Below are 288,358 nucleotides of genomic sequence, written 5' to 3' on the forward strand. Positions count from 1 at the left end.
CAATGGATCCAGCACCTTGGATAGCTCCTTTAGACTTCTGGCTGGTTGTAAGCAAAACCCAGAATGGAATCTCAGCCCCACCAAATTCGGATCCACCAGCTTCCCCTGTCAGAGTAAAAGAAATCCAAATTCATTTAATCTATTGTGGATTTCTCTTAGCAAGCACAGCCCTTCCTTCTGGTTTTGGAGGGCAAAGGATTAAAGTCCTCCTTACCCCACATGGTAGAGTGCTGATCTGCATCAGCGCGCCCCACCTCATGCTGACTATTTGTGGAAGAAAAATCTTGTACTCAAGAGCAAACTATGTGATTAATGTAATGTGCATTGTTTGGCCACCAGGTGAACACAGTTAAAGCAAGGAAGAGTCTTGCGGCACCTTAAAGACTACTAGATTTATTGCGGCATGAACATTTGTGGACTAGAGTCTCACCAGATGCATGAAATGTTACCCTTGGTTGACAGGTATGCATGGGTGTAGAGAAAAAAAGTGTTAAGTGGGGCTAGTGTCATTACTTAGAGAGGCATTCAGTACATGCTCAGAGGCATTGCCTTTCCAGCCAGCCTGCAGATACAAGGAAGACCAGTATCGGTTAATTGATGACACAGAAAAACAGATTTCAGGCCCCAAATATAGCCTCTAACAGGTTCTAGTTGAAATGAATGCAGTGCAACATTGAGAACCAGATGCATTATTTGACAGTGTGTATTGCTAAAACTTAGTGTTAAGGGACACACCAAGAATACCGGGTTCTTTAGAAACACAGAATGGTAAGAACTTAGTACAGAAGGATATATCCAACAATGTTATTTTCCATTCCTCCATGCCCATAGTAAACCATGAAGTCAGAAATATCACAAGTGGGACTCCATCTTCCCTCTCTCTCTCTTTCTCTGAGATGTCCTCTAGAGAAGAGCATCAGATTGGTCTGGCTGCGAGCACTTTTCCAGAACATTCACCAAAGCCGACACGATGACCACTTCCCTGGCAGTAGCCTAAGAGAGGAGAAAGCATATTTAGGCCATGGATAATGTTAATGGGTTGAAGAAATTGAACACACATGACTGAAAAACACTGCAGAACATAAGAAGAGCCATGGTGGATCAGATCAAGGGTCCATCTAGTCCAGCATGCTGTTCACACTGTTGTCAGCCAGCTGCCCACGGGAAACCCACAAGCGGGAAATGAGTGCAAAAGCACCCTTCCACCCATATTCCCCAGCAACTGGTGTACATAGGCATACTGCCTCTGAGACTGGAGGTAGCATATAGCCATAATGGCTAGTAGCCATTGATAGCCTTCTCCTCTAGGAATTTGTCTAACACCCTTTTAGAGCCACCCAAATTGGCGGCCATCACTACATCTTGTGGTAGCGAATTCCTTAGCCTAACTATGCAGTGTGTGAAGAAGTACTTCCTTTTATCTGTCTTGAATCTCCCACCAATCAGCTTCATGGGATGACCCCATTAGGTTTCAGTGTTATGGGAAAGGGAGAAAAATGTCTCCCTATCCACATTCTCCACACTATGCGTAATTTAATAGAATAGAATACCATGCCACATTTGAGCCCCCTCGCTTTTCAGGAAAAGGCATACTCTCAGCTTCCCAGAAAGGTTAACTTTTCAAGAATGTGAAAGAGTAAGACCTACCTGCAAACAGAGGTGTTGACTCTGTGTGCGCTTATACATGAGTCACTGTTTCTGCACATGCCCCGTGATTGGAAGGAGGCTAACCCAGAGCAGTCACTCATCCACACATGCAACACACAGCCTCCTCTACTGTGGCTGCACTTTGGGAGTGAATGAATGAGATTCAGTGAACCCAATGCAGAATTATAACCTGCTCCCAGCAGGGACTATTGGAAAAGAGGTAAGCTTGAAGCATCAACCAGAGAAGCATCAGGCATTTTGCAGACAAACTGATGCCTTCCAGATAGATTGCAACCTCAGTTCCCTTGTGAGGAGAGTGTACTGGAGTTAAAAATGGATCAGGGGAGAGTAATGGGAGCCCCCATCCCCTTTTTGACTGTCGGCAGCAAAATCTCAGACTTTTCTCTCTTGCTACATTTAAAATTGTTTCCTTCAGCTCATACCTGAGTTTGATGTTGTCAACTGCTGGTGGCCACTAGGCATCAAGTCTATCAATCAAACATCAAATATACAAAAGCCTAGAGGAACTAGCAGTAGGGACATATGGACAGTGCAAAATCCGTTCTGTCTGTGCTTCACAGATTGTCTGGCGACTTTCATTCTGTTGTCTGCCCATTGATGAATCAGATTTTTGGGGTTTCTGGATTTGGGCAAATTCACATTCATGAAGATGTGTAGTTGTGAAACTTTGCACTTGTGAAAACATGCAAATTCCCTCCAATGCACATTTTCACACTTTAGCCTCTGGGGAAAATGCACATTTTTGGCCGGGTTTTTTTTATTTTGTGTATTTTTCAAAGAAGAAGTTTGTGCAAAATTCAGGGAAGTTAGAAGACGGGTCTGCAAGTCCATGGAATCCAGCCAACAGAGACAAAACTGGTCTGCTGTGGAATCCACAGGTCAGAGTCATGAAACGCCAAACTCATTTGGTTCAGCTGCAGATTTCTCTGACATCCCTAATTAGCAGTGGTCTTTTCACTTAACACCACAGTAGCATCCCCCCATACAGTCTTTTACATGTCCACAGAGGTTGTATGGAACAATGGTCTTCCAAATATTAACAAAGGAATAAATTCTAAGATAGTGGCATAGTGGCAAATACAAGCTCAATCCTTCCACTCCTACAAAAATCACCTCTGAAAAGCCATCTATAATACCTGGTAAAGAGACTTCAGTAGAAAGAGAAAAAAGAAAGAAAGAAATACAGCTAGAAAACTTTGTAACTAGTCCAATGCTTGATAAATAGCTACTGGCTTATCTAATTGACTCTCTGCAAAGGTTAAGTGACTTTCTCTACAGGGAATAGAACCCATTAATCCATTAGGTCCTGCAAACCATGGGTGATCCAAATGATCCATTTTGGATGGGATGAAGGCTGGAAAGTAGAAAGCTGGTTATGTTTCTGGGTGTGGTCCCGAATAAGGATGCTTGAGGAATTTGTTCAGTCCACATTTTTAAGTAAACCATCCGGATCTGCACTTCCCAGATTAATATGCACATCATAACACAGTTATCTTTCAGTTTTTGGACTTCTCCAAATTTTGCAATACAGGTCTCAGCTCCAAACTGTACCGAAATGTGTATAAAATGCATATTTTAGCATAAAATGCATACAATGATATACGCATGCATGCGCATATGTATGTGTACACGTGCATGTTATAAAATAACATGAATTTTCATGCTTTCTAAAAACTATTGAGGATTGCTGTGGAAATGGGATGGAATGGATGGAATGAACACATGCAGAATTGATGCGGACCACAAATAGACTGCTCTGTCCATCTGTAGTCCAGAATAATGGAGAGAAAGGAACCTCTAAAAAGAGAAGATAAATTGGATCCTAAATTGGCAGTAATATCTCTTTAGCGGCCCTAATGAACATTTACCAGACAAAGAAATGCTGACTTCTGTGATGGTAGGATCTTGTCAACTAATAGCAAAGAATTGGAAAGAATCTACAGATCTATCAATAATTGTGTTGTATAGCTATCTTTGGAATACTGTGTTGGCTGAAAAACTAACCAAACAGATAAGGGCACAAAGGCAACGAGAAGAATCGGAAACCTTCCATACCCACTGGTATATATTTATTGACTTTATTGACAAACAAGGTTCCCAGACAGGACTAGCAGCATGTCATAGACAGATATGGAAAGATAAATTTAGATAATTACAACTAAATCTTGAAGCCCTGATGAACGTCTGTGGTTGAATATAAGGTTATTGATATATGGAAAGTCCTATGGTTCCTGTTAACTGTAGTTGGATTTCCTATGTAATGTACATGTTTAGTTAGTTGAAAAAGTTTCAATGTTTTATATGCTCGTTAATTACATTGAAAACATGTGATTAAAACTCAATAAAAATACTTATTTAAAAAAGAGGAAGATACAGAAAAAACTTCAGTCACACAGGGCTGGTCACATGGATCAAGCATTCACTCTTTGTGATCCGGGCACAAGGAATTCTGGGATCCTGGCTGTGACACTCTGAAAAATGTCTCCCCTTAATCTCTGGTCATGGAGGCAGCGGGATCCATAGCAAGAGATCGTGGATGGCTATTCTGTCCCCATACCAGATATCACATTTGGTGCAAATGCTGCATGCTGTGTATTGGGGTTCACAGCTGAGCCAGGCAACTCAAACTTCCCTACCCACTCCTGTAGTTAAGCAACTGCCTGCCGTCTTGCCTCAGTCGGCCTCTCAAACAGCGAAATACCCACAAAGCCATCTGCTCAAGGCACAAGTTACAAAAGTCACCACTGGATTTTTCATAAAGCAGGATTTCAATGTGAACTTGTTTTGTTTCTGTGCTTCAGCAAAACTGTCCTGCTTATGGGACAGCTGAGGCTGGAGAAGGTTCTAATGCAGAGTCAGAAGCAATCCAGAGTCTAAACCAGCAGGATTCACACAAAGAGCACAGAACCAGGCAAGGATGAGTACAAACCCAAAGTCAACAGGCAATCCGACATCAAGGCTAGCAAGGTTCAAGCAGAGTACCAGGCATGGAAGAGTCACAAACACGAAGTCACAAGGCATTCCAGGGTCTACTTACAGGCGGTCCAGTGGAGAGAGGAGGCAAGGGGATCACAGACCAGAGCTGGTGTAAAGGTGTTGTTTCAGCAGCCCTCCCTGCCTAGGACTGAGACTTATAAGTTGGAGCACTTTGCCCTGCAGTCCTTTTTTGTGTGCTCCCCTTTGAAGGAAAGGCACTCTGCACTTGCTCAAAAGGCACCGAGGTCATAGTTTTTAAAAACAAAAAGATGGTACTCCAGCCCCATCTTTGTAGGAGAATTCTTATCGCATTCTTCTGCCATCACACCTCTGGGACATCTCAGCTTGTTGATTCCAGCATGTGTTCCCAGGTTCTGTCCTTGGATCTGTTTCAGGGCCAAACTCCTCAGCATCAGAGCTGTTCATCTTCTTGATGGCCTCCAAAAGAGCAATGGGATGTTCTGATATGCACGCTCTCCCTTCTGTGCTGCACTGTGTCACCTCATTTATCCGGGAGTTCCCTGTGAATTTCCCCTGGACAGGTTGCTTTGCTTGCTCTCCAGGCACATCCCAGGCAAACTTTTTTCCAAACCTGTTGTCCTTTCGATCCCTTCTTGACATTGGTTTCTGAATGCTGCTATATTTCCATTTCAGATGTCGCTAGGATAGTAGGAGGCAAGTATCCTATTTTAAAGAGCCCAGTCCTTTACGTGAAGGGCTGTCTAATCCAAGACAAGTCTAAAAATTGTAAGAAGCCAGAGCACACAGGCTTGAAGTTGCCCATCTGGACAGCAGAACAAGCAGGAGGGCTACTCGTCTTACATGGAGGGCTGCAGGAAGTCGTGCATGACAGAGAGATACTCACAGTGCCAGCTCCAGGTGTTGGAGGGCCTGTGGGCATGACACCCTCAATGGGCTCGACACCCTCAATGGGCTCCTTCCCTAAGTGTTCCTTCTCACCACCAGTGTCACCAGCTGCTATTGCCCCTCACCCTCTTTCTCATCATTAGTACCACTAGTGTGCTTGATCAGCAGAGAGCCAGGGAGCAAGTGGGCCACAACATCTGCTCTTTCTCCTTCTCACCACCACCGTTGCCTGGGCCAGAGTGAGAGGCAGGTGAACAAGCAGGATGCACTGGTGAAGAGGAGGAGCAAGTCCAGGGGGCTCTTGTCAGTGGGCCCCTACTGGGATGTGGCCCCTTGGCAGGTGTCCAACCATGCTTACCCTTGACACTGGCCCTGCCATGGCAGTCTGGCTAACCGGTGGGCTCTGCAAGGGCGCTGGGGTCCCAGCAGCTCACCAAGTATGCTGGGTGCTGACGCTGGACTTCATAGTTACACTCATTCTTCTCTCCCATCACATACACACGTACCTGTTATAATTACTTCATCCCCATCATGCAGAAATTTACGGGACTGGCCATCCCCAAGGTCGATTGCTTTGGTCCCTTTCCATGACAACTCCAGCATGGAACCAAAGTTCTCAGGATCCTGCAAGCAGAAATTGGGGCAGGAATTTAGCGTCATCCTTCTGCATAGGTGTCTTAGTGCTCTACCCTCAGTATCACTGATTTTCTGGAAAAATCAAGGATGCTCCAGGATCCTAGAGAGTGGAACTCTGCCAACAACAATTGATCCAGCCCATTGACATGCTAGGCTTAGTCACTTGGCTATAACGTAATCCTTTATTCTCTAGAAGATGTGCTTGACTATAGAATGTTGTTTCCAAGCTTTAAAAATCTCAGCACAGACTGTTGAAAACAAAACAGAGCAAAGCCCTCCACAAAGTACCCTAATCAAGTACAAGCAGGGGAGAATCCTAGGACAGTGGCACATTTTGGGATTCTTTGTGCAGGAAAAAAGCTACCATCATTTCCTTCTGTGAAGGTTTGAGGCCTACAGAGGAAAAGTGTGTGTGGGGGGGAAGAGTCAGGCTTAGAGGCCTGGGGGGGGGTTGTTGTTGTTGTTGGGAGAGGGTATCCCTGAGAGGGGTAGTTTCATTTCCCCAGTTAAGTTTCAATTTCATTTCCCCAGTTAAGGTTCATTTCTTCAGGTATGAAACAGTACTTTTGGTTCTGAGGAAGGAGAATATAAAAACAGAGTCAGAAAGACCAGAGCAGTGAGGAGACCAAAGCCTAAAGAGGCAACAGGAAGAAGCAGCCTATAGAAGTCTAAGTACAAGTAGGGTAAAGGAATTTGCTTTTTGCAACTTTTATTTTCTCTTTATGCCTTTTGAATCACTCAGCTCTATTGTGTACATACCTTTAGTTGTAATTTGCTAGCTTTAATTTACCAGGAAATTGTTGTGGTTAAACTCTGTGTCTAGTGTGCCAATCACCCCATGTCTACAGCCTAAATCCCATGTTATTGGAAACGGGAACATAAAAGAAGGAAGGCGGGACTCTAAAGGAGGCAAGAGATCCTTAAGGAGTTGCTCAAGGGGTCCAAGTCATAAAGGGAACCCTGACACCTTCTCTCACCCTGCACTTTCCATTTCATACCAGAGGTGGCAGGCATGGGCATCCAAGAGGGCTCCATTCTTTATAATGAAGCCATGGAACTAACTACACACTTGCTGTATATCCAGGGACACTGGGAATCAGGGAAACCTCATTCCCCATGGCTCCCAGCTTTCCCAATGCACCAGAAATGTGCAGCAATCTAAGGCTTTGGCACATGCTAGGACCATTACCAGGAATGAAGTCCTCCCAGCTGCCTCGCCACTTTCAGTAATGCACACTGGATGAGGCAGAAGGGAGGACCATTCCTAGCACTGAAGGCTGCAGGAGGAAATGAGACCTCCAGGCCCTGGTGTGCCAATTATATAACTGTAGTGTCTGAACTTGGTGGCTTCAAAGAGCCTTATCTAGATCCAACTCAGACCAGATCCAGACCCTGAGTGATCTGGGAACCAATGGTTTCACTGATACTGGACTGCCCACATCTGGCTTTAACATCTGGATTAAAAATAATTAAATACGTACTGGTCCACTGATAGTTCCAGAGGCGAGGAGGTCTCCCGGTCTGAGATTGCAGCCATTGATGGTATGGTGGGCCAGCTGTTGTTTCATGGTCCAGTACATGTACTGTGGACAAAGGAGAAGAAAGAGGGAGATTTAGAGTGCTGGACATACATGGGGATGTTGGAGAAATCTGCAACAGAATTAAATGAGTTTGGATTTCTATGACGCCACCCTGCAGATTCCACAGTGGACCGGCTTTTCCTGAGTCACATGGATTCCGTGGACTTGCGGACCCTTTATTTTTACTTTCTGGAATTTTACGCAAATTTAGTCGTAGAAAAATATGTAAAATAAAACAAAACTGGCTGAAAATGCACATTCTCCCATAGGCTAAGGCATGAAATGGGGAGGGGGGGATTTCCACACTTTCAGAAGTGTGGATTTGTGCAAATGCAAGTTTGTGCAAATTTGGGAAATTGGAAGAATCAGATTTTTCCCAACGAGAGGATGATAGAACAAGAAGCACCTGCGAATCCATGAAGTGCTGACAGAATGGATTTTACAAAATCCATACATCCCTAGACATACACAGGAGGATACCTCATACAAGGGGCAGATTATTTGTGTACCTAGTTCAGGATTGTCTCTCTGGCTGGCAGTACCCCATTTCGGGGTCTCAGAAGTCTTCCCCATTACTGTCTACTTGGTACTTTTAGGTGGAGGACCAGGGATCAAACCTGGGACCATCTGCATGCAAAGCATGTGCTTTACTACTGAGCTATGCCCCCCCCCCAAGGCCTCTACACAACAAGGAGCATATTTCACTCCTTCTGTGTCTTGCTATTTAAAGGATTAGCTGCTCACAGGAACAACATCCTTATCTAATCAGAAAATGCCACAGCAATGGCTTAAATGCATCGCCTGTAATTATTTAAAATTGATTCCTGGAACTCATTAATATGTTCCCCACATCTGTGTCTTGAGTACATGAAGTTTATGCTGGGAGAAATAAGAGACCCTGACACATTTCTTCCTATAGGCTTCATTTCTACAGAGGCCACTCTGTGCCACAGAGGAAGGTCTATGACCCACATGAATTCTTTTTTTCATTATGAAATTTCAGCAAAAGAAAAAAAGGAAGAAAAAGAAAGATTTAAATATCATCATCATAATCATCATCTCTGTACTGCCCCATAGCTGAAGCTCTCTGGGCAGTTTAACAACAATTCATACAAAATACAACATTACAAAATACGACATTATGATAAAAACAGTCTAATGTTTTTAACATATAAAACTTCACATAGATTTGTATATATCCACATCACTGAAAACATATGAAATGCATATATATGAGAATGCAACTTTCTAGCAATGATACATAGGCTTCAACAAAAGCGGACCAGATATCCATATAAGTATCCATTCACAGGTAGCGTCTATATGCCACCCGTTCAGATACCGAAAGCGTTGTAAGGTCCTCAATCCATTGCATTACAGGAGGTGAGTGTTTATCCTCCCAATGTTTAATATCAGTCTTTTAGCTGTCAAAAGGGAGCGGAGAACCCATTTACACTGACCCAGAGAACTTCTGCGTCTGTGTGTCTGTGTGCATGCGTGCGCACACATGCCAATCTCACTGAGTATGTGCTGATCTCCAGAACAATCATGTTACTCAAGCAGCTAAACACGTGGGGCAGTGGAGGCTGGTGGCTCCGATGTCAGTGGGGTGGTAAATCCCCTCCAGGTTTCAGTCAGAAGTGGTCAGAACTGGTTTAAAGTTGTTCTGACTGAAACCCAGAGCGAATTCACAGCTCCACTGACATTAGAGCCACCAGCCTCCACCAGTGTGGGGTCATCCTTGAACTTGCAGGTTTAAGGTGGGGCGGACAGGCATTTTGCTGACGGACAATGGTGCCACTGACTACAGGCCTTTCCTTGTATGCCATAGAAGGCTGGCTTCCACTTCTTGAGCAAAAAGCAAACTACTGCAACTGGATGAAGTCAAGCTCAACCCTGGGTTGGGATCAAAACATTCTCTGACTCCTGACTAGGGATGGAAGAACCAGGGATGTTCTAGTTGACGAAGATTCTCTGAACTCTAGTTGACGAAGATTCTCTGAACTCCACTTCATAGCTGGGTTCACCTCACTTCCTTTCTCATTTGCAACCTGTTTTTCTTTTTGTTCGAATGGTGAAAGTGCATATATTCATGCACATTTTTCAGAAGTGCGCACTTTCCCCCCATTAAGTGTGAAAATGTGTATTTTGGGGGAAATATCCATATTTAAAAGTGCACATTTTTCAAAATATGCTTTTTTAAAAACGTGATCACAAGTTCAGGAATTTATGAACTTTTTTGGAAAAAATATGCTCCTGTTTGTGCTCATGTTCTTAATTGTGAGCGGGGAAGTTCAAATGATTTGCGAACAGAAATGGAATTCTCATACATCCTTACTCCTGATGCTCTGAGCCCAGTGTCAGGGGCAGGATTTCCCCCCTCCCCAAGCAGTGTCCCCCAAAGCAGTGTTTTTAGTAACATAGACGTTAATGGCAGCCATCCATTTCTATGGTAGATATTACAAGGGATAGCGTGAATTTGCCCTGTAGAGGACAGGAGGGATCGTGTGAGTTTGCTCTGTTTACAGGGGATCGAATGAGTTTGTGCTGTAGAGGACAGGAGAGTGCATTGCAATGGAAGAGGAGTGTGATCAACAAACAGAGCCAGGGAATTGGTGCATAGTTATGTGTGCATAAATAGATAAATATAAGCCCTATGGAGGCATTCAGCTTGCTCACATGAGGGCTAAAAGCGCTGTGTCAATGTCCTTGTCCTCCCAGAGCTAAACTACATGTTACACTAATTGCATAGAATGTAGCTGAGGGTTGTTGTTGTTGTTGTTGTTCAGTCGTGTCCGACTCTTCGTGACCCCATGGACCATAGCACGCCAGGCCTTCCTGTCCTGCGCTCTCTCCCAGAGCGTGCTCAAGTTCATATTCATTGCATCGGTGATGCTATCTAGCCATCTCATCCTCTGCCGTCCCCTTCTCCTTTTGCCTTCAATCTTTCCCAGCATCGGGGTCTTTTCCAGAGAGTTTTCTCTTCGCATTAGGTGGCCAAAATATTTCAGCTTCAGCTTCAGTATCAGTCCTTCCAATGAGCACTCAGGGTTGATTTCCTTTAGGATTGACTGATTTGACCTCCTTGCAGTCCAGGGGACTCTTAAGAGTCTATTCCAGCACCACAGTTCGAAAGCATCAATTCTTTGGCGCTCAGCCTTCCTTATAGTCCAGCTCTCACAGCCATACATTACTACTGGGAAAACCATAGCTTTGATTAGACGGACCTTTGTCGGCAAGGTGATGTCTCTGCTTCTTACTATGCTGTCTAGGTTTGCCATAGCTTTCCTCCCAGGGAGCAAGCGTCTTTTAATTTCATGGCTACAGTCACCATCTGCCGTGATCTTGGAGACCAAGAAAGTAAAATCTGTCACTGCTTCCATTTCTTCCCCTTCTATATGCCAGGAAGTGATGGGGCCAGATGCCATGATCTTCATTTTTTTAATGTTGAGTTTCAAACCAGCTTTTGCGCTCTCCTCTTTCACCCTCAACAAGAGGCTCTTGAGATCCTCTTCGCTTTCTGCCATTAGGGTGGTATCGTCTGCATATCGGAGGTTGTTGATAATTCTCCCAGCAATCTTAATTCCGAGCTGTGATTCATCCAAGCCAGTGTTTCTCATGATGTACTCTGCATATAGGTTAAATAAGCAGGGTGACAATATGCAGCCTTGTTGTACTCCTTTCCCAATTTTGAACCAATCGGTTGTTCCATGTCTGGTTCTTACAGTTGCTTCTTGACCCTCGTACAGGTTTCTCAGGAGACAGGTAAGGTGGTCTGGTACTCCCATCACTTTAAGAATTTGCCACAGTTTGTTGTGATCCACACAATCAAAGGCTTTAGCGTAGTCAATGAAGCAGAAATAGACGTTTTTCTGGAATTCTCTTGCTTTCTCCATGATGCAGCGAATGTTGGTGATTTGATCTCTAGTTCCTCTGCCTCTTCGAAACCCAGCTTGTACTTCCGGTAGTTCTCGGTTCGCATACTGCTGAAGCCTAGCTTGTAGGATTTTGAGCATAACCTTGCTGGCATGTGAAATGAGAGCAATTGTGCGGTAGTTTGAACACTCTTTGGCGTTGCCCTTCTTTGGAATTGGAATGTAAACTGACCTTTTCCAGTCTTGTGGCCACTGTTGAGTGTTCCAGATTTGTTGGCATATTGAATGCAGCACTTTAACAGCATCATCTTTTAGGATTTTAAATAGCTCAGCTGGAAGACTGTCATCTCTGCTAGCTTTGTTGTTACTAATGCTTCCTAAGGCCCACTTGACTTTGCTCTCTAGGATGTCCGGCTCAAGTTCAGTGAGCGCACTATCATGGCTATCAGGGACATTCAAATCTTTCCTGTATAGTTCTTCTGTGTATTCTTTCCACCTCTTCTTAATCTCATCTGCTTCTGTGAGGTCCCTGCCTTCTTTGTCCTTTATCATGCCCGTCTTTGCGCAAAACGTTCCCTTGAGATCTCTGATTTTCTTGAAGAGATCTCTAGTCTTTCCCATTCTGTTGTTTTCCTCCATTTCTTTGCATTGTTCATTTAAGAAGGCCTTCTTGTCTCTCCTTGCTATTCTCTGGAACTCTGCATTCAGTTGGGTATATCTTCCCCTTTCTCCCTTGCTTTTCGCTTCCCTTCTTTCGTCAGCTATTTGTAAAGCCTCATCAGACAGCCACTTGGCTTTCTTGCACTTCTTTTTCTTTGGGATGGATTTTGTTGCTGCCTCCTGAACAAAGTTACGGACCTCCGTCCATAGTTCCTCAGGCACTCTGTCTATCAGGTCTAATCCCTTAAATCTACTCCTCACCTCCACTGTATATTCATAAGGGATATGATTTAGGTCATACCTGAATGGTTTAGTGGTTTTCCTTACATTCTTCAATTTGACCTGAAATTTTGCAACAAGAAGCTCATGATCTGAGCCACAGTCAGCTCCAGGTCTTGTTTTGACTGACTGTATAGAGCTTCTCCATCTTTGGCTGCAAAGGACATAATCAATCTGATTTCAATATTGACCATCTGGTGATGTCCATGTGTAGAGTTGCCTCTTGTGCTGTTGGAAAAGAGTGTTTGCTATGATCAGTGTGTTCTCTTGGCAAAACTCTATTAGCTTTTGTCCTGCTTCATTTTGTACACCAAGGCCATGTCTGCCTGTTATCCCGGTGATTTCTTGACTTCCTGCTTTAGCATTCCAATCCCCTATGATGAAGAGGACATCTTTTTTTGGTGTTAGTTCTAGAAGGTGTTGTAGGTCTTCATAGAACCCATCAACCTCAGCTTCTTCGGCAACAGTGGTTGGGGCATAGACTTGAATTACTGTGATGTTGAATGGTTTGCCTTGGATTCGTACTGAGATCATTCTATCGTTTCTGAGATTGTACCCCAGTACTGCTTTTCCCACCCTTTTGTTGACTATGAGTGCTACTCCATTTCTTCTAAGGGATTCTTGCCCACTGTAGTAGATATAATGGTCACCTGAATTAAATTCACCCATGCCTGTCCATTTTAGTTCGCTGATTCCCAAGATGTCGATGTTCAATCTTGCCATCTCATGTTTGACCACCTCCACTTACCTTGATTCATTGATCTGACATTCCAGGTTCCTAAGCAATATTATTCTTTACAGCATCGGATTTTCTTTTCACCACCAGACACATCCACAGCTGAGTGTCCTTTCGGCTTTGGCCCAGCCGCTTTACTCTTTCTGGCGCTACTTGGAAATACCCTCTGCTCTTCCCCAGTAGTATATTGGACACCTTCCGACCTGAGGGGCTCATCTTCCGGCGTCATCTCTTTTAGCCTTGTGATACGTTCCATGGGGTTTTCTTGGCAAGAATACTGGAGTGGGTTGCCATTTCCTTCTCCAGTGGACCATATTTTGCCAGAACTCTCTGCCATGACCTGTTGGTCTTGGGTGGCCCTGCACGGCATAGCTTATGGCTTCACTGAGTTAGGCAAGCCCCTTCGCCACAACAAGGCAGTGATCCATGAAGCTGAGGGTTAGCTTTTTATTTACTCATGTGACTCCAATTTGGATTGGGACCATCATGCACCAGCAGGGGAGGCTTAAACCTTCCTCTCCCCCCGCCCCATTCCCTGCCCCCCTGAAGTCTTGCATTATCAAGGTTCTCAATTGTGCAGAGGGTTCTATTCACATATGAAAGAAAATGAATAGAGGCCTCCTTCAGACTTTCTCCATCAATATGGGAAGGTTGTGGGCTAGTTGTACAGTAAGTGACAGTGTGGCAGAGTGGCAGAGTAGCTGGTGAGAGGTTTGTGGGGTCACCCAGTTCTAATCTCCCCTCAGCAATAAACAAAACAATGGACACTGAAAAAGATTTCCTACCTTAAAGTTTGAGCTGCAAATATTGACTGGGTTGCTCATTCCATCTCCTGAAAGGAAAGAAGTATTGTCTGTAGTAAGCACAGTTGTGCAGATTCTAAATGTTAAAGTACAATCAAATGCCTGTGCCCAGGAACTCCCATCCTGCAATCTGCACAAATACACATTTAGCATATTTGCCTAATTTGTTTTGCTTCCAATAGCCACAGGACATGGCAAATAGCTAACATTTGAGATTTGCTAGGGGCTTTCTGTACAATAACATTTAGATGCAACTTTCTGAGTTTTCCAATGGTTCTACACAGACTGGGTTGTTTCACTTGCTTACTTTGCCCACCATCTTTTCCCTGTGATAGAGGGGTGAGAGCAAGCATCCAACTCCACCGTGTAACGTAATGTGTGACTTGGGCAGAGGGGTTTACAGATGGCTGAAGCCCAGTTCATAAGACCCATAAAACTTCTAAACCAATGGAGTTTGAGCACCCCCCCCACACACACACACCTTTTACACAGGGCCTTTCAGGTTTTGACTGAATTACCCCTCTCTTCCTCTGGGATTTACCACAGAGTTAATTCACTGCTGCCTGACACCTGTAGGTTATTTCTGCTCCAAGAGAAGGATTGCTCTTGGAGAGATTGCTTAGGAGACGTAGGTTTATGAGCTCCATGCACTGGCCAGGTTCAGACAATCATCCCAGGCTTCATAAACCATAGTTTATGGTTTCATAAACCATGGTTGGTTTATACACCATGGTTTATGAAGCCAGGAACAAGCTCCTCCCTCAGCCCTCTCCTCCCCTCTTGTTGTGGTACACTAGCTTTGGTGTAAAGATCCTGGCTTGCATTAAAAAACCAGGGTTCCTTGTTATGCCTGAATGAGAAGACTCTGGCTTGATGTTGGTTAACAACCAAACCAGGAAAATAAGACAGGATGTGATCCGGTTTGGACCCTACCCCCAAATAGGTTCAGTACCTTGGATAGGTCCTTTAGAGTTCTGGCTGGTTCTCACTGAAATCCAGAAGGGATTTACAGCCCGCCAAACCTGGAGCCACCAGCCTCCGCTGCTAGGGATGTATGAATCAGCAAAACCCGACCGCACTGAGGTTCTTAAATTTCCACCTCAAAGCTCATTCTGATTTGTATCTTGTATCAGATTGTGAGCAGTGTGTCTGCGCAGATGTGCAGGTTCTGCACAAAAAATTGTGCATATTTTTGTGCGCATTTCCCCAAGGGTACACCTCAACTGTGTGCATTTTTGAAATGTGTACACATTTTTCTCTCATTGACTAAAGCATGTTTGTGAGCTGGTGATGGGGAAAAAAAACTTGTCTAGGGCCAGATCTACACCTTGTGTCGTATTATTACAATCCTATCACGGTAACACTATATCTTTCTTGCACACTTATATCTTGTAGGACACACAATTACATTTGTTGGAGTATTTCGGATAATGTGGAATAAAAGGCAGGAAATCACACTACGAAAGCGGTATATCGAATGTGTAACGTGCCCCAACAGTTATTGGTGCACTTCAATACCGCTATAAAGTAGCAGTGTAGATCTAGCCTAGGACCCAAACATTCTAGAGTAGACAGTCCTGGGCTGCAAAGAGAAATAGTCTGACTGGTATAAGGCAGGTTTCCCTTCTCCTAGACATGTATGCACATGAAGGGGCCCATAATCACATCCCAGTGCTGGGAGACTGCAGTATTTTCTCCTTCCTCTTCCATTTTCTAATCTTAAAAAACAAAAGCCCATCTCAGCAATACTGCAGTTATCTTCAGTGACCCATTTCATCAGACACCACTGACAACAACACTGTCTGTCACTGTCAGAAATGGCTGCCTCAGGACTTCCGACAGCTGCAGGAATCAGGAGAAAGGAGGAGGGGAGGAATGACAGCAAAGAGGGTGAAAGAGGCAAACCAAAGAAGGAAGACAAGCAAAAGGAGGATATGAAGGCAGGGCTAAGAGAAAATCTCCTTCCCACCTTTTTGGGTATTTCCCCCCCTCTCTGCTTCTTTGATATAAGGAAATCTGTGATCGGGGTTGGGCATTTTCTAGGACATTTGTCTAATCAAATTTGCACACTCTCTGGGCCAATGGATTGGAACACTGTTACCTTTCAGACTGTGCACTTCTACAAATATTGCAATGCTGTTGTTCCCAGGTCAAACATTGCATATAAAAATGTGTATGTTAGGGAAAGATGCGTACAAAATGCATATATGAGAGTCAGTGTGGTATAGTGGTTAGAGTGCTGGACTGGGACTCGGGAGATCTGGGTTCTAGTCCCAAGACATCATGAAGCTTGCTAGGTGAGTTTAGGCCCATCACTGATTCACAGCCGAACCTACCTCACAGGGTGTCCAGACTTGCCATTTGTTCCTTATTTCAAGGAACGCTCCTGTATTTGCAAACCTGATTTATTTGTGAGAGGCATCTGGGGATGTCAGAAGAATCCACAACTGATTCAAATGAGTTCAGATTTCTATGAATCTGGCCTGCAAATTCCGCTGCAGACAGACTTTTTCTAAGTCACATGGATTCTGCAGATTTGCAGACCAGTTTTTCACAGGGGATGTGTGTTGCACTAATTCGTATTAGCACTAATGCTCACCTGCTAATGCGCTAATGCAGATTAGTGCTAGTAGAATGTAATTTTGGTTAAAAAAAATCCAATTCTGTCAATGGGTGGACAATGGAACAAAAGACACCTGACAATTTGGGAAACACAGGTGGAACAGATTTAACAAACCCCATATATCCCTAGATGTGCTATATCTGCCAAAAGCAACATCAGTTTATTGCATTGTTACAAGGACAAGATATTCGAATAAAGAACTGTTAATGTTGTGAGACACATGTAGTACATAATTTTCTTACAGTCTCCCAATGTGTTCCTTAGTTCGGAGCTCTTCAGCAGGCAGCCCTAGTTGGAACTAAAACATGTCTAGAAGGGTGTACAGTACCTTTAATAGCAACGAAGAGGCTTATGTCAAAAGTATATGGCTGATCATCGCAGAGGTAGGGCAGCGGCTTGGGATCCTTAATAGAACACAAAAAGCATCATTCCCTCTAATACCAAACTCAGGTGGTGGAGTGCTTATCATTTTGGAAGCAAAACAGTGTCACCCCAAAATAATGTAGTGTATTCTACATACTAGGGTGACTCTCTAGATATGCAGAAATGTAGATGTTTGTCAATTAAAAAAAGAGTGTTTGAAACTGCCTGACAAAAACCTGTAAGCTTATAGAATGCTGATGGCAGTTTGAGACATGGAATGGTGCAGGGGGAGGGGAGAATGAAAGGCAGAAGAAACCAGGGAATTGGCCAATTCAAGCCCCCAACATCTTATCTTGTTAAGATGGGGGTAGAGATGGTTGGGGAGAAAGCCTCTCCAAAATGCTGTTACAACCAAGAGAGCGGAGGACAGGAGGGCCTGGCGTGCTATGGTCCATGGGGTCACGAAGAGTCGGACATGACTGAACGACTGAACAACAACAAAAATGATAGGTTTATCTATTGATCGACCAACCAGACATCTGACAAGCAACCCTGTTTCCTTACACATTTGCCCCTAAATTCACAGAGGCTGCATCTGCTCACTTTCTGCTTACCTGGATGGGGTTTGGCACTACAAAAGGCATCAGTGCTTCCATGGTAACCACCCACGGAGAGATGGTGGTGCCAAAACTCTTGCCCAGGAATGGACCCAGGGGAACATATTCCCACTTCTGAATGTCACGAGCTATAGGGGAAGAAAAGAATGTAGGACCATACAACTTTTGCTCATGGATTGTGACCAAAGGTTTCCCTGGTTTAACGGTGTAGTGGTAAATTTCAAAGTGCAGGAACTCATCATAACAGTACCCACTCAATCACACATACATATGTACATAGCATAATATCCCATTTACAAACATGAACTTAATGGCGCTTACTTACTGCATAGGTCCAACTTTTAACAAAAGATCTTCTGCCAGCGGAAATGCAACTTTTAGCTTTTAATTAGAAGAAGCAAGTCATCTTGCAAAAAAGTGTTACCATTTAAACTGCTAGTATGCAGTAGGAACACCATCAAAGAAAAGGGAAGTAGCAGCCAGCCTCTGCTTGGTTGTTTCCCTCATTCTCTGAATTCCCTCTATGCTAATCTGTCACAAAGAAGAGTAAAGCGTGAAAGCCTCATTATCACTTCATTCACTTGCCAAAGCAAGGGGGGCCCATCACTGACACCTAGCCAGGGAAGCCTGCTCGAGGCTGTTCTTTCTTCCAGCATGACTTTCCTAGACCTCCACTCCTCCTGCCTTCTTCTCAGGCCCTGCCTAGACCTACACTTCTGTTTTTCTTCCTTCCCTGGACCCTTCAGCCTGTCCTACCCCTACAGAGCAGCTCAGCCAACAGCTCAATTCAGACATCACGCCAAGCTGTAGTTTGTGCTAAACACAGATATGTATCCACACTATGGTTTGAGCTGCCAGATGTATAGCCCACAATTCATGTTTTAGAGCTGCTTGTCTGCTTTGGTATCTCTGCTTCTCAGGACTCTGGTTCATAAATTCAGTCCCATCTTCAAGCTGCAGCAGCCTCTTGAGGCAGATCAATGGCTCTAATTGTGGTTTGTCAATGGCACGTGCATTCAGACAATAAGAGCAGACCACAGTGTGCAGCAACTGTGGTTTGCAAACTAGCTTCTAACCACGATTTGATAACCTAGTTAGCAGCCTGTCACAAACCATGACTTGTAAGCTGGCATAGGCTCAGACATAACAACAAACCCATGGGATGGCTTGACAAATCATGGTTTGTTGTCATGTCTGAATGCAGCCAATGACAGTCAGAGGCAGCCCTTGTGCCTGCTCCATGCTAGGGAAGCTCATCCAATCACAGCCACACCACCACCGAATCTGTCAATGTATCGCAGTATAAATCTTCCTAAGGCATTACTGGAACTCCATGGCTGTGACAAAATCGTATGTACTAAGGATCACATTGATTATTTATCCCTTAATCAATTTCTACCACCCATTTGTACACAATGGCCACGTTCACACCTCACACTAAACTATGGTTTAGCATGTCATGCATGAGCAGGAACAAGCCACAGCGAGCCTTGGGATTGAGTGTTCCCACCTCCCCGCCTCCCATGCAGCCAAGAGATGTTCGCAAGCTTTCACACCCGTTTTCAGTGAACCACAGTTTGCTGTGTTATCTGGACCTGGAACTGGGGTTAACATTAACCAGGGTTGGTTTTAACAAGCAAGCTTCAGAAACAAATGACACTTTTGGAAATGAACCTTGGTTAATGTTACCTGCAGTTTTTCAGTCCAGATAACATGACAAACTGCGGTTAACCAAAAGCAAAAGGGACAGCTTCCAAACTCCTCCTCCCAGCCACGCAGCAGGAAGAGAGGGGACGGAAGAGGGTGTGAGCCAGAGCCTTGCTGCAGCTTGTTCCTGCTCATGCAGGTTATGCTTAACCAGAGCTGGCATCAAAGATAGGAATGGTTGGGTACCTGCTAAGGGCTGCATCCCAGGAGGGGCCCACTGACAAGAGCCCCCTAAGAGTTGTTCCTCCTCTTCTCCATGGCGACCTGCGTGTTCCCCTGCCTCTCGCTCTGGCCCAGACAATGGTGGTGGCGAGGAGTCATAGATGCCCCAGCATCCTTGCTCCCTGGCTCTCTGCCTGTCAAGCAAGCCAGTGGGAGCAGTGATGAGGAAGAGGAGGAGGCGCAAGAGCAGCTGGGGACAACGGCAGTGGAAAGGTAGGCTCAAAGAGGGCCATTGAGGGTGTCCTGCCCAAGGGCCCATAAAAAACTGGAGCCAGCATTGTGCTCAATCATGGGGTGGTCATGTATTCCTACTTTACTGAGGACAGTCTTCTGCTTGAAGAGTTGTCAGAGCATGGTCCACTATTCAGAGGAGGCGAGTGGCTCCAATGTCAGTGGGCTGGTGAATCTGCTCCGAGTTTCAGCCAGACCTCTAGAGCAGCTATCCAAGGTGCAGGGCAATTAGTGCAAAGCACCTTGGAGAGCTCCTTTACAGTTCTGACTGGTTCTGACTGAAACCTGGAGCGGAGTCAGCGCCCTACTGACATCAGAGCTACCAGCCTCCGCTGCCTCTGCTTGAAGGATTGGCCAGTTCAAGTAGAGTTTAAAGATAAAGAACCACCAGAAGGGAGAGCTGGAGCCCTGAAGTCACCTAGCAGCAGTTATTTGTTTTTATTTTTTTATTAGATTTATATCCCGCCTTTTTTCCTCCGAGGAACTCAAGGCGGTGTACATAATCCTTGTCCTCCTCCATTTTATCCTCACAACAACCCTGTGAGGTGGGTTGGGCTGAGAGTCTGTGACGTGCCCAAAGTCACCCAGTGAGCTTCCATGGCCAAATGGGGACTAGAACCCAGATCTCCCAGCTCCCAGCCCAGCACTTGAACCACTACACCACGCCAGCTCTCAGCACTTGGAGAGCAGACTAAGCAGGCACATGGGCCATCTGGTCACCGTCTTCCCCAACAGGGCGAGATGGATTGCATTTCTCTTAAAATTATAGTCCTTATTTCCAAATGTGCATCGATACAGATAAATTAGCGGTGGCACATTTGACGCAAAGCTGTGTCCTCTTTTTTTGGTGAAGAATAAGTGGCCACCCTACTTAACCATGGTTTAGCGTGACATGCGAACAGGGCTGCAGAGGGACAAGGCGTTAGGTTCTGCTTCTTGTCTTTGTCCTCCTGAACACATCTTCCAAATACTGTCTTATTTCACCATATTGTCAGTCACAAAATGCAGCAAGAGGATTTTTCCCACAGAGAACCACGCCAGAGAAGGGAATGTCTGTGGCTCAGTCCACAGACGAAAGCTTGGTATGATGACAATCGCCAGCCACCCTTAAAATGGTCTGCCGCAGAGGTCTTTAGGGAGATCTCTCTCTTTCTGGAGAGAGCAAATATTGCTTTCTCGTGGGGAGATCTCAGCTGTTGCTCACCATTTGCAAATACATTAAAAAAAAACGCACTTCTGCTGGGTTTGATGAAAAACCAAATTGTGGAGGGATGGGGTGGGAAGGAAGAAACAGACATTTAGATTTTGCCTCCTGGCACTGAAATAGGTAGAAAAGAATGTTCTTTATTGTGCATACCACATAGATAATCTTTGAGTTCATATGGACTTATTTGGCCACCCAGAACTGCAGAGAGCGTTTCTGGGAATTTGAAATGTGTGGGAGATCTTGTCTCCATTATGACTGATGCTTGAGAGATAACTAACAAAATCATGACTGAACTATGCTTGTAAGCTTCCCTGAGTGCCATTTTCTTGGTAGAAAGGTGGGATAGAAATCAGTAAATCATCATCATAATAAAAAGGGAACATTACCACTCCAGTCATTCATGAGCACCATCCCAAAGATGTGTTTGTGTGCTTCGCTGATGGGGATGGGTTCTCCAGCTTTGTTTCCAGGTCCTACAAAGAATGCCTGAAAAATGCAGAAGATCTTGTCAGGTAGGAATTGCCCAACAGTACCAACCCCTGCTGATCTTTTCCACACCTCTCTAGGTGCCCTCACTTTCTGAAGTGAGGTGGCTGATGACTGGTGACAGGGCCTTTTTGGCTATGGCCCCCAAACTTTGGAATACTCTCATAGGACATTGTCTTATACCAAACCAGAGCATCGATTCACCTAGCTCAGTATTATGTACACTGACAGGCAATGGCTCTCCACTGACAGGTTCAGACAGGACTATTTTTCAGCTCTACCTGGAGATGCGGGGAATTGAACCAGGAATCTTTGGCATGCAAAGCAAATGCTCTACCACTGAGCCACACCTTGCCTGGTACTCACTTTAATGCCTTTCAACACCAGGTGAAGACCTTTTTAATTTTCCTAGGCCTTTTAAAACATCATCTGACTCTGATTTTCTCTTGCTCCTTCATGCATGTTTTATTTTTCTGTTTTATTTTTTAAATTGTGGTTTTATAAAGTGGTTTTATTGCTTTAATTGTCTTTATTTGATTGTAAGCTGCCCTCAGAGATAGTTGTTCTTGTTTTTCTGGAGGGCAGGGTAGAAATTCATCAAATAAAAACAAACAAACGCATACTTGAGTTACAAAAATTTGGGGATTATATTCAATCCAAATGAATTTCATCTTTCTCCTTTACCTCCTGGCCAAGCGTATGTGAAGTGTAGTTTGCACGATTAAAATAGCATTGGCTTCTAATAAATAAAAGGTTATTTGTCAATAACATTAACTATTTTTGCTCAGGGGTGTTAAAATGGGGAGTGAAGGAGAGAAAATAAGAAAATAAAATCCTACCATTTCTAATTCAAGATCCAAAAGTTTGCAAGTACCAAACACTGGAGGTTTAGCTGTGATTTAAACAAAATGAACACATAAAATAAGCACATCATTTTTTAAAAAAATATTAAGAATATAAGAAGAGTTCTGCTGGATCAGACCAAGGGTCCATCTAATCCAGCATTCTGTTCACACAGTGGCCAGCCAGCTCCCCGTGGAAAACCCACAAGCAGGACATGAGTGCAACAGCACCCTCCCACCTGTGTTCGCATATAGCCATCCTGACTAGTAGCCACTGATAGGCTTTTCCTCCAGGAATTTGTCTAACCCCCTTTTAAAGCCACCCAAATTGGTGGCCATCACTACGTCTGGTGGTAGCGAACTCCATAGTTTAACTATGTGCTGTGTGAAGAAGCCCTTCCTTTTATCTGTCCTGAATCTCCCACCAATCAGCTTCATGGGATGACCCCATTGGGTTCTAGTATTAGGAGAGAGGGAGAAAAATATCTCCCTATCCATTTTTTCCACACCATGCATAATTTTGCACTCCCCTATCATGTCTCCCCTCACTCGCCTTTTTTCTAAGCTAAACAGTCCCAGGTGTTGCAACCTTCCATCAAAGGGGAGTTGCTCCAGCCTCTTGATCATTTTGGTTGCTCTTTTCTGCACCTCCCCCCGCCGATAATATTTTAACAATATTTTTTTAAAAGCAAAGCAAAGAAATGAAGCTTGCATGCTCAACAGTGTGCCTTGCCATACATATGTTGATTAACTGCTGTCTGTAAAAGCGAAATGACATTCAAACTAAGGGCAGGGGGGAGGAAGAGACTCACTGTCATCAGGTCGCATTTGCCCTGCTGGCCTTCGGATCGGTGTCCCAGATACAACGACAGAAGAGGCACGTCCGTGGTACCCAACTGGCAAGTGCAACCTTGGAAAACAGAAATAGGGTGGCATTGATAGGTAGGGTGGCCATGTGTCCTCTGTTTGAAGGGCTGTCAGAGGACAGTCCTCTATTTGAATGTGCACTCTATTTAAAGGGCTGTCCAGTCTAAGTCTGGTATAAAGATAAAGAACTATAGGAAGCTAGGACAGCAAAGGCTCCTTGAAGTTCTCCACCATCAGTGAACACCTGGACAGGAGTCTGAGAAGCAGACACACAGGTCACTTGGTTACAGTCTTTCCCCCTATGGTGAGATGTATTGTATTTCCATTTCAATTATAGTCATCAATTGCATCTATCCATATAAATTAGCATGTGCAAACGTAACACAAATCAGCGTCCCTTTTTGTGTGGGTTTTCTTTGTTTTTTGTTTGGTGATGCAAAAGAGGCCACCTGATTAATGGGGATGGACAAATCTGTTTCAGCGTTAAAGAAATGTCTGCACAAAAATTAATGTGTGTTTTTTGCAAGCAACTTTCCTTAATGTATGCATTTTTATATGTATTTTTTTTATTGCAGACCTGCATCGCAAAATTCAGAGACATGCGAATACTGAAGGTTAATTGTGTTCTGGTTCGTGTATTAGTTCAGGAAGGGCAAATTTGGTTGGGTCATATTAAAGTGCAAACCAAACAAATTTCTCCACCATCCTTAGGCACTGGCACAGAGCATTTCCGGGGTCAAAGCACTTCACAAATATTATCTCACTAATTGCACACAAATAATAAATACCCCCAATTTGCACCCCAGAGAGCCCAAGACATGCGGCACCAAACACTGCATTGTGGGGAAAACAGCCACTGACCAATTGGGTGTCAAAGCATTCTCCTTTCCTCGGAACATCACCCCAACATTTGTAGCGTGCTGCCGGGAGGAATAGAAATCCGTGTAATCTCCTGGAAGGATGAGAATGGGCAAAATATTTGATTGTCACAGCATGGGGCAGCTTGCAGGAAATTTGAAACTTTGAGGCAGTCCTGGGAAGCGGTGGAAAGGAATTCTGTACAGATCCCAAATAGCACATGAAGAAGAAGGTTGTTTTCTGTACCCGTGATCATTTTTGTGTGCCAAGCTCTGAACCTATTCCAGTTTGTTGACATCCTTCTTAAAGGGCGGCATCTGAACTGGACACAGTACTCCAGATAAGATCTGACTAGTGCAGAGTGAAGTAGACTGATTGCTTCCTAGGGCTTGAAAACTACAGGTCCAGAGTTAGTCATACATAAGAGTAGGCCAGGGGTATGCAACCTGGTGCCTTTGAGATATTTTGGACTACAATTCCCATAATCCCTGACCACTGGTCATGCTGACTGGGGCCTATGGGCATTGTAGTCCAAGACATCTCAAAAGCACCAGGTTGCCTACTCTGGGAGCCAGTCCCGACTAACCTAAGTCCAATTGATTTCAATGGGTCTACTCTAAGTATGACTAAGTCTGGATCCAACCCTATGGTTTGATTTCCATCTATTTGCCCCCAAAACAAAAGAAGCAAAAAGCTGGCTTCCTATAAGTCTAGTCCATTTCTGTTATTAGCATGTAAAATATTTAAAATCAAAAGTATCACTGATTCCTTATACAGTTCACCTACTGCCCTCTGGTGGCCTCCATGGGAAGTGGTTTAACTAAACTTTCTGTTAACTTGACATGGTTTCTCCAAATGTTTACTCTGACATTCCACACTATTTATTTATTTATTTATTTATTTAATTAATTACATTTATATCCCACCTTTTTTCCTCCTTGAGGAACCCAAGGCAGCGCACATAATCCTCCTCCTCTCCATTTTAGCCAGACAACAACAACCCTGTGAGGTAGGTTTAGCTTAGAGTCTGTGACTGTTCCAAAGTTACCCAGTGAGCTTCCATGGCTGAGTGGGGACTAGAACCCAGATCTCCCGACGCCTAGTCCAACACTCTTGCCACTATTGTGTGGGGGGGGGTGGGGTGGGGGGGAGGCAAGCAGTGTGTGTATGTGTGTGTTTAAATGTGCACCAAAACATTTTTCATTAAAATTGGGGTTGGCCTCCAGATGATTTGGCCTACAACTCCCATAATCCCTCCCCACTGGCTATGTTGGCTAAGGCTGATGGGAGTTGTAGGCCAACAAACATCTGAAGAGTCACAAGCTGCCCATCCCGGGTTGAAATGCTATTTCACAAATACTTTAATCATTTTCTTTCTAAAAATTGGCTTTAAAACATTAATTACAATGCTGCTAAAATGGAACAAACAGGAAAAGTAATAGTGAAGCGGTGTGGCAATATAGCTCATTTGCCCAAAATGTCACCTCATGTGTCAAAACCACATGGGAAAGTAGCACTGATGAGTTCTATGGCTGTAGAGTTTGCATTGCTATTCTGTGCCTTCCAAAGAAGTCATATTCTGTAAGCTCTCAAAGATATGGAAGAAGTGTGAGGAAAACATAGGAGAACAAAGATTTGAAGACACCGTCATACAGATGGCATAGAAAGTGAGTGAACGAAGTGTGGCAATTGACTGCGTGATCAAAGTGGGTGGGAGTTAAAGGGTGTTTAAAGGAGTCATCTTAGGAAGCTGCCTTATAGCAAGACTATAGAGACTTACCAATTTCAGCTGGAAGGTGCATTATAGCAGAAGCCCGAGGTACAAATGCTCTGGGGGAAGAAGAAGAAGTAGAAGAAAGGAAAGGAAAGGAACAAAAGAAAGAAACGAGAAAGAATGTTAAGTTCTCAAGAACCTAGGGAAGTCAGTCCTATTCGATCTATCTCCTAGCCAGAGACTGATGACACTCAAGCTGAATTTTCTGACATTTCCCCCTGGGCTTCTTAAGATAGTAAGAATTAGTATTTTCCAAATGTGTGACATTTACTGTAACATGTACACACACTACAAGATTAGGGTATATTTCCAAACTCTTGTTGGGGAGGGGAACACCTTCTCTGACTGGTCTTGCCCAGGGCACAGAGACATGGAGCCGTGTTTGGGCCATCTTAAGGCTTTCCTTTCAATTATTATTTAATTCATTTATATCCTGCTTATTTATAACACAAGAGAGGCGGGGGAGGTGGCTTTTTCAGCTTGAGTTATATGGTCCATTCGCCAGACTCTAGTACATGAGGTGGACTCAGGTTTAGATTAGACAGGGGCTCATCAGTTCCCAATGCATGTCAGTTTTGCATGCATCCAATCATAAACCCGTTCCATCCAATTTCTACAACACCCGCAAGTTTTTGGTTTTTTAAAAATCATATGAAAATCCACCTTAATTTTCATATCCAGTTTCCCCAAACATATGCATTTTGTATGCAGCTTTCCCCAACAGACACTTTTTTTGGACATATGTTTTGAGCCGAGAACAGCATTGCAAAATTCAATGCACAATCCAAAGGAAAACGGTGTTCTGATCCACATATTAGCCCAGAAAGTGCAAATTAGATTGGTTCACTTAAAAATGCAGGTCAAACACAATTCTCCCCCATCCATAGTTTAAAAAAACAGCTCTTCCGCCATCATGCTCAATTTGAACCCATCTCCACTCACAAAGCTTCCTGAAGCCTGTTGTGTTCCAACGACACATTCCAGGGGAAACATTATACGAAAAGAAAAGCGATATTCTGCTGTGTGCATAAATCTTGCAAATTAAGACAATTTGCATGATCTCTCTTATTTTCTATGACTTACTCTGCTGTTGCTGATCATACAGGGGAGTGGGGTAGCAACGAGCTATACAGGGCACTGAAGTACCATCCTCTGACTGCCGGGAACCTTATTTACCCCCCTCTCTGGCTTCTGACATCTCCAACAAGCATTTGTCCACACCTTTTCAAGCTTAGCTTTATATGTAGCCACCTTGAAATGCCATCAAGTGACAAAAAGACAGCATATATACACACAAACCATGAGGGCTAGAAACTTGCATTAAAAAAATAAAACTGGGAAGAAACTGTCAGAGCAATCCTATGCATGTTTTCTCAGAAGTAAGTCCCATTGAGTATTGTGGGGCCTACTCCCGGGTAATTGCATGTAGGATCGTCTCCCGAATCTTGGGGTCACTGTTGTATCCTGCAGCTTTCCTGCACTTCTGCAGCATCGTGGCAGCTAAACACATAGCCCTGCCTATTTAGTCTCTCCCCAGTTTTTTACCTTTTGCGTAACTCTGTGTTATCTCTCAGCGTCGGCTCTTTGGCAGAGAGCAGCCTTTGGAGAACAGCTCTGGCTTCCATCCACGCTTCCCAGCCCAGTGCCATGAAATGGTTGAGGGTTGGCTGCAAAGGAGCAAAATGAGAGCAAACATGTTCTCCCAGGGATACACTCACACGCAGTGCCTTCAGTCAGGGGTAGGGATGCTGGAGAAATTCGAGATGGACTAAAATGAGCTCGGATTTCTAAGCATCTGACCTGTGGAATCCGCCGTGGGGTGACCCCCTCAGGCCGCGTGGAGTCCGTGGACTTTCGGATCTTTCTTTTTTACTTTCCCAAACGTATGCATGTTTATTGTTAGGAAAATACACAAGTTTCTGCTGAGGAAAAGTTGCATGGAATGGGGGACGATACGCTCAATGTTATATATTAAGGTAAATTATGTAAATTCTTATGAAACCTCTTACGGAATTATTTGTGTATTTTTCCGCATGACGAGGAAAAATATTCGCATCCGCCTGTGAGCGGAATAAAAGGTGCCTGACAACCTGCGAAACACAAGACAGAGCGGATTTTACACAGTCTGTACATCCCTAGTCTGGGTAGTGAACCACTTTCAGCCTGAGAGCCAAATTCCACTGTGGAGAAGCTCTCGGGGGCCACATTCCAGTTGTGGGCAGGGCAAATGGGGTGGTGGCAGAAGGGGCGGGGCCAAAATCCCTGCATATTGTAGCTTAAACCTCTTGCTGCTGGTCTCTAAGCCTTGCGGGGGCATTTCAACTTTTTAGATTGGGGCAGGGGGAGAGACTGCACAAAAGCTGGAAAACCACAAAGTAGTCAGGGGAAATGGAGTGGGCCTATTTGGGGCACGCCTGAGCACCAGACTGGGCTGGATCCGGCCCCCGGGCCTTCTGCACCCCTGCCCTATGCCATCCTTCCTTCCTCATCCAGATGGAGTATTGCAGTGCCATAGCGTTCAGTTACACATCACACAGACTCCTGGTTTTGGGGGTCCCTTGACCAGCCTGCCCCCAGGGGTCCCTGAATGGCTCCCCTCCTCCACACCACTGCTGCTGCTTCCCCTTGCCTTCTCATCCTGGGCCAAATCCACAGCCAGGCAAGTGAAGGCTGCCATTCCTGCTTCTCCTTCCTCTTTTCACTGCTCGCATGCAGGGAGAGAGAAGGCAAGCAGGCAGAGGCGACAAAGAGGTGCAGCACCAAGGTTGTGCGTCTCTGGAGGTCAACAGAGGGCCCCCTGGAGACAGCGGTACTATCAGGGTAGGACTTGGGGGCAGACATCTGGGGCCCCAGCCAGCAGAGTGAGCAGGAGGGTCCCAGACACAGCAGGTTTGGCAAAACACATCTTGATATAAGTGAAGTTAACAGACACTCAGTGGAGGCTGGTGGTTCCAATGTTGGTGGGGCAGTGAGTCTGCTCTAGGTTTCAGTCAGAACTGCAAAGCACCTTGGAGAGCTCCTTTAGAGTTCTGATTGGTGAGCGAACAGGGAGAGCAAACAGGAGTTTGCCAGGGAGTTCAGCAGGGGAGGTCAAGGGGGAGGCCCCTAATTTTTTTTTTTAAATAAACATTGTTTTTTTAAATTTATTTTTTTGGTAACACACACTCCCATACCAGTGGGACTCTGCTGTTAACCTCCAGTGAACAGAGGGCAAAGCACAGGCTATGCCAGTACAATCAGAAAGCTAGAAGCATAAAGGGAATAGAGACTATGGAAGGAAAAGACTCTCCAGTGGTGGTGACCTGCAAGATCTGTGCCATGTTTCTTTTCTTGCCTGAGATCAACATGGCCTACATGTGCAACAAGTGCAAGTCGATCACGCTGTTGGAAGAAAAAGTAAGAGGACTGGAGCGGCGAATGTTGACCCTCCAGGGAATAAGAGAAGACGAAGAGTTCTTGGACAGAATGGTGGAAATGCAGCAGCAAAGCAAAGAACAGAAGCTAGAAGAGCAACAGCAAGCTGAGGCAGAAGAGGAAAATGCTGAGGTAAGGAAAAACGAAGTAGAGGATACTCCTTGGAAAAGGGTGACAGTTAGGAGCAGAAGAATTAGAAGCCACTCTGCGCCAGTGGAAGCAGTGGAACTATGGAACCATTTCCAGGTACTTGAGGATGAGACAGGAGGACAGCCTGCAGATGAAGAATTACAGGGGAACCTGCATGAGAGCGAGCAAGAGGCTGAAGGTCAGTCAAGCAGAGGCAACGAAAGCGAGGCCAGAACCCAGAACCAATGATTCTATGGTTCTGACTGAAACGCGGAGCAGTTTCACTGCCCCACTGACATCGAGTCACCAGCCTCCACTGGGGAGGCACTGCCATCTCAACCGCCCTCCCTGCCCTCCGTAAGACTATGAAGTCAAGAGTCTAAAATGGCTTAACTGCACATGTCTGGGCCTTGGCAGGTCCTCCGCAATGCTGACTCAGGTTCCACATCCAACTGCAAAATGACCGTAATTCAGTAACCCGTCCTGGCTCTTAAACTTCATAGCATGGAGACAAACCGCTACTCTTGTTGGGCTTCTCTTCACATCCCAGGGCATTTTCGACTGAAAAAATGTTCCAGTGATGGACCAAGCCAACCTTCTCAATACAATACCTGTTCAAAGACATGGTGGTGCTTAGCAAGGATCGGTCCCTCAAACAGATGCTTAATCGCACTGAGATCCAGCACTTGGTCGCCAATGGCTACTCCAACCCTGTGTCTGGGCTACAAAAAGGGAAGAAGAGGGAAGCATTTATATCCGTGGCCTGTGACATTCATTAGTTGTAAACACACAGGAAGAACAAAACAGCAACAAAAAAGTAGGGTTACAACATTTAGTCAATTCACCAGTTAGATGTACTGAAATGCTCTAGTGCAAGGGTGTTGAACCTCAGGCCCAGGGGAAAATCTAGCACTCTGGGCTTCCCAGAAGACTACGCCCCCTTCCCTTGGCCCGCCACCTTTCTCCCGACCACTGATTTTTTGGTGGTTTCCTCCCCCTCCCATTGTAAAAGGTTGAAATGCCTCCCCTAAGCCTGGCAGTAAGAGTGTTAAGCTCTAATATGCTGGTATTCTTGGCATTTGGGTAGGTTTGGTCTTCATTTCGCCTTCAGCCTTGCTCACCACTGGAATGCAGCCCCAAATATTGAATTCAACCCTTTAGCTGAAAGAGGTTCAACCCCCTGTCCTAACTAATCAGGCAAGAGGTTTAATTTTTTGATGGGTTTTTTTCATAGGTGTACTGCAGGTGGCAAATGCCATCTTTAACTCCAAGGCAGAGCATTTGTTTGGCATGCAGAAGGTCCAGATTTAATCCCTAGCATCCTGAGGTAGGTCTGGGAAAGATCTGTCTGAGGGCCAAAGCAGACGTAATTTTAAAAACGTAACAAGGGGCCATCTGTTATTTGTTTTTCTTATCTCTTTTTACTCTAGAGTAAGTGCAAGGCCACCCAATCTGGACTGGTACCCTAGCATGAAGGAGGAAGGGGGGTTAACCCTTTCACACACACACCCCGTGCAGTCTGGATCAGGACCCCCGGGGTGGCAATTTATGTTCAAAAAAATGGATCACTTTTTTGCAATATAAATTGTGTGTGTGGGGGAGTTAAAGCCTCACTACCCCACCCCCGAGATCAAGGCCAGGCCTCCTGCATTTACTCTAGAGTAAAAAGAGGGAAAATGTACAGCTGCTCGCTACATCTTTAAAGTAAAGTGTGCTTTGGGTGAGAAACCCTGGAGACCTGTTGCCAATCCTGCGTTTCCCAACTTGGGTCCCCGGATATTGTTGTTGCTCAGTCGTTAAGTCGTGTCTGACTCTTCGTGACCCCATGGACCATAGCACGCCAGGCCTTCCTGTCCTCCGCTCTCTCCCAGAGTGTTGGACTACAGCTCCTATCAGAGAATCGTAGAATAGTAGGGTTGGAAGGGGCCTATAAGACCATTGAGTCCAACCCCCTGCTCAATGCAGGAATCTAAGTAAGAGCTATCATTCCCAGCCAGCATGGCCAATGGTCCCATCCCATGAAATCAAAAAGGTATTTGGTCTTTTGGTTTCAGAAGAATAGAGTTGTCTTATATAATATGGATGTCATACTTCATGGTTCAAAATGAACTTTGCTAAACAGCATGTGAAATGTCAGGCTGTGGACTCAATAGTACCTAATTCCACGTGTTTGGGACTTCCATCAGCCCCAGACTACATGGTCAAGAATGCAGGGAGTTATAGTCAGCACAGCCACTGGAAGGTGTAATCCAGCATACCAGGAGTGCAACAGGTTGGAGATGGCTCATCTAGTCTGTTCACAGTCTTCTGGAAGAGCACTCTTTATTTATTGCAACATATACTTTGGCTCCCTGAAAGTGTGCTATTTCATCAAAGAGGGTAGTGGGGAGGCAAGCTCAGATCTTTCTAAATCTCAAAAACTTGATCCCCAAAGTGTTTGCCCAGTAGGAGTTCCTGCAAACAGGCAAGTTAATATACAACCTGTAGTTAGAACGAAGTCATATGCTCCAACTGTCCTGCACTTTTTCTAGAAAATCATAGTCCCTGTGCTGTCCTTTGGGGAAACTTGAATTTGTTTCCTTAACGTGGATACAAGAGCACTAAAGTTGCCACTTTTCAGATTTCAGCCACCTCACCCGAGGTTGTAGAATATGTTAAATATTTCTGTGTGGGCACATGGGTGCAGCTGCCTATTTTGCCTTCTAACGCATATAAGTGCACAGACTGACATCACCAGTACAATCCTAGGCGTGTGCACTCAGAAGTTGGGCTGGGACCTGAGAGATCCGGGTTCTAGTCCCCACTCAGACATGAAGCTCACTGGGTGACTTGGGGTCAGTCACTGACTCTCAGCCTAACCTCCATCGCAGAGTGGGACTTACTCCCAGGTAACCATAGGGACCACTGTGTAAGAGAGGTTGAAATCTTCTCATTCAGCCACTCCCCCCCCCCCACTTGCAAGGGCTAATAGAAGAAGAAGAAGAAGAAGAAGAAGAAGAAGAAGAAGAAGAAGAAGAAGAAGAAGAAGGAAACTCAATTGGCACCACTGGAATTTTTCCTCTTGTTTTAGTCCCCATGATGGGAGAATTTGTGCAGGATGGAGGGGAAGGGGCTGGGTGGGAAGGTTTAAATGCCCCTACCCATGTGTGGAACTGTCCAGTAAGATCACCCCTGCTCCCCCCATGCTTACATGAAGGGAAACAAAACGGCGAGGATCAGCTACATGCTACGTATTTAATGGAGCATGTAGTTTAGCCCTTAGTGTCCAGGCAGGTTGATATGGGAAAAGAGTGGTGCTTGTTTCCAAAGTAGAATGGATACATTAAGAATCTGTTGCTCAGTGCAGCGCACATAGGAACCTAGGAAGCTGCCTTATACTGAGTCAGACCATAGTCCTTCTAGCCCAGTACTGTTGACACTGACTGGCAGTGGCTCTCCACAGGCAGGAGTTTTTCTGGCCCTGCCTAGAGATGCCAGGGATTGAACCCGGGATCTTTTGCATGCAAAGCAGGGGCTCTACCACAGAGCCATGACCCTTCCCATCACTGCCCATGTGCAGTTCGCTACAGCTTTCAGCTCCTCTTGTCTTTTCTTCAGTCAATATTACTGATGCAGGTGTGAGCACTAAGAAAACACTGAAAACACTTATATGGATATTTTGGTCTGCTTTTGTTGAAGTGTATACATAATTCTTAGAAAGCTGTATTTTCACACACCCACAGATTTCATATGCATGCATTGAAATTGCTATATTCAAATCTATGTAGCTACAATTACTCCCTTTTTTGTTTAAATTTTAGAATAAAATAATTATATAAAAAAGGAAACACTGAAAAAAGCAATCTTGATACAACTGTTCATATGGCTGCCTAAAGATTCTTTTTGTGTGGTGTTTCACCAATGCACAAGAGTGCGGACATCAGTCGAAAACTGCATGGAAAGAAGGTTGATGCAGTCATACACACAACATATACATCGAGATTGGTTTTCTGCAGTGTGTAATCAATGTGCACATGCACATCAGTACCAGGGGTGGGGGAAACATGCAAATGAACGGAAGGAATCAAAAGCTGAGACCACCTATGCATGCTTCAATTCTGGAATTAATTTTAAACCTTCTTTTAGGGTGCAATCCTACGCATGTTTAGACAGAAAAAATATCCTACAGTATGGCTGGCTGGGGAATGCTGGGAGTTGTAGGACTTTTTTCTGTCTAACCATGCATAGGATTTCACCCTTAGTTAAACCAGAATTAAAGAGGAGGGGAATGCAATACAGAGCCAACCCTCTGAACAATAAAAGGATGGTACTGGGGTAATGGTGGTGGTGAAATCTACCATTCCAGGGATCTCTGGAACACAGTTTGAATGCCACTACATTCTATTATTATGTGAAAACTTCACAAGAATTAGGAACCCTTTGAAAACAAAATTTATAATGAGATGTTAAACTGCAGAACAGTCAGGAAGGAAAGGCTAATTTCAGATAGATGTTTTCAGCGTACATGGAAAGCAGAGCAAACAAACTGCAGCCTATATTAGCACAGAATGAACACAGAACGTACAGAATGAGGCACAGAAAAGGCATAGTAGAAGGCACAGGATGTGTAAAAGGCAGAGTAAAAGAATGTACAGAATGAAGTACGGAACAAAAAAGTCACAGAATTAACAGAAAAGGCACAGAATGAACACAGGCACAGAATGAAAAGTCTCATAGCAGCTTTCCCAAACTTGGTATATATTTGACTGCAACTCCCATGATTCCCAGCAAGCATGTCCCTGCTGCAATCCAACACATCTGGAGGACACCAGGTTGGGGAAAACTGTCTTATATATAGCTTTATAAAAACCACATGTACTCATGGATCTGGTATCATTAACTACCATGTCGGTAGCTACTTTGCAGATAACTTCAGCTACCTCCAGACATCGAAAGATATTCGCCATTGGAAATTAATAGCTTTTTCCTGTCTTTTCATGAGCTTCCTTAAAAGTGGTGGCAAGGTGGGAGTGGGGTGTGTGTGTGTGTGTCTTTACTGACTATTACACAGTGGAAAAGTGTTGCAACTTTTCTAATGCAATCGAGCAAAGCCTCCAGCCTGGTTGATCATGCCTACATGCAACCCCCGTCCTCGTCCCCGCACATGGCCCCAGGATCAATCAGGGTCAAGGAGAATCCACAGGCAAGCGAGACAAGAGGCAAAAGTGGAAACAAAGCCAGTCACTCGCTTACCTTGCCCTTCGTGGAGAAGACCCCATAGGGCAGGTTCTGGAGGGGAAAGTCAGATGTCTCCTCTACAGGAATAAAAGACATGTTGCTTTCCTCTTGCAGGCAGAACCAAGAGAGAGACAAGCAGACAGAGAAAGGAGGGTTTCTAGCTGTTGCCACTGTACTTCTGGCAAGCCTCTCCCCTTTCCGTACGAAAACACCAATCACAGCTTCTTTTCTCTAGCCCATCCTTCCCTAGGTTGCCATTTGCAAATCAGGCAGTTAATTATTGCCAGTTTTCTGATTGACTCAGCAGCAGCCCTCCTCTCCCCAAAAGCACTTGTTAACCAGATTTGCTCTAGAGACAATGTAAACGTGGGGACTTTTTGCTTTTCTTTTTAAGACACTCCGACTTGCAAAGTTCTGCTCGTCAAGTATGCAAGAAAGGGCTTTTCTCCTGTGTAGCTCCCAACCTCTGGAACGAGCTCCCCTTGGGGCTGTGACCGTCTCCGAGTTCAGAAAGGGGGTCAAGGCGCATGTTTTGACCTTGGCTTTGTAAATTGTTGTTATGGCGTTTAAGGAGATGTTTAGTTTTGCTCGGTTTTTATTCCATTGTGGTTTTTCCTATTTTCTGAACCTTTTGTAAACCGCTTTGGTTGGCTTCAGAGATGTGGTATAGAAATACAGTCAGTCCATCCGTACATGCACACTTGTTACAGGGAAGATACGCATGTGCCTTCCACGCTTCATGCATTCAGGAAAGGGCCATAGCTCAGTGGCACAGCACCAGTTTTGCATGCAGAAAGTCCCAGGTTTGATCCCCCGCATCTCCAGGTAGGGCTGGAAAGCTCCTGTCTAAACCCCTGGAGAGCCGCTGCTAGTCAACGTGAACCCTATTGTGCTCCATGGTCTGAGTCGGTATAAGGCAGCTCCCTAGGTTCCTAACTTTGGACAAGGGCCGTCTTTCCGCTATTGATGAAAGCTGACATGGCATCGTAGCCCAGACATGCTGCTCAAGAGAGACCAGGGTTCCAGGCAGAGAAGTTCTACACTGGAGATGCCAGCGGTTGAACCTGGGACCTAGGGCATGCAAAGCATGTGCTCTACCACTGAGCTATGGTCCCACCTCTTGCCTGTGCCCTTTGAACTGTCTGTTACCACTAGTGCTGTGATGAAACCTGCCCTGCCCTTTTGCAATCTCTTCATTTCCCTGCAGTCATTTTTCTGCCTCTTCCGTTGGGATGTTGAGAATTTCGGAGAAATTCCTCTGAGTGGAGGGCTTTGGGGCATACCTTATTGTGAAGAGGTGGCCGAGGGGTGCGTGTGCTCTTTCTTTTTCCATCCCCCCCCCCCCGGTCTGTCCTTGCAGCCTCTCTGGCTGCTTGAGTTCCTCGGAAAGCTGCTGGAGGATTTAGCCAAGACTTCTTCCATTGGGGCTTCCCTGTGCTGCTATCTGCTGAGTGCCTGAAAGCTGAGCGAGGAGTTGTTATTCTTGTTGTTGTTCAAAGAACTTTTAATAACAAGCCAAAGCCAAAAATGCTTCTCTCCCAGCTTCCAGTCACTCTGCAGGCAGCAACACTGGGAAGCCAGTGGAAGTCCTGGCTAAGTCCTTTGGGGGCTTTTCAAGAAACTCGAGCAGCCGGAGAGACTGCAAGGACAGAACAGGGGGAAATAGTAAGGGAAGAGCACACCCACCCCTCAGCCACCTCCTGACAGTGAGGTAAGCACTGAAGCCCTGCTCCCAGGGAAATTTCTCTGAAATTCTCACCCCTTCCCACAATTTTTGGGTGCAATTTTTTTCACCCCTCCACCACAACAAATTGTCAAAAATAAATAGGTGGAAAAATTCAACTCAGTGCTGGTTACTACCAAGAAATATAGAATCGTAGAATAGTAGGGTTGGAAGGGGCCTACAAGGCCATCGAGTCCAACCCCCTGCTCAATGCAGGAATCCAAGTCAGAGCATCCCTGACAGATGGCTGTCCAGCCTCGTCTTGAATGCCTCCAGTGTGGGAGAGCCCACCACCTCCCTAGGGAATTGGTTCCATTGTCGTATTGCTCTAACAGTCAGAAAGTTTTTAATAACATGCTTATTACTTAATTAGTTCTAATAAAACGTTCTAATAAAATTCTAATAAATTGATTAGTTCTAATAAAAATCCTATTTTTGCTATTGGATTTCCCCCTCCCCGGTGGACCAACACTTTTTGTACTAGGTACCTGTAATTTGGGATGCTGGAGAAAGCCACAACGGATTCAAATAAGTTCAGTTTTCTATGTAGCTGACCTGTGAATGCTGCAGCGGACTGGCTTTTTCAGTCATGCAGGTTCTGTGGACTTGCGAGCCAGTTGTTCACTTTTGGACGGGCAGGGGGGATTTGCACTAGTGCACGTTAACACCAATTCACATTAATGAATGAGCCAATGTGCAAGCAGAACAAAAATTCTGGTAAAAAAATCCAATTCCATCAATGAGTGGACGACATAACAAAAGAAGTCTGACAATCCATGAAACACAGATGGAACGGATGAAACAAAATCCATAGATCCCTACTCATAATTCCCATGTCAAGAAAAGCTGATATTCCCTTTCTCTCCCCTCACCCAACATTGCTAATAGTTACCTTGCTGCGTACATTGTGTTTACATAGTCCGTGATAGCCTGTCCTGCAGCCTTCACCAGCCTACATCTCCCATCACCCCCAACCAGCACAGCACAGGGATGATGGGAGTTGTAGTCCAACACACCTGGAGGGCACCAGGTTGCGGAAGGCTCATGTCCTGCATTGGCTTCTGAAACAGAATGTGTTCGTAAACTTACCATAACAACTTACTTTAAACAAACACCATCCAACCCACCATCACAAAGCAAAACGCCTTGATATTTATCTGGATGTTTAATTTCACAATTGACTGGGTTTACTTACAGAATAGGTGCAAAGGCAAAAAGACATTTGTAGTCTGGATTGGTGATGATAGTACGTGTGACTGTATAAGGGAAGTGGTACACGCTGGCATTTTGCATCCACACACACCCTTCCTCAATTGCCACAAGGCACGGGGTTGCGCATGAACCCTCCTGTCTGCTGATATGCTTCCCTTCAGCAGCATGATGAGTTCGGAACCTATGGGAGTATGGGATGATGTCCTCCACCCACTGCAGCACCAGTCCCGAAGCTACTGGGGGAGCTAGAGCTCCTTGGACTTGCAGGACAAACATGATCCGGTATATTAGTTTTGACACGCATTTCCTTTCTTCCATCATGTATTTATTTACTGCATTTATCTCTCTCCCCACCCACATTTCCTCCAAGGGGCTCAAGGCAGCATACATGGTTCCTCCCCCTCCACTTTATCCTCAGAATAACTCTGTGAGGTAGGTTAGGCTGAGAGACTAGCTCAAGGTCACTCAGTGAGCTTCATTACTGTGTGGGGATTCAAACCCAGGTCTCCCCAGCTCTAGTCCAACCAGCTCTCTTAAACCCAGCCTTTGCTAAGCTGGTGCTGTCCAGATGTGTTGGACTGCAACTCCTATCACTTCCAAACAGCACGGCCATGTCGGCTGGGAATGATGGGGGTTGCAGCCCAAAACATCTGCAGGGCACCAGGTTGGTGAAGATTGCTCAAACCACTACCCCACACTGCCTCTCATCATAGCATTCAAGGCAGTGAACATCTGGTTCCCAAGTGGTCTCCCATCCAAGTTGACCAACGCCCAACCTGTTTAATTTCAGTGAGGTTGCTACATTATGTACCTTCCAATACTTTCGTCCAAGGATGGGGAACATGTGGGTGTTGGTCCAACAAGAACTGGAGGGTTACACATTCCTTAGAACTGCTTTCACTCATTTCTTTCTATTCTTCTTCTAGGGGTGTGTGTGTGTGTGTGTGTGTGCGCGTGCACACGTGTGCACACACACACACACACACACGAAAAAGACTTCTGTAAAGCAACATGCACAAAGCAAACCCCAATTTTTAAAAATTTTATTTTAATCAAAGTTAAAGATGTGAATGAACATAAATACAATACAGTTAAAACTTCATTATTCTTCATATTGGTGTACATAAAGGACCCAATAACATAAACCCCAAGGAAATCTGCAGTCAGCAATCAAGTGCAGACAGAAAATCCCTCAACACTCACACAAGGAAAAAGAAAATCCTAGAAGTTATCTTTGAAAAGAAAAGAAAAACCCCTCACGAACTTCAGAACCTCAGCTCTCACACATACACACACACACACACACGCACACTCTCTCATCACAAATGATTCATACATAAATAGGTAGTGGGTGCAAACAAGCTATTATGCTAACATATGCATAAACCTTTGTTAATGGGGGAAAAAAACAACCAAGCAGCCATAATGATTAAAATACATTCAGTTACTGATCGCTAGTTGTGCCATTATCAAAAAAAAAGGGGAAATCGTGCTGCAGAGAAAAGAGAGAGAAAAAAAGCTATATACAAAAAAGAAAAGGAAAATGGCCAGGTTAATGCATGCATGTTTAGTACTAGAGGGAAAAAAGCGCTGATGCTCTCCAATATATCTCTGTGTTGGTATTATAAAAAGCCCTCTGCACTCAACTAAAATTAAAAATTATTTTTAAAGTATAATACTTGTATAGCCATGGTATTCATTCAACGGGTCCCAAGGGCCTCATAGTGAATCTCACAAGTGTAAAAAGTTTATTTAACTCTTTAGCTGTAGGAAGCGGGGGGGGGGGACTGCAAAAAGTGTTTAGTCATGTTCTAAAAGGGGTGGTGGTGGAAATCTATGTTTTCTGATGACATGCATGATTCGGGATACACATCCCTATGTTCCTGATGACTGGGGGGGGGGGTAAAGAGTGGAGGGGGGGGAGGAAGGAGAGGGAAGAAGCTCAAGTCAATTTCATCTGCAGATGGTCAATTTTTTTAATATTCCAGCAAGAGTAGCAGTTCAAATCTTCTGGATCTTTTCCCCGACGACTACAGGATTCTCTTTTCTGATTTTCTCAGCGGCATCAGCTTTGTAATTGTAAGAACAACTGTGGACATCTGAGTAACGGTGTACGCCGCAGTAAACATTTCCACACCTGCACTCAAAACCTGCAAAGAGATGACAGACGCTAAGGTGCCTGGCATTAGGAAAGCACAGAGTTCGTTTTTGGTGGTGGTGGTGTTTAAAGGTCATGCATGTTTCCCTCGCCTATCCTCATAATAAAATAAAATAAAAACCACAGGGTCACTTGCTCCAATCCGTTACACAGCTTTCAGATCAGACCGCTTGAAAGATGGCTTGCCCAAGTTGAGAGGTAAAGCAAGTAAAATATTAATAGGAATAATAATGCTAATAATAGTAAGCCTGGAAGAGTTGCTGTTGCAGAAAAAAATTAAAAGCAGGAACACAACGCCAGCATAAATCTGTATTGCTGAGCACAGGAAAACTTCAAATATCCTGACAACCCTGGAGTAGTAAAAAAAACCCCTAACACCCTTGGGATATGGCTTTATTGACATTTCTCAAGAACTCACTTTAGAAACCAAGGTAATAGCTTCACTGAATGATAGTCTGTTTATAAATTATTGGTTTATTTTTTAGACAATACTACTGTTTGACTTTTCTTTATTGTAGATGTGTTGTTTTGTTTAAAAGAACTTATATTAGTTCTTTATTATATTTACCTTTATATCGTTTGTATTTGACAGTATGGATAATTTGGTTTGGTTCCCTTTGGATCTGAACTATGATTGCATGTGACTCGGTATTTGTTAATTAGTTTTTATATGAAAATAGATTTATAAATCAAATACATATTGATATTTTAAAAAGCCAAACACCACAAAACCATACAGTTTTGTACCAAACCCTTAGTGATCTTTTCTGCACCAAGTGGTGGGGAGGAAGAAGAGTGTCAGAAATGTTTCCCATATAAAAAAAAATGGGTTATACAGGGCTCCTTTGTTCCAGGACCTGCACGCTTACTAGGGATGTTGGAGGAATCTATCCAGGGGGTGACATTTGGTGACCTTTCAGCAGCTGGGCCCTCAGAATCCAGCTTGCTTACCCGCAAGGTGACTCAACTTGATCTGTATTGAGTCAGACCAGCACGCGGATATTCAGTCCCCGCCCCCCTTAAACTGCCATTGCAGCCATAATTTGCTTCATTTGCACAAACCGCAGCCATAATTTGCTTCATTTGTGCAAACTGCGGCTGTAATATGGTAAATTTGCACAAATTGCGCCTGCAATTTGTGCAAATTGTGGGTGCATTTTGCACAAAATTAACCATATTATGCAAATTGCACCGTCAATTTGTGTAAATGGCAATTAAAAAACCCAAGGAAGTCCCAGGATTTGGGGAAAAAGCCTGCCGTTTGGCTCACAAATCTGGCGAGCCTAAAAATGGCCAGATTTTCCCACGACGGCTATCCCTAAGGCTTCACAGTGGAGATCACCAAAACCTGTTGAAGGCTGGGTAAGAGCAGATCAGATTGAGTAATCTGTATCTAGTCATACCATCCCAAAGCAACAATTTAAGAAAGGAAACTACATATCTAGCCTTCTCCAGATTATGTTTTATGAGATGGAGTTATAACTGCGATTGTGCTGTAGGTTCTGTCTTATGCTGGTGTTTTGTTTTAACATTTGCAGTTTTTATTACTGTATCACTTTTTAAAAATTATACAAATTTTATTGTATGCATTATATTGTTGTATGCTGCCTTGGGAGGTCTCCTGCCCTGAAAGGCAGCCCAGCAATATTATAAATAAACAAATATAGATATAAAAGTAACATGTTAACATAACTAAAACTGACACAGACACAAATTATATAAAACAAACCTAAAATTCTGGGTCTCCATGGTATTCCCCTTTAAAAAAAATCTGTCCCCTACTTTAACACAAGTTAAGATAAATAAAATGTGCACAAACCTGGATGAATTATATAAATTCAATCAGGAACCTGTAATTCTCAATCTCCCTGATCGAGTACAGCATTTTCTCTTAAGAATTTTCCCTGAACATCAATTACTATAGGTGCAAAACATGCAGTCTTTGCAGTTAGGTATCTATCTTACCTGCAAAGCAGATAGATTATAGTCTCATGGACAGACCTCCCCACATCTCTGTCCAAAATCTAAGTATTGTCCCCTCAGCACTTTACAAAAAAGGTCAGTATGGATAAGATCCTCCACCTGGAAAGCTGGTGAAATGTGAAGTTTCAGACCAACAAAACTGACACAAGTCCTCCTCCCCACAAAAAGAGAGTCGAGGATCCTTTTCACCATCCTAAATTTAACTTTTCCATTAGCAGAAGTTATTAAGCTTTACTTCAGGAACACTAATTCCTTGAAGATTCTTGCCTAAGATGCTGCTTATCTTTGACTTGGATTATATCTCTCTGAAGACCAGCAAAGGCTAAGGAAGCAATTTATAGCATAATCCTATGCATGCTTAGACACAAAACAGTCCTACAACTCCCAACATCCTGCAGCCAGCCATGCTGTCTGGGGGATGCTGGGAGTTGTAGGATTTAGTTTTGTCTAACCATGCATAGGATTGTGCCCTTAGAGACTCCCCCCCCCCCCACAGGTGTTTGATCTGCTTGACCTGCAAAGTTTTAATTCTACAGGGTATATTAATTCTGCACAAGCTTTAACTATTGGTTTATCTGTATATTTGTTAGTAATTTGCTTAATTGCCATGTGTGTACCTGTGTGTATTTTCCGGAGGGCTGCTGCACATGGAGATATGGTTAATCCTTCGCTCTCCAGCTGCAATCTCCCCTGAAAATCACTCACTACATGGTGATTAAGCTTAGAAAAAACACACCCTTCCACTGGCACCAGCATACACTCAGGGGCTCTGGGAAATAGATTCAGGGCCCAGGCCTAGCAAAGCCCTGTCGCTTTCCCTCTGGACAAAACAGCCTGAAACCTGGAAGTACTAAGCTGAAAATTCTCCAAAGAAATTCTTTGGCTTCAATATTGGGGCCAGCAAAAGGGGCCCTAAATATCGAGGAAGGGACCAGATCTCAGTGGTAGAGAACATGCATTGCCTGCAGAGAGTCCCAAGTTCAACCCCTGGCATCCCCAGTTTAAAATGGATCTGGGGTAGCAAGTGATGGGAAAGATCCTTTCCTTTCTAAGACCCTGGAGAGCTGCTGCCAGTCAGGGTAAAAAATACTGGATTAAAGGGACAAGGCAGTCTGACCTGAGTAGGTAATACTGGGCAGGATAGACAATTTAGTCTGACCTGGTATAAGACAGCTTCCTGTGTTCTTAACCCCTTGTAACTCTTGGGCCAGGGGGAGATGGAGAAAAACCTGTTATTTCCGGGGGGGGGGGGGCTTACTTGTTAGCAACAGTTTCTTGTAAAACATTAATTTGCTGCTACTATATGTAGCAGCAAATCTGCTAGCAAGATTTCCCCCGTAATGGTCTCTGGAACAATTCAATGTCATGATGCACCATCATTCTAAGGGCACAATGTGGGCATTGGAGCGGGGGAGATGGTGGCTGGGAATTCTGCTGTTGCTTGTTGCGACAGGAAACTAATGTTTAAAAGAAGGGGGAAAGGGGGGAAGCCACCGACTCCATTAATGGATAAGCCCATGCCCCCCGACCATAAAATGTTAGTCCCCCCACCCCCAAATTCATTGAAATCCCCCCCTATATTCACCACTTCTGAATGGACAGTGAATTTCGGGGACCAGTTTGAGCAGAACACCACAGGCTTCAAAGCCTGAAGTGGTCTCTTTCTATCCATTCTACAACTCAGGTTTCCAATGACAGAAACTGTGAGAACTTACCGGTGAGACCAACTTTCTTCCGGCACATGAAGCAGCGAGTTTTTTTCTGTTTTGGTTTGTCGAGCGACTTGTCTTGTTCTTCAGAGGAAGGTTCTGCACTATCTGATGCTGAGGCTAGGAAGAAAAAGAGTGGGGGTGGGGGAGAGAAAACGAGTAAAAAGATGGAGAGATAGAACACGAGGCAAGACAAATCTAAGTGAAGCCCGCTTAGCAAATTTCAAATCTGGTGGAGTTCAATTTCTTCCTAAAATGCTGAAGCCACAACCATAACGTTAACCAAATTCCTTCTTCATTCAACTACACAGAAAGGCCCAATTTCCTCTGTGAAGGGCGTAGAGCAATAATCTTGTTTAATCTCCCTGTTGGTCATGGGGCATGTTGAACAAAATGAAACTGAGGATGGAGATGTAGTTTCAGTGGACAGTGGCCATGAATGCTTATTCCAGAATAAAGGTGTTAGTCTTTAAGTTACCACAAGACACTTTGATGCTTTCACTGCATATGAAAGGCAGCTGCATTTAAAATAAATAAGATAAAGATAATATATTGATCCAGTGAAAAACTATGACACGAAAGGGATTACTCTACAGTAGGTCTGTGCCCACCCAACCCCCCTGCCCCCACAGACACATGCAGTACACTAGTCATGTATGGTGGCCCTGTGCAGGGCCGGATGCATGCCCTGTTTTTACTGTAGGGGCTTTTCTGGCAAACCTCAAAGACGTTTACATAAAAGTCATGGAAACATCAGTAAGGGCACAATCCTACGCATGTTTAGACAGAAAAAAGTCCTACAACTCCCAGCATGCTCCACGTAGCGTGGCTGGCTGAGGAATGATGGGTGTTGTAGGGTGTCTTTTTGGTCTAAACACACAGGATTGCACCCTAAGTTATGGTTACACCCTCTCATTCAATGTTTCAATGTGGCTAAAGTCTACCATCGTGGTCCACACCCAATAGTGCTGTAGCTTGATGGCAGAAAATGTACTTCTAATACAAGTGTCCCAGGTTTACAATCCCTGGCATCTCCAGGTATGGCTGGGAAAGGCTCCTGTCTGAAAGCCTGAAAAGCTCCTGCCACTTAGCATTACCATTATAATTTATTAGATTTATTAGACGCCTTTCTCAGACTCAAAGCGACTTACAGCAAAATTAAAATCTAAAAATTAAAGTACCACCGCTGCATAAAACATGAATGACACCATAAGCAATTCAGCTAATGCATTAAACAGCCCATCATATCTCATCAAATGCCTGGGAACAGAGGAAAGTCTTGTGGTGCCAGGAAGATGACAATGTTGGTTCCTGGCAAGCCTTGCTGGGGAGCACATTCCACAATCGGGGGGTTACCTCTGAACCTCCCTCAAAGGAGGACCTCAGATGTTGAGTGTTGCGTATGGGTAGGTTCATACTGGTAGAGGCGCTCTCACGTATTGTGGTCCTGAGCCGTATAACATATATGGTGTTATAGCTAAAGATGTAAACTCCTTGTAAAACCTGTTCTGTCTGCGTTTTGTGGATTGTCAGGTGCCTTTCGTTCCATCGTCTGCTTATTGACGGAATTGGATTTTTTCCAATTCCCTGAATTTGCGCAGATTAGCAGTGGTGAAAATTCGCACTGGCACAAATCCCCCCCAATGCGCATTTTCATGCTTTAGCTTACAGTCGAAATGCACATTTTCGCGTGGTTTCTTAAATATATTTTTCTACAGCTTAATTTGTGCAAAATTCTGGAAAGTTAAAAAAAAAAGAAGTCCGCAAGTCCGCAGAATCAGTGCTACTCAGGAAAAGCTGGTCTGCTGCAGAATCCACGGGCTGGATTTATAGAAATCAGAACTCATTTAATTCCGTTGCAGATTTCTCCATCCCTAGCTATAGCTTAAAACAAGGACCTTGAACTGGGTCCAGCATAGACAACACTGAACAAGAAGGACCAATAGCCCGACCCTGTATGAAGCCGTTTCTTGGAACCAGATGACAGCTCTGTGCCCTATTCTCCTTTGAAACTGTCACCTGGTGCCAGGTTTCCCTGCCAGCCATTTTGGCTTGGTGGTAGAGTAGGATATCACAATGATGAGAACCAGCAGCCATGTTTGGAGAAGCCTTCAATGCAGGTCGAGGGTAACTCCGAATGCTGCCTCTCTGTGGTGGCTCCGAATAGCAGCAAGGGCTGGTGGGTACATGGTGGTGGCGGCGCTGGGGATGAGACAGCAACAGTCCTCAGCCAGCCCTAGGGAGGTGATGAGCTGCATCTGGCTCTGTTGGTCACAAGTTATGCAGGCTGCCCTATAGTGACTTTAACAACAATTCACAGGAGAGATGAGAAACTAGGCTGTTGTCTTGCGTTCTGGCTCACCTAAATCAGCCTTCCCCAACCTGGCGCCCTCCAGATGTGTTAGAGTACAACTCTCATCACTCCCAGCCAGCATGGCTAGGAGTGATGGGAGTTGTAGCCCAACACATCTGGAGGGCGCCAGGTTGGGGAAGCCTGCTCTACACCGCTGTCTTGGAGGCCACCCATCATAATTTTCTTACATTAGGGCCACCAAGTCAAAGGATGCTTGAAAAACTTCCCAGTTAAAATTCAACAGCTGTTTTCATCCTGTGTGGTCATAAATCCAATCAAGCTACGCATACATGGCTGGATTTTTGGGAGTATTTCTTTGATGTCTTCTCTACAGCCACTTGGGATAAGTTGCTTTCAAACAACAACAACAACAATGTGGATTTAAACACAACAACAAATTAATAGAGAAGTGGGCTGCCTCTTCAGGATGTGGTGGAAAACTGAACTTCAAGACAACCTCAGACTCTTCAGCTTTGTGGTCTTAGGGACAATGGGAAGGACAGCACAGTGAGGGAATTCTGGTGATCTGCTGGCCGCAGTTTTAGGAACAACATACATGCAAAATATAACATGGAAAAGTTAATAGGAGATGCTAGGGTTTGAAAGTGAGGGTCAAATTACACAGTACATTAATTGCATAGTGTAGGCTTCTCTTTTTTTAATCCTAGAGTTGGTGCATGCAGCCCAATTTGGATTGGGACCACTGCGCAACTGGAGGGGAGGATGAAACCTTTCCCCCAACAGTTTAAGCACTGGTGCATGGTTTAAAAAGTAAAGAAAAAAGCCTCCCTTGATGCAAAGGTTTATTCCTTTCTGTATGGTGGCCCTGATCTGCATGAGGATCTAGATCTTTAGTCTAAAGTAAAAAAAGATAAGCCTCAGCTACATGCTACGCAATCAACATAATGCACACTTTGACCTTGAGACTGTCTGCATGCAAAGCAGGTGGGCTAAGCTATGGAGAGTGCATGCATGCAGCAGAGATCCAAAGAGTCACCCCATGAGTTCTATGTTTCCAAGAGGGTTTTGGGCATGTTTCTCAAACAGCAGCACCTTCCCCACCCAATGTCCCATAGCAAATCACATTTGAAAAAGGAGGCAACTTGCAAAAGCAACTGATGATACGAGCCTGGCGAGTGTGGGGTTGAGAGGTCATAGGAGCATAGGAAGGTATCTTATATGGAGTCAGGCCACTGGACCACCTAGCCCAGTATTGTTCGCACTGACTGGCAGCGGCTCTCCAGGGTTTCAGGCAGGATTCTTTCCTAGCCCTATTTGGAGATGCCAGGGATTGAACCTGGAACCTTCTGCATGCAAAGCAGGTGCACTACCACTGAGCCACGGCCTCCTTCCTGTTATTTAAAGTCCCATGAGGAACCCCAAAGCCTCTAGGCATGGCCCAAGTGGCCTTTTGGATCCAGCCACTGGGCCTTCACCACTGTTTCTCTCTCGAGACTTTGTAGAATGGGCCTTGCATAGGTGAGGCAGTGAAATTTAAAGCACAGAGTTATGTATAGGGTTTCCGTTAGGGAAAGCACAAAAAGCCACCATTAGCAGCAGTAACGAAAGCTGACTCAGATCCAAAAGAGAAAAACACAGCAAGTTTTCCCATTTCGATTCAGCGATGCTGAACTCCTTCCCTCCCAAAATGCTGCTTTAGTGCTTTCCTTGCTAAATGTATTCATTACCCCGAGACAAAGACAAAAAGGAAAGCCAAGAATTCTGCACCCAAGACCACATTCTGCAATGTCCCCTTGTCCTCCTGCAGAACTGCATACACAGAGCCTGGATATAATGGATGGGAGACTCATGGCTCTCCAATTTTGCTGGCCTCGCAACTCCCATCATCCTCAGCCAGCATGGCCAATGCTTGCTGGCCTCACAACTCCCATCAGCCTCAGCCAGCATGGCCAATGCTTGGGGGTGGTGGGAGTTATAGTCCAGGAACACCTTGAGAGTCCTTCTTGGACAACACTCTGATTGTCCTCCTCTGAACACGCTCCAATTTAAAATGTGGCACCCCGAACTAGACACAGTACTGCAAATGCAGCCTTACCAGTGCAGGACAGAGTGGAACTATTACTTGTGATCTGGACACTGTACTTTGGCTTATACAGCCTAACGCTGCATTAAAAACTCCCCCCACAAAAAACAAACCTACACCCACCGAAAACTGTCACGTTGGGAGAAGCAGTCTAGTCTTGCCTTCTCCTTAGCATGCTGGTGCCTTCCAGATGTACTGGACTTTAACTTCCAACATAAGCGGCTGGGGGATGCTGGGAGCTGTAGTCCAGCTCCCAACATCTGGGGAGCATCAGATGAGGGAAGGCTGATTTGCAGCATTGTTAAGCTGTATGGCCCAAATGCAGATTTAACACCTCAATGAGAATTTGGCCCATCTGCATCATGGATAACTGCACAAAAATAAAATACCCTCATATTCCCTTTCCATGTCTAGGCAGAAATTGTGTGCTTCTGTGGTTTAAAAGAAATTCTGCACCAAAAGCTGAATTCTGCAACCTCTCATTTTGCACAGTTTATTCTGCATTGTCACTATTTTGTCTAACTTATTCTACTAAACACTGGGAGAGGCATGGAGCTAGAAGGGGCACTAAAAGCTCACTTGCTGGTCACTGGAGAGCTTATTTAGCTACCCCACTCCGGCAGCTGCCATTCACCAGGTGCAGCCCACCCGCTTTCAAACCTCTCTCTATAATAATGACCAGAAACCTGTTTTTTTGTTTAAAACAAAACTGAGATTGAAAAGGAGGTAGATCCTGCACCAAACACCACAAGATAATGCCCCCCACCCCCAGTGGAATCATGGGCCTGGTTCAGATGGAACGATTTCAGTCCAGTAAACTATGGCTGATTGGGCCAAGGACAAGACATATGCTCCCTCCTTGCTCCTCCCTTCATGCACCATGCTTTGGCACTGATAATCTGGGCCTGTTAAACCACCATTTCTGGTCACATGTAATCTGGGAATATATGGATCAGACCATGGATTAATAAGAGCCCAATTTCCTGCTTTGGCTGTTGCCCAAAACAGTGCCAAGGTATCAGTCCTGAAGTGAAGGGGAGAAGGGAGAGGAGAGAACATTCAGGAACAAGACTCATTCTCAGCCTAATAAACCACGGTTTTTGACAGCCTTCCCCAACCTGGATGGTGCCCTGCAGATGTTTTGGACTATAACACCCATCAGTCCCGGCCAGCACGGCCAGTGGTCAGGGATGATGGGAGCTGCAGTCCAAAACATCTGCAGGGCACCAGGTTAGGAAAGGACTGTTCCAAAGTAGCCATCCTCTTCCAATACCTGTTACAGGAAGACCCTGAACCAGGCCATGTTGTGCCTAAACCTTGCGCAATAAACTGCTGCTTCAAAATAAACTCTCTCATTCACCCACAGACACGTTCTCCGGCAACCTGGATGCAAAATGGCCCACTGAGGTCCACCTGGCTGCTACATTACTGCAAGTCAATATAGAAGAAGATGGTGTTTTCCGTGGACAAAGTGATTAGGTTTTGAATGGCTGTGCAGATTGCTGCATTAGTTATGGGCTGGTTGCTATTGTTTTTATTATGGTTTATATAGTCCGTGTGCAACATTTCACTCTGATCATTTTTACCATGTTAAGAGCATGCATCTGCATCTGCATCATCATCGTCATCTGACTTTTTTCCTCCAGCAAGGAACCCAAGGCAACTTGTGTTGTCCTCCTCCTCCTCTCCATTTTATCCTTGTATCAACCCTGTGAGACAGGTTAGGCTGAGAGTCCTAAAAGTCACCCAGTAAGCTTCATGGCCAAGTGGGGACTAGAACCAGATCTCCCAAGTTCCAGTCCAGAACTCTAACCACTACACCACACTGACTCTCACTGCCTCGGGTGAGCAGAGAACATGGCTAAAACTTGCTTTGAACAAAAGAAAACAACACCCAGCCTGCAACACGTTTGATGCTGCACTGAACAGCAGAGGCAAATGGGAGGGGCCATTACTCAGTGGTTGAGCCCATGCTTTGCATGCAGAAGGTACCAAGTTCAATCCCCGGCATCTCCAGGTAAGGCCAGGAAAGAATCCTGCCTGAAACCCCGGAGAGCCACTGCCAGTCAGTGTTGACAATACTGAGCCAGATTGACCCATGGTCTGACTCCGTTTAAGGCAGCTTCCTAGGTTCCTATGAGGTCAAGTTTTCAGAGCAGTTAAGAATGCATTCCCTCAATATCAGGCAAGCTCTTCTTGGACAAAGCAGCCTGCAGCATGCCCTGAACCGCTTCTCAAAAGGGATCAGGTCATCTTTTAGATCATTTGTTGGGGAACCCGTGGACCTCCAGATGTTGTTGGGCTCCAAATCCCATCATCCCTGACCACTGGCCATACTGGCTGGGGCTGGCAGGAGTTGGGAGCCCAATGCTATCGGCGGGTGGTGGTGGTGGTTCCATGTCCCATTATAGCACCTTAAACAAGGCCGAGATTAGCTGAAAGGTGTTGCATTTATGTGCCTGACTCCCTCCAAACTCCTAGTGCATAATAGCTCAGAGCCTTTTTGTGACCGGAAGGGTTCCCTACCTAGGTTCACACTGTAAGAGAGCCTGGAGATAAGCCAGGGAGAACAGGACCACTTGGCTCCCCTTCAAATACAGGTAAGGTCTGATTTGAATGCAGGGTCTCTTTGGCCTTGGGAATCCAAGAGAGCAAAACATTTACCGCAGTATGAAAGGAGATTGTGAACCTGCTTTCAGCAGAACATGAACCGAACTTGGTTTTCTAGGTGTGCAAGATGAAGATTAGGCCTTATTATTCCTACAGTATCATCGGTGTATGTGACGTTTTGCAGAGTAAACAAAGGCAAAGAATGGAAACAAGCGGGAAAAAAACCCTTGAGTCCCCTTGCCCTGAGGAGCTTACAGCCTAAATTTATTTAGTTACGTTTCAATCCTGCCTTTCTTCCATCACGGAGCTCAAGGCGGCGGACACGGGGTCCCCCAGCGGCCACCCATCCAGGCACTGACCAGACCCGCTTGGCTTCAGAAAGGCAGCTGCATCATGTGCCTTCAGACCAGAGCCCTGAGACCCTAATTTCAACCGTGGGGGAGACAAAGGGAGGAAAAGGAAGACACAAGGGTTACAAAGGATGGATATGAGGAATGCAATGCATGAGGGCTTGGGATGAGTTTCTGTTTGGGGTGAGGGCTAAGGTATCAACCAGCCTTTCCCCAGTCAGGTGCCCTCCAGTTGGGCTGGACTGCAAGTCCCATCAACCTGGCTGGGGACAATGGAGGCTGCAGTCCAGCACAACTGGAGGGTGCCTGGTTGGGGAAAGGGTGGATTTCCCAGCTCCATGGGTGGAGTTTGAGGAGGGATTTGAAGGGCAAAAGAGCACCATGTGGGTGTTGGGGAGTTCTGGCATAGAGCTACTTGAAGGCCCACCTCTTCCAGTATCAGCTTGCTGAAGCAGTTAGCCATCAATGGCGGTGTGCCATGGTCCCCTGCCCTCTGAAACAGGCCAGGTGGTTACATGAGAGGAACTTTTAAGTGGTTGTCCGTATGCTCCAGAGCTCTCCCTCCACCCCCGCCCCTCCCCGAGGTATGCTCATCCCTCTTTCCTTTGGCCTTCCAGCAGAGGTTAAAGCCACCCTTGTTTCAGAGGGTCTTTGGCACTATGGTGACTGACTCGCTCATTTGCTGCTACTATTTATTTTGCAGCTACTATTTTACTGATTCATTTATATGCTTCTGTGTTGTGTTTTTAATTGCCATTTTAAAAGTGGTCATTGGTAAATATTTTAAATAATTTTTTGTTTTGATTTGGTATGCTCCCTGGATTTTGTTTCTCAGCTTTTCTCTTCTACCTGGGAAGGTGGGAAAAATACTTTAAATGAATACTTAAGAGCAACAGCTGGAGCCATTTGAAGGCGGAGACTGTTGGGGCAAGCTGAAGGTAGATGAGTTAGTGGAGAATTTTAAGTCCCTCCTCTGACCTTCCAAAGACAAAATGATAGCAAAGAGAATGAGACAAAAGGAGAGCTATCTACATGTTGGGGTGGAAGGGAAGACTCCAGCAAAAGTACTGGGGAATGATCAACTCCTGAAGTTACTGCACAAAAAAGCCAGGACTAGGACAGAGAAACTAACACCAAATGTAAACAAGCGTGAAGAGCTAACTGCAGAGTTAGTTGAAAAATGGCAACTGGTTAGACCTCTCGGAGTTGGGATGCCTTGATCAAAGGGTTGACTCTATAAGGAGAGATGGGGCAAGCTAACAGGTTGTTCAGGAATTGGCTCCTGGAGCAGTAAATTCCCAAACACTGTGCCAGGAGAGCTGGGGCAGGAAACATGGGTCCTGCCAGATGTTGTTGGGCTGCAACTCCCATCATCCCTGACCACTGGTTATGCTGGCTAGGGCTGATGCGAGTTGCAATCCAAAAACATTTGGAGGGCTATACATTCCCCACCCCTGTCCTAGGGCAACTTTCCTTAATCTGGAGCTTCCCAGATGGGTTGGATTCCACCTCCATGCTGGCTGAGGGTTTACAGGACTGATATCCAACACATCTGAAAGGCACCAGGTGGGGAAAGGCTGCCCTAGAGGGACTAAAGCATGCCTTAAAGTTACGCCAATACACTGAATGGATTCACAGCAGTAGCCTGTTGAGGGTAGGGAGGCCCACGGACAGCACTGATCTTCCCCTCTATCTGCCAATGCATGGACAGAGACATCATCCTGAAGGAGGAAGGGAAGGGAGGATGCATCTGTTCCCCAATACAGGCTGCCAGCACTGTTGACAGAGGGAGGTCCCACTGCTGGCTGAAGTGGCAACCCATCCCTGAGCCACAAATGGGACCGTTTGGAGCACCAAACACTGGAGGCAGGACTAATGGGGATATTATGCCTGCCCTGTGGCTCTCCAAATAGTTTTTGAGTGTAACAAGTACATCCAATTGCAATCCAGGCAAGAAATAATACTACTACTAACAATACTAATACTAATGCTAATAGTGCCCCAGGTACTAGAAATTTGGGAAACATTGTCCTTCCCCAAGCTGGTGCCTTCCAGATGTGCCATTGGCCATGCTGGCTGGGAATTAAGGTAGTTGCAGTCCAACACATCTGGAAGGCATCAGCTGGGGGAAGGCTCACCTTCATAATAAGGCAAGACCAGAACTGCTGGTCCACCCTTCTAATGGGTGAGCTGGTGTAGGGTAGTGGTTAAGGATGCGAGCAGTGACTCAGGAACTCCCCAGGTCAATCTTCACTTAAGCTATGAACTCACTAGGTGACCTTGGGTAAGCAACATCAAATAACCCAAGTATACTAGGAGCATAGACACATGTGTGCACTACACCACCCACATGCTTTATGTCTGGCCTACCCTGTACACTGCTCATCTGTACAGGGCTAGCATTTCAGATCTTAGCGAGTAATTCACCAAGATCACTAAGGGAGCACATGACTAGGAGGCGGCACTCTGACAGCCTCATCCACCTGCTACTGGAGAAGATTGGGGTTAGCTGTATAGTCAATGGCTGGATCCCTCCCACTCCCAGTTTCAAGCTAGAAAGAAAGGGTGGGGCTCCTTTCATCATCCTTGCCAGACAGTGAGGGGACTCCCCCATGGAAAGAGGGCAAACACAAATGTGGACCCTTGCACGTTAGGCATCTTAGGGCCAAAGCACACGTTGACCTGGTTCGCACAATCGCTGTGGCTTAAACAAGCCATTTCCCAAATAACCTATATTTGAAAATTGCTTTCCCCTCCAAGAAGCCATGCTGCCCAAGTTCGGATGATGCGACAAGCTGTACCCAGGTGGGTAACTAGGCAAATGGTGCCTGGCATGCATTGCAGCGTAGACAAGTCACACAATCACGCAGTGATCGTGTGAACCGGGCCACTGCTTGAAATCTGTGTCTAGCAGCTACATCTCTCCCCCACCCATTTTAGAGTACATTTCTCCACCTCCCCGCCCCATTTTTAGAGGCGGAGAATGGCCCAATTCAGATCAGGACCCTACTGTGGGAGTTAGGGTGGTTTTTAAGATCTAGACTGGGGCCCCTGCGCCTACTTTAGAGTAAAAATGAACAAAAGACATAGCTGCTAGATGCAGATCAAAAGTAATGTCTGTTTTGGCCCTTAGATGTGTTGTGCTATCTAACAGTGTTAAGCTCTCCCTCACTGTACGGTTCTTCAGTTCTCCCTATGCAAGAGGATCTTTTCAGGCTCATCTTTTCTCATGCGTTCCCTAAGCAAACCTTCAATCATTCATCAGACAATATCCCTGCATGAAGTTTTACTTCCCAAGAAACAGAGGGGACCCCCCTGCCGCCGGCCAACTGATCACAGAGGGGGTGACAGATAAGATTAGGAAAACTCTGGAAAAAGGTAGGTAACACTCTGAACATTCAACACATTGGCCAGGATCCAAAGGAAAGTACCATTAAATGAGTTCTGTGCAGCTAAAAGGGGCTTTGGGCATTCATTCCTTTAAAAATCTGCCTCCTCAGCCTTCCTGGGAAAGGACCATAGCTCAGTGGTAGAGCACATGGCTTTGCATACAGAAGGCCCCATATTCAAACCCTGCCATCTCCAGTTAAAAGGATTAGTTAACAGGTGGTGCGATAGACCTCTGCCTTGGACCCTGAAGAAACAGTTGGAATAGACCATACTGGGCTAGAAGGGCAGTAGTGGCATTTAAGCAGAGGCTGGGTGGCCATCTGTCAAGGATGCTGCAGATGAAAAATGCCTGCACAGAGCTAGACTAGAGGGCCTCAAAGGGTCCTTCTAACGCTAAAATTTTATGATTCTGTGACAAAGCATCTGACCTGGTGTAAGGTTGCTCCCTATGCTCCCTCAGTCGCATGTCAGACTGCTTTTGAAACTGGGAAGTTTTACAGCATTTCAAGATATGCATGGAGGGCTGCTGCTATTCAGAGAAGGAAGGTCAAAAATCTAACAGGGCATGTAAGCCCTTGGGTACACATCTGAAGTAGCTTTTATGACGCTGGCCACCAAGCCTGTTGTTTCTTATGCAATCAGAAAACTGTATTTCCTCTTCATTCCAGGGTGACATGTCCTGGAATGTGTTGATGGCCAGAGGGGAAAAAAAAAAGACCAACACAGAAAACCCACAACCAATAGCAAGCACATTTTGGGCGCAATCCTATGCATGTTTAGGCAGAGAAAAGGCCTACGACAAAAGCCCCCATTGCTGGCTGGGGCATGCTGGGAGTTGTAGGCCTTTTCTCTGCCTAAACTTGCATAGGATTGCACCCTTAGTGAATTAACAAAACACTGGACAGCAAGAAGGGTACACTTAATGGTTAAAATTCTTATTTTGTATGTGACCCTCTTATTCTGTATGGAACAGCATGAAGTTGAAAGGTCTGAGGTTGCAATGGAAGTATGAATAAGAAAAAAAATGAAGGGATTATTAGAGCAAAATTATGACACAGGACAGACATACAAACATCCAAATGCAGAAACATGCAGAGAAGGTTGAAAACCCATAGAAAGGTTATGTGTACAAACTTACTCTTTTTGGAAGGCAGCTAAAAAGAACAGCTTTTTTAAAAAAGATCAGCAACTACACTGGGCATAGAAGAATAAAATAAGTAGCAAAAGCATGTTAAGAGGAGGCATTTTGCTAATAGAGAACAACATCTACACCAAAGATGGGGAAAAGAAAGAAAAGGATAGGATAAAATAGGTTTGAGGTCTGCTTCACTGCCAAGTGGTAAGATGGGCATGATCCAGACAGTTTAGCACCCTTGAACTCCCATTCACTCCAATGAGAGAATTAAACACACATGGATAGATCTCCACCTTTGAAATCAGTGGGTTTAAAAAACTGCCAGGTCAGGCGCATCTACACACTATAAGAACTGGATGCTCCTAGTCTCTATTTTACCTGATTTTAAGCCAGTGTTTCCCAAGCTTTTGATACCTGGGGCATAGACTCCCCTTTGCCAGGATTAAGACTATACCTCACTCATATTCAGAGTGATACACCTCTCTGTTCTCAAATCAACTTCTACAATAATGGTGCAGGCATCCTCTGTGTGATGGCAGGAGAGTATAATTAAGATCGCCTTGCCCAGGCAGAGTTCAGGGATGGGACCATGTTTTCCTGGGATTCACTTGTTGCCTCTCAGCTGTACTGCAAAGTGCATCGGGGAATCCTGGTGCCCCCTCACATCGAGATTCTTTGGGATGCTGCTGCTGCCGACATAGCAGCAGAGAGAAAGGTAGGCAAATGTGGCGGAAATCAGTGCTGCCTGGGCATCTCTGCACAGTAGATATGCCATATATGGTGGCTCATTTTTCCAAGGCACACACTAGCCCCTCTGGAGTCCCAGCACACAGTTTGGGAATCACTGCTATAACCTACCATTAACAATGAAACTCACTTACCTACTGTGTTTAGTGTTAAATCTGTATCGTGCCTCTTCGTTTTCACTCTTGTGCTCTCATCCGGGAAATCGGGATCATCTATATTATTTTCTACGCTTGCATCATAATCACACTCTGTTTCTGAGCCCCTGGTAGTGTCAGGTAAATCTGAGTTATCCATCGACAATTCCTCTCCGGTACTGTCTATTGAAATTGTCTCGGCAAGATCCACTGATGTTGGTTCTATTTGTTCAATGGGACATGTATTTCAGGTATGTATTTCGATATATATATATATATATTTAAAAAAACATGCTGTGTTCTCAATTTTAAACTTGTTTGCATTTGTTTATTGTTAAACAGCTCCCCGCCCCCCTTACTTTCATTTCTGGGCTACGACAATGTGGGGCTTATCGACTCTGCAAACACGTCAGGTTGATGGTTGTATTGCTAGTGAGGAAAAATTGTTTAGTACGGGATGTGATTTTGACCTGCGTTGTTATCACTGGAAGCAGAGGACAGGAAAGGCGTGAGGAATATAGAAGGGAAGGCTGGTGTAAAGATATGAATGTCATTTTTTCCACTTTAGAGTAGCTTAGCAAAGAGCCTTCCCCCTTTTTTCCTTAGCTATATAGGAGCAATTCTTTTGTGTTTGCAAAGCGTACGGGGATTTAGAATGGTCTTCTAGCACAGAGAAAAGTGGAACTGAATGAGCACTGAAAAGGGGAGAATATTAGAAACACATTTTCATAGACATGAATGATAGCAAGCAACATGGACGGCATTTTCTTATGTCACTTTTAAGGTCTCTGACAGATAACCCTCACTTCTGAAGGCATGTAAAAAAAAATCCTGCATAGTTCTACTTCATGCAATACGCCACCTTGAAATCACTGATAAAAAGTGTCATATAAATGTTTAATAAAGAAATAAAATTGGTTCACATGCACTCCTTTTCCCACTAGACAAAAAGCACTTCCACAAAGAAATATGAAATCCATGTGTAGATTGACACATTTGGCTGCGGACACACACTGGAAAGCTGCCATTAGTCACAGCTTCCCAATGTGCATACAACACAGCAAAATGAACAGCGGGCAGGTGGGCTGCATGTGTGGAACTGCTTCCAGAACATGCAGAAGGAAATTGCTCTTTCAGAAGATCCACACGCAGATGGTATCCAAGTATTTATTCACATAACCCAACCGGAATGCTGAAAATGTTGAGTCAAGCACCAAGATGCCATCTTCAGGGATTTGGGGTGGCGGTGTATAGTTCAGTCAGTAGAGAATATATTAAGCCCCAATGTCAAGCTTCATCACCTCCAGCTAAAGGAGCCTTCCTTGACCTGACTCCTTCCAGATATGTTGGACTACAACCCCCAATATCCCCAGCCAGTATGGCTGGGGATGATGTGAATTGTAGACCAACACAGGTGCCAAGCTGGGGAAGTCTGAGTTAAAAAGGTCTCACATAGCAAGATAGGGAGATACCTCTTCCTGAGACCGTGGAGAGTCACTACTGAGCAGTCAGATAGGACCAGCCTTCTCCAACCTGGTGTCCTCCAGTTGTTATGGATGGTAACTCTCAGAATCCCTGACCACTGGCCATAATGGTTGGGGCTGATGGGAGTTGAAGTCCAAAACATCCAGAGGGCACCAGGTTGGGAAAGGCTGGATTAGACAATATTGGGGTAGTTGGACCAATGGTACATAAGATACCTTTTACTGGGTCAGACCCATGCATCTCTTGCCCAGTGCCTACTCCTACCAGTATCAGCATTCCAAAGTTTCAAGCAGTTCTTCTCCATTGCTTGCTACCTGAGCTTTTGTTAACTTGAGATGCCAGCGACTGAACCCGAGTCCTTCTGCATGCAAAGCATGCATTCCACCACTGAGCTAGGGTTAGAAGGAGCAACATTGTTTGATGTTAGACCCAGCCCACATTTGTTATGAACCACCAAAGGTTCTGAACAATGCTACATATAAATGAAATCTCAAGCTGACCTATTTCCCACATGCTGGATTTTGCACGGACCCACACAATTCACATTCTACCATACCCAACTAGGCTGAAGTTTTAATCAACAGAGAGATGCATCTAGTAGTATACTCTTCAACTGAAAATCCAGTATGTATGGATTTAACTCATGCAATCCCCGCAAGCAAAATGTGTATTGCATATCTTCAGATATTAATGTTAAACAGGATCTTTGGTCTTCTTATGGAATATGAGAAGGCAGCCTCTTACTAAACGTTACATCAGATTGGAGAAGGAGAGAAGTGAAGCAGGGCCGCTCCATTGGGCTCCTCACCTCCATAAACTATCGCTCGGCTGCAGCCATTCCATCAGGCTGTAGCAGAGGGGGAGAAGGGAGGCAGGGCCACTCCATCAGCTCTGCAGAGAAGTCAGAAACATTTGGTTTCTCATCTCCTTGTACCGTTGCCATTCTAGCTGGTCAATATAAAGACTTTGTAACTAAGAACTAGTGCTGGAGTTTGCTTTTCCCCATCTCCCTTCAGGTCTCTTTTCCTTTTGTGTCATGTCTTGCAGACTGTAAGCCTGACGGCAGGGGCTGTCTTAGTATTAAGACAGTTGTAAACCACTATAGGAGCCTTTTTTGGCTCAAGAACTAGGTAAAACGCTTTAAATAGATAATAAAAGGGCCATGGGTCAGACATTATGAAAGCAGTTTAGATCTTCCATTCATTTATCTTGAAATGCAGACTGTTTTATATCGATATGCAGACAAGGTGTAGACATAACCTGGATTAGCATGGAACTGGCTGGAGAGTTCTATGAAGCATGGATTTGGCATCCTATTTGGCCAGGCTGGCTCTATTTTGCTTAAGCTTTCTGCCACCTATTTTTGTCTTGGGATTTTATATCCCACTTTTGCTCCACACCCCGCCCCCCCAAGACACCCTCATGAGAGGGTGCAGGCAATGCAAACACGCCTCCTGCCGCATTCCAGTTGGGTTGTGCAAATGGCTAATTCCCCTTGTGCGTCAGGAGCTCCATGCAACTGCCTGCAGTGCAATTCTTCCTCCTTCTGTGTGCACGTGCATGTTTGTGCATGTGTGTTGGGGGAGATCTCCATTGGGCGTTACCCAGTCTGACACTGGGCCGAGTACACTGCAAAAACACCGGTCCTTGTAACAAGCACGAGGCCAATCTGGGCCTTCGTTTGAGGGGTCTACTGACCACACTCTTCCCCAAAGCCCTGGAACACAGGCTATGTGTGTCCTCACTCTACCCCCCCCCCCGCCCCCAACGATCCCTACAGTTTCCTTGGGCCGTAAGGATTGCACAGATTGTTGCATGCCATCCATTCAACAACTGTTAGGAGTCCTGGATCTCATCTCTTAAGATTTCATTTCACACTACATAACATTGTAAGAATTAGAAGCTTCCAAACATTAAAGGTTTAGGGTAGGCGGGGGCAATCTATGGCTCTAGGGTCACATGGGGGTCTCAGCTTACTTTCATGAGGACCTCAGCCTAATTTCAAAATCCCTCTGCAAGCTACATGTTCAGATCTCTGGCAACAGCAACCTGTCCCTTCTCGGGACTGCTGCATGGGAAGGAAAAAGGAGAAAGAGACACAAGGGGTCAGCAGATAGAGAAAAAGGGTGACACAGCCACTTTGGGCTCTGGCCCTCCTCACCGGCACCCATGACAAAAAAATGGTTGCCCAGCCCTGGTTGACGGCATATTCACAGATACAAGCACAGCCTGCTCTAGCAAATGTACTATCGAACAAAGAAGCCCTCCTACAGTGAAGGGACCCTCCTGACCCACACCAGAAGTGGTTCCAGGTAGGGATGTACGGATTGTGAATTCCGTTCCGTCTGCATTTCGCAGATTGTCAGGTGTTCCATTCCAATTTTGTTCCATTGTCCGCTCATTGACAGAATCGGATTTCCCCCAATTTCCTGCATTTGCACAAATTCACACCTGTGAAAATTCCCCCCCCCCCCCAGTGTGCATTTTCATGCTTTAGTCTTTGGAGGAAATACACATTTTCGGCTGGTGTTTTTTTATTGTACTTATTTTTCTATGACTAAATACACATAAAATTCCAGAAAGTTTCTAAAAAATGGTCTGCCAGTCTATGGAATCCACGCAATTTGGGAAAAGCTGGGCCGCTGGGAATCCGTGGGCTGGATTCATAGAAATCCAAACTCATTTGATTCCATTGCGGATTTTGCTGACATCCCCAGCTCAAGGCCAGTGGCCAGAGTTCCATTCAAGGGAGGGACCATAGCTCAGTGGTAGAAAACAGGCTTTGCACGCAGAAGGTTCCAGGGTCAATCCCTGGCACCCTCAGTTAAAAAGGGACCAGGCAGCAGCTGATTGGAAAGACCTTCTGCTGGACAGCTGTTGCTAATCTGAGTAGACAAGGCAATCTGTGTAGGCTAGGTAGACATCTAGTCTGACCTGGGATAAGGCACTTAGTTTTGAATATGTGGAAAACTAGAAGTCCAGATAGCAAATACTAAAAGTCTGTTATTTACCCCAAAAATGTTTCAGCCCACCAAAAGCATTTGTAACAGTGCACCAATGCAAAGAAGGAGGAAAATGAAAGTGCCTACATGAGAATCTGTAAGAAAAAAAACCCAACTCTGCTATGTTCTAGCACAGCCTCCCCCAACCTGGCTTCCTCTTGATTGGTTGGACTACAGCTCCCATCAAGCCCAACCAGCCTGTGCTGGCTGGGGCTAGTGGGAATTGTAGCCCAACAGATCTGAGGGGTGCTAGGTTGGAGGAGGCTGATCTAATGAAAGGAGGACAAGAGAAGAGAAAAGAAAAAGAGAAACCTTCCCTGTACTCCAGGTCACATGGCAGTTTGGGTATTACCATCTGTTATCTAAAGGCCCTAGCTGTTGAATGCATGACCAGGATCTAGCTTAACTCGCAAGCCATCTGCAAACAGCTCCCCTCAAGGCATGATAAGTATATTCTGATGGATCACCCTTTATTAATTTATTACATTTCTATCCCACCCCATGGTTGAAGCTCTCTGCTCATTATAAGCTCATTATAACACGTGACAAGTAAAGCTGTGCTTAAGACGTAACAGTGTCCCCCCCCCCTTTAAAAAGCAGTGGTGTTTGTATCTTTGAATGTTGGAAGCACTCAGATAATCCCATCCACCCACAACAAGTGAGTAAATTGCATTGAGCACAGGGTACTGAACAGAATCTACCTAGAACTTGAAATGAAGTTCATTTGGCTTTTAGAAGCAAATCTGAAATGGACAAGACAGTTTTTTGCCTGCTTCTCCATTTTTATGTCTGAAGGGCACAGGGATGACCCATCATCTGTCAAGAAAAGATTAGTTCTAGAACTGGATATAACTATTTTAGAAGAGGAATTTGCTAGGATTTCATTACAGTTTAAAAAACAAAACGTACACAAAACAAGAGTCCTGTGTTAAAGTCTTAACAAACCTATTATGGTAAAAGGAGGAGGGAGGTTGGCATAAGCCTATGAAAGCTCATGCTGCAATACATTTATTAGCCTTTAAGGTATCCTGGGACTGTAGTTTGCAACAGAAGACTAACACAGCTCCCATCTGAGATTTCTGCTATGTACAGCACAATTGACAGAAAGCCTGAAGTCCCCTTAGATCTTGTTGCACAACTCAATAACCTTGGTGATGAACTAATAGGCACCCTGGAACCCTCCAGGTGTTTTGGACTTCCTTATGCCCCAGACACCATGACCAGTGATCAGGGCTTATGGGAGTTGTAGTCCAAACATCTGGAGAGCACTAGGTTGCCTACCCTCAATCTAACAAAACCTGCAGATATCACACTCTTTTGTTGACTTATATGGTGGAACGAGTGAATTTCAGCTCAGCGAGGCAAATAAAGTTTGGATTCTCATGCAATCAAATGGATGTCTGAAAACACTGAAGATCATGAAATTAATCTGGATATGGACACATTTAGTATAGGACTAACTATAGCAAGATATAAACACATTATGATTTCAGAATCAAAAGCTACAGACAAGCAAATGGTGAGACTTGCTACTTATAAGCCTAACTCTGAAGTAGATAAGATTAGTTTTCTGGCAATGCAGATTGTATCTACCTCTTTTCAAAAAGCATTAAAATAAGAAAAATCTTGACACGGAGACTTTGGCTTCCACCATCTATTAAGTACCATAAGATTCCTTTCCCTGTAGAGCACATGCAATCATTTGCAGGCTCAGGAGGACATTCTATAGAACAAATCTGTGCCTTGTCTGCAACCAAGGTGCATGGTTAAAGTCGCCAGGCATTGTCATATCAGCTCTGGCTGTTGAAGATCTTTGACACCTGGCATTGCCGAGTTATTGCCTAATCAGGCAATACATCAAGTAGGACAATGCTTCTGTTGTTCTTGGGCAGGGTACGACCAAACACAAAGCAAGCAGGTAAAACAAAAAGGCAGCGAAGGCATCCAACTAGTTCACATACTAACCTTGCACATCTTCTCGTTCAGGTCCTGTTTTATCCACTACGTCTGTACATTCCACTTCGCATGTTGCTACGGATTCTGCTAAGAGCGATGATGGGCTTGAGACAGGGCTAGAAGGGGGTTGGGGGAGAAATTTGTTCAGAAAGTGGTTTAGTCTTTGCCCTAACTATGACAGCACAGTAACTTCTGCAGCAGCTGATTATCTCAGGTGGAGTGGAAGAGGTGAAGATGGTAGAGCAAGTCCCAAGCTGTGTAGGGCTTAAGTAAAAGTCAGCGAAGCTGCTTCATTACAAGCAAGATATGGTCCCAACGCCTGGTCCCAGTTTCTGAACCATCTTCAAAAGCAGATGGTTTATTTTTTACATCACTGTGCTAAATATACAACATGGATGGACACACAGACAGAGCACACTGGAGAAATAAATAAGAATAAAAGTCCTGGCTCAGACTGTATTCCTTATCAAGTGAAACCTGCAACAAAGTGTTGCAGCGTATCCTCACCTCCCAACAGAAGTGCTCCTGTTCAGCCAGCCAATGCCCTCCTTCAGGATACACCATTTCATTCCCTCCTATTTTCCTTTGCCAACTGAAACCCAACATTCTATGGCTGCTTAGCATGCTCTGTCCCCACTGGGCTAGCAGCGTTTTTTTGGGTTCTGGAGGAGGGGTATGTTTTAAAAGATGTTTTGATACTTCTGCAATCATTGGGGTTTACCCAAGTATGCTTCTCAGTGGCCTTGGCTAACATGGCTACTGTCATTCATTGCCTGCATTTGCTATTAGAGCGAGTTATGGAGGCTGGTAGGTTCCTCTTCTATCCAGGCTTTTTACTTGCATTCATCATAATACTACCATAGACAAATATGGCACAGCAGATCCAATCCATAAAAAGGGAGATTGCCCTGAGTTGCCATCCTGTTCCCAAATACAGTGATAAAGTTACAGTAACACTTGTACGTAGACTTTGAACGCACACACACAGGCAACTTTTACCTTGGCTGCATAGGCGGTACAGTTGTGGAGTCTAGTGTTGATGGAGTGTCCTGGATGCTGCCTTCAGTGCATTGAACTGGTAAAGATTCAGCTAGGCTATTAACAGAAGTTGCTGAAAGAAGAGGCACTAACATTAAGACAGCATTTGGCCATGTTAGAAGGGTACTGGTTACCATAGGTAAGCTTGATCCTGCACCATTAAGGCTGGAAGAGACTTCCGCAATGATTTCAGCAGCACAAGCATGAGCTCTGCACACTGCCCACTGCCAATGATCAAAGTATGCACTTGTCATTCTGGTGAGAAAGGGGGCCCTATCAGCCTGTGACGTTAACCAAGTGGCCACCAAGGTGCACACTGAAGGCCAAACTAGACATGATGCTCCATCTGTCCTTGCATTTAATGTGCAGGGTTTTTGAAAAAAAATGCCGCGTGGGTGGGTGATAAAGATCGGCATCTCATGGAGCAAGAATTTAATGCTTTCCTTTCCTTCTGTAGAAAATCGCTTCTCCGAACAGGCTTTATGTTCTGGTAGGAAACTCCTCATTATATCCCCCCTCCAGTGCTGATGCAATCCGGGTAATTATCTGCCCACCCCACATTTTCTCTTTTTTAAAATGTGCACATTAAATGTGCTTTTTGGCGTTGTATTTTTAAACAAGTGTAATTTTAATGTGGTGTTTTGATCTTTTTATGTTCTTACTGTTTATCTTTTGTGTTCACTGCTCCAAAATCCGTTGTAGGTATGGAGCAGTATATAAATATTGTTTGTATGTATGTAAGTAAGTAAATGCACAGACCAGCCTTCTCCAACCTGGTGCCCCCCAGATGTGTTGACTATGCTGGCTAGGAATGATGGGAATTGAGTACAAAACATCTGGGGAGCATCAGCTTGGGGAAGACTGGCAAAGGAGCATTGAATGTCACCGCCAATTTGGCCCCAAGAGGTGTTATAGTGGTTAGTGCAGCCTTCCCGGAACCTGGTGCCCTCCGGATGTTTTTGAATACAACTCCCAGCATTCCATGATGGCTGGGTGGGGCTGATGGGAGTTGAAGTCCAAAACATCTGGCGGGCACCAGGCTAGGGAAGGCTGGGTTTCAGTTTTGGACCAGGACTGACACAGGGTTGACCATCCCAAGGACAGCAGGCACATAGTTTTCCCCACTATGGTGAGATGGGACTGTATTTCTATTTAAATTATAGTCATTCTTTCTAAATATACATTTATAGTTTTATACCTATACTTTAGCCTATGCAAATCTGTGTCCTTTTGGGGGGCTGTGGGTGGGAAGGGGAGGTAGCCATTCACTACTTTAAAACAGAAAGAAATCAGGCCTGGCCCTCTCCAGTGCAGGGAAGCACAAGTGCATGGCTTTTAAGGAACCCATAAAATAAAAATAATGTAAAGCAAAAGGATTATGAAATAGTGGGAAATAACTTCAGGGCGGGGTGTGTATTTGTTCTGTGCTGTCACTCATATCACATATCCAGGCCATAGATGACCTTATCATTGCCTTCTTCTGTATGCTGTCATTCATGAGCAGAAGAAGCAGAGCCCTGGGGGAGGGGATTCCTGGGCACAAGCAGAGTTCTTGGTTCGCATGCGGACAGTCCCAGGTTCAGTCCTAGGCACCTCCTATTAAAAGGACTAGGTAGCAGATGATGGAGAAGGTACCTACTGGAGAGCTGCTGCCAGTCACAGTAGATAATACCGAGCAAGGTGGGTAACTAGTCTGACTTGGTATAGAAGGTAGCTTTGTAAGTGCCAATGGAGAACAGCAGGGTTAAAGGGAGAATGGGATGCAAGGTAAGATATTGTGCACTGCATGCAATCATCACATTGCCAAGTGAATGTCATTGCTACAAAGGATTTTTTTTTTTTAAGTCAGTTGCTTGCACGAGTTGCTTGTGCGTCAATCACCCAGGTAGTCAATTGAATTAAGTCAGCCTGGACCCAGGGGTGAATATAAACTCCACCTGGCAAGGAGTTACATTCTTGTGAAAGGTGGGAATGCTTGAGAAATCTGCCCTGGGTTGCCCACGCAGTAATGACAGAGCAGTGTGCCAGGCGCCATGAAATCCCCGATCCAAATAGCTCCATCCAGAAACAACTAGGTGGCCTTACACAAACCATGATTCTCCGAGATCAAACCTCTCCCCTTCTGCAGTACTAACAGTAGCCTTACTTAAAGGGCTGGTATAAGGATTAGTCCCCTTCATGGATCACTGCCTTGTTGTGGCGAAGGGGCTTGCGTAACTCAGTGAAGCCATAAGCTATGCCGTGCAGGGCCACCCAAGACGGACAGGTCATGGTGGAGAGTTCTGACAAAATGTGGTCCACTGGAGAAGGAAATGGCAACCCACTCCAGTATTCTTGCCAAGAAAACCCCATGGAACGCAACCCTGACTGCTCATTGGAAGGACAGATACTGAAGCTGAAGTTCAAATATTTTGGCCACCTAATGCGAAGAGAAAACTCTCTGGAAAAGACCCGGATGCTGGGAAAGACTGAAGGCAAAAGGAGAAGGGGATGGCAGAGGATGAGATGGCTAGATAGCATCACCGATGCAATGAATATGGACTTGAGCACACTCTGGGAGAGAGCGCAGGACAGGAAGGCCTGGCGTGCTATGGTCCATGGGGTCACGAACAGTCAGACATGACTGAACGACTGAACAACAAATAAGGCTTAGTGCTTCAAAAACTTGAGATGAGAGAAGTACATGCTAAATGTTATACTGTCTCTAGAGCAGAAGGAGTGATACTCACCCACCTCTATAGGAGCACAACCTAGCTTAGTAAGGTGGTATTGCCTGCCCAGTGGTTGCAGGGGGAGAAGAAGTGTGGGGGGGGATTTTTTAGTCCCATTATAAAAAAAGGCATGTGAGCACGTGTGTATTGTTTTCAACTAGGATCAGAAGCCTTTGGAACAATGCCCTAGTCCCACTAACCAACTGTAACTCAGCTGAAAAGGTCTTCCCATAATAGGTCAAGACCATTTTAATTAGACAGCCCTTTGGCCTGTTGAGCAGATGTTTTAACTATGGCTGCTGCTGCTGCTCCATTAAACCATCTCTTTTACTTGCTTGCTTTTTAAAACTGTTCTTCTATTTTATAGGATTCTTTTATTCTGTATTTTAGTGTATTCTTTTTTAGCTGCATTGGGCAGTCTGAAAAAGCAGTGTATGTATATGTATTTCTGTGTATACACACATGCGCATGTGCGCGCACTCACACACACACATCTATCTGTCTATTGATCACTAAATACAGGCTAAACTAGACAGTATGTTAAATAGGATGCAGCTGATCCTCACCGTTATTATTTTTTTTACCTTGAAGGAAGTACACAGACCCCAATCATAGAATCACAGATCATAGAATAGTAGGGTTGGAAGGGGTCTACAAGGCCATCGAGTCCTACTCCCTGCTCAGTGCAGGAATCCAAGTCAGAGCATCCCCGACAGATGGCTATCCAGCTTCGTCTTGAATGCCTCCAGTGTGGGAGAGCCCACCACCTCCCTAGAGAATTGGTTCCATTGTTGCATTGCTCTAACAGTCAGGAAGTTTTTCCTGATGTTCAGCCGGAATCTGGCTTCCTGTAACTTGAGCCCATGATTCCATGTCCTGCATTCCAGGATGATCGAGAAGAGATCCTGGCCTTCCTCTCTGTGACAACCTTTCAAGTACTTGAAGAGCGCTATCCTATCTCCCCTCGGTCTTCTCTTCTCAAGGCTAAACATGCCCACTTCTTTCAGTCTCTCTTCATAGGGCTTTGCTTCCAGTCCCCTGATCATCTTTGTTGCCTTCCTCTGAACCCTCTCCAGTTTGTCTGCATCCTTCTTAAAATGTGGTGCCCAGAACTGGACACAGTACTCCAGATGAGGCCTAACCAGTGCTTAGTAGAGGGGAACTAGTACTTCCTGGGATTTGGAAGCTATGCTTCGATTAATGCAGCCCAAAAGAGCATTTGCCTTTTTTGTAGTCACATCACATTGTTGGCTCATATTCAGCTTGTGATCGACAACAATTCCAAGATCCTTCTTGCTTGTAGTGTTGTTGAGCCACGTATCCCCCATCTTGTAACTGTGCACTGGTTTCTTTTTCCTAGGAGCAAAACTTGGCATTTATCCCTATTAAATTTCATTCTGTTGTTTTCTGCCCAGCGCTCCCACCTACACATGACCCAGATTCTGCCCAATCTGGGTTGTGTGAAGGTAGGGGAGGTTTAAACCTTCCCCCTCAGCCACTTTTCCCCTAAATTCAAACATTCCCCTGCCCTTGAACCTGCAAGTGCTGAGAAAAGGAAAAAAATATTCCATTGGTAACAATGGATCCCCCTGCACTTTTTAGCCCTTGTGGCTGGGGGCAAATTTAGGGAAATAAAGTGCCTGGGTGGGAAGATTTAAACCTCCCCTACCCAGCAGTGGTTGTCCCGATCCAGACTGAGGTCTGGTATACTTACTTCAAGGTTAAAAAAATGATAAGGATCCCCTGTACAGTACATATTTAATGTTGCGTCTAGTTTATCTCTAAGTGGAACAGAAATATTTGCATCTTCTTCCTCTGTGCCCACTGTGTCTATTTCTGGACCGTAAGCCCCTTGGCGTAGGGACCCGTTGCTGAGTGGGGACTGGAAATTGGGCCGTGCCAGCTTACGTCCAACACTCTCATTCAGCCTTCCAGAATTATGCAACACTGGGGCATAATGGGAGTTGCAACCCAACACATCTGGAGGGCGTCATGTTGGGGAAGGCTGCTATAATCGCTACACCACACTGGATTCCTAGGTGGCTAAGAGAAAAAAGAGCTCAAGATCATTTCCTGGAAAAATTGCAGCACCCCTTGTGATGTACAGCATGGTGCCTGCAGGAAGATCAACACTGCAATGGGAACTTCTGCAAGCCACGTTTTTTTCCAACTTCCATTGTGCTGCAGCTGTTTTCAGAACACCAGCTGGTTTTTCTTTCCCCAGATGACATAGTCCTCCTTGTTTTAGCTACGTTGCTCAAGCCTAAGTTGCTGACTAAATCTGTCTATATCTATAGCAGTGCTGGGCACACCAAGCTTATTATACTTTACCAAAAATAAAACACAAGCCACAAGAGTGATGCTTTAATTACACTGACAAGAAAAGGTGTTAAAACCGTTCCTGCATAATGTTCCATATCATAGCTGAATCATAATCTATACGGCGATACTACAGGCCCCACACAATTAGTCATAGTTGCAACCTCTCCTCCTCCTCTCAATCTCTCTCTCTCTCTGATGAGCAGCTGCTGGAAGCAAGAGGGAGGGAGGGAGGTTTGTTAACCTGATTCATTATGCATATGTATCTTGACTGAAAATCCCAACTGCCAGCACCTCAGGTGGGCAAGAAGACCCATGTGCTCTGCTTCACCACATGGGGCTGTGCGTTTGAGCAGTGCCAGCTCCAGGTTTTTGAGGCCCCCTGGGCAAGGCAGCCTCAGTGAGTTTGCCTGCACATCCCCAGTGTCACCACCAGCTGCCATTGCTCCTTATCCTCCTTCCCATCACTGTTGCCACTTGCTTGCTTGACAGGCAGAGAGCCAGCAAGTCAGCGGGCAGGGACATCCGCTGCTCCTGCTCCTGCCCACCACTACCACCACTGTTTGGGCCTGAGAGACAGGTGAACAAGCAGGCTGCAATAGTGGAGAGGAGGAGCAACTCTAGGGGGCTCTTTTCAGTGGGCCCCTGCTGGGTTGTGGGGCCCTCTGCGGGTGCCCAACCATGCTGACCCTTGACGCTGGCCCTGCATCTAGGAAGTAAACATCAAGTCAGCCCTGCTGAGAAGCCCTGCTCCATCAGGCTCCTCCCTCAACAGTCTCCACCAGCAGCCATTCCAGCAGACTGCAGATGAAATAGGAAACAGGGCCACTCCACCAGTCCCACCGAGAGACCAGCTCCATCATGCTCCTCCATCTCCGTGAACTGTTTCCAGCAGGTCATATTAAGAACGACTATTTCATTTTATAAGATTTGGTGCCCGAGTTTGCTTTTTTCCTCTTCCCTCGCCAAGCTCTTTTCCTTTTTATTTTGTGAACCTGCAGGCAGGGACTCTCTCGTTTTTAGTGAATGTATCCAAGCCACTCCTCCAGGAATCTTTTTGGCTGAGCGGTGGTGGTAATTCGCTTTAAATAAATAAAAGCAAGACAACCCAACACCTGATGGAAATTTACACTTACCTGATGGGCTAATTCTACCATTACTACCATTCTGCCGTTGAAGATGTTCTTTATAGCATACCGAACACATGCCGTTCGTACGAGGGTTTCCATAAAATCCGCATCCAGTGGAACAAAGCATAGGCACTTGGCTATGGTTGGTTTCTTGAGCCATATTCTTTTTCTAGTGACCTGGGAAACAAGTTACACAGTGAGTTCAGACCAACAATATCTTTGCATTCATGACACTTCACACTGATATATAAAGCCCTAAACAACCTGAGCCCAGCATTAGGGATGTACGGACTGTGTAAAATCTGCTCCGTCTGTGTTTCGCAGATTGTCAGGCACCTTTCGTTCTGTCAACCGCCCACAGACAGATGCGAATATTTTTTTGTCATGCAGAAAAATACGTGAATAATTACGTAAATATTTACGTAAGTGTCTACAGAAGTGTTTACAGAATTTACCTCAGTACGTAACATTTAGTGTATTGTCCCCCCTTCCATTCGTTTCCTCAGCAGAAACGTACGTATTTTTCTACAGATTTATAAGCGTAAATTTCAGGAAAGTAAAAAAAATAATCCAGAAGTCCACGGACTCTCCACAGCCTGAGTGGAGGGCGCTCCACAGTAGATTCTGCAGGGCAGATTCTTAGAAATCTGAGCTCATTTTAATCCATCTCGAATTTCTCCAGCATCCCTACCCAGCATATCTGAGAAACTAGCCTTGGGTGCAAACAGGGGTCCCAAGGGGGTGGAGGATGTTGGCTAGCAGCATACTATTCCTACCTTTCATATATCGCACTGGCCGCCTATTTGTTTCTGGGATTGAGTTAAAATGCTGGTTTCAAAGCCCTTAATAGGGCAGGGTCAGGTTAACTCAGGGACTATCTGCGCCTGCATGAACCTGCCTGACAATTAAACCGACACCTGAAACTCTAGTCTCAATCTTGCCCCTATGCAACATTAATCGGGCAGGTACTCGAGACAGGGCATTTTCAGCAGTGGCACCTAGACTGTGGAATTCCTTCCCTGTGGAGATCTGCCAGACCCCTTCTTGCAGAAGTTGGTCAAAGACTTGTCTGTTTCAGAGTGCTTTTCATCTGTGAATTCTTTTTCCTGCCAGTCTGCTTGCGGTCTGCTTTTAATCTGCTACTAGTTTCTAAAAATGCTTTGCTTTTACAGTTGATTATTTCATAGACCTCTTGTTGCCTTTTGTTCTTTATTTTAATCTTTGTAAGCTGCTTTGCATGTTTGTATAAAACAGAAGAGTGGGTTCAAAATATATTAATAACAAAGGGGATTGCATTTGCACTTATCCCAGCAGTCGGCTGCTCCCCAGGTACACAACCTCTGTAGAAGACACACTCACATACACAATCGGGTGGAAAGAATCCACCCCCCCACCCACCCCCAGCTTTAAGTTTTGTCCATTCTAGGCTACAAAAGCTGCTTAGCAAAGGGTGTCTGGAGTCATGTTCTCTCGAGTCCCTTTTTGAAAATGTCTACTCTTTTGGCTTAAAAAAAGAATGTTGTACAGATTATTAACCTTCACAGACTCACTGAATCATGAACTTCGAAGGAACCGATACACCATCCCGCTGAACCAGCAACTACGGGATAGAACTATCTGAACCACAGTTCCAGCGTGGGCAACCTAGACCACAGAGCAGGTGTACAAAAGGAGCTTGGAAGGCATGTGGGCCCAGATAAATAAGAACTCAAGCTACTTGGTGGGGTGGAAGGGGTGAAGAGAGAGCAGGGCTTGGATCCAAAGAACTGCACATCTAGCCCTGCCCAGTCCCCAAACAAACCAAAATGAGATGGCCATGGGGTAGGCAACCTGGTGCCCTCCAGATGGTTTGGACTAAAACTCCCATAATCCCTGACCATTGGCCATGGTGGCTGGGGCTTATGGGAACTGTCATCCAAAAGAAATGGAGGGCACCAGGGCAACCTACCCCTGCATTAAGGTGCATAGTTGCTGCACCATCCAATGAGAAAAACGGAACATTCTGTATTGTCAGGAAGCATCAGTTGCACCGGGATGGCATCTAAATCTTCAATCTTAATCCAAGTGGGAATTGCTCCTCAGTACACATGTGAACTTTTCTATCCCACCTGGTTGCAGAACAGGGAGAACTGAGATGGTAACACATCTTCCATTGGCATGGCTGCGACCAATGGTTATTTGGTTCCTCCCGTTCTGGAACCGTCTGCTCCAGCAGCCCTGGTTCCTGAATTTGCCTGATTCTCCTACTCCTTCACCATTCCTTTGTACCATGTCTGCTAGAACGTTATTGTTGTTCAGTCGTTAAGTCGTGTCCGACTCTTCGTGACCCCATGGACCATAGCACGCCGCTCCCTCCCGGAATGTGCTCAAGTTCATATTCATTGCATCCGTGATGCTGTCTAGCCACCTCATCCTCTGCCGTCCCCTTCTCCTTTTGCCTTCAATCTTTCCCAGCATCAGGGTCTTTTCCAGTGACTTTTCTCTTCGCATTAGGTGGCCAAAATATTTTAGCTTCAGCTTCAGTATCTGTCCTTCCAATGAGCACTCAGGGTTGATTTCCTTCTATATGCCAGGAAGTGATGGGGCCAGATGCCATGATTTTAGTTTTTTTTAATGTTGAGTTTCAAACCAGCTTTTGCACTCTCCACTTTCACCTTCAACAAGAGGCTCTTTAGATCCTCTTCGCTTTCTGCCATTAGGGTGGTATCGTCTGCCTATCTGAAGTTGTTGATAATTCTCCTGGCAATCTTAATTCTGACCTGTGATTCATCCAACCCGGCGTTTCTCATGATGTACTCTGCATATAAATTAAATAAGCAGGGCGACAATATACAGCCTTATCGTACTCCTTTCCCAATTTTGAACCAATCGGTTGTTCCATGTCCGGTTCTTACTGTTGCTTTTTGTCCCTCGTACAGGTTTCTCAGGAGACAGGTAAGGTGGTCTGGTACTCCCATCTCTTTAAGAATTTACCACAGTTTGTTGTGATCCACACAATCAAAGGCTTTAGCATAGTCAATGAAGCAGAAATAGACATTTTTCTGGAATTCTCTTGCTTTCTCCATGATCCAGCGAATGTTGGCCATTTGATCTGTAGTTCCTCTGCCTCTTCGAAACCCAGCTTGTACTTCCGGTAGTTCTCGGTTTACATGCTGCTGAAGCCTAGCTTGTAGGATTTTGAGCATCACCCTGTTGGCATGTGAAATGAGCGCAATTGTACGGTAGTTTTAACACTCTTTGGCGTTGCCCTTCTTTGGAATTGGAATGTAAACTGACCTTTTCCAGTCTTGTGGCCACTGTTGAGTGTTCCAAATTTGTTGGCATATTGAGTGCAGCACTTTTAACACCATCATCTTTTAGGATTTTAAATAGCTCAGCTGGAAGACTGTCATCTCCACTAACTTTGTTGTTAGTAATGCTTCCTAAGGTCCACTTGACTTTGCTCTCTAGGATGTCCGGCTCAAGTTCAGTGACCGCACTATCATGGCTATCAGGGACATTAAGATCTTTCCTGTACAGTTCTTCTGTGTATTCTTTCCACCTCTTCTTAATCTCATCTGCTTCTGTTAGGTCCCTGCCTTCTTTGTCCTTTATCATGCCCGTCTTTGCATAAAACGTTCCCTTGATATCTCCGATTTTCTTGAAGAGATCTCTAGTCTTGCCCATTCTATTGTTTTCTTCTATTTCTTTGCATTGTTCATTTAAGAAGGCCTTCTTGTCTCTCCTTGCTATTCTCTGGAACTCTGCATTCAGTTGGGTATATCTTCCCCTTTCTCCCTTGCTTTTCGCTTCCCTTCTTTCCTCAGCTACTTGTAAAGCCTCATCAGACAGCCACTTGGCTTTCTTGCATTTCTTTGTCTTTGGGATGGATTGAGTTGCTGCCTCCTGAACAATGTTACGGACCTCTGTCCATAGTTCCTCAGGCACTCTGTCTATCAGGTCTAATCCCTGAAATCTATTCCTCACCTCCACTGTATATTCATAAGGGATATGATTTAGGTCATACCTGAATGGTTTAGTGGTTTTCCCTACGTTCTTCAATTTCAGCCAAAATTTTGCAAGAAGCAGCTCATGATCTGAGCCACAGTCAGCTCCAGGTCTTGTTTTTACTGACTGTATGGAGCTTCTCCATCTTTGGCTGCAAAAGACATAATCAATCTGATTTCGATATTAACCATCTGGTGATGTCCATGTGTAGACTCGCCTCTTGTGCTGTTGGAAAAGAGTGTTTACTATGATCAGTGCCCTTGGCAAAACTCTATGAGCCTTTGTCCTGCTTCATTTTGTACACCAAGGCCATGCTTGCCTGTTATCCCGGTGATTTCTTGACTTCCTACTTTAGCATTCCAATCCCCTATGATGAAGAGGGCATCTTTTTTTGGTGTTAGTTCTAGAAGGTGTTGTAGGTCTTCATAGAACCCATCAACCTCAGCTTCTTCGGCCTCAGTGGTTGGGGCATAGACTTGAATTACTGTGATGTTGAATGGTTTACCTTGGATTTGTACTGAGATCATTCTGTCGTTTTTGAGATTGTACCCCAGTACTGCTTTTCCCACCCTTTTGTTGACTATGAGTGCTACTCCTTTTCTTCTAAGGGATTCTTCCCCACAGTAGTAGATATGATGGTCACCTGAATTAAATTTGCCCATGCTTGTCCATTTTAGTTCACTGATTCCCAAGATGTCGATGTTCAATCTTGCCATCTCATGTTTGACCACCTCCAGCTTGATTCATTGATCTGACATTCCAGGATCCTAAACAATATTGTTCTTTACAGCATTGGATTTTCTTTTCACCACCAGACACATCCACAGCTGAGTGTCCTTTTGGCTTTGGCCCAGCCGCTTCACTCTTTCTGGCACTACTTGGAAATACCCTCTGCTCTTCCCCAGTAGTATATTGGACAACTTCCGACCTGAGGGGCTCATCTTCCGGCGTCATCTCTTTTAGCCTTGTGATATGTTCCATGGGGTTTTCTTGGCAAGAATACTGGAGTGGGTTGCCATTTCCTTCTCCAGTGGACCACATTTTGTCAGAACTCTCCACCATGACCTGTCCGTCTTGGGTGGCCCTGCATGGCATAGCTTATGGCTTCACTGAGTTAAGCAAGCCCCTTCGCCACAACAAGGCAGTGATCTATGAAGGGACAGAACATTACCATTCTTTTAAACTGTGACCCTCCTGGGGAGCTCTGGCAGAAAGGTGATCTATAAAGTGGAGCAAATAAATGTTCCCTGCTCTTTTTAACAGCAGGACAGAACAAGAACCAGTGAGTGTGGCAGCTTTCAAAATGTGTTACAGCAGAGAACCTTTGGGACTCCTTGGAAGCTAATCTGGAGTTGCCCAATTAGGAAACTGTTAAATGGAAGGCAAGCTTCCTTGATAAACGGCATGCCCACTATGACTGCTGAAGGAAGTGTGGGGATCTTGGTGTGTTCTCGGACTGTTTTCTAGGTGCACTTTCGGTTCACACCAGGGAAACAATGGTCTGGTTCCCACATAACGCTAAGCCAATGTGTGATTTGTTGAAATCTGGCTTCTTGTTGTGTCTGAACTCACCCCTGCAAACAAACCATGGTTGGTTAACCGGCTATAAATCACAAACAGAAGCTATGGTTTGCAGTTGGCTTATGAAGTTTGGCTTGTTTAAACCATAGTTTGTCTTGATTAGGAATGTACAGATTGTGTACAATCTGCTCTGTCTGTGTTTCATGGATTGTCAGGTGCCTTTCGGTCTGTCGTCTGCTCATCAATGAAACTGGATTTTTTTTTTTTTTGCTTTTACAAATTTGCGCAAATCCACACTTGCGAAATCTGCCAAAATGTGCATTCTCATGCTTTAGCCTATTGAGAAATGTGCATTTTCAGCTGTTTTTAAAATTTTTGCATATTTTTCTATTACTAAATTTGTGCAAAATTTGGGAAAGTTAGAAAAGCAGTCCGCAGAATCTGCCCAACTGGGGAAAAGCTGGTCCACTGAGGAATCCATGGGTTGGATTCATAAAAATCTGAACTCATTTGATTCCATTGCAGATTTCTCTGACATCCCTAGTCTTGATGTCTGAACCCAGAACTGTGGCTTATCCTTTGCTTGTTTGCACTGCTATCTACTCTGAAACAGAGGTGCCCAGCAAGAGCAGCCAGAAAATGAAACAGCTCTGAAGGATGGCAAAACGGGTGGGGGAGAAACAGACCAGAAATAGGGAAAACAAACTGCAGTTTGTTTGCACAACTGCAAGCCAATTCATGATTCAAGCAACAAACTATGGTTAACATAAATCACCGCTTAGCCTTATGTGCACAACTAATGAGGCCCCAAAGACCTAGCCAGCTATGCTGAATGAATTGCATGCATACCCTGGCCTACAGAAGGGCCAGCTCCAGTTTTCGGGGGGGGGGGGGGCTTGGCAAAGTGCTCTAATGAGCACTGGGTGGCCCCTGGGAGATGGAGGAAGCTGGGATCCACCATCCAAGTTTTCCCATAATGCCCTGCAGCAATGAATGCTTTGTTGAAGGCATTGTGGGAAGTTAAAAGGGTAGCCCCCGGACTCCAGCTGTGAGTGGGCTGATGCTCAATGTGTGTGTGTGGGGGGGCACTTAGGGGTAGGCAACACCGGGGTGCTGACAGCTGACCAAGGATGCTGTGTACCAACACTAGGTAGATCACTAGATGTTTTGGACTTCAGCTCTCAGCTTTCCTGACCATTGGCCATGCTGGCTGAGGCTTATGGGAGTTGAAGTTCAAAACATCTGGAGATCTACCTTCTGCCCACCCCTGGCCTACAATATTCCTCAGAATCTTGTATAAAAAGATGCAGGAATTCTACGGAGGACACTTGCAGGTCCCTAGCAAGTTCATCTGCACAGAAACTGTTCACCAATGATAGAAAGTTTGAAAGCAATGGAGTTACAGCACGACTGAAGAGAATGACTCGAGTGAATGTTAAGAACAATGCCTATGTAAAGAAGAGGGACGAGGAACCAACACCATCTGTCTCACACACACACACAGACAAAGGAAGAAATAGTATAGAGATGAATACACTGTGGAAAGAAGAACAGGAAAAACAGGATTCAGCACAAGTTAAGCCGGTTACCAGTTTCTCTGTAGCCAGAGAATGAAGTCAGGACAGGGCAACCAGGATGACAACTCTTGAAACATCCTGTGCGCTTCCAAACATGTTAGAAGGGTTTTTTGGTTTTTAACTGGTAATTAAAAGTCAATCAAGAAAGGGCCAAATGAGATGCTACACGGCATATGCATGTAACTGTCTCTTTCTCTTTTCAGTGAAAAGCAGCTTCAGAGGGATGGGATGAAGTGGAGTGAGGGGTAGGGAGGTTGGTGCTTAAGCCTGTTTCTTCTGGCTATTTTGAAGTTTTTCAACAAAGGAGTGGGTGGGTGAAGAATACAAGTACCTCTTCCCTCCCGCTGGTGGAAAACCAGCATGCGGGGCTCAAACCTGAGCTAAAACTGGGCTGTGAAAAGGCTGCATAGCCCTTCCTCTACTGTCATTCCTCCTGCGGCTGCTTGGTTGTTTTTTAAATCAAATCCACACTACATTGAAAGACTGTTATATGAGTCTGCTGTGTTGACAGCCATGGGAGCCAGTGTGCTGTAGTGTTTGAGCTGGGAAGCCCCGGGTCAAACCCCCAATCAGCCATGAACCTCACTGGGTGACCTTGCTCTCAGTCCAACCTACCTCACAAGGCTGTTGCAACAGTAACTTCATACTAGTATCTATGTGGCACATCCATTTACAGGAATGCTTTACAGATTAAGATAAGCAAAGACAGGATCCTGCCTCACAGAGCTTACAATTTAGACCAGCTGGTAGAGGGGATGGGGGGGGTGAGGAGGAGAGAGAAGAGATGCCAGGGCAGCACAAGGGATTAATGTGGCAAAGAAACATGCTCTCACAGACACACTTGGCTTTTGGTCCAATTGAGGATTAGGGCTTGTGGGTAAGAAGGCTGCATGGAAGGAAGGACTTTGATGGCACTGCAGAAAGGGTCCAGGAGGGAAGCATAAGGAGTAGTAAAGAAGAAGGGGCTAAACCATTCAAGATAGCAGATGGCCTTCAGCTGTCTGAGGTTGGTCATGTTCAAAGAGCACAGATCAAGACCAGCTCCAAATTTTAGAAGGTCCTTGGGCAAGACACTCGCAATGGGCCCCTCTCCCTCAATGAATCTACCTTCCCACCGTCACTGTCTCCTGCCCCTCCTCTTCATCATTGCCACCACCTGCTTGCTTACCAGACAGAGCCAGTGAGCAAGTAAGGAATGGCATCTACTGCTCCTTCTTCTCACCAACACTGCTGTCTGGGCCAGAGTGATGAACAAGCAGGTTGTAATGAAGAGGAGCAGGAGGTCTGGGAGCTCTTATCTATGGTTGTGGGCCTTCGGCAGGTGCCCTAGCAAGCTGATGCCTGATGCCAGCCATGGCAAACATCGCAGACAGGGATCTATTGGTATATGAGGGCCAGGCTGTGGTGAGCTTTGGAAAGTAAAAGGAGAGGGACTTTATGCTGGATGCCTAGTGGGGAGATTTAAGAAAGGGCGTCACATGGCCTTGAACAACGAGGGAAGTGAATGACAGGGGAGTTGCGGATAGAGGAGGGAGGACCTGGTACAATAACTGCCAAGATACAAGGGAGAGGGCCTTTTCAGTGGTGGCCCCCCGATTTCCCTCTGTGGTCCACCTAGCACCAACATTGTCATCCAGGCTTTCAGTGCCAGGTTAAGACTTTCCTCTACTCCCAGGCATTTGACAACATATGATAAACTTTTAACCAGTCCTGGGTTTTTAATTGTTGGTTGTTTTTGTATGTAAATGGCTTTTATATTCTATTTTATATTCTATTTTTAAGGGTTTAATCTTTGTAACCCCCCCCCCACCCAAAAGCTTTCATTATTGGGCAGCATATAAAAGTAATAAATGCAATGAACAAACAAATAAATGATTTCATGCACCCTACAAAGATCCAGAAGCACTTGCTCACTGATGAGCAAAAAGTGGACTGCAAAGCATGCAGAAACAACATAACAGAGGTTTAAGCAGTAGTTAGCAGTACTACTCCTGCCTCCAAACCTTGCATTCCAGTTAGCTTTCCTAGGGTGGCAGAAGCCAATTGATAGATGACAGCTGCATTTAGGAGGATTGGTCTAAATTCTAAGGCTTTTAATCCTCCAGTACACAGAGCCATCCCAACTGGGGGTGGGGGGAATCAAGTTCACAGCAAACAGCTTAATCAACCTTTTGTTACAGCGCAGACACGCCGTGCCACAACTCGTGTTGTGTCTTCAAGGGCCACTAAGGCTGCATCCAGAGATCAGGAGGGTGTAAGCAACCGATGCAGGAAGAATGTAACTTCCAAGTGACTTTGTTCAAGATTAGAGTGTCCATCAAAAATAGGGTCAAGTTGCCCATGAGAGGTGCTAACTGCAGAAGCAATAGCCTACTGGCAGCCCTTTAGAACAGCCGTCACAAGAAAACAGAAACAAGTAAAGATTGGGAGGCGTGACCTGATCCAACCATCCATCCGAACTGATTTGCAAGATGAAAATAAAGGAGCAAGCTTTTTAAGGCTAACTAGCAAAGAAGTGATTTTATGCAACTGCACCTGTTAGCTTTAATGTCAAAAAATTGTACCAGAGATGTGGAAAAACCTGGAAGGTACACAAGCGCAGGGAGAAAAAGAGAAGAGAAAAGCAGATTCATCCCAAGGCCCTATTTTAAAGTGACCGTGCTGGATCAGATCAAAGGCCTATCTCATCCAGCATTCTGCTCACACAGTGGCCAACCAGCTGCCTTTGGGAAGCCCACAAGCAGGACATGAGAGCAACAGCCCCCTCCTGTTTGTGCTCCCTAGCATCCGGTACTGAGAGGCATACCGCCTCTGATACTGGAGGGAATATACAGCCCTCATGATTAGTAACCATTGACTGCTTTCTCCTCCATGAAACAGGAACATGCTCTTCCCCCAAGTCAACACCTCCATCCCCTTACATGTAAGGATAGTTAAAAAAAACTCTATCTTTGCAAAATCCAATATAAACTGACCTGATTCATGCCTCTCGGACTAAGGCATGGATCCGAACTCAGATTTCCACTGGATTTCACACTTCAGCTCCCAGCAGCTTAAGCATATCAAAACAGATTTAAAATTGCATCGTTTTGAGGAGAAATGCATTTAGAAATGTGTATCTTGAGAGAAAATAAGTTTTGGGCGCAATCCTATGAAGATAGTCGCCCGTCTCCCAACTTGGAGGCTGCAACTATCCAATGCAGGGTGGCCAGAGCACAGAGGGGATCCTCTCCTCCATGCTCCCCCCACCCTGCATTTTCAGCCAGAAGTGTGATTTTGAATGTCAAGCTGGGGACTTGGGAGCAGGGGTGGGGGATAGGCGGAGGCTCCGTGGCACATTGGAAGCCTTGTAAAGCGGCTTCAGTGGTCTCCTCCCCTCCCCTGGGACCGCCCCCCTTTTGCCCTCTCTGCGCTCCATTTCCAAGTGGGGAGCTTGGTTCCCAGAAATCGAAAAATCCTATGGCCATCTAGACAGTGTCTATTGCTCTCTCCGAAACATGCATTTAAATACATATGTAAATGGAAATTTTCATGTGGATTAAAAATATATATTGCAGATTGATGTGGCTACTGGGTGGAACAGACTGGTCATCATACAACATGTGCATGTGACACAGACTGGAAAGAGACTCATTTGTTCATCCCTATGTAGCTGTGAAGTGTTAGCACACTAGTGTTCCATGGCCTGATTCAGACATGATGTCAGCAGTGTGGAACCGTATGTGGGTAACGGTTTTGGGTTTGTTTGTTTGTTTTTTGCAGTCTGAGTCATGTTTATATTGGGTCCAACACACACTGGGCCACTGATGTCAGCAATCCAGAACCAAGTAGCTTCCTTTAAGACAGAGATAGGCAACCTGGTGCCCTCTGGAGATTTTGGACTACAATGCCCATAAGCACTAGTCAGCATGGCCAATGGTCAGGGATTAAGGGGGTTGTAGTCCAAAACATCTGGAGGGCACATAGTTACCTACCCCTGGTTTAAGGTCACCAAAAGTTGACTGTGCAGAGTTTTTATGAGTTTGGGAAAGGATTTGGCTCCAAACCACCCGTTATACTTCACTGTCTTGAGACAGTATTGTAAGGTAAATATAAGGACAGTTCTTCATCTTCCATTTTTCCCTGTATAGGAGCTATGTGAAGTAGTTCTATAAAGCCCTGCTTTAAATTTTTACTCAGAGCACCAGGTGATGGGCAAAGTCTTACTTCATTCTGACTGCCAAATCAAGACATTCCAAATAGACAAAGATTCTATGCCACATAGACAAAAAGCGGGTGCAGACTAACAAGATTCCTATAGTTATCCAAGACTGGCACTTGGGCTAGGAGAGGAAAGAGGAGGGCAGAGCTGGACATCCAGAAGAGCTGATAGGCAATTAGGCAAAAGACAACCTAAATTCAACAGTCCCCATGCTAAAGAGAAGATGAGTTCCATCTTGTTTGCATAGCCTTTGAGCAGGCAGAAACAATTGTGGAGCCAGGTTATTACATCATCTGAAATGCCCTTCAACTACATCTTATTTTAGGAAGGGTTTTCTTTAGTGCATGAAACACATCATGAATAGCTTGATTACACCGGAACAGTATCTACCATGTACACTAAAGGCCGAGTGCAGCAGTGATACAGATTAATGGAAGACCGGTTTAAGGATCAAAGGAGAGCCAGTGTAGTGTAGTGGTGAGAGTGACGGACTGGGAGCCGGGAGATCCGGGTTCTAGTCCCCACTTGGCCATGGAAGCTCACTGGGTGACTTTGGGCCAGTCACAGACTCTCAGCCCAACCTACCTCACAGGGTTGTTGTTGTGAGGATACAACGGTGAGGAGGAGGAGAATGTAAGCCGCCTTGAGTTCCTTGCGAGAGGGAGAAAGGCGGGGTATAAATGCAATAAATAAATAAATAAATAAGATTATAAATAGTTATAAAGCAGCAGAACCTGTCAATAACTGGTTAATCTTGAGACAGGGGATGCTAACTGCAAGGGGAAAAAGAAAAGAAATATCTTTAATGTGAAAGATGCCAAGCACTGGAGGGGGGGGGGGAGAGAGAGTTCATCTTTCTTTCTTTTTAATGAAAAGCATTCACAACTCCCTGCTGAGTTCCCAAGTGGCATTATTCATAAAACAGGCAATTCCTTACTCCAACATAATCACAGTAATAATCAGAAACGGCATCCTGAAAAGGATTTATGAAGAGGCATTATGACACTGGCTTTTTATTTCATGGCATACCACTTCAACAGCGACTTAAAAAGAAGCTGTAAACAAAATACAAGCTACCTGATCATGAACTGAAAGAGTTTCATACAAATGACAGTTCTAGAAACAGAAGGGTTTATTACCAAGCTATTGACTGGGTTTCTTTTTTTACATTGTTTTGAGACTACCACTTTATGCTGACGCATCTAATGTACCCTCAAAGGTACAAAAGACTAAATGAAACACAGTCCAAGACATGACACATCAGAGGGGTTGTCAAATTACACTGCTTGTTCCACTGAGTAGATGAAAGGTGAGGCTATCTTTCTGATTGGACCACAGTCATTCAAAGAGCACTGAAAAGTTTTAAAACTTATACCTGAAAAATAATTATGATAAGCGTATTGAGGAAAGTAAAACGGAAGGACTTTGTTCTTGTATGATGGTTTTCCAGTGAATTCTAAAAATAAAAGGATTTTAATCTTTTATGCTCTCTGAATAGGTTGAACATGAGACAAATCTAGTAGCATGCATTCAGACAGATGCATAGGCAGGGATTAATCCAAATTGAACAGAGAATGTGCAAATCCACCGGCAACTGTGAACAAAGTCGAAAGTGAGATGGTGCACGTTATGCCAAAACTGAGGGGTTTGCATTACCAAAGCAATCCCCAAGCTTGTCTTCCCTCCCTCCACAATTCAATTAAGATTCAATTAACTGGAGGATATAGCTATCAATGGCTACTAGTCATGATGGCTATAGAATACCTTCAGTATCAGGGGCAGCATGCCTCTCCATACCAACTGCTGTGGAACATGAGCAGAAAGGTATTATTGTGCTCGTGTCCAGCTTGTGGGCTTCCCACAGGCAGCTGGTTGGCCACTTTGGAAACAGAATGCTGGTCTAGTCAGGCCTTTGGTCTGATCTAGCATGGCTCTTCATACACTTAACTGCCTCCTGTTTAGTACTTATCATAGTCTGCCATTACATCCAAACTGCCAAAACACAGAGATGCTACCAAGAGCTGGAAGCAGTTGCAAAATTTGGTGTGTGTGCGGGAGAAGGAGAGTATGAGAGAAGCTGTACTCACCTCCCCACTGGTTCTCTGGCCAAGCAGGCTACAGTTAAGATGAGCTGCCTTCTTGCAGGTGTCTGGGGAAGAGCTGGCATTGGCCCTAATTAAATTGCCTATGTGGTTGAAATGATTATCTCTCTTCTTTTTAGGGAAAGAAGGAATTTGGTTTCAAATGGAGTTGTTGAAAACACTGCATGCAACCAGGAACGACGTCCTACAAGTGTCGATGCATTGGCTGTTTGGGGAGGTTTATAGCAGAGAGTTCCTCCAAATAAAATACAAGAACTTGTATCAGTGGCAAAGCTTCATTTCTAAAGAAGTGCCGAGACTCAACTTTGGAAGTCATGGTCCTGTCCTCTCACATGAAAGGCATCCCCTGGATTTGTACTCTACATGTTGTCGCACGTGTTAAAATTGATGACGTGCAAACTCCAAAGTCACCAGTTACCACTATATTACTTGTGCTAGACCCAATTTCTTCGACTGACTTAAAAAAAAGAGTGTATGTGTGTGTGTGTGTGTGTGTGTGTACAAACATACAACACCCCTGTAGTCCAAACCGGTTTTAGAACTATGAAGCAAGAACACATATTATGGCTCTACATCTTTGGTTGAAAAATACCTGTAACATATGACAGTATCCTGTAGAACCCCCAGTCCCCATCCCCTGCCCTCCCAGAGGAAAATAAAAAGAAAACAGTTACAAAACTGCTATTAAACAATTACAAAACTCTCTGGAACCCCTGGAAGATGCATGTGGGAACCAACAGTTCTATAGAACCTTAGTTCAAAAACACGGAGTTCCTCTGTGTTTAGTGGTACCAAGTACACACTCTTAAGAACTTTGAAGTTGCCTTGCTGGATCAGACCAAGGTGTATCTGTTCCAACATCTTTTGCAAGGGTCTGGGCAATCGGCAAGACACTTCATGGTCTACCAGAAACAGGTCAATGGTCTGCCTTCTGCCCACCCCAACATAGAAAGGTACCTGCTTGAGTAATATGCTCCATCAAGGGTGGGGAACACATGGCCCTCCAGATGTCAAACTACAACTCCCATCAGCCCTAGCCAGCATAGCCAATGATGAGTGATGATGGGAGCTGCAATGCAACAGTATCTTGAGAGCCACATGTTCTGCACCCCTGCACTACAAGATTGCACACACCTTGTTCCCCATGTGCAACTAACTATTTAGTGAAAATAATTGTTAATGATAAATACGGTCCTACGTTTATTTGGTTCATTTTATATCCTAAAATACTTGCATTGTCGAACTCAATGCAAGAGCATACCTGGGACTCCCAGGCAGTCTCCCATCCAGGCACTGACCAGCCCCAGACCAACTTAGCTTCATCAAGGTTACTGTAATGTGTGCCCAGAACTACTTAGCTAGTTCTCTGCCAAATTGTTCTAATTGCATGACTTGAATTTTGTATGTATTCAGAACTGTTAAATGGGATAATGAAAAGAGCACATAATTTTCCACATCTCCCTGCCAAATGAGGTGAGATGGATGGCTACTGAGGAGAGGGCCTTTTCTGTTGTGACACCCCAGTTGTGGAATACCTCCCCAGAGAGGCTTGCCTGACGCCTATATTGTGGTCTTTTTGGCTCCAGGTGAAGACCTTATTTTCCCAGGCATTTTCGTTTTTCAGTTTCTCTTGCTTTTAAACCTGTTATTGTATTTTTTTAAATCTTTACACTGCTTCTGGCTTTTACTATGGTTTTATGCTACAGTTTTAAAAGTGACATGTTCTATTTTATAGTGCTGTATTTTAGGTTTTTAATTGTTCTGAACTGGCCAGAGACGATTATTTTATTACATTTCTATACTACTATTGGGTATTATTACAAATGTAATAATATAAATAAATAACCAGTAGAGCAGTGGCAAGCACACAAGCATGTATTCCTTCTGGCAGTTTGGTTGAGAAAATCACAACTTGATATAGTTTATTTACTAACAGTCATGTCAGTTGCAGATTTGCACAAACATTGGCCTAAACTGACTGAATTACAAAACGATGTCTTGGGTCTTTATTTTTGTTTTTGTATAGTAATTCAACACTCCCCTCCTCTTCCTGACATAGACAGAATACACAGAAGAACATCCTGACCAAAGACAGAACACACAGAATGTAAATGTACGCATGCCTGCATTAACTGACATTCTGTCAGTTAAAGCAAGTAGTTCAACGTTCTGACATTCACAAGCAAAGAGACAAGCAAAGAGGTAAGATGTTATTTTCAGCCTAGATTTCAGAACTGGCCATTCAAGAATAAGTCCTGGGTCAGTTCAAGTCAATGTCCTTACAGGAAATTAATTGCTGTAAACTGAGCCTACAGCAAAACCTGCCATCCCGTGTCAAATCACTGACTTGCTAACCCAGACCTGTCTGTTAGTAGCCTTCCACAGCCCCAGGCAAATGTGTCTCCTGGCCTTGCTACCCCAAATGCTTTGACTGGTGAAGACAGGAATTGGACATGGGGCCTTCTATATGCAAAGCACATGTTTTACAACTGAGTTATACCGCTCCACATGAAATGCTTTATTTGAAGGTGCACCAGCACAGCCATTTTCCATTTTCAAACACTGCATATGACATTTTATGTTATATTTCTGCCCAGAGGATGCAAAATACATTTTTAAAATCATCATTATCTTCATCAATGAAGACTGCCACATTTATCTCAGCAAATGGTAGATGTTACACTGGACTCTCAATTTTATGAAAGTAGCTCTTTCCAAAAGAAAAGCCAGGAAGTTCGAACGTTTTCAGATTTCATACAAAAGAATCCATAGGCAGGAAAGCAAGACAAATACTCACACCCACTTTCCAGCTAATGAAAGAGTACAACAATTTACATACACCGCTTGGCAGGAGGCCAATTCCTGATTGTGTCATATCTTCAAAAAGTCAAGCTGCCTGCATGGATACAGATTGCCCAGGAGTATTAGCATGGAAAATGAATGTCGCAAGAAGAATCACTGACTTGCAGGAAGCTGAGATTTGATGCTTACCATGGGTACACGCAAAGCTTATCCTGTAGTTAACCTCAAGGAAATACAAAGGCTGCTTCCTACTTGACTGCTACTTCCTCCTTTGACTCTCTGAACTTAAGCCAGAGTCTATGAATAGGAAAGGGAGAAAGGAGGTACTATTTTTAGAAGGAAAGGCTGGCTCAAAGACAGAAGGGAAAGAAACAGTTGAGTTTCCTACATCTCTTAATTTGAAGAGCATGTTTTTGGATTCTGACCACTGTATTTTAAGAGACGCAAAGAACTGTGCAGCTAGTTCTGTGTGTCCAAGGGGCCTTTTGGCTTGTATTTCTTGAATAGCAAGCCCCCACCCCCAGCCCCCACATGGTGAACCACTTTCAAAACTTGGAAAATGTTCAAAAGCAGTTTATGGTACACCATGTTTAGAGGATCAACAATTCCACTGGGCATGTTTAAAGTAGCAGTCTGAATCCTAGCTAATATCACTTCGATCCAGGTTTTGTAAGGTAGTCTAAAAATTCAATGCCCCTTCCAAGGAGATGACATTTTCCAACACTGCACTTAGAGAAGGTATTCAAAATTTGATGCTGGTTTCCAAAGAAGCTGAAATAACTCTCCAGCTCTGTTTGCTCTTTAGTTACTTCTCCTTATGGCACACCGCTGCATAATTTCATGTAGATGGCACTGTACATGGCTTATACAATGATCCTGCTTTGGTTCTATGAACTGGACCTACTGCTCCTTTCCAACCCAATCTATGTAGCTGTTTAAAATCACAGTGAATTTAGCATAACCACTGCAAATTCATTTCAGCTTGAAACACTTGCATATTAAAGGAGAAAATTAGGTATTTCTTGAGCCAAGCAGTCTATCTTCTAAGGTATCCCAAAAATGTCACCCCAGCATATAACAACCAATTCACATTCTACATGTTTGCTACATTATATATTGTGTGTGGTGGAATGCTGTCTGTTGCTATATTTTTATGGACTTTTTCAAGTTACAAATGCATTGTTTCATAAAAACTAACTTAGTAACATAATGAATGCGTATAATATCAGTCAAACTGGGCAACTGGAATGGATCAATATTTGTCAAATCTAAAATCAAAGTTGTAATCAACTCTTCTCAGGTGACTGAGAAGCCCATATATAGGAAGCCCATATAGTTATGCCCACTACTCTTCAAATTAAGCTAAAATTAGTATGTTAACAGTTTCATTGCCTACACACACACATGCTCACACACACACCTCACTTAAAATCTAAACAAAGGGAAATGTATGCCATTGAGTTGTCATGTCTTTAAATATTTACGTATATTCCAGTAAAAATAATTTCCAAGTAAAGCTTTGAGTTTGTTTAAATATAACTTTTCAACCACATTAAGCACACTTTATTGATTTTTCTCACCAAATCAAATCTTGGTTCAATTATTTTGGCTACTAGAAAAAAACTTCTGGGACATGTATACAACACATAAAATTAATGTGGCTTTTTAAAAAGTTTTGTTTACTGGATATCGATCTAACAACAGGCTAAATCAGATCTCGATCAATTTAGGGCAGTGAAGAGTTTTCCAGAAAACCCACATCACAGAGAGAATTCGCACTAGGTAGCCACAGGTCCGTCCTGAACATTTGGGTACACGTGTAGCTTCTTGCTCATTCAGGCTGGGATACAGTCTCATACAGACTACTCAATAATAAATCTGAGGTGACAACATCAGGATCCTGACTGTGTAAACAAATCCTAAAACAATATCTTCGCTGGGTGATGATGGTGGGTTCATAGGCAGGGATGGGCAAACCAGTCAATTCATGTCTCTTTCACATGCGTTCACCCAGTCTGTCCTGTCCCATGTACGCATTGATCTGTGATTTTTAAAATATGCATGAAAACTCAATATATACATCTGTAAACATATTGGGCAGTATGCAGCCACTAATGTAAATTATGTTGCACTAGAGTAAACAACTCTAGCACAATGCCAATAGCATTTCCTGGGGAAATCGGCATATTGGGCAATCAAGCAAGCATATATTCACAAGTCTCAGATGTCATTATTACTAGAACACACAAAGATATCATGATTCAGCCACCTAGATATTGTATTTATTTAGTGCATTTATGTACACTAAACAGCATGCACTCCGCATGGGCCTTGTTTTCAAGAAAGATGGCAGCTTTTTTGCTGCCGCCCTGCCACTGGATTTCAGCCGCATATCTCATGGTGCAGGCAGGGTTGTGATGCCCATTTGGGATCCAGGGGGGCAGTGCTGCCCCCCGACCCCCAAACGTTGCCCACCCCTGCCTTAGACCATGCCCTGTGATAGAACCAAGAGTTCAAGCCAGACAACCAAGCAATTCAGCATCACCCTCATAAGCAGCCTTTACCAACTCAGAAAGCCTTTCTCCTCAGCTACAAGAGATCCATTAAACAGATCTGCAGCCTGACAGCTACAATGCCTTGGAGAGCAAAGCTATGGCCTAACACATCACTTGAATATCTCACTCTAGTGCCAGAAATTGTCCATATTTCATATTTCATTTTACAGAAAGTAGTGGCAGCAAGCAAGAGAGAAAACATTGCCCTGGGTTTAGATACACATTTTGGTTAACATGCCATTAAATAAGTAGGGCTGCCTGCAACTATGGTAAAGGAATGTTTACCGACTGATCTGTTAAGCTATCGATTGAATATGCATAGGGTTAAAACAATACTTCTGAAGCAAGCCAGCTTCATAGATCAAGATTTGAAGTTGATGGTTACAGTGAGTCATTCATAAGTCTAAACACAGATTGTCCTGGTTTTCAGACATAAAGCTAAACTAGTCAGTAAAAAAATTAAAATGAAAGTTCCCATCTCCTCCTCGTGGACGTACTGGAGAAGGGAGGGAGTGCCCAAGGATTACCTAGACTTGTTCCCGTAATGCTAAACCAGGGGTGCAGAATCACCAGCCTGGAGGCCTAATCCATCTTGCCAGGCTCCCCAGTTCAACCTGTAGAGGCCCCTAGGGTTCCTCCAGAGGAATCCCCCCTGAAGGAAATCTTCGCTGCTATCTCCAATCACGAATTGGAGATAACAGCAGAGAATCAGCTAGCAGGGGACTCAACTGACACTGGGAACTCCATGCCTCTCCTTAGCACAGAGAAACTAGGCAGGGTGATGATGTAAGCAGGCATGGACATGCGCATTAACATCACCTGGCCCATGGACAGCTTGGTGGGAGGGGGCAATGTGGCCCCCACCTAAATTAGTACTGCACCTGAGTGCTAAACCCTAGTTTAGCATCATGTCCAACACAGTCAACATGACGTGTTAGTGCTGTTGAATGTTCAAAGCATGTTATCAAACTCAAGTATGTGTAATACAAATAACATACTGCACTTTTATTCCAAAACAAGTCATCTGATAAACAGGGTTCAACCAATACTTAATTACAGGATGAATGACCGAGTTAGAGCTTTGGCAGTTTGAGAGGCCTGAGAGACGGACAGTGAGACTCCTCAATGATGAGAAGAGGTGATACACACACACAAAATTAAGTAGGTCCCGAGCAGCACTCCCAAGAATTTGTTGACACCAGCTATGACAAGGCACAAATAGGAGGTCAAAAGTTCCACATGACTTTGCAGCAAGTCAAGTTGGTCACAGTTTGAAAAAGGAAGGAGCCACGTCAGATAATGAAAGAAGGCAGCGAGAATTGTCTTCTGCATTAAAAGGATACAGAAAAAAAAGTAAGCTTTCCGATACGGTAAATTGTGAAGTGCAATAAAATCTGCAATCTGGGCTGCTGTTGTTAAGAGGTCATTTAAAGGCCACCTTGACAGAATTCCTCAGGTTTGAGACAAAAATGATTTCTTGCGGTCGATTCATATGTTTGCCTCTAAGGAGGCAAAGTCCTTGTATAATTCAGCACTTCACCTTTGTGTGATGGAGCTATTTTTTTTCTGTTCCACCCAATGTTAAAATCGCTGGAATTTTCACACTGGAGAACTAGATGACTAGAGCCAATGTGGTGTAGTCATTAGAGTGTTGGACTAAAGAGACGTAGGTTCAAAATCCCACGCAGACATGAAACTCACTGGGTGACCCTGGTCCACTCACTCGCAGCCTAACCTACCTCACAGGGCTGTTATGAGGATAAAATATTAAGGTGGTATATACGACCTTGAGCTCCTTAGAGGAAAGAGCTCTTACTTATACAAGTGTAGTAGTAATAAGTGGTAAGTTTCACACAACAGCGTTGCCACCTCAGAATGACTCAGGGATTTTTTTCCCCCCCACCACAGAGGCAAACCTGTGCATTTGCCATTATCTTTTTTGCTCAAAGGAAGCCACGTAGCCTTCTAAGTACCAAATAAGGTTGTTGCTTTCAAATATTTGCATTGAGTTGGTTGACTTCACACACAGGACTGAGGAGATATGAGGGCCAAAACAGAGCTTAGTTTAAATGTGTGTCTAGCAGCTATGTTTTCTTCTCATGTTTACACGGGGGCCCCACTCCAGAGCTTCAAAGCCCCCTACTTCCTCCACCACTCTAGGGTCTGAGTCCAGATTGGGGGGCCCTGCACCTACTCTAAAGTAAAAATGAAAATGTAGCTCCTAAACACATGTTTAAAGTGTTAACCCTTTCAACCCTTTTAGCCCTGAGAACAAAGTGCATGTGTGCGTGCAAGTCTATTCATGTTTACTTAGAAGCAATTCTCACTGTGTTCAATAGGGCTTGCTTTCAAGAAACAGCACTTAGGGCTGCAGCATGAGCCTTCGCTTCCCTTGAAAGTATCTTTAAAAACCCACAGAAGTCTACCTCTGCAATACCAACTCTTTCCACATGTCACATAGCATCTTAAATTAAAAAGAGATTTTAGGGCAATCAGCCAACCTTCTTTTCACCTGTAAACTTCAGCATAGGATCGACTCACACCAAGATGTCTCCCTATGTCGCCTTCTCCCCCATAATATGTGATACATTATGAGTTTCCTTGTTCTTCCCCACCATCCAAGCACCCAACAGCATGGAGTAAAGGCAGGGAAATTAATGGTGTCTCATCACAGGTAAGGGAATTCATGGAGAATAGAACCATGCAGCACCAAGAGGTCATCTTTTGCCACCACCACATCATTTGGCCTTACTTGAAGTTTGAAAACAAGCTTCAAAAAAGAAAAAGCTGAACTCAGTCAATAATCACAGAACAACCCTAGCTAGCAACAGAACCTCCTGGGCGTACCTGTAAAAGCCACACACAATTCAAGAAGCCATTCTAGAATGCCTTCTATCTCTATGAACTTTCTGAACCAAAACAACAGAAAACCATCAAGCTCAGTGGTACAGCTAGGTAATTAATGGTCTTATGGGAGCCCCTTTTAGACAGTCTAGTGAATTACTTCAATTGTAAAGCACACAACTAACAATACTCTTCCCTCCGCAGCCCATGAACTGCCATTCCATGCTATAACACTGATTCTTATCTCCTTATATGCTGCAACGCATGCCAACCCTGATTAAAAAAAATAATACTCTGAGCATGAGCAATTTTGCATTTTAAACTCCCTTGAATCATAGCGCCATCATGACTACAAGAATAAAATGGGAGTTTGGTTCTGCTACCATGATGCCCTCATGACGTGCCATACTCTGGTTGGTCATTGCACCACTGTTTACGATATACGTGAGCCTCGTGTGGCGCAGAGTGGTAGGTGGCAGTATTGCAACCGAAACTCTCCCCACGACCTGAGTTCGATCCCAGTGGAAGCTGGGTCCCAGGTAGCCGGCTCAGGCTGACCCAGCCTTCCATCCTTCCGAGGTCAGTAAAATGAGTACCCAGTTTGCTGGGGGAAAGGTAGTCACGACTGGGGAAGGCAATGGCAAACCACCCCGCTACAGTCTGCCATGAAAACACCAGCGAAAGCGGCGTCCCTCTAGGAGTCAGCAATGACTCGGTGCTTGCACAGGAGGAACCTTTCCTTTCCTTACGATATATGACAGAGAGGTCAGACAAGAAAAGCAGCCTTTAACAGCTCATTTTACCTTCTCATCAACACCAACACAGATTTACACAAAAGTCTGCATTAATAAAAGAAGCACCCCAATGTGTTTTCTGGAAAATTACGACAATTTGCATCAGAAAATGTCCAGTTTGCATTGGAAAATGTTCTGATGCCCTAGAGAGATAGAATTTAGTGTGATTATTTTACTTGTAGTTAGTAAACAAAAGCTTAAAAAGTACCCCATGTTATTTTATTTTCCCAAAAACACAAATTTTGGCCTGAAATATTGGGGGGGATTAAATCAGCTTAAAGCGATGTAAATGTTATATATGTAGACATTTTTACAGGAATACTTGTAAAAATTTAAAGACAGTAGCATGTACTTCCCTTACGTTGTTTAAATTTAAGGAGGAGGGAACCCAAAATACTGCAAACTGTTGGCACACTAATAGATCTTAGCAACCCAAAGAACTGCACAAGATATGCTGACATTTCAACTGAGTTCAGCTCTCTTTCAGTGAGGTTGTTGGGGCACCTTCAGTTTCTCTGCCACTATATTAATTCTCTTAGTTCTATTTCACACTGAGACATATGTATATCAATGACATATATGTATTCTCTCATACAGTCACTACTAGGGACAATATTTAATAATAATTTCAATTATATTTTCTCTGTAATTGTTTTTGGTAGAAAGGTGGGGTACAAATAAATAGGGATAATTATCTGAAAAATATTAATGACAACTTTGAAACTGCCAAGCTCGACTAATATTCCATTTGCAATTGGCATCCATTCATTGTTACTCGAGAATTTATGAAACGGATTTTTTTTCTGGGGGAAAATAAAGCAATGGAAAACTTTCGGCCCCGCATCACTGTGGGGTGCAACAGCAAAAGGAGAGCTACTGCCGTCAAGCCCTGCTGGTGGGCTTAGGAACATCGGAAGCTATCTTAGACTGATTCAGTCCATGGGTCCATCTAGGCCATTACTGTTGACCCTGACTGGCAGTGGCTCTCCGAGGTTTCAGGCAGGAGTTTTTCCAGCCCTCCCTGGATACGCCAGGGGTCAGACTTGGGGCCTTCTGAATGCAAAGCAGGGGCTCTACCTCCTTCCTGTTGTTCATGATACCGGACTTTCAGTCTGATCCAGCAGGGCTGCTTTTCTGTTCATGGGGCTTCCCCACTTCAATGGGCATAGGAGTCTAGCTTGATTTTTCAAGGGCAGTTCAGCCCCGTTGACAGCACTACCAGCCGCCCACAACATACAGTTTAGGAATCACTGTTTCAAGCCGTTCAGACATGGCCTTGTACTAGCAAAGGAATTTGTTTTGTTGTGGGCGACTGTTTGTTTTGGCAAAGCTGGACGCTCCAAGAGGCCCGGCCATCGCTCTCCTAGCAACACTGAGGATTCCAGTCCCTACACTTTGATCAGAACACAAAGTTCAAGATTTCAAGTGCTTGTGGTCACAGGGAAAGAGGGACAAAAAACACCTTGGAAAGCTAAAGGGAGTGGAAGAAGAAGTAGGTTTTACTTCTGTGCAATACACAAGCAATAAAGACCTTTTAAAAATGCAGAAGCAAACATTAGAAATTCAGGGTAACCAAGGTCTGCAGATCCAAGCAACAAATGAAACCTGATTTCCACCCTTCTCCTAACACCCATTTTTAAAGGGTGTTGTTGTTTTTTTGCCAATACCTACATAAATTCTCTTAACACATACTTAACTGTATTTCATTATTGATTTTTAAAGTTCAAAATCATCAAAAAGATTACTAGAAGGATATGCTGACCTGACTGAAGATGTTGGGTAGAGCTGTGCTTTACTTCTTACATGTCCTTTAAGGAACTGCTATTGAACATTTTTCTGTTAAATATACAGATCTTGAGAGCAAAACCTTTACTGCCTTCCTTAGGGACACGTGAAATGCACATGATTAATTTCACTGCTGTTGTTCAGTCGTTCAGTCGTGTCCGACTCTTCGTGACCCCATGGACCATAGCACGCCAGGCCTTCCTGTCCTGCGCTCTCTCCCGGAGTGTGCTCAAGTTCATATTCATTGCATCGGTGATGCTATCTAGCCATCTCATCCTCTGCCATCCCCTTCTCCTTTTGCCTTCAGTCTTTCCCAGCATCAGGATCTTTTCCAGAGAGTTTTCTCTTCGCATTAGGTGGCCAAAATATTTGAGCTTCAGCTTCAGTATCTGTCCTTCCAATGAGCACTCAGGGTTGATTTCCTAAATGCAAAATCTGACAACTTGAAAAGGGTATGGTTGTCTTAAAAAGCAAAGTTTCTAGCCCACATGAGTCAGGAAAACAGCAGGGCAACAGAGGAAGCATATGGCATATCTTGGCATGATTTCTTGTAGTTAAAGGAAGCAGCTTCAGAAGAGGGCACAATGCCCCATCCATCAGTACTATTATGAACATAAGACCAGCTCTGTCTATTCAGTCCTGCATTTGGTTCCCACACTGGCCAATTGGATTCCCATGAGAAGCTCACAAGCTATTCCCCATCTCTGTTGCAAATCATGCCCCTACGTCGGTCAGTCCTTCCACTCATTTTGCTTGCTCCCTAAATTATCTGTAGATTTTAGACGATGGCATCGCTCATATACACTTTTTTTAACATGCAGAGTTCTTCACAATCCTTTCATTTATCCGGTCATCCTGCAATGCTGATCATAAGGATTCCCATTTCACAGATGAGAACCAAGGCTGAAAAAGCAGTGTCTGGTACAGAACACCCCAGAAAACATAACAGGCAATTGGAATATAAACTGGAACTGAGCGGTCCTTCTCATTCAGCCTGTCCGGTCAGCTGGATGAGGAGGGATATTTCAAGGTCTGAAAGTGCAGATCTGACTACCTGTGGGGCAAAGACCCAGATAAACCAACTTCAGTAGCACCACCACCATCACCACCCACACCTGGAACTGAGCTCTGTTTCTCATCCAGTTCGGCCTGTTCTGCAACAAATAGGCATTACTTGGCAGCAGCCTGCCACCAATCCTTTCGATGACTTTTTGAACTGATTGGTTATGGTAGCCTACCCCAGCCTGGTCCCATCGAGATGTGTTAGACTACAACTCCCAGCATTCCCAGCTAGCATGGCTGACTGGGGAATGCTGGGGGTTGTAGTCCAATACCAATGGAGGGCATCAGGTTGGAGAAGGCTGGGTTATGACATTGCACAAGTTGTGTGCATGCATATTTAAAACGGATTTTATATTTACAGCTTTGTTTTCTTTCATTTGACCTCTTTTATCCCCCACCCCCAAAACCATTTGCTTTCCATAGCTTGTGAGCCCCTTGGGGACAGAACTATTAACACTTGGAAAAAGTGATGTAAGCCACTGAGGCCATGGGATAAAGCGGGGGTACACAATAAAATAAATGCCCAGCCACTGGAACAGAGGTGCTCTGTAAAACTATGCATACATGTTGGCTTAATTTGGGTAACTGACACATATAACTGAGTGTCCTTGGTGCAGAATTTGTGCAATTTTCAAGAAGATCACATAACACCTACATAGGAGCGAGATTTCGACTACTGAAATGTGCACGTTATCCCAAGATAACTACTACGTTCTGGGAATATACCAGCTGCAGCCATCCTCCTGGCTTTTCCATTTGTCCCTTAGTGTTCTGATACGAAACTCTTGAGTTGCTGTTTCCTTCTCTTGGGAACGTGGGCTCAATATTGTTAACATATAATGCTAAATGTGAAAAAATGCACCTGTGCATCTGTACCAATTTTAATGCAATGTTCCAGAAAAGGGGGTGGGGAGGAGAGAAGAAGAAAAACCTTGAGATGTCTCTGTGGGACTACAAAACAGCAGCTGGGCAAGAAATCAGAAGTTTGACTATTTGCCTATAGTATTAACTAGGGTCTGTAGTAAGTTAGTAGATCTGCACAAATTCAGTTTTTTTTTTTTTAAGGACTCTAATGAAGAAGAAAGGCTTTCAGTTATCACTGAAAGTTAGTACCTCTTTAATACTGATTTTTATCATCAGGGAAACAGGAGGTAGAATGCTAGTCAGGAGTATTGAGACAATTAGAGCAGACTTCCCCATTCTGGTGCTCTCCAAATGTTTTGGACTATAAGTCACAGCATTCCTGACCAGTGGTCATGGTGGGTGAGGCTGGCCAGAGTTGAAGCCCAACACATCTGGAGGCCACAAATTTGTGGAAGGCTGGAATACAGGATGGAGTGTAGACTGCACCAGACCTTTCAGTGACAGATCACATGAAGAAAAAAGGAGCAAACTGGTGCTGACCTGCGTGTGCGTGTTTGTGTGTGTTTCAGTTCTTAAGAACACTGACAGACTCCTTTTGTTAAAAGTGACAGGTACTGGAATAGAGAACATGTCTGAGTGGTCTCAAGGTAATTTCCACTACAGAACTACTGGAGCAAGGCCAGATTTCTGGAATTTTTCTTTGTGCTTAACTCTACCCAACTGATTCATGCCATACCTTCCCTAATTAATTCTTAACTGTTAGGCTGGAATCCCTGCCCCCAAATCTAGGAGCCCTTATCTAATTATCTAGGTCCCTTAGTTTTAGTGTGGGGTGTGCAGCCCAAGGACAGGTGTGTCAGCTCATTTGCTATTTGTATCTTAACTTCTTTTTTTGTACTTAGATCTATCTATCTTAAAACCTTCTCTTCCTAATCAATTTAACCAAGACTTTGATGGAATCTGCTGACTTCTGTAGACTCTGAAATTTTATTTACGGTATACTTTGTTGCATGCTATGCTTTTGAGAACTGTATAGCTGAAAATCAGCATTATCAGTGGATTATAAATATATATCAGATTACTTAGGTGCTTTTGTGTGGAATGAACAGACAATTCATGTTCTGGCCAAAAGGAGCAAGTCACTTTAGCCTCCCAGTGGCCCTTGATTCTCTGGCTGATGCATGAGGACAGAATCTGCAGTCCCAAGAAACTCTCAGTTGGTACTGGCTATTCCTTCTGGCAAGGAATAGCCAGTATTCCTTGCAGCGTTCCTGATGTTCTTGCTGGAAGCCAGAGTCTGCAATCGCAGGGAACTGGTGGCGCAGGGTGCAATCCTATGCATATTTAAAAAGAAAAAAAGTCCTACAACTCCCAGCATTCCCCAGCCAGCATGTCAGAGTCCCCATCCCATCCTCAAATCAAAAGCCCTAGTCAGGCGTTCACATACCTAGGTAGATCAACCACATGAGGAGGAACAGAGCTTCAGCTCCGCTCTTCTCCATCACATTCGTTGCCCTGCATTCAGGAAGGGGGACTGTCTGAAAAGAAAAACCTCCTGGATTTTCCAGCGTTCTGGCTTGTGTGGAGACCCTCCGTAGACAGAGGAAGCTCTCCATTTCATACAGCCGCCCTCCATAAGTAGAGGGCAATGAACATAATGGGGGGAGGGGGCTGGAGCGCACTCCCTCAAGTGTTTGATCTATCTGCTAAGTGAATGCCTGGGTAAGGGTTTTCATTTGAGGATGGGATGGGGACTCTGACATGCTTATTAAATAAAAAAAACTGCACTTTCACATGCCATGAACTTCATAACCCTGATATTTTTCAGACGTTTAGTGAATATGCTTTTGTTGTTGTTGTTCAGTCGTTCAGTCGTGTCCGACTCTTCGTGACCCCATGGACCATAGCACGCTAGGCCTTCCTGTCCTGCGCTCTCTCCCGGAGCGGGCTCAAGTCCATATTCATTGCATCGCTGATGCTATCTAGCCATCTCATCCTCTGCTGCCCCCTTCTCCTTTTGCCTTCAGTCTTTCCCAGCTTCAGGGTCTTTTCCAGGGAGTTTTCTCTTCACATTAGGTGGCCAAAATATTTGAGCTTCAGTTTCAGTATCTGTCCTTCCAATGAGCACTCAGGGTTGATTTCCTTTAGGATTTAGGATTTAGAATATGCTTTTAGTTCATACTAATAACATCCCCTTCATCAGAAACACAGACCTGTACCAAGCTAAAAGACACAGTTGCAGAAGATTCGATACAAGAGCCCCCAGGTGCACACAGAGAAGAACAGGTACATCTGGAGAGATTTCAAATCCCTGAGCAACCTACTGCTTGCAGTTTTTCCAGCCACCAGTGTCCCTTTCCTTAAGGATCTATGCTAAGAGGGTGTCCAACCATTTATTGGATCCCTGCCCAAGCTAATAGGTTCTTCCCTGTCTTTAAAAAGCAGGCCCTCATGCATGCTCTCTCACAAACTGCTTTTTAAAAAGTCTCTCAGCTTCACATGTACTTTGACACACGATGATGGGTGGATGGCCTGCGTACTTGTCAGCTAAATAGCCTATTCAGTATTGAATGGGAAACTTGGTACTTAAAATGAGATCTCTCATTTTTAAGCTGTTAGGACTAGAAGTCTAAGAACAAGAAACATTTAGGATATTCTGTTTCCTGTTAAGCTATTAAGACCTAAGAATGTTTAGTACAGCTCTGTTTAACAACAAGAAATGTTTTATGCCATTTTATGCAAGTTAGATTTTGATGTGACGTTATAAGTATATTTCTAATAAAATAAAAAAATGAAAAAGATCAAAAGATATTTCCCTTACTAATTCCTGTAGTGTGGATTCAATTCTTTAAAACTGAACCCACCTAAAACAATTTTTGGTGTAAGCTTTATTTGAAGTGTATTGATCAGCTCTGAGTAGTTAACAGGCAGCCAAAGGCTTCCCAAATACTGGAACTCTAGTTTAAAAACACTCAGCAAAGGCCGAATTAGTAACAGGGGAGGGGGCACACCACTCTTTGAGTAGCACAAGCCCAATTTTTAAAATTAGGTTTCTCTCCCGTTTTTCCTCCAAGAAGAACAGAAAAGAATGCATGGTGCTTCTACCCTCTCGTGTTATCCTCAAAACACCCTGTGAGGTAGGCTAGGATAAGAGATGGCAAATGGACCAAAGAGCTTCATGGCTCAGCAGGGATTTGAACATGGGTCTCCCCAGTTCTAGTGGGACATTAGCCACTACGTGCACAGAGAGCCAGGACTAGTTCTCACAAGACAGTACGAGAGTTGATAAATCTCTGAGCTGTACGATTTCAGACTGCAGGTGTAAGCTTATGATTGAGCACTCCTCAATTAATGAAACACAGACAGACAGGAATGGCCGAGCTCTGCCAGAGCTTTCTATGACTTCGAATACAGACAAGAATATTTGTCCTCCCTCAAAGAGTTGCTTGCCAGCTATGCCAACAAACTATTATGTTTATCTTTCAGGGCAGATTTGCTTTTACAAATAGCTTGAACTCTATCCATGCATAGAAATTCTCCAGCAGCTCCAAATATGTAGACCGGGGGGGGGGGGGGAGAGACTTCTGTTGCCTTTTGTAACAACAGAAAAGTTTGCATTTTGAGACTCAAGTTGCATCAGGCATTGAATAGTCAAGCCAAGTAAGATTAATCTAGATAGGATCAGAAACTAGTTTTATGAGAACGCCTCCGAAGAGAAGAAAGGGCAGCCTTCCCCAAGGTAGTACCCTCCAGATGTTTTGGACTTCAACATCCAGCAGCGCCAGCAGCATGGCTAATTGTCAGGAATGCTGGGAGTTATAGTTCAAAACATCTGGAGACCGCCAGTGTAGGGAACACTATGGTAGACTGCCAACAAGTCCCATTGTTATAACCACCACCATCACCTCCTCTCTTGCCTGTGGGGGACAACCAATATTTCCTGTGGCCTCCAGATGCTGATCTCTAATATAGAAACATCTGCTCAAAAAAGCTGATTAGGTGGTCCCCCTTAGCTTTCCCCCTGTGGGAAGTCACCTCTGATGTAAACTAAAGTTTGTTCCACTTAGTTGAAAATGCAATGCACATTTCCTCAGTAATGAAAGATCTGGCAATTGGCTAATCTGTCCTTGTCAGACAGAAGAGATCACACTACACATCTACAAATTCCTGTTGACTCTAGATGTATAGCATTAGGCCATGGCAAGGGAGAGCAGAAGGTGCCTCTGGAACTCTTAGGAAAAGATCATAGAATCATAGGGTTGGAAGGGGCCTACAAGACCATCGTGTCCAACCCCCTGCTCAATGCAGGAAGCCTGATTCCCAGGTGGTCTCCCATCCAAGTACTAACCAGGGCTGACCCTACTTAGCTTCTGAGATCAGACAAGATCAGGCACATCCAGCCCTTTGCTCGTCTATATTTAACACTGATCCACCCACCCCAGTCACAGCTACCTGATTAAAAACAAACACACACCCCAAACACATATTAGAGATGCAGAACATACAAACAACCCAAAGATACAACACACTGTGTTTTTAGATGTACGTGGTGGCAATATTGGCCAATTCCAGCCGGAAATCCTATTCTAACACTAAAGAATTATATTATAGGCTGCTAGCTTAGTTAAGTCTCATGCAGGGAAATCTGAATTAAAAGAAGCACAGTCGCACACTCAGGAATGTAAACTTTTGAACATTTCCCCCCTGCAGACCCTGTGAGAAATGCATGAGAAGCTACAGCATGATCTCACAAGATCTCCAGTCCCCTTGTAAACAGACATACCAGAGTACATTTATCTGTACAAAGATGATCTTGAGGATGCAATTTAAAGCCAGACTCCGCTCCTCCCAAGGGAAAGCATTTAAAGGCTGATGCCTTCATTATACAATCCAACATAAGCTGCCAACATTCTCTCCTTGCACCCCTGCTGCTCCCCCATCAGATCCAAATAAGTTAAGAGGTTAAAAGCGAATCAAGAAGATTTAGGCGAATCAAGAAGATTTAGGCGCTGCAGTGTTATACAAAAACAGACCTATGAGCCCATAGCCCTGTAAAACAGATAGACAGATCTCCCCACACTTTTTAAAAATTCTTTCTGAATAAAAAGAAGGAAGTTTAAACTGGAGATCCATGAAAAATATAAACTCAGTCAAGTTTGTGCCTTGACACCTGATTTCCTGTCCAAAGATCTCTTTTGTTCTGCTCTCCTGCATAAATTTTAATATCTTGCCAGCACCAGAAAACGAACAATGGCAAAACCAGCTACAAGTACACAGACCCAACTGACTTCGAGCCAAAGTGGGAAACTGTACAAACGTTTAAAACGACAACAAAAAGGAAGCCTACCAACAAAATCTGTACAATTTTCTGTTTGCTTCACCCCAGATTAACTTCACTTGAAGCTGGACTCCACTGCAACCTACCCTGAACATGATGCCCCACCTTCTAAAATGTGACTGGCTGAACTGGGCAAACTCCACCCTGTTTGTGAAGCTTATAATCCTAATTGGTAAAAGCTAATATCCATTATTTAAAGAACTTTTTCCTTGCTAGCAGGGTAGGTTAAGCTGGTTAAGACATTCAGAGCAGGCTGGTTTCTTAAAGATACAGTAGACGTATTTGGTAGAGGCAAAAGGCAACGTTCAAGAAACTGGTGTCAAAACAGCATAAACACACAGAGAGAGATCGAGATCAGGCAGCCTTTACAGGGTACCTAAACAAAGGGAAACAAAGATAATCATATTTGGGATCTCAAAGGTAGTAATTACATGCTCGCCAAGAAGCAGGACACTAACCAAGGAAGGTGAAGTAACCTTACAAAACACATATGTAAAAAATGAGGTCACTCTATTATTAGGGAGCTGGACGCTATGTGAAACTTTGCAAATTGAAAAAGCGACTATCTGTTCCGTTTATTTTAAGTTACAGGGTCCATTTTTGTCTTTGCAAAATGTTAACAGACTGAACTACTCCATTATTTACCCCTTTCCTCAGACTCACCAGATACGTTACAAACCACTTGCCAAGTCTTCAGAACGCTATTTTAAATGGTAACTTCTCATATATGGTTGAGAACGTGGTTCTTCAACAAAGTGCCCTACCTGTTATCTCTCCCGCCTTCTATGTTTGTTAGATTTGTATAGCGCCCAACTGGCAAATACCCTCGGGGTGATTTACAATCATAAAACCAAACAACAAAATACAAATAAATAAATAAAAATAATACCACACAGGCATCAAAATAATACAATATTAAACACTAAAAGCATTTTTTTAAAATTGCCATGTTGCCAAGGCTAGTAGCTTTCATATGCATAGGCTCATCTGGAGACAAAGGTTGTGTGGTATGTCATGAATTTAACTCTGGGAAGGGAAAAGTGCTCAAGTTGTTTGTGTGTGTGTGTTTTTAAAAAAACAATGCTTGTGTTTACAGACGCATTTCTCTTTCTCTTTAACTGCAATATGCAATTAGACAGCTGTACCGCTGCTATACAGTCAACCTGCCCCCTCTACCAGATTATCCTATATACTAAGAGTGAACTCAACACTCCAAGTGTGGATCCAGCCAAAATGGCATCATCTGCACACACTAGAGAGAAGAGGGTTTAAGGGCTCATGAACAAGGCTCACTGGTATGGGAGAAAGCCCTTGGGATCAACAAGGTTGTGTGCTGGTTGGGAGGAAGTCACAGGCTTGGAGCCCAGTGGCCTATCCCTACTCAGCTTAACTAAAGTCAACAGCCCAAGTGCACAACAATTCTAGTTTCAAATGGTAAACACCCTGAGGGTGCAACCCTATGCATGTTTAGACAGAAAGAAGTCCTACAGCTTCCAGCATTCGCCAGCCAGCCATGCTGGCTGGGGAATGCTCAGAGTTGTAGGACTTTTCTTCTGTCTAAACATGCATAGAATTGTGCCCTAAGTAGGGATGCTGGAGAAATTTGAGATGGACTAAAATGAGTTTGAATAGCTAAGAATCCGACCTGTGGAATCCATTACAGACTGACGTCCTCAGGCTGTGTGGAGTCTGTGGACTTTTGGATTTATTTTTTTTTACTTTCCCAAAATGTACACAATTTATTTGTAGGAAAATACGGAAGTTTCTGCTGAGGAAAAGTGGAATGGAATGAGGGGGCAATAGGCTAAATGTTACATACTAAGGTAAATTATGTAAATCATTAGGAAACCTCTTATGTAATTATTTGCGCATTTTTCCGCATGATGAAAAAAATTGCATCCGCCTGTGACTGGACGATGGAAGAAAAGTCGCCTGACAATTCATGAAACACAGACAAGAGCAGGCTTTACACAGTCTGTACATCCCTAGCCCTGAGTGACAAGTTCCCTGGGGCTGCAGACTGTAGCAGAACATTAAGGCAAAGGGGAGACCAACCTGGCCCCATACATCGGCCAGAGAAGGAACAGCTGAAGGGCGCTTGTTTTGCCCTTCCCTGCCTGAAAGAATGCCTATAAGAACTTTGAAACTAAGAACTGTCGACTGAGTTTTGCTTTTTTCCTCCTCCCTCCCAATCCCTTTTCCTTATGTGTTGTGTCTTTTAGATCGAAAGCCTGAACAAGTTGGGGCTCTCTACCAAAGAACTGCAACACGCAAAGTAAACCTCAAAATCAAATCTGCTCTGCAAAGTGGAAGAGACCGTAACAGACATGCTGCTGCCTTCGTGCCTGTAAATGAACAGCAACATATGGCCACCAACTGGCATAACGTATGGGGTCAAGAGGATTGGGTTGGGATGGGGTGTGGGGGGAGGGGACACTATCCAATCACACTGTAATTTTAGGCTATTGCAAAGATTAACTGGTCTTGTGGTGCAATCTGAAGATAGAGAGGACCCTGAATTAGAGAGGTGGGAATTAGTTTCAGAGCCAATTTACAGCTGTTCCCTATCATTATAATGATCAGATGAAGTATACTCATGAGGACCACACAGTGCAGAGATTGGATTTTTCTATCTGACTATCTGGTCTCTACCAGTCTCATAGACTTAACAATGACATATTCATTTCAGCTCCATTCATAAAGGCCATGTGGTCTTGAATCACCTTTCAGGGGCCATAAAAGCAAAGGTTTTGTATGCAAAAGGCCCCAGGTTCAATCCTCAGCATTTCCACATAGGGCTGGGAAAGATCCCTGTCTGAAACCCTGGACAGTTGTCGCCAGCCCGTGTAGGCAATGCTAAGTGACACAGACCAGTGGCCTGACCTGATCCAAGGCAGCTTCTTACGTTCCTATCCTTTCAGAAAAGGTTTGCATTGGTGTTAAGCTTGGAGTCCGATGTTCTCTTTCAGCTGCTTTCAAAAATTCTTTTACTTGGTGGCTGTACAACTCAAATGATCAAACGTGGTGAAATGAGCAGTCAGTCTGCAGCTCGAAGATCTGAGGAAAGCACGTTGGGAAGATTTTTTAAAAAGTCTATTCTTTACAACAGCTGCCAACATTGCTGGTCAGAGAAGAGAGAAAAGTAATTTCTCTCTCTTATTTGATAATTGTACGGAGGCCAAAAATATTTTTTTTCCCCAAAGCCAAGAACAAAAATGCCTTTCTGGAGGCACCTAAGGCAAGGCTGAATGGAGCTGGCAGCATGGAGTCTCATTCAAGGCCCATCATTTAGCAGAGAAGGGAGAGATCATGACCACAGGATCCTATGGAAAGGCCAACAGGAGTGTAGGCTGTGGAAAGAAAGCAATTGTGACAAGAGGGCTCTTAGGATCATGGACTGCGGTGGGAGCAAAACTGAGCTCCCAAGTATGGATCCCTCCCAGCTGTAATTAACAGCTGAAGTGCACAAAAAGACAAGCTTCAGACTAGGCAGAAGACCCCTACCCAAACATGGACAATAAAGAGATTGCAAACAAAATAATACACGCGCGCGCACTCGCACACACACAGCTTCATTATTTCTGAGCACTGAAATTTGCCCAGCAGGCAAAAGTTGCTTGGCACATTACACCCCAGCCCAATCATAACAGAAACTGGGCTTGAGGGTGATGTACAGAACAGTTAAGCTTCTCCCTGGCAACCACAGGTGCCTACCTAGCGGGTTTTGCTTCTGCTTCAGAATCTCAGATGTGCACTGAAGGTAGGCCTCAATGAAAATTAGCCGAAGTGACAAACCATGCCAGTAGTTTTATACATTTTTAGCCACCTTGGGTATTTATTTTGAAAGCCAGGGTAAATATATTCCATTTGCTCTCACTTTCCACGAGCAACTTTCTGCACAACGTGGGAAAGCCGCAGTTAACCATCGCTTCCCATTATGTCTGAACTGGAAACAATGGCTAATGGCTTTCAAATAAGCCAGGATATGATGCAATGGTTTAAGTTTGGCTTCCAAATCCTGGCTTCTTTGGAAGGCATTAAACATTGTTTCCCAGTTCAGATGCAAGGGAAAGCTAAGGTTAACTGTAGCTTCCTCACTTGCTTCCGTACTTGCGAATGGAGGAGCAAAGTGGGAGCAAAAGGGCTACATTTTATTTTATTGTATCTAAAACATTTGTATCCTGCCCTATATCATTAAGATCATTTGGGTGCACCAAACTCATGCATATACTGGCTTATTATACCAGGTTCTGATCATCTGAACACAGCCACAGTGACACTAAAAGACAGGATTATAAAGTGACCATTTATACCAGAGTCTACATAATTGAATGCGCCGTTGCCTTATAATTGGATATATGCCAGGATTGCCTATATAGGATGCAAAAATAAATAAATACAGCTGCAGCTCAGATTTTACAGCATAAGATTTACGCTGATCAGAAGAATCGCACAGTTAGTCCAACTTAAACATAGGAGTCATGCTGGATCAGACAAACAGCCTATCCAGTCTGGCATTCCGTTGCCACCATGGACAGCTAGATGCCTATGGGAAGCCCACAAGCAACACATGAGTGCAATAGCACTCTCCTATTTGAGTTCCCCAGCAACTGGCATATAGAGGCATACTGCCTCCAATAGTGGAAGCAATATATAGCCATCATGACTAGCAGTGATAGCCTTTTTACCATGAATTTGTCTTTTAAAGCCATCTAAATTGGTGGTCATCATTCTATCTTGTGGTAGCAAATCCCATAGTTTAATTATGCACTGTGTGAAGAAGTCCTGCCTTTTACGTGTCCTGACTCTCCCATCACTCAGCTTCACTGGATGACTCTGGGTTCTATTATTAGTAGAGAAGGAGAAATACATCTGTATTTGTACACTGTACATCTCCCATGTACATTGTACATCTCCACATCGCCGCATCCACTTTCTCCACACCATGATTTTTTTTTTACACCTCTATCATGCTGTTTTCACTTTTTTCTAAGCTAAAAAGCACCAAACATTGTAATCTTTCCTCACAGGGGAGTTGCTCCAGCCCCTTGATCATTTGAGTTGCCTTTTCTGCTTAGATTCAGCCTTGACCCTCAAGTTCACCTTCTGTGCTGACGATGTTTGACACCTTAACAGGACCAGGCTTCATATGCCTGACAGCAAAACTGCTAAGGACTTGGGATAGTTAGGGAGCAATCCTATGGCCCCTGGACAGAGTCTGCAGAACCATAGGATACTCTGGATTCCTGGAACCTGCCTCGGAGCACTGACCTTGGACCCAGGAATCTGCATTCCCTGCCCCCTCCCCCTTGCAGCAGGGGTGAAGAGAACTGTGCCAGCTGCTTCTCTGAGGTTGCAAAATCGACCTGAGAGAGGAGGCAAAGAGGGCTTTCCGGTGGGCAGGGAGGGGAGGGGACTGGAGAGGCTGGCTCATGCAGTATACGAGGCCTCTCAAGCCTCCTTCCCTCTCCCTCCGAGATGCCCCAGATAGATGGGCGAAAAAACCTGTGTAGCTGAAATGCAGAGCGGGAAGTGCAGTGGAGGTAATCCTCGCCTCCGCCCAACCTCCCACTCTGCACTGGATACTCATAAGCCTCCGAGTTCAGAGGCTTACAAGCATCAAAGGTGCAATCAGTAGGTCCTACTGATTGCACCTTTAACCATTCTTTCTGATGTTCCATGTTACATCCACCCCACCCCTGGAAGAACTGAATCTTAGTCTCCGTACAATGGGACATAGATCCAGCAAAATAGTGGGTGAGATACTTTCATTTATCTGTATTAGAGGTCACACTCTAAAAGACTGGATCACTACTTTTTCCAAGGTTGAGAAACCAATGTAAACAATAGCATACAAGCTATTGTATACAATCTTCTGGATAACAGGGAGGCCCTGAAGCTCAGTGGTAGAGCACATGCTCTATATGCAGAAGGTCTCAGTTGCGATCCCTGGTATTTCCAGGTGGGTCTGGGGAAAAAACCTGCCCCAAACCCTGGAGAACCACTGCCAGTCCAGCAGACATTACTGGATAGATGCAGTAATGGTACATCTCAGTATGAGACAGCTTCCTATGTTTCTAACCTCCTAAACGTTACTTTAACATTTCCACCAGTCAAGGTGCCTGTGCCTATGTGAACATCCTGATGCAGCATCTCCTTACTCATCAGAGTTTGCCTGAACCTGGAACAGTTACAGAAGGGGCAGCCCATCAAAGCCTTTCAAATTCGATCTTAAAAGAATTCAAACCATTCTGAAGCATCTCTTGGCCACCTGTGATCCTTAACAGGTGCACTAATATTGTGCTGTACACTGGGCATATGAATCAGCTGGAAGTTCAAGGAGAGTTGCAGGTCTCTTACTGAAAGAGAAGTCTTGGAGATCTTTGTATCCTTTTTGGCATGGAATATATCATCCAATGTTTAAAAGGCACTTAGGGCACAATCCTATGCATGTTTAGACAAACAAGGATGGGCAATGCTGGGAATTGTAGGCCTTTTCTCTGTCTAAACATGCATAGGATTGTACCCTTAAGATCTGTATTTCTAATTTGAGAGTCAGATACCTGCCAAGAAATGCAAACTCAACATTTCTATATATATATATATTTGTGTGTGTGGAAATTTTAGCATTAGAACAAATTAGTTTTTACAAACAAACCGGAAGACGTTGTTTAGCTACAGTATTAAATATGATAAGAAACCAAACTAGCCTTAACAAGAAAATGCAAGATTTAATTTCTGGGTTGTTTTTTGTACTTTAAAAAAGACTGAGACCACAGTGCTGGGGAAGGAGGGTTTAATCCTTCCCCACCTGCGACTTCCTTGACAAATAAAGGTAAAGGTGTCCCCAACCAGTCGTGTCCGACTCTAGGGTGCCGTACTCATCCCCGTTTCTAAGCCAAAGAGCCAGCGCTGTCTGAAGACGCTTCCGTGGTCATGTGGCTGGCATGACTGAACACCGAGGTGCACGGAACGCTGTTACCTTTCCCGCCGAGGCGGTACCTATTTATCTACTTGCAATTTCTTGCTTTCGAACTGCTAGGTTGGCAGAAGCTGGGACTGAAGACGGGAGCTCACTCCGTCACGCAGCACTCGGGTCTCGAACTGCTGTCCTGCCGACCTTCCAGTCTGCAGTTCAGTGTCTTAACCGCTAAGCCACCGTGGCCCCCTCCTTGACAAATACCCCTGCCCAAACTGCTATGTACCCCAGGAGGGAAAATATATATATATATATATATATGGGTGCCCAGACTGGAACAGCCCCCCGCCCCCCCACACACACCACTGCTATTTTTTTTTAAGTGCAAAGAGACAGAAAAGCAATAACAAATCTCTTGTTTTGTCTGCTTTGGTTTGCTAGTTTTGGTCATTTAGGAAGTGAGGCCGATAAGCAAGAACTCTGGGTCACATAGATGTGCTTGTTCCGTTCTTTGTGACAAATTTAATGGAACAGAAACATTAAAATGGCTTTTCCATTGTGCTTATATCCAATGCTATCAGATAACGTAAGAATTCAATTTCACATTTTGGATACTATCCTGCAACTTCAGAAGCTTCAAAGACAGCTGTTTCATTGATGTTTTGCCACACACACATTTAATTGATGCCCAATCAACTGACCAATTAAATGTTTTAAAAGTCAGGCAGTTGATTGATTAAAAAACCTTCAATTCTTTGGATGACAGCCATACTATTACTGTCCTGTTGACAACCAGCCATGCCACCTTTCAAATCTGTTTCAGTAGTTTATGGGGTTTTTTGTAGTTGTTTTTTAAACACAACAACCAGACTTTGCTCAAATAACATTTCCAATGGGGTAGCTTCTTTCAGTTATTTGCATAGATACATACAGTGTGTAATTCATCATCCAGCTTGTTCATGGACAATCCTGTAAGAAAGGTCTAGCAACACCCACAATCCAGGTCAAAGAGCCATCCTTGTACAAGGTGCATTTGAGCAATGTTCTGTGTGGGGTTGTTGTTTGCATGTATGCATGCAGCATCCACAGAAGTCACTGCCCCCAAAAGCCATCATGTAGACTCAGTGCTGTATGTTAGGATGAGAGTGGCCCTAATATAACTGAACCATAATTCACTTTCAAAGGCATAGCATTTTGTTTGTTGCCAGAAGTTCCATAGCAACAACGTTCCCTTGCATGGTAGCATGCTAATTTTTAGGAAAATGTAATAAAAGGAATTAATGCAGATACAAGGTTGGAACTTGTATCATAAGATCTATGAAGGATTTGTTTTTTCTACTATCAAATGGCAAAGCAAACCACTGAAAACAATAGTTCTTTTGCTGGAGAGGGGGGAGACATGACAGAGGGCCAAGAGAATGACTTTTTTTCATCCACTAAGGTAAGGTAGCAGGAACCCAAGTGACCAGCATGTAGTCCAAAAAAGCAACCTTCCGACACAGTTGACCTGGGCATATGATTGAGTGGCAATATAAAAAGAGCTATCAATAAATCAGTAAGTAAAATCTGTTCTTTTCCAAGGTGCCACAAGACACTGCTTATATTGTAGGAGACTACATAGAACTCACTAGGCAGGGGTGGGAATGCGTCACCCTCCAGATGTCAGTAGACTACAACTCTAATCAGCCCTAGCCAACATAACTAATTGTGAAGGATGACGGGAGCTGTAATCCAACATTATCTGGAGGGGTATACATTCCCCATCCCTGTACGAGGAAGTAAGTCCCATTGAGCTCAATGGAACCGGCTTCTGAGCAAACATGCTTAGGACTGCAATGCACCATGACTATCTACTCCGGAATGTGTACGTACAAACAAGGCATTATAAAGAGACAAGGTCAGCCAGAAATCTCGCTCACCCGCCCACCCCCCGATATTCCATTTTTATTTTGCAGTTTCAGATTTCTGGGTGCCTCAGTGTCTGAAAAATATTGACCAATGAGAAGGAATGTCAGGAGCAGCAATACAAGTTATCAATGAGTCAGGCGTCAACTAAGAGATACTAAGGAATAATTACAAGGCCTAGAAATACAGCTCGCCTTTTAGAAAAAGATCTGAGGTTTGATAAGTATCTACAATTCAAGAAAGGAACCAAGTTATTTAAAGGAAGTTTCTATAGCCTTTGGCCATGCTGTCTTGGAATGATGGGAATTGTAATCCAACACATCTTGAGGGCACCAGGTTGACCAAGGCTGTTCTACAGGGATGACAGAAGGATCAAGTAGACAGAGTTTTACTGTTCTACTTAAGACGTCAGAGCAGAAGTTATGAAGTCTGATTATGTACCATCCTTAAACCACAGCTGTCTCCTACCACCATAAAAGGGGAGTCGGCAAGAGTCACCACACTGACTCTTTGCAGGAAGCAAACCAACCCCAGTGCAGGGCTGTCTTCTCTGCTCTCATACCACATGGGCAAAGCTTGCAGTCAGAAACAAGTTCAGGCACAGATCGAAGTTGGGAAAAAAAGGTGGCATAGTGCACTTGTAAACTTGACATACAGTTGCCAGCCACTAGTCCTTTTGTCAACAAAGCAATAAGAACTACACATTCTATGCAACTGTCAGAAGACCACTAACGAAGAATTGCTCTCCAGGTCTGATTTTGAGACACAAATTCATGGGGGGGGGCTCAAAACAAGCCTAGCCCTTTTGCTCCCTCCCCACTTACTGCCTGTTCACCTGCCCTATCTGAGCATGCAAGCAGTGACAACAATGAGGAGATGGAGACTTTGTCTTCTGTTCTTTCCCCCAGGAATTGTGTAGCCAGGGAGAAGGCTACAGTAAAACTCTTCTCCTCAATATGCCAGATCTGAGTCTCGAGGAACTTGCAATCCAGATTTTAGAGAGACCTAGCTCTAAAGAGCAACTGACATGTATTTGCTAATACTAATGCTTCCAATCCTATTACTTACGGAACCACAAAATAATGGTCACATTTCTTTTCATACTAACTGGAATTATTCTCCAATCTTACTTCATGCAAGACTTTCAGTGAGAGGAAGGAAAAACAGTCACTTGGCTTTCTGCCTCTATCGAAAAGCACATAGAAGTTTCAGAATATGTAACGTTTGATCAGTTATTACACACACAACGGATAGGCTTGAGTGGAATCCCACGTGTGCTACTGATGTGGGTTTTCTGGAAAACTTTCAGATGCCATAGGTCAGCCTTCCCAAACCTGGTGCCCTCCAGATATTTTGGACTTCAACTCCCAACAGCACCAGCTACCATAGTAAATGGTCAGGAATGCTAGGAGTTGTGGTCCAAAACATCTGGAAGGCACCAGACTGGGGAATGCTGCCCCTAGAGAGTGATCTAATTTAGCATGCTTCATTTACTTGTATTTAGCAAACAACAACACTAAAAAAAGTATTCCATTTTATTTATTTTTTGTCCCAATATGCCACAAGTATTTAACCTGAAATATATAAGGGGAAAATTAAAGCACACAATGAGATTAAATGTTACATTATGTCCATTTTTTTACTGGAACACTTGTGAAACTTTAAAGGCAATAGCATATGCTTCCCTTACACTGTTTAGATTTAAGGGAAACAAGGTACTGAAAACTGTTGACACACTAGTACATTTTAGCAACCCAAACAACTGTGCATAATATGTTGACAATCACTCATCTAAAATTTTTAAACTGCTGATGTTGCCTAATATTGTTTTTGCAATTGGTGTCCATTCATCGATAGTAATGAACAGAAACGGAAAATTTTCCATGGAAAAATAAATCACTGGAAAACTTTCCATTTTGGAATGTCCACCCCACATCACTGACATACACACATCCCTAGCACCCCGCCTTCACATGACCCTGATCTTTTGAATTTTGCATTTTACAATCAACAAAAGAGCATCCACACATCTCAAGGATGCCATCACTGCTAGAGACAGGATGCCTCTATCAGCAAAGTTTCTTCCAGGAATCTCAGGGTACATTTGCACTGGCAGTTTACCACTGAATGTGCTCCTGACACTATAGATATCGCACCTGACTAGACGCACCTCAGTGATAGCCACCCGGACAACAAAGAGAATTCATAGCCAAGGACAAAAGCTCACTATTCTAATACGACTAAAAGTGTAACGCAGACCCAGTATGACACATGAAGGACATTATGAAGGATGTAAAGGCTACAACCTTAAGCACACTTACCTAGAAGCCAATCCTGTCAAGATCGATGTAAACATGTTTAGGAGTGGAGTATAAACGTCCCAAGCCCCAAATCAGCTAACAGCAACAATAAACACAACAAACAGGGACCACAGCAGGACTTTAAGAGGTTGTGTGTTTGCCAAGCTAGATCAAATCCCTACAGCTGTCATGAAAGCACACCCACCATGGTCACTGCTAACTGGCCTACTATTTGTTTCCTGAATATTCAGTCACCTGATTGACTCATAACCCCCTAGGGCAAGGGTAGCTGGTGAAGACACAACAGCTGTATGAGGTTGACAACAACAGCTGTATAAGGTTAAACTCACTTCCGTCAGCATGTTTATTTGTTGGGGGGGGTGAGCTTTGCACATCACCACTCATCATCTTCCCCCTTCCCACACCACACATACCAACTGTCACCCATTGGGGAAAACCCTCCCACAACTTGCAACCTGCTACTCCCTCAGTGGAGGCAGGAGTTGCCACATTCTGCTTCTCCCACAGCCCTGTTAAGCCTCTCACATCCCATTACATCTCTAAGGTTCCTCCACTCCAGGTCTCTAGTGGTTCCATTGGTGTGGGGATAAATCCCATCCCCCATTTCTCCTGCCCTCCCACCTACCCAGTACAACCTCACAGGGGTATGCAATGAGAACCCTTTATGCCCCCAGAGGACTAGATGAAGTGCGGTCTTCATCTCACATCCCCAAGAGGAAGAAGCCCAATATTCCATTCTCCTTGCAACTTTTCCTTCTGTTTATATTTCCTCATCCCAAAGGTTCAGAGGAGCTCTCTGCTTCCTTGACCCTGAGGAGCTATTGGGTGGAACCCTATTCTTCATTTCTCTTCCGATTTCATATTTCATTCACCACCTCCCCACAAGTCTCGTTCCTCAGTTCCTTAAATTGGAGCTTCCTCCAGGACAGCCAAGGGCGCCCTCATTGAAATGTGACAACAGATATAAGCTTCTCCTTCTTCCCCTTCAATCCCACCTCATTCTTTCCTTGTACTCTAACCTACAGAACGTCAAGGGTGAAAGGTGTCACCCCACCAAAGAGTGGGTGCACACTATATGCAGGGACAGGAAACCTGGTGCCCTCCATGAGTTTTGATCACAACTTCTATAAGCCCCTGCCAGCATGGCAAGGGTCATGATTATGGGAGTTGTAGTCCAAAACATCTGGAGGGCACCCACTCCACTTCCTTAAGATTGGTGTGCTGTCTGAACTCCTGGGCTACAGAAGACTGGAATCAAATTCCTACTTGGACTTGAAGCTCACTGGATGATCTTGAGATCACATGAGATGGATTATCTTCCATCTCTCAGGCTAACCTTCCCCACAGGATTGTTGTGAAAATTAAAAACAAACAAGGAACAACTCCCCCTGAAGGAAGGACAGGCACAAATAATATATAGGCCATTGCCCCGTTTGTAAACACCTCTCCCCGCCACACACTGTGAGGATCCCCTACTTTTCCTTTCATGGTATTTAAATCATTCTAGGAGGAGAAAGATATGGTGTTCCTCATGTGACCCCCCTTTTTTCCTCTGATCTTCCCCATGGATAAGACCCTCTGAGAATGGTATGTGGGGCTGAAATTCCCCTGAGCACAGGTTTATGAAGAACAGTCTTTCGTGGCCTACTTTTTTATTTACTAGAATACATTTGTTCCACTAATGTGTTTTAAGTTTAGAAAGCAAGAGCACACTCTCAAAATCTCCTATGAAATAAAGTATATAACTAACCTGTTTGGTTGCCCTAACTTTGCACTCTCACTACAAGTGCCTTGCAGGATCAGACCAAGGCTCACATACCCTAGCCTTCTTTGCAAGGAATTGCAGCAACCAGCAGGAGTGAAGTCATAAGAATAAATAAGTAGCCCATCAGAAACTGTTCAGTGCTCCATCTTCTACCTAATCCTTGCCCTCATGTCTCTTAGTGAAGTTGCTCTATCTGATTTCCCCAAAGTTGCACCTTCCAGATGTGTTGGGATTCCCCCCACCTCCAGGATCCTCTGAAGGTGAGGAGTAACCCCTGCCCCCCAAAAAAACTTTTTAAGTCCAGGTGGGCAACTTGTGGTCCTCCAGATGTTTGGGCTACAACTCCCATCAGCCCTAGCCTGCATAGCCAATTATGAGGGATCATGGGAGTTGTAGGCCAAAACATCAGGAGGGCTACAAGTTGCCTACCCCTGCTTTAAGTAAAGGCTTCCCATGTAATCCTCTACCTCTCCTTCCCTGGTGGTGGTAGTGGTGGTGGTGGGGAGATGACAACACTCCCCAAGAAGCTTTTTCCTGCCCCCTCCCCCAAATGCAAGGTCCTCTGAAGGGGGAGGGAAGGGTAGCCCTCCCTAGAATCTTTAACATCTTCCTAAATCCCCCCCCCCCCGCCGCTCCTCTTGTCCACCTTAAAGAGGGGAAAGAGAAAAAAAGATGCACAGCCCTTAAGGCAGAAATCCTATATACACTTACCTAGAAGTATGTATAGGATATATGGTCTATTTTGAGTAGACCATATATAGGGTTGGACTGTTTGCAGTTTCCCCTACCCTTCCTTTTCTGGTGGGGGTGCCATGTGAGCAAGAGGAGGCATGCCCCATCTTCCTTTTTCTTACCCCTCCCTCCTTTGAGCCCTGGAGGAAAGAGACCCCACCCCCCAAAGAGCCTTAATGTGTGGAAACTCCCCTGCCTTGCCTAGAAAGGGGGGGGGGAGGGAAGAAGCATTCCCATATTCCTTTTTCTCCCCCCACCCCAGTAAACTCCTTCGGAGGCCTGGGGGAGGCAGACCCCACCCAAGCCCCTTAATGTATGGAGGCTCCCCTGCTTTTCCTTTTCTGGTGTGGGGGATATGTGAGGAAGAGGGAGCACTCCCCGTATCCCCTTTTCTCCCCCCACCCCAGGTAAACTCCTTTGAGGCCTGGGGGAGGCAGACCCCCACCCAAGCCCCTTAATGTATGGAGGCTCCCCTGCTTTTCCTTTTCTGGTGTGGGGGATATGTGAGGAAGAGGGAGCACTCCCCGTATCCCCTTTTCTCCCCCCACCCCAGGTAAACTCCTTTGAGGCCTGGGGGAGGCAGACCCCCACCCAAGCCCCTTAATGTATGGAGGCTCCCCTGCTTTTCCTTTTCTGGCATGTGAGGAAGGGGAAGCACTCCCCATATTCCCCAAAGTAAACTCCTTTGAAGCTTGGGGGGGGGGAAGAGAACACCCCCCCCCCGCAAGACCCTTAATGTATGGAAACTCCCCTGCCTTGCCTTTTCTGGCCCGGGGGGGGGGGAGAGGAGGCACTCCCCATATTCCTTTTTCTTACCCGCCCCCCAGGTAAACTCCTTTGAGGCCTGGGGGAGAGTGAAAAAAGCTCCCCCCCCCGAGCATTAATGTGTGGGGACTCCCCTGTCTTTCGTTTCCTGGTGTGTGTATGGGGGGGGGGAGGGCGTCACTCCTCGTGTCCCTTCCGGGATGGGGGGTGAGAAGAACAGGGGGAGCCTCTCTCCCCTCGCGGGGCGGGGGGGGCACGACAGCCAGGGGGGGCGCTCCCGGGCCACCCCGCGCGCGCTCTCACCTGACGCCGCTGCGGGGAGGGGGCGCTGTGGGAGGGGGGGTCTCGCGCCGCCGCTTCGCTCCGCGCTTCTCGGAGTCTCCGCTAAACTTTCCCCCTCCTCCCTCTTTCCCTTCCTCCCTTCGCAGCCCCGCCCCGTCCCGTCCGAAAGAACCGACGCGGGCGGGCGCTGATTGGCGGAAGCCGCGCGGGAGGGCGGAAAGAAAAGCGGGCGGGGGGGGGGAAGCTCGCCGAGAGAGAATAGGGGAAGGTGGCGCTGTTGCCTCCGCCGCCTCTTCCTGCCTTCCTTCTTTCTGTCTATTCTAACCACTAGCGAAGGTTATTGGGGACGGCGAGCGACGTGAACCAAAAAAAACAGAGAGGGAGGGAGGATTGTTTTAAAGGGGTAGCTGCAGCTCCGGGAAGGCGGGAGGGCGTGTTTTTATATCGCTGTATGCGAAAGGGTAAACAGGATACAGTGGTAAGTGGGAAGAAAACAGCGCTGCTCCTACTTAATTAACCTTTGGCGCAGGTTAATACGCGCCGGTTATTTCCCTTCTATTATCTGTGGCCATCAGGTAATAGGGCATCATGGGACAATAAGAAAACATTTCTGGGTGTGCTCAGGACCCTTCAGTTCACTGTCTGAACGACAACCCTGTTAGGTAGGGCGGGAGGATTTAGACCCAGATTACAGATGGGGGGGTTAGACCCAGATTGCAGAGGGGGGGCAGAGGAAGAATGGCTCAGAGGCATAGTGTCCATAAGCTAGAACAACAGCCCTGTTAGGTAGGGCAGGGGGGTTTAGACCCAGATTGCAGATGGGGGGGGCAGAGGAAGAATGGCTCAGAGGCATAGTGTCCATAAGCTAGAACAACAGCCCTGTTAGGTAGGGCAGGGGGGTTTAGACCCAGATTGCAGATGGGAGGCGGGCAGAGGAAGAATGGCTCAGAAGCATTGTCTCCGTAAGCTAGAACAACAACCCTGTTAGGTAGGGCAGGGGGGTTTAGACCCAGATTGCAGATGGGGGGGGTTTAGACCCAGATTGCAGAGGGGGGGCAGAGGAAGAATGGCTCAGAGGCATAGTGTCCATAAGCTAGAACAACAGCCCTGTTAGGTAGGGCAGGGGGGTTTAGACCCAGATTGCAGATGGGGGTGGGGCAGAGGAAGAATGGCTCAGAGGCATAGTGTCCATAAGCTAGAACAACAGCCCTGTTAGGTAGGGCGGGAGGGTTTAGACCCAGATTGCAGATGGGAGGCGGGCAGAGGAAGAATGGCTCAGAAGCATTGTCTCTGTAAGCTAGAACAACAACCCTGTTAGGTAGGGCAGGGGGGTTTAGACCCAGATTACAGATGGGGGGGTTAGACCCAGATTGCAGAGGGGGGGGCAGAGGAAGAATGGCTCAGAGGCATAGTGTCCATAAGCTAGAACAACAGCCCTGTTAGGTAGGGCAGGGGGGTTTAGACCCAGATTGCAGATGGGGGGGGCAGAGGAAGAATGGCTCAGAGGCATAGTGTCCATAAGCTAGAACAACAGCCCTGTTAGGTAGGGCAGGGGGGTTTAGACCCAGATTGCAGATGGGGGGGGGGCAGAGGAAGAATGGCTCAGAGGCATAGTGTCCATAAGCTAGAACAACAGCCCTGTTAGGTAGGGCAGGGGGGTTTAGACCCAGATTGCAGATGGGAGGCGGGCAGAGGAAGAATGGCTCAGAAGCATTGTCTCCGTAAGCTAGAACAACAACCCTGTTAGGTAGGGCAGGGGGGTTTAGACCCAGATTGCAGATGGGGGGGGTTTAGACCCAGATTGCAGAGGGGGGGCAGAGGAAGAATGGCTCAGAGGCATAGTGTCCATAAGCTAGAACAACAGCCCTGTTAGGTAGGGCAGGGGGGTTTAGACCCAGATTGCAGATGGGGGTGGGGCAGAGGAAGAATGGCTCAGAGGCATAGTGTCCATAAGCTAGAACAACAGCCCTGTTAGGTAGGGCGGGAGGGTTTAGACCCAGATTGCAGATGGGAGGCGGGCAGAGGAAGAATGGCTCAGAAGCATTGTCTCTGTAAGCTAGAACAACAACCCTGTTAGGTAGGGCAGGGGGGTTTAGACCCAGATTGCAGATGGGGGGGGTTTAGACCCAGATTGCAGAGGGGGGGCAGAGGAAGAATGGCTCAGAGGCATAGTGTCCATAAGCTAGAACAACAGCCCTGTTAGGTAGGGCAGGGGGGTTTAGACCCAGATTGCAGATGGGGGTGGGGCAGAGGAAGAATGGCTCAGAGGCATAGTGTCCATAAGCTAGAACAACAGCCCTGTTAGGTAGGGCGGGAGGGTTTAGACCCAGATTGCAGATGGGAGGCGGGCAGAGGAAGAATGGCTCAGAGGCATAGTGTCCATAAGCTAGAACAACAGCCCTGTTAGGTAGGGCAGGGGGGTTTAGACCCAGATTGCAGATGGGGGTGGGGCAGAGGAAGAATGGCTCAGAGGCATAGTGTCCATAAGCTAGAACAACAGCCCTGTTAGGTAGGGCAGGGGGGTTTAGACCCAGATTGCAGATGGGGGTGGGGCAGAGGAAGAATGGCTCAGAGGCATAGTGTCCATAAGCTAGAACAACAGCCCTGTTAGGTAGGGCGGGAGGGTTTAGACCCAGATTGCAGATGGGAGGCGGGCAGAGGAAGAATGGCTCAGAGGCATTGTCTCTGTAAGCCTGAATGACAACCCTGTTAGATAGGGTGGGAGGGTTTAGACCCAGATTGCAGATGGGAGGGTGGGGGAAAGAGTGGCTTGCCATGTTCAGCCCAATCCCTATTTATACATGTATACTCCAAATTCCCAATTGATTCTCATGTTCTGCACAGGAGTGCAGCCTCCCTGATACAACTAGTTCTCCTACTACTGATGATTTCCGCTGTGGAACACGTTATCTATGGTTTTCGGTCATTTCAACATCCTGTGGCAGTATGTTCCATAGGTAATTTGGGGTTCAGCATGGGGGGAAAGTCTTCTCACTGCCCCACTCTTGTGAAGTCTGATCCTTTTCTTCTTTTTTTTCTCCCGGAACCAGGGCTGGGTCCTGGAGTATGTGAAGAAGAAATGTGTCTCTGAGTATGTGCAGAGTGCCTTCTTCCCCTATTCAGAATTGTTTTTCCTCATAGACTCTCTATACGTTTATCTGCTGTGTGATAGGCAGGCAGCCATTTAACAGGTGAGGCTTTTCCTTTCACTTAATTCCATGCTGGAGAAAAGTAAATTTTTTGCCTGCTGTGGAGCTGTTAAAAGCACAGGAGCCTACCAGCATGGTGGGGAAGTGAGGAGTTCTCCATCCTAGTCTACACTCCACAGATTTCAGAACTGGACAGATAGAATGGTTTTCCAAGATGGCGTGTGGCCAGCCAGATGTCTCCCTTTTTAGAAAGAAAGGGGATAATTGTGATGTTGCAGCAAAAACAATGAAGAGTCCTATGGCACCTTAAAGACTATCAATATTATTATGGCGTAAGCTTTCATGGACTACAGTCCACTTCATCAGATGCATGAAGTGTTATCCTGAGTTACAGTAAGTAGACACACAGTTAGGAGGGGAGATCATAAACACTGAGGTCGGAGAGAAACGAAGTGCAGAAATTCCAGGCATTGGTAATCATGTTGTTATCAGTGGCCATTCACAAAACAGCTATTGCTGATAACACAATCTCCCCCCACCCTACCCCTGTGTATATTACATGCCTGTAACTCAGGATAACACTTCATACTTCTCATGAAATGCATTTAGTCACAGACTGTAGTCCAAGGTTATGCCATAATAAAATTGGCAGTGTTTAAGGTACCATAATACTCTTAGTTGTTTTAAAAACTAAGCATTGGAAGACAGGGCTCCTGCCAACCACATAATTAAAGAAACATTAATCATTCATCACATGAGTTTTAACTGATTCATCAATGAATGAATTGATTTAAACTGCATACCTTTACATAGGAGTAAAAACACTTTGTCCTGGAGGGGAGAAAAACAAACTTCATTTTTAGGTCATGCATGTACTTGCAGCTACAGGCATTGAAAAGAGGCCTGCTGTGTATGAGAGTAGTAGGAAGGCCTTGTTGAACATAGCACCTACATCAGTTTTTGTAACTATTTTTTTTATTAAAGATAGCTTATTTAATAATAATAATAATAATAATAATAATACATTTATTTCTCAGTGAATGAGATACACCTTCTTGAATCCAACAAAAGGGTTTTAATTGGCTACAGCTGCAATTCTATACCCATTTACCTGGGAGTAAGCCCTGTTGAACTCAATAGGACTTACTTTTTAGCAGACTTGTATAGGATTGCTCTGTAATTGTCTAACCTCGCAATCCTGTACAGGTCTACTCAAAGTAAACCCCCATGTATGTAAGTATAGGATTACAGCCTCCAAGTTGCTGCCCTAATAGGAAGCAGTAATGGCCTACATAGTCATTTATGCAAAAATAAAAATAGATCATGCTGCCTGACCAGGCTGATGATTTCCTGGCTGAGTTTATTGCTCATTAGAACGAACATGATTAGGTATTTTATTTTTTTCACTTCTAAACCGCCCAATACCCAAAGCTGTCTGGGCAGTTCACAGAAATTAAAACCACGAAGCACAGCATAAAACAATATAAAATATGAAAGGATTTAAAATACAGATTTAAAACACCAAAGCTAAAACACTAGGAAGCTGAAATGTTGGGAGAATAGAAAGGTCTTCACCTGGCGCCAGAAGGAGTACAATGTAGGTGCAGGTGACCCTTTCTATGGAGCTCATTGCACAGCCAGGGTGCCACAGCAGAAAAGGCCCTCTTCCTGGTAGCCACCCACCTCACTTCCTTTGGCAGGGGATCACGGATTATTTTAGGGTCTGGGCAGGTGCATATGGGAGGAGGTGATCCTTCGGATAACCTGACCCCAAGCCATTAAGGGCTTTGAATGTTAATACCAGCACTTTGAATCCAGAAATGGTCCAGCAGGCAGTGCAGCTGGAAAAGTACTGGTGTGGTATGAACTCATTGGCCAGTCCCTGTTAACAACCTTGCTGCCCTCTTTTGGACTGCTGAAGTTTCCAGTCCGTCTTCAAAGGCAGCCCCATGTATAATGCATTGCAGTAATCCAGACGAAAGGTTATCAGAACATGTAGGGCTCCTTCACACCAAGCTTTTATCCTGTGATTGAGATTGCTCCTTCACGGAAGTTTGTGAGCTCTTTATATGACGCCGTGAACCTCCAAGGCGTCTCCTGCACTAAATGCCCTTTCTTCCATTTTTAAATAGATCGCAGATAAGGAGCTATCAAATTACCCCGTTGTGTTCCGCTTGAGTTCCCTTCATGAAAAGAGTAAAAGCGGCAAGAAAAGGAGTGAGATCAATGAAAGGTAATGGAAGGCTCAGATACGAGGAGAAGGAGGGAGAAGGGCATGGGGGGAAAGGAAGCAGGTGAAAAAGGGAATTGTTGTGATCTTGCATTTAAAACGGAAGCAGAGAGCCCTGTTTTAAATGCAGGATTTTAGGCTGGTGTAGAGATGCTCGTAGTCATTCAGTTCTCTTCCAAAGTCCGTCTAAGAACAATGCTATGCCATAGGTTAGGCAAAATCATTTCACATATTACTTTTTACTAGGGCTGTGCAGAAATGGCCTCTCAAAATTCTCCAGCCTATTTCTTGGCAGAGAAATCAGGGGAACAACTTCACTGAATTTCTCCAAGAGGAGGATAAATTCTCCAACTGTTTCTCACAGATAGGGCTCATTATCATTGTCTACCCAGACTTCCAGGGACTCTCCAGGGTCTCAGGCAGACAGTCTTTTCCCATCACCTGCTCCTTGTCCCTTTGGGGCGGGGATGATCTCTGCCTCCCTCAATGACAGCAGTAATGGTGACCACTGCCCCCTCTCCCCACCCCCCGCATGGCACTGTGCCTAGGTGGCCTAAGGTAAGCCACTCTCTCTGAGTCTCGGTCTTCCCATTAGCAGTATGGGGATAAATAATAATACCGACTTACCTTACAGGGTTATTGGAAGGATGACAACTAGATAACGCACGTGAACCACACTGAATGCTTGGAAGTGCTATACAAACTAGAGCTGTGCACAAATGGCCTCTTAAAATGGCCTCTCAGAATTCTCCAGCCTATTCGTGGGCAGAAAAATTGGGACAATTTCACCCAATTTCTCCTAGGGGAGGAGAAATTCTCCCACAGTTTCTCACAGATAGGGCTCACTATAGGCAGGGGTTGTAGCACCCACAGCTCCTTTCTTTTTTCCTCAGGAGTTTTGGTTTACTGCACTGCTTCTGTAGGTGGCAACAGCATCAGCTGTGGTGAGGCTTCCACTTTTTTGAGGCAGAACTTTGAATTTCTTTTGGTGGTATTTTTGAGCTTACCTAATCACTGCGAGGGGGCCAAGGGGGCTGTGTCTCTGTATTGCACATCTTTCCACTGCTCTGCAGCCTCCCAGGCCACCTGCACTTCCTGAACTGAAAAAGCCCCATGGGAGGAATTGCCTCACAATGTCTTCCTCATGATGGATTTAATTGAAGTGTGGGAAGCCGAAGAGGCTACAGGCTGCCACAGAGATTATTGTACGTTGACAGACAGGACACTCATGCACACTCCTCAGCCACCTCACAAGTCAGGTAAGCACAAGAACCCCAAACACAACCCCTGAGAATGTCTCCAAAATTTATCCTCCTTCGAATTTCTTTTCAGAAGCCATTTCCCTTCTATCAAATTGAATGAGAATGGTCAAAACAGATGAGGGAGAAAGTTTCACCATAGCACTGCTTTTTACCATTCTTCCCTCTTCAACTACTGCCTGACTGAAACAGTGAGTGGCAACACTCTTGTAGCATGTAGCAATGCTTGTTCTCCCTTTCCAGTCAGTGTGCTGTTGTGACTCACCCTACCTTTCCGGCCAATGGCGTGAGAAAGATTTTACAACCTTCTCAGCAATATGGATATTTCTGCAAAGTTCTCTTGCCAAGTGATTATTAATGAGGAACCGTCTTCACGTAAATGTTTTAAACCCTTCAATAGCTATCGGGACTGGCTCCAAGTTTGAGGCGCTGGGGGGGGGGGGGCACATGGCAATAGCCCTCTGCATTCCTGAAACTTGTGTTCAACCTGCAGCATAAAGTGAACGTGTGTCTTACTTTACAGAGGGCAGTCCTCTATTTCAAAGGCTGTCAGAGGTCAGTTCTTTATTTGAAGGCAAATTCTATTTCAGGGGTGTTGAAGCTTGTCAAGAATGACAGCCCGTTTTCCACCATGAGATTAGGCCGGGCTGTCATGTCTGAGGCAACCACCTGGAATTGTCTGTTACCTAGAGGCTCCTTGGCCCTTTGCTCAAGGCCAGGCACAGTCCCTGTTAACTGGAAGTGATATGGAGAGCCAGTGCAGTGTAGTGGTTAGAGTGTTGGACTGGGAGTCAGGAGATCCAGGTTCTAGTCCCCACTTGGCCATGGAAGCTCACTGGGTGACTTTGGGCCACTCACTGGCTCTCAGCCCAACCTACCTCATAGGGTTGTTGTTGTGAGGATAAAATGGAGAGGAGGAGGACAATGTAAGCCACCTTGGGTTCCTTGCAAGAGGAAAAAAGGCGGGATGTGACAGGAAGGAAGAAAGGAAGAAAGAAAAACAGCTGGGTTTAATGGGGAGTTCCAGCCCCTTGGAGGCAAGGGCAGTCCCCACAAGGGCTGGGCCTTAAAAGGAGGTTGAGAGAGAGGTGTAGTGTCTCCCTTTGCTCTGGTGGTTCTTGGACCTGCTGACGGCTGGCTGCTATCCTGGGAGGCCCATGCTTAGGTATGTTTAAGGACAGGACAGGTAGCTTTATTGTTTTGCTTGAGTGTGTGGTTACAAGGCTCTGTATGTATTAAGGTGTGTTTTTTTTTTGTTAAAGTAATTTGGCTTTTGCCCTTTTGTACAACTTCCTTTTCCCTGTACCTTCTTTTTTACCTTAATAAATATTTATCCAACCTTTAGCTGGTGTGATTTTCTCTGCATAACCTCAGTGCTAAATTCAGTGCCTCTTCACCTAGGAGGGTGGCTACTGGGTAGTCTGGGGGGATTTGAAGGTCAGGTTTGGCCAGTTCTACCTTGCAGGTGAGTTCGAATTAGTTCCAGAATGGTCCTACCTTGCAGGAAGGTTGGAATTAGTTCCAGAAATCCTTCCCAAAGCTCTTTCAGCCCAAGAGCCAAATCCCATTCCAGAGAAGCTCTTGAGGGCCACATTCCAGTGGTGGGTGGGGCCAGAGGCAAAAGGGGCGGGGCTCACAGTCCAAAAATTTCAACCATATTTTTGCTTAAAGCTGTTTCCAGTCACTAAGCCTTAGGAGAGGCATTTCAACCATTTAGAATGGAGGGAAAACTGCACAAAAGCCAGAAAACCACCAAGTGGTTGGTGATTGGGGGAAGGGGAACCCTAGAGGGCTAGACTGGGAACACCAGGGGGGCTAGATTTGACCCCCAGGCCTGAAGTCCTGCACCCCTGCTCTATTTGAAGGGCTGTTCAGTACAAGTCCAGTTTAAAAAGCAGTCTAAGAAATCGGATCAGGGACCACTTAGCAGGTGGACGGCAGGCACACGGTTCATCTGGTCACAGTCTTCCCCGCTATGGTGACAGGTACTGTATTGCTGTTTAAATGCTAGTAATTGTTTCAAAATGTGCATTTATACCTATAAATTGGCTCATGCAAATTGAATGCAAATTGGTTCCCTCTTTTGCCCTGTTTCTTGGTGATGCATAAGCGGCCACCCTACAGGGCTGGCCCTCCCACGAAGCAGGGTGAAGCTCCTGCCTCGGGGGTGGATCCCAAAGGGCGTCGGATTCTGCCCCCAGGAGACTGTGCGCCCTGCCCACCACTCCAGAAAGCCGTGCTGGCCGCTCCAGAAAGCTATGCTAGCGGCTGGCACAGCTCTCTGGAGCGCCACCTTCTTGATGCCTCGCTTTGAGGATCCCTCAGAGTGCGGCGTTGGGCAGGTAGACTCTCTGGAAAGCCCCACTGACAACTCGGAAGAGCAAGTGGCTAGCGCAGTTCTCCACAGAATCTAGCCCTAATGCCTCACTAGGTGGGGTCCATCCATAGAGCAAGGTGCTGGTGAGGAGGTGGTCGTGGGCTGCCATGGTGCTGGGGTTCTCCAGGACCACCTCCCTGCCAGTGTCTTCCTGTGAGAAAGGACCCCTCACAGAGAGGCATTGAGGGAAAGACCTGTGGCGCAGTGCCATCGGGAGGGGCGGTGGTGGTTGCCGTTACCGCTATCATTGAGGGGAGGAGGAGAGGGGCAGTTGGACACTGCCGACACTGCTGTCGTGGCTGGGGTGGGGGGAGGCAGGCAGGCAGAGGCCACTGCCATGGCCACCTCCACAGCCACCACCACTGCCATCAGGTGTGGGGTGGGAATGGAGGAGGAGGGTGGATGACACTTGTCACAGCTGTGGGAGAGAAAAGAGGAGGCAGTGGCAGGAGGGAGGCAGTGGAGGCTGGTGGCTCTGATGTCAGTGGGGTGGGGAGAACCTTTAGAGTTCTGAGTGGTTCTGACTGAAACCCGGAGCGGAATCATTGACATTGGAGCCACCAACCTCCACTGGCGGGAGGGAAGGAAGGGGGGCGTGTGCCGCCACCACCTTTGCGGGGGAGGGGACAAGGACAGGGCCGGCATGTCGTCAGAGCCAGGGTGGGGTGGGCAGAGAGGAGAGGGCGGTGGCGTGACCTGCTCCCTCCAGCGGTGGGCAGTCTTGCACCAGCCATGCCCCCTTACAGCTCAGCATTCCCACCCAAAAGGGACAGGAAGCAGGTGATGGGAAAGACCGTCTGCCTGAGACCCTGGAGAGACCCCAGCAGTCTGGGTAGACAGCGCTGAGGCAGACGGACAAATCGTCTGACCTTGTACAATGCCACTTCCTACGTTCATTGAGGAGGAGATACCTTATCATTGTGATTGGTGTCGTCGTGCCCCGTAAGCTATGTAGAGGAGACTGGTTTCCTACAGCATCACCTTTGGAGCCAGCGCGCTTAGAAAAATATTGCTCATTTGACACTGGCATGCTCTGTTTTTCGTTTGCATTTATTATTTAAATAACAGCACCTCCATAGATTTTTATACTGCTCCGGGTTTTCCACTCTCCACACCGCAGGCTGCCATCGAGAAAGATCTCAGCATTTATCAGAAACAAGGCTAATGATATTTTATTAAAATAAGAAGCGTGGTGCATTCTTGCTTTATTGTACTTTGGGCATTAAAAATGTGCAGCTAGCTTTTTTTTAGTTTAATAATAAATACCTGTCATGACACCAAAGTTGTTTTTATGAGTTTACCTTTTTTATTGTGCCATTTGGTGTTGCTGTTTTTCTAATGGTCCTCTCTGATATTATTAATTATTATTCAAGAGCAGTTTAATAAAGTGTCTTAGGGTGCAATCCTATGGCCACTAGACAGCAGCGAGATGGCCATAGAATTGTTCGGTTTCCGGGAACCAACCTTGGTTCCTGGAAAACCACCTCCCTGCCCCTCCCCTGCCACCTCGTAGGTGGTGCGGATCGTCCCTGGGCTCTGCGCTTGGAAGGGGTAGGCATGGTTGGGCGCCTGCTGAAGGTCCACACCGCAGCCGGAGCCACTGACAAGACCCCCCTGGAGATGCTCTATCTCTTCACCGTCACAACCTGCTTGTTCACCTACCGCTTGCTCCGGCCCAGACAATGGTGGTGGTGGTGCAAAGGAGCAATAGATGCCTCTGCTTGCTAGCTCACTGGCTCTCTACCTGTCAAGCAAGTGGTAGCAATGATGAGAAAGAGGAGGATGGAGAGTCTTTGGTCTGATCCAGCTGGCTCTTCTAATACTTGTAGTGGTTAGCATATGGGCTAGGGACACGGCAGGGACAGCCTGAGACATTTTGCTAGGGATGGGGGAGAAATCCTCCACGGACCCCAGTGAGGCCAGATTCAAAAGAATCTGCCCCCCCCAGAGTCTGTGGAGGATCGGAAGACTTACCTCCGCCTCCTGGAGGAATCCTCTCTGGCCGGATCCTCCCTGCCAGCCGGCTCCAGAGTACCAGTGATACGGCCGCCATTGCCGTATCGCTGGCTGGGTGGATTGGCTGCGGATGCAAATGGCGTCCTGGACACCATTTGAGTCCGCAGTCAGTAGTCCCCTTCAGCCAGCGATACAGCATGGTGGCCATATCGCTGGCACTTCGGAGCCAGCCGGCGGCTCCGTGGAATCGCCGCAGAGTGGAGCTGGCCTAAGAGGATTCCGGGGGGAGGAACGGATTGCCTCCCCGCCCCCAGACTGGCAGGTAAGGGATTCGTACATCCCTACATTTTTCTGCCTGAGGTGAAGGGACAAGATGGAGCTTCCTTCCCATTTCCATGGGACTGGTAGCTGGATCTTCCTTCGACTCTGGTGACAGGACAAGGTCTTCCACTGCACCTGAAGGCAGCAAACTAAAGGAATGCAGGGCCGGCCGTGTGGCGTGCACTCAGCTCTGTCCTCTAACTCCTCACCACTGCCCCAGCATCTGCTGCCTGGTGTGCCTCCTCATTCTGGGGAGTTCTTTTCTAGAGCTCCAGTGTGCACCAAGTGGTTGCCATTTTATTTTTCCACAATGCCCTGAAGCAACACTACATTTCTGTGAGGCATTGTGGGAAACTTAAATGGCAGCTTCCTGGCATGGATCAGAGAAGTGTCCTGGAGCCTACTGCTAGGTATGTTCGGCTGAAGGGGTGTCTTGCATGCCCAAAAAAAGAGGTGGCCCCATCACCACGACAGACACCTGCCTAATGGTAGGTTTGTCTGGCTGAACAACAGGAAAAACTTCCTGAATGTTAGAGCAATACGACAATGGAACCAATTCCCTAGGGAGGTGGTGGGCTCTCCCACACTGGAGGCATTCAAGACAAGGCTGGACAGCCATCTGTTGGGGATGCTCTGACTTGGATTCCTGCATTGAGCAGGGAGTTGGACAATTATAGAATCATAGAATAGTAGGGTTGGAAGGGGCCTACAAGGCCATCAAGTCCAACCTTACTATTCTATGATTCTATGGTTGTCCTTGTATACGTCCCACTATATTCAGTTGCGTTTTCTTCCTAACATGTGTGTCTAAGATTGCAGCCTTACAGTGCAATCTTACTATATGTGTCTACTCAGACCTAGGCCCCATGGAGTTCAATGAGACATGCTCCCAAGTAAGCAAGCAAGGATTGCAGCTGCGAAGTTTAAAAAGCTTGTTCTGTCCTTATTAAGGAGTAAGTAAGCCCCATTGAACTCAGTGGAATTAATTCCAAGTAAATGCACACAGGATCAGGTTGTATTCTTGCATAGCTACATCATTTCAGACCCCTGATTTTAAAGCGAGGGCGGCAAAGTACAGCAAGATTGGAGGCCGGCTCTTGGATACATTCAAGGTGAAAATTGCAAAAGAGCCATTTTAAGAACATTTGTTGCAATTCTTTTCTTTTCTTGTCGTAATAAAACTGTAGCAATATTATCAGCATGAGACAAAAAAAAAAAAAAATCTTCCCCACCTGCCTTGTTTGCAAGAGCCACTAATCTAGGAACTGTGAGCTGGTCAGAGAGAGAGAGAGAGAGATGCTCTTATTCAGAGATATAGGCTGCCTTCTCCCTTATAGACCCATTCAGCCCACAAAGACACCTGGAGGGGGCTTTCTGGTGATGCTGCCAGCAGAGAATGGTGGCTCCAATTTTGGTGGGATTGCGAATCTATTCTGGGTTTCAGTCAGAATCCAGCAGAACTCTAAAGGAGCTATCTATGGTGCTGAATCCAATCCCCAAAATAGGCCCAGCACCTTGGATAGCTCCTTTAGAGTTCTGGCTGGTTCTGACTGAAACCCAGAGCGGATTCACAACTCTGCCACAACTGGAGCCAGCAGCCTCCACTGGATGCTGCCTTATGAGTCAGACCATCAGTTCCTCTAGCCCAGCATTGCTGACACTGATTGGCTCTCCAAGGCTCTCCATTGGCTCTCCATTGGCTCTCCATTGTTGACACTGATTGGCTCTCCAAGGCTCTCCATTGGCTCTCCATTGGCTCTCCATTGGCTCTCCAAGGCTCTCCATTGGCTCTCCAAGGCTCTCCATTGGCTCTCCATTGTTGACACTGATTGGCTCTCCAAGGCTCTCCATTGGCTCTCCATTGGCTCTCCATTGGCTCTCCATTGGCTCTCCATTGGCTCTCCCTTGCTGACACTGATTGGCTCTCCAAGGCTCTCCATTGGCTCTCCATTGGCTCTCCATTGCTGACACTGATTGGCTCTCCAAGGCTCTCCATTGGCTCTCCATTGGCTCTCCATTGGCTCTCCATTGGCTCTCCATTGGCTCTCCAAGGCTCTCCATTGGCTCTCCATTGTTGACACTGATTGGCTCTCCAAGGCTCTCCATTGGCTCTCCATTGGCTCTCCATTGGCTCTCCATTGGCTCTCCAAGGCTCTCCATTGGCTCTCCAAGGCTCTCCATTGGCTCTCCATTGTTGACACTGATTGGCTCTCCAAGGCTCTCCATTGGCTCTCCATTGGCTCTCCATTGGCTCTCCATTGGCTCTCCATTGGCTCTCCATTGGCTCTCCATTGGCTCTCCATTGTTGACACTGATTGGCTCTCCAAGGCTCTCCATTGGCTCTCCATTGGCTCTCCATTGGCTCTCCATTGGCTCTCCAAGGCTCTCCATTGGCTCTCCAAGGCTCTCCATTGGCTCTCCATTGCTGACACTGATTGGCTCTCCAAGGCTCTCCATTGCTCTCCATTGGCTCTCCATTGGCTCTCCATTGGCTCTCCATTGGCTCTCCAAGGCTCTCCATTGGCTCTCCATTGTTGACACTGATTGGCTCTCCAAGGCTCTCCATTGGCTCTCCATTGGCTCTCCAAGGCTCTCCATTGGCTCTCCAAGGCTCTCCATTGGCTCTCCATTGTTGACACTGATTGGCTCTCCAACACTCTCCATTGGCTCTCCATTGGCTCTCCATTGGCTCTCCATTGGCTCTCCATTGGCTCTCCAAGGCTCTCCATTGGCTCTCCATTGTTGACACTGATTGGCTCTCCAAGGCTCTCCATTGGCTCTCCATTGGCTCTCCATTGGCTCTCCAAGGCTCTCCATTGGCTCTCCAAGGCTCTCCATTGGCTCTCCATTGGCTCTCCATTGGCTCTCCATTGGCTCTCCATTGTTGACACTGATTGGCTCTCCAAGGCTCTCCATTGGCTCTCCATTGGCTCTCCATTGGCTCTCCATTGGCTCTCCAAGGCTCTCCATTGGCTCTCCAAGGCTCTCCATTGGCTCTCCATTGCTGACACTGATTGGCTCTCCAAGGCTCTCCATTGCTCTCCATTGGCTCTCCATTGGCTCTCCATTGGCTCTCCATTGGCTCTTCAAGGCTCTCCATTGGCTCTCCATTGTTGACACTTATTGGCTCTCCAAGGCTCTCCATTGGCTCTCCATTGGCTCTCCATTGGCTCTCCATTGGCTCTCCAAGGCTCTCCATTGGCTCTCCAAGGCTCTCCATTGGCTCTCCATTGTTGACACTGATTGGCTCTCCAACACTCTCCATTGGCTCTCCATTGGCTCTCCATTGGCTCTCCATTGGCTCTCCATTGGCTCTCCAAGGCTCTCCATTGGCTCTCCATTGTTGACACTGATTGGCTCTCCAAGGCTCTCCATTGGCTCTCCATTGGCTCTCCAAGGCTCTCCATTGGCTCTCCAAGGCTCTCCATTGGCTCTCCATTGTTGACACTGATTGGCTCTCCAAGGCTCTCCATTGGCTCTCCGTTGGCTCTCCATTGGCTCTCCATTGGCTCTCCATTGTTGACACTGATTGGCTCTCCAAGGCTCTCCATTGGCTCTCCATTGGCTCTCCATTGGCTCTCCAAGGCTCTCCATTGGCTCTCCAAGGCTCTCCATTGGCTCTCCATTGTTGACACTGATTGGCTCTCCAAGGCTCTCCATTGGCTCTCCATTGGCTCTCCATTGGCTCTCCAAGGCTCTCCATTGGCTCTCCATTGTTGACACTGATTGGCTCTCCAAGGCTCTCCATTGGCTCTCCATTGGCTCTCCATTGGCTCTCCATTGGCTCTCCAAGGCTCTCCATTGGCTCTCCATTGTTGACACTGATTGGCTCTCCAAGGCTCTCCATTGGCTCTCCATTGGCTCTCCATTGGCTCTCCATTGGCTCTCCATTGGCTCTCCATTGGCTCTCCAAGGCTCTCCATTGGCTCTCCATTGGCTCTCCATTGGCTCTCCATTGGCTCTCCAAGGCTCTGCATTGGCTCTCCAAGGCTCTCCATTGGCTCTCCATTGGCTCTCCATTGGCTCTCCATTGGCTCTCCATTGGCTCTCCAAGGCTCTCCATTGGCTCTCCATTGGCTCTCCATTGGCTCTCCATTGGCTCTCCATTGGCTCTCCATTGGCTCTCCAAGGCTCTCCATTGGCTCTCCATTGTTGACACTGATTGGTTCTCCAAGGTTTCAGGCAGGATTCTTTCCCAGCCCTAACCGGAGATTCCAGGGACTGAAACTGAGACCTTCTCCATGCAAAGCAGATGCTCTACCACTGAGCTACGGCTCCCTTCCTATCATGTAGGGCAGAGATGGGCAGAAGGTAGATCTCCAGAAGTTTTGGATTTCAACTTCCGGAAGCCCCTGCCAGCATGGCAAAGTGCCAGGGATGCTGGGAGTTGTGGTCCAAAACATCTGGAGATCCACTTTCTGCCCACCCCCAGGCTAGAGGACTTTATAGAATATTTTTTATGCTATTATTTACATGAGTTTGTCAGCCTGAGAAAAAGTAGCGATCCAGTCTTTCAGAGCTGTGATCTGTAATACTGGTAAACAAAAGTATCTCACCCAGTACTTTGCTGAATCTATATCTCGTTGAACAGTGAGGGAGGTTCAGTCACTTCCCAAAAGTTTGCAATGAAATTCTACAATAAAAAAAATGCATACAAAAATGTGTATATGTAGATGACACTTTACAAGGTAGGTAGATATGCTTAGATTTAAATCAGGCACAACCTTATGCTGGGTGCAATCCTATCCAGATAGGCGGCTGCCTCCGAACTCGGAGGCAACTGCCTATCCAATGCAGGGCAGGAGAAGCATGGAGGGGATTGTTTCCTCCGTGCTTCTCCTGCCCTGCATTTTCGGCTAGACAGCCAATTTCGGCTGTCTAGCCACGGGGGGGGGGGAGCAGGGGAGGTTGCTGCTGACGACATTTCCGCCGTCCTCACCCCGGGAGCGCCCCCAGACATGCCCCTTTTCAGCCGCTCTGCACTGCTCTTGCGAGCATGGAGGATGGGGCTGTTCCACACTGCCTCAGAGGCAGCACGGAAGTGGAGGGAGGTTGGTTCTCGAGGAACCGACCCTGGAGCACAGGCTGCAAGGTTGGTTCCCAGAAAACAACATATCCTATGGCTGTTTAGCATAGGATTGTTCCCTCAAAGTCACACTAACTAGGGTAGCCATGTGTGCTGCTTTACAGAGGATAGTCCTCTCTTTGAAAGTCTCTCTGAAGGCTGTCCAGTCCAAATCTGGTTCAAAGATAAAGAATCCCAAGGAGCAGGAGATTGGGGGCCTTGAAATTGGCCATCGACAATAAGCACCTGGACGGCGGGCCAAGCAGGCACACAGGTCACCTGATCAGAGTCTTTCCCACTGTGATGAGATGGATTTTAGTTCCATTTAAATGCTTTTTTAGAAATTATTTTTATTGTAAATTTTCAACAATACAGAACAAAACAAAGAGAAAACAAGAAAAAAAAGATTGTAGTTACATGAATTTGAATATATCAATTTTGATGCATGCATATGAAATGAGTGTGTGTGTGTGTGTGTGTGTGTGTGTGTATGTGGTTTTCTACGAATTATACATACACTTCAACAAAAGCAGATCAAATTTCTGTTTAAATTTTAGCAATTATTTCTAAATGTGCAGCTATACCTATAAATTAGCATATGTAAATTTAATGCAAATCTGTGCCCTCTTTTGGTAGCGCATTTCATCTTTGGGGGTGATATGTAAGTGGCCGCTTCTCTAACCCAGTATTGCCAGTTCAGCCCGAGAGCCCTTGGGAACTCCTTAAGTGGAGGTGACAGCAACTGAAACAAAGACCTTCTACAGACAAAGCATGAGCACTGGCTCCTTCCCAAATGGTACAACCTATAGTAGAGAGGAGGATTCGAACACACAACCAACCACTGGGCTAAAACACCAAGGATGGCACTGTAAATATTTCTAGCCTATTGCATGTGTCCAGGCTATTGATATTTGGTGGCCTCTTGAGGTCTGCTTCAGAACTCCTCCAGGTATCTCACCCTAAACCACAATGGAACAACTGATCTCTACATGGGAGCACTTACCGGCCTCACATCAACCATCCACAATACATGCCAGGCAGGACTTCGTACGTAAATGTACAGGAAGCATAGAGGAGAGGAATTTGATGGATGAAGATGGTACCGTTCGTCCTTAACATCACACTTGCCGAATCATTTAGGAACCACAAGTAAACTGTGCAGCTAACGGCTGGAGGTGTGTGTCAGGCATCTGAGGATCTCAGATCTTTAGAGCATTCCCTCTCTTCTCCATGCTCCTTCCCCCTCTTCATCTTTCTTCCCTCTCTGCTTTTCACATTCTTTTCCTTCTTTCTGCTGTCCTGTGAACTTCCTTTTAAGCAGCTGGGGTGTGATGTAAGCATGAGCATTATGACATCAGAGGTGTGTCATCCCTCTCTATCCTATCCCTGCCCTTCTCCTCTTCCTTCTCTCTTCCTGACAAGAGGAGTCACAACTGCATGAGAAACCAGGGCTGCGAGCTTCCTGTTTTCTCATGAAATATTTGGGCTTTGTCAGATGCCTGTATCATGGCCCAGGAGAGAGAGTGCCTCTGAGATGGAGGTTTCTAGTGGCAGTGCTTCTGAGGAAGAACCAGTTCCCAGACCTTCACAAGTGGGGCCATCCACCTTGGATCCCATGCCTTGTCCTCTTGACCCGCATAAGGCACTGTGGCCTTCTGTCTACAAGGAGTGGACCTCAGACTCTTCCAGTGAGCAGGGAGGCTCTGGGGAGCATCCCCCAACCAGCTCCTCACTCCCCAGACCCTCACCACCTAGAAGAAGCCAACGACTGTGGAAAAGGACACTGGCCCTTCAAGAAAAGCAGAGGCACAGTTGAGGAGGTGGAGCTCCCAGAAGGACTCTCCTGGCAGAGTTATAAAGCACTGTCATTTGCTCTCAGCCCATGCTGGGGTAACTTGTCAGCACACCAGCTGTAGGATTGCTCTTTGTAGTCCTGAACGCACTCCAAGTCTGGGGCTGTAGACAGTGGTGCTAAAACTGATCCTGTTCCGGTTGCCTGACCCACCTTGCGCCTCCTCATCTGAGCCGCCACCCAGTGCAGATGACAAAATCCCAGATGGAGCGGGATTATGTGTCAAAAGATGTGTCCCATAAACTGATGTATGGACATGTTTGCACATACAAATGTGCATACCAGCCATAGGTTTATTTGTATGTATAGCTGTTTGCATTAATGGGCAAAGAATCATAGAGGTGGAGGCGAGCTTGGAAGCCATCTAGACCAACCCTCTGCTCAAAGCAGGAAAACCAGAGGTGGGGGATCTGCAACAGATGGCTGTCCAGTCTCTGCTTAGAAACCTCCAGTGAAGGAGAGCCCACCGTCCCTCTAGGTCATTAGTTCCATTGTCACAAGACTCTTACTGTCAAGATGTTTCTCCTAATGTTCAACCAGCAGAGGCTGGTGGCTGGTGGCTCCAATGTCAGTGGGGCAGTGAACCCGCTCCAGGCTTTGGTCAGAACCAGTCCAAACTCTAAAGGAGCTCTCCAAGGTGTGAAGCAATTACACAAGTGCAAAGCGCCTTGGATAGCTCCTTTAGAGTTCGGACTGGTTCTGTCAGGAGTGCTTCTGCATGCAGGGAGTGGCAGAGTAGTTCAGATTCTGAAGAAGAGCCACCAGACATGGGGGAGGTATGTTCCCAGGCTAGTCCAGGCATGCCTAGGCAGGCTCCTCAGGTTTCAAAGGTCGAGCTGCAGAAGGAGGGTCCCTCTTCACCCGCCCCTGTGAGAGACAGCGACCAGGGAGAGGCGGTGTTTGGCAAGTCTGAATTAATAGATGCAAGGCACAGAGCCAAGAGGGAGAACACCAGGGCGGAACTTAGAAGGTCTACCCGATTGGTCCTGCATGAGCAGCGGTGCTTAGAAGCCTCACGAGAGAGAGAGAGAGAGAGAGAGAGAGAGAGAGCGCTCCCCCAACCCCTTAAGTTAGGCTAGGGAGCCTGCCTTTATTTCAAACGGTGGGCAACTTTCATGGCTACCTTTTGAACACCCTGAAGGCATTTCCCTGCAGACTGAGAGTCACTGAGAATTTGCATCTGTATGACCCTTGGTGGTAATGGATTAAAAGCTGTAGATTGAAGTCTTTTGTCTGTGACTGATTTTGGCATTTGAGGTTTCAGTGTGGGTAAAAGGAACCCTGACAGGTTCTGACTGAAACCCAAAGCGGATTCCCTGCCCCAGTGACATTGGAGCCAGCCGCCTCCACTGCGTTCAGCTGAAATCTACCCTCTATGGCTCTGGCAGCACTTCAACCCAACTCTAATTTTGTGTTCATATATTTGGACATGCCCTAAAATTTACCATCTTTTGGACCCATCGTTTCCAAATCCTCTTCCCATTCATTGACTTAAAAGTTATAAATAGCTGACTTTAAGGAATAAGAACATCCAGATGGCATATAGTTCAAGCACACACCTGCAGGCTACAGCAGCTGTTTCCTTCATTGGCAACATGCCAGTTTTCCTGAGTGCTACATCTGTTTGTTACTAGACGCCGAGTCAGTGTATTAAATGAAACGATCTCACATTGAGGCATATCTTGCTTGTCCTACAAAGGTTTGAAACATACAAGGACATCAAGTTCTTTGGAAGTTCTGGAACTCTGGCATGGCTTCATCAAATATGTTCTGTGTGATACATTGTTTCTATGCTTAGAATTGTGAGCAGCAGGGAGTGAAATGTTTTAATAAGTAGGAACCCAAGGTAGATACACAAGACCAAGAGCAAATGTCATTGATGTTTTCTTTTTTATTGTCTTCTTGCTCTCATGAAACTGTTCTGTGCATTAAACACAATTGATAACATGTTTTTAAAAAACAATTGCACAAAATTACCTTAAGGAGAATTAATTAGATGTCTATTATATAGAGTTAGGGAGAGGCAATAGCTCAGAGTGCATACTTTCCGTAGGGCTGGCACAAGCCATTTTGCTGCCTGAGGCAAAGGACAAAATAGGGCCCCCTCCCATCCCATGAAAAGAAGACAACCAGACTGGAAGTTGAATCTTATTTCAATATTGGCGAGGAGACAGTATCCTCCACTATACTTGAGGGCAGCAGGATAGTTTAGGGGGCACAGGGCAAACAACATTGCACATACAGCGCTCGTCCTCTGACACCTCGCCACCACAGCCAGCCAGCCAGCCAACCAGCAGCAGCCAGAGTAAAACCAGAAGTTGACCCTGTATGATCTAGAAAATACATGTCTAGGGGGCAAACTGGATCTTAGAACTAGCACCAGATACTGGGAGCAAGGGGATGAGGAGGAGGCCAGGTGGACGGAAGGGTCGTGCCCAATGGAAGTGTAGATAAAGGAGTGAAGGGATAATGGGAAAAGGAAAGCAGCATATTGCCCAGGCCTTCAAAGGAAAGCAGGCCTCTGCCTTCTGGAGAAATAAGGGTTGGGAGAACCAGCCTGGGCTGAGCTAAGGCATGTCCTTGCTAAGGTGGCCATGTGTCCTTCTTAACAGAGGACAGTCCTCTATTTCAAGGGCTGTCCAGTCCAAATCTGGTTTAAAGAACCCAAAGAAGCCAGGAGATAAGTTGCCCATCAACAGTGAAGTTGGCCACAAACAGTGAACGGCTGTACAGCAAACTAAGAGGCAGGCACACAGGTCACCTCGTTACAGTCTTCCCCGCTTTGGTGACATGGATTGCATTTCTATTTAAATTGAAGAAATTATTTCTAAATTTTCATCTATACCTATAGATTAGCATATGCAAATTATATGCAAATCTCTTTTTGGTGATGTATTTCTCTCTCTCTCTTTTGGCAGGGGGTGCAATGCATGTGACCACTCTATTGCTGACTCTCTATCAGACCCAAACCATAAGCCCCTGTTCAGGAGATCAAGAGAACGTGTGAGGGCTCCAAGTGAATAGTGGGATGCGACCATGCTCACTGACCCCATCCTCTATGTTTCTGGGTGTGCTGGCCCTGTCCCCCTCAGTTCAGACCTTGCTGCATCAAACCAGCAAGGACTGAACAGCAGTTGAACTCTGATTGCTTGAATGTGAGTCAAACTCTCATCGTGATCACAGACTAGGGTTGTCTGTTGCTGGGAAATCTGGTTCTTTTTTAGCATTGTGGAGTTCTGCCACATGTACAACTTGCTTTGCATCTGCTAGCCAAGCTGAGGGCTGTTCCCCAAACTCCAGGAATCTTTTTGCACATTTTTGGAAGGTTTTGCAATTTGCAGAAATTTCTGAGTAATTTGCACAAATTACAGTTGAATTTGTGCAAATTACAGAGCAATTTGTGCACATTACAGATGAATTTGTGCAAATTATGCAAACTAGGCTGTAATTTGCACAATCTGCAAAAATTCAGCTGTAATTTGTGCAAATTGCTCAGAAATTTGTGCAAATTGCAGGACCTCCCCCCCCCACCCCCCAATGTGCAAAATTCATGGAAAATCCATGGACTGGCCCAACTCACAGCAGACTGAGTCAGGTGCCGCAAGCAGGAACTGAAAAGAACTCTGGGGGCTGAGCCTAGGGAAACACATCAAACTTCACCCCCAAAATGGATTTCTATAACATCCCTGTCATGGACCCTGATTTATCATTGTGTTGGGGCTTCTGAATGATGGGTGGTGTTCACAATACAATTCCATGGTTGAAAATGCATAAACAAATGACTGCTTTCTAAGCAGCTTCTTCTATTGTTGCACCAGCTGACCTCGTAAGGCAAGACAGGGGAGATGATCACCTCCACCTCCAGGTATCTTCTCAAATGTGAGAGAAAAAATATACTGCTGCTATTTGTAATTTCCATGTCTTGCTTAAATCTGCGGGATGGTGATTCATGATATCGTCCTGATTTAATCATTCTTGACGTGCACAGAGTTATGTTGATCCCTCACCCTTTCACAATGCTCTTCCAAAACAGGTAAGGAAGTCCCATTACCTCATTCAAATTAGGAGGAGAAGCCTGACCAACTCAGTTGCCTTGTGAATTTGTCAAGCTTGAAGGCCTGGAAGAGGAATATGATCTCTTAAATTCCAATGACACTGTGCTTCCTCCAGCTTCAAGACACAAATCAGAATAAAATAAACCATTGGGTGTGTGTGTGTGTGTGTGTGTGTATGATGTGCGTACTTGAAGCAGATATGTAAGCTTGCTAAGGACTAATTAATTGGATATGGCTACTAAAAAGGACCCTACTGTATTTATGGCTTTCTCTGAAGCAACACTGCTAATATTGATTTTAATTACACAGACACAGATGCTTAAACTCATATATTGGGAAGTGGTGCATTATATGGCTTCCTGATTCCCTTAGCAAATTTCACAGATGTATATGCACCCAACAACACCCTCCCGATGTTGAAAATGGAGCCCACTTTCAAAGATCTTTGGCATCTCTGCCCCTGACGCATACCAGTGATGAGGTCATCATTGTGTGCCATGCTACAGTGTTTGACTGTTGGACCCAGTTTGGATTAACTTTCAGGACATCCAGAAGGTGTTCTAATAACCTCTTCTCCCTCCGTATGGTTCTTTAGCTTTAAACAGGATTTGAACTGGTTTTTCAGTCAAAACCAGTCAGAATTCTAAAGGAGCTATCCAAGGTGCTGAACCCATTTAGGGGATTAGTTTCAGCACATTGGGTAGCTCCTTTAGAGTTCCGACTGGTTGTGTCCGAAATCCAGAGCAGATTCGCAGCCCCACTGACATTGCATCCACCAGAATCCACTAAATGTTTCATTCATTGCTGTATTGTTATGTTTTGCCTACAGTAAAGCAGCTTCAGGGAAGTGAAACATTTTGCAGGGCTGAGCCTGAGAATGAGCTTTCCGCCCTATCAAATCAGCTATAGTAGTTCAGTGGTTTCTCCCTGCATTTTGAATCTCTCTCTCTCTCTCTCTCTCTCTCTCACACACACACACACACACACACCACGCATCCCCATGCACACATATGTGTGCATGCCATCCAGGGACGATAGGAACTGGGGATAATGGGAATTGTATTCTAACACATCTGGAGGGCATCAGGCTGGAAAGGCAGAGCCTAAATCTCTGGGCACATCTTGTCTCTAGTGCATGCACATCCATGTCAGAGGGTTTGCATCAACACTTAAGACATTATGCAACACCCAGGTTTCCATTGTACCTGCTGAAGTAGATAAGATTTCAACGAGATTTACTTATATCTCAATAAGTACAATACAATAGGTTATTTTCCTACCTCCTCAAATCTTACTGAATGGTTTCTTTAGATGTCACGGTGGTCCATGTTCCTCACTACCAGCTCAGTAGTGCATTATAATTAAATGAGGATTCAAGTATGCAACCGACTTGGGTTTGGGATTTTTTTTTTTTTTGGAAGTCAAACAGGGTCATTAAACAAAAGTGTTTAGATCACGGCAAAGAGGGATTTAGCAGTGGGACACCCATTAACTTTGCCAGGAGATATGTAGCTAAATCCTAACATATGAATGTTAACTTAATAGAATGCTTTCCCCCCATCCCCTTAATGGCATCCTTAATCTATTCAGAAGCAATGTAATCAAATTGAATCCACAGCTGCCTAGTCTTAATGGCCATCAAAGCTAGGCAGGTTTTCCAATGTCTGTAGTTGGGACCTCTAATTTTTCTGTTGGACACTAGATACCTGAGTGCTGGCAGCAGTTCCAACTCCAGGATTTTGAGGACCCTTTGAGGCAAGACACCCTCAATGGATCCCCTACCTCTGTCAGTCTACCTTCTCACTGCCATTGTCACAAGCTGCTATTGCTTCTTCTCTTTCTCATGATTGCTTTCTTCTCCTTGCTTGCCAGGCAAAGAGCCAGTGAGCAAGTAGGCAATGAGTAAGTCACCAGTGGCATCTACTGCTCCTCCTTCTCACCACCACCGTTGTCTGGGCCAGAGCAAGAAGCTGCAATAGGGAAGAGCAAGAGGAGAGTTTTCCAATTCCAGGACACCAAAGGGAAGTCAGGGCAAGCACCTGGGACCCCCCACCCCACCCCGGAAGTCAATGGGAAGACATGACCTGAGTGGAAGGGAGTCCCAGTTTCCTGTGGCCATATATGGGAACGTGTATGTGACAGGGGTAAAGTTGTAAAAGGGGAACTGCAGAGTTTCTGTTTTCAACATAGGAGTTACTTATGCCGTGTTGTCATTTTGCTATCACTTGTTTGCCCTGCAAATTCTGATGCATTTTATTATTAATCCAGTATATGTCCAGTTCTGGAGCCCAGGTGCATGCTGCTGCTGTTCCTTCCACAGCCACTAGGGACGGGGAAAAATTAATTCAGTTTGCACCTTATTTCACATGTTTGAACTACCATGCGAACTAAAACTCTGTCATCTACAATTCTACTCCTGGGCAGCAGTCAAGGAGTCCAGTCTGTTTCCTAGCGTGAGTTGCTCATAGTTCCTACTGGGACACAGAGCTAAACTAGACACTGTGTTAAATGCACAGCATGCAGATGATCCTCCCCAGTCTCTCCCCTCCTTGAATTAAGCACACGGGGCCCTGATCTGGACTGGGACCCCTACACGCATGGATAGGTGAGATTTAAATCTTCCCACGCAGCCAATCTCCCCAAACTTTGTCCCCCTATAGGGGAAAAAAAGAGGGAAAAACCTCAACTGGTGTCAATGGGCTCTGTTTTAGGGCCTGCGCTTAGGGGGAAAAAATCCAATTTTCTTTCTTGCAAAATGGCAGCTTTGAGGAATTATTGGAACAATAGAACAGCACCAGAAAGATGCCTTTTTAATTACTTATTTATTTTATTACATTTATATCCTGCCTTTTCCCCCTCTTTCAAGGAACCCAAGGAACCCAAAACACATGGTCCTCCTCTCCATTTTATCCCCACAACAACCCTGTGAGGTAGATTAGATTAGACACATCTACTTTTTACAAAAAGTGGATTATTGTGTTTATAAAACTTTTGACAACACTTGCTAAAAAAAGAAAGAAAAAGACGAAATAATGAGAGCAATAACAACAGTAAAGCTTTCCCCCCAAAACACAGACAGTGAGAGCTATTATAACTGTGGTTGCCCAGACCAAAGATGGAATGAAAAAAAAAAAAAAACTTGTGTCACAAGGTAGCAAAATAGCATCATCATTATTTTCAAAATTGAGAGGGGCTCTGGGGAGGTCTGAAATTATGGATTGGTTGGCACCATTGGGCAATTGCCAATGTGGTGAGTCCTGGCAGAGGGGTGACATTGACCCTGACTCCAACCCCAAATGCCAGCTACAGCCACCTGGGTTCCGATGATGAGCAAGGGAAAACCAGTGTACGCCCAGTGCTGGAGCTCAGATGTTGGTGACGGATGTTCCTTCCACTGCCACTGGGGGGGGGGGGATTAATTCAGTTTGCATCTTCTTTCACACTTTTTAACCACTGTGCGAACCAAAACTCTGTCATCCTTCAAAATTCACACTTCTGCAAAGGTTGCAATGGCGTACACAATTTATTTTTTAAAAAATACATATGGGGGGAAATAACATTCAAATGGCTTATATTAGAAAAATTGCTTTGCAGTGGAGTACTCCAATTAAAAAATGCATACAAAAATGCATATGTTGTGGTAAATAACATTAAAAATGCATTATATTAGGAAATCCACTTGCAAAAACTTGTATTAGGCAAAACTGCATATAAAATGCATGTATTAGGAGAAATGTGCAAAACATGATGAATTTTCATATGAACTTAAGAAAAATGCACAAAGTTTGGGGTGAAGCATACGTAAGACTGGAAAAATTCTCAAAGTTCGAACTTAAGTTTGGGAAAAAAAAGAAACTGAGAGAAACCAAACTTGACAGATTTGTCCTTATATAACTGCAACCAGTCATATAACTCCTCCTCCCCAGATGTGCTTAACCAATGGATGGCACTTTTGGATGGGAGCTGAGCAGTTAAACACATCAGGCTGCAGAAGGCTGATGTGGAAGGAAAATCTCAAGACCTAGTGGGGAATACATTGGTGGCTGCAAAAATGTTGCCCTAAATGAATGGTTAGTTAAGGTGGAAATCTTACACACACTTGCCTGTGAGAGTAAGCCCCATTGAAATCAATGGCAAGTAGCACAGGTGATGAAATTGACTGAGTTGGTTCTAGGGGTGTACAAAACCCACTTACCATTCCGGTTGGGGGCGTCTGCAGTGGGGGGGAAGGCGATCTGTCCCTCCCCCCAGTATCCTGCCTGGCCGGCTCCGCTCCACAGCGGAGTCCGTGGAGCCGCTGGCTGGGCCCGTCCGCAGCTGGACTTCCATCCGCTGCCGGGCTGCAGCCACAAATGGCATCCGGCATTGTGGACGCCATTTGCATCCCTGCTCTTTTCGGTGATAGGCTATGTAAATATTTACGTAGCCTATCACAGCAAAGAGCAGGGATGCAAATGGCATCTGCTATGCCATTTGCGTTCCTGCTCTTTGCTGTGATAGGCTACATAAATATTTGTGTAGCCTATCACCGAAAACAGCAGGGATGCAAATGGCGTCCCCTACGCCGGACGCCATTTGCGGCTGCAGTCCAGGGCAGTGGATGGACAGCAGCAGTGGATGAACCCGGTCCGGCCGGCAGCAGGTAGGGTCTGTCCGGGGAGGATTTTTTTGGGGGGGAGTAGTCCGTTCCACCATGGACTCTGGGGGGTTGGATTCTAAAGAATCTGGCCTCACTGGAGTCAGTGGCGGATTTCTCTAATTGGTTCATATAAGAGAGAGAGAAGGAACACAACTGAGCCTTTCTGTAGACAGTGATTCCCTCTCACTGCGTTTATGAGGAATAGAATAGATATAACCTCAACTTGCTGAAATGCAGAAGATTTCCATGATGCAAATTAAGATGTTGAGTACTTTTTTAAAATTAATGATGTTAAAATTCAGCTGTGTGTAAATTTTGTCCATCTTTATACTTTATGTCTACATTGTAAAGTTCCCTGTATGTACAGTATATCTAGTGTGTCTGTGTGTGTGTGTGTGTGTGTGCGCGCCTTTTCTGATTGATCATGCTGCCCAATATGTTTGTTATTCGTGGTGTGAGTACTAAGTTTAACTTTTTTTATAAATGTTTTTGTATTCATTATGATTTTTTTTGAATGGATTTTAATGTTTTTTGTAAACCACTTAGATATACTTAAATATTGTTAGCATAAAACATATTAAATAATAATGATAACAAGTAATAATAATAATAATAATAATAATAATAATAATAATAGGTGTGCACTGACCCCTAGAGTTGACTCAGACCATGATCAGTGCTTGGGCTGGGCTTTAAACTAGTATCCAGTACTCTCGCCCCCCAAAAAACAAACCCTGCAAGGGATGCTCAAGGAATTTGTTCAATCTACATATGGAAACAAGCTGACCTTATCCCCACTTCTTAGGAACACAGTTATCTTTTGGATTTTGCTCTTCACAGAATTCTCTGCTGCATTTCTCACTAAAAAACACACACACACCCATACCAAAATGACTATTAAAATGCATATAGGATAAAATAGTTTAGAAATGCATACTTTGAGAGAAAATAAGTTTAGAAATACATATTTTGTGAGGATATGTTTAAAAATACCTATTTCAATATGAATTTTCATGTGGATTTTTTAAAAAAATTACAGACTAATGTGGATAAAGGATGAAACAGCCTTGCTTGTGTTTTCTATTGTCATTTTATTTGTAAACCACTCCATGAATTGTTATGAAGAGTTCAGTTAAATAAATGAGCACATGTGAAACTGACACATACTGACTGACTGATCCATCCATCCGTCCATCCCTAAACTCTATATCCATGTTCCCATAAACATGGGGAAATAATCATTTATATATATTTTAAAAATTGGAAACAATTCCCTAGCAATAGGAGAAAATATTTGTGGTCTACACAACTGCACTCCCCTTCTCCCCAAATTCTTGTTAAACTCACCGTATAATATTTCCTTAAAATGACATTTCTTGTATTTTGGGGGAATCTCTAATCACTGACCTGAAAACCTCTCAGTTGCTGCTAGGTGGCAGTGCTACACAAAGCAAGCCACCACATAGCTTGCAAATAGCTAAGAATGAGAATTTTGTTTCAATTTGCAAATCATCAGAACTTGCACTGTTCACAAACCCAAATGCAAACACGAACCAGACCACATTTTTTTGGGGGGGGGGGAAATGCTCACATGTTCCCGAACTTTTGATTTCATTCAAAAAATGTGTATTGTTTAGAGATTCACACTTTAAAACATTCATTTTTCAAAATATATGCATTTTCACACTTTAGTCAGTTGGGGGAAATGATGTACTTTAAAAAATGTGCACATAAATGTGCAATTTTCCTGTTTAAATGAACTGAAAAACATGTCACAAACTAAAATGGGAGTGAGCTGATCTGAGCTTTGAAGTGGAGTTTGGAGAATTTTGGAGAACTCGAACATCCCTGGTTCTCCCATCCTTACTTGCAGTTGCAAGTTACATGAATAACCTCTTTAGCTCTAAAATATATAATGGTCTCATATGCTATGAAACCAAGGGCAACCTGACTCAAGTAGACCTGGACTGCTGTCCTAATGCTAGGTGCATGGAGGAAATTACAAATGTTTGCTCCCCACAACTTCATTCATAAATCCAAAGCTTAATTTGAACAAGAACCCAAATGGCTCAATCATAGATCCAGTTTGCAACAGTAGATCCAGTTTGCTTTGGTCTTGAGGCAGGAGCCCCATTTCAGATTTCAAGGTTGGGAAGAAAGAGACAGCATTTGCTGTCTGTGTCAGAGGAACATTTAAAGGTGGGGTCAGGTGAAAATTTCATTTTAGTTCGGTTTTGATAAGAATTTACTGAAAATTGCTAAGTTGTCCATATTTGGGACAAGAAAAATTTGAGATTAAAAAAAAAAGAGAAGAAGAATGTGAGAGAAAGCAAAACTGAGAGATCCATCCATACAGGCCCAGGGCTTTGAGTGCTTAGCTTTTAAAAGTTGAGGTTTGAATCCCTGTGTATTCAGCTATGCAAATGCTGCATCAGAGTTGCCACCTCTTTATTCTGACAGGCTCCTCATCTTGAACAGCTGTATGGCAGGCAGGGACCTCCTCCACTTCTCCATGCTGGGAATAGCTGTATCTATTGAATTTAGCTGGTGTAGATGAGGAAGAATTTTGTTTCAGTTTGTTTTTCATAAGAATTCACCAACATTTGCAAAGTTCATATTTAGGAGAGAAAATGTGAGCTTTTCTTCCAATGCCAGAGAAAGCAAAACTGACAGATTTGCCCTTCTTTATTTACAGGTCTGCTTTTAGGATATTCAAGATACATATTCATATATATTCAAGATTAAACTGGAAGCCAAAAATACAGGTATTTGGAGAGCATTTGTTGTGGATTTTATTATAATACTAACCAGCTGGTTACCCGTGAACACAGTTCGAGGAGAAAAATCAAATCTAATGAAAGGTTTAATGTAACTAACTGTGTTCATTGAAACATTCAGAGTGTTACATCTATTACCTTTACAAAACTTCCTTAAATACAATGTTCTTGGTGTGAATTTCAGGGCAGGCACTTTAACATCCTTCTTGTGGTCCATCGACAACTAGAAACTGGAGGTTTGCCAATTAGCACACATGACTCATGGCAACGCAGATCCCTTCATGAGTTGTTTACAGACCATATGTAGAGATGCTAGAGAAATCCACCACGGACTCAAGTGAGGCTGGATTCCAAAGAATTCAACCTCCAGAGTCCACAGCGGACTGGCCACAATCACCTCCGTGTCTTGAAGAGTTCCTGCAGGGTGGCTCTCTAGCTTTCTATTAATTATTTATTTCATTTATTTAAAATATTTGTATCTCACCCTATATCATTAATATCTCAGGGTGGCAGAGATTCTAAAAGACACGATAGGAAAACTGCAGGAAAATTACAGCCATGAATGGCACATTGTACACCATTTGTGGCCATAAAGCACTTATTTTTACATAAATACATCCATAAGCCGCTGCAGTTTATGTAAAAGTAAATGTTTTATGGCCACAAATGGCATAAGATATGCCATTTACAGCTGCAATTTTCCCGCAATGGGCTAATGGCAGCCACCATTAGCCTATTATGTCTTTTAGAAAGCTGGAGAGCCACTCCACCAACTCTGGAGAAATCCATGGGGCCCCAAGCAGCCTGAATTGCCCCATGGTTGACCCTGCCCGCCCCCAGCCGGACTGGATGCTGGGAGATTCACCCATTCCTAACCATAGGTTACTGGCATATCATTCTACTTTGGCCTGAGCTTCTGTTTATGAAGGTATACAGGGACAGTTAAATGTTATTTTCTTAATTTAACAGCTGGAGACTTCCTTCCTGAGCAATAACTAAACTTTGACTGGGTTACTTTTAACTGTAGGTGTCTCTTAATCCCTTCATGATTTGTTTACAGGCCATGTGTTACTGGCATATCATTGTACTTTGGCCTGCACCTGTGTCTATAAAGGTGTACAGACACTTTTTATGTACTCATATTTCATTTTGCTCCAATTTGCAATTAATTATGCTTTGTTTAAATGTACTTGACATTTTTTGATATTAAAAGTAAAAGTTTATAGTATTTTGTTATAGAAGATAGCCTAATTCCCTGAAGAAAAAAGCTTTATGAACATAAATAAACTCCCGAGTTTGAATTATAGTGAAAACTGCTGTTATTCATGGAATCTGCATGTTAAGAAATTTCCAATGAAGCATATTTCATGAAAATTGGTCAACAGGAATGAAGTAAAAAAGGGATGACCAACTGACTCCTGATTTTGAATTATATACATAAGAACGATTAGATTACTATAATGATAGCGTGTGATTAAACACCTCCCATTTAAAACCTCCCAATTAAAGGCAGAGTTGAGATTTAATCCAAATTAAATTCCTGCTTTTCAAAATAGGGAAATTGTATGTTAAGGTTCCTTCCAACTACAATAAATTAAACAACATTAGGCAGTAACTAGCCCTACCCTTAGGCAGATCGAGGTGACTACTTCAGGCAATGGATGTTGGCGGGGTGGTGGTGGTGGTGGCTGGCAAGCAGTGGAGGATGGTGGCTCCAATGTCAGCGGGGTGGTGAATCCACTCCGGGTTTCAGTCAGAACCACTCAGCTCTCTAATGGAGTTATCCAGGGTGCTGAACCTTCACACCTTGAAGAGCTCCTTTAGAGTTCTGACTGGTTCTGACTGAAGCATGGAGCGGATTTACCACCCCACTAATATTGGAGCCATCAGCCTCCCCTACTAGCAAGGTTGTTGGAGGACTGCTTGCCCTGCACATCCTAAGCTAGCCTGTGGCCCTCAGGTGCATTAGTGGATGCTGTCCCATTGCGAGTGTTGAGGTGAGTTTCAACTGCAATCTAGTTGGCGTCTGTACATGGAAGGTGAGGGTGTGGCATCATGTCCTTCTAGGGGTGGCCACTTACAAATCCCCCCAAAGGAGGAAATGGATCACCCCAAAAGAGAGAAAAAGCAGACACCGATTTGCATAATGTTTGCATATGCTTTTGTTGTATTTCTACTGCCTGGGAGGGGAAAGGTGGGATATTCGGTCTTAGGTGCCAAAATTACTTGGCCGGCCATGAGTCCTATGCATCTTGACTTTGGGCAGTAGGAGGAACATTTTCTGTAGTGCTGTGCCAAATCTTGCCCCCTATTTACAGAAACTTTTTCTCTCCCTGCAAAGGAGGCATTGTTTTTTCTGCCTCTTTCACAGGGAGGGGGAGAATTTCAGAGAATTTACTCTGCAGGGGGGACAGGGTTTCCATACCCTTTTAAAGTGTAGGCAATTCTTGAGGGGTCTTCTTTCTATTTTTTTTAAGCACCCCCTGCACTTGCAGGACCCCAAGGCTCTTCTCCAGCTGGGAATTCTTCCTAAATGCCTATCAGAGAGGGCAAGGACACATGGTCTCCTGGGAGTTCAGAAAGAACTGCTGGGCTGGAGAAGAGTCCTAGGCTCCTACAAGTGCAGGAGTTGTTTAAAAAAACAAACAAACAAACAGAAAGAAAGAAAGAAGACCCCCTCAAGAATTGCCTACACATAAAAAGATATGTGGAAACCCTGTCTCCCTCACCAAAGAGAAAATTCTCCAAAATTCTCATGTTTCCTAGCCCCCCACCCCCAATGCCCAAAATGGAAGAATCAAAATTTTCAGCAGGGCACTCATTTTCTGTTCCACCTCAGGAAACTAAATGTCTTGGGTCAGTCCAGCCATTGACACCTAGGGATGTACGTATTTTGTTAAATCTGTTCTGTCTGTGTTTCCTGGATTGTCCAGTGTCTTTTATTCTATCTCCCACTCATTGATGGAATTGGTTTTTTTTATTTATTTTTAGGGATGTATGAGAATCTTGTTCCTGTTTGCAAATGGGCATTTGTGTTCATGAACACTTGAAGCAATGCATATTAGCACAAATTCCATCTCGAAGCTTGTTCTGACTCAAGTCCATATCAGATTGCAAGCTTCTTCTTTTTTTGCATGAAAATCCGTGCTTATTTTCATGCATATTTTTCCAAATGTACACATCAATTGTGCACATCTTTGAAATGTACACATGCTTCTCCCATTGCTTTGTACACATTTTCCAAAAGGACACATTTTTCATGTGCATTTTTCAAATGTATGCACATATGCTTTTTTTTTTTTTTTGGTCCACGAATCACATTGCAAGCTTAGAAATGTACGGACTTCGGCCAGAGATTGTGTCTTCATCCGTGTTTGGTCCAGAAAGAGCGAACTTGGTAAATCCTGATCAAAAACAAACTGAAACTAATTTCTCATACATCCCAGCCCGAGATTGCCTAATGCCCATTATAGTGTGGGTTCTGTTGTTGCTATGTACTGCTACTGCCAGGTTAGCCCACTGATGTAGGCACTGGACCATCAGAGGGGGTGCTCCGCTGCCCCCTCAAACCTGGATCTGGCCCTGTATTTCTGGATCCTGTAAGGTTAGAATCCTCAATGAAAATGCTACCTCAGTGTTGACCCTCAGTGATGATTTCCTGGTAGCCAGAGCTTTTGTGAGTTTGGGGGCCTTAGCGACAGCCACCATCCAACTCTTTGCATGAACAAGTCACTTCTACACACATGGCAAGATCCTGTGGGAACAGGAGCTTAGTTAATCAATCTGCATAGATGCATGAATTAGAGCATCTCAGCAAAAACGGCCCTGTGAGCCAAGTTTTAATCAGCACTATTGGCTGTTTATGGAAAGATTTATGTGAAAAGGGAACACTGGGAAATCCCAGCTTCATGTTATTTCTCAACACTTTCCCAGCTCAGGACCCAACATGCTTATCTAATGAATGCAGAACCGCTGCTATAAATTTATTATACTACCGCCATGACATGCCGGGGCTTTCCCTATTGCAATAAATCACAGTATTATATATACTAGGAAGTGTATTTCATTTTACTGGCATTGAAATATGAGAGATAAGAGATGAGAGAAAGAGAGACACTGAGAGAGAGAGAGAGAGAGAGAGAGAGAAAGAAAGGTTCAATAACCTTGGTCAAAAGTTAGATTTGTTGGGTGGGAGTCTGAGGTGGTGGGCTTAAATAGTGACTGCCCTTCACAGCCGTGGGCCATTAATTTTTCAGGTCTATCTCATCTTTCTTCCATGGAGCTTGCGGCAGAATATATAGCAGGGATGGGGAGCCTGCAGTCCTCCAGATGTTGCTGGACTACAACTCCCATCAGCTCTGACTATTGGCTATGCTGGCAGGGGCTGATGGGAATTGAAGTCCAAAACATCTCAAACTCTACCTTCTGCCCACTCCTGCTCTAAGACAGGGGTCCCCAACGTTTCTGGACCCATGGGCACATTTGGGATTTTGAGGAACTGCTGTGGGCACCACCACAAAATGGCTCCCATGGAGGATGTGGGTAGTCACATAATGGCCAGTGGAGGCTGGTGGCTCTGATGTCAGTGGGGCCGTGAATCCTCTCTGGATTTCAGTCACAACCAGTCAGAACTCTAAAGGAGCTATCCAAGGTGCTGAACCTATTCTTAGGATTGGATTCAGCACCTTGAATAGCTCCTTCAGTGTTCTGAGTGGTTCTGACTGACGCCCAGAACGGATTTACAGCCCCACTGGCATCAGAGCCACCAGCCTCCACTGATAATGGCTGCCATGGGGGCCTGGCTAGTCAAAAGTGAGCTAAAGAGGAGGTGATGTTGGGGAGAGAAATAGTGAGTCTAGAGGCTGGAAGTGAGGAGGAAATAGCAAGACAAAGGGGTAGGGGAGAGAAAGAGAAAGGTTAGAGGCTAAGAGGGGGAGAAACAGTGAGCTAAAGAGGTGGTGGTGGGGATAGAAATAGCAAGGCTAGAAAAGGAGAGAAATAAGACTACTGTAACATTTTCCAAAGCTTATATTAAAACCATTTTCTGAAGGGGGGAGGAAGTGGAGAGCTTCATGGATGCCCTTGGAGTTACCCATAGGCGCTGCGTTGGGGACTGCTGCTCTAAGGTATGCTCTCTGTTTGGGTGGGGCTCACTCCTCTGCATGTGCTGAGGTAGGGATGTCAGAGACTTCCGCGACGGATCTTGGTGAGGCCGAATGCTAGTGCATTCGGCCCCCCGAAATCCATTGTGGAACGGCCTGCCACCCCCCGCCCCCCGCGGATCCCCCCCAGGACGAGACTTAGCTGGGGCGGATATTTCGGATGGCGGCGGCTCCAGCAGCGGCTGCGGCAGCAGCGGCGGCGGCTGGTCTTCCGACCGGCTGCTACCGCCGCCATTTGCAGCCTGTTCTTTTTTCTCTTTCTTCCCCATAGACATGATAGGCTTCGTAAAGACTTAAGTAGCCTATCACGTCTGGGTAAAAAAAAAAAAGCGTACGCAAATGGCGGCGGCTATGGCTGCCGCCATTTGTGTTCCTTATTTTTCGCCATCTTAGTCTACGTAAATATTTACGTAGACTAAGACGAAGACAAGAAAGGGGAATGCAAATAGCGCCCAGTATGCTATTTGCGTTCCCCTTTCTTTTCTTTGTTTTAGTCTACGTAAATATTTACGTAGACTAAGATGGCAAAAAATAAGGAACGCAAATGGCGGTGGCCGTAGCCGCCGTCATTTGCGTACATGTTTATTTTTTTTTACCCAGAGCCCTCTGTGGCCGGAAATCCGGCTGTGGACGGCCCTGGCCTGGGCCTGGCCGGCTGCTCAATGGAGCCGCTGCGGAGCACAGCCGGCTGTCGAGGATTCCGGGGGGGGGGGAGGACCGGATCGCCTCCCTCCCTGTTGAGGATTCCAGGGGGAGGGACGGAATGCCTCCCCCCCCACCATGAACAGAATCCGCAAAAAGGTAAGTGACTTTTGTACATCCCTATGCTGAGGGCATGATCTAAAGTATGCCCAATATCTCCTGCTTCTGTGAATTTCAGGGGAAGATTGCTCATGGCAAACAAGCTATCTTTCAGGAAGGCTTGTTTTCTATGGTAGATCTTTCCATCCCTGGAATCTCAAACCTCCTCTGTTATATGCTCCCATCCCCTAAACAGTGAGAAGTTAATAAAGGTTAACATAGGAGGCTACCTGATATCAGGCGGGACTATTTGTCCACCTAGCCCAGAGTTATCTATTTTGACCAGAGGTGGTTTTCCAGGGTCCCAGCCAGAGATATTCCCCATCACCTACTACCTAATCCTTTTCACTGGAATTGCCAGGGTTTGAACCTGGGACAGCACTACTGGGGTTGACCAGGGCAGCATTACTAGCTTGAGGCTGCAGGGCCAAAACATTTGTTGTTCAGTCGTTAAGTCATGTCCAACTCTTCGTGACCCCATGGACCATAACATGCCAGGCCTTCCTGTCCTCTGCTGTCTCCCGGAGTGTGCTCAAGTTCATATTCATTGCATCGGTGATTCTATCTAGCCATCTCATCCTCTGCCGTCCCCTTCTCCTTTTGCCTTCCATCTTTCCCAGCATCAGGGTCTTTTCCAGGGAGTTTTCTCTTCGTATTAGGTGGCCAAAATATTTGATCTTCAGTTTCATTATCTGTCCTTCCAATGAGCACTCAGGGTTGATTTCCTTTAGGATTGACTGATTTGACCTCCTTGCAGTCCAGGGGACTCGTAAGAGTCTTCTCCAGCACCACAGTTCGAAGGCATCAATTCTTCGGCGCTCAGCCTTCCTCTCACAGCCATACGTTGCTACTGGGAAAACCATAGCTTTGATTATACGAATCTTTGTCGGCAAGGTGATGTCTCTGCTTCTTACTATGCTGTCTAGGTTTGCCATAGCTTTCCTCCCAAGGAGCAAGCGTCTTTTAATGTCATGGCTACAGTCATTGTCTGCGGTGATCTTGGAGCCCAAGAAAATAAAATCTGTCACTGCTTCCATTTCTTCCCCTTCTATATGCCAGGAAGTGATGGGGCCAGATGCAATGATCTGAGGTTTTTTAATGTTGAGTTTCAAACCAGCTTTTGCACTCTCCACTTTCACCCTCTACAAGAGGCTCTTTAGATCCTCTTCGCTTTCTGCCATTAGAGTGGTATCGTCTGCGTATCTGAAGCTGTTGATAATTATCCCGGCAATCTTAATTCTGACCTGTGATTCATCCAACCTGGCGTTTCTCATGATGCAAGCTGCATATAAATTAAATAAGCAGGGTGACAATATACAGCCTTGTCGTACTCCTTTCCCAATTTTGAACCAATCGGTTGTTCCATGTCCAGTTCTTACTGTTGCTTCTTGACCCTCGTACAGGTTTCTCAGGAGACAGGTAAGGTGGTCTGGTACTCCCATCTCTAAGAATTTGCCAGAGTTTGTTGTGATCCACACAATCAAAGGCTTTAGCGTAGTCAATGAAGCAGAAATAGATGTTTTTCTGGAATTCTCTTGCTTTCTCCATGATGCAGTGAATGTTGGCGATTTGATCTCTAGTTCCTCTGCCTCTTCGAAACCCAGCTTGTACTTCTCGGTTCACATGCTGCTGAAGCCTAGCTTGTAGGATTTTGAGCATCACCTTGCTGGCATGTGAAATGAGAGCAATTGTACGGTAGTTTGAACACTCTTTGGCGTTGCCCTTCTTTGGAATTGGAATGTAAACTGACCTTTTCCAGTCTTGTGGCCACTGTTGAGTGTTCCAAATTTGTTGGCATATTGAGTGCAGCACTTTAACAGCATCATCTTTTAGGATTTTAAATAGCTCAGCTGGAAGACTGTCATCTCCGCTAGCTTTGTTGTTAGTAATGCTTCTTAAGGCCCACTTGATTTCACTCTCTAGGATGTCTGGCTCAAGTTCAGTGACCACACCATTAAGATCTTTCCTGTACAGTTCTTCTGTGTATTCTTTCCACCTCTTCTTAATCTCATCTGCTTCTGTTAGGTCCCTGCCTTCTTTGTCCTTTATCATGCCCGTCTTTGCACAAAACATTCCCTTGAGATCTCCGATTTTCTTGAAGAGATCTCTAGTCTTTCCCATTCTGTTGTTTTCCTCAATTTCTTTGCATTGTTCATTTAAGAAGGCCTTCTTGTCTCTCCTTGCTATTCTCTGGAACTCTGCATTCAGTTGGATAGATCTTCCCCTTTCTCCCTTGCTTTTTGCTTCCCTTCTTTCCTCAGCTACTTGTAAAGCCTCATCAGACAGCCACTTTGCTTTCTTGCATTTCTTTTTCTTTGGGATGGATTGAGTTGCTGCCTCCTGAACAATGTTACGGACCTCCGTCCATAGTTCCTCAGGCACTCTGTCTATCAGGTCTAATCCCTGAAATCTATTCCTCACCTCCACTGTATATTCATCAGGGATATGATTTAGGTCATACCTGAATGGTTTAGTAGTTTTCCCTATCTTCTTCAATTTAAGCCGAAATTTTGCAAGAAGCAGCTCATGATCTGAGCCACATTCAGCTCCAGGTCTTGTTTTTACTGACTGTATGGAGCTTCTCCATCTTTGGCTGCAAAGTACATAATCAATCTGATTTCGATATTGACCATCTGGTGATGTCCATGTGTAGTCGCCTCTTGTGCTGTTGGAAAAGAGTGTTTGCTATGATCAGCGTGTTCTCTTGGCAAAACTCTATTAGCCTTTGTCCTGCTTCATTTCGTACACCAAGGCCATGCCTGCCTGTTATCCCGGTGATTTCTTGACTTCCTACTTTAGCATTCCAATCCCCTATGATGAAGAGGACATCTTTTTTTGGTGTTAGTTCTAGAAGGTGTTGTAGGTCTTCATAGAACCGATCAACCTCAGCTTCTTCGGCCTCAGTGGTTGGGGCATAGACTTGAATTACTGTGATGTTGAATGGTTTGCCTTGGATTCGTACTGAGATCATTCTGTCATTTTTGAGATTGTACCCCAGTACTGCTTTTCCCACCCTTTTGTTGACTATGAGTGCTACTCCATTTCTTCTAAGGGATTCTTGCCCACAGTAGTAGATATGATGGTCACCTGAATTAAATTCACCCATGCTTGTCCATTTTAGTTCGCTGATTCCCAAGATGTCGATGTTCAGTCTTGCCGTCTCATGTTTGACCACCTCCAGCTTACCTTGATTCATTGATCTTACATTCCAGGATCCTAAACAATATTGTTCTTTACAGCATCGGACTTTCTTTTCACCACCAGACACATCCACAGCTGAGTGTCCTTTCAGCTTTGGCCCAGCCGCTTCACTCTTTCTGGCGCTACTTGGAAATTCCCTCTGCTTTTCCCCAGTAGTATATTGGACACCTTCCGACCTGAGGGTCTCATCTTCCGGCGTCATCTCTTTTGGCCTTGTGATACGTTCCATGGGGTTTTCTTGGCAAGAATACTGGAGTGGGTTGCCATTTCCTTCTCCAGTGGACCACATTTTGTCAGAACTCTCCGCCATGACCTGTCCATTTTGGGTGGCCCTGCACGGCATAGCTTATGGCTTCACTGAGTTACGCAAGCCCCTTTGCCACAACAAGGCAGTGATCCAAAACATACATTCCTTTAAATCGGTGTCCTGCAGCTACGACTTTTTTTGTCAATTTTTACTCTAAAGTAGGTGCAGGGTCCCCAGTTAGGATTGGGACCCTACCCTGGAGGATGGTGTAGGGTTTTTTAAGGATTTGGAATGGGGGCCCTGTGCCCACTCTAGACTAAAAATTAATAAAACGCATCGATGCTAGATCCAGGTTTAAAGTAAGTGTTTTGGCCCTGGGAAGAAGCCCCAAATGAGCTCAATGGGATTGTGCTATAAGTTTCCAATGGAGAAGCGAGCTCTGAAGGCCTAGAAGTCATTTATATACTATGCACGCAGCATACGAGTGCAAGCAAAAGGCAATAGATTTGTCAGAGAGCCATTTGATTCATCCTGAAATTGGCTGCCCCAGTTTCAGCTAACTAGACATTCTCTCTCTCTCTCTCCATTCAAAAACTGCTGCTTCTCTTCCACAGACATATGCATCTTTTCCGTCACCCCAGCTGGAGTGCTGTCACCTTCTCCAAGCCCTGGTGGGTATTGTCTTGTATTTATTTATTTCATTTCATTACCGCCCAATAGTCGAAGCTCTCTGGGAGGTTCACAAAATTAAAATCACAAAGTACAACATAAAACAATATATAATATGCAAGCTTTAAACTACAATATAAAAGTACAACCAGAATAAAACCTAGCAGCAATGCAGAGATTTAAAATACAGATTTAAAACAGCAGAGCTAAAAGACTAGTGTGCTAAAATGCTGGGGAAATAATGCTGGGTATCTGTTAGGGTTCCCTTTTGCCCTGCTGAGAACTCCAATAGCCAAATCAACACTCAGACAAGAGGCTGCATTTACAAGGCTTTAATTCCATTACCCTAATGAGGCATACAGATGCAAATTGCTAGAGACTCATAGACTACAAAGGAAAAGCCTTCAAGGAGTTCAAAGGGGAGTTACGAAAGTTGGTCTCTGTTTGGGAAAAAGGTGGCAAACTCTCTGAACTTAAGGGGTGGGAGGGGAAGATCGCCTCCTCTCCCGTGACACCTCTAGGCGCAACTGTTGACGCCAAGCCTATTGGGCAGAGCACCTAAGCTCAGCCCCTGCAATTTCCCACTTGTGCCTGCATCTGCGCCTTGCGTCTAAGAGTTCAGGTTGTCCTTCCCTTGCCTCCCCCTGTTCGGTGTCACTCACAAGGATGTGTGAATGGAGGGCCTCTCCGTCCAGCTGTACCTCTGAAGCCTGGGAAAGTTCCTCCCCCACATGTTGCAGCTCTTCCTCAGAATCTGAACTGCTCTAACACTCTATATACTCAGAGGCAACCCTGACAGTATCTCATTCAAAAGCACAAACAAATTTCCCCAACTATCAGGAGACTATCTTCTAGCCACTATCGTTTATTTATTTATTTATTTATTTATTCATTCATTCATTCATTCATTCCATTCCATTTCTATACCACCCAATAGCCAAAGCTCTCTTCTATCCACCCCATTGGTCAAACATCAACAAATCATCCCAATAGCCATAACCTTTGAAATTCTCCAGGATTCCCAAGAGCACAGTTTGAACTGCTTATGGTATTGGGCTTTAAATTGTTTTTGTTTGTTTTTATATCACATCATGGTCTAGCTTTGATGGGTTGAGATTTGACCACTTTAATCAGAAGGAAGAGGTGGGCCTTGATGGGTGTGTCAACAATATCTGAACATAGGGATGTGTGTTGCTTGGAAGTCCAGCCCTTTCTGGACTTGATGGACTTCCATTGCCCGCCCAACTTGCAAGCCGAGCCACAGGTTTTCCCTGAACTCCAGGGACCTTTTCCATTGTGTGTGTGTGTGTGTGTGCTGGCTGCAATCTGCACAAATAGAGATTTGCCCAAATTGTGTTGCAATTTGCACACATTTGCTTAATTGGCGGAAACTGCAGCTGTACTTTGTGCAATTTGTGCAAATTACACAAATGTGCACAAAATTCAGCAGTAATCGGTGCAAATAATAATAAAAAAACATGGAAAGATTGCTAACTGGCCCAACTCACTACAGACTAGAGCTGTGCGAAGACAGCCTCTCAAAATTCTCCAGCCTATTTGTGGGCAGAGAAACTGGGGGGACAATTTCACCGAATTTCTCCTAGGGGAGGAGAACTTCTCCAACAGTTTCTCACAGATAGGGCTCACTATAGGCAGGGGTTGTAGCACAGGTTCTTTCCTTTTTCCTGAGGGTTTTGGGTTTACTGCACTGCTTCTGTAGGTGGCAACAGCCTCAACTGTGTTGACGCTTCCACTTTTTGAGCAAGAATTTTGAATTTCTTTTGATGGTATCTTTGAGCTTACGTAATCACTGTGAGGTGGCCAAGGATTCTGTGTGCATTTTCTCTCTGTGTTACACATCTTTCCATTGCTCTGCAGCCTCCCAGGCCACTGGCACTAACTGAACTGTAAAAGCCCCATGGGAGAAATTGCCTCATGATGTCTTCCTCATGATGGCTCCAACTGAAGCAGGGGAAGCCAAGGAGGCTACAGGCTGCCACAGAGATTACTGTACAATGACAGACAGGACAGTCGCAGTCACTCCTCAGCCACCTCCTAAATAAGGTAAGCACAAGAACCCCAAACCCAATCCATGAGAATTTCTCTGTAATTTCTCCTCCTTCGAATATCTTTTCAAAAGCCATTTCTTTTCTATCAAATTGAATGAGAATCATCGGGAAAAAATGTGGGAGAAATTTTCGGCACAGCGCTGCTACAGACCAAATCAGTCCAGTTAGTGGAAAATGAACCAAAGACCAGGGGGCCAAACTGATGAAAACTCATTGAGCTCCACCCCCCAAATGGATTCCTCCAACATCCCTCCCTGAACAGCAGACTGAGCAAGACACCCAGGTCACCTGGTCATAGTCTTCTGTACTATGATGAGATGCACTGTATAACAATTTAAATTATAATAATTATTATAAATTTCTAAATTAGAAAAGCGGCCCACAAGTCTGCAGAATCTTCCCAACAGGGAGAGCCATTCCACTGCAGAATCTGTGGGTTGGATTCATGAAAATCCAAATTCATTTGGCTCTGTTGCAGATTTCTCCAACTTCCCTATCTATGACAGATTATTTTTTCATATCAGTATAATGCCACCATTGTGCATGGAAGTTTACAGAATACAGGAGGACAGGCCCCTACCCTGGGGAGCTTGCAATCTCTTTTTGACACAGGGAAAACAACAAAAGGGAGGGAGAAAAGTGGTGGTACAAGTTACACCCTCAATTATACAACGGAAATGTCCAGGAATTGCCCTGTACATGGTACTGAGCCATTGTAAACCCAACTGATTTGGGTTTATGCCAGGTTCCAGCTGCTGATCATTTGGCTTTTACTAGACTGGAGCTTTAACAGTTCCTCTATCTGCCTTTAGAGAATGAATCAATCAATCATCTTAGGGGAAGTCTAAGCTACAAGCCTGGTGGGGTTTTTTCCCTCCCACGTTACAAACTTTCACTTCTCAGTCACAAGCTGCATCTCAGTTTGCACGCGGATGCTTCCAGCGTAATGGCTTTTGCCGGAACTGCAGCGATGGAAAGTAAAAAAATTCCATCAGCCCGCAAATGATGAAGCTGTGTGAAAAGGCTGGAGTTTTTAAGCTGAGCCGTCAGATGACGGACAGATCAGTTTTAGCTGCATCGCTGAGGTCCAAGTCTGCCTTTTGCCCTCTGCAATAATTTCTCAATGGAAAACTACGACTTCCTTTATGTTTACAGTTTGGTCCAAGACCACTTGAAACATGTTTGTCAGGAAATACAGCTCGAAGAAGCTCCCAGCAGAGCTGCCCAAGTCTTACGGAAAGTTGCACGTTCACTTCAGAAAGAAGTGGAAGAGAACGTGAAACCATATTTGGACTCACTGGAGATCAGTTCCATCAATGACGCCAGTAGAATTTTCTATCAAGTAATGGAAAATGAATTCGCAGATGGAACCACCAACTGGGGACGGATTTTGACAATATTCCTGTTTGGAGGAATCCTTGCGAAGAAGCTACAAGGACATGGAGTTCCTTTGATGGAAGAAAACACAGAGCAGTTTTCTCATTTTATTGCAGACTATATCATAAACACCAAAGCAGAGTGGATCAATGAAAACGGGGGATGGGTAAGATTTCATCTCAGCCCTTCATGACTAGTTCTCATCCTCAATGTAGCATCTAATTTTGTTAGCCTTCAGAGCAGCCTTTCCCAACCTGATGCCTTCTGGGTGTTTTAGACTACAGCTCCCAGAATTCCTGACAATTAACCATGCTGGTTGGAGCTGATGTCCAAAACATCTGGAGGACAACAGGTTGGGGAAGTCTGCTTCAGAGTTTGATTGAAAGCTGAAGGAAATACAGGGAAACAGTAGTGTATTTAACTGTCATCTGATATTTATGGAAAATTGAAAAGCTGCATTGACTCTTGCATTTTGCATGATTTTTTTTATGTTGATTCTCTCTCTCTCCCCCATCCATAGCTATTGTTTCCTTATTAATTTCATTTATTTATTATATTTCTTAGCCACTGTTCAAGAACATGGCCTTCCCAAGGTAGCTTACAATATCAAAAGAGTAAAATTCAGTATCAAACAAATTATACAAACACCTTTAAATGGTTTTAGAATGAATTAAGATAAAATAAAATACAATTTCAAATTATATTATTGTTCTGCTTTGCACTTTTTTCTTGTGATGCTAGATTGATTTTTTAAAACTATTTTCTTGTATGCCACCCTGATAGTTTTACTGATGGGTGGCCTAAAAACCTTTCAGGCAAACATTCAAACAATCTACCTATATGATGAAATGAGAAACCCCACATTTATTGTGTATGAGCATGAATGAGTAAACAATGTCTTGTCTAGTTAACAATATCTTACTCTAAAGGTGCAATCCTATACAGACTTATGTGGGAGTAGGTCCCACTGAACTCAGTGGAACTTACTTCCAAGTATACATGTACAGGATTATACCTGTAAGTGGCATTTATTAATTAAAATAGTTATGCCCTGCCTTTCCATCCCTAATAGAGCCTTTAAGGTCTTTCTATCACTAATAGGGCCTTTAAGATAGCTTAAGAATTATTGTTTTACAAAAGGTCCCTATTAGACTGAACTTTGGATGCTTTGTAAATTAAAAACACACACACCAAATATTTATTTTCAATACTTTAAATACAAACAAAACACACACTAAATACTACACATAGATAATTTACTGAGACATAAAATGTGTTAATATCTGGCTTGCCTTTAGTTTTTGTAAGTATGCATTGTTCTAATAATGGCAAATAGATATTGTGAGACATGCACTGCAATCCTACACAGGGTTGGTGTCAAGGGTAGGCACACTGGGCACCTGCCAAGGGCCCACACCGCATCAAGGGCCTGCTGACAAGATCCCCTTGGACTTGCTCCTCCTCTTCACCATTGCAACCTGCTTGTTCCCCTGCCTCTAGCTCTGGCCCAAACAATGGTGTTGGTGGGAAGGTGGAGCAGTAGATTCCACTGCCTACTTGCACCCTGGCTCTCTGCCTGTCGAGCAAGCAAGTGGTAGCAATAGTGAGAAAGAGGAGGAGTAATAGCAGCTGGTGGCAATGGCATTGAGAAGGTAGGGTCACTGAGAAAGGGGCCCATTGAGGGTGTCTTGCCCAAGGGCCCTCAAAAACCTGGAACTGGTCCTACACATGTCTACTCAGAAGTAAGCTCCACTGATTCTAGTGGGGCTTCCAGGTAAGTGTGTTTAGGACTGCGGCCTTACTGAAGTCTTTCAGAAAACAATATCTGTTAACGTCTCCATTGTAATGACTTAACCTCTGTCCCCCCAAGCCACAGATCTCATATTACCTCATCTTGCTGCAATACTGAAACTTCACTATGTAGGTGCTTAGGGGAAGTTACGCTCACAGAACTTTATGGGTATTTTCCCATAGGTATTTGCTTTTCCCCTGGTATTTCCATTACACTTCTAAAAATTAGGGTTTGTTCCCCCAAAGGTCCTCGCCTGTCTCTCTGTCTGTCTGCCTGCCTGCCTGCCTGCCTGTCTGTCTCCCATCAAAATTATGGGCATTTTGGTAGTGTAAATTACACTTCGTATGCCCACATCAATTTGATTAGAATTGTGCCTATTTTATCATCAAAGATTCTTTTTTTAATAATCATAATAATGGGCAGTATCCAAGTTGACAAGAGAACTAACATAAATTATGCCACATTAGTGTAAGAGATCTCTAGTCCAACACCAACAGCATAAGCTGCAGCAACTGTTTTCTCAGGGACTCTCACACACCAGGTAATGCTATTGGCATTGCACAAGAGGTCCCTTATGCTAGTGCAACATAATTTACATTAGCACTCATGTCAACTTGGTACTGCCTGATTATATATATGTATATATATAATGAAAGGATTGTTTTCTGTCTTCTATTAGAATCATAGAATCATAGAATAGTGGGGTTGGAAGGGGCCTACAAGGCCATCCAGTCCAATCCCCTGCTCAATGCAGGAATCCAGGTCAGAGCATCCTTGACAGATGGCTGTCCAGCCTTGTCTTGAATGCCTCCAGTGTGGGAGAACCCACTACCTCCCTAGATCACTGGTTCCATTGTCGTATTGCTCTAACAGTCAGGAAGTTTTTCCTGGTGTTCAGCCGGAATCTGTAACTTGAGCCCATTATTCCATGTCATGCACTCTGGGATGACCGAGAAGAGATCCTGGCCTTCCTCTCTGTGACCACCTTTCAAGTACTCGAAGAGCGCTATCATCTCTCCCCTCAGTCTTCTCTTCTCAAGGCGAAACATGCCCAGTTCTTTCAGTCTCTCTTCATAGGGCTTTGTTTCCAGTCCCCTGATCATCTTTGTTGCCCTCCTCTGAACCCTCTCCAGTTTGTCTGCATCCTTCTTAAAATGTGGTGCCCAGAACTGCAGTTTAGCATTATACCTACAATGTTGTTAAACTTAAACTTAAACAAGCCACCTTCATAAACCATGTTTTGAAATTGGCTTGTTTCAGTAAACTTTATTTAAGACTAACTGCAGTTTGTCTGGGAGCAGACACAATAGTAAGAGCTGTTGCCTGAGGATTGCTCATGTAACAATAAACCATAGCTTATGGTTACATCTGAATGCAGCCAATGTATATGTACACTACAGAATTAAAATGGGTTAACAGTAATTCTCTGTTCCCAGGGAACTGTCATTTTGCGAGGAGTTGTTAGGGCTCTCTGTCAGATTCTTAGCACCATCACCAAACTAAAATTCCCTGAATGATTTGAAGGAAGTTAATCTGGCATAAAAACAGATATAAATGTGTTGTTTTGATGTATGCTTAAAAGTGCAAACCTAGGACTCTTGGCTTAAAAAAAAAAATCATCTGAACATTTTCCTTCTACCTAAGTTGCCCTCTTGATATTGGAAAGCCAATAGCATCTTTGTCATTAGAAAACTAGCCATAACAAGAATGTTATCTCCTTTTCTTTTTTTTTAACCTGCAGGACGATGGCTTTGTCACCAAGTTTGAGGAGAAGAGCTCCTGGCTGCCCTTATACAACATAAAGACAAAAATCCTGTCTGTTTTCTCATTCTTCAATCAGTATTACTGACAAACTTGGTCAATGCTTCCTTGGTGATCACAAAATATTATATTGCACTGGCTTCTGGGAAAGGTTCCTGTTATTAGTAAACTGAGACTGGCTCATCGAGCCACTTCTCTCCTTTGTGTTTCAGATCGTATTTATATGTTATTTATTTATATGTATATATTGCATTTCGTTAAAAATATTCCAGCCTACACAACTGGCAGTAAATCAAGGCTGGTATCACACAATGCACAAATTGTTGCTATTGGTTTTCCTGTGAATTACATTAAATCTTTTCAAATAATCGAACTGCAGTAGCCTCTGGTAACATTTAAAAAATATATTTCACTATGTTGCCTGTCAAAGCACTTATTTGAGAAATATGAGAAATGGATGAATCTGTCAATCTGAGTTTCTCTCAGTTTCTCATATTCTATTTCCATTTCCTGTTTTTGCATCAGTCTGAGATCTTAGAAAAAAAGTCACATGACATTTTAGTGCACATTTCTCCTAATATACACATTTTGTATGCAATTTTGCCTAATGCATGCACTTTTTACAAGCAATTTCCCCTAATATAATGTATTTTGTACATTATTTTCATAGATATACATGTTTTTGTGCACACTTTCCCCTAATATATGCATTTTTGTGCACATTTTTTGACTGAAGAACTGTACTGCAAAATCTGTAGGAAGTGCTGATTTTGAAAGATAGCTGAATTTGGTTCACATGTTGGTCCAACAGTACAAAATTAGGTAAGTTTCCATTAGAATGTGAACCAAGGAAATTTCTCCCCTATCCCTAGATAAATCTTTTGCCAAAAGAACAGCAACACTTCACCATCCTGTCTGAACTCTGATACAAAGACACTTACATGAGACATTTTCCTTTTCTGAATCAGTTGCAAGTTCTCCTTCTTTTTGGATCTGACTCTACCAATCTTTTATCTCCCTTTATCCCACCCCCTCTTATTGTAGAATGTAGGACTATAAGCTACTAATTCCTTTGTTTGTCTCTCCTGTTCGAGCCTTCTCCCAAGATTATCACAGAGCTTGGTTCCACTCCCTATATGGCTCCTTTAATTTTATTTTAAAATTATTTTATATATTTCTATCCTGCTCTTTTACTTATAGAGCACTTGGAGCTGCTCACAATTAGTAAAAAATACAGTACAACAATTGCAACAATAACATTATAAAACATCACCAAGAGAGCCAGTGTGGTGCAGCGGTTCGACTGCTGGACTAGGAGCTGGGAAATCCGGGTTCTACTCCCCGCTTGGCCATGGAAGCTCACTGGGTGACTTTGGGCCAGTCACAGACTCTCAGCCCAACCTACCTCACAGGGTTGTTGTGAGGATAAAATGGAGAGGAGGAGGATGGTGTAAGCTGCCTTGGGTTCCTTAAGGAGGAAAAAAGGCAGGATATAAATGCAACAAACAAACAAACAAACAAATAAATAAACAAACTTAAAACAGTACTGCTGTGTCCAACCCCCAATCTTACATCAATCCAATCCAACACAGCAATTGATGAAAGACAATTTAGAACAGCAGCAGGATTACACCTCCAAAGACAGTTGACTTTTTAAAAAAACAGTTTCTGTCTAAAAGACAGTAATGAGGGAATCAGTTAAATGTCTTCTTTATTGACTTATTTCTATAGCTGTCCCATAACTCACATTCTATGGGTGACTTACAAACAAATACAACATTAAGATATAGTACAAAACAATAAAAACTATTAAAACTAAATCACAATGAAAACATAGGTTTTAAACAGATGCCCAGATAACGTTATTTGAAAATCCTGGATGAATAAAAAGGTCTTCACTTGGGGCAAAAAAAGACCATAAAAATGGCACCAGGTGAGTCTCTTTTGGAAGGCTGTTTAATAACCACGATGCCAGTCCCCCAAAGGCACTCTGCTTAGCAGTCATCCTCACCTCGTTAGGCAGAGACACTTAGCATATGCCCTCTGAAGATCTTAAGGTTCAGGCAGGTGCATATGGGAGAAAGTGGTCTTTCAGGTAACCTGGAACATCTCTACTCCAGCCTAAAATCCCACATTTAAAGCAGGGCTTTCTGCTTCTGCTTTAAATGCAGGATCATGACAGACTCCCTTTACATACACTTCCTTCTCCTCCCCACTCCCCCCCCTTAACTGAGTCTTCCATATGTTTCATTATGCAGCTGCTAGATGGCGCTGTGTCTCACTCCTCTTATTGCCGGTTTCCCTCTTTTCACGGAGGGAACTCAAGCGGAACTCAAGCGCTGTCATTTGATAGCTCATTACCTCAAACCTTTAGTTAAAAAATGGAATAAAGGTCATTTAGTGCGGGAGACACCCCGGAGGTTAACAACGTAATTTAAAGGACCTGCAAACTTCAGTGAGTAACCAATCACAATAGCAGGATAAAGGCTCTGTGTGAAGAGGCCCCTAGTCACAAGCACTTTAGGGCTTAAAAGGTTAAAACCAGAACAAAAAATTGGGCCTGGAAATGGACTGGGAGCCAGTGTGGCTGACAAAGCATAGGAACAATGTGGTCAAAAAGTCCAGTCCCAGTTAACAATTGTAAAGCCTTAATTGTGGTCCAACTGCATTTTTCAAATTGGTTTTAGAGGCAGCCAATCTCAACTGGGAGGGTATTCCAGAACAGTGACACCACCATTGTGGAGGCCTTGTCACTTGTGTTCTTCTGCCCCACAGCACAGAATGAAGGTACAGAGAATAGGAGCCCCTCCCATTTTAGCTTCATCTGCGATACAAGGACCTCAGCTATGAATCAAGATCCCTGTGAAAGCAATTTATTATTTATTTATTATTAAATTTATTAATCGCCCATCTGGCTGGTCACCCAGCCACTCTGGACGATGTACAACATACAATAAAACAGTTTAAAACAATAAAATTCTACAGTAAAAACATTTTCTAAAATACCATAACCCACCCCAAATGCCTGCCTGAACAACCACATTTTTAATGCACGACGGAAGCTCATTAAAGAGGGGGCATGACGGAGTTCCCTAGGGAGGGAGTTCCACAGAGTGGGGGCCACACAGAAAAGGCCCTCTCCCTCGTCCCCACCAGTCTAGCTGTCCTGGCTGATGGGACAGACAGAAGGCCATCCGAGGCTGATCTTGTTAAGCGGCCTGTCTGGTGCTGCTGGAGGTGCTCCTTAAGATAGGCTGGGCCGGAACCAGATAGGGTTTTAAAGGTCAAAACCAACACCTTGAATTTGGCCCGGAAAACAACTGGTAACCAGTGCAACTCCTTCAGCACTGGAGTGATGTGATCTCGCCGGCGGCTGCCTTTAATCAGGCGAGCCGCCGCGTTCTTTACCAGCTGCAGCTTCCGAACCGTCTTCAAGGGTAACCCCACATAGAGCGCATTACAGTAGTCTAAACAAGAGGAGACCAAAGCATGTACTACCAATGGGAGCAGTTGGTCAGGAAGGAAGGGGCGCAGCTGCTGTATCAGATGGAGTTGATACAGTGCTGTCCGGCTCACAGCTGACACCTGAGCCTCCATGGACAGCTGGGAGTCCAAAATGATCCCCAGGCTGCAGACCTGGTCTTTCAAGGGTAGCCGTACCCCACTCAACACCAGGTCAACATCCTCCAGCCTCCTCTTGTCTCCCACCAAAAGTACCTCGGTCTTGTCAGGGTTCAGCTTCAGCTTATTCCTCCCCATCCAGCCACTCACCGTCTCCAGACATTTGGACAGGAATTCTATGGCCAACCTTGATGAAGATTTGAATGAGAGGTAGAGCTGTATGTCATCTGCATATTGATGACACTGCACCCCAAACCTCCTGATGATAGCCCCCAGCGGCTTCACATAGATGTTAAATAGCATCGGGGAGAGGATGGAACCCTATGGCACCCCACAAGTAAGTGGCTATGGGTCCGAAACCTCCTCTCCCAGTGCTACCCTCTGGTACCTGCCAGAGAGGAAGGACCGGAACCACCGCAATACGGTGTCTCCAATGCCCAACCGCTCCAGGTGGTCCAGGAGGATACCGTGGTCAACGGTATCAAAAGCTGCTGAGAGGTCGAGGAGAACAAGGAAGGAGCATTCACCCCTATCCAGAGCCCTCCTCATATCATCTACCAAGGCGACCAAGGCCGTTTCTGTCCCATGCCCAAGCCTGAAGCCCAACTGAAATGGGTCTAGATAATCAGTTTCTTCCAAGTGTGCCTTCAACTGCACCGCCACCACCCGCTCCATCACCTTGCCCCAAAATGGCAGATTTGAGACTGGGCGAAAGTTGTTCAGAACTTGAGGATCCAAGGAGGGCTTCTTTAAGAGCAGTCTCATCACTGCCTCCTTGAGGGCTGATGGCATCACTCCCTCCTCAAGGGAGGCGTTCACCACCGCCCTGATCCCCTCACCCAGTCTCTCTCTGCAGCCCATAATGAGCCAAGATGGGCAAGGATCAAGTAAGCAGGTGGTCGGCCTTACAGGTGAAAGCACCTTGTCCACTTCATCAGGAGACAGAAGCTGGAACCGATCCCACAAAACCGGTTTGCCAGTGCAACCAGTGCAGAAGTGACATCTCTTATGTACCTCAGGATGAATTGGTCGACTGGGACTCACTCATGAGGCTCAAGTTACCAACTATTTTAGGCAGTGAGGCAACAACCATTCATACATATGTTTAATGGCTAAACCAGCCTTCCCCAACCTGGTGCCCTCTAGGTGTTTGGGACTTCAACTTCCATGGGCCCCACCCAGCATGTCCAATGGTTGGGAATGCTGGGGGTTGTAAGCCAAAATGTCTGGAGGGCATGAGGTTGAGTAAGGCTGGGCTAGACTAATCTGTAAGATTAACCGTGGACTACATTGTAGGGCTGCCATAAGCTATTCTATCTCAGCCACAGCTCCTCCACACTGCAATGTTTGGTCTATATTCATGTCTGGACTATGACCAATATAATCATTTCATATTGACATCACTACTGGAATTTTTTAAATGCTGAAAAACTATTTTTTTAAAATTAATCACTTTTTCATACTCAATAAAACCTGCATGATGTTATAAAATAGGCCTCATCATCACCACTATGTATGTGAGAAACACAGCACATAGCAACCCCCTGCCCCACCACTCCCAAACAAATGAAGCATCACCTCACCATGACTGCCACTGTTCCATATCTCTGTTCTGTAGAAGTACTACTGGAGCTAAACACAATAGTACACTGTAGAAGTTGCAACAGGGGGAGGCATTCTGAAGCCAAGTTAATTTAGCATGGCCAATCTAAATGTTGTACTTTTCAATTTGACCTTTAACCAACAGGGTAGGAGATGTTGTTACTTAACCTTCCGTCTGTATTTAGCAAGCCATGTCTTTGTTTCTATGCTACGCTTTTACATTTCCCCCACTTCTTGCATTAAGTCAAGGATCATGAGAAGAGAGAGAGACACACACACATACACAAAACCGAACTTCTTGGAAATTCTTCAGAGTTTTTCAAGACCAAATAGTCATCCTGGGACATCTCTTGTGGGTTTTCTTTAAGGAAACCATGCTGTACTCTGCAGTTGTACCATGATCTTCCACAGGAAAATACTGGATTAACTTGCTTCAGGACTCAACATAAGAACATAAGAAGAGGGGGCTATAGGGGTGCACCATGGCAGAGGCTGTGTCTAGAGGTGCCAACAAGCATGGCTACATAAGAACATCATGTGGGATCAGACCAAGACTCCATCTAGTCCAGCATTTTGTTTACACAGCAGCCAACCAGCTGTTGACAGGAAACTCAGAAGCAGGACATGATTGCAACAGCACCCTCCTGCCTATGTTCCCCAGCAACTGGTGTACTTAAGCATACTGCCTCTGATGCTGGAGATAGCATATACAGGACTGCATCTTTGTTCATGAAGAACAATCTCTTCATTTTTAAAGTTCTCACATCATGAAAAAGAGGAAATGCATCACCAAAAAAGAGGACAAAAGAGGACACAGATTTACATATGCTGTCATGCCTTCTCCTGATGCTGCAGTCTCAGTGGAAGAACTGGATTCAGAGACAGAAGAATCTGATTTAGGGTTTAATCAAGGTAGGAAGGATGCTGGGAATTCTCCTTGGTTTCACGGTAGATTGCAGTCAGGTGGCGGCAGCTACTCCTTCGACCCTACAGTCAGAGGTAGCTTGGGGAAAAGCACCCAAGTCACTGCAGCCTGAGGAACATTCTTTGATAAGAGGTCAGGAGGCGGACTTGGCTGAGGAAGGCACATGACCAAGGTTGTCTTCCAGGCAATGCCAGTGGCTGAAAAGAAGGGAGGAAAAACAACCAGTTAGGCAGAGTTTTCGATTCCAGGCTACGTTTTCCCATAGGACTGGATTGACAAATGAGGCGCTCTAGTTGCCCCACCTCCCACATAAAAGCTGGCACACAGGCAAGATACATTTTCAGGTAAATATTGCTGATCCTGGACACTCTTTTGCTTTGACTACTCTTGAACCCTGAACTATTGCATGCCTTGAAGCCCGTGCCTTGAGTGTATTGACTGGGCCCAGCACCTCTGCGGAGGCACCCCCAAAATTACATGGATTCTGATTGTGACCTGAGGAACTGCTGATCTAACTGTAGTTTGCATAATAAAAGCAACTGTTTTGCACCTCAACTTCTCTGATCGATTACAAAAGAGATGTGAGGCTCAGTATTTATTGGGACCCTGCCTTGGATTAAACCACTGGACTTTAAGATCCTGTTTGTGGCTCCTCTTTCGATTACCTGCATTTATTTGAACTTGGGCTCACAAAGGACTCTGGTAAGGTGCCTGTATGTGCGTCCTGCTGTAATAAAGGAGTTTGCTGTTTCTTTAATATGTTTGGTTGCTGATGTTGCAAGGGAGCCAGTCCCGACATATGAGAAAGGCAATCCTTCTTCTGCATGGTCTCTATGCATCACACATATGGGCTCCACACCTGTGTGGATCTCCATTTTGGGAAACCTCTATAGCTGAGGAAACATTTTGGCGTGAACCCTTCCCCCACTGTCCACTGCACATGTCCTAATGGGTTCCCTATTCTGGGGTAAGACTGTGACCAGGTGACCTGCTCGGTCTGCTATCCAAGTTCTGTGGATCGGCAGCATCAAGACCCAGCTCTTTCTTCTGGTGGTTCTTTATCTTTAAACCTAAAGTGGATGGGGCAGCCCTTCAAACAGAGGATACCTTCAGTTAAAGGACTGTCCTCTGACAACCCTTCAAATAGGGGTCACCCTAGATCACATGAGCGTGCAAGGTCAACTATAGAAACAGTCTACAGTTCAAATTATATGATACATCTTTTTTTTACAACATTTCTGAATGTACGACAGAATATCTAGACATATTTATACTGCATTTATAGAAATGTGTATGATCAAATAAACTGGGGTGCAAACCTTCAACCTGGATGGGGAAAACCCCACCAATTTCAAGAATGAATAAATGTGGGCACCCTTAATATTTAATTAACATTTAAAGACCATTTGAATTCAAAGAGAATTTTATACTTTGTTTTATTTCCAGCCTTTAAAGAAGAAATATGCAGCTACGGCATATTTAAAGTTTCCTTTTCATCTATATAAGACCTGGGCTTAAATACAGAAAGTCCAGATAACCAGATAAATGATCCATTGAGACTATGAACAAGGTTCTCTTGGATTAAAATTGACATCTGCTTTGCCTTTTACAAAGGAACAGTGCATCTGCTACTAAACATATCTGTCACATGGTTTAAACCAGTCCTGCACAACTTATTTATTAATTAAATTTATATCCATCAAGTCCTCAAAGTCATCTACATTTTAAAATACAATTTTAACTTCTTGCATTCTGAATACCTTAATCCCTCACTATGGGACATAATTCTGTGATAGCCCATTCCTCCTCTGCCTTTCAGTAAAACCCACACCATTATCCTCTCAGCTCTAAAGCACTATTTCCAAGCATGGTTGCATGTCTCCAAATGATCATAGCCCTAAGGCATTGCCCTTTGGCACCTTCTAGAGAGCTAGTATCCCCTGGGTACTGTTGAGCTCTTTTCACATCCCATGAATATGGAAATCCTATTGCATTCACTAGTATATTATCCAATATACTACTGGGGAAGAGCAGAGGGAATTTCCAAGTAGTGCCAGAAAGAGTGAAGCGGCTGGGCCAAAGTCAAAAGGACACTCAGCTGTGGATGTGTCTGGTGGTGAAAAGAAACTCCAATGCTATAAAGAACAATATTGTTTAGGATCCTGGAATGCAGGGGATTGGATTGGAATGCTAAAGTAGGGATTGGAATGCTAAAGTAGGAAGTCAAGAAATCACCGGGATAACAGGCAAGCATGGCCTTGGTGTACAAAATGAAACAGGACAAAGGCTCATAGAGTTTTGCCAAGAGAACACACTGATCATAGCAAACACTCTTTTCCAACAGCACAAGAGGCGACTCTACACATAGATATCACCAGATGGTCAATATCGAAATCAGATTGATTATGTACTTTGCAGCCAAAGATGGAGAAGCTTCATACAGTCAGTAAAAATAAGGCCTGGAGCTGACTATGGCTCAGATCATGAGCTTCTTATCACAAAATTTCGGCTGAAATTGAAGAACATAGGGAAAACCACTAAATCATTCAGGTATGACCTAAATCATATCCCTTATGAATATACAGTGGAGGTGACCAATAGATTTCAGGGAGTAGGCCTGATAGACAGAGTGCCTGAGGAACTATGGACGGAGGTCCATAACATTGTTCAGGAGGCAGCAATGAAATCCATCCCAAAGAAAAAGAAATGCAAGAAAGCAAAGTGGCTGTCTGATGAGGCTTTACAAGTAGCTGAGGAAAGAAGGGAAGTGAAAAGCAAGGGAGAAAGGGAAAGATATACCCAACTGAATGCAGATTTCCAGAGAATAGCAAGGAGAGACCAGAAGGCCTTCTTAAATGAACAATGCAAAGAAATCGAGGAACACAATAGAATGGGAAAGACTAGAGATCTCTTCAAGAAAATTGGAGATATCAAGGGAACGTTTTGTGCAAAGATGAGCATGATAAAGGACAAAGAAGGCAGGGACCTAACAGAAGCAGATGAGATTAAGAAGAGGTGGAAAGAATACACAGAAGAACTATACAGGAAAGATCTGAATGTCCCTGATAGCCATGATAGTGTGGTCACTGAACTTGAGCCGGACATCCTAGAGAGTGAAGTCAAGTGGGCCTTAGGAAGCATTACTAACAACAAAGCTAGAGGACATGACAGTATTCCAGATGAACTATTTAAGATTCTAAAAGATGATGCTGTTAAAGTACTGCACTCAATATGCCAACAAATTTGGAACACTCAACAATGGCCACAAAACTGGAAAAGGTCAGTTTACATTCCAATTCCAAAGAAGGGCAATGCCAAAGAGTGTTCAAAGTACCGTACAATTGCTCTCATTTCACATGCCAGTAAGGTTATGCTCAAAATCCTACAAGCTAGGCTTCAGCAGCATGTGAACCGAGAACTACCAGAAGTACAAGCTGGGTATCGTCAGATACGCAGACGATACCACCCTAATGGCAGAAAGCAAAGAGGATCTAAAGAGCCTCTTGTTGAGGGTGAAAGTGGAGACTGCAAAAGCTGGTTTGAAACTCGACATTAAAAAAACGAAGATCATGGCATCTGGCCCCATCACTTCCTGACATATAGAAGAGGAAGAAATGGAAGCAGTGACAGATTTTATTTTCTTGGGCTCCAAGATCACGGTAGACGGTGACTGTGGCCATAAAATTAAAAGACACTTACTCCTTGGGAGGAAAGCTATGGCAAACCTAGACAGCATAGTAAGAAGCAGAGACATCACCTTGCCGACAAAGGTTCGTATAATCAAAGCTATGGTTTTCCCAGTAGCAACGTATGGCTATGAGAGCTGGACTATAAGGAAGGCTGAGCGCCGAAGAATTGATGCTTTCGAACTGTGGTGCTGGAGAAGACTCTTACGAGTGCCCTGGACTGCAAGGAGGTCCAATCAGTCAATCCTAAAGGAAATCAACCCTGAGTGCTCATTGGAAGGACAGATACTGAAGCTGAAGCTCAAATATTTTGGCCACCTAATGTGAAGAGAAATGTCACTGGAAAAGTCCCTGATGTTGGGAAAGATTGAAGGCAAAAGGAGAAGGGGACGGCAGAGGATGAGATGGCTAGATAGCATCACCGATGCAATGAATATGGACTTCAGCACACTCAGGGAGAGAGTGCAGGACAGGAAGGCCTGGCATGCTATGGTCCATGGGGTCACGAAGAGTTGGACATGACTGAATGACTGAACAACAATTGCACTCACGTCCTGCTTGTGGCCTTCCAACAGGCATCTGGCTGGCCACTTTGGGAACACAATGCTGTGCAGATAGGTTTTTGGTCTGATCCAGCATGGCTCCTCTTATGTTCTTATGAGCCAAAGCAGGGAAGAGTTAAGTGCTGCCATGCTTCAGGTATTATAATGTTAGATTCAGAATAGCAGTTGATTGGATGGTGTATCTCTGCTCCATCCTTCCTCAGCCTGGTGCCCTCCAGATGTTTTGGACTACAACTCGCAGCACTCCTGAACATTGGCTGAATTGGCTGGGGCTGATGGAAGTTGAAATCTAAAACATCTAGAGAGCACCAAATTGGGGGAGGTTGTTCTATTCCTTTCCTTCTTTCAGGGAGTAGAGGTCTTTTGATGCCCCAGGAGGCAGAGCACAAGGATATCTGTGACCCACCAAGCTGTACTAGCTATTTATGGTGACCCACTAGAAGAAGAAAAAAACTTTTCCCCCTCTTCAGGTCTCCATATATGATTAGTAGGCAGCAAGTTGGCTTGGGAAATCAGAAGTTCCCCAGACATGGTTTGTTAAGCAGAATGATGCATCACTGCTGAGGAAAACATGACTTTGTATACAGATTGACCCATCTGTAGCTCACATACAGCCAGTCTGCAGAACAATGATTAAGCAAGAATGAAGATGCATGAAGTAACAGTTCTAAAAAGTACTGGCACCAACAAAGAAGTCAGCATAAAATGAACTGTGTGGCAATCTTGTAACTGTCAATGAATGACCTAACATCAATGAGTTACTTAAACTTAAACATGTCTTCATTTTGGCAATGTGACATTGTACATAAAGGATCTGGAACTAGGAGTAAGCAGTGGATGACACCAAACTATTTAGGGCAGTTAAAACAAAAAGGGATTGTGAGGAGCTCCAAAAGGATCTCTCCAAACTGGGAAAATGGGCATCCAAATGGCAAATGTAGTTCAGTGTAAGCAAGTGTAAAGTGATGCACGTTGGGGCAAAAAATCCCAGCTTCAAGTATAACCTGATAGGATCTGAACTAGCAGTGACCAACCAAGAAAGAGATCTTGGGGTTGTGGTGGACAGCTCGATGAAAAAGTCAATCCAGTGTGCGGCCGCTATAAAAAAAAGGCAAACTCCATGTTAGGAATAATTATAAAAGGAATTGAGAATAGAACTGCCAATATCATACTGCCTTTATACAAATCTATGGTATGTAGAATACTGTGTGTACAGTTCTTCTCACCATACATAAAAGAAGATATTGTAGAGGTGGAAACAGTGCAGAAAAGGGCAACTAAAATGACCAAGGGGCTGGAGCATCTCCCCTATGAGAGAAGGCTACAACAGCTGGGGTTGTTTAGCTTGGGGAAAAGGAGGGTAAGGGGAGACATGATAAAGGTCTACAAAATTATGCATGGTGTAGAGAATGTGGATAGGGAGGCATTTTTCTCCCTCAATCATAATACTAGAACCTGGGGTCATCCCATGATGCTGATTGGTGGGAGATTCAGGACAGAAAAAAGTAGTCCTTCACACAGTGTGTAGTTAAACTATGGAATTTGCAACCACAAGATGTAATGATGGCCACCCATTTGGATGGTTGTAAAATGGGGTTGGACACATTCCTGGAGGACAAATCTATCCATGGCTACTAGTCCTGATGGCTATGTGCTACCTCCAGTCTCAGAGGCAGTATGCCTATGTACACCAGTTACTAGGGAACATGGGTGAGAGGGTGCTCTTGCACTTGTCCTGCTTGTGGGTTCCCTGTCAACAGCTAGCTGGCCACCGTGTGAACAAAATGCTGGACTAGATGGATGCTTGGTCTGATCCAGCAGGGCTCTTGTTATGTAGTGCAATATTTATGTCCCTTTCTAAGCATAATGTATTTGCTGGTGCAGCAAGCTTTATGATGGAAATGTAGCTCACACAGGACTACCTCCCAGACAAGGAGGGATTTGGTGAAGCATATGCCACTTGTTCAATCTCACATCTTGAGGAAAATGGGATATGAGAATGAGTTTTGCTCCAGAGAAAGAAACCATCTTGGATTTGTACTCTAAAGGTGCAATCCTATTCATGTTTAGACAGAAAAAAGTTCTACAACAGCAAGGCTGGTGAATGCTGGGAGTTGTAGGCCTTTTCTCTGTCTACACATGTATAGGATTGCGGCCTTAACTGCTTTTCTGGGTTTGCAATAAGATGTTTTTTCTCATTCCAGTGCACCATGACCAATCATTCCTAATCCCTTCCTAAAGCAGCTAGTAGGTTATCCTGACATGCTACCTTTCTCAATCTTGAGTCCATAGAAGTTGCTGAACTATATTTCCCATCATCCCCAGCCAGCATACCCAATGACCAGGAATTATGGGAGCTGTAGTCTAAAAGCACCTGGGCACCCAAAGTTGGGAAAGGCTGTGCTAGACATATGGTTTGGTCCAAAGGGCATTTGGGGGTGCAAAGTTCCTTAATGCCAGTTCATTTCTTATTCTTTGTTTTCAGTGTGATGGAAGGGGGTGTTTTCCTTGAGAATATATGTTGAGCATAGACCTTCAGGCTGAAAATCAGGAAACAATAGTCTCATGGTTCTAGACATATGATTTGGCTATGCTCCAAGGGATATTTGATGGCATGTGTGTATGCACAGAGTAGTTTCCTAATTCAGATGACATCAGCATCTTTGAACTGAATTAAAAATGAGGATGGATCTAGTTACCAACTTCAGCCTTGCCACCTCTTGGCACATGAGAAGCAAACCCATATTTCCAAAGGCCATCTTGGCTCTGGAATCCCTTACCACTAGGGCAACCATGTTTAATCAATTAATCTGAGCATTCCACTACTTCTCAAATGTTTCGCGGTGGAGCCCACTAATCCAATAACCAAAAGATCTACGAGTAGATCCTGATCTATCTTCTGCCTGCCCCAGGGCTAGTGTGTTCCGGACTAAAAGCAGGGAGACCCAGGTTCAAATCCCATCAACCATAAAGCTCACTGGGTGACCTTGCTTGTGCCAGCCTGTCTCTCAGCCTGACCTATCCCATAGTGTTGTGAGGGTAAAAGGAGGGGAAGAGAACCGTGTGAATTCCTTAAAGGAAGGGCAGGATAATTAATATAATAAATGCATGAAGAAATGTAGTCAGGCAACACTCCCTTATCTGACAGATACGTTTTTAAAAATGGTTGTATTCTCCAAGGCCTTTCCCCAAGCTATTATCATTAAAGCCAGTCTCCCCCTGCCCCTTCCTTTTCTGTCTGCTGTTTACTGCTGCTCGTTTGACTGGAAATCATCTAATGTTTCAACTTATGTTTTGTATTGGTTGCAAGTGTTGTATGTAAGCCTTTGTGGACATTTCTTTACTTGAAAAGACGAAATGGAATGTTCTTTTGGGTGCCAGGCAGACCATAGCTGAACGTAGGGCTTGTTTGATCAGTTCTGCTGAATTTTATGAGCAGAAACTTTTTTTTTTTTGCTGTTTTGTCTATTTGACTGTTTTTATTTATTGTCATTACATTTGTGTGTGTGTGTGTGGAGGGGGGGGGGCGTTTTATTACTCTATCGTCAGCCGCCCTGGAAGCTTTCCTGAAGGGCGGCATACAAAACATTTCCAATTTATACAGAAGATATAGACGAATGAAACGAAATGAATAAATGATAAAATTGTCCTTGGACTTCGGGGCTGAGGGGAGAGTCACGCTTTGCTTTGGCGCCTCTCCAAGCGAGGAGGGGCAGCTGTGCCTCCCCTCTTTCCCAGCGCCGAGGCAACCGAGGGGCAAATCCGCAGCCCGCTCAGGACGACAGCCCGCTTGGGCTTCTGTCCCCACCCGCCTCACTCCATTCCCGTCGCGAACCGGAGTCAAGGCGTCTCCTCAGGGAGGAGGAGGCGGTGGTTCCGGTGCTCGCCGTGCGCATGGAGAGCCAAGGGGAGGGCGCAGCTCGAGGGGACATGGCGGCCCTGCACGCTGCCAAGCGAGCCCTGCGCGCGGAGCTGAAGCGCCGCCTGAGAGCCCTGAGCGAGGCCGAGAAGCTGCGCCAGTCGCGCCTGCTGGGCGGAAAGGTGGGTGGCCGAGCGGCTGGCGGACTCCAAGGGCGCCTCAGTGTTCCTGTGGCGCTCGCCTCCGCTTTCTCGTTCTCTGTCAGCAGCAGCAGCAATAGTCGCCCTCGTGCGCTACGACCCGGCTTAGAATTCCCCCTCCAAGGGCGGCTGGGTTCCTTCCTCCAGACTCCCGCTGAAGCCTGAAGTCCAGGGCTCCCTCCCGGCCCTGGGCCAAGGCCAGCTGCAAACAAAACTCCCCGCGCGTCGCCGCGCGGGCGGGACTCTCCGGCGCGCCAGAGAACCGAAGCTCGTGCGCTCTGGCGCGCGCGTATGTGTCCGTCAACTCGCGCTCTCCCCTCCCCAGGGAGAGTCCGCCCCCCGAGAGTGTCCCCCGTCGCGGCCCTCCTCCTCCTCCTCCTCCTCCTCCTGCGGAACGAGCGCGCGTCTGGTGAGGTAAGGGAATGTCCGGAATACGGAAGTGGCGGGCGCGCGGCTCCTCGGAAGTGAGGTCAAGGAGGCATCGTCCCCCGGGCACGCCGGTGCGACCGCTGACTTACAGCTCAGTCTTACTCATGTCCGCTAAGAAGAGTTCAGTGGGGTTTCCTCCCAGGTAAATGGGAACACGGCTGTAGCCTTACTCTTAAAAAGGGATGGGAGTGGGGGGGGGGGAGACTGAGGCTGAAGGTTCCTTGCAGGATCATAGATTCTGTCCTGGCAGCGTTCCCATCTGTCTCTCTCTCTCTCCCTTCACAACAGCAGGGAAATTAGCTACCTCTACTCAGTACTTCTTGGGAATGAACTCTGCGTATGCTCAGAGGCCACCTCCTCTTTATTAGCACACGGCCAGTTCCAGGGCTGAGCACAAAACATAAAGTTTTGAGCATGGATGACGAGGGAACATCATTGGCACTCCCTTGAATGCTCTCTATTTCTTATTTGTAGTGTCAGTTCATAACTTCACTTTCCCCTCCACCTCCCAGAGATGTAGACTTCCTTCTCTTTCCATAGTAAGTAAAACAAGTGGAAGTATCCCGGGCATGGACTGTGTTATTTTTGTGGTCTGTACAGCACCGGCATTAAAATGTATGTTTAGCTGTCGTTTATGATAGCGGATGCATTTAAACAGAAGCATTCATCTCCAAAACATGGTCTTTGTTAAAACAAACACACATCCCCCCCCCACCCCCATGTTTCAAGGTACAACATGAAAACATCAGTTCCCAGGATGTGGGTTCTCTCCAATCTCTGTTGTACAGTGCTATTGCTAGGTTGATGTTGGAGTATTAGCCACACTTTGGTTCTGCCTGACCTAGAACGCTTATTCACATTGTTTGATCCTGTGTATGTTTACTTAGCAGGCAGTCCCACTGAGTTCAGTGGGGCTTATTTCCGAGTAAGGGGGCACACAGTGCATAGCTAAACTATGGAATTCCCTACCAGAAGATGTAGTGTTAGCCACCAACCTGGATGGCTTTAACAGGCTGCTAGACAAATCTATGGAAGATAAGGCTATCAGGGGCTACTAATCACGATGATTATATGTTACTTCCAGTAAGTGGCAATATATACCTCTGAATACTAGTTGCTGGGGAAGACGGACAGGAGTGTGCTTTTTTTCTCGCATTCTGCTTGTGGGGTGATGTGTGGGTGCTTGTGATAGGCATCTTGTTGGCTTCTGTGGAAACACAATACTGGACTAGATAGGCCTTTGGTCTGATCCTGCACATCTCTTCTTGTGTTCTTTCAGAATTCACTGCCACAATATGTGGTGATGGCGCCTGCTCGCACAGATGGCTATAAGGGGCTTAGACAAATTTATGGAGGTGGGTAGGTTTAACTGGTGCTATTAGCCACGATAGCGAAACCAAGCCTCCATGTTCAAGGAGTGTATGCCACTCACTATCCAGTGTCTGGGGCAAACAACACTATCACCTTCATGGGTTGTCACCTTCATGACCTACTTGTGAGATTCCCGGAAGCAGCTGGCGGGCCAGTGTAGAAAACAGGATGCTAGATAAGACGGATGGACTATTTGCTCTGATCCAGCAGGGCTGCTGTTAACGTTCTTAGGCTTGCAACCTTGAGTGGGCACACCCTTTCACAGGCAAATTAGGTCATTGGACTTGGGTAACTTCCCTTGTCACAGCACCAGCCCAAACCCCAAACCTGCTCCAAAGTAGGTATTTAGGGCCAAAATAGACAGTATTTAAATATGCGACTAGCAACTACATCTTTTTCCCCTTCCATTTTTATTCTAGAGTAGGTGCAGGGGCTTGATTGGGGGAATGGGGGGTAGAGGAGCTTTTAAGATCTGGATTGGGGCTCCTGTAAAAATGAAGAGAAGACATAGCTGCTACATGCACATTTAAAATAACATCTCTTTTGCCCCTAACTTAAGCATAGGGATAGGTTCCAAAAAAGCGCTGTAGAATACAGTGAGAAAGGATCAGTACGTCATAAGGAATTTTTACTATGCATCATCATAATTCCCTCTTATTTCTGAAGTTCATAGATGAGTACTGTTGTCTATGTAGCCAAGTTGCCACCACCCACACTTATGACGCACGGTTTATTGTAATACAAAAAAAATCTGATGGGGGAAACCCTAAAGTGGGGGATAACCCCAGACTGAGCATGCTCAGCGGCCATGGAATGCTAAATGACTGGGGTGGGGAGATGGAAAACTGGGGGGAAAGGGGGAACGGAATGGAGTGATTGGAATCTTGAACTGCAGCACTCGAGACAGCAACATTTTGATCCTTCTAATAGCAAACTTGGTGGTCTTCTGCCTATCAGCTGGGCAGTGAAATGAGGCCACCCAGAGACAAAGTAGGAGTTTTTGCATACTTGGGATTCCCCATGTGTGCAGACAAAGATTAGTTCTGTTTGTGTGTGTCTACAAATAGTCTGGTGAGGACCGCACATGCTTTTTGTCCTTCAGAAGTCACACAGCGTTGGTGTCAGTTGGAGAAAACAAAAAGAACAAAAAAAGTGTATGGTATCCTAGAGGGGGATTAGAGTAGGGGATACATGGCATGAGGTGCATATCCCCTGACCCTAAATCCTCCCCCTTAAACAGTTCAGAATGCTATAGGATTAAGGTAAAAGGTATTTGGGTGGGTGTATTAATTATTATCAGGAGGGGGGAATGTTCCTTAACCTAATTCATCATCTTTCCAGTGACTCTTTCAACTGCAAATAGGTCAGGGCCCCTAAAAAGGAATCATAGAAGAAAGGGTGAAATTATTGCTGGGGAGGTGCAGTAGCATTATCTGACCCAAATTCCCCACCCACAATGTTCTAAAAAACAACAGCGACCCACCCCCACACAGTCCCTGCTCAGGGTTGGGGCTAGAAAATTCCTGCTCACAGAGCCCCAGACTTCAGTTGTCAGAACTCAGCAGCCTTGCGCTAAAGCAAGAGGGGATTTTTCAGACATTGAAGCAGTCTCCCCTATGATTCCTTATGGGCCACTGACATGTAAGAACATGATTTGAATAATTATGTCCTCCAACAAAGTAAAACCACTTTTTAAACATCCCTCTTTCTTGTACATCGTATCAGCTGTAGTTGTGGACAGTATCACAATCTTTTTATGTGCAATGGTTATACTGAGGTTCTGCTTAAGAGTAAGTGTCAGCAATTCATTCTTGACTTGTCTGTACAGAGATTTGATTCCGGTGCCATGTTTGCTTAGATCATAAAGTTTTGTTGTTATGTAAACACTGCCGCCACATGGAGATGTGGATCACCTGGTTTCCTGGGGTTGGTGGAGTACAAGGGTGGGCATCTCGTGGCCCTCCAGATATTTTGGCCTACAACTCATATTATCCCTCACCATTGGCTAGGCTGGCTAGGGCTGATGGGAGTTGTAGGCCAAAACATCTAGAGGGCCACAGGTTGCCCATCCCTGGTATAGTAAATCAGAAAGAGGTGCAAGAAAGAGCATAATTTCCTGGATCTCAGAGGTACATGGCAAGCAGATCCACCTATCATTCTTTGCACACTGGAATAGGGACATGCTGCTGCTCCTTCTCCCTTTCCAACAACTTGCCTTTTTCATTGTCATTCATACTTTATTATGTGTTTTCTGTCAGGTTTCTGTGAATGGGTTTTCTCTCAGTGCAGGTTGCCCTGAGGCAGTACCTGGCCAGCCTCTTAGACTTGACCAAAGAAGGTTGATAGCCAAAGGCAATGAAGGTTAGGTGATGGTTAGAAGAGATGACCCATCTGGATTCCATTCCCCCAGCCAGATTCCCCCCACACACACAGACACACTTTAGCTAGGTCTGTGTGTGTGTCTGTGAAAAGAACAATAGACTGCACTTTGGGGGCAAAGGCACAGAAACATTTTATTTATTTAAAACATTTGTATCCTGCCTTATATTATTAAGATCACAAGGTGGCATATAGATAAAATCAATTTAAGCAGTATAAAACAATAAATAATTGATAATTTAGCTCAATAAATAATTGAGCTAAAAACTATTAAACCATTAAACAAGCTAATAACAATTAAAATCTAAAACAATAAAATAGTTAAAATAGTGTGCTACTTTAGGGAATGCATTTAGCCCTCAAAGGCTTTGGTAAAAAGCCATGTTTTTACTTGACACCGAAATGAAACCAATGTATGCACCAATCGGGCCTCCAAGGGGAGGGCATTCCACAACCAGGGTGCCATAGCAGAGAAGACCCTCTCCCATGTTCCACCATAGTGTATGTCTCGCACTGGTGGAATGCAGAGGAGGGCCCCTCCAACAGATCTCAGTCCTTGGGCAGGCATACAGTTAAGTGAAAAAGAAAATACACCCTCTTTGAGTTCTATGGTTTTATGTATCAGGACATAATAAAAATCATCTGGTCTTTAGCAGATGTAATCTTAAAATTAGTTAAAATTAGTTTAATCTTAAAATTAGGTAAATACAACCTCAGATGAACAACAACACATGACCAAAATGGAGAAGCCATGTGTGAAAAACTAAGTACACCCTTACTACTTCCATAGGTATGAAGAGGCTAAGTAGCAGCCAGGTGCTGCTAATCAAATTGATCATTAGCAAGTGTGACCACCTCTATAAAAGCTGAAGTCCCAGGAGTTTGCTGGTCTCGAGCATTCAGGTGTGTGTTAACACAATGCCAAAGAGTAAAGACATCAGCAATGATCTTAGAGAAGCAAGTGTTGCTGCCCATCAATCTGGGAAGGGTTATAAGGCCTTTTCCAAACAATTTAAAGTCCATCATTGTACAGTGAGGAAGATTATTCACAAGTGGAAAACATTCAAGTTGCCAATCTTCCCAGGAGTGGACATCCCAGCAAATTCACCCCAAGGGCAGACCGTGCAATGCTCAGATAAATTGAAAAACATCCAAGAGTTACATCTCAGACTCTACAGGCCTCAGTTAGCATGTTAAATGTTAAAGTTCATGACAGTACAATTGGAAAAAGACTAAACAATTATGGTTTGTTTGGAAGGGTCGCCAGGAGAAAGCCTCTTCTCTCTAAAAAGAACATGGCAGCACGGCTTAGGTTTGCAAAGTTGCATTTGAACAAATCACAAGACTTCTGGAACAATGTCCTTTGGACAGACGAGACCAAAGTGGAGATGTTTGGCCATAATGCACTGCACCACATTTGGCGAAAACCAAACACAGCGTATCAGCACAAACATCTCATACCAACTGTCAAGCGTGGTGGTGGAGGGGTGATGATTTGGGCTTGTTTTGCAGCCACAGGACCTGGGCACCTTGCAGTCATTGAGTCGACCATGATCTCCTCTGTATACCAAAGTATTTTACAGTCAAATGTGAGGCTATCTGTCCTACAGTTAAAGCTTGGCTGAAATTGGGTCATGTGACAGGACAATGATCCCAAGCACACCAGCAAATCTACAACAGAATGGCTGAAAAAGAAAAGAATCAAGACGTTGCAATGGCCCAGTCAAAGTCCAGACCTCAACCCGATTGAAATGCTGTGGTGGGACCTTAAGAAAGCTGTGCATAAACAAATGCCCGCAAGCCTCAATGAACTGAAGCAATGTTGTAAAGAAGAGTGGACCAAAATTCCTCCACAACAAAAACGATTACTTCAAGTTATTGCTGCTAAAGGTGGTTCTACAAGCTATTGAATCATAAGGTGTACTTAGTTTTTCACTCATGGCTTCTCTAATTTGGCTTTATTTCTGTAAAATAAATAATGACACGGTGTAATATGTCATGTGTTGTTGTTCATCTGAGGTTGCATTTTCCTAATTTTAAGACCTGCTAAGGACCAGATGATTTTAATTATGTAAACCATAGAACTCAAAGGGGTGTACTTTCTTTTTCACATGACTGTATATAGGGAGAGGCTCTGCCTTAAATATCAAGGTCCCAAGCCACTTAGTGCTTTAAATGTCATCACCAGAACCTTGAATTGTGACTGGAAGCGTATTGGCAGCCAGCACAATTCCTTTAAAACTGGTGTTATATTATCTTTATGAGATGTTCTGGTCAACAGTCTAGCTGCTGCTGCATTTTGCACTAGCTGCAACTTCCAAGTTGTCTTTAAGGGCAGCCCCACGGAAAGTGCATTGCAGTAGTCTAACTGGGAAGTTACCAGTGCTTGTATTACTGCAGCTAGGTTATTCCTGTCCAAGAAAGGCCATAGCTGGTGGATCAGCTGAAGCCGGCCCCAAGTATTCCGAGCCACGGAGTTGCAACATGGAGTTGCTGAGTTCGGGCTCTGTAAGCTTAGCAATATGTTAGGGTGCTTGCTGTCTTTCTCTGGAGACCCGATGTGAGAGCAGTGGACTTTGGCCATTGGAGTGTTTAAGCCAGCCTTCTCCAACCTGGTACTCTCCAGATGTCCTGGAATGCAACTCCCATTATCCCCAGTCAGCATGGCTAATGGCTATGCTGGCTGGGAATGACAACATTGTAGTCCAACACATCTGAAGGGCACCAGGTCCTGGGGTGAAGCTGCTTAAGCTGTGTACCTCCCCCTATGCTCATTCTGTGTCTTTGTAAACAGATGCAAATGATACAAAACACCAATAAGCCTTCAGTGATTTGCAGGTGAAAGGAGGGTTGGGGGGAATAAAGAGACGACATGGGCCACATTTATTAAAATTGATCAGATCTGCAAAGGGAAACTTAAGTGGGCAACTTCTCAAAGCCAGTGACTACCTGGCATTCTATCAGGCAAGACATTTGATGCCTGTAGTATGGGGTCCTTAATCACCACACTACTGGCTGCCCAATTCTTGGGAGGGGAGGCCTTCCCTTGTCACCCCTGCCCCCTCGAGCCACAAAACTTTGACTGGGTGAGGAGAGTTGGCCTCAAAGTTAATCCTTATCTTCCAACAGGGGCCACAAAACAAAACCCTGAGCTGGAAGCCTTGAGCCTTACCAGTCACCAGAAACGGTGCCTCTGAATGCTGACCAACCCCATTCCCCACCCAAGCTGCCTGCATGTACCTGCCTATTTAGAAAATGTGACCAAATCATCTAAGTATTTAAATCAGACCCAAACAACCTGAATTCAACTCCCAACTCAACTTAAGTAGGCAAAAAAGGTGAAGTAGGCGAAATGACACATAGAATCATAGAATAGTAGGGTTGGAAGGGGCCTGTAAGACCATCGAGTCCAACTCCCTACTCAGTGCAGGAATCCAAGTCAAAGCATCCCTGACAGGTGGCTGTCCAGCTTAGCCTTGAATGCCTCCAGCATGGGAGAGCCCACCACCTCCCTAGGTAACTGGTTCCATTGTCGTATTGCTCTAACAGGAAGTTTTTCCTGACGTTCAGCCGGAATCTAGCGTCCTGTAACTTGAGCCCATTATTCCGTGTCCTGCACTCTGGGATGATTGAGAAGAGATCCTGTCCTTCCTCTCTGTGGCACCCTTTCAAGTACTTGAAGAGTACTTAGGTAGCAGCCTAGGTCAAATGGTGAGCCCCTCCCTGGTGGTGCCACCCTCAAACGCCAATGGTGTTTGCCTGTCTCTGCCCTCCCCCCCCCCACAAAATTCTGCAGCCAAGCAAGCTGGATACAGGTGAAGGAACTTCCTTCCCAAGGGAACCAAACCCGGGTAAGCGCTGCACCCGTGGAGCCTCTCACTGCTCAGAGAAGCGGGGTGAGCAGGATAGTGTTTTGCGTCCTTCGTCCCTACCAATCAAGGGGCAGGGAGAATGATTGAGAAAAAGCCACCTGAAGGTACTCAATGCATCTGACTGCTGAAGCTAAGTAGGTTTGGGCCTGGTCAGTGCCTGGATGGGAGGCCACTGGGAACCCCAATGCCTGCTGCCATGATTGTCGAAGGACAGGCTATAAAGATGCTAAGCAATATAAAAAGTAAATGAAAATAAACCCTAGAATGGGGAGCAGGTTTACAGCACTTTGATATCCACCATACCCAGCCAAAGCCCAGCGTGGGCTGGGATCATCCATGGCTAACTACTTCTGTTTCCTTTTAATATTATGCTTCCCTGTAGCCCCATCTGCTGCCATTATTCTCCCAGCAGCTGATGCTTATGTTGCCAGGCTTCTTCCTGGTCCTAAGACTTGCTGTTGTGTATCTACCACTCCAGCTCAGCTGGGCTCTCTACTACACAGACAATTTGGGTGACTTTTTTTTTAAAATGCATGTGGGCTTAAGGTTGTAGTTCAGTTCCAGAGAGGCACAATCTAGAGCAGGACTGGGGAGAAAGTAGATCTCCAGATGTTTTGGCCTTCAACCCCCAGCATTCCTGACCATTGGCCATGCTGGCAGGGGCTTCTGCATGTTGTAGTTCAAAACCTCCAGAGGGCACCAGGTTGCCTGTCCCAGCCTTAAAAGAAGTTACCTGGTTCTGGATTGACTGACATCAGTGGCCCAGTATGTATTGGGCCTCGGGATGTTCAGATTGGGTAAAATCTGTCTGTGTTTTGCAGGCTGTCAGGCACTTTTCATTCTGTCATCTGCCCGTCAACAGAATTTCATGTTTTTTTAGTTTCTCAATTTGCACAAATTCACATATGCAAAAATGTGTAAATTCTCACAAAATGTGCAAATCCCATAATGTGCATTTTCACGCATTAGCCCATGGGGGAAATGTGCATTTTGGGAGTATTATTTAAATGTTTGTGTATTTTTCTACGATGACAATTTGCGCAAAATTCCTGAAGGTCTGAAAAACAGTCTGCAAGTCCGCCAAATCCTCCTGACAGAAGAAAAACTGGTCCACTGAAGAATCTGTGGGTTGGATCCATAAAAATCTGAACTCATTTGGTTCTGTCGCGGATTTCTCCGACATCCCTAGTTAGGCCCAATGTAAACATGACTCAGGTTGTGCAACCCCACCCTCCCTAAAAAAACAAAACAAAAACCCTTTACCTACGCAGGGTTCCACATGGCCAACATCATGTTTAAATCAGGCCGTGGATCAATGGTGTGCTAACAATACACGTCTAGGCAGTGATGGGCAAATCACTCTCTTTCCAGTCCACGTCACTTTCACATGTGGTTTGCTAACCAATCTGTTCCACTCCGTTGCCACATCCGCCTGCAATATATATATATCCCCAGAAAATTTGCATTTACATATGTATTTAAATGCATGTTTCTAAACTTGTTTTCTATCAAAACACACATTTCCCAAACATCTGGAGATCTACCTTCTGCCCACCCTTGCTCTAGAGCAACCTTCCCCAACCAGGTGTCCTCCAGATGTGGTAGACTACAATTCCCATCACCCCCAGCCAGCATTGGGGAAGGCTACTGTAGAGAGTACATTTATTGACACCACTGTGCCCAACTCCTGTTGTCTCAGTGTAGTTATTCCTAAGCTGTGGTTGCTGTTGTTGGCTTCTGAAGCTGGCAGGAGCAGAACTCCCAACACTTATGGGAGGAAGGGGGCTCTACTGGATCCTGTGGGAGTTGGCTCCTTCACCTCCATAAGCACAGGGGTGGGGGATGCTTGACCCTCTATATGTTGTTGAACTACAGCTCCCACCACCCCCAACCATTGCCATGCTGACTGGGGATAATGGGAGTTGGAGTCAACACTATCTGGAGTGCCACGGGTACCCCATCTCTGATCTAGAATTTCAGCATTCTAAAATGCAGCAAGTTCATGCATTTATTTATTTGTTAAATTTCTATCCCGCCTCTCCTCCAAGGAGTCCATGGAGCCATACATGATCCCCCACCTCCTCCTCCTCCTCCTCCTCTCCATTTTATCCTCACAACAGCCTTTTGAGGTGGGTCAGGCTGAGAGTCAGTGACTGGCCCAAAGACACCCAGGGAGCTTCATGGCTGAGTGGGGATTAGAACCAGGATCTCCTGAGTCCTAATCCCACACTCTAACCACTACACCACACTGGCTTGCCAGTCAGTATAGAAATATATAAGTGAGATGTGTGCGTGTTTGTAACAGATGTGGAAAGACAGATGAAAATGTGTTGGAACAGTATCCATGCACTGAAATGTTGGGAAACTGAAAGGAGATGGAGGAGAGAATCGTTCTTTTGAATGCTGTTGTCTAAATACTTAGTTTGAAATTGGAATAGCTGTGTACTGGTTTGACCTCTCCACTGGTGTTTAATTAGTCACTGGATGGCTTTACTTGCTTTACATTGGCTTCAGTGATTGAAATCCTGCTGGTTTGCATGCTCTGATTCTGCAGTAATAGCCATTTGCTGATCCAGAACGGCAAGAGTATTTCTTTTTTGAAAACTTTGGTACAGTTTTCAGTATGATTCACAGTTGCTGCATGGTTATGGAAGTTTTCCACTGTATGTGTCTTCCACCCTTACATAAGAGCTTTGTATCTCCTGGGAGTAGTGGCAAAGAAGGTTTCTCTGTATCAAAGTACATTTAATATAAGTACAAATCTATTCAAAAATACATTTTAAAAATGTTCACTGCCTGGTATTGAAGCTCTGTGTGGAAGGAAGGTTTGGGTGGCAAGCAAGGAGCTCAAAATACTAGACCAGTTTAAAATTGGCAGTGGCCCTGTGCAGAAGTAATTCTGGCTTCCTCCATTCTAAGCCATGGCTTTCAAATCAGGAGAAAGCCTCAGGAGCTTACACTCCCTCCCTCTTTGGAGTGATTTCCTGTGTCCCCTTTCTGAAGTTAGCCATGACAGGATATTACCTGTCCTGATGCAAAGTATGGAGCCCTTCTAAACCAGAGACTATAATCATGAATTGAAGTCTATTTGTAACCATGATTATCAGGAGCTTTTGTACACGAGGCATTTATTGTGTATTCGTGATTCCTTACAGTTGTTTACAGGCTCTTTAGATGATATTGTGACCCTGCAGTTTCACTTCTGTTTTCTAAGAGCACTTTCCCAGTTCTTTCTAGAGCAGAGAAAATGCAGTAGTATTTCTGAAAGTGAAAGAAAAGGTATTTTCCTACTTGTGTAATTGCGATATTCCGCTATAGCACATTGCCACCTAGAGGTTATGTTGCAGAAAAGCAGGATAGGAAAAGGTCTTTGTGTAGCGCTCAGATCGCAACGCTGCCACAAAACCGAAAGTAGATAAAGTGATCTATGCAGGCAATGTAAAACCATGATTATAGGGAAGAGGAAATTTCTCGGGAGAGGGTGAGGAGGAGGAGGGAGTGCATATTCATAAGGCTGGCTCTGAATTTTTCAAGCTTTGCTTTGCAGCGAGCTAGAATTACAACTCCAGTAGGCTCAAGTAGTAGGTTTTCAACCTTGGATGTTGAAATGACCTGGAGAATGGCCTGAAGATGCCTGAAGTTAAGATGATCTGCATACCTGCCTGGGAAACCAACCGGGAAAGAAATACTCCCCTGCTTTCAGGTCCTTGAAATAAGGGCAGGATGTAGATGTCAATAATAAAATAAGGTATTGATAAGTCTTCAGTGGCACCTTGCAAATAAATGTTCTGTAATATTCATTTATTAATTGTAATATAATTATATCCCACTTTTTCCAACTTGTAATGAATTATGAGCCAGTCAAAGCAAGCTAAGCCAGGGAAACAATGCTGTATTTTTTAGCAACCAGCCATCATACAATTAAGGGCCGCGGTGGCTTAGTGGTTAAGACACTGAACTGCAGACCGGAAGGTCAGCAGGACAGCAGTTCGAGACCCAAGTGCCGCGTGACGGAGTGAGCTCCCGTCTTCAGTCCCAGCTCCTGCCAACCTAGCGGTTCAAAAGCAAGAAATTGCAAATAGATAAATAGGTACTGCTTCGGTGGGGAAGGTAACAGCGTTCCATGCATCTCGGTGTTCAGTCATGCCGGCCACATGACCACGGAAGCGTCTTCGGACGGTTCTGGCTCTTCGGCTTAGAAATGGAGATGCGCACCACACCCTAGAGTCGGACACGACTGGTTGGGGACACCTTTACCTTTTACCTTTTTTCATCATACAATTTCAGTTAAAAGAATTCCTCTAACTCCAGAGTGGGTAGACCTCAAGCTAATGATCTACTTTGTTTTGTTTTTCTTTTTCTTTTTCCTAGAACCCCAAGATCTATATTTCTGAGCCATATAGCAGCTCAGAAGAGAAATGGGCAGTGAATTAAGGAACAGGACACTTTTGAGTGCATTTCAGTTTAGGGATTTGTTTTCAGTTCCATAATTGAGCTCACAGTTCTTCTACATAAAATATCCATTCCTGGTTTTGCCCAAAGCTTCTTTTCAGCAACCTAATTTAAAGTGCTTTTGTTAAAAAAATTGGGAGTCAAAAATCCTTGGTGATCTACTGGAAATCATCAAGAGATCTCCCATAGAACCTTATCTACCTTCTGTCCACCCCTGCAATTTCATATTGAGCATTAATCCAGAGCAGGGGTCCCCAACCTTTTTGGACCCATGGGCACATTTGGGAATTTGAGGAACAGCTGTGGGCACCATCACAAAATGGCTCCCTTGGAGGATGTGGATAGTCACATAATGGCTGCCCTGGGGGCCTGGCTAGTCAAAAATGAGCTGAAGAGGTGGTTGGGGGCGGGGAGTAGTGAGTTTAGAGGCTGGGAGGGAAGGTGAAAGAGGAAGGAAGGCAAAGGGTAGAGAAAGAGCAAGGCTAGAGACTAAGAGGGGGAGAAACAGTGAGCTAGAGATGGTGGTGGGGACAGAAATAGCAAGGCTAGAAAGGGAGAGAGAGGACTACCGTAACATTTTCCAGTTATTTATTTATTTATTTGAAGGGGTGTGTGGAGTGGAGAGCTTTGTGGCCACTGCATTGGGGACCCCTGATCATACACACTAACGCTACACCCCCCCGAAAAAAAAACTCTCCACAGAGTTCTGGAAAAAAGTAAAATAAAATGAACATAATGGATTAGTTTAGTTCACGGTTGTTTCAGTTACATCCAGTGCAGAGGGGAAATCCAAGCTAAATATTCCCACAAGTACATCCTTACTTAGGTCTGTTAAATTTTGAGCTCTTTTTCAAAGCTTCTTACAATGATTTTTGCTGTTCTGAATGTGACATACCTACTTGGATGATGATGATAGTAGGAACCTCTGCCTTCAGTCCTGCTACTTTAAGAAAAATCTTCAAATAATAGAAATGTTAACAGAGTATCTAAGTGCTCAGCGGAAGAGCGCAAGCTTTGTGTGCAGAAGTCCCGGGTTCAATCCCAGTCACCTCCAACTAAAACGGTCTGATAGCACACAATGGAAAAGACCTCTGCATGAGACTCTGGAAACCCAGTGCCTGTCAAAGTTAACAATAATGGACTAGATGAGCAATTGTCTGACCTGGTATCAGGCAGCTTCCTATGTTCCTGGTGAAACAGCAACAACAAAGAACAAAACACATTGCCGTTAAGGAAGTAGCTTATTTCCAAATTTTCTGCTGAGTTGCCGAGCATATTGTTTAAGTTCGAGGTGCTAAATATTGATAATAATAATTACTATAAAATTATTGTTATGTATCCCACACCATTGGTGTACATCGTGCTTTATAGAGTTTTCTAAACAAATAGGTCCCTGCTCCCAAGGCTCTTACATTCTGAAACGGGGGGGGGGGGGGGAGGAAGGGAGGGATAAGTGATAAATGTGAACAAATCCAGTTACATTACCTTTATTTATTTATTTATTTATTTATTTCATTTTTATACCGCCCAATCGTCGAAGCCCTCTGGGCAGTTCACAAAATTAAAACCACAAAAATACAACAGAAAATACATTATAAAATATAATAGATTAAAACTACAGAATAAAAATACAACCAGAGTAAAACCTAGCAGCAGTGTAGTCATTTAAAATGCAATAACAGTTTTAAGCCCTAAAGGAAATCAACCCTGAGTGCTCATTGGAAGGACAGATACTGAAGCTGAAGCTCAAATATTTTGGCCACCTAATGCGAAGAGAAAACTCCCTGGAAAAGACCCTGATGCTGGGAAAGGCTGAAGGCAAAAGGAGAAGGGGACAGCAGAGGATGAGATGGCTAGATAGCATCACCGATGCAATGAATATGGACTTGGAGCACGCTCCGGGAGAGGGCGCAGGACAGGAAGGCCTGGCGTGCTGTGGTCCATGGGGTCATGAAGAGTCGGACACGACTGAACAACTGAACAACAACAACAGATTTAAGACAGCAGAGCGAAAAAACTGGAATGCTAAAAATGCCTGGGAAAATAAAAATCTTCACCTGGTGCTGGAAAGAGTACAACATAGGTGCCAGGCAAACCTCTCTAGGGAGTTCATTCCATAACTGGGCAACTGCAGCAGAAAATGCCTTTTTCCTGGTGGACTCCTGCCTTACCTCTTTTGGCAGGGGCTCCTGGAGAAAGAAATGTATTTACAGTTGGGGATGAGGATTTCATGCTTATTTTATTTATTTTTGTGAAGTATTTTTATTGGCTCCCAGAGTGGCTTACATCTGGTCCATTAAACCAGACAGTCCCTGCTCACAGGCTTACCATCTGGAAGGACATGACACACAAGGAAAAAAGAATGGGGAGGGAAGAGAGGTTAAGCCCAATGCAGCATGGAAAAGGTGGATTTTAAATAAATGCAGTGTTCTTTTTTCATTTTCATAAACTCTGATTACAAACTCTCCTTTTCTCCCCCAAACCATACCAGGTGATGGGGCATTCTCAGTACAGTGCATCCCAGCGCATTGCAGTCTTCCTGAGCATGCCGGATGAGGTCCAGACAGAAGAAATCATTAAGGACATTTTTCAGCAAGGCAAAGAGTGTTTCATTCCACAGTACAAACCTGGGGGCAACCACATGGACATGGTAAAGTTGGCTTCCTATGACGAAATTGCCTCCCTCCCTCTGACACCCTGGAACATCCACCAGCCAGCTGAAAATGATGTCAGGGAAGAAGCTCTGTCAGTGGCAGGTGAGTGTTGGCTATATGTGACTGTACCTTGGTTATGGTGGCCATTTGTGCATCACCCCAAAATTGGAAATGCATCTCCCCAAATTAGAGGACAGTAATTAGCCTATGCTAATTTATAGACATAGACATAAATTTAGAAATAATGACAGTAGGTTGTATCCAATATTAGTCAAAAAAACACTAGAGTAGATATTATTTATTTGATTTGTACCCCACTTTTCTACCCCAAATGGTACTCAACACGGCTTACAATCACTAATAAAACTTGCTAAAAACAATAATAAGCAAATACATTAAAACACAGTTAAAAACTGAACAATAACAGAGTAAAACCAGCATCCAACTCAACAGACCCAGTTACACACCAAAGACCTGCTTGAATAAAGCAGTCTTTGCCTGCTGGCAGAAGGACAGCAGAGAGGGAGTAAACCTACCCTCCTTTGGCAGGGAGTACTGCAGCCAGGGAACGGCCACCGAGAACCCAACATGCCCCTCAAGGTGGTGGTCTTGAAAGAAGGGGCTCTCGCAAAGATCTTAAGACTGGACAGGCTCATATGGGAGAAAGCAATCTTTCTGGTAGCCTGCTCCCAAGCTGTATAGGACTTGATAGGTCATAACCAGCACTTTGAATTCTGTCTGGAAATGGACTGGTAGCCAGTGAAGCTGTTGTAATGAGGGAGTTGAGTGCTCCCTGCAACCAGCAGTCTCAGTCTACAGTCTGGCCACAGCATTTTGGACCAACTGAAGTTTCTGAACATTTTTCGAAGGCAGCCCCATGTAGAGTGTGTTACAGTAGTCCAAACGGGATATAACTAAGGCATGTGTGACCATGGCCAGATCAGACATCTCTAGGAATGGGTGCAGTTGGCATCATAGAATCACAGAGTAATAGGGTTGGAAGGGGCCTGCAAGACCATCGAGTCCAGCCCCCTGCTCAGTGCAGAAAGCCTGATTCCCAGGCGGTCTCCCATCCAAGTACTAACCAGGGCTGACCCTGCTTAGCTTCTGAGATTAGGCACATCCAACCCTTTGCTCGACATCATAGAATCACAGGGTTAGAAGTGGCCCACAAGACCATTGGGTCCAACCCCCTGCTCAGTGCAGGAAGCCTGATTCCCAGGCGGTCTCCCATCCAAGTACCAACCAGGGGTGACCCTGCTTAGCTTCCGAGATTGAGCGCATCCAACCCTTTGCTCACACCCAGGTTCAAGGTTGAGTCCAGAAGTACATCCCAAATGCAAACCGGAGTCTTCAGGGGGAATGTAACCCCATCCAGCACAGGTTAAATCTCTGTTCCCTGATTTGCCTTTCGACTGACTGGGAGCACCTCTGTCTTGTCTAGATTGAGCTTCAATTTGTTTACCCTCATCCAGTCCATTACCAACATCAGACGCTGATATTCTCGAGTGCCTGAAAATGCTGTAATAAACTCAGTGCGTGTCAGAAAGAGATTTCCTTCCTCAGGGGCCACTTACCTTTCCCCATCTATATTTTGAAATGGGGAAGGAGGAAGGCCTAGGCAACCTTAGAGGGCCAGATTGGGAACCCCCGAGGGCTGGCTTTGGTCCCGAGGTCTGAGATTCTGCACCCCTGATTTAGGGCAAGAGGGGATTCATTTTGTTGTTGCTACTGATGATCTTCTACTACAAATCGGAGATCTACCAATAGATTCAGATTTACCTTCTGGATGTTACAGAGGGGAAAGTTGGTTGGGGGAGGGGGACTTGTTGTAGTGTTGCTGTTTCTGGTGGTAGCCAAGTGTTTCTTATCATGTTGAATGTCTCCACGAGAAAACAAATCCCCCCTGAAAATATAGGGTACCCTTAAAGGAGTTTAGAAATGGTAAGTAAACTGGGGAGGATGGGGAAAGAATAATTCCGATGGTGGGGGTAGGAGAAATTAATTAATTACATAGGTATGCTTGGAAGTATAATGTGTGAGCAATGTTAATCATACTCAGACTGGCGTTCCATGGGAGGGTTAGGTGCATAACTGTCATTAGTACCCCTGAAAAATTATCCCGTGCAGTAAATAACATAGCAACCGTGCCGTCGAAGGATTTAAATAAGATATGTGCCAAGTGACAGTTAGATGGAGCACATATGTTGGGAGCAGCACCATGTTAAATGTAACTACATAATGGGAAAACAGAAGATGCTCCGAACAAGATTGTAAAGTGATTGCCAGGACTATTAGATTTTTCTTCCCTTCAGGAAGGGTTGATTAAAACTTTCAGTACAATATATATCCAAGCGTGAGATTAATTTAAAAAAAAATTATGCCAGTCATAAAAAGACTGTGGCATGAGACAAAATTGAAAATCAAGGCTTAGCTCTTAATGTAATTTATTTTTTTAATGAAATGATTTGAAGTTTGGAATGAACTTCTGCTCAAAGACAATGAGCCATGGCGCTTGGATAAATGGAGCAAGAAAGGATTGGGGTCAAGTGGGACATCAGTATTCTGATGGAGGAGCTACTCGGGGAGAAAGGTGAAGCATCTTCTTTCTTAGCTCACAAACAGCCAGGCACCATCAAAGCAGCAGTTACGTCCAGCAGAAGCTGGTGGCTCTGATATCAGTGGGACGGTGAATCTGCTCCAGGTTTCAGTCAGAACCAGTCAGAACTCTAAAGGAGCTATCAAAGCACCTTCACAGCAGCACTGACATCAGAGTCACCAGCCTCCACTGGTCTGCCCACTCCATTCCCCTGAGGGGTGAGAAGCCTTGTAGCAGCCGGGAAGGGGCAGTCATATAATTGTGTCCCTCGGCCTACTAATCTCCCCTGGCTTCAAACAGTACGGACTGCAAAGCGATGAGCTGGTAAGGGACGTTTGCCCCTAGTGGCTGAAGGTGGCTGCAGCCACATGCACAAATTAGCATTAATTAAAATTAATTAATGTGTTTTAAAAACAAAATAACCCTGAGGTGCACACCTTGAGGATCCCCTTAGTATGCATGCCAAGTTTCAGATGTCTTGGTTTCATGGTTTTGGTGCTATAGCGCTGATGGACAGACAGTGAGGCACACATATCCCTCTTGGCTTTCACGATGGAACTAAAGTTGGCCTACATGGGGTTTCCAGCATGTCTCCCATCTAGGCACTGACCAGGCTAAAACCTGCTTAGCTTCAGTGCAGTTGCTGCATAATATGTCTTCAGACCATGCAGAGGGGCCAGGGATCAAAACCTATTAGGGGGTCTAAAAAGCAGCTTATAGGCCCCAGATTAAAATGGTATTATTCTCTCAAGTGTTTGATGGCTGATTTGATCTCTTCTATTGCTTCTGTTCTGTTGTTCATAATGTAGGATTTCGATGGGGCTTTGTTACAATTTCATTTAATTTCTGGTGTTTAAATGGTTATTCTCTGAGGGCTGTCTTGAAGCCTTCTTCTTTTCTTTTTTTTTTTTAGCAGAAAAGCAGATATAAATATTTTAAATAAATAAACTAAACATATCTATCTTACAAATAAGTCGACAATACTACTAGCCCACAAAATCCTATACTAGCTCATATACCTATACTTACATGCGTTATTCATTTGTGTGGCTTAAACTGGGGAAAAAAGTAAAAAAAAATTGTAGAGCTTCCTGACCTGGTCGTCTGAAGGCGATTCTTACTCACCATAGATGAGTGGATGCTGGCTTATCTGTTTCTCTGCAGCAGAGGAATTGTGATGTAAAATTATGGGGCTGTAACATTTCCCATGATTCACAGCGCAATCCTATGCATACTTACTCAGAAGTAAGTCCCATTAAGTTCAGTTGAGTTTACTCCCAGGTAAGAGAGCATAGGATTGCAGCCTAAAGGACTAGATTACTTTATTTAGGGTGCAATCCTATCTGGAACGACAGCTGCCTCCGAACTCGGAGGCAACTGCCTATCCAAAGCAAGGCAGGAGAAGCACGGGAGGGATTGTTCCCTCCACGCTTCTCCTGCCCTGCTTTTTCTGCTAAACAGCTGTTTTTGGCTGTCTAGCCGCAGGGGAGCCGAGCAGGACAGGAGGCTGCTGTACGACACATAGGCAGATCCACTCTCCCCGCCCCGGAATGCCCTCAGCCCCGCCCCTTTTCAGCCACTCTGCGCTCCTCTTCCGAGCTCAGAGGATGGGGCTTCTTTGCGCTGCCCCCAAGGCAATGCAGACGGAGGAGGAGGTCAGTTTTCTGGGAACCAACCTTGGAGCGTGGGCTCCGAGGTCAGTTCCTGGAAACACGCATATCCTATGGCCGTCTAGCCACTGTCTAGCGGCCATAAGATTGCTCCTTCCAGATACAATCCTATGTATGTTTAGGCAGAAATAAGTTCTACAACTCCCAGCATCCCCCAGCCAGCCATGCTGCCTGGGGGACACTGGAAGTTGTTTATTTAGGATTTATTTTATTTATTTAGGATTTATTTTTTGTCTAAACATGCATAGGACCGTGCCCTTAAAAACTTTTCATGGACTACAAAAAGGCACCCCCCATTTTTTAAAAAAACATAATCTAAAGTGTTTCGCCAGTGCATGTCATGGAGATGGCATATCTGGCGTTCTGCTGGTCTAGCAGGGCTTCTGCTGAATTGCATAGCCTCTCCACTGACTAAGCAAGTATAGGATCTCAAGTATAGTTTTCCATCCTAAAAAGTGTTGAAAGAAGGGATTTATTTAAATAACGGCAGGAATGCTAAGTTGATTTTTTAATTATAATAAGTATCTAAAAGATGCACAGCTTCTAAAAGATGCAAAGATTCTGAATTTTCACTTTCATGGGCTTTAGAGAATAGAAGTTTTGCATGAATGGAAAGAAACATTTTCCACACATTAGTTGTGTGTGTGTGTGTGTGTGTGTGTGCGCGCGTGCACGCGCGCGCGCCTGGATCAGCAGTGTGATGGAAACTTACTTGATTTCACACCCCATGGCAACCATGGAAGAATTGCAGGGGCTGTTGTCTGGTTTGCATCAACGCACACACAGAAAAGAGCAAATACTCTGAACAAAAATGAACGCTTATAATGGATGTATACATCAAAACTGAGGGGGGGGGGAGGTTGTTGGAGGGGATGGGGGACCCACTCTTTGCAGCTTCATTATGTAATTTCCTTTCTGACATCAGTATATTTATCTGTGTGCCCTTTGAAGTGAGTAAAATACCTGCACTTGTAACCAAGTTTTCCCCATGTAGAATACTTCAGATTCACACCTATTTCTATTTCACTTGATAAAGTCTTCTGTGTATCATGAAACTCTGCAAGCTCTTATGACAGCAGATGTTCCATTAAAAGCAATCCCTTTACCCTATTTACATTTCTTATTTAAAGAGTTATCGCTACTTTTGGTGAGATATATTATTATTACTATTATTACTATTACTATTACTACTACTACTACTATTATCCCACCTTTTTCCCAATACCGGGACTCAAGGCGGCTTTACAACATTAAAAACTTGTACAGTTAAAACATATAAATACAAAAATACAAAAGTTAAAAATATAATTAAATCATCAATAGTATTAGAGTTGTATAAAATATCAAAATTTTAAAAGAGAACAACAATATAAACAATAGTATCCATCCATCATATTCTCACAGGTCCAGACTATCTATCCCCAAAGTCCTGCTGGAACAAAAAAGTTTTTACCTGCCTGCGGAAACATACCAAAGAGGGTGCCACTCTCGCCTCCCTGGGAGGGGAGTTCCAGAGCCATGGGGCAGCCACTGAGAAGGCCCTTTTCCACGTTCCCACCAGACGAGCCTCTGATGGTGGTGGGACTGTGAGAAGGGCCTCCCCTGAAGATCTCAGGGCATGAGCAGGATAATAGGGGAGAATACGGTCTTTCAGATGCACTAGTTAGTGCACTAGTTAGTGGACATTTTTGAAAATAACACTGAATGAGGGTTTAGCATTCCATGAAGGAGCCTGTGCAAACCTCAGGTTTGTTCATTCCCCCTCTCCTCTCCTCTGGCAAGGCTGCATGCAGGAGATTGGAATCTTTTGCATCCACTTTGCTGCCCTTGCATCCACTTTGCTGCCCTGTCCAAACACAGGAGAACAGTGGCTTGTTTAAGACAGGATTGAATCATGGTTTATAATCCTGGCTTGTTCACTAACACTAACCACAGTTGAAACTAAACACAGTTCTTTGAGTGTGGACATCATAGGGAGCTGTGGTTAGTCTGAAAACTGGGAAAGGGTGTTTCCAGTCTCCTTGTGCCAGAAGAGAAGAGGGGGGCAGGGGAGCATGCAGTCCCAAAGCTCCTTCATGTTACGTAATTTAGTGTTATGCCTGAATCCGCCCAGGGTGAATTTGCTTCAATCATACCAGTTTGTGCTGTCAGTCTGCGCGCTTCTTTGCACCTTATGTGTTTAGATGTGCACAAAAAAATATAAATGCAATGGGCACATGATCACGAGCGTGGCTACCACACAGGGACACTTGTCAGGGAGCTGAAATCTGCTGAGTCAGTGAAATTTGCTGAGTCGGTGGCAGACCTGGCTTTGCTCTATGTAAAATATCAGAACTTGTGCAATAAGAGCTAGATAGAACTACCCCAATAGATAGAACTCTGCACACTGAGCCCCCCGCCAACGTGCAAACACTTCCCATGACCAGCAGGTGTCAGCATACTGTTGATTTAGTAGAGAGACACTGAGAGACACTTTTCCTTTGCTGGGTGTAATTAAAATCTTGCTCAGTCATTGCAGTCACATAACAGGAGAGATCAGACATTCCCAGGGAAGTCTGAAAGCAGCTGTGGTAGGTGCACGCTCATTTTTATTAAGACGACAGCCTGTGAGTGTAAGGAAAACACAGGGTGGGCTGGGACCCTAGGGGACTGGACACAATAAGAGGCCGATGCAACCATGAATCGCAAAGGGAGAGTGAATAGAGAGACATTTTTCTCCCTCTCTCAACACTAGTACTCAGAACTGCTCAACAAAACTATTTGGCAGTAGGTTCTGGACAGACAAGATGAAGAACTTCTCCACCCCATGTATCATGTGGGGTGATTCACTGCCACAGAACATAGTGACAGCCACTCGCTAGAGGTTTTCAAAAGGGTTAAGACAAGTTCGTGGAGTTCTATTGACAGCTATGATAGCTAAATGAAACCTCCAGATTCAGGAGTAGTATACCATCCAGATGTTGGGGACAAACAAGGTGGAGAGGGGGGTTACCTTGTTGGACATAATTAGGAAAGGAATCAAAAACAGAAGAGCCAATATTAGACTGCCCTCATACAAGTCTATAGTGCAGCCACACTTGGAATACTGTGTACAGTTCTGGTCTCCACACCTCAAAAAGGATATTGTGGAGCTGGAAAAGGTGCAGAGAAGAGCAACCAAAATGATCAAGGGGCTGGAGCAACAGCCCTATGAGAAAAGGTTAAAACAGCTGAGATTGTTTAGCTTGGAATAAAGGCGAGTAAAGAGAGACATGATAGAGGTGTACAACATTATGCATGATGTGGAGAAAGTGGATAGGGAGACTTTTTCTCCCTCATTTCATGAAGTCGATAGGTGGGAGATTCAGGACAGATAAAGCACATAGTTATACTGTGGAATTCACCACTACAAGATGCAATGATGGCTACCAGTTTGGATGGCTTTAAGAGAGGCTTGGATGAATTCATGGAGGAAAAGGCTTTCAAAGTCATCCAGATGGCTATATGTTGCCTCCTGGATCAAAGGCAATATGCCTCTGAGTACCAGTTGCTGAGGAACCAGTGATGTTAACAGACCACTGAACTAGGTGGCCCTTTTGGTCCAATCCAGGAGGAAAGATGGCAAGGATATCAAAGTAAGCTGGCAAAACGTCTGCCCTTTCATGGGACCATTATCCCCTTCCCCCTGCAAAAGTGTTTAGGTGATATTCAGAGAAGTTTGAGGGCAGGTGGATTTTAAGACTTCTCAGGGTAGTTGATGGTTGAAGGGTCCTTTTTGTGTTTTGTTTTCTTTCTTTTACAAAAAAAGGCTTTGTATTCAAGTGCCAGCTTGGCTGCTGTGCTGCAATTCTGGGCCAGAAAGCCCCTGGGAAGAACACTACACTATTTGTTCTCTCCTTTCTCTTAAAAGCAAAAAAATACACACACCTCGAGAGGGGCTGTGGCTCAGTGGTAGAGCACCTGCTTTGCGTGCAGAAGGTCCCAGGTTCGATCCCCAGCATCTCCAGCAAAGGGGGCTGGGAAAACTCCTGCCTGAAACCCTGGAGAGCTGCTGCCAGTCAGTGTTGACAATACTGGGCTGGATGGACCAGTGGTCTGACCGAATATAAGGCAAGCTCTTATGTTCCTATATAGTAGATGCATCCCAAATCCTTTAAATTCATCTGTGCCCTGAAGATCGACGCAATCTTCAGTGGGGGTTGTTTGTCCCACTTCAGCCCCGCAAACTAACACGATTTGGCCGAGCCATATACTTCAGCCCAGCTGTCGTGCAGATGTGAATTGTGCATTCTGAGGCTTGTTTACAGTTTGGGATGAGCATTATGGGGTTTGGCTAAAGGCATGCAACATAACTGATGCCTGCGATACATGCACAATAAGCTCTGTCACATGAGCATCATTAACCTTTCCATTCTCATTTTCTGGAATGAGCGTTTCTGCACTAAAGGGGGAAGGAAACAGATGACTTACGCCTTTAAATGTTTGTATGTTTTGGAGGGTAATTGACTTGAGAGTTTATTATTGGGCAGGCTGCTGAATGGGCACCAAGATGAAATTGCAGGAAGTAATACTCGGGGAGAAGCGGATTATTCTGTTTTGTTTCCACACCTTCACAGCTTCTCAGTGTTGCTTGCTGGAACTTCGTGTTGCCTATTGTTGCAAAATGACAAGATGTGGTTTTTGTTTTGTCTTCTTAAATGTTTTTGAATTCTTATTTACAGAGGCCTTGCTGGTTGTATTGGAACCTGCAGATCGCCATTCGGTCACAATCCAGAAGCAGGCATTCTCCGTGATGGCACCCATTTTGTGGAATGCCCTCTCCCTTGGCATGTGGGAGGTCCCAGCTGTGGCATGCTTTAGGTGCCACCTAAAGACCTACCTTTTCACCAAGGTCTTCCCTGACTGATTGTGCTGCCCAGTTTGAGTATTTGCAATCTGATTTCCGTGTTTTAATGGAGAGTGTTTTATCTCTGGATTGGTAGCTTGCCTAAGGCTGCCCAGTGAGTTCATGGCAGATGGGAGGTTTGACAGAGGAACATAAGGAATCTGCCTTATATAGACTCAGACCATTGACCCGTCTAGCCCAGTATTGTTGATACTGACTGGCAGCGGCTCTCCAAGATTGCAGGATGGATTCTTTCCTAGCTGTACATGGAGAAGCCAGGGATTGAACCTAGGACCTTAGGCATGCAAAGCATGTGCTCTCCAAGATTGCAGGATGGATTCTTTCCTAGCTGTACATGGAGAAGCCAGGGATTGAACCTAGGACCGTAGGTATGCAAAGCATGTGCTCTCCAAGATTGCAGGATGGATTCTTTCCTAGCTGTACATGGAGAAGCCAGGGATTGAACCTAGGACCTTAGGCATGCAAAGCATGTGCTCTCCAAGATTGCAGGATGGATTCTTTCCTAGCTGTACATGGAGAAGCCAGGGATTGAACCTAGGACCTTAGGCATGCAAAGCATGTGCTCTACCACTAAGCCCCTCTGTGCCTGACTTCAGCCCAACAAGCCTACAATGCCATGCTCTTATGGCAGTTTCTACTCATCTCAGTTAGGCTGGTGCAATTCCTGGCAGATTACACGTCCCATCAGCCTTCCCCAACCTGGCATCCTCCAGATGTTTGGGACTGCAACTCCCATTATCCCCAACCATTGACCATGCTGGTGGGGGTAGATGGGAGCTATAATCCCAAACATCTGGAGGGAACCAAGCTGCGGAAGGCTGCCTCACGTTAAGCAGTGTGATGGGATGACACTTGGATTTTCTTGGGAACCAAAAATGTATCGGGCTGACCCTCTTTATGGGTAATACGCATGCGCGCGTGCGCGCGCGCGCGCGCACACACACACACACACATTATGCCCTGCTTTTTATGCAAAGGCCCACCTGTGACGTTACACATATGTATATTAAGAACCACGTTTGTATGTATTCCTGCTATGAGTCTTTATTTTGTGGTGAGTATATCTAGGGTGAGAGTGTGATGAGTGGCAGGAGGAATGGTGTATTAGCATATGGGAGATGTTTGAGTGAATGGGGGTGAAGCGTGTGTGATATATAACTAGGTTGCTGTGCTTGTGTGAGTCAGATAGTGACAGGGGTTGTTAGGGAATAGGTCAGAGAGAGGGTCTGGGAAGAGATAAATTGAAGAAAGTCTGAAAAGAGAGAAAGAGAGACACTAGGATTTATGTCTGTGAGAGGATATGCATAGATAGAAGCTTTAAAAGTTACTGATTTACTGTTGAACATCTTAAGGCACAATCCTATAGAGATAGATGGGCATCTCCGATCTCCCCTGAAGTTGGAGGCGTCCGCCTATGCAATGCAGGGCAGAAGCAGCACAGAGGAGAGGATCCCCTCCATGCTGCAGCCGCCCTGCACTTTGCCTTAAACACACATCTAAGTACAGCTTTGGGGAGGGGGCAGGAACAGGGCTGGAGACCACATAGGAATCTGTCTAAAACAGCTTCCGTGGCCTCCTCCCTTCCCTGCCCCCAAGAACGCCCCGTTTTCACCCCTCTGTGCTCCCTGTTAGGAGCATGGAGGCAGAGGTGGTATGGGTCTCTCCACCCCAGCTACGAGGGGGAGGGGGTGGGGAGCACAGTTTCCCAGCTACAAGTTCATAGCTGGGAAACCGAAAAATCGTATCTCCCCTAGACATTGTCTAGGGGACATAGGATTGCTCTCTCCATGTTATACTTAATTAAAAAAATTCTTTGTCCTATAAAATCCTACTCCTTCTGCTCTTGGCTGTGTAAGGGTTAAGGTAATCAAGGGAATAATACAGGTTATAATAAAGCCAGTGTGTCCTCACAGCTCAAGGACTAAGTAAAAAAGGTTGGACCTGAGGCGAAAGGTCCTGGTGGCAGCATTACTGTGGGAAAGGCCTTAGTGAAGAGGGATTCTCACTGGGAAGATGCAGGAATGCCACACCACCCGCTGCAGACCACATGGCAAAATGCATGCCCACCATTTATTTTAGTGCTGTGCTGAAACCCCACCTGCCCTTTCACAACCTCTTTGTTTCCCTGCAAAAGAGGCAGTTGTTTTTCTGCCTCTTTTGTTGGGATACTGAGAATTTCTCTGAAATTTTTCAGGGTGAAGGGCTTGAGTGCTTACCTTACTGGAAGGAGGTGGTCTTTGTTTTACCATTTCCCCCTGTTCTGTCCTTGCAACCTCTCTAGCTGCTTGAGCTTCTTGGAAAGCCCCATGGAGGACTTTGCCAGGACTTCTTTCCATGGGGCTTTCCAATGCTGCTGCCTGCTCAGTGTCTGAAAGCCAAGAGGGGTATTTTTTTTTAAAAAAACACTTGTTGTTATTAAAGTCCTTTTAACAAGAAGAAGAAGAAGAAGAGGAACAACAACAACAACAGATCCTCTCTCAGCTTTCAGGCATTCAGCAGGCAGCAGCACTGGAAAGCCCCAAGGGAGGAAGTCCTGGCTAGTTCCTCCAGGGACTTTCCGAGGAACTCAAGCAGCCAGAGAGGCTGGAAGGAGAGAAAGGGAGGGGGATAGTAAAAGAAAGCGTGCACACACCCCTCGGCCACAGTAAGGTAAGCACTGAAGCCTTCCACCCTGAGAAATTTCTCCGAAATTCTCATCCCTTCCCACAGTTTTCAGGTGCAGTTTGTTTTTGCCCCCCCCCCCCCTGAATGGTTGAAAATAAATAAGTCAAAAAATGGGCACTTTTTTTTAATTTAAAAATTAAATTTTAATTTAATTTTAAATTAAAAATTTAAATGGTCAAAATAAATAAATATATTTATTTATTATATAATAACACAAGAAAGAGCCCTGATGAATAGACCAGAGGCCTGAATAAGCCTTGAGTTGCTGCTAGTCCTTTGCTGGAACAACACCTCCCTCCATGAGAAACTAACCCAGCTTGGCAGCTCCCGCAGGGTGCTGTCCAAGGTGCTACTAGGCTCTGTCTTGCTGTGCTCTCGTTTACCCAGCATAACTGCCGACCAAACCAGACCTTGCCTTGCCAGCTGTCACGTCCTTCTCCCAGGGCCAACTTGAGCATCTGGTTGACTGACTGCTTGCCCCAGGGCCCAACCCTAACCAAGGCAAGTGGCAGGGAAAAGCCCTTCTCCGCCCGAACCCCTGGAGAGCTGCTGCCTGTCAAAGTACAGGGCTAGGCGGACAAATACTCTGACTGGGATAGATCTACACTACTACTTTATAGCGGAATTGAAGTGCGCTGATAACTGTTGAGGCACATTACACATTCGATGTACTGCTTTTATAGTGTTATTTCCTGCTTTTTTATTCCACATTATCCAGTATACTGCAACAAATGTCATTGTGTGTCCTATGAGGCATATATGTGCAAGAGGGATATAGCGTCACCATGATGGGTTCATAATGATAGGACACAAGGTGTCGATCTGGCCCTGGTTGAAAGGCAGCTTCCTAAGGGCGCAATCCCATCCAGATGGCTGTAACCCTCCAAATTCAGAGGCTTACAGCCATCCAGTGCAGGAGGAGCAGCAGAGACAATCTTCACCTCTGCACTCCTCCCACTCTGCATTTTGGCTAGACAGGCTTTTTCACCCATCTAGCTTGGGCTCTACAGAGTGGGAGGGAAGGAGGCTGGGAGGCCTGGGGATATGGTGTAAGCCGGCTTCCCCAGGCCCCTCCCTGCCCACCGACATGCCCCCTTTCCCTCCTCTCCCAGGTCGCCAGCACAGGTCGCTGGCATAAGTTTACTCCCTAAGATTTTTTTTTAAGCAAAGTGCAAAAAACAAGAAAAAAGATAGCTAGCTAGCCAGAATCAAACATGAAAGCTTCAGAAGGAGTGCTTTTGAATAGACGTATCTCATTACTCGGTCCTAAACAAAGGGGATTGATTTGTCAATCCATTACTGTTGTTCTGCAATAGAAACCCCAAAAGCAAAGGCACTAGGCAGATCCTTACTAGTGAATTACCTGGTAGGGGGTAGCAAGGCAGATACTTTTAACTGGCTTCTATGTCAGCTGGCAAGGCAATGTACTGGAGGGGGTAAGCTCTTGGGGTGGGGAGCATCCCAATGTATCAATGTATGCTGTTTTATTGGGTGGCTGTTTCAAACCAAATATTCCATCTCTATGGCAGAGTGGGAGCAGAAATACCTATTTGAACTGGATGTTTGACAATTTGCGGCATATATGCATGATGCAAATTTGGGTAGGAAATATGCATCTCATTTGCAAGCTCTGAGGATTTATTTTTTAGGGAGCTGTCTTCTTTCCGTTTTAACTTCCAAAGTACTTTTTCAATATTTATTCAGAAAGCTATTTACTTAAGGCTGTGTTCGCACATTTTTTTAATAGGGAAATCCTGCGACTTCTAGTTTGTCCTGCTGATCGCATGTTTGCTTTTGATACCTGCTCTTGCAATTGAGGTACATACCATTGAATTCAGTGGATCTTACTTCTGAGTAGACAGGCAGAGGATTTCACTGTTAGTTGATTAACTGGTTAGTTTACTTGATTAAAAACATAGCATTGTATCCAGTGTTTGTCTAACTAAAGTCCCATACATTTCAATGGGTCTTTTCTAACTAGGACTGAAAACTGGATACAACCCGTTTCTATCAACTAAGAAGGTTCTCCAATTAATCAGTTATTTACCTATTTAGAATCATAGAACTGAATCTGATCCTGGAGGTAGCTTATAGCTTTTATAGTCATCAATAGCCTTATTTTCCATGAATTCAGCCAGTTCAAGAGCCAGTGTGGTGTAATGGGGAGAGTGTTGGACTGGGAGCTGGGAGATCAGGGTTCTAGTCCCCACTCAGCCATGGAAGCTCACTGGGTGACTTTGGGCCAGTCATGGACTCTCAGCACAACCTACCTCACAGGGTTGTTGTTGTGAGGATAAAATGGAGAGGAGGAAGAGGATAATGTAAGCCGTCTTGGGTTCCTTTCAAGAGAAAAAAAGGTGGGATATTAATGCAATAAATAAACAAACAAACAAACAAACAAACCGTCTTCTTCAGGGGGTCAGGAAGGTAGGTTAACACAAATTACTATTGTCTGAGAGAACCTACAGTTTAGTATACTAACAGCTGCCATTCATTGTTAGAAGGGGAAGCCCATGTTCAGCAGTCCCTTTTTCATTCCTTACTACCAGGCATGAAATGTTTAGGGTGCAATACTATCCGGATGCCCATCAGCCTCCAAACTCGGAGGCTGACAGGCATCAGATGGTGGGCAGGAGGAATGCGGAGGCAATCATCACCTCTGTGCTCCTCTCGCCCTGCATTTGTGCTAGACGGGCAATTTTGCCCATCTAGCTGGGGCTCTGCGGAGCAGGAGGGAGGGAGGCTGGGATGGCTGGAGGCTTCTTCATAAGCTGGCTCCCCCGGTCTCCTCCCCTCCCTGCCCACGGAACTGCCCCCTTTCCCTCCTCACTGAGCTCACACTTGTGGAGACAGCTGGCACGGTTCTCTCCATGCCAGCTGCGAGGGAGAGGGGAAAGGGGTGGGGAGCTTGGATTCCTGGCTCCAAGGTTGGAATGCTGTCTCCAGCCTCGGATCCAGGGATCCAAAGTATCGTATGGCCCCCCAGATGCTGTCTTGGGGCCATAGAATTGCTCTCTTAGTTGATTAATTGGTGAAAAACAATTAAGGTGTCCCTGATCTCAGCAGATTGTTAGAAGAAAATAATTTTGAATCAAAGTACTTTGATTAAAACAACAACGACTGTACATGGAAAGCACCATCTTAGACCAGGTGCTCCTTTCCATGTTGTGAAAAGGGGTTGAGGGGAGCCTTTTCTAAGACCTTGCCAACAGCTACACAGACATGCGTGCATGATCTGAAAACCAAAGGGAAAATGATGCTTTTTCTTCAATTTCCCCCCCTAAACATTGGCCCTAGGTAGTGTTAGAGGAAGACACTATTCTTAGGAAAAGTTTAACACCTGAAAGGCGCAGCACTATTGGGATGCCCATCAGCCTCTGAACTTGGAGCCTGGTGGACATCCCATGCAGAGTGGGAGGAGCACAGAGGCGAGCTTTGCCTCCACGCTCCCCCCACTCTGCATTTTTGCCCATCTATGTAGGACTCTGCAGAGGGGGGGAAGGAAGCTGGGCAGGGCTGGGGATAGCTCATATCTCTGCTTCCCCAGTGCCCTCCCCTCCCTGCCCACAGAACCGCCCCTTTTCCATCCTCCCTGAGGTCACTTTTGCGAGCTTGGAGAAGCAGCTGGTATGGTTCTCTCTGCGCTGACTGCAAGGGAGGGGGAGCTCAGACTCCTCGGTCTGAGGTTGGAGTGCTGTCTCCAGCCACGGATCCAGGAATCCAAATATCCTATGGTCCCCCAGACATTGTTTAGGGGCCATTAGTTTGCTCTCTGATTTGCAGTATAACGGATGCTTAATTCATGCTCACCAATTAATCAACTAAAGCTTCAGTTGATTGACTGATTATTTAAAATATTTATAGGCCTCTTTTAAGGGCAGGTGCCTTCCAAAGGCAGTGTACAGTAACATGCATATAATGAAATTCATAATAAAAAAACAATGCAGTAATAAAGGCAGCAAAAGTTCCACAAAACAACAAACATCATAAGATAGAACCCACAACACAATTGTTAACTACAACCCATTCTGATAAAACATAATCACTGGAAGGCCAAAGTAAGCAAGTCACTTTTCTGGGCCTTCTTAAAACCTTGCAATGATAGGGCCTGGTGGACCTCTGATGGCAACGTATTCCAGAGATGTGGGGCCACTGCAGCAAAGGCCCTCTGTAATCTAATTTTCTGCCTTTGCCCCCTTCCGCACTCCTGCTCAGCAGCGATTATGAGGTGTATTTATGGAGGAGAAATACAGAACATGGTATGATGGCAGAAGAAAGGTAAATTCTTCTCTATCAGGGGTGTTGAACCTCTTTCACCTCTAGGGCTGAAGTCAATTTTGAAGATGCTCTCAAGGGCCGGATTCCCTTAGTGGGTGGGAACAAAGGCCAAAGGGGCAGGGCCAAAGACCAGCATATTGTAGCTTAAAGCTCTTACTGCCTGTAATTACATCTCAGGAGGGGCATCTCAACCTTTTAGAAGGGGGCAAAAACCAGGAAATCACCAAATGATAGGTGGCTGTGGGAAAATGAGTTGTGGCCAAGGAAAGGGGGTGTGGCTATCTAGGGAACACTGGAAGGCCAGATTGGAACCCAAGGCAGGACGGGTTGGGCCCATGTGCCTGAGGTTTAACCCCTGTCCCAGGTGTTATAGAACAGCAATTCGTAACTTGGTGTTCTCCAGACGTCTTTGACTACAATTCCCAGCATTCCTGACCATTGGCCATTGTGGCTGGAGGGCACCAGGCTGGGGAAGGCTGTTATAGAGAGATGGTGGAAGAGGAAGCTATGTATGTGGCCCCAACTTTCACCAGCAACCAGCCATTTATCATGATATCTAATTTGGCCCTAAATGTAATTACCTATAAGACCAGTGACCAGGCATACTGGAGTTTTAGTTCACGCTAGGCTTGGGAATTGCACATCTAGGCTCTACTCCTATTTGGGAATTGCCCATCTGGGCTCCGCTCCTACTTGACAAAGAATTTATTTATGTTTATTTCTTTCCTTCATTTTTTTTTTAAAAATCAGATAAACATGAAAGCTTTGGCAGAGCTCAGGCTGTGAAAGAGCCCTGGCAGTAATTACACATACACCACCCATCCAACCGCATTGATACCAATATATGAATATATTGCAACTCCCAGCCAGAAGCCTGAAATAATTAAGTGAGAGGAAACAATTTACTTCAGACTGGAGACATTAAACAAAAAGGTTGGGTGAGGAGGGAAGAGATGGGGAGAGCCCTTGCCTCTTGCCTCTTTTCCTTTGCAATAGTATGAAAAAAATGTGGTGTGGAATTCTTAGGACTTCTATCAAAGGGCCATCCCATACTAGCATTGAGGGAATGCACACAGGAGAGTTCCATGGCACCTTAAAGGCTAGCAGATTTGCAGGGAAATCCTGTGTGTGTGTGTGTGTGTGTGGAGGAGGTGGGGGAAATGGAGATTCACTGGTGGAGCGGTCACTGCGGTCACATCTTCCCAGTGGGGAGGGGGGCATATTTCTCTTCCTGCCTTGCATTGTAGTCAGTGGGAGGTATTGCTTACACCTGATGGTCCTGATGGTTCTGTGGTTATGCTGAGGAAATGTTTGGAAGTGGTGTATCCATGCCCAGGACTGACACTTAGAGCTGGATGAAGAATTCATTTCAGTTTGGTTGGAATAAGAATTTACCAACATTCATGAGTTTCCCCATATCTGGGACAAATATTTAGGACAAAAAAGAACTTGAGGTTAAAAAAATGAATGTGGGGGAAACAACAGCTGTTGTTGTTGTTTTTGCTGTTGTTGTGGGATTTGTTGTCAGCTTTTACTGTTGCTTTTATTGCTATTTTATTGTCATAGAATCACAGAATAGTAGGATTGGAGGGGGCCTATCGAGTCCAACCCCCTGCTCAATGCAGGAATCCAAGGCAAAGCATCCCTGACAGATGGCTGTCCAGCCTTGTCTTGAATGCCTCCAGCGTGGGAGAGCCCACTCCTTCCCTAGGTCATTGGTTTCATTGTCGTATTGCTCTAACAGTCAGGAAGTTTTTCCTGATGTTCAGCCGGAATCTGGCTTCCTGCAACTTGAGCCCATTATTTCATGTCCTGCACTCTGGGATGATCGAGAAGAGATCCTGGCCTTCCTCTCTGTAACAACCTTTCAAGTACTTGTGTTTATGTTTTTATTGCTTTTAATATTTTAACTCTTTTTATATCTTTTACTGCTGTGAGCTGCCTTGGGAGGCCTTCTGCCCTGAAAGGCGGCCAAGAACTTTTTAAAAAATAAATAAAATAAATAAACTGAAACTGACTGATTTGTCCATCCAGGCCTAGGGTTTTGCATCCTTTGCTCGTAAAAGTCTGGGTTTGAATCCCTGTGTATCCGACCATGTTAGTGCTGAATAAGGGTTGCCATCTCTTTTTGTCTGACAGGCTCCTCATTTTTAATAGTTATATGGCAGGCAGGCACAACATGGTCCTCTCCTTGCTGTAGCTATCAAACTTGGCTGGTGCAGATGGGTAGAATTTCATTTCAGTTTGTTTTTGATCAGAATTTTCCAAAATTCACAAAGTTCTTCATATTTGGGAGAAAAAGAATTTGAGATTTAAAAAATTCAAATGCAGGAAAAAGCAAAACTGTCATATTTGCCTGTCTGACACCTACAGACACACCCCATTCCCCCCTTCATGGCCAGAACACTGCTGGGGGAACACCTGTGCTGATGGAGCTTTCCGCCTGTGTCCCAGGAGAACTCTAGTGGCATAAAGATTGTCCCACCAATGGACTTCTCTCTCCACCAGCAGAGCACCACTTGCACCACTCCCTAAGGCCCTTCAGCCAGCCTCTGAGTAAGTGGCCTTCATTTTCTGGTCTAGAACCCACTTCATCAGATGTATACGAGCAAAGGGCTGGATGTGCCTGATCTCGGAAGCTAAGCAGGGTCAGCCCTGGTTAGCACTTGGATGGGAGACCGCCTGGGAATCGGGATTCCTGAACTGATCAGGGGGTTGGACCCGATGGTCTTGTAGGCCCCTTCCAACCCTATGATTCTATGACATCGAGCAAAGGGCTGGATGAGCCTAATCCCGTCTGATCTCGGAAGCTAAGCAGGGTCAGCCCTGGTTAGCACTTGGATGGGAGACCGCCTGGGAATCGGGCTTCCTGCACTGAGCAGGGGGTTGGACCCGATGGTCTTGTAGGCCCCTTCCAACCCTATGATTCTATGACGTCGAGCAAAGGGCTGGATGAGCCTAATCTCGTCTAATCTCAGAAGCTAAGCAGGGTCAGCCCTGGTTAGCACTTGGATGGGAGACTGCCTGGGAATCGGGCTTCCTGAACTGAGCAGGGGGTTGGACCCGATGGTCTTGTAGGCCCCTTCCAACGCTATGATTCTATGACGTCGAGCAAAGGGCTGGATGAGCCTAATCCCGTCTGATCTCGGAAGCTAAGCAGGGTCAGCCCTGGTTAGCACTTGGATGGGAGACCGCCTGGGAATCGGGCTTCCTGCACTGAGCAGGGGGTTGGACTCGATGGTCTTGTAGGCCCCTTCCAACCCTATGATTCTGTGATTCTATGCAGTGTTATCATCAGCTGCTAGATATAAGAAGAACTACTTGTAAATGGTGGGCCCAAAGCCATGAAATACAAGAGGTGTAACCTGTGATATTTCTGTGCAAAGCACAGATGCACAGAAGATAAGCGCGGAGACGATACACAACAGCAGTGATTGGCAATGGCATACTCTTCCTGGTTTTGCTTTGGTAATTTAAGCACCTGCAGCAGGAGAGAGAACCCTGTTGCCAGTTGAATCCTAAGCAAATATAATAAAACTTTCTGATAACTTCTAGCTCAGCAAGAGAGCATGCTGAAAATAATGTTCTTTGTCTTTTGTTTTTTATTTACTGCATTGCAGACCATGATTGCCTCCCAAAGTGGCTCACATCAGTAAAAAAGGAGAGAAAGGCCTTGCCATCAGACTTAGAAACTAAAATGACAAGACACACAAGGGAAGGGGAGTGGAGGGAAGCAGGTGAGGGAAGAGATCAATTATTCAAGACCAGAACAAGTTATAAGTGGGCATTTAAATGCACCAGGCCATGCTGATCTTCCAATGCTGGTGTTCCTGCTTGAATAGCAATTGGTGGCTCTTGGTCCTTTGGCCAATTGATGGGGCCAGGGCATTCTTTCCGCTTCCTTCTGCAGTCCCAGGGCAGCTGTCAGTTGAACTGAATGTTCTGAATGAAATTTAATAGGGATAAATGCCAAGTACTGCATCTAGGAAAAAGAAGCCAAATGCACAGTTACAACATGGGGGATACTTGGCTCAAGAATACTACAAGCGAGAAAGATCTTGGAATTGTTGTAGATCACAAGCTGAATATGAGCCAAGAATGTGATGTGACTGCAAAAAGGGCAAATGCTATCTTGGTCTGCATTAATAAAAGTATAGCTTCCAAATCCTGGGAAGTACTAGTTCCCCTCTACTCAGCACTGGTTAGGCCTCATCTGGAGTACTGTGTCCAGTTCTGGGTGCCACACTTTAAGAAGGATGCAGACAAACTGGAGAGGGTTCAGAGGAGGGCAATGAAGATGATCAGGGGACTGGAAACAAAGCCCTATGAGGAGAGACTGAAAGAACTGGGCATGTTTAGCCTTGAGAAGAGAAGACTGAGGGGAGATATGATAGCGCTCTCCAAGTACCTGAAAGGTTGTCACAGAGAGGAAGGCCAGGATCTCTTCTCAAATCATCCCAGAGTGCGGGACATGGAATAATGGGCTCAAGTTACAGGGAGCCAGATTCCGGCTGAACATCAGGAAAAACATCCTGACTGTTAGAGCAATACAACAATGGAACCAATTCTCTAGGGAGGTGGTGGGCTCTCCCACACTGGAGGCATTCAAGACGAGGCTGGACAGCCACCTGTCAGGGATACTTTGCCTTGGATTCCTGCATTGAGCAGGGGGTTGGACTTGATGGTCTTGTGGGCCCCTTCCAACCCTACTATTCTATGATTCTATGATACTTTCTGGCAGGGAGGGAGAAGTGAGTTCTCTGCAATTGCCCCTGCTCTGGCCGACGGATGGGCCAGCTTGGTTTCCCCCGTTGTTGTTGTTGTTCAGTCGTTCAGTCGTGTCCGACTCTTCGTGACCCCATGGACCATAGCACGCCAGGCCTTCCTGTCCTGCGCTCTCTCCCGGAGTGTGCTCAAGTTCATATTCATTGCATTCGTGATGCTATCTAGCCATCTCATCCTCTGCCGTCCCCTTCTCCTTTTGCCTTCAGTCTTTCCCAGCATCAGGGTCTTTTCCAGGGAGTTTTCTCTTCGCATTAGGTGGCCAAAATATTGGAGCTTCAGCTTCATTATCTGTCCTTCCAATGAGCACTCAGGGTTGATTTCCTTTAGGATGGACTGATTTGACCTCCTTGCAGTCCAGGGGACTCGTAAGAGTCTTCTCCAGCACCACAGTTCGAAAGCATCAATTCTTCGGCGCTCAGCCTTCCTTATAGTCCAGCTCTCACAGCCATACATTACTACTGGGAAAACCATAGCTTTGATTAGACGGACCTTTGTCGGCAAGGTGATGTCTCTGCTTCTTACTATGCTGTCTAGGTTTGCCATAGCTTTCCTCCCAAGGAGCAAGCGTCTTTTAATTTCATGGCTACAGTCACCGTCTGCGGTGATCTTGGAGCCCAAGAAAGTAAAATCTGTCACTGCTTCCATTTCTTCCCCTTCTATATGCCAGGAAGTGATGGGGCCAGATGACATGATCTTAGTTTTTTTAATGTTGAGTTTCAAACCAGCTTTTGCACTCTCCTCTTTCACCCTCAACAACAGGCTCTTTAGATCCTCTTTGCTTTCTGCCATTAGGGTGGTATCATCTGCATATCGGAGGTTGTTGATAATTCTCCCGGCAATCTTAATTCCGACCTGTGATTCATCCAACCCGGCATTTCTCATGATGTACTCTGCATATAAGTTAAATAAGCAGGGTGACAATATGCAGCCTTGTCGTACTCCTTTCCCAATTTTGAACCACTCGGTTGTTCCATGTCTGGTTCTTACTGTTGCTTCTTGACCCTCGTACAGGTTTCTCAGGAGACAGGTAAGGTGGTCTGGTACTCCCATCACTTTAAGAATTTGCCACAGTTTGTTGTGATCCACACAATCAAAGGCTTTAGCGTAGTCAATGAAGCAGAAATAGATGTTTTTCTGGAATTCTCTTGCTTTCTCCATGTTGCAGCGAGTGTTGGCGATTTGATCTCTAGTTCCTCTGCCTCTTCTAAACCCAGCTTGTACTTCCGGTAGTTCTCGGTTCGCATACTGCTGAAGCCTAGCTTGTAGGATTTTGAGCATCACCTTGCTGGCATGTGAAATGAGAGCAATTGTGCGGTAGTTTGAACACTCTTTGGCGTTGCCCTTCTTTGGAATTGGAATGTAAACTGACCTTTTCCAGTCTTGTGGCCACTGTTGAGTGTTCCAGATTTGTTGGCATATTGAATGCAGCACTTTAACAGCATCATCTTTTAGGATTTTAAATAGCTCGGCTGGAATACTGTCATCTCCGCTAGCTTTGTTGTTACTAATGCTTCCTAAGGCCCACTTGACTTCACTCTCGAGGATGTCTGGCTCAAGTTCAGTGACCGCACTATCATGGCTATCAGGGACATTCAGATCTTTCCTGTATAGTTCTTCTGTGTATTCTTGCCACCTCTTCTTAATCTCATCTGCTTCTGTTAGGTCCCTGCCTTCTTTGTCCTTTATCATGCCCGTCTTTGCACAAAACGTTCCCTTGAGATCTCCAATTTTCTTGAAGAGATCTCTAGTCTTTCCCATTCTGTTGTTTTCCTCGATTTCTTTGCATTGTTCATTTAAGAAGGCCTTCTTGTCTCTCCTTGCTATTCTCTGGAACTCTGCATTCAGTTGGGTATATCTTCCCCTTTCTCCCTTGCTTTTCGCTTCCCTTCTTTCGTGAGCTACTTGTAAAGCCTCATCAGACAGCCACTTGGCTTTCTTGCATTTCTTTGTCTTTGGGACGGATTTCGTTGCTGCCTCCTGAACAATGTTACGGACCTCCGTCCATAGTTCCTCAGGCACTCTGTCTTTTAGCCTTGTGATACGTTCCATGGGGTTTTCTTGGCAAGAATACTGGAGTGGGTTGCCATTTCCTTCTCCAGTGGACCACATTTTGTCAGAACCCTCTGCCATGACCTGTCCGTCTTGGGTGGCCCTGCACGGCATAGCTTATGGCTTCACTGAGTTACGCAAGCCCCTTCGCCACAACAAGGCAGTGATCCATGAAGGGGGTTTCCCCGTAGTGTGATGTTATTCCTGGGAAGCAGGGGGTGCACCTTCCCAATGGCCTTCGGTCCCATGATGCCAGTGGAGGCTGGTGGCTCCAGTGTCAGTGGGGCTGTGAATCCACTCTGGGTTCCAGTCAGAACTCTAAAAGAGTTATCCAAGATGCTGAAGCCTACCTGCAAAATAGGTTCAGCACCTTGGATAGGTCCTTCGGGGTTTTGACTGCTTCTGACTGAAACCCAGAGTGGATTGACAGCCCCGCTGACATTAGAGCCACCACCCTCCGCTGCCTGGTGTGTGCGGTGTCTTTGAGAGGGTTTCAGGTGAGCAGTCTCAGTTTCCCAGCCTCTGAAATGGGAATGATAACATCTGCTTCATTCATTTAGGCTAGTTGTTATCCTTGCTGTGCGGGAGGCTTCTTGGCTCCTGCACGTGACTGGAGAAATGGTAAATGACCCAACCACGTATATGTGGGCATACCTCTTGTGGGGTGCACCAGTGTGGTTCAGCCATTTAAATGTTCCCCACAGCCATTCAGGAGCCACACACAGAAAAGCTCCCAATCCAAGATGGCAATGTTGAAATGGCTCCGTCCGGCTTCTGCCCACACCCACTTTTTCAATCATTTATTTACAGCCATAAGGGTTAGAAACTTGCCTTTTTTCCCAAAAATAAAAAAAGACAACTCTAAGATTCTCAGGGGCCTACATGGATGGCGGGAGCAGAGCTTAGTGGTAGAGGACATGCTTTGCAAGAATCCCACATTCAATACACTGATTTTTTTGGCCCACTCCCCTTTGCTCCCAAAAGCTTCTCCAAAATGGAATATGGGCGGAAAGAAGTTCTGTATCCCTGGGCTAGATAGACACACAGGCTAGATATATTCCTTACACAGGAGGTGCAATGATGGTGTACACATGAACTATTTCTGTGTGTTTTTGCTTGGACTTCTTTTGCTATATCATCCCGTAAGGAATAAAGTTCCTGACGTTTCTGTCCTCTGCAAAACTAGCAAGCGAGATGATGAGGCCTCGTTCCAAAGGGCTGCAGAACCACTGCAGGCTCATTTGTTTCAAATGTCCCCGTGGTGATTCCTACTCCATATTGGTACAAAAATAGCAAATCTGCACGTTGGTTGTCTTTAAACTTGGCAGCAGTTCAGGATGGCAGCCGGTTCCCTTGTTCTGCCTGGCAGAGGCATGAATCAACTTCTGAAAGCCAAGATGGCCAGCAGAAACCTCCATCCCTGAGTGTAAATATGCCATTCAGGCTTACAATCCACCCTGGATTTTGTTTTCACAATTGTTTCCTCCTTTGTACAGAAATTTCCTTCAAATGCTGTTTTGCACCAAGGAAGCAACAGTGTTGCCTGGGACATGCAGACCAGCTAATGGTGGTGTTAGGAAGATGGGCATAAGTGTTGCAACGAAGTGTTGCAGTGCAGAGTGCTGGTGTTCTGTATTCCAGTCAGCCAGCCATGTCTTCTTTCAGGAGATTCCATTCCATTTCTCCTCCCACCCAGTTTTTCCTATTTTCCCCAACTGTCAGCATGCTGTGTGCACTGAACATGCTCAGTTGTCACTGGGCTGATTTGAAGGTTCCTTCCCCTAAAGATTTTTTGTACTTCTGCAAACCTTGGGGTACCCCAAGCCTGCTAACATCTTCCTCTTCTGTGTGGATGGTGTCGGTTTGACTACATAAGCAGTGGTACCAAAGCTTGCTCCCCATCTGTTTTCCCTTGTGTACCATATCTTTTAGATTATCTTTTAGAGTTTAGCCTGAACACAGGACTCTTTCTTAAAACTAATCTTTAAGCTGCTCTGGGAGGATTTTTGAGTAGAGAGTGGGGTTAACATGCTTTAAATAAGTAAATAAACAAATAATCTAGAATACCACCTCCCCAAGCTGACAGACCACCTATCACCAGCACTCTCCATCTTGTCAGAATTGAGCTTCAGTTTATCATGCCCTCATCCAGTGTGCTCATGATGATATTGATAGGTACCTGCTGGGATCAAGAAGTCTTCCAGCCAGGGTCCCAAGCTGTAATAAATCCTGTTTTCCTTTTATCTGCGATGCTGCGGTCCAAATGGACCAACTCGTAGTTAAAATCCTACACTGGTTGTTCAGTTGCCAGATGTTTCCTTTCTTCTATAAAAAGGGGATTTTGATGATTATTATTATTATTAAATACACAAACTGTGTTTTCATCTTACTGATTGCATAATAGATCAACTGCAAAAATAATTATACTTGTGAAAAGCTTGAGGAGGGGGAAGCGTCTGCTGTCTAGCAATCCTACTTTGTAATTTAAAAAGAGGAAAAGAGAGACAGGGATGTGAGCCTACTTAGAGGAATTAAAACAAAACAGGGAAAGCAGAAAACATCACAAAAGTGTCCTTGCCACGACACACAAAAATAGAAGAGAGAGAGAGAGAGAGAACACAGAAGTACCAGGAATGTGGAAAACATCCTTAAGAGGCTGCTTCTGTAGTTCTACATCTAGATTGTTTACCAGGCACGCATAACATTTATGGGCTCAAAATGCGAAAAATGAATGATGGTGTATACATCTAGGCCTGTCGCTCAATTAAATAAATGTTGTAGAGATCTCATAGTGCAGCAGAAATTACTAGGGATATACGAAAGTCACTTACCTTTTAGTGAAATTTATTTGAGGGGGGGGAGGCACTCTGTCCCTCCCCCCAAAATTCTGGCTGGGGGGGGAGGCTCTCCGTCCCTCCCCCCCGAAATTCTAGCCGGCGGGCTCCGCTCCGCAGGGATTCTGCAGAGCCGCCGGCCAGCTCCGCCAGCGGCCGGACATCCGGCCGCTGGCTAGCAAGGACGCAAATGGCGGCGGCTGTAGCCGCTGCCGTTTGCGTCCCTGCAGTCAGCCGTGATAGGCTACATAAATGTTTACGTAGCCTATCACGGTGTTTTTTAAAAATCTAGCCGTGATAGGCTACATAAATCTTTACGTAGCCTATCACTTTTTTTGTTTTTGTTTTTTTTAACTGGAAATGGTGGCAGCGGCAGTCGGTCGGCAGACTGGCCGCCGAACCGCCGCCGCCAGGAAGATCTGCCCAAGGTAAGTCCTGTCCCGGGGGGGGGGGGGGGCAGACCATTCCGCCACTGATTTCGGGGGGCCGAATGCACTGGCATTCAGCCTCCCCGAGATTCGTGGGGGAATTCTCTGACATCCCTAGAAATTACTGCTACCATTTTGTGGTGGTGTCCACAGCATTTTGTCAAATTCCTAAATGTGCCCATGAGTCCAAAAAGGCTGGGGACCCCTGGTCTACGCTGCTTTGAAAAACAATTTAATTGTAAATGTGGGATATAAAATTCTTAGACAGACAAGATACTTGGATTCAAATCTAAGGGCCTTCTTGGTGGCTGCCCCCAGACTTTGGAACTCCCTGCTAAGGCAGGCTAGTTTGGCTTCCTCTATGCTGTCCTTCTTCTGGCAGGAAAAGGTGTTTTTACTTAAGCAGGAATTTGGCATGTAAGCTGGTCTGTTGCTGAAGTGGGTTCTGTTGGGTGGGGTGCTATTTTTATTTATTTTGTTCTTGTTTTTTTTTAATTGTGTTCTTAACTTGTTTGTTTCTATGATTGTTCAAGTTTATTTTAATCTTGGTTTTATTGTTGTTAGCTGCCTTGAACACCATTGTTTTGGGTGGAAAGGCAGGATATAAATCAAATAAATAAATAAATAATAAATAAATCCCCACCCAGTCATGAAATTCCCTGCATGATCTTGAGCCTAACTCTCACAACCTATTTCACAGACACAACCTGGGAAAAATATATCCCACCTTTCTTGGATAAATAGATAAACAGAAAGAAAATCAGGGTTAGAAAAGTCCATACTATTACTCTGCTGTGGCCCCCTGGCTGTGGAATGAGCTCCCTAGAGAGGTTCACTTGGCACACATAGCGGTGCCAGGTGAAGACCTCCCCCCACCCCCAGCATTTTAGCACTGTAGTCTTTTAGCTCTGCTGTTTTAAATCTGTATTTTAAATCTCTGCATTGTTGCTAGGTTTTATTCTGGTTGTATTGTTATATTGTGGTTTTCATGCCTTTATGTTTTATATTGTTTTATCCTGAGCTTTTTGGTATTAATTTTTGTGAACCGCGCAGAAAACTTTGTCTATTGGGTGATATAGAAATGAAAAAAATAAGAAAGACTATTTCATCTGAAATATATCTTCTCATCGACAGATGGTCTTGATCTCATCCTTATGCCGGGTCTTGGTTTTGACAAAACTGGCAACAGACTGGGAAGGGGGAAGGGGTACTATGATACGTACCTCGCCAGGTGCATGCAGCATCCCAAAGGGAAACCTTATACCATTGCCTTGGCTTTCAAAGAGCAAGTATGTGACATGGTCCCTGTGTCCGACAACGATGTGAAAGTTGATGAAATCCTCTTTGAGGACAGCAAGCAGTGACTCATGTTAAACAACTGACCAGCAGCTAATTCTTTTTTAATGAATTCCTAAATCACCACAGGGCTTGTTCACATGTGCACATTCACCACAGGATAGCTGTGATATTAAGGGCTGACCTGCCTCTGTGAATGTCCTGCCAGAGATCACATTACCTAAAACTCAGTTGTGTCCATTCCATTGAGTGTGCAATAAATATCATTTTATTTTACAACAAAATTTGATATCTTTGTACCTATCTAATAATACATTCATCTAATGTGTTTGAAGGTTTGCCTCTCTGTTTGTTTCACCTGAAAGGCTTTGTGTTTTTTGTGGAATAAAATGTGTCTTTGCAGCACCTTTCTATAGGCTTTTTGTTTTAATGCTATGCACATTCTCATAGTAGTTTTTTTCCCTCTAATATTAACTCAGAAAAAAGTGCAATGCCTCGCCTAAGGCTTAGTTACTGACAGTAAGAGCTTTCAGCTAAAATATGCTGGCATTTTTGGTATTTTGGTCCTACCACTTTTACATTTGGCTAGGGATGGGCGGATTCCCTACCTGCTGCTCCGGGGGGGCGGGGGGAATCCGCCCACGGAGGGAGGTGATCTGTCCCTCCCCCTGGAATCCTCGCCGGCCCCCGGAATCCTCGCGACTAGCCTATCGTGTGAAAAACCACAGACGCAAATGGCGTAGCCCGTCCGTAAAGCCCTTAGTTTAAGCTAAAAGCTTTACAGCCGCAAATGGCGTACTGGATGCCATTTGTGTCCAGAGTCAGCCTCAGCCAGCAATGTGGCACAGCAATGGCGACCGTATCGCTGTCGCTTCAGAGGCCCCGGCGGGGAGGATTCTGCGGGGAGGCAAAAGTAAGGGATCCTTTCCTCCATGGACTCCAGAGGCCAGATTCTATTGAATCTGGCCTCACTGGGGTCCATGGCGGATTTCTCTGACATCCCTACATTTGGCCCTGCCTGCCTGCCACTGGAGTCTGCCCCCCCTCCCCCAGAGCTTTTCTGAAATTGAATTTGATCTCAGGCTAAAAGAGGTTCGACACCCCTAAATTATAGTATCAGGAAAGAAAAACAAGGGTGTCTACTAAAGGGGACAAAAGTCATAGAAGTTCCGAGGGCCACTTTTTGAAAAAGGGATAGAAAGTGCTGGTTGGGTGTGCTTGGGCCTAGGGAGAGAAGCTCAAAGCTGCAGAGGGCTCTTGCTATTGCCAATGAATGAGTGGCAGGCTGTATTTCCTGGCCTGAACCAGGACGCAAGGGAGCGTGGCTTTAGTATATCCAAAAGTTCCATTTCCCAGGGCACTTAAGGGTTAGGACCAGTGGGGGCTAGTGGTTCTAGTTTCAGTGGGGCTGTGAATCTATTCTGGGTTTCAGTCAGAACTAAAGGAGCTATCCAAGGTGCTGGACCTATTTTGTTGATACGGTTCAGCACCTTGGTTAGCTCCTTTAGAGTGCTGACTGAAACCCTGAGTGGCTCCATAGCCCCACTGAAATTGGAGCCACCGGCCTCCACTGGTTAGGACACTTTCCCCGCATTTCAATGGAGGGTAGACCAGCCAGTCAAGCATCCTTGTCCTTAGTTGTCAGGCTTTAGCCAACCAAGCAGCCGTGTATATAGAGGGTGATGGTGGCAATACCATGTACACCCCTCTCAGCCTAACTTGCTTTACAGGCCTGTGACAAAGGTAAAAGGGGATAACCCCATAGAGCAGCGTGGGTGACTTTCGGCCCTCCAGACTTTGTTGGGCTGCAGATCCCATCTGCCCTAGCCAACATAGCCAGTGGTAAAGGACGTTGGAGGTTGCAGTCCAGCAACATGTGGCGGGACACAAGTTGCTCACCCCTGCCACGGGGGCTGTTTCGAGCTCCGTGGGAAAAAGGGCGAGATGCAAATGCGAACAGACCCCACCTTTGGATAGTCCAGGGCAGGAGCAGCGGTGGAGTGGTGGTGCATCACGCTGGGGCATTGCTCCAGCACTGTTTTTGAAGCCAGCCCCCAGCCGGGTCGCAGTCTGCTAGGGAAGGAGGAGGGAGCAGAGGGAGTGCGGGCGGCTGCCTCTTGGCTGCTGGCCAGACAAAGCGAGCGAGCAAGTGAGAGAGGGAGCCTGAGGGAGCTCTTCAACCTCCTCTCGCCCCCTTCTCCTCAGCTCTTGGCTTCTCCACCCGCCCCTGCTCCATGCCTGTGCACCCGGCGCTGCCCTCATCTCCTGCAACACCAGCCACCCGTTCAGGGATGCTGCTGGCCACCTGGCCACGGCAGCAACAGGAGGGGGGGGGGTGCTGCCACCATTATTTACTTACGGGGCAGGGCAGGTGGCTGGTTTGTGCCAGTTTTTGGGATTTATCACACAATCCTTTGCATAATTACTCAGAAGTCAGTCCCACTATGTTCCATTGCCAATTGGGCTTTCTACCAGGTAAGTGTGCCTAGGACTGCAGCCTTAGCTGCCTTCCCAAGAGCTCTGTAAATTTAATTCGCGATAAAGACCCATTGGATTGCACTGCTAATTCTTGAACATTAATTTCTACTGTAAGCAGAACTGCCAGATGCAATCTGATCTGTCAGCTACACTTTTTTGGTATAAGGTTGGCCTGTACCTGGGCAAACAAACCCTGGTGGAGGGGAGGGAAACAGAAAAAAAATCAGTTGGGGAGAGGAGAAAGGAGAGGTGTGTGTGTTTCGATCCAGCTGGGTGTGTGGATGTTTCTGTTGCGGGATGGGAGAGATATAATGAAGGAGCTTAGGAAAGGCTAATGGGTAATGTTGGGGCGCTAAGGGAGCGTGCAAGGGGCTGTTTAAATGAGAAGGGATCTGTCCATGAGGGCTGAGTTGAGAGGGTGAAGCTTCCACAGAGTATCATATTTTGAAAACCTAAAATGTTTGTGTGTGAGTGGGTGAGTGAAAAAGATTAACACACCTGCATTTTTTTCTCAGGCATTCAATTCAAATACCCCTGCCTTACTCTCAGCTGCACTGTTTTTGGATCCCAGTTGAAGGCTGTATATCTTACAAGGTTGTACAATCTTAGAAGGGGCATGGCTGTGACTGTCACAAAGGGATCCTGCACTTCTGAATTTGCCACTACACTACTGGGCACATAGACATTTCCCTTGGACAGATGGAGCCATGTGTGGACATAGCATATGTTTTCCCTTTGCTAGAAACTCAAGAAAATTTTAAGGCCCAGATGGTAGCTGGGCCATCTGTAGAGCTCAAGCAGGAATACAGAAAACATCCTAAAAAAAGAAATCCAGTGCTTTTTTCTCATGGCTGACTCTTGCACTCATAATGGGAAATCAACACCAAAAGGTATTATAACCTAACACATACCATCTCATGCACCCACACCAAAGAGTCCAGCTGATACCTGTTTAATCTCATAAGCCTTCTATTATTCATTCATTCCATTCCAGTACCGCCCCATAGTCGAAGCTCTCTGGGCAGTTTACAAGGCCAGTTTTTCCCAACTTGGCACCCTCCAGATGTGTTGGGTTAAAACTCTTGTCATCCCCAGCTAGTATAGTTGGCTGGGGGATGGTGGGAATTATAGTCCAACAGATCTAGTGCTGCCAGCTTGGGAAGGCTGTTCTAGACATGAGAACATTTTAAAAACCATCACTGGATGCTGCCAATTTTTAATGTATAACAGGATTGATCTCCTGACCGCACAATCTAGAGTAAAGAGAACAGTCATACTGACGTGGCTACTGTTTTGAAACTCAGCTGAGCCACCTTCACCTACTGGAGCCACTTCCTGTGGCACTATTCCACACAGCTCCAGTATGTGTAGGAATACCACAACTTAGTGGAAAGGGCTATTTGTTTGCTATTTCCCACCACATCAGCAACCTCCCACTCACACCCTGGAAAGTAGTTCAATGCATGCATGCATGAGAAGAGGATGCAGCTCATAGGAACATTGACTCAGACCATTGGTCCATCTAGCTTATTGTCTACACCACATATAGGTGGCTTGCATCAGACTTCCATGTAGCCCCTCAGGCCCACTATCCAGGTGATCCACCTGCTCATTCCCCACTGCCCAGCTGATTAGCACTAGGTAACAGAAGAGAAGTACAATACTTATTGTATCCTCAGCCCTAATCAGCTGGGCAGTGGGGGGGAGGCACAAGCCAGGAATGGCAGCAATTCCATCACATGCTTCCCTCTGCTCCCTGCTGTGTCCTGCATTGGCTGGGTAAGTCGCTAAGCTAGGCAAATACAGTTTACCAGGCAAACATAGATTTTCCAGAGAGAAGTCAAAGGAGTAGCCAAGGTCAAATACACAGGGTATCAGTCAAATAGAATCAAAGTCCAGAAGGCAGCATCAGGCAGAAATCCAAAGGTCAATAGCTCAGAGGTCCAAACACAAGTCAAGGCCAAGGAAACAAGATACACAGCATGAGAAGCTAAAGAATCAACATTGTTTCCAGCACTGGCTAGCTTGACACTGAAGACTTATATCACCAGAGCCTCCTGAATCCCACCCAGGCCTCAGATGTAGTTCATTATAGCAAGAGTCCTAATCATGAAGTGTCATTTCCTCTTCAGGAGTCCTCCTTTGTAATCAAACGCTTCTTCTCAAAGGCACCCTACTGGCCGGCCTCTTGAGGGGCAACATTCCTGGGGGCCAGGGCGTTGCTCAGCCTCTGCCTCAGAGATACAGCCCTCTGCTCCTTTCAAGGGTGGACCTGCAGCCATCTACCCCCAGGGCCCAGGCTCCTCCTGGTCTTCTGACATGGGCTGTTCTGGGGTGCTCTTGATCTTTGGGAACTATGGTTCCTTGGAGGAAGAGGATTTCCCCAGTCTGTGTTTGCTTGTGTGTATGTTTGTCAGATGAATCACAGCTGGGTTGGATGAATCAGAGGTCAGAATTAAGATTGCCGGGAGAATTATCAACAACCTCAGATACACAGATGATACCATCCTAATGGCAGAAAGCGAAGAAGATCTCAAAGAGCCCCTCTTGTTGAGGGTGAAAGAGGAGAGTGCAAAAGCTGGTTTGAAACTCAACATTAAAAAAAACGAAGATCATGGCATCTGGCCCCATCACTTCCGGGCATATAGAAAGGGAAGAAATGGAAGCAGTGACAGATTTTATTTTCTTGGGCTCAAAGATCACCGCGTGGGGGCTGCGGTGGCTTCGTGGTTAAGACGCTGAACTGCAGACCAGAAGGTCGGCAGGACAGCAGTTCGAGACCCGAGTGCCGCGTGACGGAGTGAGCTCCCGTCTTCAGTCCCAGCTCCTGCCAACCTAGCAGTTCGAAAGCAAGAAATTGCAAGTAGATAAATAGGTACCGCCTCGGCGGGAAAGGTAACAGTGTTCCGTGCACCTCGGTGTTCAGCATGCCGGCCACATGACCACGGAAGCGTCTTCGGACAGCGTTGGCTCTTCGGCTTAGAAATGGAGATGAGCACCACACCCTAGAGTCGGACACGACTGGTTAGGGACACCTTTACCTTTAAGATCACCGCAGATGGTGACTGTAGCCATGAAATTAAAAGACACTTGCTCCTTGGGAGGAAAGCTACGGCAAACCTAGACAGCATAGTCAGAAGAAGCAGAGACATCACCTTGCCGACAAAGGTCCGTCTAATCAAAGCTATGGTTTTCCCAGTAGCAACGTATGGCTGTGAGAGCTGGACTATAAGGAAGGCTGAGCGCCAAAGAATTGATGCTTTCGAACTGTGGTGCTGGAGAAGACTCTTACGAATCCCCTGGACTGCAAGGAGGTCAAATCAGTCCATCCTAAAGGAAATCAACCCTGAGTGCTCCTTGGAAGGACAGATACTGAAGCTGAAGCTCCAATATTTTGGCCACCTAATGCGAAGAGAAAACTCCCTGGAAAAGACCCTGATGCGGGGAAAGACTGAAGGCAAAAGGAGAAGGGGACGGCAGAGGATGAGATGGCTAGATAGCATCACCGATGCAATGAATATGGACTTGAGCACGCTCCAGGAGAGAGCGCAGGACAGGAAGGCCTGGCGTGCTATGGTCCATGGGGTCACGAAGAGTCGGACACGACTGAACGACTGAACAACAACAACATGTTTATCAGAGGGGGGGAGGAGCCAGTGTATGTATATGTGCTCCTATATGTTTGTGTGTTTCTGTGCTTGTGGGAGAGATGGGGGGGCAACCTACTGCTGGCTCTGGCAATGCCACTGCTGCCATGCAGTCTCCGACCCATTGTTCACTGCCATGTCTGGTCTCTAGGAGCAAAAAGGTAGCCCATCCCCTGTCCCAGCTGTACCCAGAGATGCCAAGGATCGAACCTTGGACCTTTGCATTGAAAGCATGGGCTCTGCAACTGAGCTACAGCCCTTCCCCTAACACTGTAGGTCTTGAGGAAACAGGGGCAGAGGTCAGAGTCCCAAAGGATGAAGAACTGGAGCAAGGTGGGTCAAAAACTGGAAGTAAAAAGAAGGTGGGGCTGGCACTCATTTGGATGAGAGTGGAAAACTTGGGTTACTTGTGTTCATGAAGTGCAGACCCTAACTGACTAAGCAGGCTAAAAACGAAATCTTCAGAGTCAAAATCCTGCTTGTGCTTCTCTCCTCTAAAGTGGAGCAAATTAATCTACCGCCAACATGACTGTGGCTGCCTGTTATTGTTCAACTCAAAAGAAAGGTGTCGACTGTGTGAAGTGCAAGCTCATAATTATTTTGACAGACACGTCACCAAGGACCAGCCGGAGTGCAACCTTCAGTATTGCGATTGCCTCTGGTAATTGCTCTGATTAACAGGGAGCTAATTAGAATGCATTACGCATTCCAAACATAGATTTCACATTTCCCTTCCTTTTGTGATTTGCATTTTCCAGAAAGGGAAGATCTGTTTTATTTTAATACAACTGGTCTGGGGTTCCCTAAGGACAAATGCAGCAATTAATGGTTCTTGCATTTCTCTTAAGAACAAACAGCAGCTTTCCTTTAACCAGCTAAATTAATTCATTAATTAGATCCATTAATTCATTAAAATAACATAGCTCAGATTATACACACACACTCGCACTCGCAAACACAGACTTTACACACAATATTTTTCATGAGAAAATTTCAAATTGTTGTTATTCCCCAAACTGTGTGATTATTTCATCATTTAAAATCCAGGTCAGTCATACTGAGAAAGAAATAAAGGGGTAAGGGACCAACATAGGAGCCATTAACCCTTTCAGTGACCTGCTAGTAATTTCTGTTGCCACAAATGCTACTACCACCACACCATTCATGGCAGCACCTCAAATTCTATATGCCTGTTTCAGAGATAGAAATGAGACCATTTTATTAGGGCACAAGCTTCTGCGTGTTTAAGCAGAAAAAGTCTAATAACTCCCAGCATTCCCCAGCCAGCACAGGGAAGCCATGGCTGGCTGGAGGATGCTGGGAGTTGTAGGACTTTTTTTCTGTCTAAACATGCAGAGCATTGCATCTTTAATTAATATACCTTTGAAGCTTAAGGAATCCAGATTTAAGGAATGGAAAGATCTTTGTAATAAATTTATATGGCGGCATGAATGTCCCAAAACAGCATTGTTAAAATTAAGTGACCCATGGAGGTATTAATTTACCCTTATTTTTTAAAATACTATGACGCATGCAGAGTGGCTAATATATGGGAGTGAGTCCATAAGAATGGAATTGAAGAATATGAGCAAAATGGGACATAGCCACTTCTGAATCATGTATTATGGTATCGGGGCAGGGGGGCACACACCTAATTTGGATGTGTTGTCTAATCCTTGTGGCAGGGCTATTCTTTGAAGTTTGGGCAAAATACCAAGGAGCAATTGCCCCAGGATTGTTACCCTGTATGTCCCTGGTTTATAATGAGCAAATCAATAAAAGGGTCCATTGGGCAATATCTCTAAATGGGAAGAAGTACATGGGCATCTCTACACCAGCCTAAAATCCTGCATTTAAAACAGGGCTTTCTGCTTCCGTTTTAAATGCAGGATCACGACGACTCCCTTTTTCACCCGCTTCCCTTTCCCCCTCTTTCTGCCCGTCTTGGAGTCTTCCATTATCTTTCATTGATCTCTCTCCTCTTCTTGCCATTTTCCCTCTTTTCACAGAGGGAACTCAAGCAGAATACAATGGAGTAATTTGATAGCTCATTACCTGCGATCTATTTGAAAACAGAACAAAGGGTATTTCGTGCAGGAGACACCTTGGAGGTTCATGGCATCATGTAAAGAGCCCGCAAACTTCCATGAAGGAGCAATCTCAATAGCAGGATAAAAGCTCCGTGTGAAGAAAGCCCATGGCTCGGTACAGCAAAGCTGATGGCGCATCTCTCCTGGTATGAACCTACCTGTACGCTGTGATAATCATCCAAGGGCGTTCTCCAATAGCCTCCTCTGAGGGAGGTTTGGAGGACAGCACCAAGGTAGAGGGCTTTCTCAGTGGTGGCCCCCTGGTTGTGGAATACTCTCCCCAGAGAGGTCTGCCCGGCAGCAACATTGTCATCTTTTCAGCATCACACCCGATCAAGACCTTCCTCTACTCCCTGGGGTCCTGGGATTTCTTATTGTTGATTGTTAAAATTGTATTTGTAAGGTTTTAATCTCTGTAAACCACTCAGAGCACTTTGGCTATTGGGCAGTATAGAAGCATAATAAATGAATGAAATGAATTTGATGCATATCTGTAATATATACACATAGACACACTCATGCACACACACACATTTCTCATATGTATTTATATGGAACTTCCCTGAGCAATTTTAGCATTGAGGAAATCGCTCTCTCAATTTCTGATGCTCGGGTGACAAATGCCATTGCTGCCACAACTTTAGAAGTCTGAAACCTGTTAGTCTTGAACGTATTCAGCATTAAAACCTGTACATTGAAGAGTGCAGTACAAGGAAGCTTGTCTTCAAGCATCAAATTAACCCACTCTCTCTAACTGGGCACAATTCCCCCTTAAAATCAATGGACACACACACAAAAATATATATATATATATATATATATATATATATATATATATAATCTTCCTTGGACCTTTGGAGACAAATATTTTATATTTGGAGACAAATTTTGGAGACAAATTTTTTATATATAAAAATTGAGGAACTAGAGTTCCCCCCACCCAAAAAAACAGCCCAATGGGAATTGGGCATGCTCAGTGGCTAAAAATGAAAAAAGGAGGAGGGGGGAGGAATAGAATGGAGTGTCTGGAATCTGAACAACAGCACTTGACACTGCAACATTCGGTTGCCAACCTTGTGTGTGTGTGCACGCCCACACGCGCGCGTGTGTGTGTTTATAGCCAGACCAGACTGGAAATGCTGCCAAACCCTCATTGTTAACATATTAGCAAACTAAACCTGCTGTTAATAATCAGTATATCCAGTGCAGGAAAGCACGGACCTAAATAAAATCATTATGATTTACAGACAGAAGGAAGACAGGGAAATTAGAACCCTGAGGGCCCTATCTATCTCCCCACACGTAGCTTATCATACTGAAGGAGGAGCCAGTTCAGACCCTGCATGACAGTGGTGGGGAACCTCTTTCAGTCCCAGGGCCAAGTTCCTTTTCGGAGAAGCTCTTGGGGGCCACTTTCTAGTAGTGGGCAGGGCTCAAGGCAAAAGGGGCAGGGCCAACCCCCCCAGCATAGTTTAACTTGAAGCTCTTACTGCCAGTAAATAAGCCTTGGGAGAGGCTTATTTCTTACCTTTGAGAAGGGGGAAAATACGCAAAAGCCGGGAAACCGTGAAATGATTGTTGGTTGGGGGAAAGGGGGTGGGACCAAGGGAAGGAGGTGGGGCCATCTGGGGAAACCTGGAGGGCAAGAATGGGCCCCCAGGAGGGCTGCATTTGGCCTCCTGGCCTGAGGTTCTGCACCCTGCTATATGAGGTGGGGAGCTTTCCTCCTCCATCCTTCAGGAACAGGAGTTTATGGTAAGTGGAGCATTTCCATTTTCCTTGAGGAATGCAGGAGGACAGTCTTTATCCTTTGGAATATGGCATAGCAGTGCTGGTAGTAAACCTGGTTGGGAAAGGTTAGGATTGGGAGTTTTGCTTTCTACATTCAAATCTCAGGTTCTTTCACGCCTGAATATGAAGAACTTTGCAAAGTTTGGTAAATTCTTAATAAATATGAACTGAAACAATTAAAACAAATTGGATCGAAACAAATTCTCACCCATCTGCACCAACCAATTCCAACAGGTACAGCTATTCCCAGCTTGGAGAGGACCGCGGTGTTCCTGCCTGCCATGTAGCTGTTAAAGATGACAGCTGGTGAGAAAAGAACTGGTGGCAACCTTAATTAAGCACTAACATGATGGGACTTGCAGTCCATCACCATCTGGAGAACTCCAGTTTATGGAAGTCTATACGAGTTTGCCATCCCTTTCCATGTTCTAGCAGTGTTCTTAAGATGGCTGCTTCAGCGCCATGTACACAAACACACTTTTGTGTACAAAATTATCAGCAATTCTCCTGAAGGAGGGGGCAGGAGTGTCAATGAACACTCGAGAGTGGGGCACAATATGATAATCATACGCCGATTAAGGATGCAGAAACAGTAAATTAGCTCCCATGACTTCAGAAGATGCTTTTGAGAAACGACAAAGGCAAAGTAAACGATTTTTATGTGCAGCTAATTTGAAGAAGCGTATTGCCTTCATAAGGTCCCTGCAATCCCCCATTGCATTCCGCGTAAGCATCTATTCCCTTTGTCATCATTCCGTTTTGAAATTCTCTCACTCTCTTAGCGAGCCCACTTTTAAACATCCCAGTTTTAATGTGCAAGAACTCAGGCAAGGACATCAATGCTGCTAATCACTGCAAATGCAGCATGGTTTCCTTTTGGTTTTCCAAAAGGGGCCAAGATTCCCAACAAAAGCTTTGCCCCACATTCAACTTCTAAAGGCCAATGTGAAACAGAGCTCCATTTTGAAAGCTGAAATATGGAAAGCATAAATTAACAGAACAGAATGAACGCTTGTCCTCCTTTGCTTTCATCAAATCCATTTAAAGCTAACTTTGCCATTTATCTTTCATGAGATTTTCATTACCTCCTTACCCATCAAGGACAAGATGAAATCGTTAGCTTTATCGTTCATTTGTCTAATCTTCTGTTCGCTTAATGGGTTATTTAGGCATTTGAGTGTGATATTTCATTGGCAGCCTCCACTATGGCTTTTATATCACAATTGTGCCTTTATTTCTGCTGAAAAACAAGTGTCCTGTCTTGTGCAAGGGACAACACCCTTCAGATATCCTGCAGATCCAAACCTGCTTGTCTAGTCAGAAGTAAGCCTTATTAAGTGGAGGCTGAATCCACTCCAGGTTTCAGTCAGAGCCAGTCACCTTGGTTAGCTCATTTGGAGCTTCTTTGAAGTTCTGACTAGTGCTGGCTGAAACCTGGAGCAGTTTCACCTGAAACCGCCCCACTGATATTGGACCACCAGCCCCCACTGTATTAAGCTCAGTGGGACTTACTCCCTGGTAAGTGTGTTTAAGCTTGCTGCTGAGATTGCTGAGTTTGCACCTGCTTTTTCCTTCTTTCTGTGTGAGCCACATGAATTATTCCACCCAATTGGGAATCACATAGTGATGATGTTGTCACAGAACTTACTAGCCAATAGGATCTGGCTGTGTGATGACATCACTGAGAGGGATGTCCGTGTCAGTGAAGAAGCCAATATTTTCTCACCTCACGCCGAAAAACTTTGAAAAATGGAAGGTGTTCGGGGGGCAAAACGGTTGCGAGAAACTGTTTCATTCAACCCTAGTCTGATTTTAGATGCATGAGACCATTTCTTCTCTTCCCCCTACCCACAACTCCTTTGTCCTTCCTTTTTTTTCCCAAGGGGAAAAAAGCTCAGTTTGATTGAGTTCTGCCAAATTATTACAATGTGCAGACAAACTGGTTATTTTCCACATTTCCGATGGAATCAAGTGAGAAGGAACTTGAGATGATGTTTCCTGTTTTTGTAATGAGCTTTGGGCCCCCAAGTCTTTTCTCACGCTGCTCAATCAAGGCACACAGAAATAAATCACCGTGTTTTCCCATGAGCTTGGCTTGGCATTTTGCATCTTTGTGCAATAGACGGTAATTAAATATCATCATATTAGATCCAAAGCATCCCATGCAGAAAACAAACTCAGCCTTACAATTATTTAGCCATTCCATTAAACAAAGTAGCTGCTCATCAAATATAAATGCACAATATTCAATTAGACACAGTACTGCCTGATGCGGTTCTCATAGTGCTACATTGCCTGTCAACCAGAACATGCAATGTTTGAGACTAAACACTCAAATCATGCAGCAAGGGGAGAGAGAGGGGGAGAGAGAGAACCCGTCTTGTAAGGACAATGGATTGAGGAAAACCATGGAATTCTACTTAATTCCCACCCCCTTCAGAAATGGAGTTGCTTTGCTGTGAGATTTTGAAGTCTTAGGTAAGGATCTGGGTGGCAACAGGTAGGATGGAAATAACAGAAGGTGGGATGATTATGCTGGACTGTTTTAGAATCACAAGTAGGGATGGGTAATACATTCATTTGGTTCGCATTTCAATGCAAACATACCAAATAGGCAATTCCCAGACCTGACCAGAACACAGTTAGATGTCAAAATCTGTACTTTTCCAAAGTTTGCCATTTGCAGCTCACAAAGAAAAGTACAGAAAAGTACATTTGAAACAGTGCATAAAAACATGCATATATTTCAAAACATGTGCCTGAAAATATGAACAATTTTTCATGCAGAGTAAAACCCAAAATTCACAATCCAATGCAGAGATGGGATGGAACAAACTTAGCAGTGGGAAAATGAGAAGGAGAGCAAAATCGAGTCTGAGAGATTCATCCTTCCTTAATGGCAAGATGTGGATTATTGCCCAGAGCTCCTGGATCTATGTGCAGTTCTTCTGCATGGTAAACCATTAAATTGCATGTGGCACCTTTTCAGTGACGTACCTTCAGGCCTTGGACTAGCTTCACCCATTGGAGCCAGTCCTGTTAAGCATTTTGTGAGTAACAAGGTCTTCCTGACCTTTGCTGTGTTCCTGTATCCTTGATTATCCTTCAGTCCTCATCTTTGCCTTGTTCTGCCATCCTGCCTCCTCATTTGTCCTTCAATTCTGACTTGCTCTTTGCTCTTGCCTACTGACTGATCCCATGGTTCCTGGTTCACCCCAGACTGCTCCCCTGGAAAGACTGCTCTCCATATTGCACCCCCAGCTCTCCCATTTTATGGTCCCTTGAGGCTTACTGGGGAAGCTGGTAGCAAGATCAAGACAGGAAGAAAGTAGGACTGCAGATAGTTCCAAGTGGGTCATACTGGCTGGAACTCCTTCCTGCTAGGACAATAGGAGTATGTTGTCCTAGCAAAGGGCTAAAGCCAACTGAAGTCTTATGTAGGCTGACAAGACTTCCAGTGTAGTCATCTCTGCCCCTCCTGGGAGAGCTGACTGGATTGTTAAAGGGCCCACCACCAGGCCCCATCATTACAGGCCTTCAAGCAGGCTCTGAAAACTTATTTACCTTGGCCTATAGTGGAGTCAGGACATTGTTGGCTGCCATTTTGTATATGGTGGTATCTCATTTTAATTGTTAATTCTGGATAGTCTCCAATGTTAGTCCTATGTAGAATAGGCCCATTGAAATGAATGAGACTTAAGTTAGTCATGACTAAGTCCCATTCATTTAAATGGGTATACTCTACTTAGGATTGACATTGGATACTACCGTCTAGTTTTAAATTATTAATTTTTATTGTATTATTGTTTTACTATTTTTTAATTAATTCTTAGCATTTGTTCATTGTTTTTGTGGTTTAAAATTTGTAAGTCACCTTGGGAGGGCTTTCCTGGCTTATAAAATAAATACACAAATAAAGCCAGAACTGAAGTTTTTCCTTGTAGGGAAGATGCACCTTGGTTATATCCCACACTAATGATGTTTGGAGAATTTTACATCTTGCCAACAGATAGTATACTTTTATTTCATCAGTTCACCATAAGTGCTTTAGATTGGACTATTTTTTGATCTCTACATCTTTAGTATGTCAAATTAAAGACTGTAAGATTGACACACTGGTAGTGTCAGATCATGCCCCAGTATGCCTGGAGCTGCAATTTTCTGACCCTCCTAGGGCCCCTGGTCTTTGATGCTTTAATGTTTCTCTTCTCAATGATGAGAAGTTTAAAACTCAGATGTTAGCTGAACTAATAGAGTATTTTAATACTAATGAGGGCATGGCAGGTTCGTGGTCTCCCATTAAGTGGGAGGCCAGTAAAGCTTTTATAAGGATCCAAATTATTTCTTATGCTTCTTATCAAAAGAAACTTTAAAAAACTCAACAGATGTTTTTGAATAAGAAGCTGAAATCTCTTATAACTCAGTTTGCCACTTCCCTACTGCACAACTTTATCACTAAGAACACTAAGCCCAAGTTGAATAATATTCTTTCACAGCAGGTGGAATTTGCTTTAACTTGTTTATGACAGAAATATTGGGAAAATGGGCCCTAGTAAGATTGTCTAGAGCCCCTGCCCCTTGACATAAACTTATACTTTTTAACGTTTTATTCTGATATTCTGAGCACCAGTAACAAGATATCAGAGCAAAATATGAATGCTTTTTTTCCTCAGATTAATCTTCCATATTCAGATTCTTCACAACAACAGCTCCTTTTAGCTCCTCTGCACTTAGAGGAAATTATGAATGCAATTATGAAAATGAATACTGGGGAATCACATGGTCTGGATGGATTCCTAATTGAGTGGTATAAAACATTCTCCAGTTTTTTTAGCTCGAAAGTTTTACTGCCTCTATAATCATATTTTTGAGATGGGCTCCCTTTCTTCACCATTAAATGATGCTTATATTGCCATGATTTCTAAGCCTGGCAAGGATCATACCTATTGTGCTAATTATTGACCTATACTATTAATTAATGTAGATATCAAAATATTTACAGCATCTTGGCTGATCGATTTGCAACAAGTTATGGCCAGATTGGTTAGACTGGACAGGGTGGGATTTTAAAAATAGACACAGAGGCTCATAATTTTAGATTAGTCATTGGTCTAGTCACTTTAAACTCTGAAAGAACTGACCAGGCAGCCATCATTTCCTTGGATGTAGAAAAGGCCTTTGACACAATTCACTGGACATTTATTTTTACCACACTGACTAATTCAGGTTTTCCTATAGAATTTTTGAAATGGGTTAAAATTTTATGCTCAGTTGCAAGAGTGAGAGTAATGACTAATGGTTTATTTTCAGCTTTTCTTTTTACTTGGGCGGGACACTAGACAAGGTTGTCCACTTTCCCCAGTGATAGTCAACTTATGTTTGGAACCCCTGGTGTGTGCTGTTAGACAAAATAGTGGTATTCATAGATTTGTCCATTTTAGCTTAGAATTTAAAACTAGCCTTTATGCTGTTGATCTTTTGTTGTTTATCTCGAGACTCCAGTTGTCAGGTCCAGCCTTGATGAAATTGATTAATACCTTTGGTGAATTGTCCAGCTATTCAATTAATTGGTCAAAGTCAGAAATAATGCTGATTGTAGGTAGGGTAGATGCTAGTGTATTGGCCAATTGGCAGTTTCGACAGTGCCCAGAGTCTATTACTTATTTGGGAATAATTATCCCTAGAGATATATCTCAAATGATTAGGCTAAATTTAAATAAGCTGATTAATTATATTTCATGAGATATAGATAGATGGACATCTTTAAAGTTGAGTTTATGGGGCAAGGTTAATATACTTAAGATGAATACTACACCTCGAATTATTTATGTTATACGTGGGATCCCCATACTTAAAACTGGCAAATATTTCCAAAAAATTGATGCTTTGTTTCATCAGTCCTTTGGGGTTTCTTTACACCAAGAATATCTTTGAAAAGGATGCAACTTCCAATTAATGAAGGTGGGTTTGGTTTTCCAGATCTTGCTACATATCATCGAGCTTATTTGCTGACCTGTACTAAATTTTGGTCTTTTCCACTCAGATTGGATTTTCCACCTTGGTCAGTGTTGGAATCTTCTTGTCTGGAGCCTCTCTCTAAATGGTTCTTGGCATATTAAGGCTGATAGAGCTCCTCCCATAATCTTGGCAGTTAGGGACATGTGGCGTATAATGTCATGCCCATTACAGTTTGACCCATTTTCCCATGCCAAATTGACTTTATGGGGAAATCCAGATTTAAGAATTGGAAAGAAAATGTTCTTGTGGTAGACTTGGACAGATAAAATTATATTTACCCTGCATCAATTATTGGGTGATTGATAATGAGTTTTTGCTATTTTCAACTTTGCGAGATAAATTTGATTTGCCTGCTACAGCGGAATAGCAGTATTTGCCACTGAAACCTTTGTTAGTATCTAGATTTGGTCCTGCTGCTTTTACTGCCTCAGAGTCTCCTTTGCTATTGGAAAAACGTATTGAAACTGACGAAATATATGAACCCATGATTCATATTTACCAATACTTATTATCGATGAATAAATATGGTACATGTGGTCTACAGCAGGAATAGAACAGGGAATTGGAATGCCCTATTTTGTCTAAACAATGGACCGCCGTTTTGGCATCTGTATTGGATATCTCTGTGGATCTTCAGTTATGCCTTATTCAGCAAAAACTTTTGTTTTGGGTCTGTTGGACACCACAACGTCTCTTTAATAAAGGTTTGTCAAACTCGGCTAATTGTTGGAGGTGTAATGCAGTCAATTCTTCTCTTATCCATGTGTTTTGGAAATAGCAGTTGCCTCCTTTTGGGAGGAAGTTATTATATGGATACATTTTGTTTTGGAAAGCTCTTTAATATTTACTGATGTAAATGTTCTCTTAAATTATTTACCTGCTTTTTGGAATGTAACACATGGTCAGTGTAAATGGATTCTTCATGCCCTTTTGGTTGCTAAAAGACTGATATTACAATACTGGAAGGATAAGAGCTCACCGCCTATAATGCAATGGACTGAAGACTTAACAACACTAGCAACATTTGAACAAGTGGTATATAGATGTAACTTGCAAATGGACTTACATTTGGGTATCTGGTCTGCTTTTACTGAAGTTTACGTGTAACCTGTTCTTTCTCATTTTTTTTCTTCCTAGAACATTGTAATAATTGAAACTGAGGATTTTAGAATATGTTGTTATATTTTTATTTATTTTTGGTTTTGTTCTGTATTTTTTATTTGTTTTGTTTTGTTAAAACTCACATTAAAAAAACTCACAAAATGAAACAAAAACATCTCACACTAATGGGATCTGTGACACAGTCAGAACCAGCCCAGCTATTAGGCACAGTGAGGTAGCTACCTCAAGTAGCTGACTTTGGGTGTCATGACAGGGCAGCAAATTCTTTAGTTATTTAATTTATTATAAATATTTGTATATTATTATATTGTTATATATGTGCTGAAATCAGAGGATCATATGATGGAATATGAAGCTATCTTAGATCACTGGCTTTCTGCATACAGTACACATGCTATACTACCACTGACCTGCATTCAAGATCTATCCCAGCCACACACCTTTCTTGAGACATCCCCATTTAGAGGGGAGTCTCACTTATATACGAGTCTCGTGTGGCGCAGAGTGGTAGGCGGCAGTACTGCAACCGAAACTCTCCCCACGACCTGAGTTCGATCCCAGCGGAGGCCGGGTCTCAGGTAGCCAGCTCAGGTCGACTCAGCCTTCCATCCTTCCGAGGTCAGTAAAATGAGTACCCAGCTTGCTGGGGGAAAGGTAATCATGACTGGGGAAGGCAATGGCAAACCACCCCGCTATAGTCTGCCATGAAAACACCAGCATAAGCAGCATCCCTCTAGGGGCCAGTAATGACCCAGTGCTTGCACAGGAAGAACCTTTCCTTCCTTTTCTCGCTTATATAGCTGGATTGAGGGGATAAGTTTAGTTCTGGTTCATATGAGCTCTAAATGAAAGCATGTAGCCTGCTGGGCTCCATACACTGCTGTTTCATCAGCTCATTGAAATCCCTTATTTATCTCTCTTCAGGGACCCCGACTTATGAATTATGTATTGCAAAATATGAAACAATAACATGCCTATGAGCGTTTTATTCCCACCCCTACCATGCTGGCTGCATAACTGATATTCCACATTGCATCCTGGTTCCATTCCCTACAAAAAAATTTTCCAAGGTCCTATGAATGACAACAACCCCTATTTTGAAATGCCACCACATTGCTGTCTCTTGCCTATAGATGGGTGAGAAATTAATTCCATTAGACTTTCAATGAAATGTACCAAATTTGCGCCAGCCAAACCAATGAGTGAACTGAACAGAGTTGCACACCAAAATTCACACTTTTTTGAATTTGGTGCTACAGTTCTCTGCAACCCCCCCCCCCCAATGCATAGAAAAATGGGCACATCAGGGAACAGTGTGCACACAAATCCCTACATTATAGAAATGTGTGCACAAAAAAGCACACAGTTGTGAAAACGATGCACAGAAATGCATCATTATGGGAAGAATGGCATGCAAAAAATGCATACATTAGCAAAACCTGCACACAAAAATGTGTACATTTGGTGGGGTGGGGGGGAAGTGTGCATCAAAATGTGTATATTAGGAAGAGCATGCACAGAAATGAATGCAAATTTTGTGTGGACTTTAAAAAATGAAATATGTATATAGATAAGAAACTGGGCCAAACCGAAGTTAAGCCTGAAAAAATGAGGATCTGAAAGGGACTAAAACTGTCAGTTTCACCCATTCCCACTCCTGAATGTACTGGAATATGGTAACCCTGGGCCTTCTAATCTTTGTGGGACTTGGGCCTTGCTTGCCCTGGACTGTATTACTCACTTGTGGCCTCATTGAACAAAGAGCCCCCGCCCCCCGCTCCAAAACAGAAACCTGAATACTTGGGATTTTGCCCAAGCAGTTTCTGCCCCTATCAACCTCAAGCCTACAATATAAATTACATTACTACGTATGAAGCTTTCTCCTTACACTGTTAAATACTGTGTTCATATGATTTTCCAAATGTTATTATTTCTTTATAGTGATGTGTTTAGGCTTCCAGAGAATCTCATTCCTTTCATCGATAGAAGACACCTTTGAGAATTCCTTCCCTCTCTCCTTCCTGGCTCTACTCCCTTCTTGTAGAAAGGGTGCATTGATTTGTATTCTGCTGCTGTTTTCTGTAAGATAACACATCTAGGAAAAAGAACATCAATCTCGACTCCCTTCCCTTTTCTTTGTCTACCCTCCGGTTTTGTGTTGTGCTGTGACTGTTAATACTAATAGTAGTTTGTTTTATTGCTGGATTAAATAAGAGATGAACACTCAGTGGAGCTTTTTTATACCTGTTAACGCCAGCACAAAGGTTCAGTATGTTCTCATTTTCCTTCCAGTCATGATGGGAGGCTGTTATCAAGAATGCCACAAATCCACAGGGTCCACAGAATTGCTCCAAAGACAAGTGCTTCCCATTGAACAATGAAGCTTACTTCTGCATAGGTATTTTATTTGTTTGTTTGTTTGTTTGTTTATTACATTTATATCCCACCTTTCTTCCATTGTGGAACTCAAGGTGGCTACATGTGGTTCCCAGGTGGTCTCCCCTCCAAGCACTGACCAGACCCAGACCTGCTTAGCTTCAGCAAGTTGGCTGCCTCATGTGCCTTCAGACCATGTCTTGGGACCTCGACCTAAGGTATCTCATCTTCTCCCCTCCCCCATTTTTTTCCTGAAAAATGTGTGTGTGTGTGTGTGTGTGTGTTTGTGTGAACAATTCAATAAAATTAATAATATGGCACTATCTGTGTATGCCAGGGGTGGGAAACTTGTGACCCTCCCTATTATTTATCACATTTCTATACCACAGCCAAAGCTCTCTAGGTGGTTTACAAAGATTAAAGACATTAAAACATACAGTATACAGAGGTTAAAAGCCATTTACATTAAAAAACATAAACAGACAATATATGCAAAGACAACATATATCTAAAAACAACTTCAAGCAATCAACCATAAGCATAAAATAAATCCAGGATCGATTAAAACTTATCATATCCTACCCAATGCCTGGGAAAAGTAAGGTCTTGACCTGGCACCAAAAAGATAACAGTGTTGGCACCAGGTGGGCCTCATCAGGGAAATCATTCCATAATTGGGGGCCACCACTGAGAAGGCCCTCTCCCTTGTTGCTGTCTTCCGAGGTTCCCTAAGTATGCTGGCTAGGGCTGATGGGAATTGTAGGCCAAAACATCTGGAGGGCCACAAGTTGCTTTACATGACACTTTACAGAATTTTGTAAGCAAGTAGGTTGGCCACTTGTCTTCCTTTACAGAGGATAGTCCTGAATTTGGCCCTTGGGCTGAAAGAAATTCAACACCCCTGTGTTAAACAGACTGAATTTGTTTAATTTTTAAAAACTTACTAATACAAATTGCTGGAGATTATATTATATTAATGCTAAGAAAAGGAGTTATTTTTTGCCAGAACATGATGTAAAATTACTATATTTTTTCTATTGCCTAGCAAGAACTAATGATGTCTCACTAGCATTGCTTTATGCTAGCACAACATCATTAGCTCTAGCATTGTGACAGCATTACATACTGCCCTTAGTTAAGATGCGATAAGATTCTTTGTTGTCTTTGCTGCAACAGACTAACATAGCTACCCCTCTGGAAATGGCTACCATAATGAACCCTCTCAATTAATTAGTTTCATTGTTTAACTCTATATAATGGTGTTCATATGGGTGATTAGCATTCTGAGACCCTTCATCATTAAAAACAAAACAAATCAAAGAGAAAACTGCATATGGAGATGAATGGGGCTCCTTGTTTTTAACCCTATCAGTGGTCTATTATGATGCAACTAGGGATTTACAGATTGTGTAAAATCTGTTCCATCTGTTTTTTACCAATTGTCAGGCATCTTTCTTTCCATCTTCTGCCCTTTGACGGAATCAGATTTTTTTGTTAGTTCCCAAATTTGCACAAATCTGCATGTCCAAAAATGCATAAATCTCACCCCCCCCAAATGCCAATTTTCACACTTTAGCCTATGGGGGAAATGCATATTTTTGGCCAGTTTTTTTTTTTAATCTGTATTTTTCTATGCCAAAATTTGCGCAAAATTCCCAAAGGTTAGTAAAATGGTCCACAAGTCCACAGAATCCACCTGACAGGGGAAAAGCCAGTCTGCTGTGGAATCCATGGGTCGGATACATAAAAATCCAAACTCATTTGGTTCCATTGCGGATTTCTCCAACATCCCTAGTTGTAACCTGGGTTGGTTCAGTTTTACTCGCAACGTTACTGGATGAAGCTGCCCTAAAATTGCAATTCAGTTTTTCTGGGTTGACAAAGCAAGAAGCATGAATGAAAATATCTCCTCTTCTTCCATCGTCCACTCCATATTGCAGCAAGATGCTCTCTGTTCCACATCAAAGGATCCATACGATTGATTTCCAGAGATGAAAAATATATTTTAAGGCAGAAAGCTTTGGGAGGCGGGGGGTGGGAAGGATCAATATAATTTAAAGTGACTGAATGGAACCATCAGTTCCAAAGCCAACAGTCAAGGAGGATTATCCTGTTCCATAATGTTTGGGTGTCTCGGCTTTTATTTTCATTAAATTTGCCATTGACAAAATGCCATCCTCCCCACACTGACTTACTTGAAATTAAATTAAACTTGGAACTATTTTTTAAAGGCAGTTTCGATTTTGCAAAATGCATGGAAGAGAAAGAAAGAAAGAAAGAAAGAAAGAAAGAAAGAAAGAAAGAAAGAAAGAAAGAAAAGGTGATTGTGATAGCCAATCTGTCTGATCTGGGAGTGTTCAGTACCAAAAACCTCTTGGGGTCTGTGAAACTGGAGAACCGTCCTCTGTTTGAAGGGCTGTCCAGTCCATGTCTGGTTTAAAGATAAAGCATGAAGGGGGAGCAGGGGCCTCAAAGATGCCCCATCCACAGTTCTCACCTGGACAGCAGACTGAGCAGGCAGGCACACGCTTCACCTGGTTGCTTCACCACAGCATTTCTATTAAAATGACAGCCATTATCTCAAAATTTGCACCTATATGTGAAGTTTAGCATGCACATATTGTGTGCAACCCTGTGACCTCTTTTTCTGGTGACACATAGACTGGGTTCGCACAACACCCTAACCCACACTCAGGGGTTGAGTGTGGGTTGTTACTGAACCGTGAGTTAGCGTGTTGTCTGAACCCAGGACATTTTCTGCAGGGAGGCTTGTTAACCATGCAGTGTGGGTTATTTTTCTCGAAAAAGCTACCCAGAGAACCCATGGTTTGTTGTGGGTTAGTGTGTTGTGTGAACAGCCCCATCGGTGGCTTCCCTTGTATAATTGCTCTTATTTTTTTGAGCAATCTTCCCTCCAGCCCAGCTCACTTCTAGTATTGGAGTTGGGCTGGAAGGAAAGTGTATGAAGGAATGGAGCGTGGGGAAGGGGCTGAGCATAGCGGGTGGGGTGGACGAGAGTTAGCTATTGGGGCAGTTATAGTGCTGGTGAAGACGGATTTCCTGGCAGGCAAAATGTGCAATGGTGGTGCATTGGGCCTGGATGGTGAAGGATTTTTTTTTTTTAATAAGCTAGTTGCAAATCACACCATTGGTCTGCTCCCCCATCAAAGCCTGTGGGCGTTTTTATTTTGAGGGGAGTGAAGCATTATGTATACAATAAAAATCTACTGGGTTGGCTCTCCTATTCATTAATTCATTAATTAATTCATGTATAATACTGGTATACCACTTAATATAATAAAATCCCTAAGCAGTTTACATACAAAACATTAAAAATCATAGTTAAAATACACTGTTAAGAAACAATCACAACTACTACAACAAGGATAAATAAATAAAAAGTACAGCTTAAAGTTACAAATACAAATACAGGTAAAACAAATTAAGTAAACAAATACATAAATAAAAACTAAAACAGCAGCACCATGATAACCAGTTAAAAGCCTGTACGAACAAGTTCATTTTCAGGAGCTTTTTAAAACATGCCACATTTTCTGCCTCCCGAACTGCGCATGGGAGGGTTAAGGTATCATTACTGAGAAAGCCCTCTTTTGAAATGTTATGTGGTGATATTCCATTGATCATGGAATGGTCAGGCATATTTTTGTTTTCTTTCTCCTTTTGTGTGTGTTATATTGTAATAAAATGCCTATTTGTGTTTGTATGTGTGTGTACACATATAAATATATTTTAGATATCATATTACTTAAAATATACAAATGATTTGCTTTTGTTTTTTATTTTTTATCTTTTTCTTAACTTTTTCTTTTTCTCTTTTGATTAGTATTATTATTAATATCATTATGGGATTATTATTATTACTATTTCTTGTTGGCTAAACCTTTAATGTTTATTAATACGCATTAACTGAATGGTAACATATGGCCAATGGAAATGGATTGTTTGCTCCCATTCCTTTGTTATAAGACTGTCTGGATATTTGGTTTGTTCTTATTGAAGTTTAATATAATCTTTTTTTCTTTTTTTCTCTTCTTTCATCTTCTATCTTCCCTTTTTTTTCTTTTCCTTAGAATACTGTAATGTTGGAAACTGAAGATTCTGATTATGTTGTTGGTAGTGTTTATTTCGAGGGACCGCGGTGGCTTAGCGGTTAAGACGCTGAACTGCAGACTGGAAGGTCGGCAGGTCAGCAGTTCGAGACCCGAGTGCTGCATGACGGAGTGAGCTCCCGTCTTCAGTCCCAGCTCCTGCCAACCTAGCAGTTCGAAAGCAAGAAATTGCAAGTAGATAAATAGGCACCGCCTCGGCGGGAAAGGTAATAGCGTTCCGTGCACCTCGGTGTTCAGTCATGCCGGCCACATGACCACGGAAGCATCTTCGGACAGTGCTGGCTCTTCGGCTTAGAAACGGGGATGAGCACCGCACCCTAGAGTCGGACACGACTGGTTGGGGACACCTTTTAGTGTTTATTTCGTTTATAAAAATAGTTTTTAAAAAAGAAAAAAGATCATGGAATGGCCAGCAAGGCTTCCTCTGAAGATCTTAAAGGATGGCTGGGTGTATATAGAGGAAGGTGGTCGACTAGTGTGGTCCTCAATTTGAATATAATGCCCCTGGTCTCAATTCAAAATATTACCCATTACACCTAGGGATGTCAGAGAAACCTGCAATAGAACCAAGTGAATTTGGATTTTTATGAATCTGACCCATGGATTCCACAGTAGACCGGGTTTTCCCCTGTCAGGTGGATTCTGTGATTTTTCTAACTTCCCTGAATTTTGCGGAATTTTTGTCATAGAAAAATATGCAAAAATTAAAAACCCAGCCAAAAATATGTGTTTCCCCTAAAGGCTAAAGCATGAAAATGCGCATTTGGGGGGATTTTCGCACATGTGCATTTGCGCAAATTCAGAAACAAAAAATCCAGTTCCATGACGGGCGGATGATGAAATGAAAGGTGCCTGACGATCCCCGAAACACAGATGGAATGGATTTTACACAATCTGTACATGCCTAATTACACCCACATTATCACCTCTCACTGCACTCTACATGGAACTTCTTGCCCATCTTCTCAAAATTCCATTTTTGTCATTTGAATGGGCACCATCTCTGAAAGAGATCCAGCACCTTAGTGCTTCCAGAGACATGCAATGCAGAAATCAAGACTCTGTCCCTTTAAAAATGCCATTCCATCCCACTGTTGGTAGAACACGATCTGTCTGAGACAAAGCCTTTGTCACACTGTGCTCTCCACAGGGCCAAGTACATGGTCAGCACCTAATCCATAAAATTAACACTCATTAGGCTGCCAGAAAACATGTTCATCACCAGCAAAATGAACACAGTAGGAGACATCAGTAGCCATTCTGGAGACTGGTGGCTCGGTAGGAGAAGGGTCACTGCACAAATTTCTTTGTAACGTTTGCACCAGCAGGAACATTACCAGTGCATTGAACAAAATAACTTAAGAAGAGCTGTACTGGATCATATAAAAGACCTGTCTAGTCCAACATTCTGTTTGCACAATGGCCAACCAGATGCCTGGCAAATCAGAGGTATGCTGCCTTTGATTCTAAGGGTAATAAGCCATCATAACTAGTTGCTTTACCCACTTCCATGAATGTGTCGAATCCCCTTTTAAAGCCATCCAAGTTGGTGCCCATCACTACATCCCATGGTAATGAATTCCATAGTTAACTATGCACTGTGTTGGACTACAACTCCTACCAACTCCAGCCAGCAAGACCAATGGACTTCTACATGTGCTGTAGTCCAATGTATCTGGAGGCAATCAGGTTGGGGAAGGCTAATCTATACACTGTAGAGTGAAATCCAACACAATTGCCGCTCTTTAGTAGAGATGTGCGAATCAGCACTGAGCTCACCAAAGTTCTCCAGATTCCACGTAGAAGCTCCTTCTGACCCGAGTCTGTATCAGATTGTGGGCGTTGTGTCCCCCCGCTCTTTTCGGATGGAAATCCATGCGTCTTTTCGTATGTCTTCTTCCAAATGTATGCACCAATTGTGCACATCTCTGAAAAGTATGCATTCTTCCCCCATTGATTAAAGCGTATTCATGCACATTTTTCAAAAGTACACATTCTTTTATGCACATTTTTCAAATGGACACATGCTGTTGAATGCATTGTTTTGGGTCCACAAATCACATTGCAAGCTCAGAAAGGTTCAGACTTCAATTGCAGATTGTGCCCAAGTCCATGTTGGGTCTAGAAGGTGGGAAATGGGCAAATCCTGATAAAAAAATGAACTGAAATGAATTTCTCATCATCCCTAAACTTCAGATGGAGGGCTCCGAGATTGGAGCATTCTGGCCATCCAAAGCCCTTCCTTTAGGCAGGGTGGAATGACAGAGGCAAAAAATGCTTTGCATGCCATCATGTTCAGCTAGATGGGCCTTTTGGCCAGTCATGCTACTTTACTTCTTTGTGGGAAGGATGGGTGACAGAGAAACTGGGGGATAAGGATGGTGCAGGTGACCATCTCAGTCTGGGATTCTGGCAGACCACCTGCACCCATGCCCCCCAAGCCACTCCCGCTGAACCCCTGCCCCCGCTCAACACCACCCCTGCACTCACCGAACCACCCACACTTACCCAGGCTCCATCTTCCTCTGCCACGATCACCATGTTTTGAAAAAACATGGGAATTGCAATACTGCACACATATACTTATACACAAAATGGCACCATGAATCACCCATATATGCAAGATTCACAGCGCCATTTTGTGCAGAAGTCTATGTGTGCAGTATTGTGATCGCCATGTTTTTTCAAAACATGGAGGAAAATGGGGCCCAGGTAAGTGGGGGCAGTTGGGCAAGAGGGCGTGGGGCTGAAGTGCGGGTCTGGGAATGTGTGGGCTGGAGCAGGGGCTGGGCAGACGCCCGGAGAACCCAGATGGTGCCCATCCATCCCTACTTGGGGATCTAGTGGATCCAAATATCTTCTTCTCCCTCTCCTCTCGCCCTTTCTCCCACCCCCTTTTCTCCCTTCCCACCCCTTTTCTGAGGTCGCTGTTGGGACCTTGGAAGAGGAGCTGCCACAGAGCGTTCTGTGGTAGCTGGGAGGAGGGGTGGGGTGGGGGAAATCTCCACTCAGACTCCCCTGAAGTTTCCCTATAACCCTAACGCTATGGCAGTGTCTACAGACTCCAGGGAGGGGGAGCCCACACCACCCTATGGTTCCTGGGACGCCCTCCCAGGGATCACAAGATTGCTCTATTAACAGCCAAACATATCAAAGTGCTTCCTGCCCTAGGCAGGAATTTGAAACTGCCCTATCCAGACGCAGTTCTGCTTGTCTATATTAGTATTATAGATTTAATATTAATTATTATTATTAGTTTAAATAGTCACCCAGCAATGCTGTGTAAGGAAAGACTGGGGTGAGTGAGTTTAATAACTTGCCATTAACTGTGGCAGAGGCATGCTGCTAACTCCACATAACAGAAACAGGAACTAATTGTTGCTATAATCATTTTATTGTAGCATGAATCATATAAATAGCCCCGTTAACACTCGCGGTAGTTTACAAAAGACTGGCCTTGGAGTTCTAGTCAGTTCTATCCATAGGAAGAGGAGAGTTCCATCTGGCACAATTGTATCTACCACCTCTGTCATTATTTTACATTTAAGGAATAGCCGTAACAATTCTGCCCCCCTCCACATTCTTCTGAAAATTATCCTTTGCATATTTTGAGGGTGGATATTCTCTGGTTGTATGAATCTTTGATGTTAGGCATCAACATTTGACAGCTGAAGATTTAGCATGGACAATCTGCATTTGTCAGTCATCTGACATCTAGCGGTGCACAATAGCTGAGATTTGACAGCAGATTTGGAGCCATAAGCAATCAATGTTTATTTATCAGCTGACTTGCAACCAAATGCTATATTACCCAACATTTTATATTCATTGGTTCCTCCTATCCAAAAATAAACAAATAAAAAAGGGTGAATTTTGATCTCAGATTTCAGTGCCAGCATTCAAATGCCAAATTCTGGCATCAAAAATCTGAATTGCAAAATGTGCACTTTGAAATGTCTTTTTTTTTAAACAATCCCTTTTAAGTCCATTTTGGCTCACTGATTTCAAGGAACCTGGATGGAGAATGAGAAAAGGCTGTACAACTGACACGCTCACCAAGCGCATGAGTGGGGAGCAGGACTGTTCCTGGGCAGTGGGGTGCATCAGGCCCAGAAGGGGGCAAGCAAATGGGCAGCGGCAATAATGTCAAAGAGATGGGCCTGCCCACTGAGGATATCCAAGTCTGAATCTGTTTATTACGATCCACAACCAGATTGAGAATACAAGATATACATATGAGAGAGAGAGAGAGAGAGAAGTACACCATCCATGCTAGACAAGTGAAGAACATGTTAAGTGTGGTGTAGTGGTTAGAGTGTCAGACTGGGACTCAGGAGATCTGGGTTCTAGTCCCTACTTGGCCCTGAAGCTCACTGGGCGACTTTGGGCCAGTCACTGACTCTCTGCCTGACCTACCTCACAGGGCGGTTGTGAGGATGGAGAAGAGGAGCCACCTTGGGTTCCTTGCAAGAGGAATAAAGGCGCAATATAAAGGCAATAATACATAAATAATAACAAATAAATGTTACCTGTGCTCTCAACGGAGACGGAGAAAAAAATAACTTACCTTTTCAGTAACTAACTAGAAGGATGATGTCAGCTAAACAAAAAGATGCATAAAAGAGATTGTCTCCCTCAGGCAGCTTAGATAATAGAAGCATAATTAATCCTCTCCTCATATCCTGATAGCGGTGGGATGGTGGTAAAATTTGAAGCACAGATGCTCATCATGACAGTCCCCATAGCCACGCCTCCAAGGAGAGTCCAAAAATGCAGGCAGTCGTGTCAATCCATATTAAGAAACCAGGTCTAGCAGTTTTCATCTCTACCTGGAGCAGGTTTTTAGTAAAGCTTATGGGTCTTAATTGTCCATTCAAGACCAAACCGCCCCCCAAAACCTTTGCATTACAACAGGGAATATGTTGTTGCTGGGAAAATTTGTCCCCCCGCCTCCCAGCTATGAGGATTGTTTTTATTTTATTATTATTAAATTTATTAATCGCCCATCTGGCTGGTCACCCAGCCACTCTGGGCGATGTACACCGTACAATAAAACAGTTTAAAACAATAAAATTCTACAGTAAAAACATTTTCTAAAATACCCTAACCCACCCCAAATGCCTGCCTGAACAACCATGTTTTTAATGCACGATGGAAGCTCATTAAAGAGGGGGCATGGCGGAGTTCCCTGGGAGGGAGTTCCACAGAGTGGGGGCCACCACAGAAAAGGCCCTCTCCCTCGTCCCCACCAGTCTAGCTGTCCTGGCTGATGGGACAGAGAGAAGGCCATCCGAGGCTGATCTTGTTAAGCGGCCTGTCTGGTGTTGCTGGAGGCGCTCCTTAAGATAGGCTGGGCCGGAACCATATAGGGCTTTAAAGGTCAAAACCAACACCTTGAATTTGGCCCGGAAAACAACTAGTAACCAGTGCAACTCCTTCAGCACTGGAGTGATGTGATCATGCTGGTGGCTGCCTTTAATCAGGCGAGCCGCCGCGTTCTGTACCAGCTGCAGCTTCCAAACCGTCTTCAAGGGTAACCCCACGTAGAGCGCATTACAGTAGTCTAAACGAGAGGAGACCAGGGCATGTACTACCGATGGGAACAGATGGTCGGGAAGGAAGGGCGCAGCCTCCATATCAGATGGAGTTGATACAGTGCTGTCCGGCTCACGGCTGACACCTGAGCCTCCATGGACAGCTGGGAGTCCAAAATGGCCCCCAGGCTGCGGACCTGGTCTTTCAAGGGTAGCCGTACCCCATTCAACACCAGGTTAACATCCCCCAGCCTCCTCTTGTCTCCCACCAAAAGTACCTTGGTCTTGTCAGGGTTCAGCTTCAGCTTATTCCTCCCCATCCAGCCACTCACCGTCTCCAGACATTTGGACGGGGATTCTATGGCCAACCTTGGTGAAGATTTGAATGAGAGGTAGAGCTGCGTGTCATCCGCATATTGATTGCAGCTATGCTCAGAGGCAACAGGGAATTGGGGTGGGGGGGGTGACAGATAACATCAGCATCCCTGCTAATCAGAAAGTGCTGTCATTGCGTCCCTGCAGGCCCTGGCTGCATGACACCACTGACCAATAGAAGTGACATTGCAGTAAGACATGCATCACAGTCTCTAAATTGAGGACATCTTGCCCAAGGACGCCCCCACCCCCAATCTGGAGTCAGCACTGGATCAAGCCCTTCAAATTCTATTCATAAGCTAAAATGGGGTCGGGGGAAATGCAGTTTTGTCCTGCTCCCTCAAACCATTTTATATTACCTGGACTAGATGAATACAGTGGTTTCCAGCAGGCACTCCAAGCAATAATGTGCAAATTTCTCTCTCTTTTTTTTTTGTCTTTTCTTAAGCCTTAGAAACAGTCCAATGTCACCACTCCCCCCACCCCTTCCATGCGCCAAAAAATCCCAGCTTCCACTATTGCACAGAAATGAATTATCCATGGCACAAAAGCAGAACAGGAACCCACAAGCAGAGGTTACAGGTTGCTGGAAAGATGACTGTACAATGAAAGACAAGACACACATACATACACACACACACACACACACACACACCTTGGTTACCTCATAAATAAGGTAAGCACAAGCACCCCAAATCCAACCCACGAGAAGCTGAACAAATTCTTCACATAGGTCTTCACTGCAGAAGATACAGGACAGATACTGTGCTTGAACTGATGTTTTCAGGAAGGAAGTCTGAGGAACTGAGGGAAATAGCATTGATGAAAGATGAAGTTCTTACTTTACTCACAAATTGAAAATAAATAAATCACTGGGCCCAGACGGTATCCATCTGAGAGTTCTTAAAGAACTCAGATATTAAATTGCTGATCTTCTAACTAAAATGTGCAATATGTCCCTAAGATCAGCCTCTGTACCAGAGGATTGGAAGATGGCCAATGTAACACCAGTTTTTAAAAAGGGATCCAGGTAGGGATGTACGAATCCCACTTACCAGTCCGCTGCCTGGGTTCGCTGGGGGGGGGGAGGCGATCCGTCCCTCCCCCCAGGAATCCTCCACAGCCGGCTCTGCTCCACGGCAAGGCTGTGGAGCCACCGGCCGGGGCCGGCCACAGCCAGACTTTTGGCCACTGCCGTGCTGCTGCGGCCGCAAATGGCGGCCGTCGTAGCAACTGCCATTTGCATCCTTGCATTAGGCTGTGATAGGCTACGTAAGTATTTATGTAGCCTATCATGGCCTAATGCAGGGACGCAAATGGCGGCCACGGCAGCCCAGCACCGGCTGGAAGATGACCAGGAGCTGCCGCTGCCAGGTTGGTCGGTTCCGGGGGGGATTTCAGGGGATGGCGGGCGGTAGTCCGTTCCACCATGGATTCTAAAGAATCCAGCCTCACTGGAGTCCGTGGCGGAATTCTCCAACATCCCTAGATCCAGGGGGGATCCAGGAAATTACAGGCTGGTTACCTTAACATCTGTTCTGGTTAAATTGGTTGAAAGCATTATTAAAGAAAAAATGAGTAAGTATATAGGACAAGCCCTGCTGAAAAAGAATCAACACGGCTTTCTCAAAGGTAAATCCCGTCTCACTAACCTTTTAGAGTTCTTTGAGAGTGTCAATAAACATGTAGACAAGGGTGATCCAGTAGACATTGTTTACTTGGACTTCCAAAAGGCCTTTGACAAAGTCCTTCACCAAAGACTCCTGAGAAAACTTAGCAGTCATGGAATAACAGGAGGGGTCCCTTATGGATCAGTAACTTGTTAAAGAACAGAAAGCAGAGAGTAGGAATAAATGGTAAATTTTCCCAATGGAGGGGATTAAATATTGGGGTTCCACAGGGATCTGTATTAGCGATGTTAGAGAATTCCACCACAGTTCCCAGGGAGGCCGAATTACAGTGAATTCAGCTCCCCAGAATCCGTGGTGGAACGGAGCAACCCACCCCACCACCCCACGAAAGCCCCGTGAAATGGAGTCTACCTGGCTGCAGCTCCGCCGGAGGCAGCGGCTATGCCGGCAGATGAAGTGGCGGTGGCAGCGACAGCGATGGCTCCGGCCGCTGCCGGGCTGCTGTGGCTGCAAATGGCGGCTGTCATAGCGGCCGCCATTTGCATCCCTACACCGGCCCGTGATAGGCTACATATATATTTATATAGCTTATCACAGCTAAAGCGGGAATGCAAATGGCGTAGGGGACACCATTTGCGTCCCTGCTTTAGCCGTGATAGGCTACATAAATATATACATAGCCTATCACGGGCTGTCATAGGGATGCAAATGGCGTCCCCTACTCAGGACGCCATTTGCATCCGCAGCAGCCTGGCAGCGGCTGGAGGTCCCGCTGCAGGTTGGCCCGGCCTGCGGATCTGCAGACTGGCCGTGGAGCGGAGCTGGCCGGGCAGGATTCCAGGGGGGAGGAACGGATCGCTTCCCCCCCAGTTGAGGATTCCAGGGGGAGGAACAGATCGCCTCCCCCCACCTGCAGACCCCAGCAGAGCCAGGTAAGCAGGGTTTCGTACACCCCTAATCTGTATTGGGACCAATGCTGTTCAACTTATTCATAAATGAACTAGTATTAAGAGTGAGCAACGAAGTGGCCAAGCTTGCTGATGCCACCAAATTATTTATGGTGGTTAAAACAAAAAGGGATTGTGAGGAGCTCCAAAAGGATCTCTCCAGACTAGGAGAATGGGCATCGAAATGACAAATGTGGTTCAGTGTAAGCAAGTGTAAAGTGATGTATGTTGGGGCAAAAAATCCCAGCTTGAAGTATAACCTGATGGGATCTGAGCTAGCTGTGACTGACCAAGAAAGAGATCTTGTGGTTGTGGTGGACAGCTTGATGAAAATGTCAACCCAATGTGCGGCCACTGTAAAAAAGGCAAACTCCATGTTAGGCATAATTAGAAAAGGAATTGAGAACAAAACTGCCAGTATCATACCACCCCTGTACAAATCTATGAGGTGGCCACACTTGTACTACTGTGTCCATTTCTGGTCACTACACCTAAAAAAAGATAACGTGGAGCTGCAAAAAGTGCAGAAAGGGGCAACTAAAATGATCTAGGGGCTGGAGCAACTCACCTATGAGGGAAGGTTGCAGCAGCTGGGCTTGTTTAGCTTGGAAAAAAGGAGAGTAAAGGGAGATATGATAGAGGTGTACAGAATTATGTATGGTGTGGAGAATATGGATAGGGAGAAATTTTTCTCCCTCTCTAGTAATACTAGAACCCAGGATCATCCCATGAAGCTGACTGGTGGGAAATTCAGGACAGATAAAAAGAAGGACTTCTTTACACAGCACATAATTAAACTATGGACTTCACTATCACAGAATGTAGTGATGGCCAACAATTTGGATGGCTTTAAAAGGGGGTTGGACAAATTCCTGGGGGATAAGGCTATCAATGGCTATTAGTCCTGATGGATATGTGCTACCTCCGGTACCAGAGGCAGTATGCCTGTGTACACCAGTTGCTGGGGAACATGGGCAGGAGGGTGCTTTTGCACTTGTGTCCTGTTTGTGGGTTCCTGGTCAACAGCTGGTTGTCCACTGGGTGAACAGAATGCTGGACTAGATGGACCCTTGGTTTGATCCAGCAGGGCTCTTCTTATGTTCTCCAAAATTTTCTTTTCTTTGGATTTATTTTCAAAAGCAGTGACTTTTCCATCAAAATGAATGTGAATGGTGTGTGTGTGTGTGTGTGTGTGTGTGTAAGAATTTCTTGGCACAGCACTAACCCTTTGCTCTGCGCAATGGCTCAGGTGAGGAGGCATGGCATGGGACAGGCAACTGGAACAGGAACAGTTTTAGCACCACAGCTGGCACCAGCCCAGGACTCAGAGTAAGTTCAGGCCCACAGAGAGCAGTCCTATAGCTAAAGTTACCCCAGCACAGCCAGTGGCTCCTTCTCTTTTTGGTGGATCAAGGCCGAAAAAGCCCCATCATTGCCACTTACTAGAAACTGGGAAAACCCACAACTAATTCTTACAGCCAAGCATAGATGCCTGTAACTTTAGCATATCCCCATACAGTTTTGAGGATCCACCACTGGCTGAGAGAAACTGGCAGGGCTTTAAGGCCAGGAGAGTCCTTCTGGGAGCTCCACCTCCTCAAATGTACGTCTGGTTTGCTTAAATGGCCAGTGTCCTTTCCCATAGTCACTGGCTTCTTCTAGGTGGTGGGGGTCTGGAGAGTGAGAAGCTAGTTGGGGAATGCTCCCCAGAGGCCCCTCTTCACTGGAAGAATCAGAGGTCCACTCCCTGGAGACAGAAGACCACAGAGCCTCATGGGGATCGAGAGGGCAGGGCACGGGATCCAAGGTGGGTGGCCCCACTTGTGAAGGTCCAGGAACTGGTTCTGATGCCTCTTCAGAGTAACTTCCATTAGAAACCTCCATCTCAGAGGTACTCTTTTGGTCCTGGACCATGACAAAAAACATCATGGGTTGGATCCAGATTTAAGCATGTACAACTGGGCTGGTGGAAGGCCCCCAACAGGTTGCCTACCCCGCCTGAATGTGTGTGTGTGTGTGCGCACACGCACGCGCACATGCATACACAGGAGGCAGGAAGATGTGCATGCATCACATGTAGTCTGGCCAAAGTGTCCTTCAGATAATCAGGATTGAGCAACTCAATGTTGGACAACAGTGTTGGACAACAATGTATCCATTGTCCTCTGCCCAGTGTTGGACAACATATTGATTCATATTTGCAAAACAACAACAACTGTTGCTCTAAATTGGGAATGGATTCCACCGAATGAAGTGTGGAATACAGGCTGAAATAACTGCTGATCATGCGCCTGGGGGAGGGGGTGGGAGCCACATTCATTTTCCTTGACTTGCAAAAAAGAAAAATCAATTTGCTTGATGCCTTTTTAAAATGTCAGTGAAGGTTATCATCCAGTCAACATCCCTCTGTGTTAAGCTGTTGTTTGAGCATCGTTATGCTGCCAGAAAATTGGCAAAGAAAAGAATAGGCCAGGCCTGTGTGCACTGCTACTCTCCTTCTCTGTACTGGAGCCTTTAGGGCAGAGGCGGGCCCTTGGCCTAATTTCATGCAGGTTGAGGGGAACCCAGAGGGAGAGAAGGAAGGTGGGAAGAGGAGGGGAGGGCGTTAAAATGGATGGAGGGATGGAAGGGGAAGGAAAGCTGTCTTCAAGTAATCAATTCAGATGTCTGGCAAGAGGTGTAGGAAAGCCAAAATGGATGGAGTCATGGAAGGGAAGGGGGGAAGCCCTCTCCAATTACAGATGGTCAAACAAGCGATGTTTGAGATCACTAGGATTCTCCAAACATCGTCTCTCTACTCATTCCTGTTCAGGTTTGCAATCGCAGCTCGCTCTATGCAAACACGAAAATTGTGCAAATGGAGCAGCGATCGAATGTGAAATTTTCATAAATTTCCCCAAATGTGTGCAACTTTCTAATTTGCACAACTCTCCTCCATAGACTAAAGTGGGGTGGATTCGGTCTATAGGGACATTGGTGCAATTTGTGAACACTTTTGGCGGATATGTGATCATGATTGAAATCGCCTATGGGACGTCAAACAGGGCATGCTCACATGTTTTGTAATAGAAAATAAAATGCTCACCCCTATGTCCAGTGGAACAGTTCAGAAATCCGGCCAGAGTGATCAGTCGCTTCCTCAACAGCCTGCTGGGTGGGGAGGGAATGAGAGAGCAGGTGTGGCAAAGAGGGAGAGAGGGGGTCATGGCAGAAAGAGAGAGAGAGAGAAAGGGGGTTGGTCACTTTTGGCTCTGGCCCCACCCAGTGTGCAGACCCTGTTGGATTATGCTTGACTAAATGCACCCCTTGACAGCAAAAAAGGTTCCTAACCTTTGGTTTAAAGGCTAGTAACAATTCCTCTAAAAAAAAACCCCTTGAGTTAAATACAGGGCAGGACTGTGCCATCTGCACATATGACTCTGGAGACATGTCATTGAAAACAGCATCCTCATAGCTGGCAACCTTTCCACCCCTAATGTAACTTAAAGTACAGCCCTCCACAACCTGGTGCCCTCCAGATGTGCTGGATGTCAACTCCCATCATCCCCAGCCAGTGCAGGATGGCTGGTGATGAAGGGATTCATTTTCTGAGACTGAAAAGGAGTTCCTGCCCTGAGCATGAGCTCAGAGGCACTGCATTCCTCAGTTCTGTGTCCACCTTCCTGATCCAGGGCTGGTGCCAAGGGTAGGTATGGTTGGGCACCTGCTGAGGGCCCACACTCCGGTAGGTGCCACTGACATGAGCCCTCTGCAGTTGCTGTTCTTCATCATGGCAACCTGCTTGTTCACCTGCTTCTGCTGTGGCTCAGACAAGAGTGGTGGTGAGAAGGAGGACCAGGAGATGCCATGGCCTACTTGCTAACCAGCTCTCTGCCTTTCAAGCAAGCAAGTGGTAGCTATGAGGAGGAAGAGGATGAGCTGCAATAGCAGCTAGGGACAATGGTGGTGAGAATGTTGACTCACAGGGGGAGGGGGCCCGCTGAGGGTGTATCGCCCAAGGACCCTCAAAAGCCCGGAATCAGCACTGTTTTGAGCCATTATTTCTGCAACTGGCTCCAGCTAGTGGAACTCAGGGTTCTAGTATAAGACAAAGTATATCCCACAAGCTTTAAGTCTGCCCTCCCCTGCTGTATTGGGCAGTGAATCATGTGGCAGGGTCATAACACCACTGCTTGATGCAAAGGCACTCTGAGATGTGGAGATCCATGTTATCCTCCATTTTCTGGAGACCTTGATCCAACATGTCTCCACATCCTGCTTAAAAAAAAAATAAAAAATGACGTGATGGTTATATAGACTCAAGAGAGAGAGGAAAAAAGACAGCTCCTCTTTTACTGGCAAGTCTTGCCATAAAATTGGCTGGAGGGACAAGGCAGATGGTGATCTCAGTCTGCAAGCTTGCATTTCTCTGGAACAGCCTGCTGGGAAGGATTGATTACTCGGCTCCAAAAAAAGGGGGGAATCAGCAGATGTTATTGATACGAGGAAGGCATTTATCCACCAGGCATGCTGTTGATGTGGAAAAATGCCACATACGGCAATATGTATATTTGCTAACATTTTATTTTTGATCTTCAGAAAGAATCAGTATGGCATATAGGGGAGGGACCACAGCTCAGTGGTTCATCTCCTCATGCAAAAGGTCCCAGTTTCAATTAGGAATGACAGAGGAATCCACAATGGATTCAAATGAGTTTGGATTTCTACTAATCTGACCTGTGGATTCCGCAGTGGACTGGCTTTTCCTGGGTCATGCGGATTCTGTGAACTTGAGAACCAGTTTTTCACATTTGGGGGGATTTGCACTAATGCGTTAATGCGTTAATGTACATTAGCTAATGTGGTTAACGCATTTGCACAGGTCTGCAGTAATGTGCATTAGCACTAATACAAATGAGCACAAGTAGAATGAAATTCTTCTGAAAAAAAATCCAATTCCATCAGTGAGAGGACAACAGAACAAAAGACACTTGACAATCCGCAAAATACAGATGGAATGGATTTAACAAAATCTGTGCATCCCTAGTTTCAATTGCTGGCATCTCTAGTTAAAAGGAGCAGGTAGTTAATATTAGGAAAGACCTCTGACTGAAAAGCAATGGCTATACATGGCTTCCAGTATTGGAGGGAGGATCCTTCTCAATGCCAGTTGCTGGTAGGTTGGCCACTTATGACTTGCCCCCACCCCCAAGGAAATGCATCACCAAAATAGAGGACATGAATTTGCATAAAATTTGCATCTTGCCAGATGTACAAGCTGGGTTTAGAAAAGGCAGAGGAACTAGAGACCAAATTGCCAATATCCACTGGATAATGGAGAAAGCAAGGGAGTTTCAGAAAAACATCTATTTCTGTTTTATTGACTGTTCTAAGCCTTTGACTGTGTGGATCATAACAAATTGTGGCAAGTTCTTGGTGGTATGGGGATACCAAGTCATCTTGTCTGCCTCCTGAGGAATCTGTATAACGACCAAGTAGCAACGGTAAGAACAGACCACAGATCAACGGACTGGTTTAAGATTGGGAAAGGAGTACGGCAGGGTTGTATACTCTCACCCTACCTATTCAAGCTGTATGCAGAACACATCATGCAACGTGCTGGGCTTGATGAAGCCAAGGCTGGAGTTAAAATCGCTGGAACAAACATTAATAATCTCCAATATGCAGATGATACCACTTTGATGGCTGAAAGCAAGGAGGAGCTGAGGAACCTCATGATGAAGGTGAAAGAAGAAAGTGCAAAATATGGGTTGCAGTTAAACCTCAAAAAAACCAAGATTATGGCAACCAGCTTGATTGATAACCGACAAATAGAGGGAGAAAACGTGGAGGCAGTGACAGACTTTGTCTTTCTAGGCGCAAAGATTACACAGATGCTGACTGCAGCCAGGAAATCAGAAGACGTTTACTTCTTGGGAGGACAGCAATGACAAATCTTGATAAAATAGTTAAGAGCAGAGACATCACACTGACAACAAAGGTCCGCATAGTTAAAGCAATGGTATTCGCCGTAGTAACCTATGGCTGTGAGAGCTGGACCATAAGGAAGGCTGAGTGAAGGAAGATAGATGCTTTTGAACTGTGGTGCTGGAGGAAAATTCTGAGAGTGCCTTGGACTGCAAGAAGATCAAACCAGTCCATACTCCAGGAAATAAAGCCAGACTGCTCACTTGAAGGAATGATATTAAAGGCAAAACTGAAGTACTTTGGCCACATCATGAGAAGACAGGATACCCTGGAGAAGATGCTGATGCTAGGGAAAGTGGAAGGCCAAAGGAAGAGGGGCCGACCAAGGGCAAGGTGGATGGATGATATTCTGGAGGTGACGGACTCGACCTTGGGGGAGCTGGGGGTGGCGACAGCCGTCAGGAAGCTCTGGCGTGGGCTGGTCCATGAAGTCACAAAGAGTAGAAAGCGACTGACCGAATAAACAACAACAACAATTTATATGTATAGATGCACATTTAGAAATAATTATTATAATTACAACACATTTCTCCATAATGTGGAAGACTGTGACCAGGTGACCTATGTGCCTTCCCGCTAAGTCTGCTGTTCAGGTGCTAACCTTTGATGGGCAACACTTCTTCTGGGCCTTCATCTTTAAACCAGAATTGGACAGAACAGCCCATCAAACAGATGGCAGTGCTCTGGCAAGCCTTCAAAAAGAGGACACCCTAGCTTGGGAATGAATGGGAGGGTGCTCCCGCTCTCAAGTCCTACTTGTGGTAAACCCACAGGCATCTTTGGCCACTATGGGAACGGAATGCTGGACTAGACAGAGACTTCATCTGATCAAGCATAGCTCATCTTATGTTCTTGTGTGTGCTCATGTGCACATGGGGGTTTGCAGCCATGACTCTGTAGCAGGTTGTGGGTGCTTAGCAGTAGCTGGTTGTGGGTTCTTTCCCTTCAGTCCTTTTTTTATTATCAATACCTCATATAACAAAATGAAAATTTAAAAAAAACATATTACATCATTTCAAAATTTTTGCCCATTTCGACCACCACATCTGATGTCACTGAGAGGTACCATGGCTAGGGATGTCAGAGAAATCTGCAACGGAATCAGATGAGTTTGGATTTCTATGAAACTGACCGATGTATTCCACAACGGACTGGCTTTTCCCAAGTTGCATGGATTCCACAGACTTGTGGACTGTTTTTTAAACTTTCTGGAATTTTACACAAATTTAGTTGTAGAAAAATACATAACATTTAATAACACCAGCAAAAAATGTGTGCATTTCTCCATAGGCTAAAGCATGAAATTCACATTTGGGGGGTATTTGCACATTTGGGGGGAGGGGATTTTTTCAACTGCAAATTTGTGCAATCCTTACAAACACAAATTCAGAAAATTTAAAAAAATCTGATTCCATCAATGGGTGGACGATGGAATGAAAGGCACCTGGCAATCCGCGAAATGCAAACAGAATGGGTTTTACAAGATATGTGCATCCCTAACCATGACTTATGCCTGCTGTACCTTCCACTGCTGTAAAAAAGTGTCTTGTTCTGGGAGCTGCCATATTAATGTCCCACAATGTCCTGGTTGTAGCTTTGCTCCATTTGCATTATAGGAAATTTAAATGAAGGCCCGTTTAGTATATGTGTGTGTATGACTTCAATATCCTACAGTGCTATAGAGTGATACTACATCAAGAGCATTATGGGAAATTAAAATGGCAGTTCCTAGCTGCCTGGCACTGATTCAGAGGACTGCCAATGCTGCCTGCCACTGCTGACAGGTGAGCCAGGCTGGGCCCACTGGGAAAGGAAGGGTGCATCAGAGGACACTTTGTAGGGGGGGGGCACTTACGACTTGCCAAAAAAGAGAGGAAATGCATTGCCAAAAAAGGGACAAAATGGCGGTGATTTTCCTAAAATTTGCATATGCTAATTTATATGCACATTTAGAAAGAATCATCTAATTTAAATAAAAATACAGCACATCTCACCATGGCGGGGAAGGCTGTGACCAGGTGACCTGTGTGCCTTGCTTGCTCTGCTGCCCAGGTACTAACGGTGGATGGGTGTCGAGTGCCAAGCCTCCAGGCGTCTTTGTAGTCACACAAGGCACTTGGGGAACAGCTTTTATTATGCAAATCACAGCCATATCAACAGCTCTTCAGGTTACAGATGTAATCAGCATCAGCAACACAGAGCTAAGTTCTCTAGTCAGGTTTGCATAATACTAAGTAGACTACAAGAGGTTCCCTTTGTTGAATGCGCTATGCTAGGACACTGTGATGAAATTGGTGCCTGCCAGCAGCAGGAAACCTGAGAGGCTTCCCCACCCCCTCGCCCTTTTCCTGTCCGATTCTGACTCCATTCCCACACCTTCTCTGAGTGGTTCCATAGAGATGTGGTGCCCAGTCCTTACAATGGGCAACAATTCATATGGTCCTTTATCTTTAAACCAGAATGGGACAGGACAGTGCTTCGATTAGAGGGTGCCTTCAAACGGAGGACTGTCTTGTGTAAAAGAGGACACATGGCCACCCTAACACTTTGCCAAGGGCCCCCTCAAACCTTGGGAGCCCAGGTTTACAATAATATTCTCAAAGCTTTGCAGTAGCCCGTATTTTCTCCATAGATAGATGGATAGATAGATATAGATTTAGATATAGAAGAATGAATATGATGCCATCAACCTGTATTTTAACATAGATTACTCTCTGTACTCTTGGGATATTTATTATTTATTTATTATTTAATTTATTAATCGCCCATCTGGCTGGTCACCCAGCCACTCTGGGCGATGTACAACATACAATAAAACAATAAAATTCTACAATAAAAACATTTTCTAAAATACCCTAACCCACCCCAAATGCCTGCCTGAACAGCCACGTTTTTAATGCACGACGGAAGAGGGGGCATGGCGGAGTTCCCTAGGGAGGGAGTTCCACAGAGTGGGAGCCACTACAGAAAAGGCCCTCTCCCTTGTCCCCACCAGTCTAGCTGTCCTGGCTGATGGGACAGAGAGAAGGCCATCTGTGGCTGATCTTGTTAAGCAGCCTGTCTGGTGCTGCTGGAGGCGCTCCTTAAGATAGGCTGGGCCGGAACCATATAGGGTTTTAAAGGTCAAAACCAACACCTTGAATTTGGCCCGGAAAACAACTGGTAACCAGTGCAACTCCTTCAGAACGGGAGTGATGTGATCTCGCTGGCGGCTGCCTTTAATCAGGCGAGACGCTGCATTCTGTACCAGCTGCAGCTTCCGAACCGTCTTCAAGGGTAACCCCACGTAGAGCGCATTACAGTGGTCTAAACAAGAGGAGACCAGGGCATGTACTACCGATGGGAGCAGATGGTCGGGAAGGAAGGGGCGCAGCCGCCGTATCAGATGGAGTTGATACAGCGCTGTCCGGCGCACAGCTGACACCTGAGCCTCCATGGACAGCTGGGAGTCCAAAATGACCCCCAGGCTGCGGACCTGGTCTTTCAAGGGTAGCCGTACCCAATTCAACACCAGATCAACATCCCCTAGCCTCCTCTTGTCTCCCACCAAAAGTATCTCGGTCTTGTCAGGGTTCAGCTTTAGCCTATTCCTCCCCATCCAGCCACTCACCGTCTCCAGACATTTGGACAGGGATTCTACGGCCAACCTTGGTAAAGATTTGAATGAGAGGTAGAGCTGCGTGTCATCCGCATATTGATGACACTGCACCCCAAACCTCCTGATGATAGCCCCCAACGGCTTCACATAGATATTAAATAGCATCGGGGAGAGGATGGAACCCTGTGGCACCCCACAAGTGAGTGGCCACAGGTCTGAAACCTCCTCTCCCAGTGCTACCCTCTGGTACCTGCCGGAGAGGAAGGACCGGAACCACCGCAATACGGTGTCTCCAATGCCCAACCCCTCCAGGCGGTCCAGGAGGATACCATGGTCAACGGTATCAAAAGCCGCTGAGAGGTCGAGGAGAACAAGGAAGGAGCATTCACCCCTATCCAGAGCCCTCCTCATATCATCTACCAAGGCGACCAAGGCCATTTCTGTCCCATGCCCAAGCCTGAAGCCCGACTGAAATGGGTCTAGATAATCAGTTTCTTCCAAGTGTGCCTTCAACTGCACCGCCACCACCCGCTCCATCACCTTGCCCAAAAATGGCAGATTTGAGACTGGGCGAAAGTTGTTCAGAACTTGAGGATCCAAGGAGGGCTTCTTTAAGAGCGGTCTTATCACTGCCTCCTTGAGGGCTGATGGCATCACTCCCTCCTCAAGGGAGGCGTTCACCACCGCCCTGATCCCCTCACCCAGTCTCTCTCTGCAGCCCATAATGAGCCAAGATGGGCAAGGATCAAGTAAGCAGGTGGTCGGCCTTACAGATGAAAGCACCTTGTCCACTTCATCAGGAGGAAGAAGCTGGAACCGATCCCACAAAACCGGTTTGCCACAGGCTGCCTCTTGCTCACTAACTGTATCCACAGCGTGCAGAGTAACACACCTAATCTGATCAATTCTATCTGCAAAGTGCCTTGCCAAGGCCTCACAGGAGGCCTTAGAATGCTCCAGTGGTTCCGGAGCCACAGGACCGACCAGGCTCCGGACCACTTGGAACAGCCTCCTGGGACAGCACTCTGCAGATGCGATGGGGCAGCATAATATTCCTTTTTTGCTGCCTTCACCGCCACGTGATAGGCTGAAGATACAGCTCTAGCCTGTGTCTGATCGTCTTTGGAGCGAGACTTCCGCCACCGGCGCTCTAGCCGTCTCACCTCCTGTTTCAGAGCTTGTAACCACGGATTGAACCATGGTGCAGTCCAAGCCCTGTTCAGGGGGAGAGGGCGTTTTGGAGCCACCTGATCTAATGCCCCAGTGATTGCGGCATTCCACCCACCCACCAGGGTCTCGACCGAGTGGCCGCTGGTGTGCCCCAGAGAATCCCCAAGCGCGTTCAGGAATCCATTTGGATCCATAAGACTCCTGGGGTGGACTATTTTAATGGGTCCTCCACCCCTGCGGAGGGGTTGTGGAACCGAGAAGTCCAATGTCACCAGATAGTGATCTGACCATGACAAGGGGGTATACCCCCGACTTCCAGATCACTCCCCGCTTCTCCAGAAACCAACACAAGGTCTAGTGCATGACCGGCTACATGGGTGGGCCCAGTTAGAATATGGTGCAGCTCCCAGGAGGCCATGGTCTCCATGAAGTCCCGAGGTGCTCCTGTGAGGATGGCCTCTGAATGTACGTTGAAGTCCCCCAACACCAATAAGTTAGGGGACTGTACACGCACATCAGAGACCACCTCCAGCACCTCGGCCAGGGAGTCAGTTGTGCAGCGGGGTGGACGGTACACGAGCAGAATCCCCAGACTGCCCTTCGGGCCCAACCTCCAGTACATGCACTCAGCAACCTTGGTCTCCTGGAGAGGGGGCCTGGTGAAGACCAAGGACTCTCTGTAGTCAACAGCCACTCCCCCTCCCCGATCCCCAGCCCTCGGCTGCTGTGCATACGAAAATCCAGCTGGACACATGGCTGCAAGGGTTGGAGCAGCAGCCTCGGCCAGCCAGGTCTCCACAATACATGCCAGGTCTGCACCCTCATCCAGAATCATGTCATGGATGAGGGAGGTTTTCTGGGTAACAGACCTGGCATTGCAGAGCAGCAAATGAAGTCCAGAAGATGGGGTCACACCTCCCCAGCCATCCTTTGGCTCTGGACAGGCCCAGAGCAGGGGACAGATATTATACATCTCTCCCTTGTTCCCCTTACCTGGCATGGCCTGCTCCTAGCGCTCTGCCAGCGCCTGCCGCCCAGCCTCGGTATGTTCTGGCCCCCAACACTCCCCCCACTGCCTCCATCAGGTGGACACATGCCCCTTCGCTCCCACCTATCAGGCAGGCTACCCACCCCTAAAAACGCAACAAAATCCCCCAGAAAAACAAGCAAACAAACAAAAAAACAATTAAAAATCCCCTTACAAATAATGCCAGGCCAGAGTCCACAGGGAAGGCCTGGTGGTGGTGGTGGTGGTGGCGGCGGCGGCGGCGGCGGCAGGCACGCCTTTTCCCCAGGGGTGGTGGTAGCCTCTCCTGCAGGCCCTGGCTCTCCCAGGCCACCTCAGCCAGCCAGCTTATGTAGCCCCTCCAGGGAGGGGCAGGTGGAGCAGCACAGCTGGCTGGGTACCTGGGGGCCTGGTCCTGCAGGGACTGGCAGTCTGCCAGGCAGAAGTCTACAGGGAAGGCCTGGTGGTGGTAGTGGTGGCGGCGGCGGCGGCAGCAGCAGATATGGACATTTTTCTATGTTTTGGCAATATGTTGCTGCTGCTAGCAGTATTCACTGTATCAAATCATGTTTCCCCTGCAATCTCATGCCATGCTTAGTTAGACACAAGCCCCACTGGGACAGAGCACAGTCAGACTTACTTCCAAATAAACATGGATCAAGCTGAACTATTTCAAATAAGCTCCTTCCAACCTCTTTGAGATGAAGACGTTCTAAGAATAATATATATCTTTCTGCTTCTTTGAATTCAGAACCTATTGGCAAAAATCCTAAATATAGTTCCAGATTACCTATTTGCTGTGTGATCATGGCCCCAGTGTGACAAAGCAGGAGAATTTTTCTCCAATGCAGCAATGGTGAAGATCAGATCAAGATCTGAAAAGAATGTAAAAATACTGGATTTGTAAGGGGAAAACTCAGGACTAGCTTCAGGTTTGAGGGAACCCTGGGCAATATGCTCCTTGGTGGGCCCTCTCTGATTTCCAGGGCAGCTGGGGGACACACACCAATTTAATTGCTAATGTATAGAGCCGATACATAAAAATAAACAGGATATAAAATCTATACCATCGACAATAATAAAATCACTATCATACATGTAAATAAAGATAGTTATGAACCAGTGATAAATAAGGCACAGCTTGGGGAACACTTGTGATAACAACACGGAAAAGGTTTTGGATTAATCTCACCCAGTTTTATTGACCTTTACAGCCCTTGCAGTATCATGGCTCAGGGAGGTGGCGTTGAAGCCCTTTGCATCATTTCCCAAAGAAATGCTGTTTCAGGCAATGGTTAGAAGCCTGTGTTTTCTTCCTTGCTTTGAGTCCTGTTCCTTACTGCTCTATTTAGCATCGAAACAGACAGAGCCATAAGGCTAGTCCCTAGATGGCCATAAGGCGAACTCACCATTGTGTTCATAAGATGATTGCATTATAGAAGTGGATCATAGAGCCCAAGTCCTGGAAATGAAACAAAGGGCCCTGCATGCTTCTGCATGGCATACACACAATCCCACATTTCTTATTGGATGTTAATTAACCTAGAGCAGGGGTGGGCAACATGTGACCCCCATGGCTGTTTTTGTGGCTCTCCTGCCCCCATCACTGCTGCTGAACTGGCCATGGCAGCAGCAAAAAAGGTGTGCCTTATTTCCGTGCAGAATTGCCACATATTCCCACCTTGGTTGGTAGCAAATTTGGCAGCAGTAGATTTGGGTTCAGTGGAGGCTGGTGGCTCCTGTGTCAGTGGGGTAGTGAATGGGCTCTGGGTTTCAGTCAGAACCAGTTCTAACGCTAAAGAATCTATCCAAGGTGCTGAACCTATTTTGGGGGAAGGGTTGAGCACCTCGGATAGCTCCTTTGGAGTTCTGCCTGAAACCCAGAGCAGATTCACTGCGCCATGACTTTGGAGCCACCAGCCTCCACTGTTTGGAGTGCAACTGCGGGTGGATTTGGGGCGGGGGGGGGGAATGTGGCCCACCAGTGCCAAGACATTGCCTACTCCTGACCTATAGAAACAAATCTAAGTTTCTGTCTGACAGTGAATTTCACACTGAACTCAACTGACTGAGAGCTAATTTAGATTTGTATTGGCTTTGAGGTAATCATGTTCTCACAAACACATCTGCTGCTTATTTTCTCAATCAGGGTTCCTTTGGATAGGAAATTGTGTGTTGTGTGAACTGGCATATAGAGGCCTGGCATCAATGTGAGGCATCCTCAGGCAGCTTCTGGGTCCCTTGTGCCACAGCAGGGCTCACAACTGACATTTGCCCTGCCCCTCTCCACTTTAATTTTTTTTTTTTAATGGCCAATCAGCACTGGGTTTCTGGGCTGAGAGCTGCCATTTTAATTTCCCACAATGCATCACTCCGGGGCATTCTGGGAAATTAAAATGGCAACTCCTGGATTCAGCCACACTGCACTGACCGGAACACTGAGAGAAGGGGATGAGCATTAAGAATGATTTAATTCTGTGGGGTGGATATAGTCCAGGTCTTCACTACCTCCCAAATGTTAGATCTGGATCAGACAATAATGGGAATCATTATACCCCCACTATTTTTTGTGGCAGACTCCCTGGAATACTGATCAATGTCTGTATCCTAAATGACCAGCAAGATACATACTATTTGGCAGCAATTCAGGGAAAAGGAAAGTAAGTACAATTGTTAGAGTACTGGAAGGCTTTATTTATGAGAAGGCACTCATCAACAACTAAATATGTGGAGTGTGACAATGGGCAACGACAAAGATAGAAACAGAATAGAACTCAAAAAGAAGAAAATAATTCCTCCAATGGAAGGGTAGCATTGACTCCACCCCACCATAGGAACATCAGAAGAGCCATGCTGGATCAGACCAAAGGTCCATCTAGACCAGCATTCTGTGACCAAGCTACACACAGGAAACCCACAAGCAGGACATGAGTGAAACAGCATCCTCCCACCCATGTTCCCCAGCAACTGGTGTACACACCAGCATACTGCCTCTGGTACTGGAGGTTACATAGAGCCATCAGGACTAGTAGACATTGATAGCCTTCTCCAGGTATTTGTCTAACCCCCTTTTAAAGCCATCCAAATTGGTGGCCATCAAAACACAACCTTAGCATACACTGAGTTACTCCCAACAAGCAGATCTATTAACAGGTTATAGCACCAGCCTGATATTTCAAAGTTGCAGGGACAATGATGCTTACCCAGTTAGGACTTTTGCTTAGCTCCCACTCATTTTAATGGAACATGCAATGGAGAATATCCTGGTAGATTATGTCCCATGTGGGAATTAGCAGCAATCAAGGGTTTAACCAATAGATGGTTTCCAAGATGGAAATAAATAAATACATACATACATACATACATACATACATACATACAAAGCCAATCTATGTGGGTTTCTCTTTGCCAAGAGTAGATTTGCCAAAACAAGCCCCAAGGCTAGATTTTTGTCCATACTGTCCTTTATGTTTTAGGTGCGGGGGGAATGAAAGGGACAAAAGGCTCTGTATTGGGAAGACAAGAAGAAATAGGCCAGGAGCAAGGAAGAATGTAAACTCTGTGTGTGTGTGTGTGTGTGTGTGTGTGTGTGTGTGTACCTACAATGGAGCAGGGGTAGGCAACCAGGTTCCCACCCAATGTTTCATACTACAATTCCCATCAGTCCCAGCCAGCATGGCCAATGGTCAGAGATCATGGGAGTTGTAGTCCAAAACATCCGGAGAGCACCAATTTGTGTGTAGAGGACCTGAAGAGCAATTTGATGCCTGCAGAGGAAAGTAAAATGTAGACATGATATTTTTCTCTCTGGGTACAGAATTTAGAAAATCACTCACCCTTCTACCCTTCCTTCCTTTAAAAAAGGCGAATGGGCCAGTGTTCCCTTCCCCTCCTGCCCACTTGGAAAGCAGATTAGTTGTGCTCTCTCAATGAACTTGAAATGAAAGGTGAAATCTAAAGCTTCAGTGGACTCTGGATGGAGATGCTTGAAAGGAGCATATGTTCTCCTGAGCCAGTGGCTGTAAACCACCAAGAACAGCCCCAGCCCAGTTTCTCGGGTGCCGCATATCGCAGAGGCCGATACATTCGGCAGCCTCAGCTGCTTAGGACTGGAGGTAATGAACGAACAAGGCTCTGGAGGTTTCTCTCACCATGTTCATTACACGTTCCCCTGCATCCCCGCCTTTCAGTAGCAATTTGGAGATTTAGTTACAAAACAACAACAGCCGTGTGACCATTTTGCAATTTGGAATAAATGGCTTTGTGCTGTACCGAAGGCTAGGAGAGCTTAAAATTAACCGGCAAGGTGTCTCTCTTTTAATGTATTTTTTTTAATTCTAGAGAGCTCACCTGGCTGATACTGCTTAAAGTTGTTAAGGTGAAATCACCCATTGGGGCAGGGATCCCATTTCAGCTCCAAAACAGAAAGATTTGTAGAAGCGCCTATTGGGCTTGCAGGTCTTAGAAACTAGAAAGAGAGCATGGAGCCAGCTGCAAGAAAGGACCAGAGGTTGGTGGCTGAGCCCCTGCTTTGCACGCAAAAGGCCTAGGTCAATTTCCAGCATCTCCAGGTAGGACTAGAAAAGGCTCATGTCTGAATCCCTGGAGAGGTGTTGTCAGTTAGTATAGACCAGGGGTGAGCAACCTTAGTCAGTATAGACCAGGGATAGTATAGTATAACATAGTATAGCATAGACCAGGGTTAGTATAAACTAAGGTTAGTATAGACCAGGGGTGAGCCTGTGGTTTGTATGCAAAAAGTTCCAGGTTCAATCCCCAGCATCTCCAGGTAGGACTGGAAAAGGCTCATGTCTGAAAAACCCTGGAGAGCTGTTGTCAGTTAGTATAGACCAGGGGTGAGCAACCTGAGTCTCTCTGCCTAAGTCCTTCACACAGCGCATAGCTAAACTATAGAATTTGCTTCCACAAGATGGCTGCCAATTTGGATGGCTTTAAAAGGGGATTAGACAGTTTAGACTTACTGACTTACTTACTTACGTACAATATTTATATACCGCACCACATCTAGAATGGATTCTGAAGCCGTGAACACAAGAAATAAAACAGTAAAGGGATAAAAAGATTAAAACACCACTTTAAAATTGTGCTATTTTAAAAAACAGAATACCAATAAAAACTGTGACTGGTCGATTAAAGAATGCCTCCAGGAACAGTGCTGCTTCCAGGAGGTGCCGGAAACAGCACTGTGTTGGTGTCTGCCTGACCTCCAATGTGAGGGAGTTCCAAAGAAAGGGGCCACCACCCTGAAGGCTCTTCTCCTGGTGGACTCCAATCAGGCCATAGGTCCATGTGGAACCACCAGGAGCAAGCCCTCCAGTGACCTCAGTGACTGGGCGGGTTGGTAAGGGAGAAGGCGCTCTCTCAGGTATCCGAGTCCCAAGTTGTTTAGGGCTTTGTACATGAGTACTCAAACCTTAAACCTGTCCCAGTAGTGAATAGGCAGCCAGCGCAGTTCCCTCAGCAAAGGTGTTACATGCTGAAAAGGGGCAGCTCCTGATATTTATAGAGGATATCAGTGGCTACTAGTCCTGATGGCTACATGCTACCTCTGCTATGCCTATGTACACCAGTTACTGGGGACTAGGGATGGCGGAGAATTTCTCCAGGAATCTCAGGGAGGCCGAATGCCAACGCATTCGGCCCCCCGAAATTGTTGGTGAAATTCTCGGCTCCCCCGGGATGGGACTTACCTCCCTCGAATGTCCCTCCCGGCGGCGGGTCCCGGCGGGAGTTTGGGGGCGTTTCGTTGGGAGCGGCGGCCAGTCTTCCGACCGGCTGCCGCCGCCGCCATTACAAAATAAAGTAAAAAAACCCCCACACACCCGTGATAGACTACGTAACGATTAACGTAGCCTATCATGGCTAGATTTCCAAAGTCAGCCGTGATAGGCTACGTAAATCGTTATGTAGCCTATCATGGGTGACTTTGAAAAAAAGAAAAGAAAAAAAAAGCGCGTACGCAAATGGCGGTGCCCATGGGTTGCCCTTATCTTAAAACGCTATTTGCGTTGCCCTTATTTTCGCCATAGTCTACGTAAATCTTTACGTAGACTACCGGGACCAAATAAGGAACGCAAATGGCAGCGCCCATGGGCGCCGCTATTTGTGTACGCGCTTTTTTTTTTTTTTTTTAGGCTACGTAACGATTTACATAGCCTATCACGGCTGACTTTGGAAATCTAGCCGTGATAGGCTACGTTAATCATTACGTAGCCTATCACGGGTGTGTTTTTTGTTTTTTTTACTTTTTTATTTCGCGGCCGGGGAGACGGGGCGCTTCTCCCCGGCCTGAATTTCAGCCAGGTGAGGCGGGGCGCCTCCCCTCCCAGCCTGAATTTTGGCTGGGCGAGGCGGGGTGCCTCCCCCCCCCCGGCCTGAACTTCGGGGGGAGAACCGAAGCGCCTCTCCCCACTGCGAAGCAAGCTGCGGGACCAGGTAAGTCCCTTTCGTACATCCCTACTGGAGACCACAACCAGGAGGCTGCTATTGCACCCATGTCCTGGCTTGGAGGTTTCTCACAAGCAGCTGGTTGGCCACTGTGTGAACACAGTGCTGCATGAGATGGACCTTTGCTGTGATCCAGCATGGCTGGCTGTTCTTATGATCATCATTTCAAAAGCCCTCTGTGAGAGGTCCATTCAGAGTTATGAGAAGAACAACTTGGCTTTCCCCAAGCAGCCTCCTGGGCAGAGAAGGGAGAGAGTGAGAGAGAAGGGGGGGGGAGAAAAGAAAGAGGGGGGGAGAGAGAGAGAGAGAGAGAGAAAGGGAGAGGGAGAGGGAAGTGGTGGCCCACCCACTTTTGACTCTGGCCCTGCCTACTGCTAGCTTTGGCTCCACCCATCACCAGTATCTCCCCGCCCTGCAGATTTCCCCTGAGGGAATGCAGCTCTTGATAGAAAAAAAAGGTTGCCCAACCCTGGTGTAGACAATACTGACATCAATACAGAAGAGGGTAGTGGCTCCAATTTCAGTGGGGCTGTAAATCCTATGCCCAAAATGGATTCAGCACCTTGGATAGCTCCTTTAGAGTCCTGGCTGGTTCTGACTAAAGCCCAGAATGGAATCACAGCCCCACCGCAATTGGAGCCACCAGCTTCCACTGCCTAGATGGACGGATGGTCTGATTCAGTATAAGGTGGTTTCCTCTGTTCCTAGGGATGTACGAAACTCACTTACCTTTTCGAAGGGTGACATTCACGGTGGGGGGGAGGCGCTCCGTCCCTCCCCCTGAAATTCTGGCCAGGGGGGAGGCACTCCGTCCCTCCCCCCCCCCGAATCCTGGCCGGCCAGCTCCGCAAATGGCGGCGGCCGTAGCTGCCGCCGTTTGCGTCTCTGCAGTCAGCCGTGATAGGCTACGTAAATGTTTACGTAGCCTATCATGGCTGATTTAAAAGAAGAAGAAAAAAACACGCGTAGGCAAATGGCGGCGCCCATGCGTGCCACCATTTGCGTACGCGCGTTTTTTTTTCCTTTTATATCAGCCGTGATAGGCTACGTAAACATTTACGTAGCCTATCACGGTGTTTTTTAAAAATCTAGCCGTGATAGGCTACATAAATCTTTACGTAGCCTATCACGGTTTTGGGTTTTTTTTTACTGGAAATGGTGGCGGCAGCATCCGGTCGGAAGATTCGCCGAAGGTAAGTCCCGTCCCGGGGGGGGGGGGGCGGGGGGGCAGACTGTTCCGCCACTGATTTCGGGGGGCCGAATGCGCTGGCATTCGGCCTCCCCGAGATTCATGGCGAAATTCTCTGACATCCCTATCTGTTCCTAAGTAGGAGCAGCCCAATGTTGGCTTGCCCAGCATCCATCAGAGATAACCAGAGAAATAGGCACCACCTCTTTGAATGGATGCATGAAGCTGTCTTCTCCTGTCAGATCATTGATCCAGTGTAGTACAGTACTTACTTTCCACTCCGCGCGTTAGTCAGGGAGGCGTTGCTCAGGTGGAGCCACACTGGAATTCACAAATTCTTCAAGCAGCCCTCCACAGCTGCAATCTCTGCAACTGAAGTCCATAGTCTGATCATACATCCATCACCGGCATGTATTATATATTTATTATTGCTTTTATATCCCATCTTTTTTCCTTGTGCAAGGAACACCAGACAGCTTACATGGTTCTCTTCCTCTCCATTCTATCCTCACAACAACCCTGCAAGGTAGGCTAGTGTGAGAGTCAGTGACTGGGCCAAAGTCGCCCAGTGAGTTTCATGGCCGTATGGGGACTAGAACCATGATCTCCAGGGTCCCAGTCCAACACTCTAGCCATTACACCACTCTGGCTCTGGTGGAAATGCTCTTTTATTTTTTATTTCATTTATATTCCACTTTTTTCCTCCTTAAGGAACCCAAGGCGGCATACATAATCCTCCTCCTTCATTTTATCCTCACAACGACAACCCTGTGAGGTGGGTTGGGCTGAGAGTCTGTGGCTGGCCCAATGTCACCTGGTGAGCTTCCATGGCCGAGTGGGGATTAGAACCCGGATGTCCCAACTCCCAGTCCAACACTCTCGCCACTACACCACACTGGTGCCAGCTTCTGTGTGGTGTGAGCCTCTTTCCACCAGCAACAGAATCAATACTTCCCATGTGTCACAGTGGCAGCAACTATTACTGATGAGTTCTGTAGTGCTTGGCTAAGTTAACACCCCTGTCAGGAACTGACGGTGTTCGTTCGGTGTTCGTGCTACCCTTGCTGTAATTCTTCTTGATAGTGGTCCAAGATGAATGTGACACCTGACCTGATCAGTTACTGCCCTGGGGGAATCTTGATAGCCAATTACTAGCCGTGTCACCTCCTCCTCCTCCTCCTCCTCCCCCTCCCACCTGTCCTTCCCCTAGGCGAATCACATTAAGGCACGGTGGGTGGCAGAAATCTCCCAACAGCTGATTAGCCTAAGGCATTTGCCATTCTCAGGGACAGATCAAAGAAGCAAGGTCCCCAGCTTGTTGTCTTTCAAGTCACAGCTTCCTCAGCATTCTGTCTTGAAAGGAGAAAAGATACTTCCCCCAAATCCTCCCCTTGGAGATATTCTGGGCCCTCCATTTTTATCTTTCATTAAAAACAAAGAAAAGAAAAAAAGGATATTTAGCCCCCTTTTTTTTACTTGTAGAGATAAAAGAACAAGCATGGAGATAGTATTCTATCACAATTGCTACACGGTACATTCCTAGGCCTGTATTTTAAATGTGATAGTTAACATTTATTTTATTAACGTTGAATAACTGGCAGCAAGAAAGGTGTCCAAGGGCCTTCCTTGGTGCTGGTTGACTATGCCTGTCTTACACTCATATAACGGACATCAACGCAGCATCTTTGTATGTGCAGGGGGCATGGGACTTGTCCTTGCAGGGAGCAGGCAGAGATTCCTCAAGGTAAACTGAGACTAAGGAAAATGAAAAAGGCTGCGCCATTTATAAGCTGGCTTCCAGAGTGGCTATGATTGATAGGGGGGAAAGCAAACATCTAATCAGCTAGGCACCTGGCTGTTTGCCAGGTCCAACAGGTACATAGAATAGCAACTCTTAGCAGCTTGCTTAGCCCACAGAAGTAACTTTAGGAGGTGTAAACTCGAGGAGATGTCACTCTTCCCTCCTTGCCAGACGCTCCCTTGTGTATTCAGGTAAAGCGTATGCCACTTTGTTGTTATGGAGGAAGGAGTCTTTGGCAGACATGAGAATTCTTAAAGAGACAGAGGTCTGGAGCTTTGCTTTTAATCACATATGCATTCCCCACATCCTCAAATGGTGAGAAGTTCCAGGGGAAGTGCTGTTTGACTTCTGGTTTCCTTTGGAAGAGAGCACACTGGATACATCCTTGTAATATTTGATTTTGATGTTGATTTTTTTGCAAATGTACAAGTAGAGCATAGGTGACGGCCAAGAATATATACACTCCTACCAGGTAATAGATCCTCTGCCCCAGGGATGGGGTGGGGGATGTGTGGCCCTCTAGATGCTGTTGGGCTGCAACAACGGATGTACAGATTTTGTAAAATCAGTTCTGTCTGTGTTTCGCAGATGGTCAGGTGCCTTTTGTCCCACTCATTGGCGGAACTGGATTTTTCCCCAATGTTCTGAATTTGCGCAAATTTGCACTTGTGAAAATGCACAAATCCCTCCCAAAATGTGTATTTTCATGCTTTAGCCTATGGGGAAAATGCACATTTTCAGCCAGTGGGTTTTTTATTTTATGTATTTTTCTACAACTAAATTTGTGTACAATTCTGGAAGGTTTTTTTTTTTAAGTGTGCAAGTCCATGGAATCCATGCAACTTGGAAACGGCTGCAGATTCCATTGGTCAGATGCATAGAAATCTGAACTCAGTCGATTCCATTGCGGATTTCTCTGACATGACATCCCTAGCTGTACCTCTCATCAGTCCTAGCCATCATAGCCACTGGTAAGGGATGATGGAAGCTGGAGTCTAATAACAATGAGATGTTCCCCACCCCTGTTCTACACCACATCAGATGCTCAGACAAAAACGCCTTTAGTTGCCGGCTCACTCTCTTTGCTGTGTTTGTCCCTCCCCAAAACTGCCATTACTTTTGTCATACACACAATTCGCATGGGTCTCCCATTCAATTCACATGGGCCTCCCATGCACAATTCACCATTCCCCTTTCCTCTTAGCTGGGGAAGCAGAAGGCTGTGTCACCTTCCAAGTTCTTATAGCCTCCCTCATTCAAAGCCCTCCAGAGAGATCTCCAGCTTATCCTTGAGCAGGGGGTTGGATTCAGTGGTCTTGTAGGCCCCTTCCAACGCTACTATTCTATGATTCTGTGATTAGCTCCCATTGAGGAAACAGCCTCCAGCCATTCTGGACCATTATGTTACCCCGTGTCTTTGTTTATGTGTATATGACCATACGCATGAGAACTAGGGATGTATGAGAAATTTGTTTCAGTTCATTTTTTAATTGGGATTTACCCAGTTCGCACTTTCCAGACCAAACACAGACTGAGACACAATCTGTGGTTGAAGTTCATACATTTCCAAGCTTGCAAAGTGATTAATGGACCTCCCCCCACCCCCGCATGTATTAGACAGCATGTGTACATTTGAAAAAATGCATCTAAAAATGCATACTTTTGAAAAATGTGCACATATACATTTTAATCAATCAGAAAAGAATGTGTACAATTGATGCATGCATTTGAGAAAAAATAGATTAAAATATGCATAGATTTTCATATGAAAATAAAAAAGCAAAGCTTGCAATCTGGTATGGACTCCAGTCAGAACAAGCTTTGACATGGAATTTGGAGAATTTCGGCGAGTTCATGTTTTGCTGATTCACACATCCCTAATATTTACCCAAACAATGTGTGTTGGGACCTCTAACTTAAACTCAAAGAGATTAGGGCACCAACTTGGGGAAAGGAGTAAAGAGACAATGAGCCAGAGTTTAGAGTTCTCAAATATGTGTTTTGCTACAAAAATAGACAGAATGAGTACATGAGCATCATTCAGATGAAACCAGCAATTAGTTGGTCTACAGAAAGGAAAGGAGATAGGGAAGATCAGGTGAAGGGGGAGGAGCATGCAGGTGACATAGGAAGGTGGAGGAAATTAACACACATAAGGGACTAGGAGGGCAATATAAACCAGATCAGGTTGGGGAAAGAGACCGAAGTAGAAATAACATTTTGGTCTGAGGCACACAAGTAGCTGTTGTTCAGAGAGGAGACAGAATCTGAAAGGGAAATGAGGTTAGGGTATGGATTTCCTGAAGTAGAGAAGGTACCAGGGAGCTCTTCTTCAAGGATCTGCTTTTGATCTAGGAGTCTGGTTTTGGAGCACGACACTGGGGTTGCAGGGTTTATTCATTATAAATTATCAAAGGGCCATCACCCTCACTTTTGGACAGCTTATTATTTACAAGCTGGTCGATAACAAGCTACTCCTAGCTCTTATACAGCTTGTTACCTGAAAACATCCAGGAGGAAGAGATTTGATGGGGGAACATTGGAACTGAGAAGCCTTGGCGTATGTAACTTCTGAGCACCATACGGTATGTAACTTATTCTAAACAAAAGCCTGGGTTCTGCTCGAACCACTGGAGTCTGGTGGCTCTGATTTCAGTGGGGCTGTGATTCCATTCTGGATTTTAGTCGGAACCAAGCAGGACTCTAAAGGAACTATCCAAGGTGCTGAACCTATTTGGGGGTTAGGGTTCAGCACCTTGGATAGCTCCTTTAATGGTCTGCCTTGTTCTGACTGAAACCCAGAATGGAATCTCAGCCCCACCAAAAATGGAGCCACCAGACTCCACTGGCTTGAGCCCTCATACGAAAACAGAGCAAGGTGGCAAAAACAGGAAGGGTAATCTCTCTCTCTCAATCTCTCTCTCCCCCGCCCCCCTGAGCAGGAGGTGAACTTTCCTTTTGAGCACAGGACAAACTGCTCTTTCTAACCCAAAGTGTGTGTGTTTTTTCTTAATTTTCTCTTAATTCTTCTTTAAAGAAAGGTGATTTGATGGGATTTAACTTTCCTGCAGTGAATAATGAGTGTAAAAAGGTGCAATGTGGAATAAGAGGTCAGGCATGTCATGACCCTGGACTCCAGCAATGATCTGGACATGGACTGAGACACCAGTGGCACCAACCAAGCCTGAGCACCGAGCCTGAGCACCACCATGGAACCAGAGACCACAGAGACAGAGATGCTGGGGACCTCCAAACCAGAAACCCTTGAGCCCGCACCAATCATTGTGGCCTCAAACCTTGCTGCAGCACTAGACCAACACACCCCTTTCCACGAACTCCACAATCCATGGAGCTGGTAGGCCAACACAGGCAGCATGGTTCGCATGAGCGCTTGGAGTAATGGAGGAGTGCTGGGCTCCAGGCACACTTGCGGGAGGAGGGACACATGCATCCATCCCAGACTCTTCCATCGCTCTTGGCAGCTGTGAAAAACCTGATGCATAAACACAGCAATTATTATTTTCTTTACATGCCCCATATCCCTGTGAATCATCTCACTTAATTTAGCAAAAGCTGCTAGGAGCATTTCAAGAATCTCTCTCCAACTGATGCTCAGGTTGAACTGACTGCTCAGAACTGTAGTAAAATAAACAGCTAAGCGTCTCTCGCATGCAGCAGCTAAAATGTGTGAGAAAAATCAACTGGCTGAGCTCAGAATGATAAGACCTTGTTTTAAATGAGGCCCGTATTTGTCTTCTCTGGGTCTAGGAGATACTGTGGTCATATTTCTAGCTTTCTTCTGCAAGTGCAACTATAACTACAACTAAACCCTACTTATTTTGTTTTTGTTTATATCAACATATAAAATATATGTTTATATATTTGTTTTCAGGGTTTCATCAGGAACCTAAATAATATCGATGATCATGAAATGTTATTAAAATCGTTAAGTGCAGAATTATTTCTCCTTTGCAAAAGTGGCCGATTAGAAGAACATTTTAGCAAGTGCCTGTTGGGCTCTGACCAAGAGTCCTTCTAGTTCATCCTTTCCCCACAAGTTGGCCATGAAGGTGACAACCGTTCCCATCCCCTTTATCCACAGTATCTAGCTCAGAGGTAGGCAACCTGGTACCTGGCAGATGTTTTGGACTACAAGTCCCATAAGCCTTGAAAATTGGCCATGCTAGCTGGGGCATATAAGTGTTGTAGTCCAAAAGTCTGGAGGGCACCAGCTTGGCTACCTCTGATGTAGTTGGTTCATGAATTCCATAGGATCGTCTGATTGTCTTGGGGAGCAGGGAACCTCAATCCAGGGGAGGTTGGTGGCTCTGATTTCAGTGGGGCTGTGAATCCATTCCAGGTTTCAGTCAGAACCACCCAGAACTCTAAAGGAGCTATCCAAGGTGCCAAACCCTATACCCAAAATAGGTTCAGCACCTGGGATAGCTCCTTTAAGGTGCAATCCTATGGCCACTAGACAGGGTCTACACAGGGTAGCCGAAAAGGGGGCGTTCCTGGGGATGGGGCAGCGAGGGGATAGGTTCAGCACTCCTCTGGCTTCAAGATCCTCAGATAAGTAGTGCAAAGGAATTGTTTCTTTAAAGCAGGGCTGTTGAACCTCAGGCCCATGGCCCAAATCATTCTGGCATGCCTAGGGTCTGCTTCTGGCCCTGTGGCTCCTTTCCCCTGATGGCCAATTATTATTTCCTAGCTTGTGTGTGTTGAAATGGTTGAAATGCCTCTCATAAGGCTTAGTTACTCACAGTAAGAGACTAAAGAAAAAATAGGCTGGTATCTTTGGCCCTGCCCTGAAAAGAGGTTCATCACCCCTGCTTTAAAGTGGCCTCCCTCTCATTTCCTTCTTGGATAAATCTGAGTTTTTCTTCCTCCCAGATCACTCCTCCAACCAGACTCTCTTTCTCACATTCCCCCTCCCCCTTTCTCTCTTCCTTTTCCTCCTCCCCTTTCCCCTTTCTTTCTCCTTTCTCTTTCTCCTTCCTCTCCTTCCTCCCTTTCTCTCTTCCTTTTCCTCCTCCCCTTTTCCTCTTCCTTTTCCTCTGTCTTTCCTACCACTTCCCCATAATTGTCCCAGCCTTTTTGTTCCTTCAACCCATTTTTCTCCTCCTCCTGCACTTGCCTCCTCTATTTTCCCTCACTCCTGCTATGTTTCTCTCACCTCCCCTGGGCTCCAGGCTCCCTCCTCAGGCAAAACACTCAGCTCTCCTTGTCTCCACCTGGCTGGCATGACAGCCAGTTAGGGATTTCAGTCAGCCTCCACTGAGTCCTGGCCTTGCCCCTTTGTCTGACATCCTAGCAGCCTCTTGCTGGCTTCCAGGTTGGCTGATGGATTCCCAGCATGCGGCACTAGCTACTCCTGCAAAACAAACACAAGAACAGGGCAGCATCACTAGCAGGCAAAATAGAGGGGGCGGGGAGAATCCAGATGCTAGAAAAGAAATTTCTAGGCCTGGAATAAATTTCTTTTTAAGCATCTGGAGTCCCTCTACCCTCACTCCCCCCCTTTTTTTTCTTTTTTGGCTGCTAGTTACTCCTGGAGTGCCAGGACCTGTCACCACCAGTCTAAGCCTCACTCTGCCATTGCTGAAGGATGCTGTCTGAGCCCCCGCCCCTAGCCTCCACAAAAGGTGTCAGGGAGTTACCACCACCATCACTGCCCGAAGTGTGGTTTTAATAGAGGGCTTCTTCCTCAGTAAAGAGGTGAAGCAACTTTAAGACTGCGTGATGAGTAGTTAGTGCAGCTTCCCACACGGCTCATTCATTTCACCACCCAGCCTCAGTTGTGAGAGAGGAGGGGGACTGAATGCCCTCACCCCAGACTCTCACTACTTCCACTATCCCCCATTCTGCGTGGGCTATCCGGGAGCTCTGTGGCTGTCTGATCCACTCTGGCTGGGCCCTGGCTGGCTTATGAAGAGCCAGCTACAGGCTTGACGAGAACCTTGTCCCCTGACCACATGCCCTCCAGGCTTCCTGGCAGGGCAGGAAGTGCCGCCATCTCTGTAGTAATGGAGCCACGGCCCCCTGTCATCCTGCTCTCCCTCCAGCTCACCTTGTCCGTGGTTCTGCTGCTGGGGCAGTCACAATTAGAAATGGGAGAATCAGTAAGGTTTGACCTCATTGAGTTTTTCCTATTTTCACTTCTGAACTTGGTTTATCTCATTCCTGTTACAAATGCAAGCTTTTTTCTTTCTTTTCGACCTGAGGAAGTGTGTATTTTGTGGTGCATTTTTTATAAGTGCACACCCAAAAGGTGCATTTTGACCCCATAGTCTAAAGCATGAAAGTGCAGATTAAAACAAAAACAAAACCCACACTTTTAAAAATGCACTTTTTTTTTTTTTTTTAAGTAAACTTTTCAAACACAACACCAAAGTCAGGGACTTGCAAGCTTTTCTGGAAAATTGTGCTCCCATTCACGTTCATGTTCAAGACTGTGAAAGGGACACATTGGAAGTAAAACCAAACCCAAACAAAATTCTCATACATCCCTAATTGGGATGTTGTCGGGGCATTTGGCCATGAATGCAGCCTCCCACGGATTACTAGAGGACTCCACCCTGGTTGGCATGCAGGTAGGGTGTCCACTTATGAATAGCCCCCCAAAGGGAAATGCATAACTAAAAAAGAGGACACCAATCTGCATAACATTTACATATGCTAATTTATGTATAGATGCAAATTTAGAAACAATCAGTCTAATTTAAATAGAATACAGTACATTTCACTATAGTGTGGAAGATTTTGGCCAGGTGACTTGTGTGCCTGTTCTGGTGTTAATTGTTGATGAGCATGGCTGGATGCACCCGATCTTGTCTGATCTTGGAAGCTAAGCAGAGTCAGCCCTGGAGACCATGTGGGAATCAGGCTTCCTGGATTGAACAGGGGCTTGGACTCTATGGTCTTGTAGGCCCCTTCCAACCCTATGATTCTATGATCTTTAAGACCCAGCTTTTCCTCCCTTTTGGTTTTATTTTGAAACCAGACTTGGACTGGACTGCCCACTAAATATGAGGATGCCTTCAAAATAGAGGACTGTTGTCTGTAAAAGAGGACATAAGGCTACCTTACATGATACAGAGGGCATCATCAAGGGATTCCCAGCACATGGTTACCCCCTCCCTGTTTAATATAGGATTTGTTTTTACTTTGATATTGGAAGGTTTACTTTGGTAAGTTTTGTTAAAAAATAGATACTATCCTTCAACCATGTTTCTAAGGGTGGGGGGAGGTTATATAACAATAGCATGCTAAAATGCAAAATATTCCAACTCTACTAAAAAATGATAGAGACAGCAGCTTTTAATTTATTTTGACTCTGCAAAGTTGCTCTGAGTATGGGTAAGTGAGATATGCATAAATAAAGCAAATAAATACAGAATAAATAAATTAAAAGGCCCACTGTATGTTTGACTTGAATATTTAAAAGACACTGTAGAGACCACGTACATGGAAAGGCTGACCGATTTATGGATAGCAGCAAAATTAGCAATATCTTTTATTAGAAAGGAAAGATCCCCCCACTCCTTTAAGACTGGTTTCACAGAGACTCGGATTTCTGTATAATTGGACACATTAATCAACCCTTGTATGAATCAGAAAGGGATGTCAAATAGATAATCACTTTACAGGAGAAAAAATGGCCACTGTTCATCATATACTGGAATGATAACGTCCACAATATACAATTACAAGCACTCTTTTTTCCTAACACGATAGCCTCTCTCTGTTATGCCTTTTTCTTATTGTTTTTGGAAATTAAAAAAAACCCTGCATACTCAAGGGATGCAAACACATAAGTAATGCTGCTGTCCTGGCCAGGTAGTATTTTTTGGGCAGAGGGAGGATTAAGATTTATCCAAAAAATTATCAAGTGTCTTTCTACTAGTCCATTAGTCCATCCAGCCCAATGGTGTCTATTCTGATTGGCAGTGCCTTGCCAAGATTTCCCACATTTGTTGCTAAGAGACTGATACCTGGAGGTGCTGGGCATTGCATCTAGATGTTTTGGACAATAACTCTAATAAACCCCAGGCAGCATGGCCAACTGCCAAGGATTATGAAGTCAAAAACATCTGGAGACCACCAGGTTGCCTAGTCCTGACCTGCATGCAAAACATGTGCTTTGTAAAATGTAGGGATGTACGAAAATTCCGCCACGGATCTCGGGGAGGCCGAATGCCAGCACATTCGGCCCCCTGAAATCGGTGGCGGAACGGCCTGCCACCCCCCCCCCGCCACCCCCCCAGGACGAGACTTACCTTGGGCGGATCTTCCTGGCGGCGGCGGCTCCGGCAGCGGCTCCGGCGGCGGTTTGGCGGTGGCGGCTGCAGCGGCCAGTCTTCCGACCGGCTGCCGCCGCCATTTCCAGTTTAAAAACAAAAACAAAAAAACACGTGATAGGCTATGTAAATGTTTACGTAGCCTATCATGGCTGACTGAAAAAAACCAACAACAAACAACAACGCGCATAGGCAAATGGCGGCGGCCACGGCCGCCGCCATTTGCGTTCCTTATTTTGGCACGTCTTAGTCTACGTAAACATTTACGTAGACTAAGACGGCGAAAATAAGGGGAACGCAAATAGCGTAGCGTCTACGCTATTTGCGTTCCCCTTATTTTCGCCGTCTTAGTCTACGTAAATGTTTACGTAGACTAAGACGTGTCAAAATAAGGAATGCAAATGGCGGCGGCCGTGGCCGCTGCCATTTGCGTACACGCGTTGTTGTTGTTGTTGTTGTTTTTTAAAGTCAGCCGTGATAGGCTACGTAAACATTTACGTAGCCTATCACGGCTGACTGCAGGGATGCAAACGGCGGCGGCTACGGCCGCCGCCATTTGCGTCCCTGCTAGCCAGCGGCCGGAGGCTCCGCAGAATCCCTGCGGAGCACAGCCGGCCAGCCAGCCAGGATTCCAGGGGGCGGGAGGAACGGAGCACCTCCCCCTCCAGCGAGGATTCCGGGGGGAGGGACGGAACGCCTCCCCCCCAACCATAAACATAATCCACGAAAGGTAAGTGCCTTTCGTACATCCCTAGTAAAATGTCTTTACCCCCATCATTGCTTCCAGTAGGGAAGGACTGTCACACCTGTCCTACCAGTGGAGGCTGGTGGCTCCAATTTCAGTGGGGCTATAAATCCTTCCACGGTTTCAGTCAGAACCAGCCAGAATGCTAAAGGAGCTATCCAAGGTGCTGAACCCTATACCCAAAATAGGTTCAGCACCTGGGATAGCTCCTTTAAGATTCAATCCTATGGCCATTAGACAGGGTCTACATGGCCATAGGATTTTTCATTTTCTGGGAAACAACCTCAGAGCCTGCAATCCAAGGTTGGTTCTCAGAAAACTGACTCCCCTCCCCCTCCTCCACCACCTTGTAGCTGGTGTGGTTCATCCCAGGCTCTGCGCTCATAAGAGCAACACAGGGCAGCCGAAAAGGGGACGTTCCTGGGGGCAGGGCAGTGAGGGGATGGCGGAAGGGCCATTATGACACTTCCTATGTGCCGTCTGGCCTCCCCCACACACACACTCAGAGATGCCCTGGGTAGACAGCTGAAATTGGCTGTCTAGCCAGAAATTCAGGGCAGGCAGAGCACAGAGAAGAAGATCCCCTCCATATTCCGCCCACCCTGGATTGGATAGTCGGTTGCCTCCGAGTTTGGAGGTGGCCAACTATCCCCATAGGATTGCACCCTTAGAGTTCTGACTGGTTCAGATTAAAACTTGGGATGGAATCACAGCCCCACCAAAATCGGAGCAATCAGCCTCCACTGTGGCATGCTAAATAAAACCAGAGTTATGCAAGGACTTTTTTCTCTTTCACAATTAGTTTTGTTTTCACGATTAAGGATCTCATTTCATGACTCATTCATTCAAATCACATTTGGTTTGTTAAACATCCATTTTGTCCTCACATTCATTTTTGTTTCAATTTCTTCTTTCCTCTCTTTCTGAAAAGTTTCTCCTGCACTGGGGCAGGAGAACAAACTTTAGTGAATGCTTTCTGCCATTGTGAGGAAAAAATGGTGACTACCAGAAAAAAAATGGCAGCTCCAACTGGTAGTTGCCTTTTTTTCCCCTGGCAGCCACCATTTCATCCTACAAAACTGCACACATTTCCATACAGGTTTTTTTTAATTAAAATAAATCTCATGCTTGTGCAGAAACATGATGGAATGATCTTGACCTAGCCACCTCCCCCAACAACCTCAGTGAGACCAAGATTGACAGATCAGTCCACCTCATCTGCCAGTTTCAGTAAATAAAGCATTAGTTCAGGTGGTGAGGATCAGGTCAATTCATACTGGAATTTGTAAAGATCTAATTTCTCTAGGGTCCCTAACAATAACTCTCCTGTTGCCCCTCAACATCTAGGATTCAGTGGCCCCTGAAGGCTCTTTTTGACTTTCAAATCAAAACATTTTCACAAAGACCTCTCCTTTCTAAATTTGAAAAATTATTTGTTAAACCCTTTGAAGCTAATGGCCAACGCCATATCCTCACAGCAGTGGAAGGGCATAAGATTAATTATCTGGGTCTTTTTGAAGAAGTAGTTTCTTTTGTCCTTCCTGAATCTAATCTCCATGTGTTTCACCCCCCAAAGTAGGGTAGTCACTTATGCATCATTGAAAAAGAGTTAAATGCATCACCCTAAAAGAGGGCACTGATTTGCATGACACTTCTAATTTAAATTCTAATTTAACAATTTCATAATGGGGAAGTCTGATGAGGTGATCCCTATGCCTGACCGTTCAGTCTACCATCCAAGGGTGCTTCATGGATGACTTCAGAGCCCCTGGTCTCCCTTTTTCTTCATCTTTAAACCAGATTTGGATGGGACAGCCCTTCAAAGAGAGGATGAGGATGGTCCTCTGGCAACCCTCCAAATAAAGAACTGGTCTCTATAAAAGGGGACATATGGCCAACTTACTGCAAAGTTCTGATGCTATGAGAGAGGAAGATTTTTTTCAGAAAAATCTCTCTCCCTTTGTAGTATGATTTTATGTTCTCAATTCAGTGTTCTTTCCCCCCACCCCCCAAAAAAACTAAAACACCTCCAATGCTATAGACTTTCCTCACAGTGAAGGCAGTACAACCCCTTGATCCCTTGGCTTGCTCTTTTCTGCACCTTTTCCCAGCTCTGTGATGCCCTTTTTTTAATGAGGTGACACTGACTGTCTCTGCATCGAGGAGGTTGGACGCCAGCGTGCAGCTTCCTCAGGCAGCTGCTTGGCATCTGGCACTCTAGCAGGGGTCCATCAATGATGCCCGCCTGCCCCTCTCTCTTTAAACAACTTTTTTGGGGTGCTCCAGTCAGGACTTGGACCTGCAGTCTTTATTTCCAACCATGCACCTAACCAGGGGAGGCTGGGTTAGGTAATTCCATTCTGGGTTTTAGTTAGAACCAGCCAGAAGGCTAAAGGAGCTATCCAAGGTTCTGGTCCCATTTGGGGGATAGGTTTCAGCACCTTGGATGGCTGCTTTAGCCTTCTAACTGGTCCTAACTAAACCCAGAATGAAAACACTGCCCCGCCAAAATTGGAGCCACAAGCCTCCCTTGCACCTAATGTAGCTTCCCTTCAAGCCATTGTAGGAAAGGGAATTGTACTCTGGCAATGGTCAGAGTACTGCTGCAGCTGCTGCCACCAGGTAAGTCCTCTGGGCAGGGTTGCCCCAAGTCACTTTGCTGTCTGAGGCACAGCAGCAAGAGGAACCTTCCCCCCCCCCCCCGAATGTCTTGCGGCAAAGTAGCTTAGGCCGGCCTATTTATTTGGGGACCTGAAACACAAAATCTCATGAGGACCTTCCACTTCCTGGCAGTAAAAATGTGATAATAATAAATTAAATAGCTAAGCATTTGCTGCCCTTCCATGACACCCCAAATCTGCTGTTGGAGACAGCTGCCTCACTCTGCCTAATAGCAGGGCTGGCCCTGCAGTGAGGCGAGGGCACTGACCTAGTAGGGGATCTACCTGAGGGCACTTTGCCAAGGGACCCTCAATTCTGAAGCCAGCCCTGATCTCATGGGCCCATCAGGATGCCAGTAGTTTTGAAATAACAACACTGGGACAAACCATTGTGACTCTTTTTGTAAAGGCACTTGTAAACACACCCACCGATTTATTTATTTATAGATTTCTATCTTGCCCTTCCAATGCCGATGCACTATTCTGGACAGTGTACAGGAAAAATACATTAGACTACAACAAAGCCAGAGTTTCCAACTAAAAACCTTTACATGAAACCAATGATACTTAGCAGGGAAAAGCCTACTGGAATAAAAATGTCTTTACCACCAAGCAAAAGACAGCCAGAGAGGGGGGCCACCCATGCTTCACCAGGCAAGGTGTCCCACCATGTTGGTGCAGCTGCTGAGAAGGCCCTGTCTTTCATCACCATCAAGCATGTCATCATGTAGGTGGGACACAGAGATAAGTCTTTCCTTCTGCTCCTAGGGCCTGGGCAAGATGATATTTGAGGAGGTTTCCTGGATCCAAGCCATCTAGAGCTTTTAAGGTAATTGCCAACACTTTGAATTGCAACCAGTGCCTAAGTGGGATGCTAGATTGTAGGCCTTTGTTTCTGAATGGCTGGCACATCTGAATGAAAAAGGAGAGCCTCCCAAACCGGGGGGGGGGGGCAGGGAGAGAAAGAGCTGCATCAGGGGTGTTCCATGAGAGTCTAAGTGGCCCATTGCTTACAAGCTGTTATTTTTAAAATAAATCTCACACACACATGCATCCCTCGCCCCTTCCTGATGAACCAGTTTCTTTTTAATAATTCATGCTGATTTAAGAACATTGTATTATTCTGAGTAGAAAAGATCGGCAACAGCTGAAAGAGCAGGGCGCTTCCTGCCTACTGCAGAGTTTAATAGCGCTCATCGCCATTCCAGAAATACCCAGAGAGGATCAATTAATGAACTGAATTCATTTTAAAAAAAAGAAGAAGAAGAAACAAGGATAAAGAGAATAACTTAAGAAATGCCACTGCCTTTTTGTGTTATGAGATAATGGAGCGTGTATCTCCTTCCCCTGGAAGCAGTTGATATCCAAAACAAGCATCCCTGGCAGCCACAAGTTAGCATGCAAAGTCATCCCTGTATCTGTCTGGGGACAAAAAGCCTTGCAGCGCTGTGCCTTGTTGCTATTATCAGGTCATTATTACTATTTTTTGTTAAGTGCAAGCAATGGATCAAAGGCAATCCAGGCAGCCCGGGCTTCCATGTCATGTCTCCCAAACGCTTGTTTTCTGAACTTGGAGGCAGGCAAGGTCACTCTCACACCTGAAAAGCCACTTTTCACTTGCTTTCAGAGGGTGCGCAAAGGACTCATCCACCCTCAGTGGCAGAAGCAGTCCCAGGTCTGAAAGGGCACTCCGCAACATGCCCTCTGGTGGACCTCCTCCCACATTGGAGGGGTGGTGTCTGGTGGAGGCTGGTGGCTCCAATTTTGGTGGGGCTGTGAATCCATTCTGGGTTTCAGCCAGAAACGGATGGAACTCTAAAGGAGATATCCAAGATAGGATTTGGAGATAGGCACTATCCAGCTTCCACTGCATCAGAGGTGTTGAACCTTAGGCTCATCCCCTTCTTAGCCCACCCCCTTTCCTTTGACTGCCAATCATTCGCCCCTTGTGCAGAAAGAGGCTCAACAGCCCTGTCCTACATGTATGTGTGTGTGTGTGTGTGTGTGTGTGTGTATGTATGTGTGTGTGTGTGTATATATATTATATATAATTATATACATATGATACATTTTTTTCTGAATCTTTAAAACAACAAATATACAACTGGTTAAGTGAACGAACAAACACATAGCATATAAGCATGTAGACCAAATATGCCGAGAGAATAAAAATCCATTTCCAAAAAATTAAAAAAAAATATCTCAAGGCAGGGAAACCACATGAAGATAAACCGCCTTCCTGTCCAGATCTTATAGAGCTGAGTAGACGTCCGTACACTGCCATGAGTTGCTGGAGCTGACCAAAATCCATCACCTTCTCAGTCAATGAAATTAGTGAACAATGACCATGTACGTTCAGACATGTCAATGTCTGATTGATCTCTTGACTACCTAACTTGCTGAGTCAGTTTCTCCAATAAGACCAAATTCCACACTCTCCCGTACCAGTCACTCAAATTAGGAAGCCTATCACATGTCCAGTTTTTAGCAAAAACTTGTCTAGCAGCCAGCAAAAAAAGAGAAAGAAATTAAATATTTTTTGCAAATAATTAGTATTAAATTCATTATATAGAGTAAAAAGGGCAAGACCTGGCTCAAGGCTAACTGACTGATTAATAATTTTGTTAATTTCATTTTCAATCTCATCCCAAAAGATTTGAGTGAATGGGCAAGTCCATCAATCATGAAGATCATAGAATCACAGGGTTGGAAGGGGCCTACAAGACCATCGAGTCCAGCCCCCTGCTCAATGTAGGAAGCCTGATTTCCAGGCGGTCCTCCCATCCAAGTACTAACCAGGGCTGACCCTGCTTAGCTTCTGAGATCAGACAAGATCAGGCACATCCAGCCCTTTGCTCGACATCACAGAATCACAGGGTTGGAAGGGGCCTACAAGACCATCGAGTCCAACCCCCTGCTCAGTGCAGGAAGCCTCATTCCCAGGCGGTCTCCCATCCATGTACTAACCAGGGCTGACCTTGCTTAGCTTCCGAGATCAGACGAGATCGGCCGCATCCCTATGTACCAAAGGCTCCACACACACCCTGTCCTACATCCATGGCTTACCTATTGGCAGTGTCAGCGGCAGTGCTCAGTCAGAGCAGTGCCAGCTGAAATCACCACTTTAATTTCCAGGGGTGCCACAAAGCTATGGTCCCAGACCCAGCCATCTCCCAACCCCAGGCCCTTGGACAGGTGTCAGCACCAGTTGACCCTGGCACATGCCCATCTGTCAGGAATGAGTTGTGGGGAGCCCTCTGAGGTGAGGAGCTCAGGAGCTGGGAACCATGGCTGGTAGTCTCAACCAAAGCACAAGTCAGAATCACAGGTCAAAGCAGAAGTCAGACTGAAGAGCAAATAAGAATTGAAGGGCAACCAGGAGGCAGGGGAGGAAGTGCCTCTATCAGTGTAGTAAGAGCCATGCCCTCCTGTCATCTCCCTCTCCCTCCAGCTAGCTGTGTCTGTGGCTAGGGTGGCCATGTGTCCTCTTTTACAGAGAACAGTCCTG

General features: G+C 45.1%; 4 protein-coding genes and 1 long non-coding RNA gene across 33 annotated transcripts; 3 read left to right on the forward strand and 2 right to left on the reverse strand.

Moving 5' to 3' along the window:
* Positions 1–369: 369 nt before the first annotated feature.
* Positions 370–34,770, reverse strand: FAH (fumarylacetoacetate hydrolase). The gene is made up of 14 exons (XM_084817265.1): positions 34,653–34,770; positions 30,032–30,142; positions 27,423–27,544; positions 25,884–25,933; positions 24,107–24,197; positions 23,191–23,288; positions 22,376–22,428; positions 21,437–21,536; positions 17,681–17,811; positions 17,032–17,107; positions 14,063–14,109; positions 7,629–7,730; positions 6,018–6,135; positions 370–993 (listed from the first exon to the last, which is right to left on the reverse strand). Exons 1-14 carry the CDS (start codon positions 34,731–34,733, stop codon positions 917–919), a joined length of 1,257 nt encoding a protein of 418 aa, XP_084673391.1. The 5' UTR covers positions 34,734–34,770; the 3' UTR covers positions 370–916.
* A 318-nt stretch (positions 34,771–35,088) lies between these two features.
* Positions 35,089–116,089, reverse strand: ZFAND6 (zinc finger AN1-type containing 6). Of its 9 annotated transcripts, XR_014785378.1 has the most exons (8): positions 115,969–116,089; positions 69,833–70,003; positions 63,628–63,739; positions 62,638–62,744; positions 56,186–56,407; positions 50,706–50,851; positions 43,429–43,542; positions 35,089–39,722 (listed from the first exon to the last, which is right to left on the reverse strand). XR_014785378.1 is itself a non-coding variant. In XM_084817269.1 (7 exons), exons 2-7 carry the CDS (start codon positions 69,984–69,986, stop codon positions 39,574–39,576), a joined length of 858 nt encoding a protein of 285 aa, XP_084673395.1. In that variant the 5' UTR covers positions 69,987–70,003; positions 115,969–116,089; the 3' UTR covers positions 35,089–39,573. The 9 variants fall into 9 exon arrangements, 7 of the variants coding, with proteins under 7 accessions (XP_084673395.1, XP_084673397.1, XP_084673396.1 ...); XM_084817269.1 differs by lacking the exon at positions 50,706–50,851; XM_084817271.1 differs by lacking the exon at positions 50,706–50,851 and having other exon boundaries at positions 101,268–116,089.
* Positions 116,090–116,320: 231 nt separating this feature from the next.
* On the forward strand, positions 116,321–157,748 carry LOC146337185 (uncharacterized). 12 transcript variants are annotated; one of them, XR_014785379.1, is made up of 5 exons: positions 116,321–116,425; positions 121,229–121,329; positions 145,546–145,615; positions 155,653–155,709; positions 157,586–157,748. It is a non-coding gene; the product is annotated as an uncharacterized LOC146337185 (long non-coding RNA). The 12 variants fall into 12 exon arrangements; XR_014785389.1 differs by lacking the exons at positions 145,546–145,615; positions 155,653–155,709; positions 157,586–157,748 and adding exons at positions 118,792–118,904; positions 118,998–119,138; positions 122,400–127,808 and having other exon boundaries at positions 116,326–116,425; XR_014785390.1 differs by lacking the exons at positions 145,546–145,615; positions 155,653–155,709; positions 157,586–157,748 and adding exons at positions 118,792–118,904; positions 118,998–119,138; positions 122,659–127,808 and having other exon boundaries at positions 116,332–116,425.
* A 1,076-nt stretch (positions 157,749–158,824) lies between these two features.
* BCL2A1 (BCL2 related protein A1) lies at positions 158,825–163,071 on the forward strand. The gene is made up of 2 exons (XM_084816439.1): positions 158,825–159,319; positions 162,687–163,071. The coding sequence occupies exons 1-2, from the start codon at positions 158,900–158,902 to the stop codon at positions 162,792–162,794; spliced, it is 528 nt and encodes a 175-aa protein (XP_084672565.1). The 5' UTR covers positions 158,825–158,899; the 3' UTR covers positions 162,795–163,071.
* Positions 163,072–176,830: 13,759 nt separating this feature from the next.
* Positions 176,831–228,494, forward strand: MTHFS (methenyltetrahydrofolate synthetase). Of its 10 annotated transcripts, none has more exons than XM_084817275.1 (4): positions 176,831–177,144; positions 192,157–192,421; positions 212,036–212,152; positions 219,646–220,218. In XM_084817275.1, exons 1-4 carry the CDS (start codon positions 176,998–177,000, stop codon positions 219,873–219,875), a joined length of 759 nt encoding a protein of 252 aa, XP_084673401.1. In that variant the 5' UTR covers positions 176,831–176,997; the 3' UTR covers positions 219,876–220,218. The 10 variants fall into 10 exon arrangements, with proteins under 10 accessions (XP_084673401.1, XP_084673407.1, XP_084673402.1 ...); XM_084817278.1 differs by having other exon boundaries at positions 177,019–177,733; XM_084817284.1 differs by lacking the exons at positions 176,831–177,144; positions 212,036–212,152 and adding exons at positions 177,419–177,576; positions 178,871–178,946.
* The last annotated feature ends 59,864 nt before the right edge of the window (positions 228,495–288,358 follow it).

Source organism: Heloderma suspectum, chromosome 11 (genome assembly GCF_057233095.1).
Source record: "Heloderma suspectum isolate Gila_16-S chromosome 11, 16-S_ref, whole genome shotgun sequence".
NCBI classification, from domain to species: Eukaryota; Metazoa; Chordata; class Lepidosauria; order Squamata; family Helodermatidae; genus Heloderma; species Heloderma suspectum.

Coding starts and splice junctions, on each gene's coding strand:
- FAH (XM_084817265.1), bottom strand. CDS start 34,733: ATGTCTTTTATTCCTGTAGAGGAGACATCTGACTTTCCCCTCCAGAAC. Junction 22,429..23,190: donor GCAAATGCGACCTGATGACA/GTGAGTCTCTTC, acceptor TTTAAATCACAG/CTAAACCTCCAGTGTTTGGT. Junction 994..6,017: donor GGATGAAGTAATTATAACAG/GTACGTGTGTAT, acceptor CTCCTCTCTTAG/GCTACTGCCAGGGAAGTGGT.
- BCL2A1 (XM_084816439.1), top strand. CDS start 158,900: ATGGAAAACTACGACTTCCTTTATGTTTACAGTTTGGTCCAAGACCAC. Junction 159,320..162,686: donor TCAATGAAAACGGGGGATGG/GTAAGATTTCAT, acceptor TTTAACCTGCAG/GACGATGGCTTTGTCACCAA.
- MTHFS (XM_084817275.1), top strand. CDS start 176,998: ATGGAGAGCCAAGGGGAGGGCGCAGCTCGAGGGGACATGGCGGCCCTG. Junction 192,422..212,035: donor AGAAGCTCTGTCAGTGGCAG/GTGAGTGTTGGC, acceptor ACTGCATTGCAG/ACCATGATTGCCTCCCAAAG. Junction 212,153..219,645: donor AGGGGAGTGGAGGGAAGCAG/GTGAGGGAAGAG, acceptor TCTCATCGACAG/ATGGTCTTGATCTCATCCTT.
- ZFAND6 (XM_084817266.1), bottom strand. CDS start 64,172: ATGAGGAGTTTCCTACCAGAACATAAAGCCTGTTCGGAGAAGCGATTT. Junction 56,408..62,637: donor TGAACGAGAAGATGTGCAAG/GTTAGTATGTGA, acceptor TTGAACAAATAG/AACCAACATCAGTGGATCTT. Junction 50,852..56,185: donor TTTAACACTAAACACAGTAG/GTAAGTGAGTTT, acceptor GGTTGAAATTAG/GGTCTCAGGGCTCTGGTCTG.